This window comes from Malaclemys terrapin, chromosome 5 (assembly GCF_027887155.1).
Source record: "Malaclemys terrapin pileata isolate rMalTer1 chromosome 5, rMalTer1.hap1, whole genome shotgun sequence".
In the NCBI taxonomy this organism is placed as follows: Eukaryota; Metazoa; Chordata; order Testudines; family Emydidae; genus Malaclemys; species Malaclemys terrapin.
Window position 1 is genome coordinate 135,649,300 of NC_071509.1, and position 288,358 is coordinate 135,937,657.

The following is a 288,358-nucleotide window of genomic DNA, read 5'->3' on the forward strand; positions in this document are numbered from 1 at the left end:
CTTCAGATTTTCCCTGTGAGAAACCAAAGCACGCGAGGGGAGCATGACTCTCCACCTTACTCAGGGACTTACAAGCCAGACAGAAGCATTGTTCTTCACATGCTACTAGTGAACTATCTGGCCTGGTTTTGTCTTTACTACATGCAAGTGTTTTATTTATGAAAGCAGAGTTTATTAATTGCACTAGAACAGAACAAAGAGAACCTTGTATAAGTGAAGGAAAGTAGACAAGACCCCTTATAGTATTGTTAAAATTAAGCTATGTCAGAGATTTAAACATGCTAAAATGGTTATCTGTCAAGTGTGATTAAATATATTTTAAAAATTCTCTTTTGGTTATTGTCCATTTTTGGTTTAATAGTAACCAAGCCCAAGTTTTCCTGTTTCCAATATTTCACATTAATCTGGTTTAGTCTAGTTTTCCAACTTTTTGGGGCAAAACTAGAGCCTTTATTTTTCTCTCACTGATCTCAGAAAGGTTTGACTTGCATAATGGTTGTCCAACAGAGATTTCTGCAAAGACATAGCCACATAGTCCACAACTCAGCTCAAAAACTAAGAGGTGGATTTGTGGGAGAGATGGAAGAACTACATACACTGAGACTCAACCTGAGCACTCCTGTCTGAACTTAGAACATTTTTAAGGTTTGAACAAGTTCAAGTTCAACATATCTTGCTTCTGGGCTTGGAAAAAGCTTGTCCTCATTGTATTTCCAGCAGTAGGGAGTTTCAAAATTTCACAAGAGATTTCCCAGTTTTACAGTTCCAAGAGGTTTGGCTCAATTTCCAAACTTTGTGTTGTCCTCTCTGGAATCAAGTACAGAATCCTCCAGCATGCACATTGGCCTCCAGCCAACTTGAAAGGGAGCTGCTTCAACGCCAAATTTCACCCACGGTGGTGTAAAGGATATTTGCGGAGCGTCAGCAGAAGTGCGGTATTCTTATAAACCAGCCTTCAGCTATCTCAAAGCAGATCTGCTCAACCCCTCATGTGCTGTAAACAAGACTGTATAGTACCTTAAAGTTCTGTTATGTTACCGCAGCAGCTGCTTGATTGACTATCCAGCAGATGTTTTTATTTACTTTCATGAAGTCGAGTGCCTGTTTTGTTGTGTTTTGAAATTAAAGCTAGTGCTAGTCTGTGAAACATTAGCACTTATGTACAAGGATTTTTATGTCTATATCTGCTACAGGTTGCATCACCAAAAACGTAACATGCTCCACCCCACCCCAGCCCTGCCACCCCAATCCTTTCTGGCATGCCATCCGGGACAGGGCAGAGGTATATAAAGTAATGGGAGGAAAGTCCGATATGTACAGGGTTTTATTAGATCAGTATCAGAGAGCTATAGGAAATACATGTGCAAATGGGATGTAAAATAAAAATGAAGCAGTAAAATGTGTGATGTTTATATTTCAGGCCACACTTGGTTAGTAAATTCTTTCAAATGACAAAGGTTAGTGTAATATAATCTGACAAGGATTAGACATAGATCCCTTTCTAAGTAATCAAAGGAAGAAATTAAAGAAAAAAAATGCTGATATTAATAATCTGCTACTTGGCAAATATTCATGCAATTGTCTCTACATGCAAGTTCAGTGTTGCCGTTATATTATTCTCCCATGTTCTTTTATTCCCCTTCCACTTAGGGTATGTCTATACTGCCCGCTGGATCGGCGGGCAGCGATCGATCCAGTGGGGGTCGATTTATCGCATCTAGCCTAGACGCGATAAATCGATTCCCGAGTGCTCTCCCATCGACTCCTGTACTCCACCAGGCCGAGAGGCGCAGGTGGAGTCGACGGGGGAGGATCAGCCATCGACTCACTGCAGTGAAGACATCGCAATGAATAGATCTAAGTATGTTGACTTCAGCTACGTTATTCATGTAGCTGAAGTTGCATAACTTAGATTGATCCCCTCCCCTCCACCCCCCCAGTGTAGACCAGGACTTAGTCATCACCTCGTGCCTAAAGCACTCCCTTTGCACTTTCCTCCCATGCTTGCTTCACCATAGGCCTGAACCCTCCCTGAGGAGTGGGAAGCATCCCAGACTCTCTTCCTTTAAAAACCTCCTCCACTCAGGGCCGGCTCCAGGCACCAGCGCAGGAAGCAGATGCTTGGAACGGCCAATGGGAAGGGGCGGCACGTCCGGGTCTTCGGCGGCAATTCGGTGGCGGGTCCCTCAGTCCCTCTGGGAGGGAAGGACTTGCCGCTGAGGAGTGGAGTGGTGCGGTAGAGCTGCCGCCGAAGTGTCACTGATTGCGCCTTTTTTTTTTTTTTTTCTGCTGCTTGGGGTGGCAAAAAAGCTGGAGCCGGCCCTGCCTCCACTCTCACTTCTGTGAACGCCACCTGCATAAGTGCTCATATTATAACTTTAAAATCCTGCCTCTCTGGGTGAGGGTTCCCTCACTTTGTCACCCATTGCTTTGTGTGTCTGAGTCATTCATCTTTGGTGTGCCTGTTGCAGTTTGCACAAATTGCACTGACAAATTGCAGTGATGCAACTTGCATCATTTTAAACCAGTGCAACTTTTGTGCGTGCACTTCCTTATATCAGTTTAGAACTGGTTATACCAATGTAGCTGTTGCCGGTAAAATTATAAATGCAAGCTAAACCACTACAAGCCAAGTTTAACCTGATCTGAGTGCCCACACACAAAGTTTCAGCCATCTAATTAAATCAGTATAAAATCACACCTTCAGTTAAACTGGTACAACTTGGTGTGTAGACCAGGACTTAGATTTTAGCATGTTCAGGAGAAGGACCATGTCTCTTTCATTATGTATATATAAAGATATTCACAGTGAGGAAGAGCACCCTGGTTCCAACCCAAAGAACAAAATGTTTTATCCTTGTATTTTCCGTTTTTTAATATATACTATTGGAAGCAAGCAAATATAATTCTTACGTGTACCTTTCATTTCTGAACCTCGTCCTGAACAGCTGCATTGCTCTCTCCCTTGCTCTCACCAACCAGACACACAATTTAGAATTTTGGTGTCCTCTAGTGGTCACACCAAACTTCCTTTCATCTTCCCATTAATTTTGCCTGAGAAATAAAGGGTTTGGTGGCAGGAACTCTGTCCCCGATCCTGCAGACTTATTCATGTGCTTAACTGTACCCATTGTGAGTAGAGCAGTTGCAGTGCATAAAGTGAAGAACGTGTAAATCTTTGCAGAGTTGGAGCCCTGGTTTCCCCAGTGGCCCTCTTTAATGTGCCTGCCTTCCAGGCAACCCACTAGAGAAGAAGATGACGACAACCCAGACAGGAAAAGCAGCAGGGGGTCCTGGGCCTCCAGGGAGAGGGCGGTACAAGGTTCCCACTGACTGGGGAAGGTGGATGCCCTGGCCTGTGCTGGGGTTAGAATAATAGAATCTCAGGGTTGGAAGGGACCTCAGGAGGCCATCTAGTCCAACCCCCTGCTCAGAGCAGGACCAATCTCCAGACAGATTTTTGCCCCAAATCCCTAAATGGCCCCTTCAAGGATTGAACTCACAACCCTGGGTTTAGCAGGCCAATGCTCAAACCACTGAGTTATCCCTCCCGGGTTGGGCTATCATATGTGTTGGGGACTGCAGCATGCCCCTGCTCGCTCCCATGACCATGTTTGGCCTTGTTGAGCCTCGCAGCTGTCTGGGTTTTTAGACCCTTGGGTGGGCTGATGATGCAGCTCGGCCTCGCTCAGCAGAGATATCGGACAGACACCCCACCACAGGAAGAGCCGGTCGATCATGCAATGGGTCTCTGCATGGGCCTCATTGCTGGACGAGGGTCTTAGCCCTGGTCTACACTGTGAGTTTAGGTCGAATTTAGCAGCGTTACATCGATTTAACCCTGCACCCGTCCACACGACGAAGCCATTTTTTTTTTTTTTACTTAAAGGGCTCTTAAAATCAATTTCTGTACTCCTCCCCAATGAGGGGATTAGCGCTGAAATAAACCTTGCCGGGTCAAATTGGGGTAGTGTGGTCGCAATTAGACGGTATTGGCCTCTGGGAGCTATCCCAGAGTGCTCCATTGTGACCGCTCTGGACAGCACTCTCAACTCTGATGCACTGGCCAGGTAGACAGGGAAAAGCCCCGCGAACTTTTGAATCTCATTTCCTGTTTGGCCAGCATGGCAATCTGCAGGTGAGTGCAGATCTCATCAGCAAAGGTGACCATGATGGAGTCCCAGAATCGCAAAAGAGCCCCAGCATGGACCGAACGGGAGGTACGGGATCTGATCGCTGTATGGGGAGACGAATCCGTGCTATCAGAACTCCATTCCTAAAGACGAAATGCCCAAACATTTGAAAAAAAATCTCAAAGGGCATGAAGGACAGAGGCTATAACAAGGACCTGCAGCAGTGCCATGTGAAACTTAAGGAGCTGAGGCAAGCCTACCAAAAAACCAGAGAGGCAAACGGCCGCTCTGGGTCAGAGCCCCAGACATGCTGCTTCTATGATGAGCTGCATGCCATTTTTGGAGGTGCCCCTACAACTACCCCACCCCTGTGCTTTGACTCCGTCAATGGAGTAGCACGCAACAGGGATGCGGGTTTTGGGGACGAGGAAGATGAGGAGGAGAGGTTGAAGATAGCTCACAGCAAGCAAGCAGAGAAACCATTTTCCCTGACAGCCAGGAACTGTTTCTCACCCTGGACCTGGAATCAGTACCCCCCGAACCCACCCAAGGCTGCCTCCCAGACCCGCCAGGCAGAGAAGGGACCTCTGGTGAGTGTATCTTTGTAAATATTATACATGGTTTAAAAGCAAGCATGTTTAATGATTAATTTGCCCTGGCATTCGTGGCCAGTACAGCTACTGGAAAAGTCTGTTAACGTGTCTGGGGATGGAGCAGAAATCCTCCAGGGACATTTCCATAAATCTCTCCTGGATGTACTCCCAAAGCCTTTACAAAAGGTTTCTGGGGAGGGCAACCTTATTCCGTCCTCCATGGCAGGACACTTTACCACGCCAGGCCAGTTGCACATAGTCTGGAATCATTGCATAACACAGCATATGGTCCCGGTGTTTGCTGGCATTCAAACAACATCCGTTCTTTATCTCTCTGTGTTATCCTCAGGAGAGTGATATCATTCATGGTCACCTGGTTGAAATAGGGTGATTTTATTAAGGGGACATTCAGAGGTGCTTGTTCCTGCTGGGCTGTTTGCCTGTGGCTGAACAGAAATGTTTCCCGCTGTTAGCCACACAGTGGGGGGAAGGATGAAGCGATCATCCCAGAGAATTGGATGTGTGTGGGGGAGTTAGTTGGATTTGTGCTGCACGTTAACCCGAAAACCGCAGCCCCTCCTTTTAAATTGCCAACCCATTTTAAATAAAGAGTCTACCCATTGTTCTCTAAAATGTGTCTTTTTAATTACCACTCTCCCTTTTTCCCCCTCCACCAGCTGCAAATGTTTCAATGCTCACACTATCTTCTCATTCCCAGAGGCTAGCGAAGATTAGAAGGCAAAAAAAACCACACTCACGATGAAATGTTCTCTGAGCTCATGCAGTCCTCCCACACTGAAAGAGCCCAGAAGAATGCATGGAGGCAGACAATGTCAGAGTCCGGGAAAACACAATATGAACGCAAGGACAGGTGGCGGGCTGAAGATGATAGGTGGCGTCAGCTTGGTGACTGAAAGCAAAAGGCAATGCTGATGCTACTGGAGGAACAAACTGATATGCTCTGGCGTATGGTTGAGGTTCAGGAAAGGCAGCATGAGCACAGACTGCTGCTACAGCTCCTGTGTAACCAACCACCCTCCTCCCCAAGTTCCATAGCCTCCTCACCCAGACACCCAAGAACTCGGTGGGGGGGCCTCCGGGCACCCAACCGCTCCACCCCAGACGACTGCCCAAGCAACAGAAAGCTGGCATTCAATAAGTTTTAAAGTGCAGTGTGGCCTTGTCCTTCCCTCCTCCCCCACCCCTCCTGGGCTACCTTGGCAGTTATCTCCCTATTTGTGTGACAAATTAATAAAGAATGCATGAATGTGAAGCAACAATGACTTTATTACCTCTGCAAGAGGTGATTGAAGGGGGGAGGGGAGGGTGGTTATTACAGGGAAGTAGAGTGAACCAACGGGGGGTGGGGTTCATCAAGGAGAAACAAACAGAACTTTCACACCGTAGCCTGGCCAGTCATGAAACTGGTTTTCAAAGCTTCTCTGATGCACACCGCGCCCTCCTGTACTCTGCTAACCATCCTGGTGTTTGGCTGCATGTAATCAGCGGCCAGGCGATTTACTTCAACCTCCCACCCCGCCATAAATGTCTCCCCCTTACTCTCACAGATATTGTGGAGCGCACAGCAAGCAGTAATAACAATGGGAATATTGGTTTCGCTGAGGTCTATCCAAGTCAGTAAACTGCGCCAGCACGCTTTTAAATGTCCAAATACACATACTACCACCATTCTGCATTTGCTCAGCCTATAGTTGAACAGCTCCTGACTACCGTCCAGGCTGCCTGTGTACGGCTTCATGAGCCATGGCATTAAGGGGTAGGCTGGGTCCCCAAGGATAACTATAGGCATTTCAACATCCCCAACGGTTATTTTCTGGTCTGGGAAGAAAATCCCTTGCATAGATGTGCGCAGCCCATTTCATTAGGGTGTGCACCCAGGGAGCCCTGCCCCCACCCTGCCCTAGCCCCGTCCCCACCCTGCGCCCCATCCACTCCCTCCTACTTCCCGCCCCCTGACTGCCCCCCTCAGAACTCTCAACCCTCCCTGCTCCTTGTCCCCTGACTACCCCATCCTGGGACCCCTGCCCCTAACTGCCCCCCAGGACTCCTCCCCCTACCTAAGCCTCCCTGCTCCTTGTCCCCTGACTGCCCCAACCCTTATCCACCTCTATGGCTATCCAACCGCTCCCCGCCCCTGACAGGACCCCCAGAACTCCCAACCCATACAACCCCTCTCCACACCCCTGCCTCCTGACAGCCCCCCCCTGAACTCCCAACTCATCCAACCCCCCCAGCTCCTTGTACCCTGACCACCCCCTCCAGAGACCCCCCTCACCTTAACTGCCCCCCCGGACCCTCCTTGCTCCCTGTCCCCTGACTGCCCTGACCCCTATCCACTCCCCGCCCCCTGACAGACCACAGGACTCCCATGCCCCATCCAACCCCCCCTGCTCCCTGACTGCCCCCTCCAGAGGCCCCCTGCCCCTAACCACCCCCCCCCGGGATCCAACCCCCTATCCAACCCACCCTGTCCCCTGACTGCCCCCACCCCTTATCCAACCCCCCTGGCCCCAGACCCCTTACCATGAGATGAGGCGCCTAGCCTCCCCGCAGAAGCGCACAGCCCCAGCTCCACAGGGGGGATGGGAGAGAGAGGGGTTCAGGCCAGCTCCACACAGAGTGGGAGCAGGGCTTCAGCCCTGCAACTTTTGCCACTAGGGTGGCTGGGGCTTCCGAGACGGGGACATCAACCCCACATCTTCTGCCGGGGTCCGGGCTTCTCCTCTCCCACCCCCTCACCCAGTGCAGCTCCTGCTGGGGTCTGAGCTTGTCCTTCCCCCCCACCCCAGTGCAGCTCCTGCCGGGGTCTGGGCTTCTCCTCTTCTCCCCCTCCCACCCCAGTGCAGCTCCTGCCGGGGTCCGGGCTTCTCCTCCACCCCCACTCCCTCCCCCCACGTGGCTCCAGCCCCGTCCAGGGCATCTCTTCCCCCACCCCCGCATGGCTCCTGCCAGTATCTGGAGCTTCTCCTCCCACTGCACCCAGCCCTAGCCTAGTTGGGCTCCCGTGGGTCACCTGCTGCCTGCTGTGGCCGGAGTCGAGCCTGGCTGACAGGGAGCAGCCATACACGTGGATGCCATGGCCACCAGCCCAAGAGGTGCGGGGCAGCCCTAGGCAAGCAGGGGCTGTGCTGCTGCTGTTAGCCCTGCACTCCCGCCCACACCTAATCCTAAGGCTTTTTTTTTTTTTTTTTTTTTGAGACTCACTCAGCCCCTGCTGGAGCAGGAAGCAGTTGATCTGAGCCTGCCCCGCAAACAGCTGAGGAGGGGAGGAGGGAGGAGCAGCCTTCCCAGCCGGAGCGCAGGGCATTAGGGTGTGCCTAAGCACACCCGGCACACCCCGTGCACACGCCTATGGTCCCTTGCTGCAGCTTTTGAAACAGACCAGAGTTCCTGTAGATGCGAGCGTCATGTACCTTTCCCGTCCATCCCACGTTGATGTTGGTGAAACATCCCTTGTGATCCACCAGTGCTTGCAGCACCATTGAAAAGTACCCCTTTCGGTTTATATACTGGCTGCCCTGGTGGTCCGGTGCCAAGATAGGGATATGGGTTCCGTCTATCGCCCCACCACAGTTAGGGAATCCCAGTCCAGCAAAGCCATCCACTATGACCTGCACATTTCCCAGAGTCACTCTGTGATCGGCGTTGGCCCACCTACCCGCTAGGGGGCGGTGGGGAGCTATGAGGTCACTGGCCGGCCTGGGTCACGCCTCCGTCAGCGGGGAATTAGCGGCGGGGCGGCCGCCAGCCAGAGTCTGTGGCGCGCCCCTCAGGCAGGGGAGCGCCGGCAAAGGTCAGTGGCGCGCCCCTCAGGCAGGGGAGCGCCGGCAAAGGTCAGTGGCGCGCCCCTCAGGCAGGGGAGCGCCGGCAAAGGTCAGTGGCGCGCCCCTCAGGCAGGGGAGCGCCGGCAAAGGTCAGTGGCGCGCCCCTCAGGCAGGGGAGCGCCGGCAAAGGTCAGTGGCGCGCCCCTCAGGCAGGGGAGCGCCGGCTAAGGTCAGTGGCGCGCCCCTCAGGCAGGGGAGCGCCGGCTAAGGTCAGTGGCGCGCCCCTCAGGCAGGGGAGCGCCGGCTAAGGTCAGTGGCGCGCCCCTCAGGCAGGGGAGCGCCGGCTAAGGTCCCGGCGTGGCTCTGCCGGGTAGGGGAGCGCAGGCCCACCCTACACCACTGCGCTCCAGCCCAGGGCCCTGACAGTGGCAGAACGAGGGTCCCACCACTGGGTCAGCGGGGTCGTCCCGCTACATAGACTCACCACTGTGCAGCTCTGTCCCTGGGCTACTTCCTACCCGACAGTTTTCCCCGAATCCCTCTGGTCCCGTGAGTGCGTCGGGGTAGTCCGCTGCTGGCAGCTCCGGCTCCCCCTCAGGCTCAGGCTCCTCCAGCTCCTCTGGGTACTCGGCTGCTGGCAGCTCCCGCTCCCCCTCCGACTCCTCCAGTTCCTCTGGGTACTCGGCAGCGGGCAGTCCTGGCAGCCCCAGTCCGTCCTCCAGGTGAGGTCTCCACTGGCCCAGGGCCTCCCCTGGTGTGGCAGCAGGCTCTGACGGGAGCAGCCCACGGTCTGTGTCTGCCTCCCTCCCTGGTGCTGCCCTAACTGAGCTAAGGGCCCCGCCCTTTATACTTCCTGTTCCACCCCTCCCCTTCCGGGGGGTGGAGCGAGCTTGGGCTGGCCCCGCCCACTCAGGCTGAGGGACAGGCACTTTACCCTCAGGTTCGGAGGGAAGCCACCCTGGCTCCCTACACACTCCCCTTGATATCAGCAGGTCTTTGATTGCGTTAAGTATCAGGGGGTAGCCGTGTTAGTCTGTATCTACAAAAACAACAAGGAGTCTGGTGGCACCTTAAAGACTAACAGATTTATTTGGGCATAAGCTTTCGTGGGTAAAAACCTCACTTCTTCAGATGCATAGAGTGAAAGTTACAGATGCAGGCATTATATACTGACACATGGAGAGCAGGGAGTTACTTCGCAAGTGGAGAACCAGTGTTGACAGGGCCAATTCAATCATGTAGTCCACTCCCAATAATAGATGAGGAGGTGTCAATTCCAGGAGAGGAAAAGCTGCTTCTGTAATGAGCCAGCCACTCCCAGTCCCTATTCAAGCCCAGATTAATGGTGTTGAATTTGCAAATGAATTTTAGTTCTGCTGTTTCTCTTTGAAGTCTGTTTCTGAAGTTTTTTTGTTCAATGATAGTGACATTTAAATCTGTAATAGAATGACCAGGGAGATTGAAGTGTTCACTTACTGGCTTTTGTATGTTACCATTCCTGATGTCCGATTTGTGTCCATTTATTCTTTTGCGGAGGGACTGTCCGGTTTGGCCAATGTACATGGCAGAGGGGCATTGCTGGCACATGATGGCATATATAACATTAGTGGATGTGCAGGTGAATGAGCCCTTGATGGTGTGGCTGATGTGGTTGGGTCCTCTGATGGTGTCGCCAGAGTAGATACGGGGACGGAGTAGGCAATGAGGTTTGCTACAGGGACTGGTTCCTGGGTTGGTGTTTCTGTGGTGTGGTGTGTAGTTGCTGGTGAGTATTTGCTTCAGGTTGGGGGGTTGTCTGTAAGCGAGGACGGGCCTGCCTCCCAAGGTCTGTGAGAGTGAGGGATCATTTTCCAGGATAGATTGTAGATCGTGGATAATGCGCTGGAGAGGTTTTAGCTGGGGGCTGTATGTGATGGCCAGTGGTGTTCTGTTATTGTCCTTGTTGGGCCTGTCCTGTAGTAGGTGATTTCTGGGTACCCGTCTTGCTTTGTCAATCTGTTTCCTCACTCCCCAGGTGGGTACTGTAGTTTTACGAATGCTTGATAAAGATCTTGTAGGTGTTTGATTGCGTTGGCTACTTGGATCACAGCTGCCCCCACAGTAGATTTGCCCACTCCAAATTGATGCCCGACTGACCAGTAGCTGTCTGGCATTGCAAGCTTCCACAGGACTATCGCCACTTGCTTGTGAACTGTGAGGGCTGCTCTCATCTTGGTATTCTTGCGCTTCAGGGAAGGGGAAAGCAAGTCACAAAGTTCCATGAAAGTGCCCTTATGCATGCAAAAGTTTCGCAGCCACTGGGAATCGTCCCAGACATGCAACACTATGCGGCCCCACCAGTCTTTGCTTGTTTCCCGGGCCCAGAATTGGTGTTCCACGGCATGAACCTGCCCCATTAACACCATGATGTCCATGTTGCCGGGGCCCGTACTTAGAGAGAAGTCTGTGTCCATGTCCTCATCACTCTTGTCACCGCGCTGCCGTCGCCTGGTTTTGCTTTTGCAGGTTCTGGTTTTGCATATACTGCAGGATAATGCGCGTGGTGTTTACAGTGCTCATAATTGCGGCGGTGATCTGAGTGGGCTCCATGCTTGCCATGCTATGGCGTCTGTGCTGAAAAAAGGCACGAAATGATTGTCTGCCATTGCTCTGACGGAGGGAGGGGTGACTTGGCTTACTGGGAATTTAAATCAACAAAGTGGGTGGGTTTGCATCAAGGAGAAACACACGCAACTGTCACACAGAATGGCCCCCTCAAGGATTGAACTCAAAACCCTGGGTTTAGCAGGCCAATGCTCAAACCACTGAGCTATCCCTCCCCCCACTATTCAAGGAGGGAGGGAGGAAGTGGGGAGCAAATAAATACAAAACAAATCTGGTCTCTTTCTTGTTTTGATCCACTCCATCTCTCTTTATACATCTTAGGCTGGCAGCAGACGGTGCAGTACGACTGCTAGCCATCCTCGTCTCCTGGCTGCTCGCCAGAAGACGGTACAATACAACTGCAGGCAGGACTGAATCTCCATGAGACGACACTTAAAAAGAGAAATACCTGGAGTCACTCCCATTTATGTCCAGGTGCCCCTGACAGACCTCGCCGAGGTCTGCCAGGAGCACCCATGTCTGCCCAGGCGCCCCTGATCAACCTCACCGAGGTCGGCTAAAGGAACACCCAGGAGATGACGATGATGGATACCAGTCATACTGCACCGTCTGCTGCCAAAAGGCAACGAGCTGCTGCTGTGTAGCAATGCAGTGGCACGTCTGCCAGCATCCAGGAGACGTTCGGTGATGGTGAGCTGAACGGGCTCCATGCTTGGCGTGGTATGGCGTCTGCACGGGTAACCCAGGAAATAAGGCTCGAAACGATTGTCTGCCGTTGCTTTCACGGAGGGAGGGTGGGGGGCCAGAACCACCTGCGACAATGTTTTTGACCCATCAGGCATTGGGAGCTCAACCCAGAATTCCAATGGGCAGCGGAGACTGCGGGAACTGTGGGATAGCTACCACAGTGCAATGCTCTGGAAGTCGACGCTAGCCTCGGTACTGTGGACACACTCCGCCGAGTTAATGGTCTTGGAGTGGGGACACACACAATTGACTGTATAAAATCGATTTCTAAAAAATTGACTTCTATAAATTCGACCTAATTTCGTAGTGTAGACATACCCTAAGACTCTAAATTATTCTATTTTTAAAAGTACTTTCTATTCCTGCTGGTACATACTCTAAATTCCAGCCTTGCATTTCGGTCAGAAGTATCTTTAAAGGCTTACAGCTAGTATGTAATGTCACACTTTTATGCAATATATTCCTTAGATGTATATGTGCAAAACTAGTTCATGGGAGTTACATGGCTCCATCAGGGGTGAACATACTTCTCAGATTCAGCCTCTTCATCTACATTGGCATTTTGGGCCTGATTCTCCAGTGCCGTACACCTTGCGCAATCATTTACACCTGTGCAAATGAAGTACAAAGTAGGGTTATTCAATGGCCTTTCATACTCACTTTACCAAATTATGCCAGGCTACACAAAGGGCCAAACAGTGCAGAACAGGATCCCTGCATTTACAATACCCAACTGTCGCAGGGTGTCTTTCTTGCCCTGGAAATAGGTCACAAAAGGAAGAACGATTTCAATCATTAGACAACTTAATCATACTTTAACTCATCTGCAAATAAGCTGTCATGCTTCGGGGCATACTCCAACCACTAATTGATGGGGTTTAGAAAGAACTTCTCCTACGGCAATTATTTCTAAATTATTTGCTATGTGGCATTTTGCAACTTCCACTAAAGCATCTGGTCACCGTTAGACACAAAACAACAGCCTAGAGTGACCACATGTCTGATATGGCAAAGCAATTCCTATAACCAGTAACTTCAAAGGGAACTCAAACTCCATAACATGAGGGAAAGTGTGAAATCAGCAAGTCTCTCAACTCACTAATACTTTTTTGTTCTCTACACTGTTGGGGGGCTGATGGCTGCTAATACCTCTAAGGGTACGTCTATACCCAGCCGCTAGTTCGGCAGCTGGCAATCGAACTTCTGGGTTCGACTTATCGCATCTTGTCTGGACGCGATAAGTTGAACCCGGAAGTGCTCGCCGTCGACTGCGGTACTCCAGCTAGACGAGAGGAGTACCGCAGAGTCGACGGGGGAGCCTGCCTGCCGCGTGTGGACCGAGGTAAGATCGAACTAAGGTACTTCGAACTTCAGCTACGTTATTCACGTAGCTAAAGTTGCGTACCTTAGTTCGATTTGGGGGGTTAGTGTAGACCAAGCCTAAGCAATGTTTTGATTAGACTTACCCTGAGAAGGTCCAATCCAACAAGATGATTAAAGCTCCAACTCAACAAGGTAATTACCCACAAAGGTGCTTAGGTAGTGCTGAACCAGAGCCTAAAATAATAGCAACAGCCTGTCTACATTAGTGCTCCCAAAGTTGTTAACAGCACTGGAGGTGAACTGCTGTTAGCAAGCAACAAAGGGAACTTTTTGAAAAATAGCCCTAATGTAGGTGAAGACAAACTGAACATGAATCGTGTGTTTATAGGGCAATCCCAGCTCAGCTGTGTGAGAAATATATTTTAAAACCCACTATAAATCAAAACAATAATATTGCTATCACTTTATGCTATCTAGGCCAGGTCTACAGTACAGACCTATATCTACAGAGGATGAAGGTAGGTGAAAGTACCTAGGGGCTCTATGGAGATTGGAAGTAGGGTATCTCTGTGGGGAGGAAGTGAAATGTGTAATGGTGGGGGCTGTAGGGTTGGGTGAAGGAGTCTCTGTGGGGGTAACAGATGGGTGTCAATGAGGGATGGAAGAGATGAGAGTGTTGGACAGGGCATTTCTATGGGGCGGGAAGGGTAAGGATAGTTCTCAGGAGACAGTGGCTGTGTATTGTTATGGCAAAGCGTAGCAACTGGGGCGTATCTGTGAGGAGGAAGCTGTGGGATTCAGGTGGGTGTGTAGCAGGTCAGGGGAGGTGTGGCTGGTTCTCTAGGGCAGTGGTTCTCAACCAGGGGTACGTGTACCCCAGGGGTACTCAGATGTCTTCCAGGGGTACATCAACTCATCTAAATATTTGCTTAGTTTTACAACAGGCTACATAATAAGCACTAGCAAAGTCAGTACAAACTAAAATTTCATACAATGATTTATTTATACTGCTCTATATATTATACACTGAAAAGCAAGAAAGATATTTATATTCCAATTGATTTATTTTATAATGTTATGGTAAAAATGAGAAAGTCAGCAATTTATCAATAACAGTGTGCTGTGACACTTTTGTATTTTTATGTTTGATTTTGTAAGCAAGTGGTTTTTAAGTGAGGTGAAACTTGGGGGTACACAAGACAAATCAAACTCCTGAAAGGGGCGCTGTAATCTAGAAACATTGAGAGCCACTGCTCTAGGGAAAGGCTGATGAGAGGTGATGGCAGCTGTGTATGATGAGATGGGGAAGTGAGGATGATTGTATCGGGGAGAAGCAGGGACAAGTGTGGCTCTGTGAGGTAGTAGGGATGTGGGTGGTCGCTGTGGAATGTAGACGCTGGAGTTCATACACAGGGCTATGATGGAGCATTGGGATAGGGGTTAGGGTTGCCAACTTTCTTATTGCAGAAAACCGAACACCCTTGCCCTGCCCCTTCCCTTCTCTGAGGCCCCACCCTTTCTCACTCCATCCCGCCTCCCTCTATCGCTCGCTCTCCTCCACTCTCGCTCACTCGCTCATTTTCACCAGGCTGGGACAGGGGGTTGGGGTGCGGGGGGTGAGGGCTCCAGCTGGGGGGGTGGGCTCTGGGGTGGGGCTGAGGGGTTTGTAATGTAGGAGGGGGCTCTGGGCTGGGGCCAAGGGGTTTGGAGTGTCGGATGGGGCTCAGGGCTGGTGTAGGGGTTGGGGTGCAGGAAGGGGTGAGGGGCTGGGGAAGGGGGTTGGGGCACGGGAGGGGGTTGGGGCATAGGCTCCGGGTGGCGCTTATCTTAGGCGGCTCCTGGAAGTGGCCGACATGTCCCTCTGGCTCCTAGGCACAGGGGTGGCCAGGTGGCTCTGCACTCTGCCCTGTCTGCAGGCAGCACCACCACAGCTCCCATTGGCCCTGGTTCCTGGGCGATGGGAGCTGCAGGGGCGGCGCTCGGAGCCCCCCGGCTAGAGTGACCAGACGTCCTGATAAAATCAGGACTGTCCTGATATTTAACTCTCTGTCCTGCATCCTGAACGATATACAATCGGGACACCATTTCTCCCAATATTGTAGGGTTGCCAGGCCTCCGGTTGGCATGGAGCTGGCAGGCTCCCTACCCGGCTGGCTCTGCGCAGATCCCAGGAAGTGGCGACATCTCCCTCTGGGTCTGAGGTGCAGGGACAGCCATGGGGGTTCTGCGTGCTTCCCCCGCCATGAGCGCTGGCTCCGCAACTCCCATTGGCTGGGAACCACGGCCAATAGGAGCTGCAGGGGCAGCACCTGCGGGCGAGGCAGCTCGCAGAGCTGTCTAGCTGCGCCTCTGCCTAGGACCCAGAGGGAGATGTTGCTGCTTCAGGGAGCTGCCTGAGGTAAGCGTGCCCGGAATCCCCTCCCGCATCCAAACTCCCTCCCGCAGTCAGCACCTTGAACTTTCCGCTCCCGCGCCCCAACCCTGAGACCCCGCCTTGCAGTGGGGGCCGCAGCCGTATGCCCGACCCACAGCCGTATGCCCCGGATCCGCGGCGGGGGCTGGAGCTGGGGCAGTGCGCCCCCGACCCACGGCTTCTGTCGGGGACTGCAGCCAGGGCCACGTGCCCTTCCACCCCCACCTTGCAGCTTCCTAGAGCTGTGCACCCCCTCCTCCATGGCTCTGGTGGGGGCTGTGAGCCTATGGCTCCCGCCCGCCCCCAGCATGTGTCCCGATATTTTACTCTTGTGATCTGGTCGCCCTACCCCCGGCCATCCCTGTGGCTAGGAGCCAGAGGGACAGGCCGGCTGCTTCCGGGAGCTGTGTGGAGGTGCCGCTGCAGCCAACTGGACTTTTAGTGGCCTGGTCAGCAGTGCTGAGCGGAGCCACCAGGGTCCCCTTCCGACCGGATCTCCTGGCAACCCTAAGTGGGGTGTCTCCCTGAGGAGGGAGCTTTAGACTACAGGTGCGGGAGGAAGATGACAAGGGGGATGTAGAGGATAGGCATGGCTGAATAGCGAATGGGAGAGGCAAGGGCAGTTCTCCAGCGTGGGGCTGGTGGGAAATAAGGCTAGTTGGGTGGGGCTGCAAAGGGCATCTGGGGGTGAGAATGGCTCTGTATGGGCTGGTGGGAGGCCAGGGGACTCTGTGGAGTAGGGCTGGCTGTGTAGGGTATCGGGCTCTGTGCCTGGGCTTACATGGAGGGGCACCTGGGGTGCGGCTGGCTGTATGAGGTAGGGGGGTTTCTGTCTGGGGTTCTGGGTGGGGCTAAGGAAGGCAGGAGGGCTCTGGGAGATTCTACTGCACGATGGACTGTAGGGGCTGAGGGGCCCGGTTGTATTGGGCTCTGTGTAGGAGTGGGGCTGGCTACCGGGGCCGAGGGTAGGGTGACCAGATGTCCCGATTTTATAGGGACAGTCTCGATATTTGGGGCTCTCTCTTATGTAGGCACCTATTAACCCCCACCCCAGTCCCGGTTTTTCACACTCGCTGTCTGGTCACCCTAGCCGAGGGGAAGGGGATGCACAGACGCTGGGGCACTGTACAGGGCTGGGTTGGGTTGGGTTGGGTAGCTCTGTGTGTGCTGGGCTGGCCGGGAGCTCTGGACAGGGCTCTGTGTAGGAGTGGGGCTGGGTGCAGGGCCTAGGGCTCGGCGCTGCACTGGGTACAGGGCCCGGGGCTCTGAGGCTCGGCGCTGCGCTGGGTGCAGGGCCCGGGGCTCTGTGCGGGGCTGGGCTGCGCTGGCTGCCCGGGGCTCTGTGCGTGGCTGGGTACAGGGCCCGGGGCTCTGTGTAGGAGTGGGGCTGGGTGCAGGGTCCAGGGCTCGGCGCTGCGCTGGGTGCAGGGCCCGGGGCTCTGTACGGGGCTGGGCTGGGTGCAAGGCCCGGGGCTCTGAGGCTCGGCTCTGTACGGGGCTGGGCTGGGTGCCCGGGGCATTGTGCAGCGCTGGGTACAGGGCCCGGGGCTCTGAGGCTCGGCGCTGCGCTAGGTGCAGGGTCCAGGGCTCGGCGCTGCGCTGGGTGCAGGGCCCGGGGCTCTGTACGGGGCTGGGCTGGGTGGCCGGGGCTCTGTACGGGGCTGGGCTGGGCTGGGTGGCCGGGGCTCTGTACGGGGCTGGGCTGGGTGCAGGGTGCAGGGCCCGGGGCTCTGAGGCTCGGCGCTGCGCTGGGTACAGGGCCCGGGGCTCTGTGCGGGGCTGGGCTGCGCTGGGTGCCCGGGGCTCTGTGCAGGGCTGGGCTGCACTGGGTGCCCGGGGCTCTGTACGGGGCTGGACTGGGTGCAGGGCCCGGGGCTCTGAGGCTCGGCGCTGCGCTGGGTACAGGGCCCGGGGCTCTGTGCGGGGCTGGGCTGCGCTGGGTGCCCGGGGCTCTGTGCGGGGCTGGGCTGCGCTGGGTGCCCGGGGCTCTGTACGGGGCTGGGCTGGGTGCAGGGCCCGGGGCTCTGTGCGGGGCTGGGCTGGGTACAGGGTGCAGGGCCCGGGGCTCTGTGCGGGGCTGGGCTGCGCTGGGTGCCCGGGGCTCTGTACGGGGCTGGGCTGGGTTCAGGGTGCAGGGCCCGGGGCTCTGTGCGGGGCTGGGCTGCGCTGGGTGCCCGGGGCTCTGTGCGGGGCTGGGCTGGGTGCAGGGTGCAGGGCCCGGGGCTCTGTGCGGGGCTGGGCTGGGTACAGGGTGCAGGGCCCGGGGCTCTGTGCGGGGCTGGGCTGGGTACAGGGTGCAGGGCCCGGGGCTCTGTGCGGGGCTGGGCTGGGTACAGGGTGCAGGGCCCGGGGCTCTGTGCGGGGCTGGGCTGGGTACAGGGTGCAGGGCCCGGGGCTCTGTGCGGGGCTGGGCTGGGTACAGGGTCCATGGCCCGGGGCTCTGTGCGGGGCTGGGCTGGGTGCAGGGTCCAGGGCCTGGGGCTCTGTACGGGGCTGGGCTGGGTGCAGGGTGCAGGGCCCGGGGCTCTGAGGCTCGGCGCTGCGCTGGGTACAGGGCCCGGGGCTCTGTGCGGGGCTGGGCTGGGTTCAGGGTGCAGGGCCCGGGGCTCTGTGCGGGGCTGGGCTGGGTGCAGGGTGCAGGGCCCGGGGCTCTGTGCGGGGCTGGGCTGGGTACAGGGTCCAGGGCCCGGGGCTCTGTACGGGGCTGGGCTGGGTGCAGGGTGCAGGGCCCGGGGCTCTGAGGCTCGGCGCTGCGCTGGGTACAGGGCCCGGGGCTCTGTGCGGGGCTGGGCTGGGTGCAGGGCCCGGGGCTCTGTACGGGGCTGGGCTGGGTGCCCGGGGCTCTGTGCGGGGCTGCGCTGGGTGCCCGGGGCTCTGTGCGGGGCTGGGCTGGGTACAGGGCCCGGGGCTCTGTGCGGGGCTGGGCTGGGTACAGGGCCCGGGGCTCTGTACGGGGCTGGGCTGCGCTGGGTGCCCGGGGCTCTGTGCGGGGCTGGGCTGCGCTGGGTGCCCGGGGCTCTGTGCGGGGCTGGGCTGGGTGCCCGGGGCTCTGTGCGGGGCTGCGCTGGGTGCCCGGGGCTCTGTGCGGGGCTGCGCTGGGTGCCTGGGGCTCTGTGCGGGGCTGGGCTGCGCTGGGTGCCCGGGGCTCTGTGCGGGGCTGGGCTGGGCTGGGTGCCCGGGGCTCTGTGCGGGGCTGGGCTGGGCTGGGCTGGGTGCCCGGGGCTCTGTGCGGGGCTGGGCTGCGCTGGGTGCCCGGGGCTCTGTGCGGGGCTGCGCTGGGTGCCCGGGGCTCTGTGCGGGGCTGGGCTGCGCTGGGTGCCCGGGGCTCTGTGCGGGGCTGCGCTGGGTGCCCGGGGCTCTGTGCGGGGCTGCGCTGGGTGCCCGGGGCTCTGTGCGGGGCTGGGCTGGGTACAGGGTGCAGGGCCCGGGGCTCTGTGCGGGGCTGGGCTGCGCTGGGTGCCCGGGGCTCTGTGCGGGGCTGGGCTGGGTGCAGGGTGCAGGGCCCGGGGCTCTGTACGGGGCTGGGCTGCGCTGGGTGCCCGGGGCTCTGTGCGGGGCTGCGCTGGGTGCCCGGGGCTCTGTGCGGGGCTGGACTGGGCTGGGTGCCCGGGGCTCTGTGCGGGGCTGGGCTGCGCTGGGTGCCCGGGGCTCTGTGCGGGGCTGGGCTGCGCTGGGTGCCCGGGGCTCTGTGCGGGGCTGGGCTGGGTACAGGGTGCAGGGCCCGGGGCTCTGTGCGGGGCTGGGCTGCGCTGGGTGCCTGGGGCTCTGTGCGGGGCTGGGCTGGGTGCAGGGTGCAGGGCCCGGGGCTCTGTACGGGGCTGGGCTGCGCTGGGTGCCCGGGGCTCTGTGCGGGGCTGCGCTGGGTGCCCGGGGCTCTGTGCGGGGCTGGGCTGCGCTGGGTGCCCGGGGCTCTGTGCGGGGCTGGGCTGGGTGCAGGGTGCAGGGCCCGGGGCTCTGTACGGGGCTGGGCTGCGCTGGGTGCCCGGGGCTCTGTGCGGGGCTGCGCTGGGTGCCCGGGGCTCTGTGCGGGGCTGGGCTGGGTACAGGGTGCAGGGCCCGGGGCTCTGTGCGGGGCTGGGCTGCGCTGGGTGCCCGGGGCTCTGTGCGGGGCTGGGCTGGGTGCAGGGTGCAGGGTCCGGGGCTCTGTACGGGGCTGGGCTGCGCTGGGTGCCCGGGGCTCTGTGCGGGGCTGCGCTGGGTGCCCGGGGCTCTGTGCGGGGCTGGACTGGGCTGGGTGCCCGGGGCTCTGTGCGGGGCTGGGCTGCGCTGGGTGCCCGGGGCTCTGTGCGGGGCTGGGCTGCGCTGGGTGCCCAGGGCTCTGTGCGGGGCTGGGCTGGGTACAGGGCCCGGGGCTCTGTACGGGGCTGGGCTGCGCTGGGTGCCCGGGGCTCTGTGCGGGGCTGCGCTGGGTGCCCGGGGCTCTGTGCGGGGCTGCGCTGGGTGCCCGGGGCTCTGTGCGGGGCTGGGCTGCGCTGGGTGCCCGGGGCTCTGTGCGGGGCTGGGCTGGGTGCAGGGTGCAGGGCCCGGGGCTCTGTACGGGGCTGGGCTGCGCTGGGTGCCCGGGGCTCTGTGCGGGGCTGCGCTGGGTGCCCGGGGCTCTGTGCGGGGCTGGGCTGCGCTGGGTGCCCGGGGCTCTGTGCGGGGCTGGGCTGCGCTGGGTGCCCGGGGCTCTGTGCGGGGCTGGGCTGGGTGCAGGGTGCAGGGCCCGGGGCTCTGTGCGGGGCTGGGCTGCGCTGGGTGCCCGGGGCTCTGTGCGGGGCTGGGCTGGGTGTAGGGTGCAGGGCCCGGGGCTCTGTGCGGGGCTGCGCTGGGTGCCCGGGGCTCTGTGCGGGGCTGGGCTGGGTGCAGGGCCCGGGGCTCTGTACGGGGCTGGGCTGGGTGCCCGGGGCTCTGTGCGGGGCTGCGCTGGGTGCCCGGGGCTCTGTGCGGGGCTGGGCTGGGTACAGGGCCCGGGGCTCTGTGCGGGGCTGGGCTGGGTACAGGGCCCGGGGCTCTGTACGGGGCTGGGCTGCGCTGGGTGCCCGGGGCTCTGTGCGGGGCTGGGCTGCGCTGGGTGCCCGGGGCTCTGTGCGGGGCTGGGCTGGGTGCCCGGGGCTCTGTGCGGGGCTGCGCTGGGTGCCCGGGGCTCTGTGCGGGGCTGCGCTGGGTGCCTGGGGCTCTGTGCGGGGCTGGGCTGCGCTGGGTGCCCGGGGCTCTGTGCGGGGCTGGGCTGGGCTGGGTGCCCGGGGCTCTGTGCGGGGCTGGGCTGGGCTGGGCTGGGTGCCCGGGGCTCTGTGCGGGGCTGGGCTGCGCTGGGTGCCCGGGGCTCTGTGCGGGGCTGCGCTGGGTGCCCGGGGCTCTGTGCGGGGCTGGGCTGCGCTGGGTGCCCGGGGCTCTGTGCGGGGCTGCGCTGGGTGCCCGGGGCTCTGTGCGGGGCTGCGCTGGGTGCCCGGGGCTCTGTGCGGGGCTGGGCTGGGTACAGGGTGCAGGGCCCGGGGCTCTGTGCGGGGCTGGGCTGCGCTGGGTGCCCGGGGCTCTGTGCGGGGCTGGGCTGGGTGCAGGGTGCAGGGCCCGGGGCTCTGTACGGGGCTGGGCTGCGCTGGGTGCCCGGGGCTCTGTGCGGGGCTGCGCTGGGTGCCCGGGGCTCTGTGCGGGGCTGGACTGGGCTGGGTGCCCGGGGCTCTGTGCGGGGCTGGGCTGCGCTGGGTGCCCGGGGCTCTGTGCGGGGCTGGGCTGCGCTGGGTGCCCGGGGCTCTGTGCGGGGCTGGGCTGGGTACAGGGTGCAGGGCCCGGGGCTCTGTGCGGGGCTGGGCTGCGCTGGGTGCCTGGGGCTCTGTGCGGGGCTGGGCTGGGTGCAGGGTGCAGGGCCCGGGGCTCTGTACGGGGCTGGGCTGCGCTGGGTGCCCGGGGCTCTGTGCGGGGCTGCGCTGGGTGCCCGGGGCTCTGTGCGGGGCTGCGCTGGGTGCCCGGGGCTCTGTGCGGGGCTGGGCTGCGCTGGGTGCCCGGGGCTCTGTGCGGGGCTGGGCTGGGTGCAGGGTGCAGGGCCCGGGGCTCTGTACGGGGCTGGGCTGCGCTGGGTGCCCGGGGCTCTGTGCGGGGCTGCGCTGGGTGCCCGGGGCTCTGTGCGGGGCTGGGCTGGGTACAGGGTGCAGGGCCCGGGGCTCTGTGCGGGGCTGGGCTGCGCTGGGTGCCCGGGGCTCTGTGCGGGGCTGGGCTGGGTGCAGGGTGCAGGGTCCGGGGCTCTGTACGGGGCTGGGCTGCGCTGGGTGCCCGGGGCTCTGTGCGGGGCTGCGCTGGGTGCCCGGGGCTCTGTGCGGGGCTGGACTGGGCTGGGTGCCCGGGGCTCTGTGCGGGGCTGGGCTGCGCTGGGTGCCCGGGGCTCTGTGCGGGGCTGGGCTGCGCTGGGTGCCCGGGGCTCTGTGCGGGGCTGGGCTGGGTACAGGGCCCGGGGCTCTGTACGGGGCTGGGCTGCGCTGGGTGCCCGGGGCTCTGTGCGGGGCTGCGCTGGGTGCCCGGGGCTCTGTGCGGGGCTGCGCTGGGTGCCCGGGGCTCTGTGCGGGGCTGGGCTGCGCTGGGTGCCCGGGGCTCTGTGCGGGGCTGGGCTGGGTGCAGGGTGCAGGGCCCGGGGCTCTGTACGGGGCTGGGCTGCGCTGGGTGCCCGGGGCTCTGTGCGGGGCTGCGCTGGGTGCCCGGGGCTCTGTGCGGGGCTGGGCTGCGCTGGGTGCCCGGGGCTCTGTGCGGGGCTGGGCTGCGCTGGGTGCCCGGGGCTCTGTGCGGGGCTGGGCTGGGTGTAGGGTGCAGGGCCCGGGGCTCTGTGCGGGGCTGCGCTGGGTGCCCGGGGCTCTGTACGGGGCTGGGCTGCGCTGGGTGCCCGGGGCTCTGTGCGGGGCTGGGCTGGGTACAGGGTGCAGGGCCCGGGGCTCTGAGGCTCGGCGCTGCGCTGGGTACAGGGCCCGGGGCTCTGAGGCTCGGCGCTGCGCTGGGTACAGGGCCCGGGGCTCTGTGCGGGGCTGGACTGGGCTGGGTGCCCGGGGCTCTGTGCGGGGCTGGGCTGGGTACAGGGTGCAGGGCCCGGGGCTCTGTGCGGGGCTGGGCTGGGCTGGGTGCCCGGGGCTCTGTGCGGCGCTGCGCTGGGTACAGGGCCCGGGGCTCTGTGCGGGGCTGCGCTGGGTGCCCGGGGCTCTGTGCGGGGCTGGGCTGCGCTGGGTGCCCGGGGCTCTGTGCGGGGCTGCGCTGGGTGCCCGGGGCTCTGTGCGGGGCTGGGCTGCGCTGGGTGCCCGGGGCTCTGTGCGGGGCTGCGCTGGGTGCCCGGGGCTCTGTGCGGGGCTGCGCTGGGTGCCCGGGGCTCTGTGCGGGGCTGGGCTGGGTGCCCGGGGCTCTGTGCGGGGCTGGGCTGGGCTGGGTGCCCGGGGCTCTGTGCGGCGCTGCGCTGGGTACAGGGCCCGGGGCTCTGTGCGGGGCTGCGCTGGGTGCCCGGGGCTCTGTGCGGGGCTGGGCTGCGCTGGGTGCCCGGGGCTCTGTGCGGGGCTGCGCTGGGTGCCCGGGGCTCTGTGCGGGGCTGGGCTGCGCTGGGTGCCCGGGGCTCTGTGCGGGGCTGCGCTGGGTGCCCGGGGCTCTGTGCGGGGCTGGGCTGGGCTGCGCTGGGTGCCCGGGGCTCTGTGCGGGGCTGGGCTGCGCTGGGTGCCCGGGGCTCTGTGCGGGGCGGGGCTGCGCTGGGTGCCCGGGGCTCTGTGCGGCGCTGCGCTGGGTACAGGGCCCGGGGCTCTGTGCGGGGCTGGGCTGCGCTGGGTGCCCGGGGCTCTGTGCGGGGCGGGGCTGCGCTGGGTGCCCGGGGCTCTGTGCAGCGCCGGGAAGCGGGTCTGGGCGCCAGGCCTGGCCGGCGGGGGCCGGGGCGGGGCGAGCTGCCGGGCCGGGGCGGCGGGGATTGGCGGCGGCGGGAGCCCGGCCCCTCTGTCGCGCAGGCGGGGAAGCGCTGGCTCAGGCACCGGCCCGGCTGCTGCTGCTTCACCTCCCGGTGCCGTTGGCGGCGCCCAGGCCTCGCAGCCGCTGAAACCCGCCAGGCGGTGAGAACCGGGCCGGGCAGCGGGGAGCTGCGGGCAGCGGGCCCGGCCGCGCCGGGGGGTGAGGCGGGGCGAGGCCCGCTCGCATCCGTATCCTCCCCCCGCCGTGCTGCGGCCGGCCTAGGGGAGGGTAGAGGGGTGGGGTGGGGTTGTGGGGGAAGGTGTGGAGTCGGGGGAGGGAGGTGGGGTGGGGGTAGGTGGAGGGGGGGTAGGGTTGTGGGGGTAGGTGGGGTGCAGGTGTGGAGTGGGGTGGGGGTTGTGTGAGAGTGGGGGTAGGTGGGGTGGTGGGAGGGAAAGGGGTAGGTGGAGGGGGGGTAGGGTTGTGGGGGTAGGTGGGGTGCAGGTGTGGAGTGGGAGGAGGGAGGTGGGGTGGGGGTAGGTGGGGTGGTGGGAGGGAAAGGGGTAGGTGGAGGGGGGGTAGGGTTGTGGGGGTAGGTGGGGTGCAGGTGTGGAGTGGGAGGAGGGAGGTGGGGTGGGGGTAGGTCGGGTGGTGGGAGGGAAAGGGGTAGGTGGAGGGGGGGTAGGGTTGTGGGGGTAGGTGGGGTGCAGGTGTGGAGTGGGAGGAGGGAGGTGGGGTGGGGGTAGGTGGGGTGGTGGGAGGGAAAGGGGTAGGTGGAGGGGGGGTAGGGTTGTGGGGGTAGGTGGGGTGCAGGTGTGGAGTGGGAGGAGGGAGGTGGGGTGGGGGTAGGTGGGGTGGTGGGAGGGAAAGGGGTAGGTGGAGGGGGGGTAGGGTTGTGGGGGTAGGTGCGATGCAAGTGTGGAGTCGGGGGAGGGAGGTGGGGTGGGGGTTGTGTGGGAGTGGGGGTAGGTGGGGCGGTGGGAGGAAAAGGGGGATAGGTGGGGTGGGGGTAGGTGGGGTGCAGGTATGGAGTGGGGTGGGGGTTGTGTGAGAGTGGGGGTAGGTGGGGTGGTGGGAGGGAAAGGGGTAGGTGGAGGGGGGGTGGGGTTGTGGGGGTAGGTGCGGTACAGGTGTGGAGTCGGGGGAGGGAGGTGGGGTGGGGGTTGTGTGGGAGTGGGGGTAGGTGGGGCGGTGGGAGGAAAAGGGGGGTAGGTGGGGTGCAGGTGTGGAGTGGGGTGGGGATTGTGTGAGAGTGGGGGTAGGTGGGGTGGTGGGAGGGAAAGGGGTAGGTGGAGGGGGGGTAGGGTTGTGGGGGTAGGTGGGGTGCAGGTATGGAGTGGGGTGGGGGTTGTGTGAGAGTGGGGGTAGGTGGGGTGGTGGGAGGGAAAGGGGTAGGTGGAGGGGGGGTAGGGTTGTGGGGGTAGGTGGGGTGCAGGTGTGGAGTGGGAGGAGGGAGGTGGGGTGGGGGTAGGTGGGGTGGTGGGAGGGAAAGGGGTAGGTGGAGGGGGGGTAGGGTTGTGGGGGTAGGTGCGATGCAGGTGTGGAGTCGGGGGAGGGAGGTGGGGTGGGGGTTGTGTGGGAGTGGGGGTAGGTGGGGCGGTGGGAGGAAAAGGGGGATAGGTGGGGTGGGGGTAGGTGGGGTGCAGGTATGGAGTGGGGTGGGGGTTGTGTGAGAGTGGGGGTAGGTGGGGTTGTGGGAGGGAAAGGGGGGTAGGTGGGGTGCAGGTGTGGAGTGGGAGGAGGGAGGTGGGGTGGGGGTAGGTGGGGTGGTGGGAGGGAAAGGGGTAGGTGGGGGGGGGTGGATGGATATGTTCTGAGAGGTGCAGTTGTGGCCCCTCAGGAAATATGCTTGACACCGCCCCCCATGGTGGTGACTCAGGAGTGGGGTGGGGGTGCGGGAGGGAGGTTCTGGAGGGTGTAAGAAGGGGTGTGTTGGGCGGAGGGACTTGTGGCTGGAGTGCGTGTGGGGTTTTGGGGGGGTGAGTGTTAGGGTAGGTGTGGGGGGTAGAAAGGGAGGAGGTATGAGCTGAGAGGAATAAGAATGAATGGGTGCTGGTGGATGGTTGGGGTTATAGGAATATGAGTATGGGGGATATAGGGAGGGATATGGTTGTATGAGGCACTTATTTAGGTCTCATCTTTTCCATATGGGACATGTGGGGTCATTTGTTTTCCATATAAAATATCACAACAGTTGTAGCCCTTTCTCCCTTTTCGTTTCCCATATTTCCCTCCCCCCAACCCAACACTGGTGCTCTTAAATCCCATTCCATCAGTGGTAGCAGAAATCTTACCAAGTGTTTTACTGTCCTTACAGGTGTGTGCATTACCTTTACAGTCATTAGTCATCTCTGGAGGTGTTTCGTATTCATACAAACCACTTTCCCCTTCATCCTTCCTCTCCTTCTATTTCTTGCTTCAGCGAAGCCCTTTTGAACTCTTACCAGCAACCAGAAGTGGCTGAAACAGATCCTGCTGACCTCCCAATATATCTGAACTAACCAAATACCAGAATATTTGTGTGCTCTCCCTTTTGAGTAAGTGCCACAGTTTCATACCACAAATCTTACATATAATTTTTCCTCCCAAATGATTAAGATTTCAATCTAATTTGTAGCACATATGTTCATATAGGAAGTGACAGTATAATTGTCTCTGCCTTGAAGTTAGGGTGGATACCTGCAGAAGTCTTTTAAACATTAGGCAAATAGGGTGCTGTTGGGGTGTGAGATTGTAAGCTTAGTGGGGCACACATTTCAGTTGTGTAGGACAGCAAAAATCCTGTAACTGGAGCTGACTGGCACCCTTGGTGGTCTCAACAAAATGCTCAGATTATTAGACATAGAGATTGAATTACCAATCCTGCCCTGGATGTGATCTAGAATGGGTTAAGGCAAATGGGCTGTGTCTTGGCTGTAGTTTTTGTGACATGGTGTCATTGTTGGTGCATAGCACTGATGCTAGCTATGGTGGGGGCACTAGTGTAGACTAGCTGCAGGTGTTTTTATAAGTCAGGCCGGCCATACTTCTGGTGTGTCTAGTCTAGATGATACGATGATGATAAACCTAGAAGTCAGTATGTGTTATTGCTTCTACTGTTAGCGCTGGTGTAGTTCTCTTGTGCTGTAATGATGAGATATTCACAGCGTAAAAAAAGCCCATTGGTGCAGTATGAGGGGGAAACATACCAGAGGCAGAGCATTTGTGACAAGTGCCATGTGCATTTATAGTTCTGCAGAAATAATAAATGCTCTATGGATTAGATGACCCTAGCCTCTAGAGCTGTCACTCTGACAACTTTCAGGATTGCAAAAGTCAGAGCTGAACTTCTCTCAAAAAAGCATCAGTACTGAACATAAGAACGGCCATATTGGGTCAGACCAAAGGTCCATCTCGCCCAGTATCCTGTCTACTGACAGTGGCCAATGCCAGGTGCCCCCAGAGGGAATGAACCTACCAGGTAATGATCAAGTGATCTCTCTTCTGCCATCCATCTCCACCCTCTGACAAACAGAGGCTAGGGACACCATTCCTTACCCATCCTGGCTAATAGCCATTAATGGAATTAACCTCCATGAATTTATCCAGTTCTCTTTTAAACGCTGTTATAGTCCTAGCCTTCACAACCTCCTCAGGCAAGGAGTTCCACAAGTTGACTGTGCGCTGTGTGAAGAACTTCCTTTTATTTGTTTTAAACCTGCTGCCCATTAATTTTATTTGGTGGCCCCTAGTTCTTGTATTATGAGAATAAATAAATAACTTTTCCTAATCTACTTTCTCCACATCACTCATGATTTTATATACCTCTATCATATCCCCCCTTAGTCTCCTCTTTTCCAAGCTGAAAAGTCCTAGCCTCTTTAATCGCTCCTCATATGGGACCCGTTCCAAACCCCTAATCATTTTAGTTGCCCTTCTCTGAACCTTTTCTAGTGCCAGTATATCTTTTTTGAGATGAGGAGACCACATCTGTACGCAGTATTCAAGATGTGGGCGTACCATCGATTTATCTAAGGGTAATAATTCTCAGTCTTATTCTCTATCCCCTTTTTAATGATTCCTAACATCCTGTTTGCTTTTTTGACCGCCCCTGCACATTGCGTGGATGTCTTCAGAGAACTATCCACAATGATTCCAAGATCTTTTTCCTGATTTGTTGTAACTAAATTAGCCCCCATCATATTGTATGTATAGTTGGGGTTATTTTTTCCAACGTGCATTACTTTACATTTATCCACATTAAATTTCATTTGCCATTTTGTTGCCCAATCACTTAGTTTTGTGAGATCTTTTTGAAGTTCTTCACAGTCTGCTTTGGTCTTAACTATCTTGAGCAGTTTAGTATTGTCTGCAAACTTTGCCACCTCACTTTTTACCCCTTTCTCCAGATCATTTATAAATAAGTTGAATAGGATTGGTCCTAGGACTGACCCTTGGGGAACACCACTCGTTACCCCTCTCCATTCTGAGAATTTACCATTTATTCCTACCCTTTGTTCCCTGTCTTTTAACCAGTTCTCAATCCATGAAAGGACCTTCCCTTTTATCCCATGATAATTTAATTTACATAAGAGCCTTTGGTGAGGGGCCTTGTCAAAGGCTTTCTGGAAATCTAAGTATACTATGTCCACTGGATCCCCCTTGTCCACATGTTTGTTGACCCCTTCAAAGAACTCTAATAGATTAGTAAGACATGACTTCCTTTTACAGAAACCATGTTGACTTTTGCCCAACAATTTATGTTCTTCTATGTGTTTGACAATTTTATTCTTTACTATTGTTTCAACTAATTTGCCTGGTACTGACATTAGATTTACCGGTCTGTAATTGCCGGGATCACCTCTAGAGCCCTTTTTAAATATTGGCGTTATATTAGCTATCTTCCAGTCATTGGGTACAGAAGCCGATTTAAAGGACAGGTTACGAACCATAGTTAATAGTTCTGCAACTTCACATTTGAGTTCTTTCAGAACTCGGGTGAATGCCATTTGGTCCCGGTGACTTGTTAATGTTAAGTTTATCAATTAATTCCAAAACCTCCTCTAGTGACACTTCAATCTGTGACAGTTCCTCAGATTTGTCACCTACAAAAGCCGGCTCAGGTTTGGGAATCTCCCTAACATCCTCAGCCGTGAAGACTGAAGCAAAGAATCCATTTAGTTTCTCCGCAATGACTTTATCGTCTTTAAGCGCTCCTTTTGTATCTCGATCATCCAGGGGCCCCACTGGTTGTTTAGCAGGCTTCTTGCTTCTGATGTACTTAAAGAACATTTTGTTATTACCTTTTGAGTTTTTGGCTAGCTGTTCTTCAAATTCCTCTTTGGCTTTTCTTATTACATTTTTACACTTAATTTGGCAGTGTTTATGCTCTTTTCTATTTACCTCACTAGGATTTGACTTCCACTTTTTAAAAGATGCCTTTTCATCTCTCACTGCTTCTTTTACATGGTTGTTAAGCCACGGTGATTCTTTTTTAGTTCTTTTACTGTGTTTCTTAATTTGGGGTATACATTTAAGTTGGGTTTCTATTATGGTGTCTTTAAAAAGCATCCATGCAGTTTGCAGCAATTTCACTTTAGTCACTGTATCTTTTAATTTCTGTTTAACTAACCCCCTCATTTTTGCATAGTTCCCCTTTTAGAAATTAAATGCCACAGTGTTGGGCTGTTGAGATGTTCTTCCCACCATAGGGATGTTAAATGTTGTTATATTATGGTCACTATTTCCAAGTGGTCCTGTTATTATTACCTCTTGGACCAGCTCCTGCACTCCACTCAGGACTAAATTGAGAGTTGCCTCTCCCCTTGTGGGTTCCCATACTAGCTGCTCCAAGAAGCAGTCATTTAAAGTAATTGAGAAATTTTGTCTCTGCATTTCGTCCTGGGGTGTCATGTTCCCAGTCAATATGTGGATAATTGAAATCCCCCACTATTATTGATTTCTTAATTTTGATAGCCTCTCTAATTTCCCTTAGCATTTCATCATTATGATCACTGTCCTGGTCAGGTGGTCGATAATAGATCCCTAATGTTATATTCTTATTCGAGCATGAAATTACTATCCATAGAGATTCTATGGAACATGTGGATTCACTTAAGATTTTTACTTCATTTGATTCTACGTTTTCTTTCACATATAGTGCCACTCCCTCCCTGCATGACCTGTTCTGTCCTTCTGATATATTTTGTACCCCGGAATGATTGTGTCCCATTGATTGCTCTCAGTCTACCAGGTTTCTGTGATGCCTATTATATCAATATCCTCCTTTATCACGAGGCGCTCTAGTTCACCCATCTTATTATTTAGACTTCTAGCATTTGTGTACAAGCACTTTAAAAACTTGTCACTGTTTATTTGTCTGCCCTTTTCTGATGTGTCCTATTCTTTATGTGAATGTTTCTCGTCTGATCTGGCCCCTACTTTATCCTCTTCTATCCTCTGCTCCTGACTATAACCTAGAGAATCTCTATCAATACTGCTTAATAATTAGCCACGAGTTTGTTGAGCATGATGGATGTTCTGAAGACAGTATGTTATTTCTGTCACATCCTCCTCTTTTAAATATGAATGTATGCTGGAGAAATAGTCTGACAGCCCTGAAGTCCGCTATCCACAGGGGGGAAGGATAGTCTTTTGATTATCACCAGATTGGTTCTCGGGCGATCTGGGTCCAGTTTCTGTTCCGCTTCAATTCATGTGTGGCCTTGGGCAAGTCACTCAGGGTATGTCTTCACTACCAGCCAAACAACAAAACACCAAATATGCACATCTTCGAGAGGCTTGCAGAAAGTAATCTTGGTCCAACTGTCCCGTAAGCTTATTTGTCCTTTGAAAGACATTCAAATGAAGACAGGATTTAGTTACAGCAAAATATTTTGCTTGGTTTGCTTGAAAGCCAGTTTAAGAAGAACAGTATCCTTAAGGTTTCATATTGAATAAGAGATGTATCTGCTGCTAAATATAATGGGCTTACTGGCAGCGATGTTTTTGCATGGCTGTACAAAAGACACTGGAGGGAAATCTGGAATTTATATGTACACTGAAGGAACAATGTCCAAGCAAGTTGTGTGTGGTATACGTAAGCTTGGCAGAATTAGATTTTTATCTTTTTATAATTTTGATGGATAATATCAATGTTTATTTTTAAGCATTTTTTTCGATTATCAATTTAAACTTTCACAGTTGTGCAAAATTAAGGTTTTTTTTATTTTTATTGACTTAAATGTTCATAGTTGCAGAAAGTCATGGGGGGGTCAGACTATAGTTACTTTAGTAATAGATGTTGAGATTCAAAAAATTAAAACTTTATAACTGTTAAAACACATTGTCAGCATCAGGTGTCAAAATATATGAAGTAAATATCCTTAAATCGAACTCTAGTAAGTTCTCAAGCAGAAGTTTCTTACTTTGCCTATCTGTAAATTTTGATGATTATAGATGGAAATATTTTTTGGCCGGTTTGGGTGTGTATATGGTTAAATCGATGTCCACCTCCATTTAATGATTAAAAATTGAATCTTCCAAGCCTGGATATATGAGGAGAAGGTTCTCGTGTCTAATTCAATCTTACTATTCCGACAAGACTGGGAATTTACAGGTGGTAGTACGTTCTCAGTTGAATGGTGAGTGACAGGGAGGTGAGTCAGCCACCAGCAGCATACCACTACAGTACAAGCAGCTGGGCTTTCTGTAAAGGAGGAGAATATGGATATATGTGACATCTTGTCCTTAAGGGCTGATACATGAGCCAGCAGGTATAAAGTTGCATGAAAATGGTCCCTGTATACATAAACTGTGGAGCACAGTATACATAAACTGTGGAAACACTTTAATTGGTAAAGTGTTGTAGCTCATTTTCCACTATAAACATATTTTTTACCTCTGCCTCTACCCCTGCAATTTCTTAACTTTCAGTAAAAATTCATTCTGCCTGAAATGTGACATGAGTTGTAGCTGGCTATGGGAGACATTTTTTTGGAAAGTTTGAATTGATCAGGCTATTATTTTCTGGGATACTAGATTTTATTTTGCTGGTGTGAGGGGAGAACAATTTTTCATTTGAAATGTCTAACAATTTTTTGAAAAACAAATATCAAAAAAGGCTTGGCCTAGAAACTTATTTGCTTTATTCTTAGATGATATCTAGTTTACAGTATCAGAGGTGAGATAGACATCTTAAATGTTACTGACCACTGAACTAAAAGGCCAGATAAAATAGCATTAATGTATATTAGAAAAATAAAAAGCATAAATCAAGAAATGTCTGGATGTTGCAAACAAATGTGGTGATGGGGAAAATAAAAGTTCTGTTTACTTTTAAAGTATAGTGTGGTGCTCATGTATTCTCAGCTATTTGAGGGATAGCTCAGTGGTTTGAGCATTGGCCTGCTAAACACAGGGTTGTGAGTTCAATCCTTGAGGGGGCCATTTAGGGATCTGGGGCAAAAATCTGTTTGGGGATTGGTCCTGCTTTGAGCACAGGGTTGGACTAGATGACCTCCTGAGGTCCCTTTCAACCCTGATATTCTATGATTCTATGATTTGCTGGGGGGGGGGGGGCGATTGGAGCAGTTGGTTTGTTTTTTGAGCAATTTTTTTCCTTTTTTAAAGGAGATATAAGACAGAGTATATGATTTTGTTTGACTTACTTTTGTTAGATGTCATGTTAGGGCGCATTTGATGAGTCAAACAAAAATTTAACCTTTGAACCTAACAACCGTGACAGACGTTTCTGTAAAATGAAGCTATTTCTGCAGCATTTGAATTCTCATCAGGAAAACTGTTCAGACTTTCTGGGCCTCTACCTTCAATGTGTTGATAGAAAGGGCTTGTAGTCTTTCTGTTGGACCCCTTATCACAATATCCACATCTTGCACTCTTAAGTGCAGTGCACTTTAATCACTCTCAGAGCTTAGGAAATTGGAATTGAATGTGTCATCTAATGATAACTATCGGAATTGCCATTTTGGATCACACCGGTGGTCTATCTAGTTAAGTATCCTGTCTCTTCTAGGAACCACTACCAGATCTTTCATAGGAACGTGCCTTGATTCCCAAACTGGACAATTATGGAATAACCTGTCCAGAGGGGAAGTTTCTTCTTAAAGTCATCTCTTAGTGGTGAACTTATGCCCCAAATCCAGTGTATTTTTGTTCGGTCTAATGTAACTACATGTTTATATTCATAAAAATGTCTAATCCTTTTTGAACCCTACCAAGTTCTTGGCCTTTACCTTGTGGTTAAATGTGATATTAAAAAAAAAAAAAAAGCCCTGTCATAAACTTGAATTCATGTAAAGGCATTCAATTTTCAGTATTTCCTATTCCATTCTTTACACATCCCAATATTTTTTATTTTTATTTTTTTTTATTACTTCTGCTGAGTATTGGCTTTCATTAAGTGGTACAGTATCTGTGTCCCAGCAATGTTAATGAGTGGTTCAGATAATTCCTTCCAATTATTCTTTCATATTCTTCAAATCCATCGAACCTACTTTCATAACAAAAATAAAAATGTAAAGCTATTAATATAGAGTGAAATTTTATGTGCTCAAAGCCAGGAAATTCAAAGTTGTCTCTCTCATCTGGCATAACTTGGACATGTTGCACTAAGTAAGTTAACATGTAATTCTGCATTATGAAGATGTCAGTTTCAGCTCCATAGTTGGGGTTGAGTTTTGCACTTGAAGCAGGGATTTTGTCTCTATTCTAAGAGGACAGACTTAAAATGGCATTGAGATCCTTAACTTTTGGTTTCTTGACTCTTGTGCGTTTCAACTTTTGGGTATATAACACTGCATCGGTTCATAGATTATTTTTTTTTAAAAGCTGGAAGGAACCATTATTATTTTGTTTGACTTTCAAATCAGTGTTGTTTTTTGTATTTCATCTATACCTAATTTGTTTCTGATGTGACTAAGAAAACAATAGTAGGTATTTATAAAGTTGCTTCATTTGTAAGCATGCTCTATTAATTTTGTCATCCTTTTTTTCCCCCAGCACAAACGAATTCTATCCCATCATGGCAACAGACTCTATGGAGATCGATGATGCTTTATACAGGTAAGAATGTCATACCTGATATATCGCCGTAAGGTGTATCTTTGATATTACTGCAAATAGATACACTTTGCTGTAGCATTAATACCCGGATTTGAAAAATGTATTTGCTGCCTATTCGCCAGAGTGAAAATATATCTCCTGCTGTGTCCTCTGCAGTTTAAAGGAATAAAACATTTCAAAGTACAGTACACACAAGTAACATTGTGACTCCACTTTCTGTTTAATACAGTCTTTCAAAACTGGTAACTTGCTGTTGGGCTAGCTGAATGGCAGACTATTTTTTGTGTACTTAATTAATTTTACTGGTACTTGCCATATAATACATTTGTCCAGCTAAAGAACTGATCAGATACTGCAGAGTAAGTGCCAAATTATCTGAACAATACTAGTGAAAAGTATTTAATACAAATTGTCAAATGACTGTATGATCAGCCGTTCATAATTACACCCCTTATGTTTGGTACATTTTCTCTTCCTTCCTGATGTCAATCCACAGTCACTGTTTCTTTCCTAAAATAGACTCTAGTGTATCTTTTCTTCAATTGTTTTCTATTTATTTCCTCTTCTCCTTCTCTCTCCCTCCACCCCTTATCTTTCTTCCGGCCTTTTCCACATTGTATTCTGCGTTCTCCAAAACATAATTTCTGTCTCTCTTTATTTCTTCCCCCTCCAAACCTGTCTGTACTACACTTCTCTTTTTTCTAACTTACCCAGTCAATCACTGTGCTGAACCCTGCTTGGGGATTGCTGACTAGTTCAGGGTCTGATAAACTTGAAACTCCCTGTCCACCCTGGCTGCTTCAGCTCATGGAGTTTTTTCATCACTCTTCCAGTAGAAATGTGCTCCCTTGGAACAGGCTGGGAGTTTAGAGCACCCCAAATCCTTGTGATCCTTTTATCCAAAGCTTCCTGAGACATCTTAACAAGGTGGTGTGCTGATGGGCTCATTGAATTTTGCTGTCCCCAAAAACCTCAGCCGTGCCACTTCTTTCTTCCTTGGAGACGAAACGTCTATAATTCTATTACAGAGAGAGACAAAGCAAGATATTTGAATTTGATATGTTAGAAGGGTGGGTTCAGCTCCATCACATATACTGTAGAAATTAAAATCCTTCTACTTCATGTTTGTAAATCATGACAAATGTTTTTTAACTAAACAGTTGGTAGATTTTAATATCTTGTTATATATTTTATTATTGTCTTTCACAATATTTGATGGAAGTGCTAAAAGTCAAACTTTGTCCTCAAATGGCAGAATTGGACTCTAAGACTTCCATTTGCAATTTGTAACTCATAAGTGACTCCTACAGTATGACAATAACAGGACCCGTCTATATTGGAACACCATAGCCCTGAAGATGGTGAAGTAGGGAGAGAAGTTTCTTTGTTGGAAAGATATAAGTTCTCCGTTAATGATGTTCCATGCACCTAACTTGATACTCTAAACATACCAAATTCCCTTACATTTTAGTGGCATGGTATTTTTGCACGTCGTATACACTTACCTATTTGCCTTTCTTGTGATCTCCTGCTCATCCCCTCTGCCCCAGGACTTCTCCCTCCTCTTCATCCTACCCAAAAGAAAACGTATGTGACAAATCTTTGGGTAGACTAATTACTGTAGTACTGGTATTTGTAGAAGCATATCAAACAAACTTAATTTCTCTCTCTTGCTTAATCATTTACAAAATAAGTCACTGCTCTTGATACAGTAAATGAAATTAAAAATGGTTTAAATAATTGGATATACTGAGTTGAAACCAGATGGTTGGAAACTTTAGAGAGCTGAAGATTTCTAAAAGTTCAGCAGTTGGATGTACATAAGCTACTTTGAACTCTGATTTGGTGAGGAAAATTCCTGGTTCTGAGCATGCTTGTTCCTGCAAGAAATGTAGTTCCAAGTATGCCCTGATGTATCCTGAAGAGAGAAGTCTTGAACTACATTACAACGAATACAGGCCCCACAATGCCAGATTTTAGGGTAGAACAGCATTAATTTTTCTTTGTATTGCTCAGATTTCCATATCAATTATGCTGAGTTTGCAACTAAAAATGTTTTCTAACTCCTACCCCACAAACTTTCCTTGGCCTCTGAAACTCAGGAGAGCTTTTTTCAATTCATGCATCATTACTAATACTTTGGCTTGCAGGATCTCTGTGTCATTAAACTACTCTGCAATCCCACTGTTTTTAGAATGTCCTTAGTTACATATGTGCAAATCTTTGAATGGCTAATGGGGTTGTATACATTTTACTGATGGCATCATTTGGTCTGCAGAGCTTGTATCGCTGGTAACAGTGTGAGAGTTGGAAACAAGCTGGCTTGGCTATCAGAACCCAGGCTAAATTTGCAGGGCTGGCAATTTGCACGTGAAAATACCTGCAAATTCTTAAAATAGTGTGTACTTATTCTATTGGTGTGTTGTTTTGTTACTTATTTTTTGTTTCTTGCTTGTAGTCGGCAGAGGTACGTTCTTGGAGACACAGCAATGCAGAAGATGGCCCAGTCCAATGTGTTCCTGAGTGGTATGGGTGGGCTTGGTGTGGAGATTGGTAAGTTTGGGTAGCACTTATATATAAATTATTAAACGTATATTTAAAAAAAATAGAGTGTACATGAGTGAATACATGTACAATTTATGTACATAGAACAGGACCACAATATGTAATATAGAAATATTTTTGTAGCTAGATGTTGTAAAGCATTTTGAAATACATTTGTAAGGCTATTTATGCTGTTAAATTGATGCAGAAATTATTGAGTGAAATTCTTTGGCCTGTGTTATGCGGGAGGTCAGACTTGATCATAATGGTCCCTTCTGGCCTTAATCTGTGAATTTATACGATTAAATAATCTGAAACTACAGGCCGTATTCTCACTCGATGAGTGGGATAAAGTTCTTAGAATTTGGCCCTAACTGGTCATCTGAGAATTCCCCTGGCATAGGGAACCTCTGCTTTGGATGGGAAGGGGCATGTCACCGGAGTGCTCCTGTGCCTGTCAACTTTTATCCGGCATATGGTCCCTTCTAGTGACTATATTGCGAGTTTTATCTGACACCAGAATTGGGTGTATGGTCTTTTGAAATGGTAATGATAGCCCTTTTTTCGATTAGAGTTCCTGTAATGATGCTTGTTGGATAGAGGGTTGCCAGAAAATAAATGCAGTTCACAAGTGAGGGATAAAAAGCTCCTTCTGTGTTCTCTGAGATTTCCATTGAGGAGCTGAACTGACTCTTTTAAAAAAAAGTTATTCAGAAAGAGATGTGACGGCTGCAAGCTGTTCAATTTTTATGTAAATAGAAGGAATGAGCAATTTCACTCCTGGCAGGTAACTTTTCAATCACTGAAAGCAGGGGTTTTCAAATTCATTGCACCACGACCCCCTTCTAATAACAAAATTACCACATGACCCCAGGGGCGAGGCATGGAGGGAGAGGGGGCCAGAGCCCAAGCCCCACTTCCCCGGGTGGGGGAGAAGGGACCGGGGCCAGAGCCTGAGCCCTACCACCCTGGGTTGGGGGAGAGCTCAGGCTTTAGCTTCAGCCCTGGGTCCCAGCAAGTCTAATGCTGGCCTTGGTGTCCCCATTAAAATGGGGTCGTGACCAACTTTGGGGTCCCGATCCACAGTTTGAGAACTGCTGATTAAGAGCTTTACGTTCAATCCTGTAAATGTTGTTTTTTTTCTTCTTTCAGCTAAGAACATAGTTCTAGCTGGAATAAAGGTATGTAATTTTTTGTTGTTGTAAAAGGAATTGATATAAATTTCCTTTTAGTTCAGTAACATTTTCATTTTTGCAGTGACTGGGAATGTTCTTGTTCAGGGATCAAATGATTGAGGAATCGATAGTTTTATCACACAGTGCTGATAAGACAGGCTATACTTGTTCCAGAAGTACATTCTGATTCTCTCCTTAGTCGTCTTCACATAGAAGGGCCCTTTTGAAAAAGAACTCTGAAATACATACTCTTGGGGGCATTCTGCGCCAGAAAATTAAAAATGCTGCGCACAATATTTTAAAATTCTGCAAATTTTATTTGTCAAAATAACATTACATAATCACGCCAGGTTCAATTATGTTAGTAATTTATTTCAAAATACAAACATACTTGCTGACAGGTAACAATACAAGCACACACACAAATTCCCCCAGAACTATAGAGTTAAAGAAACCTCGTTGACAACCCAGTTCCTGTTTCTCTGCCCCCTTCCTCCCCCAGAGTCCAGCTGGGGGGCCAGACACTCACAACCCCTTCCCTCTCCCAGAGCCCAACTACTGGCCCCCCCAGCCTAGATACCCACATCCCCTCTCCCGCCAGAGCCCAGCTGCAGGGCCTCTCCTTGCCCAGAAACTTGTCTCCTTCTCCCCCCTCAGGAGCCCAAGGATCCAGAGGGAGAAACAGCCTGATGCTGGGTCCCAGGGTTGCAGGGAGTTTCCTGCGCACCACCCCCTCCTTCTCTTAGGGCATGCTGGGAACTGCAGCTGCCAGGAACCCTCTAGCTCCCTCTCCCTCCCTCCGGAAGTGTCTTCTGTGTGCAACTAGGCTCTGCTGAGTCCATGGCTCCTAGTGGCGGCTAGCAGCACTGCAGCCCATTTCTGGGGGGGGAATCTTCCATTTTTGCAGTGACAGCTTTTACGTGTTTTTTACCAGTTACAGTTAGTGGCTATGAATAATCAAGTTTCAGACCTTAAACAAGCGTCATTGTTGCCATGTTTTATACTGAGCAAAACGCTGAAATGCAGACATATTCTCTGATTGAATTATTTATTCAATAGCAGTAGGAAACGGTGTGGAGTCTAATGTTTTTAATTAAAGCAGTACATCTAGCACTTCTATTTAGCTCACTTGGTTTTACTGCAGTATTAGTTCTTCAGAATCTCTGTATTGAACATGATACCTAGGCTGGAGTGTATTGTGACTATGTGAATTTCTTTCAATTAATGTTCCATGATTTGTCGGTTTTAACACTCCCCTCCTGAACGTCTTTGAAGGCTCTTACAGTTCATGATACCAAGCAGTGCAAGACATGGGATTTGGGAACCAACTTCTTCATCTGTGAAGATGATGTTATAAATCTAAGGAACAGGTCAGTACAGTTATTTAGATGTATTTGAGCTATCTACTGTCTGTCACTTGTGTGTAACAAGAATGTTAGTTTTCCACTGGCTGTGACATATATTTTATGTTGTATATTTTGCGTGCATTACATCTTGTTTTATTGGAGTCATGGCCTTTGAGCGCAGTGCCCAGGTATAAAGGGAGAGCATTCTAAAGTGGGATTGAGTCCTGTTTGCTCTGCGCATCTTGACTTCCCATAGCTAGCAGCATGTAAGCAGTGATTGTTTCCTTGTAGATAATGATAGAGCAGAAGTGCATTTCTTTTCCATCTTTCCTAGGTTGGCTGAAGAAAGCCAATAAACACCTTATTTGTAGTCTTTCACTCTTCCAAAGCAAATATTAAAAAGTATTAGCGGTCAGACTCTAAATCTTAACTCTGGCTCCATCAACCAGATAGTATCAGAGCACATTTTAAATGTGAGGAAGCATGAGTAGTCATTTGCAGTAAGTGTTTGTCGTAAAAGAAGACTATAAAGAAATAAGTGTTTTGGGAATTGATTGGAAGATGCCATTGAAAACCAGAACGCTATTGTTTCAGAGCTGAGGCCACACTTCCTCACATCGCAGAGCTCAACCCATACGTCCATGTTTTATCATCGACTGCACCACTTGATGAAACCACAGACATCTCCTTTCTAAAAAAGTATCAGGTATGTAGTATTTATTTAAAGTAGCTGTGCAACATTCTACCTGACCAGAGTGAGTAGGTTTCTCCTTTTTGTCTGAAGTGAAACAAAAACCTCAAACTCGTTTTTTCATCATGTTAAAAAGAAGACTAATAGGTATTGTGCCTGGGCTGGTAAAAATTTTAACAATAATTGTGCAAGACTGAAAGAACATGTTCCTGACATTGAAATTAAAGTTATCAGTTCATAGTTAAATGTCCGATTGTTTCACGATTTAAATTCAGAGACAGAGAATGGCAAAGATTACAGTTTCTACTGTAGCGCTGACCTGGCTGTATTGTACAACTTGTATTATATTTGTGTACAAGCTGTTATATTTATAACAAGCTGTGATATTATTGAGCTTCATGTTTAACCTGAAAAACACAGGAATGGAAAATGCTACATGTATGCAATGTGATCAAATTAATGATGTAGTGGCAACAAAGTGGGTTAGATAAATGTCTATCAGGGATGGTCTAGACAGTATTTGGCCCTGCCATGAGGGCAGGGGACTGGACTCGATGACCTCTCGAGGTCCCTTCCAGTCCTAGAATCTATAAATCTATGAAAGTCCTACATGTTTAAAAGCATGTTTGCATGTTGGTGTGAGTTTGCAGCTTGGACATTGACCAACACTTGCAGTGTGTACAAGTCATTTGCATTAGAACATATAAGACAGTGCACATTTTCTTAATTTTTTTTTTTAAGCCAATATTGTTTGCATTTCCTAATTTTATGGCTTTAACCTTAAATATTGTATTAGCACGGTTTACTTGAATTTGTCTTTTTTTCCCCTTTAAAGCAGATATTCCTTGTGACTAATACAAGCATTTAAATAGTCTGAGTTAGACTTTGAACCTCACTACTTACAGGAGGGGTTATTTGACTGTACAGGAGGAGTGAATTCTCACCTTTGCTGTCACTGTTTGTCTGGAGACACTTCTGTAAGACTGTGTTAATAGAACAGAAGCACATCTGTTCAAATTGTGATGGTTAAATCTGCACAATAGAGGCTTTCTTACACCTGCACTCTAAAAGGAAAGGCGCATCTCTTTTTCTTACTGGCTTTCAGCAACACCTAGACATTATTTCTTGTACCTTTTTGTCAACAGTGTGTCATATTGACTGAAACGAGGCTAGCGCTGCAGAAGAGGATTAATGATTTTTGCCATGCTCAACACCCCCCTATTAAGGTAATGCTAAACTCTGGTGGGCTTATTGGTCCAGATCAGGGGTCGACAACCTTTCAGAAGTGGTGTGCCAAGTCTTCATTTATTCACTCTAATTTAAGGTTTCGCGTGCCAGTAATACATTTTAACATTTTTAGAAGGTCTCTTTCTATAAGTCTACAATATATAACTAAACTATTGTTGTATATAAAGTAAATAAGGTTTTTAAAATGTTTAAGAAGCTTCATTTAAAATTAAATTAAAATGCAGACCCCCCCCGGACCGGTGACCAGGATCCGGGCAGTGAGAGTGCCACTGAAAATCAGCTCGTGTGACGCCTTCGGCATGCGTGCCATAGGTTGCCTACCCCTGGTCCAGATCATCCTGTGTTGATCCATGTGTGGAGGATTCTTCCTTCATCCTCCTCTTTACGCAGAAGTGTGAAGGGGGGAATGCTACCTTCACAGCCAGGGCTCTGAAGTGGAGCCTGGAGCTGGAGCGCAGAGCAGCTCCGGAGCAGTGGAGCTGCAGGTTTTTGCCTGGAGCTGGAGCACAGCTCCAAAGCCCTGTGTAACACATTTCCTTCCACAATCCCCTTTTGCTGGCATGCTATGGGGAGATACTACTTTTAATGGTACCATTCCTTGCCCTGCTCCTGGATTTTTGGATAGATGCCCAAGTGGGAGGTAGAAGAACTTGTAGCTGTATTATCTCTTTCTGGGTACACTCCACAGCTTGATGGAGAGAGCTGCTAGAAAAGGAGTACAAATGTTTTACAGCTTTAAAGTGAAGTGGATGGATCTAGATTGTTTTCAGTGGTACCAGATGACAGAACAAGGAGTAATGGTCTCAAGTTTCAATGGGGGAGGTTTAGGTTGGATATTAGGACAATCTTTTTCACTAGGAGGGTGGTGAAGCATTGGAATGGGTTACCTAGGGAGGTGGTGGAATCTCCTTCCTTAGAGGTTTTTATGGTCAGGCTTGACAAAGGCCTGGCTGGGATGATTTAGTTGGGGATTGGTCCTGCTTTGAGCAGGGGGTTGGACTAGATGACCTCCTGAGGTCCCTTCCAACCCTGAGATTCTATGATTCTATGGTGAATCTGATCCAGAAGGAATGTGCTAAGATGAAGTACAAGAGATGGAAAACATCTTTTTCATTAGTTTTGTTGTGTGCTGATGCCATCTCTGGTTCCAGCTGTATGTGCTCATTTAGAAAGATTCTGTCTTTTGGCACAGTGTTTGTTGGATTCTATACAGTACACATGGTGGAATTTGCACCTAAATTAACAACATTGGATAGTATCCTTAAGTGACAAGAACACTTCTGTTTTGTGCACCATTAAGAATGTTCATAGTTTTCCCTTCTTTTATAGTTTATCAGTGCAGATGTGTATGGAATATGGTCACGTTTGTTTTGTGACTTTGGTGATGAATTTGAAGTGCTGGATGCTACAGGAGAAGAACCAAAGGAAATCTTCATTTCAAACATAACACAAGTAAGAGCTAGTAATCATACTGCCATGATTTGACTTGTTTTTTTATGATCTACACTTAACTTGATGTCGTCTGTCTGTAACATGGTAAATTTTGAATGCTGCATCTGATCAGTTCCAGAATTTCAGGGAATGGTTTAGGCATCAGTGGACAGAATCCTAATTTGATGAAAATCGAAAGGGAGAAGTAAGGGACACATGGAGCCCCTGGCATGTGGTTAGCAGACTGAGCAGTTTCAACTACCTCTGTACCAGTGTATTGATCACAGAACCGGTTGATGGCAGCCACTAACAATGATACCTCCCATCTTAGCTTTGCTCATCATACCAGTACAGTTTGAAATGCATGACTGCATGACTTTTCTCCCAGACTGAAAGAAAAGAAATACGAGGGGTGGGAGTAAGGAATGGGAGGGGGAATGGAGGATCCTACTATTGGGGTGGGAGGAAGGAGGGGTGCACAGAGCCATAGAGGAGAGGGTGGGCAGGGATTGCAGGCAAACCCTGAAGTAGAGGGACATGGGAGGGTAGCATGCAGGGAGCTTGTTGGGGGGAGGGGGAGGCACAGGGATGCAAGGAGCACCTGGTGTGTGCAAAGAGCTCACCCTACAGAATCTATGACCGCCTAGTTGTTAGGTGTCTGTATTGTGGTATCACCTAGAATCCAGAGGGGCCTCATTTTGCTCCTAGGCACTGTACAAACGTACAGTAGAAGACAGTCTCGGCCAAAGAAAACTTATGGTCTCAATAGCTCAGCAGACAAAGGGAAAAGAATATCATGTATAAGCAGGATGATGGCTTGGCAGTGTCATGTTAATGCCACAATTGTTTTCCTTTTGTTTGTTTAAAAATTTGGGGGTTCATTTCTTTTTTTTTGGGGTTTGTTTTTATTTCTCAAACTCCGGTTACGGACTTGATCTGGCTAGAGTTCTATTTTCCAAGTTTTGTTTTTACAACAGGCTTAAAGTACAGTGAACAATGGTGTTATCTAGTGCACCAGAGGTTCGCATTGGTGTAATAGATATGTTAATACTAGTCCCTATCTTGCAGATGCACCCCTCTAAATAACATCAGATTTCCTGGGGATATGTAAGGAAGAGGAATAAAATTAGTTTGGCCAAGGGAAAACGACACACATTTAAATGAACACATTCTGTTTGACCTGGCCAGCGTTCTCTTTCATCTAGTGAGGGTGGAATAGATCCATAATTCTCCTTACATTGTCCGTCAGATTAATGCCGCCTTGGACAGGAATTGTTACTTACAAAGTAGAACAGGTAATTATCTTTACGTCTGAATGTTAAAAATGGCATGGGTGCGGAGACTTCTTCCAGGGGTCTTTCTGGTTTCAGGAGTGCAGAACTGAAGAAATGAATTAGGAGTGTGGTATGGAGAGGGGCAAAGACCAGGGCTTTTTTTAAAATGATGTATTGGTTCCCCGGGTTTATTGAACTCAAGTTTCTGAAGTACTGTACTTCTCTCCAGGGATCTCAAGAATTTTTTCCTGCATCTGTTAGGGAATAGTATTTTGATGAATTCAGATAAGTGGTAGTAAGATCAGTTTTGGATACAGAATTCTGGAATAAAGACTTTTTTTAGGGAAAGGAAGGAATGTGTAATGGGTGTCTTTCACGAACTGCTTTAAGACATGGCTTGCACTCTGTAGCCAGCCCTCTTTGCAGTTTTGTCTTTAGTAACAAAGATATTAGCAGTAAGGTAACAGAGCCCTGCTCCTACCTCTTCTACGTGTTTAGTTGCTTCTGAGGTTACACTTTCAGGACCGTTCCTTACTAACTTTGCAGTTGATTCCATTTTCAGTCAAACCCTGGGATTGTCACTTGCCTTGAAAATCATCCTCACAAGCTGGAAACGGGACAGTGCTTAACCTTTCGGGAAGTTAATGGAATGTCTTGTTTAAATGGATCCATGCAACAAATAACGGGTAGGCCTTGTATCTATTGTTTTACTTGTGCAAAAGGAACACTTTTTGTTGGTAGATATGTGCATTTTCCCTCACTACAATGCCAGTATGCTTGCAGCAGGAAGAATGTAGATACACTGGTGTAGATCAATACTGAATTAAAGGATCTCCTGTTTGTGGAGCTCTGCTTGGTGGTCTGCTAGATTAGAACACGCTGAGATGGTGTGAAAGGATTTTTTTTATAAAATGAGTATGAAGAGGTCAGAACCACTGGGTTTGGGACCATCTACAGAGTTTGGACACCTGATATTTTTAGCATTCAGTCATTGATAGTATCCTAGAAACATGGAATTCCTATCGCATCTAAATCTCAGCCAGTCTCTCAAATTTAATTATACTGTAAACTTGTTAAAGTAAATTTTGAGGTAAAATTTAAATTCTGAAGGGGAAATTTACTGCACAATTGTGCCAAATTATTTCAAGTCCGTTCTTTGTTCTTTATCACGGACCTCCAAATTATAGTACTTAATTTTTTGCGGTGACATCTGGCTATGTTAATGTCATCATGTAGGTTTTGTAGTGCAAAATTTCTTGGGTAACATCTTATCCTAGCTGTGTTGGAGGTAGGAACTGTAAATCTATAGCACAGAGTCCAGTAATGCTGGTGATGAAATGTCTGTCTTGTTTTGAGCTCTTCTGAACTGAACGCTTCTGTTCTTTCCTCCTAACTTCCCTGGTTCTCCCCAAGTCCCTCTTCCTGTCTTTGCTTTCCAGTTTGCTAAAGTACCCTGATGCTTAGTTTTGGCATGGAGGTCATGGAAATCATGCATTTGAATTGAGTCCTTGAAATCTAGGAAATGAATGTAAAACTAACTACATTTGATTAGGTCCCCAAACTTAGTGGCATTGCTACCTGCTGCATGGGGTCATAGCACCACTCAGGTTTGGCCCATCAGCCCCATGGAGATGGAGAGGTAGACAGGCCAAACCCAAGTGGCGCTGTGACCCCATGTGCCAAGTCTCAATGCCCCTAGCAGGGAGCCAGGCTCAGCCTTGCAGTGACTGCAGGGTGGGTAGGTTTGCCCTTAAGTGCTCCAGCTGCTTTGCAAAAGTTTCTGTCTCTATTTTCATGTTATTCTGCTATGGTGCTGAGCTTGGTTGATAGTGCCAAAGTAAGTGAGTATTGAGTGGGCTAAATTGTGTTGCTCTAATTGTCCAGTCCCAGGGGAAACTAATACTTCATGTTTCCTGTTCCTTTACGGCCAAACTGATAACAAAAGTTCCTGACACTTTAAAAGGGGGTGTGTGTGTGTGTGACAAATTATTTTAAACTAATGCTTTAGGACCATACCTGGGAGAAGACATGAAATCTTGAAAAATGGGTAAACTGCACTGACCATCCTGGTTTTGTCATAAGGTTGAACTATAGCAATTACAACCTGAAAAGTCGCAATGAGAGAGAAGAAGTATTAGCAGAAATAATGTACATTCCTGAGAAATGGAATAACTCTATGTACCTAAGCTGCTTAGTACATGACGTTGTCACCAAAATAATGGTTAACCTTTTATCTTTTCAGTGGTGTCACCTTATTCTTTCAGCATTGGCGATACTTCCGATATGGAGCCTTACTTACATGGAGGCATAGCTGTCCAAGTAAAGACACCCAAAATATTTTGCTTTGTAAGTGTGCACTTGGTGCAGCATGTTTTTCTTCTAAATGGAAGCGTGTTTTTAAAAAAGTGGAATGAGAATTGAGTGGTTGCATATAAAGGTATATGTAGAAGGTATAAATAGGATGAATGGACAGGTAACTTTTTGGCTAACGTGGTACCCCCATATGCTCAGAAAAATAGTAATTTCATTATTCAATTGCAGAGAAGCCTGAAAACTTCAACTTAAATTTGTTATTCATCAGTCCAGTAAATCTGAATGTTTGATAAGCCTCCTTCTAACTCTAGCTCAGGGGAATGCTGTAAGAATACCTCTTGGCTCGATGTTGAAGAATATGTAGTGCTTTCAGCGGCATACTGATAGAACAAGACTATTGGATTACATTTCACATATGTGAATATGTATAGCATTTCCACTGTTAACTCTTCATGTGGTCGCTTGTATTGTGGCAAGCCCAAATTACTATCCCATGTCTCTAGAAGTGAAAGGTTAGTGCCCTCTCCTCACTGCACTGCCGACATACACACACTTTTCCTTTAAATTGTTTATTTAGTCTGGGTTCTACACCAGATTTTTTGCATATAATCTTAACTGCTCAACTGTTCTCTGATTTTTATTGTTTCTGCTCCTATCATTAAGTGTGAAGTGGTAGCTAGATGGTGCAATGGAACAGTGCACTGGCTTATCACCTCTGGAGACCTGAATTCAAATTTTGGACTTTACGTTACTTTAAAGTGTTTGTTCCCACAGGATTCCAAGAGCTCCTAATGGACAACCAGAAATAGCATTTCATGTGGTGGGAGGTCCATCCTGTAAGCCACCACTCAATGATACGCAAGTGCATTTATCTAGTCTCTCCTTGTGCACTTACAAAACCATCACAGAACTGGCCGCTGGTGTAGAATCACCAGTAATTAACAGGCAGAAGTATTGCTGGAATAGGTATAGCCAGGTGGATATCTAATGTAGCTGAAAATGTCATTTGTAGGAACTCTTTGAGCAAAAGTAGGAATACATTAACTTCTGTAGCATTAGTGAAATGAAGAGTAATAGAGATGAGAACACCGAAAAGAAGGTATGTGCAGATTTCAGTGCTTCGTGTGTGGGGTTAGAGATCAGTTACCATTGTTTACTTACTATTTTGTTGTCCCATTCATTGCCCCACAATAGAACAGGATATGTATGTAAATAGGTGTAATACATTCTGTTCAGGAGATCTTGTTTTCTTCTAGGAACGGCTGGAGAAGCAGTTAAAAAACCCAACTTACCTTCTTGCAGATTTTAGCAAACCTGAGGTAATTAGCATGTGAATTTTTTTAAGACTAAATTTCCCATAATTTAGCAATACGAAGTTGCATATCTATCTAATTTTGTATTGGTTAAATGTGAGTGTACTGGAAAGTATGGAGTAGGAAGGCGAAGGGGGTCTCAGTGTGAAAATGTAAAATGTATGTTTTGTCCTATTGTTGTAAAAGCTCTTGACCCAGAAGCCCTGTTCGGGGGTTTGTGGGAAAATATAAGAGCCAAATTCAGTAACCTGTTAAGAATTCTCATTTTTCATATATATAATCTAACTATAAGGTATAATATTTTGTGATTGGCTAGGGCTACTAACCAATGATTTCTGCTGCTTGAAATCTGAGAGCTCCCTGGTGAAAATCTTTAATTTCTACCTAACCAAGATATTGAATGTTAAAAACTGCCTTACTAATACTTGAATCTAGTGCTGTTGTCTTCCTACCGCTGATTTAGTAACATACTATGGACCTCAAACTGTCACAACTTTAATCCCATTTAAATGTTGAATTAAAACGTTTGCGCTGGTGATTCCATCCCACACTCATTTTTTCCCTCTTTTCTTTTGGGGCTTTCGTTTCCTGACAACTAGTGTTTGGCGGTTGTATTGGAGAAAGTAACTATCATTCGCTCTATTAGGTATTGGAAAGCTGTGCATTCAAACGCTTTTTGTTAGGGCTGTAGTGTTAACTTTGACCTTCACCTGTGCTCCAGCAAGAAGATAACTAACAAAACTTTCAGAACACTGTGGAAAAATGTTTGCCATCTAGAAAAAGGACCAAAATGTGTGGGGGAAAGGGAAGTTTAATCTTAACTATAAAAAAGTATTTGGCAGTGTCCTCTGAGGGTTTGTGTACACAGTGCGCACCAGAGAGGTGTAAATTCTAGAGTGCTTTAAAGTGCTGTGCTCGAAGTGTTTTGGGTGAACCCTGCTGCTGTGCTCTGAAAGGTTCCTAGTGCATGTTAACATAGTACTTTTTCAAACGGGACTACATCAACGTGCACTAGGTACGTTTTTAGAGCGCATCAGCAGGGTCTACCTAGGTCAGTTAGAGGGCAACACTTTAGAGCATTCTACAACTTATATCCCTCTGGTGTGCATTGCTGTGCTGTGTAGATGAGCCCTGAGTTAGCCATGGACTAGTTCCGTGTAAAGCAGACATCTCCTCTTCCTTAACAGGCACCTTTGCAAATTCACACTGCCATGCTTGCATTGAACCAGTTCCAGGAAAACTTTGGTCGCATGCCGAACATTGGGTAATGTGATTTTAATACCGTGTTTATTTTCTGATGCTTAATTTGTTTCATTTCCAATATCGGACAATTGCAGGGGAATGTGATGGATTGTGTTACTGGTGAGGTACCTGGAGTTTTTCATCTCTAGATCATGAGTTCAAATCAAGGCCAGTTTGTTACTTTCTATCATTACTAATCTATGGATATGCCACTGAACAGCCATTAATTAGTTTTGTCTTAGTCCATGACACACTCAAAAACCACCCCGCTATCTGGCACCTCATTGTCAGTCTCACCAGGAGAGGCCAGATCTCTACCTACTTTTTCTTCAGTGGCCATCCCTGTATGTCATGGGGGTTTCCCATTGATGGAGCAGTGTGCAGAAGCTTGCACTGCCACTGCATTATGTGATCCCGTACCTCTTGCATGGATAAAGAGAGAATTTTAGTCTTCACTTTTCACCACCAATAAATTCATATAATTAAGTCTCTGTACACATACAAACATAAGTAGCCGTTAGGACAGGGATGGGCAAATTGCGGGCCGCATACGAGCTGTCAGACCTTTTAATCCGCCCCTGGAGCTCCCGCTGGGGAGCAGGGTCAGGGGCTTGCCCTGCTTCGGTGCTCCAGGCGGGAATCGGCGTCGGGGGCTTGCCGCATACGACCTGTCAGACCTTTTAATCCGCCCCTCGAGCTCCCGCTGGGGAGCAGGGTCAGGGGCTTGCCCTGTTTCAGTGCTCCAGGCGGGTATCGGGGTCGGGGGCTTGTCCCGCTCCGTGCATGCTGTGACTCCACGTGGCTCCCAGAAGCAGCGGCATGTCTCCCCTCCAGTTCCTACATGTAGGGGCAGCCAAGGGGCTTCGCATGCTGCCCCTGCCCCAAGTGCCAGCTCTGCAGCTCCCATTGGCTGGGAACTGCGGCCCATGGGAGATGCGGGCGCAGTGCCTGCGGACGGGGCAGCATGCAGAGCTGCCTGGCTGGCACCGCACCTCCACATAGGAGCTGGAGGGGGGACATGCTGCAGAGCCACCTGGCCATGCCTCTGCGTAGGAGCCAGAGGGGAGACATGCCACTGCTTCTGGGAGCTCCAGGGGCAGCACCTGCAGATGGGGCAGCGTGCAGAGCCGCCTGGCTGTGCCTCCGAGTAGGAGCCGGAGGGAGGGCATGCCGCTGCTTCTGTGAGCTGCTTGAGATAAGCCTGCACCCCGACCACCTCCTATGTCCCAACCTCCTGCCCCAGCCATAATCCCCCTCCCACCCTCTGAACCCCTCGGTCCCAGTCTGGAGCTCCCTCCTGCATGCCAAACCACTCACCCCCCCCCTCCGCACCCCAACCCCCTGCCTCACCCCGGAGCCCCCTCCCATACTCCAAAACCCTCATCCCTGGCCCCTCACCAGAGCCCACACCTACAGCTGGAGTCCTCACCCCCTCCCGCATCCCAAGCCCCTGCACCAGCCCGGAGCCCCCTCCTGCATCCTGAACTCCTCATTTCTGGCCCCACCCCAGAGCCCTCACCCCCTCCCACACTCCAACCCCCAATTTTATGAGCATTCATGGCGAGCCATACAATTTCCATACCCAGGTGTGGCCCTCAGGCCAAAAGGTTTGCCCACCCCTGCTTTAGGAGTTTGACTTCAGGTATTGTTCTAAGCTTATATTGTCAGAGCTAAAATACCAACATGAAAACCTTTTGTGTAGAGATATCCAATAAAGACACCTATTTTTGAACTAAATATTACACTTTTAAAACAGATTTTAAGCTGTATTTTCAACACTTTTACAGTCAAAAACTAGACACATTTCTTGAGTTTGCTTCCTGGCTTTTTGCATAGAGAATTGTTCTTCTATGTCCATATTCAGGGAAAAAAATCTTTACTATTAAGCTTTCATTGCTGTTTTTGTCCTGGGATTTAGATGCCTTCAAGATGCTGAGGAGATGTTGAAAATAGCAGTATCCATCAGTGAAACACTGGAAAGCAAAGTGAGTAGCTCTTAGCTCAGTTGCAGTTACTCTACAGTATTATGTAGGTGGTTATAGTATGAATGCAATTAATACTCTTATTATAGATCATTTTAAATACATGTATACCTGCTTTGCTTTAGTTTCTGGCCCTTGATCCAGCTTTTGTTGTTGTTGTTTTGATGGATTTGAAAAAGAAGAACCTACAACTCCTGCTGCAGGAAGACATGCAGGGAAAGAGAACTATGCATCCTTTCCTCAGGGAGGGTTTGGCCTCATACAGGCTGGACCACTCCCTGGAGTCTAATATGAAAACCAGGCTCCGTTGCCCCTGGATCTCGAGTCTTGTGCGGTTCTGGGCTATGTAGGATGCTCTCTAGAAACCTCCTTCCTTCCATCCTGTCTGCTGTTTGCTTTCGCCTGCATGTTTTGACCATGCCCTGTTTGAGGGTAGTGGTTTAGGAAGCATAGCGACAGAGAGCTATTGCTGATTAAAACATGGTTATATCCAATAAGGGTTTCCTTTTGGAACTCTGGGTGGCTATTAGATGAACTGGCCTCCAAGTGGCAGTTCCCCTTGGCCCTGGAATCCCCACTTGGTGTTCCTGTAGGCTCACTAGGGACACTTACCACAGAACTGCTACTCCACACCTTAGTTGCATCTGTTTTTGCTCCCCTGTATTCATGAGCAGGCAAGGGCTCAAAACCAGGACCATTTAGGAGGTGCTATTGGGTCTGAAAAATGTCTTAGCCCAAGGTCCAGTAGACCATCTATCCCAGGGGTCGGCCTTTCAAAAGTGGTGTGCCAAGTCTTCAGTTATTCACTGTAATTTAAGGTTTCGTGTGCCAGTAATACATTTTAACGTTTTTAGAAGGTCTCTTTCTCTAAGTCTATAATATATAACTAAACTATTGTTGTATGTAAGTAAATAAGGTTTTTAAAATGTTTAAGAAGCGTCATTTAAAATTAAATTAAAATACAGAGCCCCCCAGACCGGTGGCCAGGACCCGGGCAGTGTGAGTGCCACTGAAAATCAGCTCGCGTGCCGCCTTCGGCACGCGTGCCATAGGTTACCTACCCCTGATCTATCCATTACAGCTGCAATTTGGAGCAGAAAAGGAAAGGAAAGCAAAGGAGCAGACAGACATTGAGCAAATAAATCCAAAACTGACAAGCACCTTTTCAAATTCTGTGCACTTCCTATTTTTTAGTCCCTCAGAAAAGGTATCTCATTGTTCTATCCAGACACTTACACTAGGCTTCTCAAAACCACTTTTAGCCCCAAGCAGTGCAGATTTCTTAGCCTTTGAACAAATCACTTAAAACAAAACTTCTAGCATGTCATGTCCCTTCTTGATGTTGTCTTGACTAAAAGTGGCAGGCCTTTTCCCAGGATTGTAGGGCATACTTCCTTAATCTGTAGGGTTTTAGCCACTTCAGTGTCTCTTCCCCCATAGGAAAACCACATCTGTTGGCTCCATTGTCAGAAGAGTTGGATGATGTTAAAAGCCAGAGGTTGGATGGGCCTGGAGACTTGAAATACTGTCACTTCTAGAAGTGCTGGTACCTTCAGGTCAGGGTTGACTGCCGTTCCTGTTTTCTGGATAAAAAGTGCATGTCATTGCCGGATTGATAGCACTATCTCACAAGCACAGAATATTTTTAATTTCTGGGAGAAATTGGTAAAATTGTTTTTATTGTGGATTGTCTTTCAGCCTCAGGTGAATGAAGACATAGTGAAATGGCTCTCTAGGACTGCTCAGGGATTTCTAGCTCCCCTTGCTGCAGCAGTAGGTGGTGTTGCTAGCCAAGAAGTCTTGAAAGCAGTAACGGGAAAATTTTCTCCTTTGCAGCAGTGGGTAAGTTTCTCTTTTTTGATGTTTAGCTTTATTAATACATAGTTGTTTCCACCTGCTGAAACTGAAGGCAAGCATAGACACATATTGTTGTCATTGTCTGTGTGAAGGTATAATATATGGTGTGTGCTAACTTGAACTACTGTAGATAAGAATGGTGCTGCCAAGGGTGCTGGGACTGGCCTCTAGAATGCAGCTAGGTTAAAAACAGTCCGAGACTCATTGGGAACTACTTTCAAAAGGACTGGATAAGCGATGTAACTGTCATGGCTCAAAAGAGACATCTGAATGCTATGAACGTACCAGCTTTTTCTCTGGCATAAACGTGTATTTTCAAGTTCATTATAAACTTTTAGTAGCTAGGAACAATAACTCCCAAGTTAATGATGCTATTTAATCGTATATTGACAGTAGAGATTTAGCTTTTGTCTTTCATCTTGAATTTTCCTAATTTTCATGGCTACATATTGTACACAGAAATTGTGCATTCCTAATTGTCTACTTCTAAATCAAATACATTTACACATTAATCCGAAATATTTTCACGTGATCAAATTATTTTCCCCCCTTAGCTGTATATTGATGCATTGGATATTGCTATATCTCTAGACAAGACCAGTTGTGAAGAATTCCTCCCAAGGTAAAGCTGACGTTTTCTAAATGTAGTAGTGTTTTATGTACTGAATCACTTGTGGGCATGCAATCCAATTTTTAAGATTTTAACCTAGTAATAGTTCAGTAGATACTTTGCACGTTTTTGTTTAATCTGTTAGAGGAAATGTTCCCTAGGTGCGCATGTCTTATTGTTAAAATCATAGAACTGGAAGGGACCTCGAGAGGTCATCTAGTCCAGTCCCCTGCACTCAAGGCAGGACTAAGTAATGAGTCCTGATTCTGTCTGAGTTGTGGGGAAGTTTTCATCTCGTTATCTTAGCTAATATTGAAGCACAATCTATGCCATTTATCATATGTAGGTTAGTATCACTCTTGCCAGTTTACTGTTTTCCCTCTTTACCTGAATGTGTCTGCACAGGGGAGATAAATATGATGCCTTGAGGGTTTGCATTGGAGAGTCGCTGTGCCAAAAGTTGCACAAGTTGAATGTTTTCCTGGTAAGTTTGGCTTATGATACGAAGTCATGTGTTATGTGAACTGTCTTACAATATGGTGCAAGTAATTATAATTCTCCTCAAATTAGCCAGAGCTGCAGTGGTTACATGAATAACTGGCCAGATAACCATTCAAAAGTAAAAGTAGATTCTCAGTAAAACACGCTAATGTCTAAGAGACCCATTGTCAATTACTGAATTGTGTACATGATGCCTTGAACCTGCAAGGAGCTATGTACAATGAGACGCTGCTCATGTGGCCTTCCTTGAAGATCAGGGTCTTAATGAGCAAAGGAATAAAAATAAAGTATACAAAGAATGCATTGCAAAATTATAGTTTTTAGAATGACAGTTTGGTTCCCGCTGTGGTGCTTCATAATGTCCTAAATGAAAAGGAACTGTGTCTGTATATAGAAAACAAGTCTTATTAATACAAGATGTATTAAATCTTCGGAGAAAATCTTGTAGCAAGAAGTGAACAGTGATTTGGAGAAAATCTATTTGTAGTTGTCCAAAAAGCTCATCTAACCAGCCAGCTGGGTAAACTTTAATGGTAATCGCTTCCCGGCTCTTTGAGCTCTGGTCAAGTGAAAAATTCTCTTTATTAGCTGTCCACTGCTTTGGTTTCTGGGCTGCTTTTCATAAAACAGCTCCGAACGTAGTCTTTCCTGCTTTGCAGTCCATCAAAACAGCCAACCTAATTTTCCTCAAAGAATCCATGGAAGTAGCTAGAAGCTAGTATAAAAAATGTCAGGCAAGTTAGTGAAAAGCCTGATCAAACAACGTCTTGGATCTCACTCAGAGAGCGGCTAGGTTAGGATTTAGTTGTATAATTGGCAGTGAGTTGATGGTGGCTTGCCACGAACAACATCCTCCTCCTAGTTGTTGAAGGTTTCACCCTTCATTTACATGGTTGGAGCATTCCCTCTGAGTGAAATTGTTGTGGCTCTGATAACTAGGACTTTTGTAGCTAAACATCTGAATTTTGAATTTCACCTCGATATATACTGTAATTTATATACTTTTTCAGCTAATCTTATGTTATGAAGTCCCCTCCTATTTTTTGAAGTCATAGAAATAAATGATGTCTTTGACCACTTTAATTGTATTTTCTTTAGGTTGGGTGTGGAGCAATAGGCTGTGAAATGTTAAAAAATTTTGCACTTCTTGGTGTTGGTAGTGGCGGAGACAAAGGCATGGTAAGTTTTATGCACACATTGACTTGTCATTACATATCTAAACAATAACACAAGACCGTTTATTGTAAATATGGCATGCTTTGGATGTATTGGAGACTGAGGTGAAAGTGATGATGGTATACAGAGATGTGTGCTTGTTTCATTTTTCCCCTCTTTTAAAGAGGATTGTTTATAATGAAAACCAGTTTAAATACCCTCTTACAGATACATATTTTAAATAAAAATTGTATCCCATTGTAGTCTTATTAAGGCGTTAATCTTGTTTTGGATTGAGTTCTTGGGTAGGAGGAAGAGAGGTACGTGTAAATTGGGATGTTCATGTGTAATTTGGAAGTAGAACTCATGAGCAGCGCTCTTGGGAAATAGTTTGTTTTAAAATCTAAGATGTTAAAATAGATTGTTGTAACAGTCTTAATGCTCATGTTACCATCTGTCAATCTTATTTTGACACTGGAAACTAGATTTTACAAAAAGAGCAGTGCTGAACAGCACACTTAATTTATAATTTCAGCTATTCTCTTTTTCCTTCTTGCTGTAGGTCACAATTACAGATCCAGACTTGATCGAGAAATCCAACTTGAACAGACAGTTTCTTTTTCGACCCCATCATATACAGGTAGACTTTCTTTTTGCATCATAGTGTCTCCCGGCCAGAGTATGTGCTGCTGCTTCTACTCACTGTGAGACCTTAGCTTAATCATATAAATATTTGTGTGCAAAGAAGGGAGTCTTTGAGAAGCCTTGGGGGAGGGGAGGAGGGAATAGACTTTAACAATACTAAATCTAATATTTAGACTTATTCATACATCTAAATTTACTATTTATATTGACACCAGTTTAATGGACTCAAAGGGCCTGATTCTCCACTCATATACACCAGTGTCACTCCATAGACTGCGGTGAAGCTATTCCTCCTTTACGTAGCTGTGAGTGAAGAATCAGAACCAAGAGCTTTGGCAGGCCACTGAGAGTGATGCGAATTATGAACTTACAAGCAGTAAACATCTTGCATCAGGTTGCTGTGAGTTGACAATTGAAATGTCAGAATTACTTAACTGAAAACTGTGGTAAAGCAGTATAAAAATAATCGCAGGAATCGTGTGAGCAGAAATATTAAAACAGCATTTATGGAAAAGTGTTAGTCTGCTTTAAATACTTCAGCCATGACTTTCTGAAATATTGGTATGGAGACCCTGGAGTTATGATGCTAGATGTTTTAATTTGCAGTTCATAATAGTCAAATCAACTTGCTTGCCTGTGTGCACCCTTGCTATAAATATACGCTGTCTTAACTAGTCTCTTTTCATTAAGTAATTAAATATTTTGAAAAATGCATGTAATTAATCATTGGGCAACACAAAGCAGTAGTTCATTCTTTGAAAGCTACTAAAAGGAGAAAGATGGTTGACTTTGCATTGCAACCTGCAGTAGTCTCAAGGTTTGGCAGACCAATGGGAAATGCCAATTTCATAGCCCAAAGACCTTCCCCTCAGTTATTCAGATGTAGCTGTTGCTAGCAAAGACGGAAATGGCAGCAAATCAGGAGAAAGATGGTGTCTTGCATGGCTAGAACCCAGCTTATATAGGGCTTTACAGACCAATGTCAGCACTGAATTGCACTTATTTCTAGGTGCAAGTCTTTGGAAAATTGGAATAACATGTTCCCCCAGTTAATGCTGTCAATTAGGTGGATAATGGCATTTTACTGTGACCTTTGAGGTCAGCCTCATGTAAATGACATTTCAATAATTCAGTTTTGAAATCACAATGCTATTGTTTGAGGTCTACTTTGGGTAAGCACTGGTCACATTTTTCTGCCTATATACAATTGAAATAAACTTTTAGCCACAAAAGCTACCTTGGGGCAATAGGCGATTCAGAAGCACCACAAACAGCCTACTGGAATAATAGGGGCAGACACCATCTCTACCCTATCCTATAGATCGGGGTGGGCAAACTTTTTGACCCGAGGGCCACATCTGGGTGTGGAAATTGTATGGCGGGCCATGAATGCTCACAGAATTGGGGGTTGGGGTGCGGGAGAGGGTAAGGGCTCCGGCTGGGGGTGGGCTGGGGATGAGGAGTTGGGGGTACAGGGTGCTCCAGGCTGGGACCGAGAGGTTCAGAGGACGGGAGGGGGATCCGGGCTGGGGCGGGGGTTTGGGGCACTGGAGGGGGTCAGGGGTGCAGGTTCCGGGTGGCGCTTACCTCAAGCAGTTCCCAGTAGCAGTGGCATGTCCCCTCTCCAGCTGCTACGCGAATGCACGGTCAGGCAGCTCTGTGCACTACCCTGTCCACAGGTGCCGCCCCTACATCTCCCATTGGCCGCAATGCCTAGCCAATGGGAGCTGCAGGGGCGGTGCTTGGGACAGGGGCAGCCTGCAGAGCCCCCTGGCTGCCCTTACGCGTAGGAACCGGAGTGGGGACATGCCACTGCTTCCAGGAGTCGCGCGGAGTGGGGCAAGCCCCCGATCCCGCTCCCTGGCTGGAGCTCAAGGGTTAAAACGTCTGGAGGGCCGGATGCTGCCCCTGTGCCATAGTTTGCCAACCCCTGCTATAGATGCTTTCTCTCCAATGTCCCCGAACCACCAGTATTGCATCTTGTCTGGATAGGGTTTGGCCAGGCACTCAGAGCAGATCTTTCACAGCCTGTTTTGGATGAATAGGATGATTAAAGGTGAAGGACTCATCTCTTGAGTAACCATAACTTGGTTTCCTGTCTAACTTCTTATTTCCTCATTTTCAGCAGTGGGGTTTCAGATTTATACATTTTATACGCTGAATGGTTGTTTAATCTGCAATCCCGGAGGAACTTTTGTGACCCAAATCTAGCCACCTTGTTTCACTCTTGGTTCTAGAACGAATATTGCAATAAAAGAAACATATTTTTCATTTGATTAGAAACCTAAAAGCTATACTGCAGCAGCAGCAACCCTGAACATCAACCCTCAGTTACAGATAGATCCGTATCTTAATAAAGTGTGTCCAGCCACCGAGAACATTTACAATGATGAATTCTACACCAAGCAAGACATCATTGTTACAGCTCTAGACAATGTGGAGGCAAGGCGATATATAGACAGGTAAGTGTGGTGAGATGGGAGTCATATCTGCTCTTCTGGTTTTTTCCCCCCTCTGTTGTTGTGCCCCCCAATCTTTTTTTAAATATGGCTTGACAGGAGTATCCTCAATCTTGTCTTTCAGACCTTGAGAGAAACGTAGGCCACAAACTGGATTGCCTTTAAAAAAAAAAAAAAATGCAGCAAAATCCATCTCAGAGGTGTTGAGAATTGCTCTAGTTACGGCCATCTTTGGCCATCCATTAGTGTAGACAAGCAAGGCCGCAATAAACTGATTTGTTCTAGTGTGGCTTCCCCTAGTTTTAAGCAGGAATAAGCTACTCCAGTGCAAATCAGTTCATAATGGCATAAGTGATTGAAATCCCCAGTGAGACGAGGCCCAAGACAAGTTCAGGAGCCAATTTCAGTCTTTTTTTTTAAGTCTTTCCTATATCCTTAAAATCCATTTGGACTACTGGATACTTGTGACATCACTGGATAATGCATGACCTTGGAGTTCCTGAAAATGGAGGGAAGCGAGGTCCATTTCTAGTTGCACACTGAATGCCCATCTAGCCTGGAAAATGGAAACATTGAGCACAGATATGAGAAACTTGATTCTGGTCTGAGAAGCGACTCTTTTTAAATGTTGCATCATGAGATTCCCCCTTTGTTGTGGCTCAGTGACTTCCATATTGAACTTGCTATGTGTTATTACCGAGATTATATAACTCACCGTTCAGCAAAGTATTTAGTGTTGGGATAATAAATACAACATAAAAACTTAAAATACAAAGGGTTTGAGGGTAGCAACTTTAAAGGGAAGTGTAATTGGGAGAGAATAGATAATAAAGGGCCAAGAGTAGACATTGTGAAAACACATTTATGGGGAAAAAACATGGAGATGCTTTCGAAGAGTGTAGAGAAACACGAGATAGGACACAAGTTCTATCATGAATGGTCCACCATAGGAAAAATGAGACCTGCCAACTCCAGGACACTATGAAGGAAAACTCAACCAGTAGATGGTTTGCAAGCACAGAATCCCAGCCAGAGAATGCTCAAAAGAGAGGTCTTGAATGTAGTCAGGGCAAACACTGTCAAGGGCTAAAACATCAGGTTTGACAGCAAACCTTGTTTTTGAGTTATAATGAAACTATCCTTCATTTACGAAACATACAGAAGCAAAACAAGAGTATCCATGAAGATTTTTTTAAGGGCATTTGGCTTGATTTCAGATAGTCCAGGGTCTCGCTGACTTCTCCGAATGATTTTTTTCCCCTGATATCTTTTATGTTGTATTTCCACTTTAGTCGTTGTGTAGCAAACCTGCGTCCTCTCTTAGACTCTGGAACAATGGGAACTAAAGGACACACAGAAACGATTGTGCCTCATCTGACAGAGTCCTATAACAGCCATGTAAGTGTTCTTTTCGTAACAGTAACTTACCATGTGTGGCTGATCCTACAAAGTCCTTTTTTTATACTTTTTCTACCTCTTGTGTATTTTAAATACAAGTTGTCACGGAGTGTGGGGGAGTCAGGGCCCTGCACCCCTCTTCCTGAGATTCACCGTGACTCTCAGCCAGCCAGTAAAACAGAAGGTTTATTAGATAACAGGAACACAGTCCCAAGCAGAGTGTGTAGATACAACCAGAATCCCTCAATCACGTCCTTTTGGGGGGTTTAGGGAGCTTAGACCCCAGCCCGGGGTTCCCTGCGTTGCACCACCCAGCCCAAACTGAAAACAAAAAAACTCCTCCACCAGCTCTCTCCCGTCTCCCCGCTCCTCCTCTTCTCCTTTGTTCAGTCTCCCAGCCAGAAGGTGTCACTTCTCCCAACCCCCCTCCTGGCTCAGGTTACAGCTCAGGTGGCTTCCTTCCTATCCCCAATGTAACTCCCCTGCAACATTCCCAGGTCAAATCTGCCCCGCTCCCTGCTCCGTCACACAAGTGACACACCCCCGTTTGAGTCACTGAAGGTGCACCTCCTGTTGTTGGAAACTCAGACTTAAAAATGTGGCAAAAATTATTTTTCTAAAGACGTTCGCAGAGGAGAACCCAACCTAATATGTTTTAAGGGTTTTGTTTCCTCTATTTAACCAGCAGTGCCAGTGGGATCAGAAATTAAAAGTAATTCTGAAATAACTTCTTAAAATGTTGGCACCTGTTCTTATTTGAAAGTGGGGAAGTGATGCCCTGACATAAGTGCAGTTCACTCCATTGTCCAATAGCGTTTCATGGGTCAGTTTTGCTTTTGGAGCTCCTATCCTCTTGCCTTTTTAAGTTTTGTTTTTCAGTTGTAGTGAAAACAGTTCTACTTATAATATCCCTCTTGCCTGTAAAGAGACGTCTAATGCCACTGTGGCAACTTAGCTTTGTTCTGGCAATCTAATTGTAATGCTTTTATAAACAGCCCCCAACACCCTTTGTTTAATGTCAGCTGAAGTTCAACCTACAGATAATAGAGACGTTTACAGTGCACTGGTAGTAATCTACTTGAATGTGTGTGTCAGTATACACAGCTCTTTTTTTTTTAAATGTAGCGAGATCCACCAGAAGAAGAAATACCCTTTTGCACTTTAAAATCTTTCCCAGCTGCCATTGAGCACACAATACAGTGGGCAAGGGATAAGGTAAGTGTACTGCCTGGCAAGGTACACACATTCATTCTGTATTTAGAAGTGTGTGTGGAGGGGGTGGGGGGGGAATCCACTTAGAGAATAGTGACCTGCACAACACCATGTTTCTGCTTTTGTTTTTTAGTTTGAAAGTGCGTTTTCTCACAAGCCTTCATTGTTTAACAAATTTTGGCAAACCTACCCATCCGCAGAAGAGGTCTTGCAGGTAGGAATAAATGTTGTGATTTAAAATAAGGGCCTTAAAGCAATGGCTCTTATTTTAAGATCAAGACTCAAGTTCAGTTTTGTTTTCATTCCTAATACAGAAGCTGTGATCTGATGATAGTCATTAAGGCTGCAGGTTTGTAACGGAAGTCACGGATTCCATGACTTTCCGTGACTTCTGCAGCAGCCGGTGCGCCATGGCACGCGCATGCACCCCCCTTCTCTCTCTCCCCCCCCCCCCCCCCCCCCCCCCCCCGCAGCAGGAGTGGTTGGGTGTGGGAGGGGGTATGGGGTTGGGGCACGGGATGGGGTGAGGTGGGCTGTGGGCGGCGCTTACCTGGGGGGCTCCCCAGAAGCGGCGACATCCCCCTCGCTCAGCTCCTAGACAGAGGTGTGGCCAGGCAACTTTGTGTACTTCCTCCACCCAGAGCCCTGGCTTTGCAGCTCCTGCTGGCCGGGAACCACAGCCAATGGGAGTTGCGGGGCTGGTGGCTTCAGGCGGAGGCAGCGCACAGAGCTGCCTGGCCACGCCTCTGCCTAGCCGCTGAGCAAGGGGGATGTTGCCATTTCCGGGGAGCCCCCCAGGTAAGCATCGCCCAGAGCCTGCCTCACCCTGTCCCATGTCCCAACCCCCTGTCCCCTCCCACACCCAAACTCTGCTGCTGCTGGGGGGATGGGGGTGCAGAGCCAGGTAGGGAGCCTACTGGCCCTGCTAACCCAACACCCCCTCCCTTAGCACCCACAGGGCCCCAGGGCAGCCCGCTGCACCTCCGTGACTTTTACTACAAATACCAGGGAATAAAACTGGGGGGGGGAAGGCGGACAGGTCACGGGCCATGAATTTTGTTTACTGCCCGTGACCTGTCTGTGACTTTTACTAAAAATACCCGTGACTAAAACGTAGCCTTAATAATCATTGATCACATTGGGTGCAAAATAAGTTTAGTTATAAATATCCACAATAGCCTTATCATCAGGAACACCTCTACCACTTCCCGAATTGCCCCTGTCTCCGTTAGTAGCCCAAAGCTGAGTCAGTTGTGTGTAGAAAGCTTCTCCAGCTGATGTGTACCTGTACACGTGCGTGGGAGCAGTGAGGAGTTATACTGCCCTCTGATAGGAAGAAAATATTTGAGCATCTTCCTGAGAACTGGTGTAACAACTAATCTGAAGAAACTAGAAAGAAACGAATTTGCTTCCAAGTAACTAATTTCATTTTTCTGCATGGTAAATTAATATGCAACTTCCAGTAAGAGGATTTGCACACTCATTCTCTATACTGAACATTGATTACCCCATGGTAACCAGGATTGAGGCTGATAGAAACAAAATGGAATAAACATCTAACAAGCAGGAAACTTCAGAACTGCTATGTTAGGCAATAGTGTTTGGAGAAATTGCAAAGGTGAAGCTGCAAAAAGGGTGGCATGAAGTGAAATAGGGAAGCCTAGAATAAAGAATATTTCCTAAACTAGACTTCCACTTTCCCTTTTCTTAGTAAGGTAACAAAGTTTAATTTACTCTTTTATTTTATTAAATGGTTGTAACGGAGCTTGTCCAGTCTAATACTGTTTTCCTATTCCCCTTTTCTGTTCAGAGAATAAAGTCAGGAGAGAGTTTAGAAGGCTGTTTTCAAGCTATCAAATCGCTCAGTAGAAGACCCCGAAATTGGTCTCAATGTGTGGAACTTGCAAGAATAAAATTTGAAAAGTATTTTAAACATAAGGTTTGTATATAAAACCTGTTAATGTTGAGAAATGGCTTTTGATTAATTGAGGCTTACAAAAGAATTTATTTATCTATCTCATGGATAAAATACCAAAATTATTTGCAAAAAGTTTCCTGTCACTTTCCTCCAGAATTACCAGACAGTGAATCTTTGCCACAAATGCTACAATTAAAAAATTCAAAACCCAGCTCATCTCTTGAGAAGGTTTCACATTGGGTATAGTCTTGCATAAATTATTAGATGTTTTTAACTTAATTTTATAAATCCTCACATTATCTTAGTGTCTCTAGACTGAAACTTCGGGTGGGACTTACTGTATTTTTTGGCAGTGTCTCCACTGAATAAATACCATAGTCCTGCTATCCCACAAGGTTGCCCCTCTATTAAAATATGGTTTATGCTTTCAGTGAATTGACTTTGAAGAGCTCTGTGTAAGCTCGAAAGCTTGTCTCTCTCACCAACAGAAGTGGGTCCAATAGAAGATACTACCTCACCTACCCTGTCTCTCTTTTGTTCCAGTAGACTCTTTTAATATTGCACTAAGATTGCTGTCATCTTACTTCTTGTATCCGTGTACTCAAATTTGAGAAAACTCGTATTCAGTTTTCTCAAATATATAGCAGACAGGATGATTAAAACATGCCGATTGTGTCGATGTAATTTTGAAAGTGTGATATGTAATGTGCTTAAATTATGTGTACACAAATGGGTGACTGTGTTGAAGAAAAAGTACTAATTCCATGCACAGTTCCTTGGTTGCTAGTGTGTACTTCACATATTAACCAACATTTTTGGATGAAGACTGGAGAGTGCCATTTTCAGTTGGCACCTATATTTTCTGATATGCACGAATACTTTCATTACTTCAACCCCGTGGTTCTGAACAATTGGGAAGGAGCTCCCTACATCGGAGTGGGAAAAGTATGGTCCACGGGCTGGATCTGGCCCATGGGATTGCCACCCCCCCTCCCAGAAGTGGCCAGCACCACATCCCTGCGGCCCATAGGGGAGGGGAGGGCAGAGGACTCCGCGCGCAGCCCTTGCTTGTGGGTACCTCCCCCGAAGCTCCCAGTGGCCGGGAACGGGGGACTGCGGATAATGGGAGCTTTGGGGGAGGTACCCCCAGGCAAAGGCAATGCGTGGAGCCCTCTGCCCCCCTTCCTCCAGGGGCCACAAGGACGTGGTGCCAGCTGCTTCCCGGAGCAGCGCAGGGCCAGGGCAGGCATGCAGGCAGGGAGCCTGCACTAGCCTCGGTGCGCACTGCTGCCACCCCAGAGCCGCTCCAGGTAAGTGGCGCCAAGCCGGAGCCTGCACCCCAACTCCCTGCCGTGAGCCCCCTGCCCGCACCTCAACCCCCTGCCCTGAGCCCTTTGCTGCACCTCACACCCCTTGAACCCCAACTCCCTTCTCTGAGCCCCCCCATAATCCGCACCCCTCCCTGCACCACTGCCTTGAGCCTCCTCCCGCACTGTGCACCCCTGCTGCACCCCAACCCTCTTCCCTAAGCCCCCTCATACACCCTGCACCCCTCCTGCACCCCTACGCCTTGCCCTGAGCCCCTTCTTGCACACCGCTCCCCCTCCTGAAGCCCAACCCCCTGCCCCGCATTACATTCATGGCCCTGCATGCACTCGGGCCAAAAAGTTTAGCCACCCCTATCCTACATGAACATAAATTTCTTTTATTTTCATAACTGATTAGAAAACTTTCCCTCTATCAGAGGGAAATATGACAAAGCTGGATCAAGATTTTAGAGCACCACAATGACATCTCTTCTTTTTCATTCATATTTTGAAGCGCTGATTTGTGTATGATGGAGTATTAATAGTCCTCTGACATTTCTTCTCTAGGCTCTTCAACTACTTCATTCTTTTCCCCTTGATACACGATTAAAAGATGGAAGTAAGTATAAATAGCCACTTTGATGTGACTTTATAGAGTAAATCATTGCGTTACTATGTTATTAACTACTTAGAATTTCACTTTAAATTCTTCCCACTACCAGGTTTGTTTTGGCAGTCACCAAAGAGGCCACCTTCTCCAATAAAGTTTGAATTCAGTGATCCTTTGTAAGTATTGTACCTCTATGATATTTTGTATATACATGGAGGAAGGGAGGGATATTATGTAATAGGCTTGTGTAGCAGAAAAACTGTCGTCTATAGAACTTGAAGTTTTGAACTGAGCTAAGACCACACAAACTGAAGTGAGGTTTGCATTGGATACACTGCCGCCCGCACTTTCCCCTTAATAGCAACCTCAGTGTAACCAAGGGGCTAGACTTCAGTGTTGCAAATAACTAAACTCAAAGTTTTATTGCAAAAGAAGCATGTCAAAGTCTTGAGGTTTGTCAGATGAAATATCGACTTCTCCTTTGGGAAACTGCTCCCCACTCTTGGGGAACACTCACCTAGATTATGAACTCAGAGTTCTAAAAAATGGGATCAAATGGGAATATATGGCAGTGCATTGGATGTAGTTTGAGCGTGTGAAAGGTATGCAGTTCCCGTAACAAGCATTTCATTGAATTCTCTCTGGTGTGACACTGACCAGAATAAGGGGAAGACTAAAAGTAAATCACACAGGCCTTGAAGTTGTGCAGTGTCAGGACTTGTCTTCACTATGCTGCTGCACTCAATGCAGCAGGTGTCGATTTAGCAGGTCTACTGAAGACCCACTAAATCTATGGCAGAGCGCTCTTTGGTTGACTCCGGTACTCCAGCTCCCGGAGAAGATTAAAATAAGTCGACCGGAGAGCGTCTCCCATCGACGCAGTGCAGTTATTCACGTAGCTGGAGTAGCGTAACTTAGGTCATCTTTCCCCGGTAGTGAAGACAAGCCCTCAGTGCGGATTTTAAAATTTTGACAAGATAGTTTTTGATTGTACTCAGCTGTGATAACCAAAGTCCTCCTTTTCTCGTGTGTTTCATCTACTTTCATAATGATCCTGTCACGTAAGGAAAATTATTCTTGGGCAATAGTTCCCTGATGTGTAGAAGCATCCCATGATACATTGTTGTTAGTACTTTGGTAACACATCCTCCTTCATTTTTAGATCATAAGTACTTCAGGGCAGGAACCTTACCTTCTTGTTTTTTCTCAGAGCCTGACCCACTGGCGCCCCAATCCTGATTTGAGCTACAGGGTGCTACTGAAACACAAATATTATTTTAAAATCTGAATTTAGATTTTGGTACAAAAACAATTGCCTTCTCTTTTTTTCAACAGACACTACAGTTTCATAGTGAGTGGTGCAAAACTCTTTGCAAGAGTATACTGTGTCACTGTCACAGAAAAGGTAGGTAATAATTCAATTATAGTTAGAGCATAGGTTAGATGCACTTGATACTCAGTATGCATTCAGATGCTACTGTTTCTGTTGGGTCTTCAGTAATAAATTGTTGAGAAACAAAATACTCTTCGAATTACAACTGATCCCTCAAGTGTTTTAATCTTCAGCATGATGGTCCAGTGCCACCATTGCTGCTCTTTATCCATATTAATCCATGAAATGCCTTTGTGTCCCCCAGCCTGATAGTTTATGATGATTCTTCAATGTTAAGTAAGTGCGGGGTTCCTGGCCCATAAAACTGTAATTCTTCTGTAAATGAACTATAAATTACAAAGATTTTTTTAAACTTTTTTCTTTGCTTTTTTAACAAAGTGTAGTAAATCTAATAAGGTTTTGTCTATTTCTTATAAAAGTAAACTGCAGTTATCTTTATTTAAAAAAACAGGATTTGTCAGAAGAAACTATTTTGAAGATCATTTCAGGAGTAAATATACAAGAGTTCAGACCTTCAAATAAAGTAGGTTTAATATTTTATTAAGCTCTAAGTTAAGCAAACATCTTTCTTGTGATGTTGGTAATTCTCCCCTTCCCATTATGTGGAGGAACTCCTGGTGAGAATATGGTTTGTGTAGCATAGGTTCTTGTTTTGTTTCCCCATGTTGTATAGTCAAGATTTTGCATTTAAATATCGCAGCTAAATCGAGCCCAAATGAAGCTGACAATGATCTGGACTCTTCACAATTATTTTTTGTTTTTTTAAATTGAATCCCTATAAGTGCAGTCCATGACTTTAAGCCTCCAGGCTTTTTTTATGCCTGCACATCAAAGTTTTTTAGTTAACTTTTAATTACTGTTACAGTAAATGCTCCGGGTTACATTATTTTAATACTAGGCAAGAGAATGGCATTATTTTTCTCCATGACGTAAAGCTAATGTTTTAGAGCTGTATTAACCAAAAAGATTTCAATGGGTCGGATCAGGCTGCAACCACTTAAAATACATGGCAGCAAACTGTCTCTTGTAATGTTTTATGTTGCAGCTCTGTGGAGAATGGAGTTCTTAATTGTTGAGACTATAAATCCTGTTCATGTGTAGTACTGTTATGTTGTTGGTGATCTTGATAGTTTGACAGAAAGATACATGTCAGGGCTTATCTACCTTTGAAATCCAGCAACGGCACAGTTGCAGCTCTGCACATGTAGCACTTCAGTGGAGACACTGCCTAAACCAATGGGAGGGGTTCTGCCTACACAGGTAAGAACACCTCCCTGACAGGCAGTAGCTACGTCGACAGAAGAATTTTTCTGTTGACTTAGTGTTGCTTACACGGGGGTTAGGTCGGCTTAACGATGCTGCTCAGGGATGTGGATTTCTTCCGTTTTCCTAGACGTTGAGAAAACATCAGCTTTTTGGTTAGATGTGGTGATAATGAAAGACAAATGCCACATTTAATCAGTTTGAGCAAACCTGGCTCTTGGGTTAAGAGTAATACCATGCTACATGTTCAGTTGTTGCATATATTCATAGGTTGTGCAGACAGATGAAACTGCAAGGAAACCAGACCATATTCCAGTAAGCAGTGAAGATGAGAGGAATGCTATTTTCCAGCTGGAAAAAGCCATATTATCCAATGAAGCTCTGAAAAGTGAGTAACTTCCTTTGTAAAATACACCACTACTTGTTGAGTTTTAGCTGCTACCGTAGTGCCAGCAGTGTGCAGCTCAAGTCTTTGGAAAAATAGTTCAGTATCTCACCAGCTTTTCACTTTGGTGAGGGCTTGTAAAGCTTTCTTGTTGTGTATCACCTACAAAACTAAAACTTTCTTTTAAGTGATAATAGCTATCCATAACTGGTTGTTTAAAAATATAAAAGACGCAGAATGGCTTCCAAGGGTTCCCTAAGAAATAAACATCTAAGTCCTTGTGGCTTTGTCATTATGACTGTTGTATCTCTTGAAGTACAGGTTCCCAACCTGGGAGTCACAAATGGGTGTCAGAGCATTGTGACCACCCTGCCCTTTCCCCATTGCTATGCGTGTGTGGGGGGTCCTGGCTAGATCTCAGCCAGATTGGAAGTGGTCCTGGTATGGAAAAAAGGTGAATTACTTTCTAAAGAGGAACTTGATTTGTAATTGCTCTAATAGTAAAAGGGTGCCTGGTCAGGTACTTCAGACACATGAAGATTTTGATGCTTAAAAAAGTAATAATTAGATGTAACTCTAGTCTGAGTGAAACGGCTAACACTTTCACAAAGGGGATCCATACAGTACAGGGTGGGGAGAAAAACCCCGTGCCTGGGTGGGGAAGAATGCCCACAAAACAGTCCAACCCTGATTCCTGACACTGCAAAGGAAATTAAGTGCTTGGTGTCTCTGTTAATATAAAAAAAAAAAAAAAAAAAAAACAACCCCACCCAAATGCAATAAACTCAATCATCAAATATAGCAGCTGCTTCTCTTTGTAGCACAGATACCCCTGTACCAGGACCTAATACTCCCTAATCTTTATAAAGCACATAATTGAAAGTGTATTAATAAAATAGACCCAGAACAGCAGTCATTTATTTTAGAATTCATTCATCTTATTGGTGAACATTTGATTTTTGTTTCGTGAACAGATGACTTGCAAATGAAGATGCTCTCCTTTGAAAAAGATGATGATGCTAACGGGCATATAGACTTCATAGCAGCAGCATCTAATCTGCGAGCCAAGATGTATAACATTGAACCAGCGGATCGGCTCAAAACAAAGCGCATCGCAGGAAAGATTATTCCTGCTATTGCAACTGCTACTGCTGCAGTGTCTGGCTTGGTGAGTGAGTTTACATATTGAGGAATCTTTATTTTGCAAAACCACCTCTGATCTGCAAGAAGCAAAGACCCTCTTTTCTGCCTGTTCTTCATTGTTTGAGTGCTGGTTAATGCTAATACATCCCTGCTGCAAGACTTTTGGTAAAACTGATCCTAATCTAGGTATAACTTCACAGTGGCCTCTTGCTTCTGTGATCCTGTAGCGTAGGCTTTATGGCATTGTGGAAAGACTGGGAAGGGGGTATTAATTACCAGTATAATATACTTGTCTTTAAACAAGTAGAAAACTTTGAAAGGCAAGAAGCAGTGTTTTCTGTGGTATAGAATGTGTGTGTGAAAACTCACCATTTTGAATGTGATACAGTATTTGATGTTAGCAGTATGAGAATCCGATAGCATAGTTTATAAACCAATTTCCATCATGCTTTTAATGCTAGTTTGGCAATTAGAAGGAAACCTTAATGTGAAAACATTAAGGGTAACTACTGCATTTACAAAAGATTTGATTAACTAGTATTAAAGTAGGATAAACCGGTATTCGTGTTAACATCAGTGTGAGTGTGTCATGTCTTAGCAAGAAGGTGTCAGCTACCAGACTTGAGGTAAAATGTCAGTTTGCAATCCTTTATTTTCACTTACATTCCTCACTTTATATTTGAGAAATGTTGACTCCATTGTGATCAATACAGGCCATGTGCTGTCAAGGAGAGAAGCAGTTGCCACTGAGTTTAATCTTATGTAATGGAAGAGTAGGTGAGAGTCTTTTTAATTACTTGAAATGAAATCCATGCCCCTTCCTTTTTCTGTTGCGAAGAGGTCATGTATTTTTAGCAGTAGAATAGCAAAGAAATTGTTTATAGTCCAGGAGAATAAAGGCCTGGACTATGTCTTGCTGATCTGTGTATGGATCTCGAAATTCCACAGGAAAAGTAGGACACTGTCATTTCCACACAGAGGGGTAGGCATTCTCTGCAGCACCATCCCTTGCTCTGTGCACCAATTTCTACATAGTAATACAGGTGGAAGAGTCATATTCCCTCACTTTGGGTCCTTTCCACTGCTGTTGGACGGCCAGTGTTGGCATGGCACCAACAGGAGCAGTAAGGCTGTGGGAGAGGGGGACTAGCAGAGCTAAGAGTGCCTTTCAGTCTGCTGGGTTTTGGGGTGGGGTGGGGTGTTTCAGCCTTCAAAGTATACAGTCTCTTAACTTCTTCCACCAGAGGGAACCTTTCCAGAGGAGGGTGTGAGCCAGCCCATGTTCATGATTGCTGCATATCTGGGTTATGATAATAGAACTTCATTTGTAGCAGAATAAAAACAAATGTCAAGGTCTAAAAAAATCATTAATTTTGAATCTAAAGCAATAAATATATTACCAACAAAGGAGAAAAAACCTGAAGATGCTATTGGCATTTTTGCAGAAAACATCAATCTTAAACTGGAAAATCCATTGTAATGTGAGTGCTCTCAAGGTTTAGTTATTTATACCCAGCTCCATTTTTGGCTGGGAATTTCCTCATTTTCCAACAATGATGGCAAAGTGTCAGTGATGGGACTAACTTTCATGCTATGCAGTGACTGAGGAAGTTGCAACTTCTGCAGGGATAGACTCCACCCCTTCCCCAGACGACCCCTAAGCCTGCTGCTCTCCATGTCCGAGGTGCTGCAAACTTTGCTGTATTGGAGTTCAGAACTCTTTGCAATACCAATAACCCAGCCTCTCTTCCCCTCTCCCACCAGAAAACACTCAAAGCTCTTAGTCCTTTCCAAAACCAGCAGAATAAAACATACTTGGAGTTAGTAGGCCAAGATGTTGGGTTATTACTAACCAAAATATTTAAAATGTTTAAGATCTGAGATCACCACCTTATTTTTTCTGAACCCGTCTCTCCCAAGTTCCTTGTCTGGTTTGTCTCAAGCTTTCCAGAAAATTCTACCCTACTGTAAGAACACATGTGCCTGGACATAGAATTAGAGATATTAGGGAGGTGTTAGAAATTGGGCACACTGGAAGGTTAGCATTAACCTTAAGTATGCCCTGCCATGCTGACACTGTCCCCTTTCTCTGACAGTGATTTCTGTTGTTCCTATTAATATTAATAGAAGGCCGTACCAAATGTCTCCTGCATACCAGCCTTAACCTGCTGTAAGTCCTTTTACTTGAATCGACGTGCTGCTGATTACATCAGATTTTATGTACCAGCTTTATCCCAAGAAATCCTGTAATTTGTAAAGTATTAAGTAGCTCTGTCTTTGTGTTTACCCTAGGTTGCCCTGGAACTGATCAAAGTTGTGGGTGAACATCCATTTGAAGCATATAAGAATTGTTTTTTAAATCTAGCCATTCCAATAATAGTGTTCACAGAAGCTGCTGAAGTAAGAAAAACAGAAATAAGGTAAGGAGTACAATGACGGTGTGTTGTCTAGGAACTTACGTTTGATATTTGAGAGGGGTGTAATGTTACATCAGGATCTGGAGACACACAGTTAGTATGTATGGGAGTTGGAGGGCACTCATACAACCTGGCTATGTGTTGTCCTTTGGGCTTCACGCAACAACAATATGAAGAAACCACAGTTGGGTTCCAAGCAACCACGTTAATTTTGTACAGACCTACAAGGTCTCGCTACCTCCTACAGCTCTGGCTGGTTTCTAAACCACAGAACACAGCGAGAGCTTGGAGGGTAGTACCCAATTCCTGTCACTACACGAAGCATTACTAGTATCCTTAGATCTGGTGACGCAGTTCTCAAATGTACAGTGCCAAGGTTTGGAAAGCCAACATAACCATTCTGACCTATATGAACCGGAGACCAGATTTTCCTAAGTGCTCAGCATTGTTCTCAATGGGAGCTGCTGATGACTGAACAATTCTGAATGTCTCGCCCCTATTTACTGCCTTTTTAACTATTTTTTCAGTTAATAAATGTATTAGTCAAACATTGTTCAGTCTGCATAATCTTTGGTTGCAAATATACATATCTATGCAGTATAAAAATGCAAGTTTGCCAGTATCTATCTTCACCTTATTTGTTTTACAGTAGTATGTAAAGGCCTAATCTGGATTCAGGGCTTCACTGTGCTAGGTAATGTGTACATGCATACTGAGGGATGGTCTCTACCTCGAAGAACTTGGTCTAAATAGATACGACAGACAAAGGGAGGGAGAGGAAATAGGGGCAGAGAGAGGAGGAAAGTTAAACATAGATTAATAGCAGAGCTACTGATAATGACAATATCGGTTTCTGAAAAAAATACTTTGAATCCACACTTTCAGGGTGCAAGATCAAATGAATGTTTAGCACTCTGTTCTTTTTCAAACAGAAATGGAATATCATTTACAATCTGGGACAGGTGGACTATTTATGGGAAAGAAGATTTCACTCTACTGGACTTCATAAATGCTGTTAGAGTAAGACTTCACTTATTGTAATGGTTTAGTAGAGATGTGGGGAAAATGGCTTCATTTTTTTTCTGGCTTGTGTCAAGCACCTATTAATGCCAAAATAATTTTTAGGACTAAGTGCATTTTGTGTGGCTCCTGATCCGTGCTGTAATTGAATATATAAAAAGATTTAATCAAATCAATTTCAATAAACCATTGGTCAATTTTATATTTAATGCAAGGACATTTTTCTATCTGGGATGTTGACTTTTAAAAATGGTTCCATCATTTGGAACTAATTGTCTGTCTGTATGGTGCAGTCTGCTAACATGTTTGCATTCCTGAATTGTAGGAGAAATACGGAATAGAGCCAACAATGGTTGTACAGGGCGTCAAAATGCTGTATGTTCCTGTGATGCCTGGTCACATCAAAAGATTAAAGCTGACGTAAGTATTAATAGGGTAGTAAAAACTAACTGTGGATCCAGGGAGGTGACCTGGTACGTTGATTCCTTTTACTTATTTAATGTGGCTGGCATCCAGATACCATGGTGATAGGCCCAGCGTACATACATGAAAGCTCTTGATAGCTCCATTCCCTCAAGGGATTCTTGAGCAGCAACTTGGAGTTCTGTCCACCCATTCACCAGACATTACGCTCTAACTCAAGCCACAACTGTAGGGATGGCAGTACTACAAGCATCTCTGCCGACAGCTTCCCTACGTCCTTCTCCACTCTGAACACGGCTTGCCAGTCACCCGTATGCGGAATATACATAGGGACCAGCGCTCAAAGAAGAAATGGAGGTTACTTACTGTAACTGGAGGTTCTTTGAGATGGGTGGTCCCTATCTGTATTCCACTACCTGCCCTTCTTCCCCTCTGCTTCGGAGCCTGTTGGATTGTGCTAAGAGGAGGAACTGAAGAGGCATCGACCCCCACTGCCTCTTACTCCCTTGGTTGGGAGCACAAGGGAAGGTACTGCGCATGTGCGTGTCAATGGATTCTGCTCTGGGAAATCTCTAGACTTGGGCACATGGCGTGCATGCGTACCCATGTGTGGAGTACAGATAGGGTCCACCCATCTTGAAGGACCTCCGGTTACAGTAAGTAACCTCCATTTCCAGAGTACTGAGTGCTGGGGGCACAAAGCTGCAGTTTATAGCTGGCTACCAGCAGGCGTTTCCACAGTGAAAATGGAGTCCCCCATAAGTTTGATTATATTTTATTCACCCTACAAAATTGTTTTCTTTGGTCTCTTGAAGTTTAGTTTTTAGCTGCACTGGTGACTAGTGCATTTTGAATTACCTTATAAATCCGAATTTGTTTTTATTTCCAAGGTGCTGCACATTTTTATTCTTCCTTTAAAAATAATTGCAACCACCAAATGGCTCAAATGTGCCAATGTAGGCGTTTTGATACCGTCCTGGCATTCAGAATGATGATCTGCTGCATGAGTTTGTCATTCTGTCTTATGAAACTTGCTTTTAAGGATGGCTGGGTAGCTCCATTGAATTTACTGTGGAAGGGTAAGACCCTTATTGTTCAGGTGAGAAGAGACTTACACCTTCAGTGGTTCTTGTAATATAGCAAATAATTTCAAAGAGAGCAAACTTCAACTAAATTCCAAATGAAGACTGCAAAACTCATAGAATCTGACTGCAGAGCACTGATATGTTGTGTCAACTCAATCGAAATAGTCAAAATAGTTTTGGATAACTGGTAAATGTGTAATCTAAACACAGTGTTAGTTGGCTCTCGCAGTTCAGAATTTGACTATAAACTTTTTTTTTAAGAATAAGATGCTGTGCAGCGAGGCCACTCTTCCAGGGTGGTACTTCAATAATAAAGCCACATACAGGCATGTTTTCGTGCTATCTATTGCAATAAGTCTACTAGCATTGCAGCTAGTATTCAGCAAGGGCTCAATCCCGGCTCTTTACCACCACCGCTACCCAACTCCCAAATCCCTGGCAGTAGACGGCCCAAACTGCAGCAGAACAGTCCTGTTGCAAGGGGACCCCATAACTTCCTGCACGCAGAGCTCCATGAGAGCCCTTGTCGGTGGACAGGGGAGGTTCTAGAAGCGGGACCATTGGATTTGTTCATACACAGTATAAATCCATTGGTCAAAACCACATGTAAGTGTACAAAGGGTTGTGGCCATGACTGCTGCCCATATGATTGGGGCAACAGCCATTGCATGGATCTGTCTGCCCTATTGGCGGATGGTGGGGGAAAGAATTGTTGTTTTCCTCCAGTCTCCCAGCCCTGCACAAAAACGTTTCTTTGCTTTTTATCACAAGCAACGTAATAGCTCCGAGGTTGGCTGCTCTGAGAGCAAAAGCAGAAATACACTAACTGAAACATGACCTTCCACAACCAAGACAGAGCAACTTTGGGACATCGCATAAGCAGAAGTTTCACTGTCTTTAACCAAACTTCTGATGCGTTGGACTTCACTCCTGGTAGAGCTGTGGAAATAAAACAACTTCCCAGAACGCAGGATAGCTCAGCCCAGCCAGCTCTTTGCTCTTTTTCCTGCTCTTACAAAACTCGTCTTCCTCTCTTTGCAGGATGCAAAAGCTAGTGAAACCATCAGCTGATAAAAAATACGTGGATCTCACAGTGTCATTTGCTCCAGAAACAGATGGAGATGAAGACTTGCCAGGGCCACCAGTGAGATACTACTTCATCCATGAAGACAATTGATGGTAATGCTCTAGGACCATTTGCTTTGAAGGGAGTGTGCTGATTTCGGCGTAAAACAAGTAATACATATTTCTTTGGTGAAGCCTTAATTAAAACAGGAACAGTTGAAGTCAGTGAATTGCACTGAAGAGGTCTGTCAAACTGGATTTACCGTTCACCTGTCCCTAGTCTCTGCATACATCTGTTTGCTCATAACGAGGATTGGAGGTTTGCTGAAATGGAATGTCATGTAGAATGCGTACCACAAAGAAGAGATTTATATTAATTTATGGGGGAGGGGGGGAAATGGCAAACTTAGCATCTTATTTCAATATGCAAGATAAATGTTAAATGGAGGGAGAGAGCAAAAATGGGGGAAATTATTGTTTTATAACATGGTGGTCAGTAATGTTTTATAATCCATTTCTCATGACTCTCTTCTAAAATTGGGGTGCCAACTGCATCATCTGAGCACTGGGCCAAATTCATCCCAAGTGTAATTTGATTAAAAAAGCAAATGAATTTGCCTCATTTTCATTGTTGGTGTTCTCTTCTGAGCCATTGCTATTACTGTATGTTGGGGCAGTTCTTTTAGGTCAGTCTGGATGTGGAAACGCAGGGGGCAGATTCTCAGAGGGTGTAAATTGTCAGAGCTCCATTGAAGTCAACCGAGTGACGACAAGTGAGTTCTGCCCCAAGAGCACAATTTGGGAACAGTGAAGTATGGGGAAAGCTGAAATCTGTTGGAGAGTTGGGCCCTTATTCTCCCAGTTAAGCTCTTCTGCTTGATGAAGAGGCAGGTGAAGTTGTGGCTAAAATTTTCTGCCTCCAAATTAAGAGCAAGGTAGCAAATTGTTACTTTTTTGAAGGGGGAGGGTCAAGAGGGTATTCTGTGTATTTCATATCAAACATTTGGTTCCTTTTATCTCCTCTTGGCGCCATAACTCTAGAAGGAAGCTTTATATAGCGTATCTGTCTCTACAACACAAATCTGAGTTCATCTGAAAATCGAGTTTAGATTGGCCTCAATCTATAATTTAGGCGTCTAAAGTCTGATAGATCCATTTAATTTAGCAACAATCAGGAAATCATTTTGGCTATGGCAGTTAGTAGAAAATGCTGGTGCAGTACGACAGCATCAGTGGCAGAATTCTTCAGCATCTATGCCCCGGACAGGTGAGCTTCTGTGAATTGTTTCCCTGATTATGGAAAAACTAAAGCAAGTGAGATGGGAACAAAAATCAAATCTACTAACATCGCCCTGAACATTATTATTTTTGCTTTGGAAATAGTTTGCATTTACTGTATCTCCTGCATATGATGCAAAACTTGTTCACCGCTATAAAATCAGTGATGTCAATGTGTGATTCAGTTTATTAACCTTTAGGGATCTTTTGGAGCCTAAAATATTGGATAACTGTGCTTGTTCTCATCTTCCCTTTTCTCCCAATTTGCTTATTCAAGAACAAAATATCTGGATGGTTGGGCATTTGGACACCAAATATGTATTGAATATACAAGCTGGAATCCATTAAAATTATTCCAATATTTGGGAATAAGTCTTAAATGTAGTACCTCTTTTGTAAGGTGTATATATTTTTTACTCTCAACATAGTTTATAGATATTTTATAGTTTTAACAGATTTGATTTGAAACCCAGCTGGTTTATTTAACTTTTTTTTTTTTTTTTTTTTTACAACTTATTCTTTAAAAAAACAAACATTCTGTAAAACAGGCAAAGAGATGGCATTCTTAGAGATGGCAAAGTGCATAATTGACATAGGGCAAAAGGCAGAAAGGGAAGACTATTTGAGAGTAAATATCTGCTTCTGAGTGCTGACTGAAATGTGTGTTCCCCCCAGCAATAGCAGGGAGTGTAAATCCCAAATGAAATCTGTGATCTGGATTTTATTTTTTATTTCAATGTTTGGGGCAAACGTAAAGCGCTGTGAACTCTAAAAGTCAGGGGCTGGGAAACAATAAAATGTAATTTGAGTAACTAACTTCTTTGTTCATTTACTCAACATGAAAGCAGAGTCGGGTATGTTAGATGGATGTTAATAGCACACAGAACACCTTTGAAAAAGAGTCTATAAAAGTCTGTTAGCCTGGGTGCTTTCCTGACTTACATCTGATGGTCTCTTCCGGGTTAACAGGCAATATTCAAATGTAATATGCTGAGTGGCCTTTGTTAACAGCTTCTCATTGCCTGACAGTATGTAGTTACATGCAGTATTGGCACTTGAAAACACTCGTGCACTTTTGTGAACTCTAAATATACAGGTGGCAGGAATTGGGGGCCAAAATTAGCAAAACACAGATACATCTCCATGTCTCACAAACAGTGGGTGCCCTTTGGATGTCTGTTCTGTGGATGATTTCTGCCTAGCTGAACCGATGTATTTCGACTAGTATATATGCTAGGTCATTGCACATTCTCCATTTGATATGTATTTCTCTGGATTTGTCTGAACAGAGGTTGACATGAGTAGGTTTTTATTAACAAATGTAAAGAGAACTTAATATGACAGAGAGATATGTTGCCCGACCTGCCACTAAGAATTGCTCTTCATCTTTTTTCACATTAAAAATACCCTGAACTACTGACAAAGCGAATGAACATGTTTTTAAATGGAGATGTCTACAGTACATCATAGTTGCCAGGTGTGCACTGATTCATATCAATGATACGTTAAGCATGAGCCCTAATGACAACATGAACTATGCGACTGCTAATCACTTTAGCAAAGCCACCGTTTGCACATGGAAAGTACAAGACACACATGTAGTGAAGGAGAATAGAAATTCCCAATTATTTCAATTCACAGCAATGTTCAAATGGCAATTTTGGGTATTGCAAACTTCTGCTAAGTGATGCTGCTCAGACAGATGACTTCAGCAGAATGGTCCTCCTCTGAATGTACTGAAAGAATCTGAAATGCTTTTTTTATAAACATGAAGTTGCTCTCTAATACTTTGGAAAAATCACTGTTCAGCAAAAAGGATACAACAGTGTACAGTGTGAAAAGCAGTGTGCTCTCCCTTATTTCTCCATTTGAATAAGACTGAGGAGTGGTGGGAAAAGCACCTACCAGAAATGAAGATTATTTTTGCCATATTGAGAGCATCCGTCCGCTTCTTTTTACTCAGTTTGCAGTCTAGGGCTACTACAGAGTTGCTATTAGATGCTCCCATAGCAGCAGTAACCTCTGAGCTACATCTGGCTAGGCAGATGTTACCATTTCTTGCAGCGTTAGGCACTGTCTACAGAAGCACGGTCCATCACCTCAAGATTTTGCTCTACAGCACATTATCCTTTCGAAGCTGGTGCAGAGTGTACTAACTTCAACTTCAGTGGGGAAACTTCACTGATTACCTGTTGATTTCTGAGTGGTGTTTAGCTCTGAACTATAAAGCTCTAAAGGGACTGGAAGCTTCCTAGGTGAGGGACTGTTTTTCTCCCCTGATACAGGGCTGCTGCAGTTGCTATTTACTGCTCAAGCTAGACCTACTCAATTAATACAAGTGCTGGTGGAAGCAAATCCTTTGGGAGGGCCTCTGAACGTCAACATTCATTTTCCTCTTTACTGGGCCACAATAGCCCAAGCCTTAGACTTTATGGGGCTCTCTGAAGATCATTTCTTTTCGCAGGGTATGGGAAGGGAAGGTGCACTCATTAAGATCTAGGGCTGAAATGGGTCCCCCCCTTCCTGCTTTTGAGGAACATAACATAAATACAGCCATACTGGGTCAGACCAAAGGCCCATCTAGCCCAGTGTCCTGTCTTCCGACAGTGGTCAATGCCAGGTGCTTCAGAGGGAATGAACGGAACAGGTAATCATCGAGTGATCCATTCCCTGATGCTCATTCCCAGCTTCTGGCAAACAGAGGCTAGGGACACCATCTCTGCCCATCCTGGCTAATAGCCATTGATGGACCAATCCTCCATGAACTTATCTAGTTCTTTTTTGAACCCTGTTATAGTCTTGGCCTTCACAACATCCTCCGGCAAGGAGTTCCACAGGTTGACCGTGCATTGTGTGAAAAAATATTTCCTTTTGTTTGTTTAAATCTGCCTATTTCATTTGTTGACCCCCCTCCCTCCCCAGTGACTTACATAGCTGCCTAAATTTGGCCTCCAGGTTCTCTCTCCTATTCTTCCCTATGTCATTGGTACCTACATGTACCACATGTACCGGCTCCTCCCCAGCACTACACATAAGTCTATCTCAATGACTCGAGCGATCCACAACCTTCACACCAGGCAGGCAAGTCACCATGTGGTTCTCCCAGTCAGCGCAAACCCAGCTATCTACGTTTCTAATGATTGAATCCCCCATAACTATTATCTGTCTCTTCCTAATAACTGGAGTTCCCTCCCCCCGGAGAGGTAACCTCCGTGCGAGAGGATACCACATCATCATCTGGAAGGGGGGTCCCAACTTTGGGAGCATTTCCCTCTGCTCCAGTTGGATGTTCTCCTTCCCTGAGACTTTCATCCTCCTCAACAGCACAGAGGCTGTCAGACTGGGGGTGGGACCATTCTAGTGTGTCCCAGAAAGTCTCATAAGGTTGCTGAGACAAATGTGCTTAGAGCCATGGAGATGGACTTCGTTTTGTACCAACTGGAAGCCTTAGGAAACAGATATCCAGTTTAATGTGCTGTAATTTATTCCACTGGCTTCTGAGATTAGTTGATACAAGGTGAGACTGTACTACTAAATTTAGCCCACAGGAATTTCCGGGGCTAGAATGTGACACTTTTTCCCTAAGAAAACATCTGTCCCTCCTACATACTCCACTTCAAAGAGGTTGATTTGCACGTTGTCTGTCAGCTGCTTGTCTCTTCTTTCTTTCTTTCATCTCTTTGCCAAGAGTTTCTGAAAGAATGGGAAAAACACTTGTTAACATAGAGAGCGGAAGTGTCATGACAGAGCCATTCCAACTTCAGCAGCTTCCCAGCAGGGCTTGCACTCTTCACTGTCATTGCAACATGGCTTCTCAACTCTCACTCTGCTTATTTATATTGTAGGTAGAATCTACAGCCTCCATTGGGATAGGCACGGTACACGTACCTACACACTGGTTTCATTTTCCATACTACAGTTGCCATAAACACTCCATTCCTTCTGTGTTGGGCTAGCCCTGACTTCTGTCTTAACTCAAGACAACAGGAGAAGCTGGAGGGAGATGATTTAAATATTCAAGCTGTTAAATTGTATGGTGGGAGAAGTGCTTTTCCAACTCAAGTGCTGCCCTAGCCAGCACTAGCAGACCTGTGCTTTGTCTACTCTATCCACCGTGATCAGAGGCCCTTTCACATTATCTACTGTACGTGTTTTTCCTAGGTCGGTAAGAGCAGCTTTGATTATTGCAACAGTTTTTAAAACTCTGTTGCTTGTCACCATTTTTTTTTCAATTTCTCTGAAAATCCTTGAGTCATTTTCTCAGCACTGCATGGGTCTGGCTTCCTCCCTCTGCAGAGGAATCAACTGGATTACTTTAATACAGGGAAGCATTTCCCTTGGCTCTAGGTTTTAATAAAGTTTGTTCTGACAAAAGTCTAAGATTGGGGGCAAATTTGAAGTCAGTGTCCTGCAGCATAAGCAAGGTAAGTGTCCAACAGAGGTGGCTAGTAGTAAATATTCAGACTGAAGCACCTAAAGGCCCCACTTGTGACTGGGGCCCTAACGTACCAGGTGCTGTACAAACAGAGCTCCAGGCCCTGAAGAACTTCAGTCTAATGATAGAAAGAGGATGACGATATAACATGGAAGCAAATCTGGTGAAGTGGCACAGGTCTGTCAATTCAAGGTGGTTTTTTTAAACGGGTTAGAGGAAGAGAATTGGGGAAGTGGAAGAGTCACAGCTTGTCACCTGCCTGGCCATGATCAGAATGGCGGTTTTGGGAGGCATCAGGGCGAACGTGAGGTTTAAAGAGGACGTGCGGTTAGGAACTGTTCAGATTTTCAGAGTTTTGCCCATGTACAAGGGGCAATATGGGGGAGAAAAGGAGCAAAGGCCAGGGGCTGACATTGTGATTGATTACTAGAGCAGCTAGGGAGGGTGGGAGTAGGTAAGAAGGGCCTCGAAAGATAAAGACAAGAAGCTTATGTTCTTATGAGGCAGTGAAGGAGGGAGCTAGCTGAGGGACTCCGAGGGGATTAACATGGTCAGAGGACAATCCAAGAGAGTTTTAGCAGCATTCTGAATGGAACTTAGAGAGCAAGGATGCAAGTCCGAGAGGTGAATGAAGGGCTTGGATGAGAGTTTCGGACAGACTGACTGCTAAATGGCTAGATGTTAGAGCTGTAAGAAAAAGCAAGATTGAAAATATGAATATGTAAAGAGACAAAAGGTGGTGAGGTAATAGCTTTTACTGGACCGTATCTACCTTCTCTCTGAGCCTAGGACCAGCCAGGCAAAGCCACTCCAAGCTGCCATTTGTGGCAGTGCAAATTATGGCTTTGCCTAAATCAGGGGTTTGCACAAGAATAGCAGCTGTGATGGGCAGGGCTGAAGACAAGTTTCCTAGCCCAGCTGGCAGCAGCACAGTTTCCATGTGCCACTTTCATGTGATCGCGTGTAGGGACAGTGGGGCAGGACAGTGTCCATAGCCCATGCAGTCCTTGGCCTCGTTCCTGAGACTGCCAAGTGTCAGTATCAACAGGCTCGTGCTCCACAGAAATGGACAGACCACACCAATTCATTTAACACAGGGCGCTGAACAGGTGTCAGTCACTGCAGTCCTCATCTGGGTTGAACCAATAAGCTGGAGGCAAAAACCTCTGTCTTCCATCTCTAATCCCTCCCTCTGTTCACTGACCATATCTGCTTGCATCTACCCCACATCTGAGAAGCGAGAAGCGATGCTGCTTTTGATAATAGGGGTGTGCAGGCTGATAGATCAGGAGAGATGCTCTGAATGCTGCTGTATCCCCCACTGCACGTGACACTTCCCTCCCCAAAAAACTCACTTTCCCGTTTTCAAACCTAACTTCCAAAGAAACAGAAGGCCCCCAAAGCTGTCCTGTCCTCACCAGGCACGTATCTGGTTACAGGATACTCCTGAAGTGGTGCTGCTACTTTCTCAGGCATAGATCTCCGGGGAGGCTTGGCTCTGGGCTGAGGGGCAATCGCCGGGTGCATCTCTCTTGGGACATGCTCTAAAGAAAGTCCGGCTGCAGAAAAAGGACAGAAGATGTAATGTTCCCCTGTGTGTGGGAGCAGTCTCTTTCCTGAAGAACCTAGCCCCAGTTATTAAGAATAAGGGTATGTCTACACAGCAAAGAAAAACAGGCGACTAGCCAGTGCCAGTTGGCTCGGGCTGTGGCCCTGTTTCATTGCTGTGTAGACTTCTGGCTCAGGCTGCAGCCCAAGCTCGGACCCTCCCAGCTCTGCTGAATTAATAGGTGGCTTATTTCAGTTATTTTGTAATTAGAGTGATTCATTTACTTGATAGAATTAACTCCTCTGTTTGTAACATGAGATGTTTTTGTTCAAAATATTCAATCCATGTTTTATGCCCACATGTTTCAGCCCTGCTTGCAGATTAGTTACTGCTAGTATAGACCCCTCGCAGTAACGCAGTTTAAGAGCTGGAATTCAGAAGCTGTGCCTATGTGTAGAAACAAGCCGCATACCCAATTTGTTGTCATACGTGTGTGTGACAAATGGCTTCAAGCTCCCTTGCGTTTGATTCACAAAGTAATCGATGACATCATGAAGGCTCTGGCGTATAACCTAGGTAACAAAAAGGGGTGTGAAAAGTTACTGTGAGCTACATTTTCAATCAGAAATGTGTTAGCAGGTAGGTACCTAAAGATATCGTCAAGTAGCTGAAACTGGATTCACCCCCAATGCACTGTGTTTCAAGGGCCACCTACTAGAAGTGCAGTGAAAACAGGAGCTTCCCGGAGCACCCAAATACAAGGACAAAATACTTGCTGAAAATCAGCCTTGCGTGTTAGGCACATTGTAGGAGGGGGTTTATGCATGGCACTGAGGGGGATGCACCGCAGGCTTGGGCCTTGAACAAGGCTGCAGTTTAGGCTTGCTGCCCGGAAACCCCTCCTGCGATCTTTCTCTCCCTCAGTGCAAAGTGCAGCTCCAGCCGGGCAAAGTGCTAGTACAATACAGTGTGGGTTCCTCCCTTGTCCCCAAAGTAAAACATGACACAAACCACTAGAAAAATACTTGTCTCTTGAGGTTCTGCCCCTCTTCAGCTCAAAGCTTTTCTAGACAGGCTATCAGATCCTACAATGGGAATCTGGGTTGAGTGTGAACTCCTGGGTTTGGCCTTGGATTTTAATCTTGTTGTGGGAGAGGGAGAAAATGAGCTGAAATGTTTTAATAAAATGGCTCCGCAGGATATTCCACCACCCCCATCATGGCACAGCTTCATTTTAGGATCATCATCAAAGGCAGATGTTTGACTAGCAGGAGGAGATGCTCATACCTGAGAGATGCTTCCAGGACAACAGGGGAGTGGAGAGCTGGCCTGACGTTTTCGGGGGTCCAATGCAAAGTACAACATGTGCTCCCTTTCCAGATTTTTTCCCTCTAATGGCCAAGTCCCCCTGGGTTTGCACACCTATGACACCCTTGTCTGTGATCCCTGGAAGCTGCTGCAACCTCTACCATTGCCGGTTTGTGAAGCTCCATGGCTTTACTATTTGTCTGGTGTTCAAAATAATTGTCATTAGTGTTTCACAGGGCTTTTTATCAGTTGATCTCAAAGTGCTTTTACAGAGGAGATCACGCTCAGTATCTCCATTTTACAGGTGAGGAAACTGAGGCAGAAAGTGATCTAGCAGAGCCAGGAATACAGCCCAGGTCTCCTGAGTCCTAGTCCAATGCCTTCTCCACTAGGCAACATTGCCGCTCATTTGGTCTTTTGTTTTAGTTCAGCTTTTTAAACCAATTTCTGACGTAACATTTGGGCTCTACCTCTGGGCACTTATAGCAACCCACTGAACTAGTACCAGTTTGTTTAACCATCTTTGGTTTAGTCCTTTTCCTCCTTTCTGTACTAGGTCAATAACATTTTTATTTGAGCTAACAGTCCCCACATCCAATTCCAGTTAATCTGGGGCTATTCAGTGGCAGATGCCTCAGAGAAAAGAAAACTTCTTGTAGATTTCAGGAGACTGAGGTGGAGGGTGTGGTGTGGTAACATCCTTGAGAACCTAGTCAAGGGCAACAGAGGTTACAATTTCCTACTTTGGCAAGGGCCAGTATGGGCACAGAGATCTAACCAACCTGCAAATCCAAATGAAACCTTAAGTCATCCTGTAGTGCCATGGTAATATTGGGCGAGCAGTCTGATTTCTCAAGTTTCAATTTCTAAATTGTGATGGAAGACCAGGCATTTCAGAACTAGATAGAAGAAAAGTGTGAGCCACCCGGGAGAACGTTGCACCGATTTAATTTAAGGTGTGAATTTCACCACTGGTTAAAAAAAAAAAAAAAGCTGTATGGACACTTATTTCTGTAGAAACCAGGGTAATTTCAGTTTAGCTTAAACCTGTTCTTAATTGATTTAACTGAAACAAGCCTGGCTAAAAGCAAAATAAGAGAGTCCACCCAGATTTTGCCCTGTTTTATCTAAATTGATTTTAATTCACACTTTTAGTTAAACTGGTACAACTCTGCCTGTAGACAAGTTCAGATACGAGTTCAATTTCCAGGCTGGTCAGAGACATCGAATTAACTTCTCAAAGGTATAACATGATCCAATGGCTGGAAATTAAAGCTAGACAAATTCAGAGGGGAAATAAGGCATCAATTTTTAACTGCGTAATTAACCATTGGAAAAATTTACCAAGGATCGTGGTGGATTCTCCGTCACTGACGATTCTGAAATCAAGATGGGATGTTTCTCTAAAAGATCTGCTCTAGGAATTATTTTGGGGAAGTTCATTGGCCCGTGCTACACAGATCAGACTAGATGATCACAATTTTCCCTTCTGGCCTTAGAATCTATGAACCAGACAAATCCCTGCTTTTTTTTGTTCTACTTTTCCATATTCTTTCCCACTTTCTAACACAGACCCAAGACATGGTTTGATATCTCCAACAAGGAAACACCCACTTACTGGTCTTGCCAGTTCAATGGTGTAACCTTTGCCCATGTTCACCACTCTGTAGTGCTTTATGCTTGGACCACTGAAACAAAAAGAAAATACAGTATTAATACATTGCTGTTCATAAAATACAGTATAAATGAAAATGAATGGTGATGGCTGCAGGTTTCCTGTCTTTTATTTAAGCTGTTCATTTGGTGGAAAGTTTCAATACACTAATGTTATTAATCTCTTTTTGAAACAGTTCGTTTAAAGGTGACCAGCTAAGGGCAAAAAAATGGTTTGTTTGCCTTTTTGCTGCTTTGTGATGTATCAAGCAGAAGCTGGAAAGGTATTTTTTAGGTCTCTGTTTTACTTTAGAAATACCAGGAATAGCAAGTTTTGTCTTCCGAGGTTTTGCTTGAGGACGCTAGAAACAGTAGCAGGGCCTAGGGGTGTGGGGTCTCTTGGAATTGTTTTCTGGTTTCTAGGTGAAAATCTTATAGAAAGAATGCCAGAAACTTTAATGACTTTAGATTTCAGACTCAGACAGTTATAGAAATGGTCTACATCGTGTTTCAAAACAGCACAGGAATTCCCTAGACCGGGGCAGAGGGGACCCTTCTGTGTCATGGACCATCCCGGTCTCCAACCACTGGCAACACAAGGACTGCAAAAGTGTGTGTGTGGGAGGAAGGAACCAAATGGGCCAAATTTGAGTGATGGTGTAACCCCATGCACCAGGTCACAATACCCCTCACTCGAATTTGGCCTACCTGCCCCTCCGTCATTCCAGTGGGGAAGGGCTCTGTCATTGTCACTCAGCTTCAGACAGGGGACAAAGTGGGGGGGGGGGTTGGGCCCCCTGTCTCTATTGTTCCGAGTTCAGGTTCTCAAACATGGAGGCACATGGTTTTCCCCCCCCCCCCCCGCTTTAAAAATGGTTAGCAATGGCCATTTGCCCTTCCCCCCCCCCCAGTCTCCAGTGCCCATGTCACCAACCCAAACGCTCCTGGGTACTCCTGTCTATGTTGGGGTCCTGGCTGAAAGTCTGGTCCCCCTAGGGAAGGAGGCAGAAAAGGTTAGTCCCTGGGGTGAGTGAGGCCAGGAAGAGGAGAGCAGAAGTGTGTTTGCTACCTACAGCCCCAGAACTTTGTTTTGGGTCTCAGCTGCCTCTGGTTTTGAAGCTCTCCAAACGTTGAAATGTAACAAGTTTTGTGTGGTGTGATGCCGAGTTCAATTTTATTAGCCTTAACTCTGACCATTTGTTCTAGTGTTAGATATGGCTTCAGCGTGTGCACGTGTTTTTTGGTGCTTACTCTGGGGTTTGAAAGTCTAAGATTCCATGACGTAGGATAAGACATTTCAAGGACCAGGCTCATGCCCCCGCCTCATCAGGCCAGCACTCTTTGGCTGATTTGTATCTCATTTGTGGACGTGTCAATCCTCTCCTCCTCCGTAAGCCAATCACACTATCTCTTGAGTCCATGCTCCATGCCTGATTTACCTTCTCCCGATTATTCTCACAATATGGGACAGATTTCACAAGCGATCCCTGGGAATTCTAAATTAGGCATCATAACGCAGTACATGTCAATTAGCAGTTAGATAATAACTTGTGGATTCAACCTACTCTATCACCTGTCTGATAGTGACTGAGTAGTTCTTACTGTCACTACCAGGCCGCAGGATCAAGTTTCCCCAAGAAGGATTCTTCTCTAACATCTCAATCGCTTTCTGCCGTGACACTGCATAGAAGCACCTGCAAAGAAGGGAGGAGAGAAGCAGCATGAACACACTGAGTTCCACTAGCAGAAGCCGATCACTCCACTATGGGCAAGTAGCATGAGGCCGCCTGAGGACTAGACCTGCCTCATCAGCCTATTTGTAGAGTATCCTGTAACTTAGGTATCCAGGGCTGCCCTTTGCCTTTGTCGCTCCAAGAAGTCTCACACCTGAAAGCGTCATTCCATAGAGTGATGCCACCATGTTAGCCAATCGGCAGAAGTCCAGATCGCCATGATTCATCCCTTTCAGCGTTTCAGAGTGGTAGCCGTGTTGGTCATGGGGCACAGCTCAGATGGCAGGCTGTGTAACCAACAAAGCTTCATACCCAAAGGAAAGCGAGTAATGTAAACTGACCCATTTTGCTCACCTTACGTGGAATACTTTGACTATCCATCACCAGCAAATATATTACCTAGTACAGTATAATTTTCCTAGAAAGACAAACATATGTGACAGTCTAAGGCATGGTTGAAAAAGCTTCCAGGGAAGCAGCATATGGCCCATTTGTACTTTCTCAAAACAAAACACATTGAAACAGCAAGGACAAAAATCTCTGGCGCGTGGAGAGAGACAAGATGAGGGCAGTGTCCTTTCTGAAATGCTGCTACAGTAACTGGAAGTATCAGGAGTGACGGGGCTGAAATGCCAGAATTCTCTAGTGTTGATAGAGTAATCTAAGTGATTACTGAATTACAGAGATGAGCCTGAACCAAACCCCCATATCCAAATAACCCAAACTCTGTGCACTGAAACCCACAGCTCAATCCAGAGCTAAACTTTGCAAATGATCCCAGTCTCTACAATGGGCTAAAACAAAATCTCAGCTCCGAACACCTTTGCCTGAATTTTGATGTGTTCAGAATCCAGATCCTGACATGGTGGCTTTGGCCCATCACTGTGGAAGAACCTGCAGTCTATCATGGCTCCTATTGTTTATGAGGGATTTTTTCTGAAGATAATGACGTGATAGTTCCTGAAACCAAGAATGCACCCATCAAATACACATATACATACATATAAACATATGCTACAAGGAAACAAGCTAGCAACAGTTGCTCTCAGACCTCTGGCTCCCTCTTCTTTTTATGCAATAGGTACTTTCAAGCACTGGCTCAATAAACCAAAAGGGACAAGTGTAGTACAGTGTTCGGTGGAAGAACAAATGCAGAAAATTCGATGCTACTCCTGACAAAGTCAAACGTAGACCCCTGAATGTATAATGAATAAGGCTGCGAGTCTGGCATGGAGGTCACAGAAGTCACGTATTCTGTGACTTTTTGGGACCTCCATGACTTCTGCAGTGGCTGGTGCGGCTGGCCTGGGGGCTGCCAACCGCTGCTGGGGCAGTCTCGGGCCACCGTGCCTCTCCCACACAGCAGCAGCAGGAGTTTGGAAGTGGGAGGGGGCTCGGGGCTGAGGCAGGGAGTTGGTGTGCCGGGGGGGGAGGGGTAAGGGCTCTGGGTGGTGCTTACTTCGGGGGGAGGGTGCTCCCCGGAAGTGGCAACATGTCCCTCCCTCGGCTCCTAGGCGAAGGCATGGCCAAGCGGCTCTGTGTGCTGTCTCCGCCTGCTGGCAATACTCCCACAGTTCCCATTGGCCGCGGTTCCTGGCCAACAGGAGCTGCGGAGTGGGCGCTCAGGGCGGGGGCAGCGTATAGAGCCCCCTGGTTGCCCCTCTACTTAGGGGCTGCAGGGACATGCCTGCCGCTTCTGGGAGCTGCGCAGAGCTGGGTAGGGAGCCTGCCAGCCCTCCCCCTGCTTCCCAGCACCAGCGGGGTTCCCAGGCTGTGGGCTGCCCCCCAGCACCAGTGGGGGTCCCGGGCCACACACCTCTCCTAGCACCAGCTGGAGTCCTGGGCCATTCCCCCCCAGAGCACCCGCAGCGCCCCTGGGCCGCCCCCTGCCCCAGAGCACCCGTGGGGTCCCCAGGCCACCCAAGTTTTAGTCAGGGGTATATAGTACAAGTCATGGACTGGTTACAGACTATGAATTTTTGTTTACTGCCAGTGACCTGTCATTAAAAATACCCTTTTATTAAAAATATCTGTGACTAAAACGTAGTCTTACTAATGATTGATATAAATAATTGGTTTTGTTTGTAAGAACGGCCATACTGGGACAGACCAAAGATCCATCTAGCCCCGTATCATGTCTTCTGACAGTGACCAAAGCCAGGTGCCCCAGAGGGAATGAACAGAACAGATAATCATCAAGTGATCCATCCCCTGTCGACCTTTCCCAGTTTCTGGCAAACAGAGGCTAGGGACACCATCCTGGCTAATACTGATTGATGGACCTATTTTCCATGAATTTATCTAGATCTTTTTTGATCCCTGTTATAGTCTTGGCCTTCACAACATCCTCTGGCAAGGAGTTCCACAGGTTGACTGTGCATTATGTGAAAAAATACTTCCTTTTGTTTGTTTTAAATCTGCTGCCCATTAATTTCATTTGGTGACCCCTAGTTCTTGTGTTATGAGGAGTAAATAGCACTTTCTTATTTACTTTCTCCACACTAGTCATGATTTTATAGACCTCTATCATATCCCCACTTTAGTCATCTCTTTTCTAAGCTGGAAAGTTCCCAGTCTTATTAATCTCTCCTCAAATGAAAGCCGTTTCATACCACTAATAAATTTTGTTGCCCTTTTCTGAACCTTTTCCAATTCCAATATATCTTTTTTGAGATGGGACGACCACATCTGCATGCAGTATTCAAGGTGTGGGCGTACCATGGATTTATACAGAGGCAATATGATATTTTCTGTCTTCTTATCCATCCCTTTCTTAATGATTCCCAATATTCTGTTCACTTTTTTGATTGCCGCTGGACATTGAGTGGATGTTGTCAGAGAACTAGCCACAATGACTCCAAGATCTTTCTTGAGTGGTAACAGCTAATTTAGACCCCATCATTTTATATGTATAGTTGGGATTGTGTTTTCCAATGTGCATTACTTTGCATTTATCAACATTGAATTTCATCTGCCATTTTGTTGCCCGGTCACCCAGTTTTTGAGAGATCCTTTAGTAGCTCTTTGCAATCTGCCTGGGACTTAACTATCTTGAATATTTTTGTATCATCTAAAAAATTTGCCACCTGACTGTTTACCCCTCTGTTGAAGAGGTCTGGGCCCAGCACAGACCCCTGTAGCTTATACAGAGGAAAATTAAAATGCTCTGAAAGAAAAGAGAAAATTCTGATCACACTTGTATTGACATAGTTCAGTCTGAACTTACTCTGGCATAGTGTTCGTTAGGTTAACGTAGTCTCCATTGTTTGTCTTCTCGGTGCTCAAAGATGCACTGGGTGACTGGTCCATTGCCGTCCTCCTTTTCTTTTCTTTCTCTAGCACGTCATGCAGCTTAATGAGCTGTCCAGGTAGCAGTGATATACACAGGGGAACTGACAACTGAGAATTAACAAAAAATCAAGTTGCAAAAGAAATGGAATGGGGAGAACAACGTTGGTGGGAGTTCACCGTGGGGAACCCAAACACCCCCACCCCCACACTCTAATAAAAGACAACGACAAAGCAGAAATCTTTTTTTAATTGCTGGACTTAGTACTGCCTTGTGTCCAATCCTACCTTTGGATAAAAACTCCAAAGTGATTCTGAGCAAGTGGAGCTAGATGTTCATAGTAGTGTTGGCGATGGAAATATAGTATCTAGGCCTGTTTATTAGTCTGAGATAGAATTTTGGGTTTTGTTTGCCCGTTTGACTTTTGATATTCTTATATCCTTACGAACGTGTGACCAAAGACAGTGTGTGTTGCATCTGCCCACAGCCAGCTGGGGTTTATAGCACAACGAGAAAAGATAAGGAATAGAGTTAAAGCGTTGCTGGGTAGGGTGGGAGTTAAATATATGAACGTACACTTGAAGGCTGCCCAACTCCTCTCCCAAGCCAAGGTCAAGCAACCAGGCGGGAGGGGTGAGGGAGTAGGTATAAGAAACATAAAAGCCAAAGAAATGGTGATCCTGCCTGAAACACAATCTCACTCCCTACCCTTCCCATGGGGTACAAAAGAGGTGGGACCAAAGCCCCCAGACTCAAGACCCTCCAAAATGGAATATGACCATAAATTGTAAGGGGTGGTACCAGGGGTGAGCACTACAGGTATAATTAAGCCTACTAAAAAGGAGAACGGGGGGGGGGGGGGGAAATAGGAGAGCTCTACTGGTGTAAAGAGCTGGGATATGCTTGCTCGTTCACCCCAATAAACATCATATTGCCTGCGCTTTGGACTCTGGTCTTCTGCTTTCTGACTCGTGACAAGAACCAAGGGAGGGCAGGGGAGCCGTAACAACCAAATGCAGCTGTGGCCTGACTTTCTGAGATGCTGAGCACCCATAGCGTCATTGATTTCAATGGGAATTGTGGATACTTAGCACTTCTGAAAATCAGTCATATGGAGTGTGTCCACACTGCACTGAACCTCAGAGCCCAGGTCACAGGGCTGGGGCTGTGAAGCTAAAAACTGCAGTGTAGACATTCAGGCTTGGGCTGGAGCCTGGGCTCTGAGACCCTCCGCCTCACAGGGTTTCTGAGCCCAGACTCCAGCCCAAACGTCTATACGGCTATTTTTAGCCTCGTGAGCTCAAGTCAGCTGGCCTGGGCCAGCCACAGCCATGTCATGGACATTTTATTGCAGTGACGATGAACCCTTAATGGCTGGTCTACATATGAAATTGGCACGTTTAACTAAAATCAGGTTTTAAATCAATTTAATTAAGGCAATGCAGACTCCCAGGTGGACATACTCAAATCAGTTTACAACTGGTTTATATCAATAACCAATCATTATTCACCGATTTGGTCATTTAAGCAAAACTGATATACGCCAATTGTGAACAAACAGAAGTATGTCCACATAGGAGTTTGCACCAATTTAACTGAATTGATTTTGAAACTTATTTTAGTTAAACTGGTGTAAATTTTGTGTTTAAATGTGGCTTAAGTCTGAGCCTGGTGAAGAACAATCCCTGGTAAATTGGCTAGAACAAAGCGGTTTTCAACCTTTTTTTCATTTGCGCACCCCTAAAAAATGTTGAATGGAGGTACCAGACCCCTTTCAAAATATTAGACATAGTCTGAGGACCCCTATGGGTCTGTGGACCACAGGTGGAAAACCACTGGGTTGAAAGAAAGAAAGGGAGAAAGCTGTATAGGTCAGGCTGTTGTAGTTAAGACATTTCAAACAGCTTATTTCAGGTCTTTTCTACTAACCCAATAGCATTTGACAAGGCTTGTGTTCTGACCAAAGCAGAATCACACTCCAGTGATTTGGTCTGAGCACAATGGGAGATTATTTGCAAAGAAGCATCTTGTCCACAGAAAAACTATAAGTGAAGCAGAAATTATATTTAATAATGACAATTAAATAAAACTAAACAGAACAGCCCAGACTTTGTCACAGAGCGAAGAAACTTCAAATTAAGCCAAAAGAAACCACCCTTCGAGGTTCTTTTTACTAGAGACAGTATTGCAGGTGTTTCAACTTTAAAGTCCGAAGAGAACAGCACAAGAGATAAAGCATAGGTTGTCCTGGACCCTGGGGAGAAACCTCAGTCTGCCAACAGGTAAATCCCTTTTTGTGCAATACTGAACTATTGAATTTTTTTAAAATTTAGTATTTTACTAAAAGGGAATATGGCAAACACTGCAACTGCTCAAAATTGTAAAAAATGAACTCGAGTCCACAATCCTGCAAACACAAAGGCACATGCTTAATGTTATGGTATTTTGAAACAGGGTGGTCCTCCCCTGTAAGGACCCGCAGGCCTGGGGCCAGCCTGTTCAATCAGCCCACCTGTGCCATAATTAGCTGCATCTTAGAGAGAGAGTCAGGTGACTAATGGAGTCAGGTGACAGCCTGTTAAGCACCCAGCCTCATACTAGGGCTGAGAAGGTTCACTTTGCAGTAGGAACTACAGACAGTGACAGTTTCCTGAAGAAGGGCCTGAAGAGACTTCAGGAAAAGAGTCTGGGCTCTATTCCAAAGCCAGAGAGTGACTTAAAGGTAACCTAGAAGAGGCTGGGAACTGAGCCTGGAGGGTGGGCTGAAGAGGAGCCGAACTCCTGTAAGACTTTCCTTGCTGAGGGGTGAAAACATTATCTACTAGCTGGTGGGCAAAGTTGTGGGCAGAAACAGGCCTTTGTAGGGCCCAAGAAGCACCTAGGGGGTGCTAGATGCAAAGACCCCTGCAATGCCATGCCATAATGCTAGGGGTGGTGCGGTGAGTGAAACGACTTAGAGGGCTATGGGTTTGTTAAAAGTTAAGCTTGTGCCTAAAGTGTTGGCAGGATCAGTGCCTTAGGGAGCCTAGCTTTACCTCACAGCAGGCTCCCAGTTTCACAGCTGTCGGGTGCATTTCCAAGGCAAGCATATAGACTGAGGCCTGGATCTCTCGCTAACCCAGTACAACAGCATGGGTGTATCTAAGGAAGGTAGACTGAGCCTTCAGTAAAAGTACAGCCTGAGGGTTTTGCTGTTAAGAAATCCCCTGGGTATGACATGACCAGTTATACTGGCTCAGTTTGAATCATGTGACTAGTGAGAAGTGCACTGATGGCAGGACTCTGTACAAGTAGGAGCCAGTCTGTCACATACAGGGCATTTGACCAACTCCGGCCCTCATGGATGAGTAAGATTTTGGCACACAGCTGTGAGTAGCTGAATAACCTTTGAACAAAGGAACTTCTGTTAAATGGATGAACTTTTACTGATATCCAGGAAAGAAGCAGGTGTGATGCAATACTGGCCTAGAGAACTCTGTGACCAATGTGTAACCCCCCAGGAGATTACCTAGATTCCTGGAGCTCTGTCTGCTGGCAGCTCAGGGAGGAGGAACCAAGGCAAACTCAGAGTCTGCCCCGCAACTGATAGGGAGTGAGATGCCCCTCCCAGGGAGTTCAGGAGAGGGGAGAAGCCATTTTGGAGAGTGGGGAGCTGGTGAGTCCCAGGCCTGCAAGCAGGGCTCTCCCTGAGAACTGGCCTCTAGGGACCTGACAGCCGATCCCTCAGCTGGGTTTTCCTTCCCCACGGATGAGTCCCAATTGGTAGCGTTTGCTGAGAAATTTCCCCAGCCAGGCTGGGTTCACCCCCAGCTCCGTAGGTGAGACTAGTCACCACATGGTCAGCTCTGCTAGTCCGGGGAAGCTGCCTGCCGAGTGTGTGACTGGAGGCTGGGCTAGGAGGCTACAGTTTGGATGTTAGGGTAGTTGTATAACCTACACCTTGAGCCCTACACTCCTTTGTGGTGAGGGGAAATCCTGGGACCAACACAGCCTGATTCCTGCTTGAGGAGGATCCCTGACAGCAGACAGCAGCCCCTCTGCAGTGACTGAAGAGTCCAGCGTCATCTTCAAACCTGAAGATCGTTCATGGAGTTCGTGAGTGCACCATTTTTTAGTTAGTCAGGGAATTTGTTTTGGGGACCCCCTACTCCCTGAACTGTGTCCTCACGCCAGGGAGTGAGGGTTTGAGGATTTTATAACCTGCTGCTTATTATACCTGTGGAGGGATTCACCACCTCCTCCCACTTGTGGGACTTTTGGGCTGTACTGAACCCACTCAGCCACACTGCTAAACCACTGCAGAAAATTGTATAGGTCATCAAGGGCCCCAGCAAAGTACGCGTACCAACAGGACACTAGTTTTACACTTGTTACATCAAGTCACGGGTGTTTTCCGTGTAGGCACCGGTGACCCTAAAAATAGTGTTTCACCCTGTTATGTTGTATTTGTTGCCTGTTTAATATAATTATTGTGTTGAATATATTTTTGTGTGTTGTATTATTTCTTGGAAGTCTCCAACTATCTGGCAAGTAAGTGGGGATTACTCTGTAGTTAGAATTTTCTGCCCAAACTGCTCTGGTGACCCTGCCAGGAAGGAGTGAGGGGGGTGGAGGCACCGCCAAATAATTTCATTGAAAACAAAAAAGATTGACCCTGCTGAGTGTGTGGCGGGATCCAAAAGAACCCAGACCTGTCCATCAAAACCTGGAAGCGGATTGCCATTAAAGGAGGTAACCAGGTGGAGAGGGGCGCTACATTGGAGGCACCGTTGGGATCCCGTCTTTTAAACTCAGACCTTTATATACACCCCTACTGTCTTCCTGGGAAATTAAGTAAATTCTCAGTATGGATTATCAGAAGAGGCTTGTGACGTGGTGTGAGCTGGAGGGGGCTGACCCTGAACGCCACTTCCTGCTCACGAATGTACCCACTGAATGGGAAGTTAGATCAATTGAAAATGAGATTGCTAATGTTAAAGAATGGGGAACCTGTGTGGTTCGGAGTCAGATGCAAGCAAAAGGGGAAGCTACTTTATCCCTTCTTGTAGAGAGCAAGATTATACTGTCTACTGTGGTGACTACCCATGTAATTCTGCCAGATGGAGAGAAGGATGGATGGAAGGTGACCATACAAGCACAATCACGTTTTCCCTCCCACCTGCCCCACCATCTGAAACTATCAATTTTCAGTCCAAATTGGGGGACTTTCTTAGGCAGGAAGGGAAGACCATGACTGAATTAAGGACTCTTTTGGGAAGTAGTCCTGTGCCTCTCCCCAGTTCTAATGGACCAAATAATTTTTGCTATGGGACAAGCAATAGGGGAGTCCATAAAGACAGCATATGAATCGGGCCCTTACAGAAAGCTCAAGTTCTTTTCAGGTATTAAACCAGTGCCTGTAGGGGAAGATGACTATGACACTTGGAGGCATCAGCTAAATCAGGTGATGCAGGAATGGCAATGTAGTGAGGCTGAAAAGAGGAAACGTGTGGCAGAAAGCCTGCGAGGACCTGCAGGGAATGTAATCTGTGCATTAAAAGCCAGCAAGCCTGTTGCACTGTTGATGACTATCTCTCGGCGATGGAGGATGCCTTTGGGAGCCGGGACACAGGGGAAGACCTCTACTTTCAATTTTGTCCTGTTACCAACAGCCAGGTGAAAAACTATCTTCCTATCTTCACAGATTGGAACCATCCCTTCAACTGTGCGTCCGCCGTAAAGGCACTGAGAGGAGCAAGGAACACCGAGACTAGACTAGAACAGGTCATACGAGGTGCCATTTATGACAACTTTCTATTTATGAAATTGAAACTTGCAGACCGATTGGACAGTCCTCCAGGATTCCATCAATTGCTGCGAGAAGTCCGGGAGGAGGAGGGAAAGAGAACGGTTAGAGAAAGGAATAAGATCTCAGTGAGCCGGACCGTTTCTCCTAACAAACTGAAGGAAGATCCTTGTCTGTCCACCACTGAGGACCTCCATCAACAGTTTAAAACCCTACAGCACAGCTCACTGAATTTATTACGAGTAAGATGCCTGGGGGGGGTCACCTAGCGAAATTCTTCCACCAACTTTGACGGAAAGGAAGTACCCTCCTTTTTGCCCAGGGAGCGGAGAGCCCAGCAGAGAACCTGTAAAGAAAACCTTGGCGACCCTCCCAAGGAACAAGAGATTCTGCTACCGATGTGGTGAGGATGGGCACATTTCCACCCAGTGTGACAACCCGAGGAATGAAGAGAAGGTAGCACAATGAAAAAGGGAGCTACAGGGAAACTCCCAAGGGTCCCTGTAATGGAGAATACTGGGAGCCATCACAGGCAGAGCTCCACTAAGTTGTGTTATGAACAGCCTTCCTAGAGCCCATTCCCAGAAGGATTGATAGGCCCAGCCACGGTAGTTAATGTAATGGTGGAAGGGATTCCTTGTATGGCCCTGCTGGACAGTGGATCTCAGGTCACCATCATTACTAGAGAATTCCATTAGCAATTCCTGCCTCAAGTGAAGATCTATCCTCTAGAGGGATTGACAATATGGGGCCTTAGCAATGCTAGTTACCCATACGATGGGTATGTACTAGTGACTCTAAGTTTTCCTGCAGAACTGGCTGATTGTCTCCAGGATTGTAATACGCTGGCTTTGATTTGTCCTGAGATGCAAAATTCTGATGGCATTCCCATATTGATTGGAACCAACAGCAACATGTTCCAGTCTTTGGCCACTCTTTGTGGTCGTTTGGGCCGGAAGACCCCAGGCCTGGTTCACTCTCCATGGCGAGGGCCGACCCTGGGCTCATCCACGATGCATTATGACCATGATAGTTCTGTTGATGAGTCAATAGGGAAAGTTGTAAGAGTATCCAAAGCTGTTTTGTCCATACCCCCACATGGCGAGATTGACTTGAGAGGAAAACTTGAGAAGCACAGTCGCAGCCTTCCTCCTACAGTGATGATGGAGCCGTCTGATGGAGATAACCTCCCTAGGGGTCTGATGGTTCAGAGAGGTTTATTATCCTTACCACAGATGGAGAAAGCTGGCATTATGGTAAGAGTAAGAAACGAAACCAACCATCCCCTAGCCATCAGGAAAGGAATGGTGTTGGCACGATTGTATAGGGTAGGGAGTGTTGTGAGCCCTGCAACTGCAGCCAGAAAGACCTGTAAGGCATTGAATCCTGATCTTTCTAATTTTGGTGATTCTCCTGTATCTCCCAGTTAGAAAGATCCATTGAAAAAACAGCTAAGTGAGAGACCTAATGTGTTTCCCACTGAGGAATGGGATGTGCCATTAATGTGCAACACACCATTCGTTTGGCAGATGGCAGGCCTTTTAGGGAAAGGTCCTGAAGACTGGCACCTGCAGACACTGAGGATGTGAGAAAGCATATCCACGAACTCTTGGAAGCAGGAATAATTTCTGAATCCCGCAGCCCCGATGCATCCCCCATTGTGGTGGTGCAGAAGAAAAATTGGGACTGTGCGCATGTGAGTGGACTATCGCACACTGAATAAAAGGACTATCCCAGATCAATACGCTGTACCCAGGGTAGATGATGCCTTAGCTTGCCTAGCAGGAAGCAGATGGTTCTCTGTCTTAGATTTACGAAGTGGCTATTACCAGATCCCAATGAGCTGAGCTCTGAAGACAAATAGAAAACAGCTTTCATTTGCCCTTTGGGATTCTACCAGTTTGAGAGGATGCCCCAAGGTATCCTGGGAGCTCCTGCTACGTTCTAGCGTTTGAAGGAAAAGACAGTGGGGGATATGAATTTGTTAGAAGTGCTGATGTATTTGGATGACTTAATTGTTTTTGGGAAGACTCAATGAGCATGAAGCTCGACTAATGAAAGTGTTAGACTGCCTGGAAGCTAGTGGGTTGAAACTGTCACTTGATAAATGTCAATTTTGTCAGACCTGAGTAAAATATGTAGGCCATATTGTGTCAGCAGAAGGTGTGGCGACTGACTCAGAGAAGATTGAGGCATTAACCACCTGGCCTATACCCAAAGACCTGAAAGCTTTACAGTCTTTCCTAGGCTTCTGTGAATATTACCGCCGATTTGTAAAAAATTACTCCTCCATTGTGAGACCGCTCACCAATTTGACAAGGGGCTACCCCTCAACGTGGAAGAGATCACCCCAACGTAAGCTTGCAAGTTCTCCTAGAGGTATTTCAAGGTGAACGAGCCCTTTGGGAACCGTTGGACCGAGGAATGCAACAACGCTTTCCATACCCTTATTGAGAAACTCACTACTGCACCAGTGTTAACCTTTGCAGACCCTACCAAGCCCTATGAACTTCACATAGATGCTAGTCTTGATGGATTAGGAGCAGTTCTCTATCAAAATTATGAGAATCAATGGAAACCCATGGCCTTTGTCAGCCGAGGGCTGACTGCATCGGAAAGACACTATCCCGTGCACAAACTTGTGTTTTTAGCTCTCATATAGGCTGTTGTGAACAAACTTCATGATTATCTGTACGGAGCAACCTTAGTAGTAAAAACCGATAATAACCCACTTACTTATGTGCAGACCACAGCTAAACTAGATGCTACTGGTCAGCGATGGATGGCTGCCTTGGCTGCTTATAACTTTAAGCTGCAATACCGTTCGGGTCATACCAATGCAGATGCATTGTCCCATCGCCCTCATAACCCACTTGAGACAGAGTCTGAGTGCATGGAAATACCGCCACCTGCAAGACCATAATAGGAAAACTGCAGTCCCCTTATGTAAATGAGGAAAGATATGCTGATACACTGGGGGTATCTGACAAGGCTATACCTACAATTTATGCCAACCTCATTGGGCTAAAGACTTTTGAATTGCCCCAGTTAACTCTGACTGAAGTGAGAAGAGCTCAGTGGAAAGATTCAGACATTGGGCCTGTGCTGGAAGCTGTGGAAAAGGGTGAAAAACCCATCTCCAAGGCTAACTTCCCCCCCGGCACAATTCTTCTTTTAAAAGAGTGGGATCGTTTAGTCATCAACAAAGGCTTGTTATTCCGGATCATCCAGACCATAAGGGGCCGTGTGCGAAAACAACTGGTCTTACCCCGAGAATATCAGGAGATGGTGTTGAAATCTTTGCACAGTGACCATGGTCACTTGGGGGTAGACAAGACTTAGGAATTGGTCAGAGACCGGTTTTATTGGCCCAAAATGACAGCATCTGTGGAAAACCACTTCAACCAGTGCTCTCGGTGTGTTAAGCGGAAGACCCTGCCAAAAAGGGCATTATCTATGGTGAACATCACTACAGATGCACCCATGCAATTGGTGTGCATTGACTTTTTGTCGTTGGAGCCTGATAGAAAAAAACACTCCAGTATACTGGTAGTTACTGATCATTTTACAAGGTATTCCCAAGCATATCCCACAAAAGACCAAAAAGCCAGTACAGTGGCCCAAATTTTATGGGACAAATTCTTTATACATTATGGTTTACCTGCCCAATTCCATTCCGACCAGGGAAGAGATTTTGAAAGCAGACTAATTCACGAACTGACAAAAACCCTGGGAATAAGGAAGTCCAGAACCACTCCTTACCATCCTCAGGGAGATCCACAACTGGAGAGATTCAACCGGAGTTTGCTAAACATGTTGGGAACTCTGCATCCATCCCAAAAGACCAGATGGAGTGAGCATGTCAGTTACCTTGTGCATGCTTATAACTGCACTAAAAATGAGTCCACTGGATTTTCGCCGTATTATTTTAATGTTTGGTAGAGAAGCAAGGCTACCAATTGATTTTATATTTTGGGATATCCTCTGATGACGCTAGCGAAACAACTTATCTCCAGTACATTCAAAGTCTTAGACGTGACTTGCGGAAAGCTTACAAACTGGCCTCCCAAGCAGCCAGGAAAAGCAACCTTGCCAACAAGCAGAAATATGATAGTCGGGTCCATGAACAGGATCTGCAGGTAGGAGACAGAGTCTTAATCCAAAATCTAGGTCTCCCTGGAAAGCACAAATTAGCTGACCGGTGGAATGCAGACTCCTACATAGTGGTTGATAAGCTACCGGACTTGCCTGTATACCGCCTTAGGATGGAAAAGATGTTTGTAAGACTATTCACCGAAACCCCTGCCTGCTGGCACAGCCTGAAAAGGCAAGTGGTTTACCAGCTAGTACGGTTCCACCTCTACACGATGTGGGAGAAGCCATGCAACCTGCAGAGAGGGAAATCATTGATTGTCCTGCAGCCATTACTGCTGAGAGCCCTGAGAATGAAGAAGCTCCTGTACTTCGACGTTCAGAACAAGAGTGGAAACCTGTACAGAAACTCACTTATGACATTCCAGGGACCTCCACCTCTGTCCCTTTGCACTTAGTAAACAGATGGGTGCAGGTGGCCTATTATTGTTTGTGTCTGATAGTTAACAATGGAGACTCCAAGGTTAAGTCACTTATTTCAATATAGTAAGAATGTTATTAATGTACATTGAATAACAATTTAATGTTATTTTAAATTAATATTGTATGTGGACATTGTATGGTCAGCTCTGCTAGTCCAGGGAAGCTGCCTGCGGAGTGTGTGACTGGGGGCTGGGCTAGGAGGCTACAGTTTGGATGTTAGGGTAGTTGTATAACCTACACCTTGAGCCCTACACCCCTTTGTGGTGAGGGGAAATCCTGGGACCGACGCAGCCTGATTCCTGCTTGAGGAGGATCCCTGACAGCAGACAGCAGCCCCTCTGCAGTGACTGAAGAGTCCAGTGTCATCTTCAAACCTGAAGATCATTCATGGAGTTTGTGAGTGCACCGTTTTTTAGTTAGTCAGGGGAATTTTGTTTTGGGGACCCCCTACTCCCTGAACTGTGTCCTCAAGCCAGGCAGTGAGGGTTTGAGGATTTTATAACTTGCTGTTTATTATACCTGTGGAGGGATTCACCACCTCCTCCCACTTGTGGGTCCTTAGGGCTGTACTGAACCCACTCAGCCACACTGCTAAACCACTGCAGAGAATTGTATAGGTTGTCAAGGGCCCCAGCAAAGTACACATACCAACAGGACACTAGTTTAACACTTGTTACATCAAGTCACGGGTGTTTTCAGTGTGGGCACCGGTGACCCTAAAAATAGTGTTTCACCCTGTTACGTTGTATTTGTTGCCTGTTTAATATAATTATTGTGTTGAATATATTTTTGTGTGTTGTGTTATTTCTTGGAAGTCTCCAACTATCTGGCAAGTAAGTGGAGATTACTCTGTAGTTAGAATTTTCCGCCCAAGCTGCCCTGGTGACCCTGCCAGGAAGGAGTGAGGGGAGTGGAGGCACCGCCAAATAATTTCATAGAAAAAAAGAAAAGAAAAAAAAGATTCACCCTGCTGCATGGGTGGTGGGATCCAAAAGAACCCAGACCTGTCCATCAAAACCTGGAAGCGGATTGCCATTAAAGGAGATAACCAGGTGGAGAGGGGCGCTACAAATGTATGCTGGGCTAAACCAAAACCTTCTTCAGCTAATGCAAGGTGTTATAGGGTACTTAACATAAGTGAACAGGATTATAGAATTCAGGCAGAGTAATTGCTAGAAATGTGTGTGATTTTTATTTATTTTTATATAATTTCATATGAAATTCATATATTCATTTTATTTATATATATATATATATATATATATATATACTATGCTTTAATGCATATTAATTTATGTTTGAATAATTCATATTGATATAATTAATCACTACCACATTAATATTTAGCACACTATCAATGTAACTGTGTGTATGAGATACAAAATCACACACATTTGTAGCGATTTACTTGGCCTGAATTCTATAATCCTGTTCACTTACGTTCAGTATCCTATAACACCTTGCGTTGGCTGAAGTAGGGTTTGGCTTAAGCAGATGGATGTTGTACCATGGTTCAAGCCTAGGAGGTGCCTTCATGACCTTGGTAGTGGTAATGCATTTCTTCAGAACAAAGAGATAAGAGGTACATCTGGTACCATTAAAAACAAGGTGGAAAGATGACTGGCTAAATCTAGCCTCAGCTGAGGCATGTGGTACCTTTTTACTGGTGAACAGGTAGGATAGCCTTGGGGTGTTACTTTGGAAGCACACCTCCTATGTAAGGTGAACTTAATACGGCATGAGATGGCTTCCTGAAAACTGGTATTGTATTGAGCTGTTTTTTCCCCTGCACTATACTATTGATTTTTCCACAATAAACGAGGCTGATATTGGTTATTTGGTCTCGAGTATATTTCATACAAACCAACATGTGATCAAGCAATTGACAATACAATTTACCATCTGCTGAGAACCAGCACTAAAGAGCTTCCCTACCTGTGTGACTGTGAGGATAAAGCCTTTCCATTCCTCCCCACTGTCATAGTCCTCGACCTGAGAGAATAAAAAGTAGAAACCTAAGAGTGACTCCAAAACCAAGTATTCCCTGGTCTCTCCTGTGTGTGTCCCTCTCACAATCCCCTCTGAGTATGCATTTTTAAGTTGACTTGAGCACAACTTTCCAAAGGAAACCAGGTTTCCTCACTGTCACCTCTTATCTACCGCCACTGAGTGTTCAATCTGTACTCTGACTAGGATGACCATATTTCCCAAAGGGAAAACGGGACACCACGCAGGGCTCTGCCTGTCCCCTGCCCAAGCTCTGCCTCCCCACTGGGACAGGGCTTAAAGGGACTGTCCAGGTCAAAACGGGACATATGGTCACCTAACTCTGACCTCCTCTGGCAGCTCCCCCTCTGATTCAATGCTCAGGATGCCATAGTGACTACCTACCTTGAGACTGAAGACAGGTACAATCCCTCTGTATGACACCCTCAAACCTCTTCTCACATAATGTGGAGGGGGTGGTAGGCTATGGAAAACTGATTCCCTTTGCCCAGTACTTAGCAGAGGTGGAGGGTGAGAACAGGTGCTCTAGAGAGAAGCAAAGGCACCAGTACCTCATCACTACACTTCTGCTTCTGTGTGTATGGGGAGGGGCACAGTAGGGGATGAAGACCCCCACGTAACTATTTTGGAGGTGGGGGAGAGAGTACTATTCCCCCTCATGTACTCCATGCCCCACATTCATCTTCACCACTCCCTCTTGCTTTCTTATCCCCTTTCCCATTCTTCCTCTCCTCGTCCCTTCCCCCTCACCCTCACTGTACGTGAGAGAGAAGGGAAGTGGAAGTGAGTGCTGCACCAGAGGCAGACCTGGGTTCCCTAACTGGCCCTGCCATCGACTTGCTGTGTGACTCTGAGCAAGTCACTTCTTAGCTCTGTGCCTCTGTTTCACCTCACGTCCTGTTTGTCTTGCCTAGCTAGACGGTAAGCTCTTTAGGGCAGGGAGGGCCTCTCTGACTAAGTGTATGTACAGTGCCCAGCACAATGGGGTGCCACTCGTGCTTGGGGTGCTATAGAAGGCATACAATAAGTGAAGGAGATGACATGGGAGGAAGGGAAAGTAGAGACAGGCGGAAGTTGAGCCCTGACACTGGCCAGGAGGAGCGGGGGGAGGAGAAGGAGGAGCCCCCTCGCTTCAGCAGAGAGCAACAGGGCTGGAAAGAGGGGAGTGCCATGGTCCCAGAAGATGAAGCCCTGGAGACCCCTCCCCAGGCCAGGAGTGGCAGTGCTCTCTCCCAGAGGCAGGAGGTTCCATTCTGCGTGCATTTGTTATTTAAACGAACTAGAATGTTTGTTTCCAAAATGCCCCTCCCCACCCCCAAAAGGCAGTGGGTATCGTGCACCAACCTTTGGAAAACAACAGCCCTGCCATTGCTTTCTGCTATGTTATGGGGATCAGGAGCAGCTTGGGTCAAACAGGGCAAAGGTGCATAAGTCATGCCTTTCCAGCTTCACTGGGTTCACTCACCTTCAGCTCCACTTTGTCATTTCTCAGCATCAGGATAAACTGTGCACTGCACTTTTCCTCTGGATAAACATTCACTACTGATGTCAAATTCGTCAGCTCTAGTTTCTCTAAATACTGAGAAAGGAAAGAAAGATGGGCACGCATTAGAGCACATCTAAACAAGTCAGCTGTTCCCAGCAGACACTAACTGAAACAAGAACACTCCAGGGTTTTCTTAAATTTCAGATTGGTGCCATTAACATACATGGCAATACAAAGTCTGTCATTGCTTCTTTTAGAAGCTGTTTTCAGCTACAATATACATTTTGGGCAAACTTCTCACCACTCTTCAGTGTGGGTATGCAGCACAGATCCCAGAATTTAACAACATTCCCAGACTGATTACAAATTGTGCTAGATTCAGCCCTGGGTTACATTGATGTGTCCCATGTGGAGATATGTAGCTATTTTACTGATTCACTCTGGCAGCCAAATATGGTGGGTCTCATTAGCTGCAATAGAGGAGCATAAAAAGTTTAGTCTCTTTGGAGCAAGAGATAATTAAATGGTGGGACAGAGGTTGTCCTGCATGGAGAAACTCTAGGAAGGGCCCACTCAGCAGAGAGGGCAGGGTAAAATATATGGGCCCTATCATGCCAATAAACACACAATATGAATAAATGTTATTTATTGGCGGTATAGGGCCTGTCATGGGGTGGCTTGCCCCTTTAAGGGAAGTCAGGGTCCACTGTACCCACGACAGGCATCTTTAAGGAGAATGAGCTCAGCTCACCTGTAAGCAGTCAACTCCTTAAGTGGCTGATTGGCGGCTAATGACCACCTGCCTCTTATAAAAGGCATCAGATGTCAGTTAGGGAGACTACTCCTAAGAAGAGGGGTTCCCAAGGAAAGGAAATAGCTCCTCACAGGCTGGGCTCCCTACAGCCATGTGTCATCGGGAGAAGAGTTGCAGTTAGCAGGAAAGCCCTGGCTCCAGCAGAAAAATCAAGGATGAGTGTTAGCAAAGGGCTTGGCTGTGGGATTGATAAACTCAGAAGTAGTCTGTTTCCTGGCTGAGAAGCCTGGGTGTAGTTCAGTCATGCATTTCTGTGAACTTCCCAGTAGTAAATCAGACCCTTGGTAATAGGGATGCTGTGTGACATGCTAAAGCCACTCAGGGAAATCGAGGAAGGGTGCACCTTCACTGCTGGACCTGGCAGCAAGGGGTGCATATGGATGACACATGCTGTTGATAGGCTCATAAACTTTAGTTTGAGCTCTCCTCATCTGCGCTCTCTCTTCCCAGGCTGCCCCTTCTCCAGGGGGTGTCTATTGTAGGGTGACCAGATGTCCCGATTTTATAGGGACAGTCCCGATTTTTGGGTCTTTTTCTTATATAAGCTCCTATTACCCCCCAACCCCATCCCGATTTTTCACATTTGCTGTCTGGTCACCCTAGTCTGTTGTGGACATCTGACTGCTCTGAGGCCACTTCACTGTGGCTACTTTATACTGAGATGAAGTGGTAAAACTCTTCTCTCTGCCCTAAGGTTCCCCCAAGCATGCCACTGGCAAGAACAGTAGAGCTACAGTGAAAAACAAATAACGAATGTTAGAAAGCCGGGAAATGCAGCTTTAAGGTGACACTTCTTACACAAAACACCCACACAACGTTCTAGCTTCGAGCCCTGTAGACTAACAACAGGAGTTACAGTACTTCACTAAATGTTTCCTCTAGAAGTTCTGTTATGGTTAACTTTTGGGGGCACAGGAGGTGTCTGACTATGCATGGATCTGCTGGAGAAAAAGATAAAGGAGAAAACATCTTTCTCCCATCATGAGTCCATCTCAGTATGTACAGCCTGTGATGGGGAACATTTTGGGGATGTTGCTTGAGTTCTGTGGAAATGTACAGTAAAAGTGTGTTAATTCTTTAGGGTAATTACTGAGAATTGCTGGTGTGAGTGTCTTGCTCAGTCACCTTCTGATTTGAAATGAACAGCACTTACAGCTCCATTCACTGAACAGAGTTGTTGCTAATATAACTGAAGTAGTTTCACTGAGCAATGTGGATTGGAGTTTTTGGTTTGAGTCATGTTATAAACCATGCTATAAAGACTGCCTAAAGCAACAGGGCTGATACGCTCTTCATTTGCACAAGTGTAATCAAGAATAAACCCAGTGAAGTCAATGGATCCACAACAGGGTATATTGTACGTGAGAGAAGAACTGGATCCCTTATCTATAAAATGGGTCTCAGAAAAAAAACCGTGCCCACGCTGCTCTGAGAAGCTATACATAAACAACACGTGGTTGTGGCGAGCAGAGTTTCAACCATAGCTCAAACAAGACAGACTATGTCCATGTGGGATATGAAAGAACTTTTGCTTTATATTGTGGTCCTCATTTCTGAGGTGCAGATTTTCAGCTAGAAAGGCTGAAGCTCTGTGTTGGAGCAGTTTATTGGACAGACTGGTTTAAGTACCCATATGCAAGATGCAGCGGATGTGCATATTATAACTATACCGCACCTTTCACCCTGACTGATCTCCAAACGGTTAAAAAAAGTGTATACACCCATACAGCAGCTGCATCTGAGGTAAACATGAGGGAGGGAAAGTCTTAGTCAAGGACTGGACAACCCCCCTGCTCTAATAAGTGCCGTGTGCAACATGTTCTTGAATGACCCTGTATGGTAAATGGGGTGGCTTCAATTAATTCTCATCTCAAAAGTGAATACACAGAATAGCCTGAAGGAAGGTTCTTAGTCATTTTGTTAGGAGCAGACACATTATTTTTATTATTTTGTTCACTTTATATGCTGTAGCTCAGGGTCTCTGTTACAGTGCTTGATACATGTTCCATGGTTACAGGGATGGGAGAGGCACTTGGAGTAAATGAATATATACTCGGTGAAAATGACTACTAAAAATAATCATATATACATACACACAAGCATGTTTTACTACTCACGGTTGGGGTTTTCTTATCACTATAAAAGAAAAGTGTAGTTCCTCTGAGTTCTGTCCAGTACTGTTGAAAATCCTGTTTGAAAAGAACAAGTGTCAGTTTACCTAGAAAATCTTTTTAGCCCCCAAAGAAAAGTGAATGAAATATGGATAAGAAAATTACCATAACCCAGGTGGGTTTATTTCAGTGCTTTATAGTTTGGTAAAGGTCAAAGACCTTCTGCTTCTAACTTCCAGTAAATGAAACAATTTGTAAAATTGTTTCATTCCAGGTCAGGAGTTCCGATATATAGACTTCGGGGCTGATTCATTACTGTGTTACTCCAGTTTACGCCACTGTAACTCTATTGGCTTCACTGGAGTTATTCAAGTTTAAAACTAGAGTAGCATCGTAGTGATCCACGTTCAATATCTTGGTTATGGTAACTGACCAAGTATTGGTATCAGTATGGATTATCAATAGCATTGACAATTTCTCAGTACTGATGACCAAATAGTTTATGTTTTTTGACATTTTTGCCCCTTATTTAAAATGTGAGCTCCAGCCTGGGGGAGAGAACTGTTTAATAGCTTTTATTTTTCACATTGCTCTCCCTAAATTGCATAAAAATGTCTAGCAGATCAAGCCCTTTAGAATACCTCACAAGACATACTTTGTACAAAACACATCCTAGTTACATGACAGTGATGAATATTGGGGTGTCAGGATGTCACACTAAGTACCTAACTAAGTGGGGTCTGATTTTTTTTTTAAAGTGCTTATCACCCAGAAACAATCATGTGGAATCCCCATCATTAGAGGTTTTTAAAAACAGGTTGGATAAACACCTGTTAGGGACGATCTAGATTTACTTGGTCCTGCCACAGCACAAGAGGTTGGACGTGATCTACATTTCTAGGATTCTATCATTGATTTCAGTGGGAGATTTGATATACAGGCTGTAAAATAGTCATCCGATAATGTCTCTACTAACCTGGGCCAATGGAAACTAGTGGAAGGCAAACAAATTGAGAGATGAAAGCCTCCACATCCTGTCATTGTTCCCCTGAACAATCTAGTCCCACAAAGATTAATATTAACTGTACTGGTTTGTTTGTTCAGCAATATCTCCCTCTAACCTGAAGCTAGATTGTTACACTCACAGTGACTCTTTATCTACTTCCCCTTTCAATGACGAAAGACTATCGATCTGCAACCAGCCATTGCCTTATTGTTCTCAATCTTCCCTGCAATGAACGTGTTAGTTAGTGATGGGAAAGGCTGTAAGACAATTGCAATTAAACACTCTGCTCTCTTGTCTGAGGATGCATGAGAAGCATATATTATGGGCAAAGCCTTTCATTTGGGGATTTTATTTCTTTAAAATTGCCCAAGTATTTATTGGTGTTCATTACAAAAATTAAAAAACAAGTGAAAATCAGTGCATAAAATTAACGTAATAGTTTTCTGGGTAAATACGAGGGTGGTTAATATTGAGAGACAGGATAGAAAAAAGCAATAAAGAGAAAAGGAGGAGTATTGAACGTAAAAGCAGTTTCAGGCTGTGGTGTATTTCATGACCTCTACATTAACAGTATGTATACATATGCCCATGCAGGCCTGTCTCTTCCACTACCTTGCCTTATTTTAACAGACAACCTCACGTTTACACTTAGACTAATTTATTAGTAACCTAAACCCATCCACCTAATGTCATGGATTGGATTTTTTTTTTAAATAACCAGAATGGTCACATACTTGAGTGCTCCAAAATTCAGGTGAAAAATCAGTAAAACCTTTTGTAAAACCTGGGGATTTTTTAGTAAAATTTGGTTTAAAAAGAGAAACAAAAAAGAAGGGCCTTAATTATGGACTAGTGAATGAAGATAGTAAAACTGTAAAATAGATGTACTTTTTTGGCAAAAAAAGGGGAGAGTTTCTCACACAAGGGTAAAAACTGCAAGTGTGCTAGGCCTGACAAACTAAGGCATGCAGGATATTTCCCCCCAAACCTCTACCTGGTGACCTCTCCCCCATAGACTTCAGTCTCCTAATAATTCTTTTCAGGAGTTCTCCAGAACCACTTGTGGACTAGTGTGCTTCTCCCCACAGCATCCTAATAACCCCTGAAGTGATAAACTGAGGGATGTACACTGCACCAAGCATGGAGCTGATACATGGTATGTTCCTCTCCAGCCCCGTTGCAAAGCAGACGCAGACTGTGAATCTTTATCTGCTTCTCAAAACACGAGAGGCAGCCTAACCTGGTGCTGCCTCATACAATGACCTTGTGGCAAAGCTACAATTTAGACCAAGGAAATTGGCAACATTTTACGAGAAGAAGATTTACTTTTGAAAATGAGTACTCGGGAGACCTGATCCTCTCCTACAGATATAGTTGTCAGGCTCCCCACTTTGGATAACGTGTAAAAGAAGAGGGGTCTGATTCTCCACATACCACTGTAGCTCCATTGAAGTCAATGAATTCCCCCGGCCCCCCCCCCCCCACACACACACAGTGAGCTGACACAGGGGCTATCCACCACTTTAATCTCCCATAACCCCCTCTTTTGAAGACTTAAGTAGTGCATAGTGTTTATACAGACCCTCTGCACCGGCATGAATTTCACCCTAATAAGAATGAGCAAAACCAGTCACTCTACAAGCTCTATGCATTCAGGAATGTCTTTGGGTCACGGGTAAACAACCTCCTCACTGCCTACAAATAAGGTGCACAGACGTGGTCACCTTTATTCCAACTAAAATTAATAAAACTGTGAACCCGTGCTGCCTTCTCAGCATAGCCCCTGCTCTGTAACTGGCTGTCCACAACTGCCATTTCAATTGCATGTAATGTTAGTTTTCCCTTTTCTGATTTGTTGTGTGATAATGCTGTGGCCCGAGTAATAATGGCCACGTTCTACTCAAGGCGTTATTGCATTTCAGAGGTGGGTGAAGCGATTCCTAGTTGTAAAAGGCTTGGGGATTAAGAGCAGAGGCATTATATAAATGCACATTTATTAATATTAAAGCTGTTGGTGGGAAAGTGCTACTAAACATGACTATTTCCATCATGCTAGATAAAATGAAGAAATGTTTTAGAATAAGTCTGATTGCTGCTAGCTATTTGCATAGCAAGATCAGTAGTTTACTTGTGGTTTCTTGGTGTTTCGGTTTACTGTGCTACCTATTACTATGCATGTGAATCACTGTGCTATTTTTGTCTTTCAACCGCGTCCATCCTTAGTAGCATGTAACGCCTGTGTGCTCTCTGGCTCCATCTACACTGCAGTTTCCTCCATGTTATGAACCTTTTCTTGACCAAATTTTAATTTAAATATTTCGGATGGCTGGTGCCTCAATTTTTAAATAGGTATTTTAAAAAAATTATCTTTAAAAAGTAGCTTTGGCAAAATTATGTTCTGTCCATGCCAGCTAGCCTACCACTGTCAACAGAAGTCATTCTTTAGACTTGGATATAAACTGTAGTGCGGATGGAGGATCCTTGTTTCTCTGACTGATTTTCATGGCTCTGCCAATTATGACATCAACATTGGCATTTATTTGGAGCTGACAGAAAGGAGAACAGGGAGAGACAGGCATGGTGGTCTTTAAGGACCCGATTCTGCAAAAAGAACTGTGCAAGTTGACTTTTTGGTTGTGCAAAGCCCTATAGAAGTCAATGGGGAATCCACATGGGCACAGAGGTCTGCTCATGTGGTTCACATTCAAATAGACTTTTAAGGGCAAATAATGAATGTGCAGTATCTAATTTGTTTATTATAAACAGGCCCTGACAGAGAATCATAGATCCAAGCCACATCCTGTCTTTGGGGAAATTTGACTCCAGATCCAACTGCAAACTTCACAGCTTGGTTCTGGCTCTACTTTTTATTAATAGCAGATACACATTTGGACGGATACCTCAAACACAGAGCTCCTGGTGCTCCGCTTGATCATAAAAGATTGCATGTGAAAGTTTGGAAGAGAGGTGTACTGTCCTGGTCTTCCTAGCCAATGTTTTCCCCTCCTCAGTCTGTTACATTGCGTACTGTGTGCCAGTGGGTCATCATCTTCTCTCCCTACAGCTGGCTGTCTTTCAGTATGTGACGTTTTGGAGGCTATTTCAGGATGAATGGTCCCACATAAACGTTCTATTAAATTATTTTATAGTATGCTCCGTATACAAGCATAACACTGTTAATGATGGTCGTATCTCAGATTGAAGTTTTTATTTTTCTAATCACTGGTCCAAGATGAGAGCTTCAGTCATGTATTGGTCCTGAAACATCAAGATTTTCAAAAATGAAAGTCTAAAAGTTAGGCTCCTAAACTCTCCTTTAGGCCTAAGTAAATGACCTGATATTCAGAGGAGCTGAGCAATGCTATCTCCCCTGGACCACAACAGCTGACACCATTTACAATATTTCTAGCCATGACGGTTTCTGAGGTATTGCACCTTAAATTTAGGCTGATCCCTTGGTGTAGCAGTGGGTGGGTGTTGCATTTGTCTAGGACCATCTGTAATCACCTCAGTACACATTTTGTCAATGGCTCTGTTTATTTTTATTTTATCCCTTTCACTGCTACACATATTAGGTTTCACATACTACCAGCAATCCCCACTATGTTTATCAACACCGCACACCCCTAGGAGAGCTTGGGGAGACCTGCTAGAGTTTTAACCCTCTGCTGAAACAACATTCTAGGGAAACTGATCTTTTCTGGTGGCAGGCAAAACAATTATGGAGAGCAGAGATGGGCAGAAGTATCTTTATTCCATCCCATCTATGTATTGAAGCTGCCTTCAAATCTTTTGACTATCTTAGCATACCCAATCATTATTATTAATTATATGGCACCATAAATGTGCATGGTGCTTTAAAATACAGATACAGACAGACTCCAGGCCCTAGAGAACGCATGGCCGAAAGCCCTGCTCCCGAAAAGGAATCTGCATGGGCATAAGGGTCCACCTATGTGAATCTCTCGGCAGGGTTGAGGGCTAAGTTAAGACCATAAAGAGGGGAAGAGGAATACAGATGGAGTGTAAATGTCTGCAAAAGCCAAACTTTTGCTAATATCTATTGTTATACCCCTGCTCCTGGATCCTTTTGACCTAACCTTGATAGCAACCCCTCCCATTATTAAAATTTCATCAGAAATGCAGTTCTGTAACAAGCAACAGAGAGTCCTGTGGCACCTTTAAGACTAACAGATATTAGTTCTGTAACATACCACTCCCATTCCTGAAATGAATAGTCTCACTACAAGTTTCCATGGCTTTTTCTGATGCCCAAGAAAATCATATTGCAGTTCTGAAAAATGATCAGTTACATGTATGATCTCAGTGTTATGCAGTGAACTGCCAGTATGTGAGCTAGTGACTCTAGAGAGAGAGTGGGTTTTAAAAGCTTCCACATATGGGGGAACTTGAAAAATATCTGTTGTTTATTTCTGGACTGTTATGCAGCATAATGAAACTTCAACCAATCTTCCATGTTGGGATACATCATTAATAGCAATGTTCAAAAATATCACTGTTCCGAACTTCCTCTTGCTATATTGTAGTTTAAAAAAAAAAAAAGGTAGTAGTTACTTTTCTCTTTGTGAGATAAAGTGCATCCTCCCCCCCGAGTCTACTAAAAACGAATAATGGGGAAATACAAGTTTACCTTCAAACTTATTTTTGAAAAAAATCATATTTGAGCAGTGATCAAGCACAGAAAATATTAAATCTTTTATAGCCATGACTGGGTAGGGGAAAGGATTATAATGGAAACTGTTTTGCAATCTTAACTATAATTATCGCTTTCAGGAGCTAAAATAAAGAAATATATACTAAAAAGCAATCAGTATGTTCAAGGACCTGATCTGTAAATACTTACTAATAATGTTCACACATGCATACAGGACCAGGGCATAAATTATTATCCTGCCTCAGAAAAATTCCACTGTCCTGTGTTTCCAAAGTAGTCCATAAATCAAAGTTAAATTATTTCAGCATTATATATTTTTAATTATTGTAAGACATGCTCATTTTAAATGCTAGATGACGGAGAATTTCAGGTTTAAGACTAGTATGGGCTATTTCAGAACAATATTAACAAATCAAACTTTGCTCTTGTGGCTTAAAATGTAATCTAAGTGTCTCATCATTATTGCAGCTCTGAAATCAGTCTCAATCAACTTTCCTGTAGATTATAAAAAAAAAAAAAAAGATGGGGTGCTGAATAATTATTATGGTGTGTAATGCAGTTGTTTTGATTATATACATTTATAGAGAATAAATACACATATATACAGAATAAATATACATATATACAGAATAAAATATACATATATACAAATATAAATATACATATATACAGAATAAAACTGAGATGGACTAAGAGTCCATTGGAAAACCCAAAATAAACTACAGCTTCAGAAATCAACATCTTTCTCTATCTTTGCTTCTTATAATATTGTCTACATAAAAGGAAATGCATGTCTAGAAATATGGAGACTATTATGGTACATTTTATATTTATATTATTTTGTTAAAGAGTCTATTTAGTTGAATATATATAAATAAGAATCTGAAAGCAAAAAAAAAGTAGTTTCAAGTATGGGAACTATTACTCCCTGATGCAACAGCAGAAAGTGCCAAGGGATACTCAGATTTTATTTACACACAAACTTGACTGAAATAACTAAATCTGTTTTAATTCATACCTTTAGTTATTTCAGTGTGGATACTTACTTCAGAATAAGAGTTTCTGATTTTGCTTTTGCTTAAATTGGTAAAAAATTGACTTCAACTAAATTGTAATGGGACACTTTTATTCTGAAATAAAGTGTGCACAGGACTTTCACTAAAATAACTAAAGGTGTGAATTAAAACAGATTTAATTATTTCAGTGCAGGTTGGGGTGCTGCAGACCAGCCCTCAGGAACAGGTCTCAAAACCTGTAATGAGTTACAACACATTTCTCAGAAAAAGTTTAATTGAACATAGCTGCTCGGATTGTGCACCTTACCTGGTACTGTGCACGTCTGATAGATAGAAACCCTTCAAAGTACAGAGGAAGAGCAGTAATCCTCTGTCTCTCCTGGAAGATTCGTCGTGGGGCTGGTTCAGGGATTTTCTCAGGCTCAGCCATCCTGCTCCCTTCCTATCCGCTGAATCTTGGCTGTGTTCTTTTCCTCTGTGTATTCTTGTCTGCTTATCTTCAGCCTCTGGCAAAGGAAAGCTCACCCCGGTTTGAGAGAACAAGGTGACGGTACAAAGAGGAAGTCTCGGTAGTTATTTTTAAATAAACAACACACCGCACAGACCCTTGCTCACTGTATAATCCGAAGAGGAACAAGGTTAAATGGATTAAAGGGAACTTTCCTAGCCCGCTATTTGTATGTTTCCATCCTGCAGACCAAGGTTCACAATCACAAATGATAATTATGCCATTTCTTACCAGGATTATCATTACTGGATTTAGTTGGGGGTCTGTCAGAGAAACCTCCCTCTCACAGTTCACAGACTCTGGAATCTTTACAGGTGATCTGCAAAGAAAGAGAGATTGTGCCCGTCTGCTTCTGAAATGTTTGTTTTGGCTTTTTAAAATTCCACTTGGCTTTTTACATTAAGAACGTCTGACAATTGCTTTTGCTGGAGATCTGGTGGAATTCTGACATAAGAGTGATTGAGAGAAGAAGGTATTTTTAGTGAAAACTGCTGTTTTTGTTGTTGATGCATGTGTAACTCAGATTTCTGACAAACACTTGGGGGGAAAACTTTCGTTGTGAAAAATCCATCATCCCCAAAAGTTCAGACAAAGTGTGGGAGAGTTCCCTTTCCCAGGGTGAAATTCTGGCCCTACTGGAGTCAATGGCAAAACTCCTGTTGACTTCAACAGGGCCAGGATTTATCTTCAGGTTTGTGTCCCTTCCAGAAATCCTCAAGAAAGAACAGGGAGAGCAAGACATTGGGATATTTCTATAGGTAACAAACAAGCAAATTCTTTGCATCTGAAGAAGTGAGGTTCTTACCCACGAAAGCTTATGCTCCCAATACTTCTGTTAGTCTTAAAGGTGCCGCAGGACCCTCTGTTGCTTTAAACAAGCAAAAAGTATTTGAAAGCGTGCTGTAGAAAAAGGGAACACATTTCTCCCCCTTATTCTTGTGGGTTACCTTCAGGGCTCCTTTTCTGCTTCCCTGCAACCTTCACACAGATCCAATATATGTGACCTGCTTGCAAAGGAACTTTTAGACTGTGCAATTGCTAGGCAAGAATATCAGAAAATCTGGTACTTCCCAGAACTATGTGAAAGTAAAATATCTATTTTTACTCTGCAAGTAATGACTTCTTGGAAAAGTCCATATTATTAACTTTTTGTAAGAATTTATTAGATGGCAAATTTTTTCCAATTGTGCTACTTTTGGCATGTTTTTGTAGTAAAATGGCAGAACTTGACTCTACTGGGGCAATTCAGCAATGGGGCAAGATATGCACCATTTTTGCGACATTCAGTAGCTAAAGAGGGGCACTTACTATACTCCCAGCCTTGGAAAGCCAGCACAGTCTAAAACCACCATCAGTTCAAAACAGAAATCAACATGTAATAACTGATACATTCTTACTACATTGATGCATTCTTACTACATTGACAGATTACAACATGATTTAGTGAAGGTTTTGACCCCAAAAGATTTTTTTTTCAACTCAGAGGTAGACCCTTGAGATCTAAAGCATTACTATCTAAATAATACTAGACCTGACTGATCACTGTGCTGCAATTTATGTGGGTGTTTGTACATCACGAATGCAAAACGGGTGTAATATGCTAGTAAATCAGAATGGTAGCATTATACTCACATTGCAGGGACGTGAATGACTATATACATTGTAGGGTGCTGGAGTATCAGTTCCTTTGTTTATTAACTCTTAAGAATGCTTCTTTTTAAAAAAATCACCAGAAACAGCATGTCACATACAGTGTAAAGATTGTCAAGTATCAGGGGGTAGCCGTGTTAGTCTGTATCTACAAAAACAACAAAGAGTCTGGTGGCACCTTAAAGACTAACAGATTTATTTGGGCATAAGCTTTCGTGAGTAAAAACCTCACTTCTTCGGATGCACTCTTTAATTACCACATCTCTGCAACAGGGTGTTACCATATTAAAGTATATCAATGTGTGATGTTTCTCTAAACAGAAGCTTGCTGTGGAAATCTTGTTTTGTCACTGATATTTAAATAACAAGGATTTGTAAACCTCTTAACTATTCCTAAATAAATAATGTTTCTTTTTTTAAATTACTTTTTTGGCTGTATTTTAAAGTGACTTTTTGTTCTCAGTGAGTTGCCTTCTCAGCTCTATAGCAGAGTGTGACAGTTTCCCTTTTGAAGTTTTCATCTTTTTTTTTTTTTTTGAACACACAAACTGTAGGATACGTTGTACCCTTTAAGAGGTGACATTTAGACCTGTTTGAAGCTTCCCTTTCTTTTGAGATGTGTCATTTATGATGAAATGTCATCCATGATACCTTTTCCACTGGGGAAGGTAATTTTCACAACCTGTTTCCAAAAACTTCTTGTGACTTTGTTTTTATAAAACTAAACAAAACAACAACCAGATAAATTCCAGGCACATCTGCAATATTGTTTTATATTTTCATAAAATTTAGATTTTTTCACTTGAGGCATTTGGCTCTAGCGGATCCCCTCAAAACCTCTGTTAAGATGCTAACCTATTCTGCATTGCCCTATGGCCCTTTTACTCCACTCCAGTGGAGAAAAGGTACCATGAAGACAGCAGAGCTTTTTACCAGGGAATATCACTAGCACAGATGTTTCTTGGATGGCACTGAACTGACTATAATGGCTCTCTGCCACTCCCTTTGAACTCCAGTTTAGAAGGAATGCCAGGGCTATCACCACAATGCCATTGAACTCCTGCTATTTTTGGCTGCCGGAAGGACCCCAATGGGCTACTCCAGCCTCAGACAAATGAGAGTATCTCTGAGGCTGAAATCAGAAGACTTCAAAATGTCTTTACTTCTAAATTTTTGCAGAATCTAGTGTGTCTCTATGTACATCTACTTATGCAAATCCCATTACAACACTCATTTTTAAGCAAGATGCAATTTTCTGGGACAAGAAAAGTAAAATGTTTGAGAAATTGCCCTTATCCGAATACTCGATGTGATTGTGTGTCAGTTATGCCAATGGAGAAAGATGGTAGAAACTGCCAGAGTCACAGGGCTGATGTCTGGTTGATGTTTGTGGTCACAATAGTAATGGACTGTTAGACTGTGAATTTAAAAATAAGCCAGGCCTGACCTCAAGAGAGGTACACTAGTAAAGAGAATGTACTCAGTAGTACACAGCTGGAATGGATGAACAGCTGGAGCATGTGGCTTCTGCCATAAGCAGACTATGCAGCTTGTTGCCAAAAAGGGACCAGAATGGTCAAATGACAGATCTTCCCTGTCCCTCCAATTTCTATGGGACACATTTTCAAAAAGGGCCTCTGATTCTTCAATTTTTAGGTGCTCACCTCTGGCACCAACAGCCTAGATTTTAGCAGAGCTAAGCACCAGCAGCTTCAATGAATCTCCATTTGAGTGAGGGGTGCTCAGCGCTCCTAAAAAGTCAGGCCCTTGTATCCAGAGCTGGGCACCCAGAAAATGAGACACGCATTTTACAGCCCTTAACAAAACAAATAATAATAAAAACATGGGCCTCAAAGCTAGAATAGCACCTGTCCCATGTTAGGCAGCCAATATGCAGGAGTGAGAATCTTGCACAGCGAGTACTGTATCTTTAGAGAATAACAAGGAGTACTTGTGGCACCTTAGAAACTAACACATTTATTTGGGCATAAGCTTTCGTGGGTTAAAACCTGCTTCATCAGATGCATGCAGTGGAAAATACAGTAGGAAGATGTATATATATATATATATATATACACACACACAGAGAACATGGAAAAAATGGGTGTTGCCATACCAACTGTACCCACCTTTGTGAACTGCTTTGGGTTCTACAGATGAAAACCAGTCTATTAACCACATTTCTCCAGGGGGCTGACTCAGCACCCCAGAGATTCTACAGCTGGTCTGTAAACCACTGATTGAGGGGGTCAGGCATTGGCTGTGGGTCTAAGACGCCGGGATTCTAGCCTTGGCTCTGCCACATTACTTGCTGCGATCGTTTACTATTTACCACACGGCTCAGAGCGAAGGCATGAGGGGCTGCGCGTTCATGACAGACTAGCTTAGCGTGGCTGATGCAACAAGAGGGTGAGTGGGGTGTATGTCTAGGAGCTTGCAAAGGGATGGTATATGAATGCACAAGAGCAGGGCGTGGGATAGCACGGTGTGCGAAAGCGGCCAAGTGTGAGTAAAAACGGGTGGGTGAGAGCAGGCAAGGAAGTGGCATGTGTTTGAAAGGGTGGGCACAGGTCGGAGTGAGGGCTGTGTGGTAGGAGGATGGAGTGGGGGAGGCTGGTGTCTGGGGGAGGCAGCGAGGCGTGGCGGGAGGTGACAGCATGCACGGGCACTGGGTGGGTAGGGTAAGTGGGTGGTTCAGGGGTAGGGAAGGGCGGAGGCGTGCGGGGTGGGCACACAATGAAACAAAGCCTGGGTGGGCAAAGGTGCTGAGTCCTGAGTGGGAGGGAGACTGCGTGGGGGGCGAGGTGTGGGGGGCCGGCTGGGGGGGGGGCGAGGTGTGCCCAGGCGGCAGGGCTGGGTGTACAAGGGGGCGAGGCGTGTGTGCGCGGGCCGGACAGAATGGGGGTCTGGGGGGCAGATGCGCGCGCGGGGATAGGCGAGGATGTGACTGGGGGGGTGGGGGGCGATGCACGGGGGCGCGCGGACGGCGGGGTACCTGGGGGCGGGGGCGCGCGCGGAGGGTGGGGATACGTGAGGATGTGCCTGCGGGGCGGAGGGACGCACGGGAGCGCGCGGGGGGCGGGCAGGTGTGCCTGGGGGCGGGGATACGGGCAGGTGTGCCGAGGGGCGGGGGCGCGCGGAGGGCGGGGCCGCGGGGGGGCGGGTGTGCGACGTTGCTCCCTGGCTCTACTCTGACCCCTCCCGCCTAGGGCCGCCGACTCGGTGGGAAACAGAGTCTCGTGCGCAGGCGCGGCCCCCACCGGCAGGGGGTGAGGCGGGAACGGTTCGCTCTGACGCACGCCCCCGTTAACCAATGAGCGTTCCCCATCCCCTCCCTCGGCGGGAGCGCGTGCGCAGCGGAGGAGCCCCGAGTTTTCAAATAGCCGGAGCGGAGACGGGCGGCGCGCGCGGGCGCGGGCGCGATCTGGACCGGGAGCGGGAGCGGCAGCGGCGCGGGCCTGAGGGAGCGCTGGCGCCGACATGGCGGAGCCGCTGGTGAGAGAGCGGGGGGAGGGGCTGGGGGTGCCTCGGCCCGAGCCTGGTTACTGCTGGCGCCCCCCCCCCTCCCGCCTTGGTCTGGGCTGAGGCCGCGGGGCGGGGGGTGGTTTCCGGGGCAGGATGCCGGGCGGGGTTGGGGAGGTGAATGTTTCTTAGGTGGGTTACGGTAGTGACCAGGAATCCCACTGGGGGGAATTATTTCTTAGGTGGGTTACGGTAGTGACCAGGAATCCCACTGGGGGTAGTTATTTCTTAAGTATTTTACAGTAGCGCCCAGAATCCCCCCGGGGGGTAGTTATTTCTTAGGTGGATTACGGTAGTGCCCAGGAGCCCCTCTGGGGGTAGTTATTTCTTAGGTGGGTTACGGTAGCGCCCAGGAGCCCCCTCCCCGGGGTAGATATTTAGGTGTATTACAGTAGCGCCCAAGTGCCCCGGTCATAGGCCAGGGCCCCATTGTGCTAGGCACTGTATGGATACAAAGCTTGCCCCCCCCGTGCCCTATGGAGCTGACTGTCTAAGCATACAACAGTGGGCAGAGCCAATCACATGTAGGTGTTAAGGTGGTGTGTGCTGTCCACTCTACCTGTGGCACAGGCCAGCCCATCTTGCCTGCGGTCTCCTTCCTGTTGCAAGTGGGCTGATGCTGCCCTGTGTGATGGCGGCTGCATGTTGCAAGCCAGGTAGATTTTCCTGGCTTCTTAGAGCTTGTCTGCACTACCTGCTGGATTGACGGGCAGCGATTGATCCAGCGGGGGTTGATTTATCACGTCTTGGTAAATCGACCGGTGAGTGCTCTCCCGTCGACTCCGCTACTCCATCAGAACAAGAAGTGCAAGCAGAGTCGATGGGAGAGCGTCGGCTGTTGACTTACCGCTGTAAAGACACTGCGGTAAGTAGATTTAAGTATGTCAACTTCAGCTGTGCTATTCACTTAGCTGAAGTTACATATCTTAGATTGACCCCGCGCGATAGTGTAGACAAGCCCTAAGTCTCCTGTGCTGGGGCTCTTTGTCTCACACAAGGGGATGTTTAGGAAGTGCCTATCATCCAGACATCTTAATGTACTTGATAATCTGTTTTCTAGTATTCCCTGCTACAGCAGGATCCTCATTAAACTCAACAATTCCCAGCAGTTACTGTGCATTAGGGTTATTGGAGAAGTTTTCCTATGTAGTTATAATAGGAAATAACTATGGTAACTGGTATATTATGGCAAATGTTGACTTGTTAATGGTGACCTGCAAAGAGGGGAAAGAAGTCTGTGTTCTTTATGATGCTTCTTTATGATGTACTTATTTTAAATATTAGAAATTCAGGTCTGGAACTATGTAGAAGAACCAGTGGGATTATGACATCACAAAGGACTGAAAGCTCAGCAGTTTAAATTGAATAGATTTTTAATGATGACTTAAAAAAAACATTTATGAGAAAGAAAGTCTTTCCTGAAGTTCCAGAATTCCCAATTCTTTAGTTAAGGTGTGAGAGGTTTTCATACACATTTGAGTTTACCAACTAGTTCTCCAGCAATTTCAGGGCAGGTCAGGATAGACATCCCTAATATTTCTCAGGCTAAATAAAGAAAACAGAAGCAAACCTTTTTTTGGCTAAACTAATATTTAGTCCTTTTTTAAGCAAATGATTCATGAAGAAGCAAAAAATGGGATCAACTAAAAAAAAATTTAAATTAAAAAAAAAAAAATCCGTTGCAGTTCATTTTTAAAGGTGACTTCTGTAGGTCAGTCTGAGTAATCATTCTGAGATGCAGACAAATGCTTTTTACTTAAGAGTTTGTAGATTAATTACCAATAGCTTGTTCTACCATGTGTATTACATATGTGTTTTAAACTTGCTGTCTCACCACAACACTGTTGTTAAGCAGGCTTCCACAATGCAATACATGATTTCCTATCAAACTTAGTTGGATTTTGTGTGAACTTTGTGCTATTGTGTTTAAAGTTTCTCAGGCAGTTTTCCTCAGCTGTTGGAGAGTCTCATAAATGTTAAATATTCCCGTCTCCATTTTCTGGTAGCAGGTCCTAGACATGGCCTTCTAAGGACTATGAGAAACAGAACTAGCAACAAGTAAAATTTTCTCAAGCAATACCATATCCATAGGCTTGTAACTCTTCAGTCTTCTGCTTCTCATGTGATAACAAGTGGGATCTGCTCCAGATCTTAAAGATGGCTTTGAGTTACCAGTAGCTGTACACTCAGAATCACATTTTGACTGTTAAGTATCAGAGGGGTAGCCGTGTTAGTCTGAATCTGTAAAAAGCGACAGAGGGTCCTGTGGCACCTTTAAGACTAACAGAAGTATTGGGAGCATAAGCTTTCGTGGGTAAGAACCTCACTTCTTAGAACCTCAGATGCAAGTAATGGAAATTTTCCAGAGGCAGGTATAAATCAGTCTGGAGATAACCAGGTTAGTTCAATCAGTGAGGGTGAGGTGCTCTGCTAGCAGTTGAGGTGTGAACACCAAGGGAGGAGAAACTGCTTCTGTAGTTGGATAGCCATTCACAGTCTTTGTTTAATCCTGATCTGATGGTGTCAAATTTGCAAATGAACTGGAGCTCAGCAGTTTCTCTTTGGAGTCTGGTCCTGAAGTTTTTTTGCTGTAAGATGGCTACCTTTACATCTGCTATTGTGTGGCTAGGGAGGTTGAAGTGTTCTCCTACAGGTTTTTGTAGATTGCCATTCCTGATATCTGACTTGTGTCCATTTATCCTCTTGCGTAGTGACTGTCCAGTTTGGCCAATGTACATAGTAGAGGGACATTGCTGGCACATGATGGCATATATAACATTGGTGGACGTGCAGGTGAATGAGCTGGTGATGTTGTAGCTGATCTGGTTAGGTCCTGTGATGGTGTTGCTGGTGTAGATATGTGGGCAGAGTTGGCATCGAGGTTTGTTGCATGGGTTGGTTCCTGAGTTAGAGTTGTTATGGTGCGGTGAGAATATGCTTAAGGTTGGCAGGTTGTCTGTGGGCGAGGACTGGCCTGCCTCCCAAGGTCTGTGAAAGCGAGGGATCATTGTCCAGGATGGGTTGTAGATCACTGATGATGCGTTGGAGAGGTTTAAGCTGAGGACTGCAGGTGATGGCCAGTGGAGTTCTGTTGGTTTCTTTTTTGGGCCTGTCTTGTAGCAGGAGGCTTCTGGGTACACGTCTGGCTCTGTTGATTTGTTTCTCTATTTCCTTGTGTGGGTATCGTAGTTTTGAGAATGCTTGATGAAGATCTTGTAGGTGTTGGTCTCTGTCTGAGGGGTTGGAGCAGATGTTGTTGTACCTCAGCGCTTGGCTGTAGACGATGGATCGTGTGGTGTGTCCAGGGTGGAAGCTGGAGGCATGAAGGTAGGCGTAGCGGTCGGTGGGTTTTCGGTATAGGCTGGTGTTAACGTGGCCATCGCTTATTTGTACTGTGGTGTCTAGGAAGTGGATCTCCCATGTAGATTGGTCCAGGCTGAGGTTGATGGTGGGGTGGAAGCTGTTGAAATCATGGTGGAATTCTTCCAGGGTCTCCTCCATCTCCGTCCAGGTGATGAAGATGTCATCAATGTAGCGTAGATAGAGAAGGGGCGTGAGTGGATGAGAGCTGAGGAAGCGTTGTTCCAGGTCAGCCATAAAAATGTTGGCATATTGTGGGGCCATGCGGGTGCCCATAGCAGTGCCACTGGTCTGGAGTTATATATTGTCACCAAATTTGAAATAATTGTGCGTGAGGATAAAGTCACAGAGCTCAGCAACAAGCTGTGCTGTGTCATCATCAGGGATACTGTTCCTGACAGCTTGTATTCCATCTGTGTGTGGGATGTTTGTGTAGAGAGCCTCTACATCCATGGTGGCTAGGATGGTGTTTTCTGGGAGGTCACCAATGCATTGTAGTTTTCTCAGGAAATCAGTGTTGTCACGGAGATAGCTGGGAGTACTGGTGGCGTAGGGTCTGAGTAGGGAGTCCACATATCCAGACAGTCCTTCAGTGAGAGTGCCAATGCCCGAGACGATGGGGCGTCCAGGATTTCCAGGTTTGTGGATCTTGGGTAGTAGATAGAATAACCCCGGTCGGGGCTCTAAGGGTATGTTGATTTGTTCCTGTGTTAGTGTAGGGAGTGTCCTGAGTAGATGGTGCAGTTTCCTAGTGTATTCCTCAGTGGGATCTGAGGAAAGTGGCCTGTAGAATTTGGTATTGGAGAGTTGTCTGGCAGCCTCCTCCTGGTAGTCAGACCTGTTCATGATGACAACAGCACCTCCTTTATCAGCATCTTTGATGATAATGTTAGGGTGGTTTCTGAGGGTGTGGATGGCATTGCGTTCTGCACGGCTTAGGTTATGAGCAAGCAATGTTGTTTTTCCACAATTTCTGCCTGTGCACGTCGGCGGAAGCATTCTATGTATAGGTCCAGACTGTCATTTCGACCCTCAGGAGGAGTCCATGTGGAGTTCCTCTTCCTGTGTTGTTGGTGGGAGGGTATCTGTGTATCAGTGTGCTGTTCAGTGTTATCTTGAAAGTATTCTTTGAGTCGGAGGTGGCGAAAGTAGGCTTCCAGATCACTGCAGAACTGTATCATGTTCGTGGGAGTGCTGGGGCAAAAAGAGAGTCCCCGAGATAGGACAGACTCTTCTGCTGGGTTGAGTGTGTAGCTGGATAAATTGACGATATTGCTGGGTGAGTTAGGGGTACCCCTGTTGTGGCCCCATGTGGCAGGTAGGATTTTAGACAGCTTACGGTCTTTTTTCCTTTGTAGAGAGGTGAAGTGTGTAATGTAGATCTCCTGTCTTATTTTAGTAAAGTCCATTTGTGTGGAGGGTTGGTTATTTATGAAAGTCTCCAGGTTGGAGAGCTCTTTCTTAATGTTTTCCTGTTTGCTGTATAGGATGCTGATCAGGTGGTTCCTCAGTTTCTTTGATAGTGTATGGCATAATCTCTCACTGTGGTCTGTGCAGTATGTAGATAGCAATGGATTTTTCACCTTCAGTCCATTTGGTATGATGTCCATCCGTTTGTATTTGGAAAGGAAGATGATATCTGTCTGTATTTGTGCAAGTTTCTTCATGAGGTTGATAGATTTCCATTCCATACGGCTAAATGCAGTGCCTTGCATGATGTCAGGTATCAGAGGGGTAGCCATGTTAGTCTGAATCTGTAAAAAGCAACAGAGGGTCCTGTGGCACCTTTAAGACTAACAGAAGTATTGGGAGCATAAGCTTTCGTGGGTAAGAACCTCACTTCTTCAGATGCAAGTAATGGAAATTTCCAGAGGCAGGTATAAATCAGTATGGAGATAACGAGGTTATCAGTTATCATAAATCAGTATGGAGATTTTGACTGTTGTATCTCCGCTCCCTCTACATCCTTCCCAACTGGTATCTTTCTGACCATGTTCAAGCAATGGAACTCCCTGCTGGATCTGCACCTTTGCTGCTAGTTCCTACTCTCTGAATTTACCAGATTTTGTTCCATGCATTAGATTAATAGCATTCTAGTCACCCATTCTTATTTGGGAGATAACTTGTAACTTGTTCTTGATCCATGTGTATATTGGTTTAATTGATCTGGACCTCCATGACTTCTCTGCTACTGCTTTTCTTGACAGTATGGTCCTGGGGGTTCGTTGTTGCCTGGTGTCATAGCCAGCGAATAGGTTTGTGGTCAAGGCTCTGGTCCTGCAGTTGTTTCTCCATTGACATGATCGCTATTTGCTTTGAATCAGCTCTTGTACTGTCATTGGGTTTTGATGCTTGAGGAAGATTGCTTCATGTTAAGTGGTGGCTTTGATGTATTCTTCACTGCAGAGCCTTTTGGATTTGTCTTGATGCGTGGCTGCTCTGGTTAGTTCTTCACAAGATGTCATCCTTGTTCCTGTCTAGCTGGTGGAAGAATGGAAGTTCAGAGGCATTAAAGTGTCCACTGAGTGCAGTTTCGCATTCAGTCACGTCTAGGCATGAGAGCTGTATTCAGTGCCTGGGAGTCGAATATAGTGTGGCGTTGAGTGTTGGATGTGCCAGCAGATGTTATCAAGGACCCCATTAGGTTTAGACAGGAATACCTGAAATTCTATCTTAGGTCCTCTGAGAGACGCTCTGCTAAAAGCTGTCCTGAGGCTGATCTGAACTGTTTTCAAAGTTGTCTACCTCAAAGTACAAACCTGTCGTTTCTCTGCGGAGTGCTTGGGTACTCTGCAGTGGCATTATTCAGGTTGGCATAATCCCAGCAGTGCCATTTTGAAGCTTGTCTTGAAACAGTTTGTATCTTCATACAAGCTAAAAATCTCTCGTTTGAATAGCTTTTTGTGCATTAGCACTGGGACTTTGCTCCTGTGACAATTTGGGGGATCAGTATGTGCAATCTACTCTGTTTGATATTGGGGTCTTTTTATATGTATCTATATCAGACTGCAGACTCCATTTGTGATGTGTTTTTTACCTTCTCTGTTGTCCTGTTACCTCCATGCTGGACTTAAATTCCAAAGGTTGATGGCAAAGGGCTAACAATAGATGGTCCTTGATTTAAGGGCTTTCCCATTGACATTGAATCAATCTAAAAAATTGGCTGACTACTGTCCAGGAGAACTGACTTATCAGAGGAGAGATCACCTATCAATAAAGTGACCTGGTAAGTGTCTGGGATCACCTGAAGAGGCTGATCCAGGACGAAGGGACTTGTGTTCATTTAGATGGAATCAAGGTGTTAACATGACTCTGTAACTGTCTTAACATTAAACATTGAGGGGCCCCTGCTGGTTCTAGGGACTGGGCAATGGGTAACATTGTTGCAGCTCTTAGAAAGCGTGGGCTAGATAGGGGATTTATCAACAGTCTGGTGTGTGGCCAAGAAGAGGCGCTCTACTAAAGCTGTGACAGCTCCAACCTAAGTGCTCCGAGGTAGTGAACTATCCAGTAGCTCTCTAATATACCATTGTTGCTTCACCTTTGATGAAGAAGCTTCTCATCTCAACCAGACTCTGACTACTCTGCCTTAAGCCTCAAAATCTAATGGCATCACAAGAGCTGACTCAATACAAATTGTGCTGAAGACAACACAGAAGAACTGCAGGACCAGAGCCATGACAATATATCTATGTGTTGTTAATCATAAGAATATTCTGGCAATTTTCTTCAGTGGCCTGCATGCCCATCCTAGCCATGTTACAAGTTTAAGGTTAAAAACCCCAAGGACTTATTAGTGGAATAAAGCCATCAAACTCGTGTGTGTGTGTGTGTGTGTGTGTGTGTGTGTTTGCCTCTCTTACCAAAAGAACCGTGTTGAAATACTGTTTGTAGCCATTGCTTCTTGCTTAAAAAGGACCTAGGTAGGAATGTTCTAGAGCAGGGCACCAGATTCAATTGGAGGAGAAGGCTGAATTCTGTTTTAATTATGGTATAAATTCAGAACTATGCACTCTCCACAATACACAGTAGAATTCACTGATGCCAGCAGGAGATTTATATAGCTCGAGAGAAGATTATATTTGTTCGGTGCTTTATTGTTGCATTAATCATCAGTGAGAAAATAAGCTCCCCTTGAAACCTGCTGCTATTTCTGCCTTTTATTTCTTTCCCATCCTCATTTCCCCGTTTCTCTCTTCCTTCCCAGTTTGAGAGTCTTCCCTGTTCTTTTCTCTGCAGCAACTCTTAGTTCCCAGCCCAATGAGCATCACTCCCCTCCCCTTCTCCATTCCATCCACTAAATGCTGCTGGGGGAATTCTGTGCAAAATTAAAAATTCTGCACACAATATTTTAATTCTGCATACAATTCTTTCGGTAATTTTCAAAATAATTGCCAGCAAGCATGTCTAACAATACAGACAACAAAAAGGATTCAGGAAATGTTTTATGACAAATAGATTCCTTACTAGGCATATTAATACAGAACTCTGAGTGTAATAAGTCATTTAAACTACAGTACAGAACTGTATTTCCTGCACCCCTCAGAAGCAGTGCAAAGGCTTGGGGGAGTCCGGGGTAACAGAGGAGCTGAGGGAGAGGGAAGTAATTGGTGGGAAGGAGCCTGGGTGTAAACTTGAAGGGTTGTTGGATATGGGTGGAAAAAGTATGGAGCAGGTTTTTTGGGAGGGCCTGGAGGAATTATTAGGGAGTGTCCCCATGTAGACCCTGGCTGACCCCTAGCCTCTCCCTTCAGTCAGGCACATCTGCCCCTGTTTCCATGTGTCTCTGTGCTACTACTCAGCCATCTCCCTTTCCCCCTGTATCTCTGCACCCCCTCCCCCTCTGCCCATGTGTCCCTGCACCCCCTCAGCCAGTCCCCATCCTATATCTCCATGTGTCCCTGCATCTCCTGTCTCCATGTGTGTCTGTGCCCCCACACAGCCTTCCCCCTGTAGCTCTGCACCTCCCTCCCCCCTATGGCCCTGCACCTCCATTCCTATTCATCCCTTGTCCCAGTCTGCCCTCCTCCACTAGCCCTTATGAGCCCCCGTCTGTGACCCCCCCCCAGCAACCCCATGCTGTCTCTCTCCCCATATCTCCTGTCTCCTGACCTGGCCTGATAGGCGCTGTGAAGAAGGCAGGCTCTTTCTCTTCCCTATCCTGGCTGGGAATGCAGCTGCGGCCCGGACTGGGGGCGGGGCCGAGGCTGGGAGCAGGACTGGGGGTGGGGTCAGGAGCTGGGGCTGGTGCGCTGCGCCCCTCCAAATGTTCCTCCATGCCCTCTTAGGGGGATGCGCCCCACACTTTCGGGACCTTCTCAATTAAACTATTTAAATGACACTTCAGTGTCAACATTAAGGTGATGCTCCAATCAGATTGATAGAAGACATGGGAGTTCACCCGTTTGAGTCATTGTTTCAGGCAGTCTGCAGACTCAGGGAGACATGACTGCATCAGTTACATTCGTGGTTCATTTAGAAAAATTATCCCTGCAGTCATGATGACCAGAAAATTTTAAAGTGAAAGCTTAGATTCTGGAGACCCTGAATGTCATGTGTGCCATGTAATTAAATCATGCTGTCTGGATGCTTTACACCCCTATTTTAGAGGTAAGCTGAGTTACTGGCTATTGGTATACATGTGTGGGCACAGCTACCAGTACTGTAGAGGGCCAAAAAGCATCAGCTAAGGGAATTCCTACCTGTTTCACACCAGCACAAAACCAAAGCCTGGGAATCCTCTGGACTGATGTACTCGGGGAACGAGAATTAGTTAAATTAATTTCCATTTCTTTTCTTTTCCAAGTAGTATCATGTTTGATAACAAGAAATTGACTTTTGTTTTTTAACAGAATCATTTAAAAAATGACTACAGAGCAAGATTCTGCAGCGGAGGAGGGTAATTAATTTGTGCTTGCATTTTAAATTTTAATTCTTAGACACTGACTACTTGTGAAAGTTATGTTGGTTTATATCAGAATAATATCATAATTGCAGTCTATCAGCTATATCCCTTTAAATTGGTTATCAAATTTGCTTAGTGTTTTGCTTTTATTTGTGTGATGTGGCTATGTGGAAGTTAAGATGTTAACTACTGAAGTGTAGCTATACTGGAAGCATCTCATTTTTTTTCTCTCTTGGATGTCATGGACAGTTGAGCAATCCTCAGTTAAATAGAATATTTGAGGTGGACATTGAAAAGCGAGTGCATGGTTGGTCACTCAGAAGTCAGTTAATGCCAGTGTTTAGGTTGTGTACACAACCTTAATCTTGCTTTTTGCTTATTAGCTACTGCATTACCCCATCCAGCAACCCTTTGATTTGCCTCTGGGTAAGAGGTTGAGTGAAGGTAGGGCCTGTTGATACTCCCTCCTCAGGCCCCAGGATCTTTTCAGAGCATTGATTTCAGCCACCCCAGGTTGGATAGAGATCTTGGTGGTGAGGGTGAAGGACTTGCAGGCCTCTCTTACCAAGCTATTTGTCAAAGAGCTACTGGAAGGGGGTGGATGCAGGCAGTTCTGGAGCAAGAAGCTCAGTGCTCACTTCAGGGACCAACCTGCTGTGCTTTCACTGGTTGTTACTTGATGGAGGGAAATTTCTGTTTCCGTTCCCCATCTATCCTAGCTTCCAGTGTGGATGGGGTTATAATTGTGCACCCCACCAGCTAGGTAAAGCATTTCACAGAATTTTCAGGTATGCTTCATTGGCCTTTGTGCACTTTAACAGTCTGCAGGAGTTGTTCCTCAATCTGTTCCTCCATTGCAAATTCCACTGGGGACCTTATTCAGCCCCTTCACACCTTAGTTTCTGCAGGAGCCATTTCCCTATTTGCAGTTGTCCCTGCCAATTTGTAGTAATACCTTGTTATTTTACTATGCGTCTAAGTCACACATACATATGCTGGGAGTCCATTTTTAGGTGCACACTTTATTAGCTTAGTGAAAAAATCTACCCTGCTTGCCTAATATCTGATTTTTAAAACCTTGTAACTTATTCATATAAAAAAACAATTTCTTCCTATCCACTAGTCAGTGATACGCAATGAGGGCTGCTCTCATGCCAGATTTCACCTTTCATTTTCAAACCATTTTACCTGTATGGCAGTTTAGGAAAAAAGTTGTAAATTTTGTTCTGTGGGAAGAAGACATTCCTTCATTCCCCTAACAATCAACATTGGTTGAGCTGTTTTCCCTTGAATTTTCAAAAAAAAAACAAAAACAAAAACAAAAAAACCCAATCAAAACACTCCATGAAGAAAACTAAGCACAGTAAATGGAAAGTTTACAGGAAGTTATGAACTAATGTAAATAGTGATTGCACTGTCAACCATTATGTAACGGTAAGCATAGTGTTTGCTGCTGCATCTGCTGAGATAAACAGGCTACGTGCAAATTTAAAGTAGGTAACTTTTTACTGCAAATGATTCATTCAATGTATTTTTTCCTTTTTCCCTCTAGAAAACAACAGATTAATGTACAGCCAGGCCAAAATGTACTGAAAATTATACGAGATTGTTTTGAAAGTAAGCTTCAAACTTTTGTCTGTTTGATTTATCTTTTTATGAGCAAGTCGTAACACTCTCCTTAATTTCACCTAGTGGAAAAGAAGTAGTTATATAAGCGGTTTGATTTTTCATGTAGCAGGTCTATAGCGTAATGCAAAAAAATGCAATGATCTTTCTAAAAATGCACAGAAACTGCACTATAACCTGTTACATAAACTCTATCTTTCCCTGTTGACTGGATATTTTCTCATTAATTCTGAGTAAATAATATTTTTGAAAACATGCAAGCTATGTACTATTCCATTTATCTCGTTACGTTTACTTTTTTCTTTTTAGATTGTGTTAGTGATTCGACAATAAATTCTCCAAGCATAACACATTGCTCAACCCCTGTCATTTTAAAGCAAAAGGAGGATTTATTACTGAGCAAAGAGGTCAGTTTGTTAATATAACTATGTAACTGTTTGGTGTGGGGAACAGTTTCCCTTTTGTTCCCATTGGACAGAGTTTTATACATGTACCTCTTGATGTATACAATCTGTACATTTTCTTTATATTTGTGGCATAATTTAGCCCTCTACTGCAGGGGTTCTCAAACCTCATCGCACCGTGATCCCCTTCTGACAACAAAAATTACTACATGACCACAGGAGGGGGGGACTGAAGCCTGAGGCTGCCCAAGCCTTACTGCCCCAGGTGGGGGGGCCAAAGCCCGAGCCCCACTGCTCTGGGCAGGGGGGCCAAAGCTGTACGTCAAGGGCTTCAGCCCCAGGCATGGTGCCTGCAATCTGAACCCTGCCGCACAGAGCTGAAGCCCTCGGGCTTTGGCTTTGCCCCTGGGCAGTGGGGCTTGGGATTCAACCCTGGGCCCAGCAAGTCTAAGCCAGCCCTGGCGACCCCATTCAAAGGGGGTCCTGACCCACTTTGGGGTCCCGACTCACAGTTTGAGAACTGCTGCTCTACTGTAACAGTTGATAACATTATTTTCCTCAGTTGTCATGTTAAAACAATTTGGGCATATTCTCTAACAAAGGTTGTCTGTCTCCCTGCCTCATCCTTTTTCTCATAATAGCTTACTCAGCTTTCATTCCTGATAACTTTCCCTGGTAGTCTCTCAGGTTCAAACTTCCCTTGAACATGTGCTTCTCTTGTCACCCTCCCAGCTTCAGCTGTTGGTCCCACTAAACCTTTACAATTAAAACTCCCACTGCTGCAAAAAGCAATGAATGATTCCTTGCCCTCCCACTGCTGGTTAGCTTGTGCCCTAGTGCAAGAGAATTCAGTTGTGTTTGTTAGATCTTTCTTAGTGGTGTTCTTCCCAGCAATCAAATGGAAGTAGTATAATTGAGGCATTGAAGGATGACGCTTGAATAAAAGGAGCTTGTTAGCTCATAATCTTCAGTTGTTTGTAAGAGGTTGAGTAATTCACTTCCTAGCTGGCTTCATTGAAACAGAGTCTTTGCCCTGTGATTGCACCTGCCTGGGTAGTCTCTGCTACCAAAGGGGTCAAGCTGCAGTCTCTTGGGGTACGTCTATACTGCAATAAAAGACCCGCAGCCGGCTCGCATCAGGTGACTTGGGCTCATGGAGCTTGGTCTGCAGGCCAAAAAATTGCAGTCTAGATGTTCAGGCTCGAGTCTAGCCTCTGAAACCCTGCAAGGAGGGTGGGTCTCGGAGCCTGGGCTCTAGCCTGAGCCTGAATGTCTACACTGCAAATTTTAGCCCTGCAGCCCGAGCATTGCAAGCCTAAGTCAATTGACCTGAGTCTCAGACTCAGTGCCCTGGGGTTTTTTTTATTGCAGTGTAGACATACCCATAGTTTGTTACCACTATTCTGCATATTTCAGGTTTTCAACTAAGACAGCTCATTGTAGGGGTCCTATATTTATCAGAACAAGTGCTTCTGTATGTATGTGGTCTACTTAGACGTTTATATGGCCCCTGTCAACATCCTATCCAGTTGCTTTACAGATATTAATCAGTTTATCCTTACAACACCACTGAGTAAGGAGGTATTCCTTATTTTACTCCGGGGTTGATAAAAATCATGACTTAAAAGTTTATTATTGATTTTTTTAATTTAAATCACGATCTTTAATTACATTTTTTCAAATTTAAGACATTTAATTTATATGTTAGCACTTCCCTTTTTATAGTCTTACTAAATTATTGAAGTAGATGTGACACTTTAATTAGCTTCTTGCTCATTAGTGGATTTTCAAATTTTAAATAGGTTTTTTGTACTAAGAAATTTCACGCTTAACATGCTTATCTATGCTGAAAAAGACAAGTCCAAAGCTTCACTTAACATTTTGACTGTGAGAATAATACAAACTCAAGCAAAAAATTAATAAGCAAATAGCCCCTGCTATGTTTGCAACCAATACCACTTTCTGATACATTTAACTTCCACAAATGAATAAAACTGAAATCCTTTGGCGAGGCAGTAATAGTCCATCATAATTTGTATTTTGAAGTCAATGGGATTTTTGCTTTTAAGGTACTCAGGTGCTTTTGAAAATTCCACCCTTAGGTGGCTAACTCTGAGCTTTAAGAGCTTAACTTTAAACTCAATTATAAATTTGTTTATAACTTTGTTAATGTACTGAAATTTATTTAATGTATTGTATTTTCATTGTGAAGCAGTTTTGTTTTAAATCAACAAAGTTTTGATGGCACTAAGATAAGTTTTTAATAAAAAAAAAATTAATTTCTGATTTTGCAATCATTTATGCACATTGCCTAATTTTGCACACCTGAATAGTCCCATTGAAGTCAATGGCACAATTCAAGTAAAGTTACAAACCTGCTTAAGAATTTGCAGCGTTAGGGCCTGTCAGGGTTCCCTCCCCACTCTAAACTCTAGGGTACAGCTGTGGGGACCCGCATGAAAGACCCCCTAAGCTTATTACTACCAGCTTAGGTTAAAAACTTCCCCAAGGCACAAATTCCTTCCTTGCTCTTAGTATCGCTGCCACCACCAAATGATTTAAACAAACATTCAGGGAATGCCACTTGGAGCTCTACTTCCCCCGAAAATATCCCCCCAAGCCTCTGCACCCCGTTTCCTGAGGAGGCTTGAGAATAATATCCTAACCAATTGGTTATAAAGTGAGCACAGATCAAACCCCCTGGGTCCTTAGAACACTGAATAAACAATCAGGTTCTTAAAAGAAGTTTATTTAAAAAAAAAAGATAAAAGAATCACCTCTGTAAAATCAGGATGGAAGATAACTTTACAGGGTAACAAAAAGATTCCAAACACAGAGGATTTCCCCTCTCGGCAAAACTTTAAAGTTACAAAAACAGGGATAAACCTCCCTCTTAGCACAGGGAAAATTCACAAGCTAAAACAAAAGATACTCTAATGCATTTTCTTGCTATTACTTACTATTTCTGTAATATTAGATGTATCATTTTAGTAGGAGCTGGATTACTTGCTTGGTCTCTCCCTTTGTCTCCTGAGAGAATACCCACAGAGCACAAAACAAAGCGCGCCCCCCCCCCCCCCCCCTCGATTTGTATCTTCTTTCCTCATTGGTCCTTCTGGTCAGGTGCCAGCTAGATTATCTGAACTTCTTAACCTTTTACAGGTAAGAAGGGAGGGATTTTATGCTACCCTTACTGTATGTTTATGACAGGGCCTTAATTTTCAGTATTTTGTTTTGGTTATAGCAGTTTTGTAAAGATCAAATGATACTCCATCAGCAGTTGTATTAAGACCCCTCTTCCTTAGCATTTATAATTGTTTATTATATATTAAACTAAAGTTTCAATAGTACATATTTTCAAATTAGTTTTTACAAAGCCTCAATGTGATTCATGAGTGATTTTTTAAAAAAAAGGTGATTTAAATCAATTACTTACATCAACCTACATTGATGCAGAGGCTAAATAACTTGCTCAGCATCTTATAGGACTAAGAATTGAATTGTGATGAGAGGCTTGAAGTGGTTTAATTACTTGAATGTTTTATCACTTTACAGACAGCTACTGACTGGAAATGTAAGTATTAAATTGAGATGAGAATCTGCTTTTAAATGATTTTAAGCAAGATTATAATCAGAAAATAGGGATGTAATGTAAGGATTTATATTTGTTAATATTTTTACTGTTGCTGTATCATAACAAACTTTTTTCTTTTTTACCTCTCCTGCTGTTCGCTGTCAAACATAACAGTTGAATTCAGGTTTATTTAACTCTGTGAAGAAGATATTTAAATCTACATCCTCTGTAGATGCATCACCAGTAAAATCAATCAGCTGTTCAGGTTGGTGCTATTATCATTGAATTGTAAAATTTGTGGGGTAAATATTTCTTGGGATTTTTACACTGTTTTTTAAGGTGAAAACACTAATGCTGTTTAATATCTATAACAGGACAGTCAACTGGAGCACATCAGAAATCTATAGCACTTGGTAACATAGTTAGTTCTGACAAAAAGGAGCAGTGTGTGTTAAAAGAAGATACAAGCTCAAGCGAAGATGAGCTTTTTGATGCCAATGATCCTGTTGGCTCTAACAAAAAAGCAAATAGTATATTAGAAGCTGTTGAAAGATCAAGCCAAAGCCCTGCTGGCATCTTTGATACTGATGAGGATAATTATGAGGTCATTGGATCACCTGTTCTTCTTGTTGAGGAAGCAGAAACATCTGTACACTTGTAAGTTGCTTCACTTGCTAAATCTACAGAAGAAATGTTTATAAATTCTACTGTATAGCGGTTTTCAGTGCTCACAGTTAAATTTAAGTCAAGTGGTAGTGATTAAAATGAGACTTTTGTGTGAGTATTGGATAGCCCTGGTTCCTTCCAAAATTTTTTTTGCAAACTCACTTCAAGTTATCAGACATGGTAGAAGAAGTTAATGTTAGACTATGTCACAGTGTCACAGAAATAGAAATGTAGAGCTGCTAAAATAGTCACCTGCAAAACTATATTTTAAGTTGCTTGACCGAATGTTTGCTCTTAGCTTAATGATATATTTTCATAACTTTTTTAAGAAACATCACGTAAAGTGGAGGAGGATTTAGGAAGAAACTTAAAGTATATTTAGAGATTAACAGTATCAGCTCTAAATACTATTTTTTTCCATATAGATTAAGTCTTGATGAAAAAGCAACTCCAGCAATGATGAAGAGACAGACAGAAGTTCAAAGGTCAGAAGGTCCTCTGGCAAGGACAGAAGAGCAGATAGTTCCAGTGGAAAGAGCAAATTGTGTTACTGTACCTTCTGAACAGAAAAAGAAGTCACTTTCTTCAGCATTCTTAGTGGCTTTGACAACAGGAGCTGTTGAAAAAAGGTGCATTGAAGTAAAACTTAATTGTTAGCAAATAATTAACACAATCTGAAGTACCGTAGCAACAAATTTATCTAATACTGAATGATGTATTAGAGCAGTGCATCTGATTACTACAAGTAATTAAAAAAAAGATAATTGGAAATAATGGCAGTTAATAAAATGTTTTTAAGGTGCCCAAAAAGCCACAATTGAGGAAAAAGGCCAGTGGTTAAAAAATGGACAACGTTTAGAGGGGAAGTGAAGGCAGCTATAAAAAGAGTGATATATAACAAATGGAAGATAGGGGAAGTTGATAGTAGTGAATATAAATCAGAAGGTAGGAATGGTATAAAATTGATAAGGAAGCAAAGGGGTACAAAGGAGAAATCTATGGCCAGTGGAGTTGGGGACAATTAGAAGGAGTTCTTAAGTATATTGGGAACAAAGAGTCCTAACAATGGTATTGGTTCATCACTAGATGGAAATGGTAGAATTATCAACAGTAATGCAAAAAAGGCAGAAGTGTTCAATACATATTTCTGTATTTGGGGGAAAAACCAGTTGATGTAGTCCATAAATAACACTCTTTCCATTCCATTAGTATCTCAGAAGGGTGTTAAACAGCAGATACTAAAGTTAGACTAATTTTTAAATCAGCAGGTCCAGATAACTCTGATCCAAGAGTTTTAAAAGCTGACTGAGGGGATTCCTGGACCATTAATGCTGATTTTCAATAATTCTTGGAACACTGGGGAAGTTCCAGAAATCTGGAAGAAAGCTATTGCTCTGCCAATATTTAAATAAGGGCAAATAGGATGACCTGGGTAATGATAGATCTGTCAGTTTGCCATTGATCCCGGGAAAGATAATGGAGCAGCTGATACAGGACTCAATAAAGAATAAAAGGAGGGTAATGTAATTAATTCCAATCAACATGTGCTTATGGAAAATAGATCTCATGAAACCAACTTGATATCTTTTTTCATGAGATTACAAGTTTGCTTGATAAAGGTAATAGTGTTGATGTAATATACTTAGACTTCAGTGAAGTGTTTGATTTGGTACCACATAGCACTTTGATTAAAAACCTAGGACGATATAAAATTAACATAGCTTTTAATACATGTAATGGGTGCCATCTAACTGGTAGGTCTCAAAATGTATTTGTAAATGGGGAATCATTGAACAGGTGTGTTTCCATTTTTAGTCCTATGTTGTTTTACATCTTTATTAATGACCTGGAGAAAACACAAAATCATCACTGAAAGTTTGAGATAAAACAGATGGGGGGTTGGGTGGTAAATAATGAAGAGGGCAGGTCATTGAGAGAGAGATCTGTTAGTAAGCAGGGTGCAAACAAACAATATGTGTTTTGATGTGGCTAAATGTAAATATGTACACTTAGGAACAAAGAACGTATGTAGGCCATACTTATGGGATGTGGGACTCTTCATCATTCGTCAGTGATTCTAGAAAAGATTTGGGGGTAGTGGTAGATAATCAGCTGAACATGAGCTCCCAGACTAGATCAAAGTTGTCCTTTTTGGCCTCCGGAGCTATGAATCATTGACCAGTGTCACACGGGTCATTTTACTGCTTTGGAAATCTAAAGACAGCAAATGAGACTATTGTAACTATTGTGGCATTACTCTTCTGTCTGTCCTGGGGAAAAAATTTGTTTCTGTTTTGTTGGTCTGAGCTGCTGATATTTTAAGGAGCAAGAGAAGACTATAGCAAATTGGCTTTAGTCCTGGCAGTTTCATGATGGAGCAAATCTTCATTCTGTGCCAGCTTATTGAGAAGATATGCCTCATTCACACTGTGTTTGTGGATATTAAAGCCACCTTGGACTCTGTTGACGAAGTAGTGCTTTGGCTGAACTTGAAAACTTGCAGGCCTTCCTTAAAAGCTCTGTAGAATGTTCCATCTTCTAGATGATGACTCCTCAAGCTACATTTTTTTAAATGGGGGAAAAAACCACTTTCTTTTGAATTAGGTCAGGCATTTGACAAGGATACATTGCTGCCCAGAACTCTCCAGTGCTGTTATAGGCTCTGTGCTTGACCAGACACTAAGTAAATGCATTTTAGGCATATGCCTTGATGACAAGAACCTCACTGACATTGATTTTGTCAACGACATAGCACTAGTCATTGAATCAACGGACAAGCTAGTTGAGGCCCTTAAAGCTCTGGAGAGCTTAATGGCAAATGTCAGCCTGAAAATTAGTTGGTGGTAAAACCAAAATTCTATCAGTCAGCAATTTCAAACACACTGCGGGCTCCAGCATCTTGGTGGGTGAACACCCAGTTGAGATCATCTGTGATTTCACCTACCTCCGTCTGTTGTTTATAACATGAGTGGTATCAAGAAAACTTGAAACCTGCACTGCAAAAGTGTTGTCAGTAATGGAGGCCACCTTATCAAGAATGTCTTTTGCAAACTGAATATTGTTTAAGTAGAGAGGTGAAGCTGGTGGTCAGTATTCTGACCTTTCTTACGGAAATATGGTTATTCCCTGTCAAAATTGAAAAGAAGTTGGATACAGTTCAGATGAAGCATCTCCAAACGATCAAAAACATCAAAGGGTACAAATTCAAGTCAAATGAAGAGATCCATTTTCTAACTAAACAGGTTCCACTCACTCAAATGGTTGCCCAATGCTCTTTAATGTAGTATCGTTATCTGCTCTGAATGCCTACCGACTTCCCTGAGAGAATAATCTTCAACTTTGTCCCAATGAAAGCTGGGAGGAAAAGACCCCCAGGAAAACCTAGAACATTAGGGCTAGTGGGTGTCAACAAACATCTGTCCCTCATTGGGATCTTACATTGTAAAGTGCCAGATTTGGCTCAGGTTAGGATATCATAGAGGTGCATAACAAATTCAATGGCCTCTGCGCTGTCCAAGTGATAGCATTAGAACTAACCAACCAACCTAACCAATTTTGTACCTTTATGGTTTGACATTTATTGTTCTTGCTTGTGTGTGCCAAAGTAGTGTATAACGCCTAGTTTTTTGTGGATTCAATACAAAAACAGTAGTGTCTGAGTGGGGTGGAGGTGGATTTATGCTGGGGCAAGGCTGTGTGGAAGTGACTTTTAAGAGCGATGGTAGAGCTATGCTCTCTGGAAGTTGGGTATATGGTTCTTAGCCTGAGGTAGAATATTGCTTTCCAGGGAGTTTAACTTAATAGAAGAGGAAGTTAGTTGGGATGGGGATCATGTGGGAGCAGTGTTATGGCTCTCCAAAGTGTCTGAGTTAATGATGAGGTACAAACCTGTGGCCACAGATAGGAAAAAAGGGGCGTTGTCCCCATTTGGTCAAGTGGCAGGAAAAAAGAACAGGATGGAATGATGAATGCTGCAGTCATTTGAGCAGTACCTTGTAACATGCTCAGATGTTGTAAAGACATTGTTAGATTTGCAGAATTAAACTCAGAGTTTTTAAACTGAAGCATTTGAATACTGCTCAGAGATGAAAATTCAAATTGAATTAAATCATCTTCCTTTTAGTTGGAATGAAAAACAGAAGCCCATTAGTCCCAGTTGGCATAAGACAATTTCTGAAAATGTTTACTGGTGGTTAAAATCTTGAACATACAAGTGTAAAGTATGGAAGAACATTCCAGGAAAAACAAGTTAAAATTTTAATTATTTTGCTGTATGGATTGTTATATTGTCCATAGTAGTACAATGCTCAAATTACTGGTGATTTTTTCCCATATATTATATAGTTGGTAAATAACCCAAAACATTCTAGGCATTTATCTTTCCTTTAATACTTTGTCTCATTGATTTTTAAAACTGTTTTCTATATTTGCTAAACCAAATTACATGAGAACCCTTTTTTTGTATTTTTATCCTTAGGTATTCAGCCTCAATACCACCACCACCACCTTCTCCTGTAAAAGATTTAGGAATGGAAAATGAGTGTGAGTTTTTAATTGACGAATCGGATGGTTTTTCTTTTACATCCTGGTTTTCAATTCCCAAAAAGAACAAAAAAATAGAGAAGCAGGCCTTATCAAAGCCTGAGCCACAATCTCAGCCTTCCGAAAAGAAAAAGGCAGTTGTACAAGAAAGCAAGAAACGCAAGGATAGAAAGGCACAGAATGAAGTACCTGTTAAACTGACTCGTATGGAACAGTCGAAAATGAAAACATGTGACGCTGTTGAACGGATACAAGCCGAGTTACAAAATGCTTCGGATACAAATCTAGGTTTAGCTGACAAAAAGAGAGAGGCTCTTAAATCAGTAAGGCAAAGCAGTCCTCACATGGGTAAGTCATATTTAGAAAAACAGATCAAGATGTAAAGATTCTTCGAATGTTTATACTTGCAAAGGCAAATGTTGAAAATTGAATTGTTGTTATGCTGAAAGAAAACAATTAGTCTTTCACATTCCTTATTAATGGGAGATCCTTCTGCCCTTGATTTGCCTGTTCTTAACCGAATCTGTCAACAACCGAAGATGTTTTCCTTTGGTTTAGAATGGTGGTACTTCTACTATTCAGCAGTTGGGAGGCAGGTTGGAAGAGTCCTGAATGGGATGGAAGGACCAACTGAGGAACTATGGTGTATGTGTATATATGGCAGTGAGGGAGGCAACAGCGACTCATTTCCCCCTTTCCCACATGTGGAGATATCAGGGAAGGTAGCAGTGATTACTTGCTTCCCTGTTGTCATGGGGACCAAGGAAGGTGGTAACATCTGTGTTCCACTCCCAACTTTGTGGGAAGGAGCTAGAAATATGTGGTGTGTCTGCAGGGAATCAGCATTTGAGGAATAATGGGGGAGAACTACTTAACAGGAAGAGTAGAAAGTTGACTTGGAAGCAGCTGTGTGAGAGCAAAAGTTGCTGCAAATCTTTCTAGATTATGGATTAGGTCCCAGTAGATGAACGGAATGTGGTACACTGAATGTTTACCATTGTACACAGAGTATTCACTAGATAGTGCTGCTTTGAGAACTTTAAGTGAAATCACCCACCAGAGAAAAATTTATGTTCATGATATTTCAGTTAATCATATGATATCGTTTTATATATAAAGCTGTTCCGATGGTGTTAAAGAAGGAAATTAACGTGCATTTTTGTATGTTGGCAGAAGAGAGTAAAAAACACACACATGGACAAAGATCCACAAGAACCCCAAACAAGAAAAACTCCACGGCCCTGAAACAGATACAGCCCAAAAAATTCACTTTTTCAGTTTCCAAATCAGACACAGATATTTCCGATACAGAACAACCTAAACCAACAGAAATACCTAATGGAGATCCCTTTGGATCTTGTAGTATGACTGAGCAGCCTCAAGAGAAAGTTGTGTCTTCAGAAGAGGATCATAATTTTCCAAAACCTCCCCCGTCCATTTTAAAAACTGCTCTACGTTCATCCCACAAGAAACAAACTGCTAAGCAGAAACTTTCAAAAATTGCATCGTCTAAAAAACTGGTAGAAAACCGAAGAAACAAAGTTAGAAAATCTACCCTTAAATCCAGTAGTAGAAAATCCAGGATACAAATCTCAGAGGAGAGTTCTGAAAGTGAGTCCATAGAGGAGGTGGCTGAAAGAGAGCTTTTAAAGTCAAACAAAGTGTTTGCCCCTTCATTGCAACAGGAATCACCGACTTCTGCATTACAGAAGTCCCATAAATTCCCCAAACCTAAAAACTTCATACATTCACTGGAATCATCTGGTAATGTACATATCAAAACTCCTGCAAAATCTAAAAAACCTTCACAGATTTTCATAGACAATACAGAAGACTCGCAGGGGAAAAGAGCATCAGCTAAATCTCTACGGAGGACAGCTACTCGGATTAATCAAAGAACAAATATGATTGATTGTTCAAATCCTGAAAATGCTGAACCTGGGAATACAACAGATCACAAGGGTTCTTCTGGCCAGGACATGGCAGAACAAAACCACAAGAAGTCAAATGCATCTGTGAAAACAAAATATAAAAAACAGAGTAATCTCCACCGATCACAGTAAGTGGTTTTGTGTACTTTTTTAAAATGAATACGCAGTGCAACTTAAGATGTTCATAAAACATCTTCCCTCAAGATTGAGGCATTGTTAAGGTATAGAATAATTCAGTAAAATTTCTGAAGAGCCTTAAGAGGAAACTCGGACTTGAATTTATATTCATGGCTGTTAATTTTAAAAAGTAATCAGTTGCATTTTAAAGGATGCAATCAGCTTGAGTTGGGACCTCACTTTTTTTTTTTTTTTGGTAAAATACTTTTACAAAACATAGGAATCTAGGAATTCTTATACCAAATAGGACCAGTGGGCCTGTCTAATCCAGTATCCTGTCTCCCAGTGCCCGGTGCTAAATGCTTTAGAGAAAGATGCAAGAAACCCTATAGTGGACAAATACGGAACAACCTGTTCATAAGGGGGTGCTTCCTCCTAACCCTATTAGTTAGTGTTTGACTTATGCCCTGATCCAAGAGAGTTTGTCCTCCTTCTTGATATCTAAATGTTTTATTCTGTCTAATGCAACTGTTCTTATATAAATGTCTAGACGTGTAAAATACCAAATTCTCCAAAACCAAGACTGATAGAAGTAGTTCTTTGGAAACTGCTTATGCGTAGGGTTTTTTGTTGAATAATATAGTTAAGCCAGACATTGCAGCATTCTATGAGTCTGACATCCAGATAATGGGGGAGGGAAATGGCGCAATATCTCAACGAATATTTTGCATCGGTGTTTAATGAGGCCAATGAAGGTATTAGGGATACTAGCACCGTGACAGAGGGGCATACAGGATGGGGGATTACCATATCCGAGGTAGAAACAAACCTTGAACACCTTAATGGGGCTAAGTCGGGAGGACGGGACGATCTTCATCTGAGAATATTGAAGGAATTGGCGCAGGATATAGCAGGCCCATTAGCGATAATATTTAATGAATCTGTAAACTCGGGGATGGTTCCGTTAGACTGGAGAATAGCTAATGTGGTTCCTATTTTCAAGAAAGGGGAAAAAAAGTGATCCGGGTAACTACAGGCCTGTTAGTTTAACATCTGTAGTGTGCAAGGTGCTGGAGAAAATTCTGAAAGAGAAACTAGTTGAGGACCTTGAGGTTAATGGCAATTGCGATAAATTACAACATGGTTTTACGAAAGGCAGATCGTGCCAAACGAATCTGATCTCCTTCTTCGAGAAAGTAACGGACTTATTAGATAAGGGAAATGCGGTGGACCTAATATACCTGGATTTCAGTAAAGCGTTTGATACTGTACCCCATGAGGAATTATTGGTTAAACTGGAAAAGATGGGGATTGATATGAAAATCCAGAGGTGGATAAGGAATTGGTTAAGGGGGAGAATGCAGCGGGTCGTATTGAAGGGAGAACTGTCAGGTTGGAGGGAGGTTACCAGTGGAGTTCCTCAAGGTTCGGTTTTGGGACCCATTTTATTTAATCTATTTATAACTGACCTCGGAACGGATTGCAGGAGTGGACTGATAAAGTTTGCGGATGATACGAAGGTGGGAGGCGTTGCCAATTCGGAGGAGGATAGGGATATTATGCAGGGAGACTTGAATGAGCTTGTGAATTGGAGTATCAGAAATAGGATGAAATTTAATAGTGAAAAGTGTAAGGTGATGCATTTAGGGATGACTAACAACAATTTTAGTTACAAGCTGGGGACGCATTGGTTAGAAGTAACGGAAGAGGAGAAGGACTTAGGGGTCCTTGTAGTCCGCAGGATGACTATGAGTCGACAATGTGACGTGGCGGTGAAAAAAGCCAATGCGATCTTGGGATGCATTAGGCGAGGTATATCTAGTAGGGATAAGGAGGTGCTGCTTCCGTTGCATAAGGCGCTGGTGAGACCTCATTTGGAGTACTGTGTGCAGTTCTGGTCTCCCATGTTTAAAAAAGATGAACTCAAACTGGAACGGGTGCAGAGAAGGGCCACTAGGATGATCAGAGGAATGGAAAACCTGTCGTATGAAAGGAGACTAGAGGAGCTCGGGTTGTTTAGTCTGACAAAACGAAGGCTGAGGGGGGATATGATTGCTCTCTTTAAATATATCAGAGGGATAAATACAAGGGAGGGAGAGGAATTATTCCAGCTTAGTACTAATGTGGACACGAGAACGAATGGATATAAACTGGCCGTGGGGAAGTTCAGGCTTGAAATTAGACGAAGGTTTCTGACCGTCAGAGGGGTGAAATATTGGAACGGCCTTCCGAGGGAAACGGTGGGGGCGAGGGACCTGTCTGGTTTTAAGATTGTTAGATAAGTTTATGGAGGGAATGGTTTAATAGTAAAACATATTAGCAAAGGAATACCAAGCAATGGCAGGTAAATAGTATAGTGGCTAACAGGGGTCAGGCTGGAGACTCTTGCCTACATGCTCGGGGTCTTACTGATCGCCATATTTGGGGTCGGGAAGGAATTTTCCTCCAGGGTAGATTGGCTGAGGCCCTGGAGGTTTTTCACCTTCCTCCGCAGCATGGGGCAGGGATCGCTAGCAGGAGGGTTCTCTGCCAATTGAAGTCACTAAAACACAGGATTTGGGGACTTCAACAGCAGAGTCAAGGGAAGGGGTAGGGACGGTTTTGTGGCCTGCAGCATGCAGGGGGTCAGACCAGATGATCATAATGGTCCCTTCTGACCATTAAAGTCTATGAGTCTATGAAATGTTAGAAATACATAGACACAAATTAAACAGTGTGGAAACTGTTCAAAAACAAATCAAATTGGTTAGTTTGATATTTTTCAAGGTGAGTGGATTTATATAGTAAATAGAAGAGACCATGAAAAGTAAATTCTATTAATAATAGTCATTATTAGTCTAAAAATTACCACTCACCTTAATCCTAAGTACCAAGAATAATGTCCAAAATATGAGTGACAAGCATCAAGAGAAGTGACCAAACTATTCACCTTAGCGTTGGGCTTGAAAAAGCAATTTTATGACTTCCTGATATTACTTATTTAAAAAAAGGAATCTGTTACTTTGATCAATTACTTTTAACAAATGTAGTGGGAGGAGATGTCATATTTACTTTTGCACAATATTTATTTGCAGTGAAGTTAGTATTAGATTTATGATTGGTCATTACTGCTGATGAAGCCTGTCTCTGATTCAGCCAAACTAACTTCTGTACTCTTATTTTGTATCAGTATTTTTCTAAAATTCCGTCCATATGCCCCTCTTTACTATAAAGAATTACTTTCAGTAAGATTACTAACAATTGCATCTCTTCTAGAGTCTCTCCTGCACCTGAGAAAAACAAGAATCATAACAGGTAATTTCCTCTATTATGTGTAGAACTGTCATCTTAATATTTCTCAGCACTAAGAGACCATAGCAGCGCTGCAAAGCCTTCTCGGTAGGATAGATGAGCCATCACCAGGATTTTGCTTTTTTTCCTGAGACTTGTTGCCTTGATCCCAAATCAGATTGGCATTTTTAAATCTTGCTTGGTAAATAGCTGTTAACAGTAGTACCAATAATACTAATAGTAGTATCAGTAGTATCAATAGCATTACTATTGATGTTAAGAGTATATTATTAATGGTAATAGGGGTCCCAACTGAGATTGGGATTGTGCTAGGCATTGTATATATGCATACATCCACAGTCAGGGAATGTAATATCAAAATGAATAATACAGGGGCTCATCTGTTGATTTTATTATTAATTTTCATATCTTAATTCAATGAAACTCAATATTTTAATTTAAATGAAGCTGCTGCAGAATTTCTGGTTTGCCACACCAGTGTCTCAGAGTTCAGTGGGTGGAGTTGCAAATTTTATGTTCACCTTGCTGTAGAGTATTTTGGTTATAATTTAACACAGACTGTAGGGTCCTAACTGCCTTAATGGAGTTAGTGTAACCAACAATAGGCAGGAAGGGAGGACGAGGGTAACAATGATAAGACTGCTCCCGGAAGCCCTGTTATTGCAGTCTGATCTGTGGAGAACTCCTCTGACTTCATTGGGACTCTATGCAAGCAGGCTATTGGGCCATTGAGGATCAAGTTTCAAGACTGGGCTTAACATAGTCCAAGTTCCAAACGGTTTTCTCTATTTTCTGTCCCCTCCCTTCTCCTTTTAAAACATTTTTTAAAGCTCTTATAGATACCTATGGAACATTATGGGGAAGGAAGGGAAAGATGAGGCGGCACAATGATGAGGAGCAAAGAGTGTTGGCATGGAGAAGAGAAGGGAGTGGGGAAAGGTTCTTGGTGTCTGTCAGGAGGAGGAGAGGAGGAAGGGTGGTGAGGGAGATGGAGTAAATGCCACCAAAAGTCTGTTTGCAGGAAGTGAAGGAATCAAAGAATGAAGTGCTGATTTGAAGAAATGCAGCTCTGACATCGGGAGAAGCTGACTGCTTTAAGGCTTCTAGAAGATCTGGGGAATGTCCAGATTCAACTCCTGTCTGCTGGCAGCCATGTGGTGGTGGGACCTGGATGGGTCTCCCTGTTTGTTGTATAAATGGGGGCAATGAGAGGTCCTGGAAGCTTGGCTGTCCCTCCCTTTCCCAGCTGCTGCTGACCTTAAACACAGCACTTAACCTTTGTACCTCCATTTCCTTGCAATAAAATGGGGACAATACTTACACACGTTTGTAATGTGCTTTGAGATCTACCAATAGAAAGGGCCATATAAATGCTAAGTATAGAACTGATGTTTACTAGAGTAAACTGGTTCCTCACGATAATTGTCTACATGGATCCACACGCTTGAATGATGTGCTCCCTGGCACACAAGCTCACACATTCTGCTAGTAGCTAGCACGTCTGTTGGGCAGTGTGCACACACTGCCTAGTTTTGTACTCATATTTGAGGGAGCATGGACCCAACTGCCCTTCAATTTCTTCCCCTAAATCAAGGATCTATAGTAAGACTCCAGAGTAGTGTCTCTGTGGTTTCAATGGCCTATGCAGCTGTTTAGCTAGAAAGGGTTTTGTGGTGAGATTGTTGTTTCTAGGTCAGGAGTCTTATGTGGGCAAGTGCAAAACTTTCTCTTTATGGCTGCTCTGGCTTCTAATCTGTCCCAGATGTCTGTCAGTCAAGCATTTCTGTTGGTTGGGCAAAACAATCTACCAAGTTCATTGGATTACTTACATTGTGCTCGAGCATCTATAGATACCATGTCCTCTATCTTCCAAGCCCCTTAAGTACAGATGTTCTGCAACTCCAATTCTACAGATATTTTCATCAATTTAATTTTTAAATACCAGATGTGGTTTTGTTCCCATTTCCCCATACTAGGCTGCAAACATACAATGGAATGTCTACATCCATTTCCACGGCTTCTTTTCCTCTTCCCTCATTTATGTTTTTTTATTACATTGACAAATATTTGACATATTTAGAAGGGCAAATTGTTAATGCATTATGAAAAAAACCTTGAAATTTGATACTATTCGTTTTGTAATGTTTTTATTTTTCATAATTAACATTTTCATGCCAATGTTTTTATTTTTTTATTTTTAAAGTGGGCTTGTACTGAAACGTTATGTAAAATTTACTTCAAAAAATGACGAGCCTATTGCATGTGAGTGGGAGGATTCATCTTCAGGTAAGGTTTAAAGGTGGCATTTTCTTTGAGTTCCTTTTTTATATATATACATGAGAATATTGTAAATTTAATTTACAGTATTTAAAACTACTCAATTTAATTTAAAATTGCATGCAGTATCATGAAAGGTTTTGGAGGAACCAAGAGGCAGAAGGTCTGTTCTTTAGTTCTGGGATCATCCATTAATGCACTAACATATGTATATAATGCTTTTTTCTTCAGAAAGTGGGTTTTACCTAAATTTTTGAAATATCTTTGGTTTTGAATTATATGTAAAGGTAATGAGGCCAGAGTCCTATGGAAAAAAATAGCATGTGATCATGGTAATCCCTGTTTGGTGATTTATATTGCATTTTTCAGATAAATCTATAGCCTTGAAGGGTGATGCAAGTGAATTTTTGTCAAACACACCACTAAAGCATAAACTAGGTAAGGTTATTTTTTAAGTTCCTTTATGTAAGTGCATGAAATACAACTAGGCTTTCAATTTTGCAATAAATTATAATGTGCAATAAAGACCCACAAAACTCTTGTGGGGAAAAATAAGAAATATGCTGTTCATTTTCTCTTTTATATTATGGTGGTATGATAATCCCAATCAGATTATGGTCCCATTGTGCAAACATAGAAAGGTGCAATCCCAAGAGCCTACCGTTAAGATGAAAAATGTCAAGGGTGGGAGAATGGAATGCAACAAACAAGCAGAAGTGGTCATGATGGTGATAGGCAAGACTTGTTAGTTCCATCTTTTAAAAACGTAATTAACCCATGTCTAACTTTTAAAATGAATTTAAACTCTGGCCTTAAATATAAAAATATGTAGACTAAATTCTGAACTTTCTCTTTTTTGGTTATATTCAACAATTTTCTTTTTAGCCTCACCATGCTAATGTTAATAATGTTTAGTTATCAGTATTTCATCTTATTTTACCCCTTTCATTTTTATTTAATTGTTTAAAACTCTGGTCTTTTATGTCTTAACAAATATTTTAAACACGTGGATTTTGGTATTTAACGTTTGCCACTTTCTGTTATAAATATTATAAATTGTGTTGTCTAACTCTAAGGCCTGGTCTACATGGGGGTCGGGGGGGGGCGGGGTGAGAGGTCTGTCCAAGTTATGCAACTTCATATGTGAATAACGTAGCTGAAGTCGACTCTGCCTGCGCCTCTCACCGAGCTGGAGTATAGGAGTCAACAGGAGAGCACTCGGGGGTCGATTTATCGTGTCTAGACTAGACGCGATAAATCGACCCCCGCTGGATCGATCACTGCCCGCTGATCCGGCAGGTAGTGAAGACTTACTCTAACTTCTCTGTATATTTTAAAGCTCTTACCCTCTTGTCTTTAAATTAAGCCTGGCCATTTATTCTTTTCTTTTCATTTAACCCCAGTGCCTTATGTTTCCACTCCATGAGGTGCTTTCGGATGTAGCGAGAGCTCTTACTTCCTCTTGTATAGTCCAAGGTTTATAGTAGTCCATGTTGACTGTTACTTATCACCGTATTTTCTTCTACTTATCACCTTTTATTTTCTTACAAACTCATTTATTTGTTCCATTATCTTTCTGGGTACCAAAATTAAGTTGACTGGTCTATAATTCCCTTTGTTTCCCTTATTCTCCTTTTTATAGGTAGGTACTATATTTGCCCTTTTCCAGTTCTGTAGGATCTCTCTTGTCTGAGTTTTCAAAGATAATCAGTAATGGCTCAGCGATCTCTTCAGCCAGTTCCTTAAGTATTCTAGGATGTTTTTTTTGTCAGGCCCTGCTGACTTGAAGCAGGGTCGGCTCCAGGCACCAGCCCACCAAGCTTGTGCTTGGGGCGGCACCTGGAGGGGGGCGGCGTGGTGCGGTGGCTCTGGCCGCCGGGAAGAGCGGAGCCGCAGGGGGTTCGCCGCCCTCCCCCCGGCGCTCTCCCCTGCCATGCTCCGGGGGCGGGGGGGGGAGAGGGGGAAGGAGGAGGCTTTTTTGCCTGGGGCGGCAAAAAGGCCAGAGCCGGCCCTGACTTGAAGACACTAACTTGTCTAAGTCAGTCTTAACTTGTTCTTTCCCTCTTTTTAGCCTCAGGTCCTACCCATTTACACTGATGTTCACTATGTTAGTCCTCTGATCATTGCTACCTTTTTGGTTAAAAACTGAACAAAAAGGCATTTAACATTTTGCCTATTGCTGCATTTTCTGTTGTCTTTCCTTCCTCATTGAATAATGGACCTACTCTGTCTTTGGTCTTCCTCTTGCTTCTAATGTATTATAGCCTCTTCACTACTCTTACTATTTGAACCCATTTTGTGATATGCCTCAGGAGGTTGCTGAGATAAATGGAATGAAATGTAATGGAAAACCAGTATGGGGACTATTGTTGGACAGATAGGGTGAAATAGCTGTGTGCTACGTGTGCGTGTGAAATACGATTGGCAATGCTTGTTTTCTTGCGCAGTCATAAAAGCAATGTGTTATAGCCTAAGTGTTAACAATGTGATGAATATTCTGTATTAGTCTAATAAATAGTGCTAGTGGTTTAATACCAGTAGTCTGTTAAACACTATTCAGATAAAAACTTGACTAATAAATAGTTTGATGTTAATTAATGTTGTAATCTCTGAGCTTCTAATGGTGAAAGCAGTTGTTGAACACTATTCAAATGTTGCCAGTCGTGGGGTGCTTGCCAGTAGACCTGCATTTGGAATATTATCCGGAAAGGTGGCTGTATTTTTTTTTTTTTAAAAAGGCCTAATTGAAAGCCAAACAACGTGCAATAATTTTGCAAAAGAGTGCACATTTTGTAAAGCAACAGTCTCTCACGCTAGTGAAATTTCATACTATGCTACAGTCACCAGATTGAAATATGCACAATTGAAAACAAATCCCTAAAAAACTTGTAAAATATCTTATGCTGTGGGGAGTGACAGCTTACTTTAGAGTCTTCGACAGAGATAATGATTCAGAGGAACTAATTAAAGTGTGTTGGACTTCTTCTGATAACTTCTGGGTTTATTTTATCCAATATGAATTATTTTTTTCTTTAAATCTGTTCATTAGTAATGCCATCCCAAACACCCAATGTTCGTCGGACAAAAAGAATACGACTAAAGCCTTTGGAGTATTGGCGAGGGGAGCGTGTGAACTATATGATGAGACCTTCAGGTATTGTTCCTATATATATTTCTGCTTGTCTTTAATCTTAATTCAGTGCATTATCAGAGTATAGATCAAGACTTATTCTTCTCCTTAAAACATATATAACTAGAAATAATGTCACAAGATTGCTACACACCCTCAGAAAGCGAAGCTGTCCATTCTGTACTTCTGTATGTTAATGTTGTATTCCTAAAGGGGGGAATAAAGTGATTTCTCCAGATCTGAATACAGATGATTCCAATACAGAATCATGAAGGTAAGAGAAGGAAAAGACCTATTGGGCTGACTCTGATCCTTTTTTTGTGATTTTTTTTTTTTTCTGTGTCCTTTGTTCTAATTCATCCAGTCTAATTTAAAATCTTGCAAGTAATGGAATACATCTCACTATCAAGGACTTTTGCCTTGCACATCAGCCTACATTTTCCCTTAGTTTAATCGCACTGTCTGTGATTGCATTAAATTTTCTCCATCCTTGTTTTTTAAATAGTTGACTTGTCTTACTTCCGTATTACATACCTAGAGGTAGGGCCAGATTTTCGAAAGAACTCAGCTGCATTTGCTCTCAATGGGAGCTGCTTGATCCTGAGGGTTTTGTTTAAAAAATCTGGCTACTTTGCTTTAGGTGTCTTGTAAGAGTGCCAAGCGGTTTTGAAAATCAGCCCAAACTGTGCTAAGCTGTTCTGAATGTCTGGCATACATATCTTGGGTTTTAGTCTTTCTGCATAGATCAGTCCTCCATGCTGCTTGATTATTTTTCTTGCTTTTAGAATCATAGAAATGTAGGACTGTAAGGAACCTTGAGAGGTCATATAGTTCAGCCCCCCCTGGCTGAGGCAGAACCTACCTGGACAGTCCCTGATAGGTGTTTGTCTAACCTGTTCTTAAAACCTCCAGTGATGGGAATTCCATAACCTCTCTTGGAAGCCTGTTAGAGTACTTAATGATGCTTATATTGGGAAAACCTTTCTAAATAGCTAACCTATATCTCCTTTGCTATTGATTAAGCTGATTACTTCTTGTCCTACCTTCAGTGGACTGGAAAAACACTTGATCACTCTCCCCTTTATAAAAGCCCATAATGGATTTGAAGACTCCGTTATCAAGGTCTCATCCGCAGTTTTCTGTTCTCAAGACTAAACGAACGCCAATTTTTTAATGTTTCCTCATAGGTCAGGCTTTCTAAAACTTTTATCATTTTTATTGCTTTGCTCTGGAGTCTGTCAAGTTGTCCATATCTTTCTTAGGGTGCCCAGAACTGGACACAATACTCCAGCAGAGGTCTTACCAGTGCTGAGTAGAGTGATACAGCTATCTCCAGTGTCTTCCATATGACACTCCTGTTAAAACACACCAGAAAGATATTTGCTTTTTTTACAGTTGTATCAAAATGTTGGCTTATATTCAATTTGTGATCCACTATAACTCCCAGAGCCTTTTCAGCAGTGCCTTATTCCCTATTTTGTAGTTGTACATTTAATTTTTTTTTCTTCCGAAGTGTAGTATTTGGCACGTGACTTTGTTGAATTTCATCCTATTTATTTCAGATCATTTCTCCAGTGTGTCAAGATCATTTTGAATTCTAATGTTGGCCTCCAAAGTACTTGCAACCCCTCCTAGCTTTATGGCATCTGCAAATTTTATAAGCATAGTCTCCACTTTATTATCCAAAAAGAACGAGGAGTACTTGTGGCACCTTAGAGTAATTCATAAAAATGATGGTTAGTACCAGACCCAAGACAGACCCCTATGTGACCCCTACTAGATACATCCTCCCAGTTTGACAGTGAACCATTGATAACTACTCTTTGACTATGGTCTTTCAATCAGTTGTGCACCACCTTATAGTAATTTATCTGACCACATTTCCCTAGTTTGCTTATGAGACTATCATGAGGGACTGTGTCAAAAGCTTTTCTTCAGTAGGCACCCTTCAGTCTCAAGAGATCATGGATATGCACCCCTGAGAGCTAAAGCCTTACTAAAATCAGATATATCAAGTCTGCTGCTTCTCCCCCATCTAGTTGGCCAGTAACGGTGTCCAAGAAGGAAACTAGGTTGGTTTGGCATAGTTTGTTCTTGATAAATTCATGTTGTGTATTACTTACTACCCTAATATCCTTTAAGTGCTTACAAATTGATTAATAATTTTTTCCAGTATTTTTCCAGGTATCAAAGTTAGGCTGACTGCTCTATAATTCCCCAGGTACTATAGATAGGTACTATGTTTTCCCTTCTCCAGTCCTCTGGGACCTCACCGTTTTTCATGAGTTGTCAAAGATAATTGTTAAATGTTCCAAGATTTCGTAAGCTAGTTCCTTAAGTATCCTAGGGTGAATTTCATCAGGCCCTGCTGACTTGAATACATCTAACTTATCAAAATATTCTTTCACCCATCTTTTTCCTATTTTGACTTATCTTCCTTACTCCTAGATAATATTGATGTTTAATACAATTTTGTCACAAACTTTTAAGTGAATACTGAAGCAAAATCAGCACTAAACACTTCAGCCTTCTTGGTGTCATCCATCATAAGCTCTCCTTTCCTGCTAAGTAGTGGACCTATGCTTTCCTTCATGTTTCTCTTGTACCTAATGTATTTATAAAACCTCTTAATATTGCCCTTTGTGTCTCTTGTTAGGTGTAACTTGTTTTGTGCTTTGGCCTTTCTGATTTTAGCCCTGAATGCTTGTGCTATTCTTTTGTATACATCCTTAGCAATTTGTCCATGGTTCCACTTTTTGTAGGTTTCCTTTTTGATTTTTCAGGTCATTAAAGAGCTCCTGATGCAGCCGCGTATTAGCCTCTTGCTATTCTTATATTTCCTTCACATCAGGATAGTTTGCTGTTGGACCTTTAATACTGTCTCCTCCAGAAACTGCAAGCAATCCTGAACAACTTTTTCTCTAAAATTTTCTTCCCCTGGGACCTTGCTTACCAGTTCTGAGTTTGTAAAAGTCTGCTTTTTTGAAGTCCATTGTCCTTATTCTGCTGCTCTCTCTCCTTTCTTTCCTTAGAATCATGAAATCTGTTTATTATTTCATGATTGCTTTCACCCATGTTGCTTTCTATCATCAGATTTACAACCAATTAATCCCTGTTAGAATCAACTCTAAAATGACTGCTCCCTGATTATCTTCTTCACCTTCTGAAAAAAGTTGTCCGCGGTACATTCCAAGAATTTATTAGAGATTTTTTTGTCCAAACTACCTTCAGTTTGTCTAACCTTCTGGTAATGTGATGTGAAGCTCAGAGCTGAAGGGTAAGGTTCCTGGTATAAAAAGGTATAAATGTATGATAAAATACCTTTGTATGTGCTGGCCAAAATTGTACTGACCTTTTTGTATGAAGTTGCAAACTCATGTCAAAAAAAAGTTTTTCATCATCGGTGCTGGCCAGATTTCTTTTATGCATTGGATGTGTGTTGTTTTGCCCTCTATCATGCTTTGTTTACCAGCTTTTAGCCTTTTTTATACATGTGAATTAATCAGAACAAAGTATATTTTAAGCTAGAATTAGAAAAATAGTTAACAACATCTAAATATTACATCTTTGTTTCCTCTTGTCCAGTAATTTTTAGATATAAATAGATAGATAAATTAAAGCAATCTTTACAATTACTAATTGCAAGAAAATTAACATTAACACAGTATTTATGGTGTTCCTACATTAAGTACAGGGAATACTCAGAATCCTGCAATAACGTTAATTAGGCAAAAGTTAAATTAAAAACTTTAAAATTTTTAACTTTTACCTAATTAATACCTAGAGCTCCTGGCTTTCCTTTTCTTGTAAAGTATTGTGAACCTTCCAGTTTACCTTGAATGCAAAAAGATCCACTTCACAACACCGAAATTTTTGATGATCAATTCGAAGGACTTGCAGTGAAGACAACTCTGCCTGATCAATTTTCTTTCTGTTCTGACAGCTGACCTTCATATTGGTGGTGCCCTTGATATGCAAGGCCCTGTTAGACAGTAGATGGGTTCCCCCCACTGAATTAATGATGCAACTTCCTCTTGTAAATCCATTGACCTCGTACTCCCCTCTTGGTTGTGTCGTTATCAGAATATGACCATTTGGCAACACTGGGGCCAGTTGTCAAAGAGCATACTTAATGCTCTCAGCTGTAGAACATTTGTTTTTTTGTTTCAAGGACAGCGTCTTTTGAGCCACTGACTTGGAGGACATGGTGTGTCTCTTGTTATGACAGACCTCTCTGGCTCTGCTGTGACCAACCCTCCCTGGACTATTTCTGGACTCATCCGCCAATGCAGGAATTTCAACGCAAGTGATGGAATGTTTACTTTTTGAGATGGGAAATTCAGAACATTTCAGGGAAGGGACAGCAGAAAATTCTACAGAGTCCTCATGCATTTTTTACCTAAGGCACTATCCCTATGCAGGATACAGTCATCCCTAGAAGTTCAGGAGGGTGCCTACTGACCTCCTCAGGAGGGTAATTGCTGATCTGATCTTGTTCCTCTTTCAACTGACTGAAAGATTTTGTGTACCTCTCTTTATCGACACTCCAAGATATGACGTTTTTTTAAATTTACTATAAATCTGTGCTGTTGCAACATTTGGATTGTTGACTCAGTTGCTTGAGTGGACCCCTCCTTGGACGGGCTCTGATGAGAATGTCATCCAGGAAGTGGTAAATCTATATCCCTTTCTGTCTGAGAAAAGCCACAAAACAACAAGGACTTTCGTGAACACTCAAAGCACGGATGACCGTCTGAAAGGCAGTGCTTTGTATTGAAAGTGATGGGTCCCTTGAGTGAATTGCAGAAATCTCCTGTGTGTTTAGTGAATTGGAACATGAAAATGGGTTTCTTCCAATTTGATTGACACAAGATAGTCCCCCTGGCAGATTGCACCACTATGGACTTCAAGGTCTGCATTTTGTATGTGTTTCTCCTTATGAGCTTGTTCAGGTGGTTTAAGTCCAACACTACTCAGTCCTCCCTGGATCTCTTGGGTACAGAAACAAGATTAAGTAGTGGCTGGAACAATCTCTGATTTGCAAAAGACGAGCTGTGGTCTTCAACATATTTATCTTTTTTTGTGGATTTGAGGATACTGGAGAAGGAAGGAAATGGATCATTCAGGATCTTTGAGAATTCTATGATGTACTCTTCTCGAACCACATCCAGGACCCATCTGTCTGATGTGCAGAGAGGCCATTGGTCCTTGAATTTTAATAGTCTCCCCCCCAAGGTGTTGCTTGTCCAAACTCTCCTGACCATATTCAGGCATTGTTTCTGGTGTCTTCAGTTTCATTGCGGTAAGACTGGTCTCTTCACTGTCTGGGCTTAGACTGGTTCCATTTGCTTTGCTGTAGTCCTAGAGGACAATCTCACGGACTTTGCCTGTGTTTCCCCCTTGGCCTTAATTACTTTTTCCAAATAGAGATGAAGAGGAATGTGTGATTCAGGGTTTGAACTGGTTGGAAAATACTTTTTTGTAATTTCTGTACCAATCCGCTCTTCTTCTCCTTAGAATCTTTTCTAATGGGCTCATCTGATGGAATACCCAAGCATCTAATCACCTTTCGTAACATGGTCTCAAATGATTCAGGTGGAAAAAAGATTGTTGTGCTCTTGCTTCGTTGATTCAGACTGAGATTGAGAATTCACCTTCCTTCTGTGACGATCCTGACTTTCCTTTCTTGGACTTAGATTGAACAGATTTCCTAACCTTCTTTTTTATTTTGTGATGACCATGAAGAAGAGGATGAAAATGAATTAAATGATGATGAAGCTGAAGAACCACCCGAGACACAATTCTATTCCTTTTATTATGCTTTTTCTTTCTCTGTGTGAAAATGTTCTGAGCAGAGCCTTTAGCTCTGGTGCCCCCTGGTGATGAGTCAGAGGAATTGCTGCTATCCCAGGAGAACAGGCCAGTTTTCTCCGAAGGGTATGTCTACACACAAGTATATGTCCAGGCTTGAGCCCAGGCTCAAATCAAACCCCCGTGGTATCCACACACCAGTTGTGTTAAGCTAGGGCTTGGAACCAGGGTTCCAGAACCCTGAAGGGCTGGAAGGTCCAAGCTTGTGTTACGCTGGGACCTAGGGTCTGAGCCCTATTGCTTTCCTGTGGGCACAAAGCTCTGGCTTGGCCTGGGTCCCGGAAGACCTCTGGATGTATCCCAGAGTTCCCAGCAGCAGCTGCCTAGTCAAGTGTGCTCCCCCTTCCTGCTCCGGCTCATCTTCACTGCTGCAGGGAGCAAAGCTAACAGCTGGGAGGCAGCTCTGGGATGTTGGGAATCATCCCTCCCCTGGTCATGCTGAGCTGGGAGCCCTGCCACTCCCTCTCCCTGCAGGGCAGCTGTTTGGTTCTTGCTCCGCTCTCTGGCCCTTGCTCCTGGCCCCCCCGCCCTCCCTGGGGCTGCATGTGCAGGGGCACCCAGGCTGCATGTACTGTCAGGGTGATGAGTGGGAGCCAGCCTCAAAACGTTCCTGCAGACTCCGGGGAATCCTTTAGCCCTGCCTCCTGGAGTGTGGTTGGGGCGGGGATAAGGAATCCCAGGGGGTGCTGGAGCACACTGCACCGCAAACCCTGGGGATACACTTCACTGCTCCGCAGCCGGCCTCTGTCAGGCTGGGATGCGTGTGTGTTTTTCCTCTGAAACCTACATGTTATGTCAAACTTCAAAACAGGCAAAAATAAATAAAAAACCAACCAACCAAAAACACCTTCGCTGAACCTCCCATTTTAAAAATTAAGAATCGCAAAGTTTAATTTTAATAGTTTTTTAGCCCTGTTATCCCAATTATCTTCAGAACAGCTGCACATGGGCATTTTCCTGCCAACGTGATCCAGCCTAGAGATGGAGAGCCTAGTTCTCAGGTTAGATGGTACTTCAATATAAGGCCTTCTCAAACTGCGGTCATTCTACTGAGACAGCCACAAAAGGAGCTGCGTATGCCGTTTATGTACCCAGGTGTTCCTTATGGGCACCTGAGTCCCACTAATAACACTGCCACGGTTAGGAAACAGGGTGAGCAGTAGAGTTTTCCCACAGTGCACCACATTCTTAGGGCTAGAGTGTTGACATGGGGTGGAGGTGCTAAGCATTTCGGGATGTTTACTTTGACGGGTCTGTACACTGCAGTGTGGACGCCAGATCCCTAGGTTCAAGTGCAGGTTAGAAAGTCCTCAACCTAGGATTAAAATGCAATGTAGACGCTCAAGCCCATGGTTCTCTGACACGGGTCAGTTGACTTGAGTCCAACTAACCCTAGACATACCCTAAGTGTCTGAGGTAATTTCTTGAATCCTTTTTAAAATTTTACTCCTTTGGGGAGGTGGGATTCGGAACCTGAGTCAGATGAGTACTGTGAACCTGTTTTGCTAACCTGTTTCGCTTTGTTTGCCCCTTTAAGAGTGGGTAAAAGGTCTGCAAGGGGACAGTGGAGCTGCTGATTGAGGCTCACAAGATGGCAGGCATGTTTCGTGCCAAATCCAAGAGCTCCTTAGCCAAAGAGGGTGTTTGTTTCTTTTGGGTTGGGGAGGAGATTCCTTTCTCCTCTCTTCTATGCAGAATTCCTGACTTCCCCTGAGGTTGCAGGAAGGAGACCAAATTGTCCGATGATGGAAGTGATGGGGGATGATGAAACCTGCGCTGTGATGGGGTGCATGTCTGAACCAGTCTGCTCCTGGCTCTGTCTGTGGCAGATTCCGCTGGTTCTGCTTATGGTTTCCCAGGGCCACTACCCTTTGATGAAACCCCCTTTGGTGGCTGAGGGCTCTGATCATTTTCTTGCCATTTTTCAATACATTTGCAGCCCGGCTGTCAGACTCCCCACTGATAGGGTGTTCCTGGGGAACTGGCTCCTGGGTCAGAGTAAGGCGACCAAAGCAAAGCCTTTCCAACCCAGCAGATGAGGAAGCTGGAGTGCACATGAGACCTAAACCTCTCCTCCTGCTCCATGTGGCCGGGATACAGAGCAGGAGGAATGCAGCATTGGGCTCCTGTTTGGACCTTTCTTCACCATCCCCTGAGCCTGTTACCTGGGCAGGCAAGGGGCTGGGTGGGTGGGCGGGCGGGCACTGTGGAAATCCCAGGCAGGAGACTGCCTCTTCAGGATTTTTGATTCTCTCACAGCAGGTACTGAATTCCACTGCCCTGCAAGTAGTTACAGGAGGCAGAGCAAAACTCAGTGGGTCTCTGGAAGGTGGGGGCTAGTTCCCAGGAGTAGTCCAATCAGCTTTGATTCTGCCCACAGCTATAGACCCACACTGGGGATCTGTGGATCTAGCCTTGAGAGAGAATCTGAGATTTTGGATTGTATTCCCAAATGTGTCTGGGTTGCTTCACAAAGGTGGTGATTTAAAAAAAAAAACAAAAACAAAAAAACCAAGTTAACCAAAAAAGCAATGTGTCCAAACAGAGAAAATTCTGAACTGCACTGTTTAAAAAAAAAAAAAAAAAAATAAGCTTTTTCATAAAACTAATTTTTAAAATGCCTACTATGCAGTAATGTTTGTTACTTTTCTTTTGTTTCAGGAGGGTTTGTGGTAGGTGGAATAGTGTCTCCTGAAAAGGATCCATGCAAGAAGGCTAGCGTAAAGAGAAAACATACGCCAAAAACAAGTATAAATTTCCTTGAAACTTATTTTGCTTTTTTATTTCAATAGCAGTATGGCGCGATGGTTCAGATTATGCACAGTGCTAGCTCTTCACACCCCTCAGTAATCCTTTGGGGGGAAATTTTGTAAGACGTTTAATTAATGTTAAGAACATAAGAATGGCCCTACTGGGTCAGACAAAAGGTCCATCTAGCCCAGTATCCTGTCTTCCAATATTAATATGAATTAAAACTAACATGTTAGTGCGGACAGGGACATTGGGCTTTAAAATATTGGTTATGGCTAACCCTAGATCAAGAATAACTTCATGTGGTGAGAAAGGGGGAGCTACTTGAGGGAGTGGGAGGTTGGTGATAAATTCAACGCAGTGGGTAAAGAAGGTGAACTGCAGTTCTGTCATTGATCCGCTTATTGGTTAGATAATACAAGTTAATGCATGTACTCCTATTGTGTGTAGGTAAGCTACTGTAACTATCAAACATTTCATGAACACAAACATCACCAATATCATCCCAAAAGGCAATGCACGAAGGTCTTATGTATACTTGGAAAACACATTGTGTTAGACAACATGTTAACAAACATGTTTTAACTAATTTGATGTTGACTGATTTTACCCTCAATGTGGATGAGGACAGTTGTTTTAAAAATGTTAGCTGGTTGTGCTGATGAGATAGGTAGAGTTCTTGTCCATACTGCAGATGGTGGTGACTGATCTCATTTTCTATGATTGAGTTGGTCCACAGATGATCACTTAGAACCAGAGCACCATATTTCATCCTAGTAAAGAAGCCGGGGCTCCTTGTCAATCTGTTATCTGGTAATGGGTATAATTCCAGAAGCCTGATATTTCTGAGCAGAGGTATAGAGACTTCCTACTTTCTAGAATGGAGTCTATCAGAAAAAAATATAATTTTAACTTGGAAAAGGTTTGTGGTGTAGGGCAGATAGGCCTCCCATTAAAACTGCTTTATTTTAAAATCCACAAAACAAAAACTCTAAAGACTTTCACTTGTGAATTTGGATTATGGCTGTCAAGCGATTAAAAAAATGAATTGCGATTAATCGCACTGTTAATAATAGAATACCATTTATTTAAATATTTTTTGATGTTTTCTACATTTTCAAATATACTGATTTCAATTACAACACAGAATACAAAGTGTACAATGCTCACTTTATATTTATTTTTGATTGCAAGTATTTGCACTGTAAAAAAACCAAGAAATTGTATTTTTCAATTCACCTAATACAAGTACTGTAGTGCAATCTCTTTAGCATGCAAGTTGAATTTACAAATATCGAATTGTGTACAAAAAAAACCTGAATTCAAAAATAAAACAATATGAAATTTTAGAGCCTTCAAGTCCACTCAGTCCTACTTCTTGTTCAGCCAATTGCTCAGACAAACAAGTTTGGTTACAATTTGCAGGAGATATAATGCTGCCCGCTTCTTGTTTACAATGCCCCCTGAAAGTGAGAACAGGCGTTCTTCTTCGAGTGATTGTTCACGTCCATTACACATTAGGTGTGCGCGCGCCGCGTGCACGGACGTCGGAAACTTTTTCCCTTAGCGGCTCCCGTCGGGCCGGCGGGGCCCCCGCCTTCCCGCCAGAGCGGCGCCCCGCTCCAGGGTATATATATCCCTGCCGACCCGACCCCTCCAGTTCCTCCTTACTGTCCGTGGCGGCGTTGGAACAACTCTGTCTCTCGTCTGAGAGTGTCCCTTAGCACATTAGAGTTATCTAGCAGTTATCAGTTAGTTGTGTAGAGTTTAACCAGTAGTTAACGGCTCATTAGAGTACTTAAAGTTCCTGCTGGGGTTGTTTGTTCAGCCCCGGCACCGGCCCCGGGCGGTGGGGTATGCCACACGCCCAGGGTTTTAAGGCCTGTGCCACGTGCCGCAGGCCCAAGCCATTGAGCGACCCCCACGCTTCGTGTCTTCGTTGCCTGGGGGAGGCTCACCAGAAGGAGCGCTGCAAAATCTGCAAGGCCTTTAAGCCCAGAACTAAAAAAGAGAGGGACTTTCGCCTTAAGCAGCTGCTCATGGAGACGGCGTTACAGCCCTCCACTTCGACGGCACCGTCTGCCTCCGTGCGGAGCGCCCCGGCTTCGGTGCGGGAACCGGCGCCGGCGGGTCACCCGAAGACCGCGGCACCGGCCCAGCGGGGAAGTACACGACGCCGATCGTCTTCGCCGGCAAAAGTGAAGGGCCAACCTAAGGCTCGAGGTCGCTCCCCGCACAAGAAGGCGGCACCGTTAAAGACCTCGAGTGCCCCTAAGGCCGACACGGCCTCATTACGGACCCCGGTAGTGGCTCCGGCGCCGAAGGGCCCGTCGAGCCCCGGGATGAGCGCGTCGAGCGAGGATGCAGGGCTGGAGGAACTGGTGGAACAGCCCTCCACTCCGGACACGTTTGAGGCAGCTAAGGACCTCATTGCCTTGTCCGTCGAGGCCCCGGCACGCGCTGAAGGCGCCCCGCCGATGCTGCCGCGCAGAGGCAAGCCGGCGATGGTGCGCCCACCACGGTCGCCGTCTCGGCGCCGTTCCAGGGACCGGTCCCGGTCGAGCTCCGCCTCGGTGGACTCCCGGTTGCCCTCGGCGCAAGAAGCACCGCAGCAGTCGGGCTTCAACAAACGGCCGGCACCAACTCAGCAACCGAGCACGAGTCGGCACCGCGAAGCATCGGCGACTCGTTACCCGAGGCCGACCAGCCGTAGCCGTTCCCGGTCCCGCGATCACCGGTACCGTTCCAGGTCCAGGTCGACAAGGGGCCATTCCAGGTCCTGGTCGCGGAGGCGCTACTCTCCAAGACCGGACCGGCACCGTTCCACGGCCCCACCGTGGCCTTCCAGGTCACCGTCCGTGGCCTCGGGGACTGACTCAGAGCGATACGGCGGCTATGCCCGTAGGTCACAAGCCAGTAGGGACTATGGTCAGTCACAATGGGGCCAGCCGAGCCAATGGCCATTCTGGACACCCTGGGCCTACCACCAACAAGAGCCCCCATCGGGAGCCTCGAGATCCGGGCCATCCCGGTACCGATCCCACTCCCCGCGGCACCGTCCGCCATCGTATAGGGAGGCAACGGTCTCTAGATCACCGGAGCGGGAAGGAGTGGACTCGGCACCGAGTACGGTACCGTCCCAATCCCACGCGGCGGGTCAGGCCGCAGAGGAGCAATTGGCTGATGCCGGATTGCAGGACAATGAGGATGGGCAGAAGGCCCCGACCTCTTCCTCCTCGCCAGATGAGGCGGTAGCGGGCACACTGGTGTCCGGCCCTCCCCCGATTGACCATCGGGCACACCAAGACCTGCTTCGCCGGGTAGCCCTCAATCTGGGCTTGCAAGCGGAGGAGACCATAGAGCAGGACGACCCCATGGTCGATATCCTGAGCCCGGAGGGCCCCTCCAGAGTCGCTCTCCCAATTATACGGACAGTACAGTCCAATTATAAGACGGTGTGGCAAACACCGGCCTCCAGTGCGCCAACTGCAAGGGGAGTGGAGAGGAAATACTTCGCCCCATCTAGAGGATTTGACTTCCTCTTTATACATCCGTCCCCCTGTTCGCTGGTGGTCTCGGCGGTCAACGAAAGGGAGCGACATGGCCAGCAAGCTCCTGCCCCCAAGGGCAAGGAAGCTAAGAGATTGGACCTATTCGGGAGGAAAGTCTATTCATCAGGGGGCCTGCAACTGAGGATCGCCAATCAGCAGGCGATTCTAAACAGGCATAATTTTAACTCTTGGGCATCAGTCGCCAAGTTCAAGGACTCCCTCCCACTGGACGCGCATCCGGAGTTCACGGCCCTGGTGAACGAGGGAATGGCAGTGGCCAAGACCTCTTTACAAGCCGCTCTGGACTCAGCCGACGCTGCGGCTAGAACAATCGCGTCGGGAGTTGTGATGAGGCGTTCGGCGTGGTTGCAGGCTTCAGGTCTCCCGCCGGAGGTGCAGACCATGCTGCAGGACCTCCCGTTTGAAGGTTCGGGCTTGTTTTCCGACCAGACGGACGCCAGGCTACATAGCCTTAAGGACTCACGAGCGACCCTTAAGTCGTTGGGTATGCACACGCCGGTAACGCAGCGTAAGCCCTTCAAACCCCAGCCGCCGCAAAGGCATTACCACCCTCGGCCCCGACACGAGCCTTACCGCCGTCGAGGCAGGGACAACAGGCGGAGACGTAACAATACGCCTAACCAGGGCCAGAATCACGGCCAGGGCAAGCCGCAGCCGGGGAATAAACCAGGCTTTTGAAGCTACGCCCGAGGACAGCGTACCACTTCATATACCGGATCCTCCTTTGGGTTTCAAGGACCGTCTGTCCCAATTCTACCGGGCCTGGTCGCGCATGGACCGCTGGGTCCTGCGCACAGTGAAGGCGGGCTATACCCTCCAGTTTTCCTCGCCTCCTCCCTACCATCCCCCTTCCCCGTCCCTCTTCAGGGACCCTTCTCACGAGCAACTCCTCATACAGGAGGTACAGACCCTTCTCGCTGCAGGAGCAGTAGAAGAGGTCCCTCTGGACCTAAGGGGAAAAGGATTCTATTCCAGATACTTCCTGATCCCCAAGGCGAAAGGAGGCCTCCGTCCTATCCTGGACCTGCGCGATCTAAACAGGTTTCTGATCAAAGCGCGCTTCCGTATGGTCTCCCTTGGAACTATTATCCCATCCCTGGATCCGGGGGATTGGTATGCTGCCCTCGATATGAAAGATGCCTATTTTCACATCGCAATCAATCCGGCCCACAGGCGTTTTCTGCGCTTCGTCGTCGGACAGCGCCATTTCCAATTTACTGTCCTGCCCTTCGGCCTGGCGTCAGCTCCACGGGTGTTTACAAAGTGCATGTCCGTGGTAGCAGCCTTCCTTCGAAAGAGAAGGATGCGTGTGTTCCCGTACCTGGACGATTGGCTACTCGCGGGCAGGTCGGAGGCCGAGGTCCGATCTCACGTAACGCTGGCCTTGCAGACGTTCGACAAGCTCGGCCTCCGGGTCAACGTGCCGAAATCCACGTTAGTCCCCACACAGAGACTGGACTTCATAGGTGCTACCCTGGACTCGGTAACCGCGCGAGCGAGTTTACCAGAGGCACGGTTCATGTCAATTCACGGGGCCGTAAGCTCGGTCCAAAAATTCCCCACGACAACGACAAGGTGTTGCATGCAGCTTCTGGGGCATATGGCAGCTTGCACGCACGTGGTCAGACATGCCCGCCTGAGACTCCGGCCTTTACAGTTGTGGTTCGCCCACACGCATCGCCCCAACAGAGACCCATTGGATCAAGTCGTCACGATCCCGAACCAGGTGCTCAGCTCCCTACGCTGGTGGCTCGATCGCCAGCAGGTATGCGAAGGGATCCCCTTTGCTGCCCCACAACCCACTCTGACGTTAGTGACAGACGCATCAGACATGGGCTGGGGGGCGCACCTGGGGGAACTGCGGACCCAAGGGCTGTGGTCTGGAGAGGACAAGCTGCTTCACATCAATCTGAAGGAGCTAAGAGCGGTTCGCCTCGCCTGCCAGACCTTCCACGCCTTCCTAAAAGGTCACATTGTGGCAGTCCTGACGGACAACACTACCGCCATGTTCTATATAAACAAGCAGGGCGGGTCCCGGTCTTCTCCCCTCTGTCGCGAGGCACTCCAATTATGGGACTTCTGTATAGCCCATGCGATACACCTCATCGCGACGTATCTTCCGGGAATTCAGAACGGCTTAGCAGACCGCCTCAGCCGATCCTATCGAATGCAAGAATGGTCACTGAGAGGAGACGTCCTGCATTCGATCTTCCGGAAGTGGGGGTTTCCCCGGGTGGATCTATTCGCCACCAAGGACAACAGCCAATGCCCTCAGTTCTGCTCGTTCCAGAACCTCAGCCCGGGATCATTAGCGGATGCTTTCATGATCCCATGGGGAGGGAGCCTAAAATATGCCTTCCCTCCATTTCCACTTATACACAAGGTTCTTCTCAAGACCCGCAGGGACAGGGCAACGATCATACTTATTGCCCCAGCCTGGCCTCGCCAGCATTGGTTCACGTCCCTGCTGGAACTGTCCGTAGCCGATCCAATCACCCTTCCCCTTCATCGCGGCCTAGTCACGCAAGACAAAGGTCGCCTACTCCACCCGAACCTGTCTTCGCTTCATCTCACGGCATGGTATCTCTCTGGCTGAACGATGCAGAACACAGGTGCTCTCACCAGGTTCAGCAAATCCTCCTTAATAGTAGGAAGCCCTCTACAAGGGCAACATACCTGGCGAAGTGGAAAAGGTTCTCCCACTGGTGTGAGCCTCAACGCATACAGCCTTTACAGGCCTCGGTTCCGTCCATCTTGGACTATTTACTGCATCTCAAGAATCAAGGGCTTGCGCCCGCCTCTATTAGAGTTCACTTAGCCGCTATTTCGGCTTTCCATCTGGGAGACTTGGGAGTGTCAGTATTCTCCAACCCCACAGTGGCCCGATTCCTCAAAGGGCTGGAAAGGGTGTTTCCCTACTCACGCCCGCCGGTTCCGACGTGGTCTCTGAACCTAGTCCTAAATAGACTCATGAGTCCTCCCTTTGAGCCCCTGGCCACTTGCTCCCTCACGCACCTCTCGTGGAAGGTGGCGTTTCTCGTGGCCATCACGTCTGCCAGAAGGGTATCAGAATTGAAGGCCCTCTCGTCGGAACCACCCTATACGGTGTTCCATAAAGATAAGTGCAACTTAGGCCGCACCCTAAATTCCTCCCGAAGGTAGTGTCACAGTTTCACATGGGGCAAGACATTTGCCTCCCGGTGTTTTTCCCAAAACCCCATACGGATCCTCACCACCGCAGCCTACATACCCTGGATGTCCGAAGGGCGTTGGCATTTTACCTGGAGCGGACCAGGTCGTTCCGCAGAACACCCCAGCTGTTCATTGCGATTGCGGAACGTATGAAAGGCTTGCCTATCTCGACACAGCGCTTGTCGGCATGGATTGTGCATTGCATACGCACTTGTTATGAGCTCGCCAATGTTCCGGCCCCGGATATCCGGGCCCATTCGACTAGAGCCTAAGCGTCCTCAATGGCCTACTTGGCGCAGGTCCCGATCCAGGAGATCTGTAAGGCAGCCACCTGGTCGTCCATACACACGTTCACAGCCCATTATGCGATCCATCATCAGACCAGAGAGGACGCGATGGTCGGCCGGGCTGTGTTACAGTCAGTTGTACCTTGACTCCTACCCACCTCCAATGGTAAGCTTGGGAATCACCTAATGTGTAATGGACGTGAACAATCACTCGAAGAAGAAAGAACGGTTACTCACCTTCTGTAACTGTTGTTCTTCGAGATGTGTTGTTCACGTCCATTACTCTTCCCACCCTCCTTCCCCTCTGTCGGAGTCTCCGGCAAGAAGGAACCGGAGGGGTCGGGTCGGCAGGGATATATATACCCTGGAGCGGGGCGCCGCTCTGGCGGGAAGGTGGGGGCCCCGCCGGGAGCCGCTAAGGGAAAAAGTTTCCGACGTCCGTGCACGCGGCGCGCGCACACCTAATGTGTAATGGACGTGAACAACACATCTCGAAGAACAACAGTTACAGAAGGTGAGTAACCGTTCTTTCTCATGGCACCGTTGTAGCCGGCGTTGCAAGATATTTATGTGCCAGATGCGCTAAAGATTCATATGTCCCTTCATGTTTCAACCACCATTCCAGGGGACATGCGTCCATGCTGATGACAGATTCTGCTCAATAATAATCCAAAGCAGTGCGGACCGACGCATGTTCGTTTTCATTATCTGAGTCAGATGCCACCAGCAGAAGGTTGGTTTTCTTTTTTGGTGGTTCAGGTTCTATAGTTTCCACATCAGAGTGTTACTCATTTAAGACTTCTGAAAGCATTCTCCACACCCCATCCCCCTCAGATTTTGGAAGGCACTTCAGATTCTTAAACCTTGGCTGCAGCTATTTTTAGAAATCTCACATTGGCACCTTCTTTGCATTTTGTGAAATCTGCTGTGAAAGCGTTCTTAAAATGAGCAACGTATTCTGGGTCATCATCTGAGACTGCAGTAACATGAAATATATGGCAGAATGAGGGTAAAACAGAGCAGGGGACATACAGTTCTCCTCCCAAGGAGTTCAGTCACAAATTTAATGCGTTATTTTTTTAACAAGCGTCATCAGCATGGAAGCATGTCCTCTGGAATGGTGGCTGAAGCATGAAGGGGCATACGAATGTTTAGCATATCTGGCACAAATACCTTGCAATGCCAGCTACAAAAGTGCCTTGCAAATACCTGTTCTCACTTTCTGGTGACAGTGTCAATAAGAAGAGGGCAACATTATCTCCTGTAACTGTAAACAAACTTGTTTGTCTCAGCAATTGGCTGAACAAGTAGGACTGAGTGGACTTGTAGGCTCTGAAGTTTTACATTGTTTTGGTTTTGAGTGCAGTTATGTAACAAAAAAAAAAATCTACATTTGTAAGTTGCACTTTCACGACAGAGATTGCACTACAGTACTTGTATGAGGTGAACTGAAAAATACATCTTTTGTTTATTATTTTTACAGTGCAAATATTTGTAATCAAAAATATACACTTTGATTTCAATTACAATACACAATTCAATATATATGAAAATATAGAAAAACATCCAAAATTTTTAATAAATTTAAATTGGTATTCTATTGTTTAACAGTGCGATTAAAACTGTGATTAATCGCGATTAAAATTTATCGCAATTAATTTTTTTGAGTTAATTGTGTGAGTTAACTGCGATTAATCGACAGTCCTAATTTGGATTCATGACCCATTTACTAAATGTCCTTTTGGCAGCAGGTTTGACCTATCATGAAATCACTGAAAGAAGATGGGTTTCTGCAGTCATTTTTCAAGTTCACTTAAGACATGCATTTGAAACCCCCTGTAAAGAGCCCTCTGTCATGGGATAGTAATATGTTCCTGATTATGCTAAACGTTACTTTTGGGGTCATGTTTCCAACCTGGTAAGTCATTTCTGACTTCAGCTGGTAGCAAAATAACTTTAGGTTCTAGTGACCAAACCTTTTATACTATATTTAATTAAATCTCATAAGACTAGCTGGTAGTTCAGACATCTCTGAATTTCCCTCTAAAGGGGGTGGTAATTTTCCAGTTTAATAAGCCAGAGGCACTCCTGCATGAACTCTGTGAGTAAACGTCATTGGATTTTTCACTGATGCAGACTAAATCCCTTAAATGAAAAAAAAAACAAACCTGAGAAATTTTCTAACATGAATCCCTAAATTCTACTGAAACCAAGAGAACTATGTTGAAATGTCTGTCTGATTGCATCTGTCACTGCTATAGCATACAGAGGCCTGCAGTTTGAAGAGGGTCAAGTCAAAACTTCTCTATCTGAGGCCGAGTGGCTTTGTTTCCAGCCTTAGATTTGTCCTTGTGTAGGAGATCTGCAAAGCTGCCACGTGGTCTTCTCTATGTATTTATGAAACAATATAGGTTGCATTTGACATCAAGAAAGAAATCCAGGTTCTGACTACTTGTAGGAATTACTCCCCAGTTATAGGGTGCCCAAACTGTCCTGTCTCTTAGTTTGTGTGAGATTTGGGATATCTTACTTTGGATTGGTTACCGTCACTCGTCCTGAAGATTTTTCCTTAGAGGAGTCTTAATTTTCTGTACTTTGCAAGAAGAAGTTACACTGACTTCCTGACATTTGGCTGGAAGATTTACCTTTTATTTTAGAAATATCCCTTGAGATTTTAGTCTCCAAGTGAAGATCCTGTAATCATGTGAAGAAAAGGAAAACCTTCACTTGTAATAATTTTTCTTTGAAGGTTTCATCTTTGAGCATTCCCACTCACTCAGTCACCTCCATCAGAATTTGGTAGGAGAAAGGCTTTTCTGGGACTTCATAAAATGTTTAAAATGTTAAGTGGCTTCAGGAACTCCATTGTCTTTAAAGTAGCAAATGAACTTTAGAAGGTAGATGGTCTTGGAGATGTATTGTTGTTATTGTCGTGACAGGAGCAGTTACCACTGTTCTAGGGAGTCCCTGCCTGTCTTGCATAAGAGAGTGACTCCACTGAGAAATTATAGCTTCAAAAATTTCGTATTACAAGTAATTCCCATTTATTAAGGGAGTAGTCTTTCAACCTGTTTGAATATTTAAAATCTGAGGAATTATTTAAATCCTTAACTATGCATTTGAATTCTAAAATACACCTCTACCCCGATATAATGCTGTCCTTGGGAGCCAAAAAATCTTACCGTGTTATAGGTGAAACCGCGTCATATCGAACTTGCTTTGATCCACCGAAGTGCGTCGCCCCGCCCCCCGGAGCACTGCTTTACCGCGTTATATCCGAATTTGTGTTATATCGGTTCGCGTTATATCGGGTTAGAGGTTTATTTGAGAAATGATAGTGACATAACATCATCTCAGGTTGGTTTAAAAATGTACGATTAGGGTTTTTTTACACTTTTCTTTTGCAGGACATCATGTTGTTGAATATTTGAATATCTCCCTAGCAGATACTTCTAAGCCAACTACTGTATGGGACCCAACAATTAATGAAGAGGTTTTGCTAGGTAAGTTGCTGAAGTGACATGACTGGGTTCTGAGGAGTTCTGTTACAAGATTGCAGAATTTGGTCTTCCTTTGGGGTCATACAGGGAAGTATGCTGATCAGGGCTTCCTCTGCACACCTAAACTCTTGAAGTGCTGAGATATCCCTCTTTCTTCCTCATGCAGAAAGTCAGGGGAGCCAGAGAAGGGGGAAAAGGTAGGGAGATAGCATACTACTCTAGCATTCTTCAGTCTGCTGAACCTGGAATCTTACAACAAAGTACTATGCTGAGTACTCAATATGATTAAGAAATTGGAGGATGTGCTGTGTTAATGACAAAAATATTTAATATACATGTGGATATTATTGTTCAGCTTCTGGCAATTTTGTTTTTCTGTAGAGTGTGTCAACACTGGACGTAATCATTCTTGTTTCTTTAATGATGAGTCAGTGGAAATATATAAAAACCTGAATACATCCGTTTTTGCTGCTGGTAAATTGATCTTGAAACCTCTTAAAGAAAAGGGGCACCAATTTGTTTACACCGATAATATAGTGAGTACATCTGTTTCCTTATATATTCTTGTATAGCAAAATACCATGTACTGAAAGGCTTTGATAGTTTAAAGACCTATTTAGTATTGTTAGAAGTACTTTACTACTTGAAGTTAATGCTGTATTTGTAACTTTTATTACATGTTTTCTTAAAAAGGAATACATGCAGAAAACACATTAATGAAACATTTAAATTGTAGAATGAAGCACTGAAAAATAAGAGAAATTCACTAAGTTAAATTTTGCTCTACAAAAGTAACTCAGCCACCTGCCACACGTTAGTCTTCCTGTGTTCTTCATTATATGGTAAATATCCATATATTGTTAATAAGTACCATAAAATGTAGGCAACAATGTAAAAGTCTTAATATAGAAGAAAACTTTACATTTCAAATACGTGTCTTTATTAAATGCTTGATTTCACAACCATGATTTGCAGTGGGGTGGGGAGAGTGATGAGATGAGTTGGGGGCTTATTGGTTTTTGAGTTTTTTGGGGTTTTAATTTGTATTTGTACAAAAAGCTTTAGTGTATATGAGGAGAAAGTTCCAGCATAAAGGATTTTTTTCTTCGATAGTACTATGATCAGTCTGCAAACAAAATATCTCATGAATGATAAAATATTTGCTTTTGATTTAATTTCTGAAGGCTTTCCATGTTATCCGTGGCAAGATTATTTTTACCCTTCATAAGACATCCTACTATCTAACTACAGGAGATTTTTTCTATGTTCCAGAAGGTAAGTACATTTTAAAAACAATTTGTTGCAAAGGGACCAGCTGAAGGGAGAGTATAAGTGGTGGAAACTAAGCTGAAGGGAGGTTAGGAGAAAGTTAGGGAATAATTGGACAACCTTTGCTAAATTTGAGAACTCCAGTTACAAGTTTGAACCCCTTGAGGGGATAGCCTTGATTGATTGATTTTGGTATGAAAATCACAGCTTTGATTAAAGTTTTCTTATAGCTGTTGAGGGCGAATGGCCCAATCTTACACATTCCCTTCAAGACACTCCTCAATACACATCCTCTTAAAGTGAGTCTAACTCTATATCAAAGTAAACAATTCTAGGTGCAGTTTCTTTCCTCCCAACTACTAATAAATTTTAAATTCACATTGAGACTTTGGGGGCTTGCCCATTATTGTTCTTCGGAATTATGGATGAAATCCTGTTTAAGTTGCTGACCTACCCTAGCTGCCAAAGAGTTCAAAATGTCTATAGGAAAAGTGTTCAAAGTTAAGTGTTGCTACAGCAACTTGGTCCTAATGCTATAAAACATTCTGATGACTTTTTATTCTTTTACGCTTAGGAAATGGATACAACATACGCAATCTCCTGAATGAGGAAAGTATTCTTCTTTTCACACAGCTGAAAGGAGAAAGGTGGGGAAAATAACTTGGTACATAAAGGTTTCACCCAAAATACATTTAAAGTTTGTATGCAGTGTGGTTTTCTATTATCCAATTACTCTTGAATATAAAAAGGCCTTTTATGTCCATCTCAACATTCTATTTCTTAAAAAATTGCATTTTTAAATGTTGTAGCTATGCATATATAAAGCAGTTTTTCCACTACCAAAAATAGGATACCTGAGCTCCTATGGAATTAAGAAAATTAAGACACTTAAAGGGTCCCTTGTACCAATTAACTCTGATCTCCTGTGTGTATACAGTATAAAGACTTGATTGTGTAACAGACAGGTAGAGGTATTAATTTTAAAAAAATCATATCTTAATAAATGAACTATAGTGTATGGTTGAAAGCTTATACCACCTTGTTCTGTGCCCTCTCCTCAAGTCCTATATGGTGGCTGTTAGTAGAGGTTGCAGACAATTTTGAGATTTTCACATGCCCTTTCAAATGCAAAATGCCTCACTTTGAGAAACTAGACCAATGGAAAGTTGGTTTTTGGGTAAGTTTTGGGCAGTATTTTTTTATGGTAGATTTTCTACATTGTTTGTCACTGAGATACCTCAGGCCTCTTTTTATCCTTGTGTCATTGATAATAGCAATCACAATTGTCTGTCCAGCTTGATGTCACTGCACTATAATGTATCTCAGGGGACAAGACGTTAGCAGAGATAAAAGTTGTCAGCTCTGGGTATCTCTGAATGTCTCTTTGTAACAACTATATTTTCTCCTGGCAGTTCAGTGCTTTCATCTTTTTTTGAAAAAGGAAGATGAGATCTAGGTAATCTCTCTTGACACATCCTATGTTGCTTGACAAATTACCTCTCATTGAAATTAATGAACCTTCACCTCATTGGTAACCCCTTCCCCCAATTCAGTAACAATCTGACTGAATGCTGGACCATTTCCAAGTTGTCTTTTGTATACATTGGAATATAGATTTTCATTTTAATCATTTAGAAGTCTGATCATACTGCATGCTGAGTCTTCATGTCCTTATCAATTTATTGTTTAATGCCTAACAAATATAGTTTCAGAGAGTCCTGTGGCACCTTTAAGACTAACAGAGGTATTGGAGCATAAGCTTTCGTGGGTGAATGCCCACTTCGTCAGATGCACATATAGTTTCATTTGTCAAGTTTTAACAGAATTGATGGTCATAACTGAAAATAAAATACAGCTTTTACATTATTTTTTTACAGATGAAAATATGAATGTTTAAGTTGACCATCCAAAAGGTTTATTATAATGTTTGAGGGCCTGTTAAAATCCCTTGTCTGCAATCCCACCTAACATTGAAAGTTGAAATGGTCAGAGAGAGAGTACTATTCTCCTCAGGTGTCCATGGCCAGTGATCCCAGGAGGCTTCACCAAACTTGTTGACTTTCAAGCCAAGAATTTTATTTAATGGGTTGGGGTTAACATTCTAAACCAGGAAAATGCTGAGATATAAGATCTCAAATTTGCTTATCAACATTAGGGACAGTTGTTTTTTGACAAAACAGATATGTAAATGGGATCAAAGGGAGTCATTGAATTGTTAGGCACACTCCTTTGTATACTTATCAGCTTGCCATGGTTTAAATAAGACATTTTAATTGTCTAGGTACATATTTAGAGCATTTCTGTATGAATTTGATCTATTTGGCATTAGGACTGCTTCACTATCAATAAGCAGTTTAATTATCTTCATAAAATATTTGTTAGTGCATTGTTAAAATGACTAACCAAAGACAATAGGAAAGCATTTTCATTGCAATTAGGCCAATTATCGCACTCAAAATATATTTATAACTCAGATAAAAATATTACAGGCAGAGCTAGTGTTAATGCCGATAGTTGTTCTTCAAGTGTTTGCAGGTGTATGTTGGACTCAGGTGTGCACATGCTCAGTGTGTCATAGCTGGAGAACTTTGTGTAATACTACCTGTCGGGTTGGTGCACGTGCCCTGTGCCGCCTCAGGCCCCGTTCTGAGGCTATATAAAAGGGTGGCACTGCCCTTGCGCCCCCAGTTCCTTCTCACTACCCACAGCCTGAGTCGGAGATCCCTGTGCAGTTTACCTCATAGTTACTGCATCACAGTGAATTTTCTCTGTGTTGTTTCTGAAGATTGTTAATAATAGTTTAGTACCCACTACTTAGTTTATATTCATTTTAAGTAGTTCGTTTAGAAATCTGGTGATATGCCCTCACCAGGTTTAAGCCCTGTCAGTAGTGTGGGGTGATCCCCACACACTGATCACACAGTGCTTGCTGTGTCTCGATGAGTGTCATAAACATAGAGCTAAGGGTAGCATAAAATCCCTTCTGAGTAGCTGTACTGAATTGCCTTACCTGTAAGGGGTTAATCAGTTCAATTAATCTAATTGGCACCTGACCGGAAGGACCAATGGGGAAAGAAGATACTTTCAAATCTGGGTGTGAAAGGGGAGGAGGTTTTGTTTGCACTCTTTGTTTGTTCCCTCTCTGCACAGAGAGAGAGGGACCAAGCAGGAAAAAACATCTCCTAAAAACATACCTGAAATGAGCATCTAAGATTACAAACATTGTAAGTAAGGCAAGGAAATGCGTTAAATTATCTTTTGTTTTAGCTTGTGAATTTTCCCTATGCTAAGAGTTTTATTCCTGTTTTTTGTAACTGTGAAGTTGAGTCCAGAGGGGAGTCCTCTGGGTTTTAAATCTTTTTATTACCCTGTAAAGTTACCTTCCATCCTGATTTTGCAGGTGTGATTCTTTTACTTTTTCTTTATAATAAAGCTCTTCTTTTAAGAACCTGATTGATTTTCAGTGTCCTAAAAACCAAAGGGTTTGGTCTGTGCTCCCTTTGTTAACCTATTAGCTAGAATATTATTCTCAAGCCTCCCCAGGAAAGGGGGTGAAGGGGTTTGGCGGGATATTTTGGGGGGATAAGGCTCCAAGTGGCCTCTCCCTGAATTTTTGTTTAAATCACTTGGTGATGGCAGCAATACCATCCAAGGACAAGGAAAGGAATTTGTGCCTTGGGGAAGTTTTTAACCTAAGCTGGTGGAATATAAGTTTAGGGAGTCTTTCATGCGGGTCCCCACATCTGTACCCCAGAGTTCAGAGTGGGGAGGGAACCCTGTCAATGAGGGACACAACAGAAATGTGCAGTATCTGCTGGTCATTCAAGAGAATGCAAATTCATGGAGAACTGCATCACAAACAGCACCTCATGGAAAAGCCAGGAGGCCTGCTTAAACACCGGGGCCTTTGACAGATCATCCAGCCCCTCACACTGCCTCAGAGGTGGCAGTGGTCTCGTATAGACCTCTAGACTTTGACTCTTCCCCTTGGAGAAGAATAGATTGTTCTGCTTCCTCTGGGCTTCTATGTAAGAGAACTGATAAGACTGACTGGGGACATTCCAGCTCAGAGACTTTCTCCTCTTCTAAAATGAGTGTGGACCATCACCGAGACACTCTGAGCACCCAGGATAGATCAGAAATGTCCATCTGCTCCATGGTAATGAGGCCAGAATACATTAATACTGTGTCATCAACTTGGGTACCATCAGTGGAACAGCTGTTGAGTCCAGTACCAATGAGCTCGGTTTCAGTCCTGGCATTGTCAGTACCAGTGATGCCACAGGCTTATCAGGCAGCCACTGACTTACTGTGCCTTTCTGTCCCAGAGTCTCTTCTGGTTCATGAGTTTTCTGCTGTGGAGATGCACCCTGCGGTTCCTGGCCTGTCCAGATAGGCTGCCTTGCAGTGTAGACTTACTGGCACAATTGTCAGTACTGGCTAGGAAGCCTGCTGAAGAAAACCCAGCACTGTTGTTGGTACTGGCTTTTTCTTTGGCCTCAACATCAGCCTCCATCTTGGCTTCTGCAGTTTCAATATCAGGCTGTTCTCTGAACAATGTAACGATGGTGTCCTGTATCTTGGCACCGGGGCCAAAGCCCTTCTTGGTTCCGCCTCTCAATGTACCCTCGATCTCATGCGGTACTCATGGTACTGACTACTGTACTGACTCTGGTACTGATGCTGTTTTTTCCATGGGCTACAGACAGAGCAGGACACTTAGTGGCCCTTTCAGGTTTGGCCTCTCCATTCCCTATTGATTACCTGGAGGATCTTTTGCAACAGGCTTTGGAGTCGTCCTCTACTTCTCCATCCCCTCCTAGGTGTCAGCTGCCGTAGTCTTCTAAAACCACCATCAGAGGAAGAGCATTGGTACTGAGACCGATTCTACAGCAGGCACAGAGAGTCATGGCCTGGTACATACTGGCTTCCTATGTCCTACTCATTTCCTCACTGGCCCCCTTGAAACCCTAGGTAAGCTCCCAGCTCTCCAAGGTCCTGATCATCGACACACTCTGGGGGATGATTCAGAGAAATACCTTTTTCTGTCCTTGTGAAAGTCCAACCAGATTTGTCCAGATAATAAGCCTCTGAAAACCACTGTTTGCCTATGCTCAGTAGAACTTGTTAGTGGCTTGTAGCTGAAACTCTGAACATTTTAATTGCACTGAGCTTGATCCAAGGCCTCATTGAAATCCCTGCCTGCCTCCACAGGGTAAACAGGCACTACAGCAGCTGCAGAATATGCTTTGGCCTAGGGAAAGTGTTCTGGGCTGGGAACTAAGAGATCATGAGTTGTAATTTCAGCTGTTCCACTAACTGGTAAGGGAATCCCATGCTTTTCACAGCCCTTATTGAGTAAGATTTTGTGCACTTTCTTGAGGAGGTGAGCAATAACATTTTCTCCATTGTGCAGATGGGATAACTGAAAAGTTGCACCAGGACACAACTGACAGAGCTAGGAATAGATAGCAGCGCTCTAATGTGACAAACCCTACCCTTCCACTTTGCTATGCTGATTTTCAGAATGAATGTGACAAATCTGTGTTTCTAATCACTAAAACACACTCCCCTTCCAAGCCAAAAATAGAGCCCAGGAGTTTGGATTCCCACCTTTCCTCTACTACAGGGGTAGGCAACCTATAGCACACGTGCCAAAGGTGGCACATGAGCTGATTTTCAGTGGCACTCACACTGCCCGGGTCCTGGCCACCCGTCTGGGGGGCTCTGCATTTTAATTTAATTTTAAATGAAGCTTCTTAAACATTTTAAAAAACCTTATTTACTTTACATACAACAATAGCATAGTTATATATTATAGACTTATAGAAAGAGACCTTCTAAAAACATTAAAATGCATTACTGGCACGTGAAACCTTAAATTAGAGTGAATAAATGAAGACTCAGCACACCACTTCTGAAAGGTTGCGGACCCCTGCTCTACTATATAGCAACTAGTTGAGTAAGCCACTGTCTCCCTCTTGTGGTTGGTCCACAGAGAGAGTAACAGCCTACTATTGTTACCCGCTACTCCATTAGCTCAACTGATGATAAGTTCACGTTGTGGATCTAAAGATCCTAGCTTTCAACCCTGTTGATGAGACAAGCGAAGGGCATGCTCTATCTTCCTTCTCTTCAGCCTTCACATCTCTGAAGTGTTCTAATATTAAGCATATGTTTTCCATTAACTTCATTTACACATAATTAACCTAATCCTTGGAGTTTACAGATTTCAGAAACTTGTAGTAGAAAGTTAACATATCTATTGCATCTTATTCATCATTTAGCCAAGCTATACATTTATTTAAAAACATTTCATTCTTATGAAAGGTGTTGTAATGCTGTCCCTGAGTGATTTCTGTAGAAGCAGCAGCCTTCAAGTTTGACTGGGAGATTCTAGTGACTTTAAGGATTGGCTGTGCTTTACAGTTTACTTCTAGAGGCCTCCTTTTTTAGATCCATGTCAGCCAGGCGTTAAACTGGAAAAGGACATCATATTCTTCTGAGCTGTTCCCACCTGCGGTGCCATAATGAGATGCCTCTGCTGGACTTCATGGACTCTCAAGCCTTGCTCCCTTAATAGGGATACCATTTGCAGTAGACTGTTCATATAGTCATGAAGCGATCATCCTTCCCCTTTCTTGCGGGCCTCAATCAGTAGTGAAATGGTTAAGTATTGACCTTGTAAATCGTTTCAGTGGTGTTGTCATTGAGATGGTAGGAGTAGTTCATGCTTCTCAGAGCTAGCATTTCAGGCTGTCTGCTGACTTGGACAGACACAACTGCATTGGTGTCACAGGGCGAGCTGGCCCTTTGAGTGTTGGGGCTCAGCTGCACCTGTGCCACACTTGACTTGCCTCCCCATGTGGCAGAAAAGAGCAAAGTTATGTCACAGGTGGGTCATGTGTCTAAACCAGGCCTGCTTGGCATGGGGACTGAGAACAGGCTGTGGGAGAGCCAGGCAGAGAAGAATTCCAGGGAGAACGTCCATGGGAGTCAGTGCTCTATAAAGAAGTGGGAGAGCAGCCAATAAGTCTGAGGGAGTGTAGGAAGAGGCCCTGGGAAGGAGAAATGGGGCAGGCTGAGGCAAGGGGTGAAGAATGAGTGGACAGAGAGACGGAGTAGAGCCCCTGAGGGGCTAGAGCTGAACCCAGGGAAAGAGCGGTGTTGAAAGCAAAGACAGATGCTTAGGAAGGAAGAGATATGCCTGGTTTAGGACTGGCGCAGAGACTCACTTTGACAAAGCAGAAGGCATGGTAAGGGAACAGCCTGCATTTAAAGTACAGCTACCCGTTCGTAAATTAGAATAGTTCAGCAGCCTTACTAAAAACCAGACTTTAGCCACAAAAGTCAGTCTCTGTTTTTAAAGTAAAATAAATCTCTCCTTCCCTATACTCATGCCCATCAGCGTAGTTGGAGCACCTCCAAAGACTATAAATGACATGTCTCTTCCTTTCCTGTTGATAGGAAGGCAGGCTTGGCTTTTATCGTGAAATGGTGGTATGAGTAAAGAGATTGCATGAAAGCTTGAATAGAAAGGTGGGTTTTGCATTTGCTTCTGAATGCTGCGAGGTTAGCGGTCATTCTTATCTGGTAATGAGTTGCATAGGTTTGGAACTGTCTTGGGTCAGATGTTGGAGCGTGTTCAATCGTTCCATGATTTTCAATCAAAAATAATGATTTCACTAGTTCTTTAATCATACTTCTTGCCATTCAAGTAGCTGGAATATTTTCTTTGAGACATGAGTAGAGTATATCACTTCCTGTGCAATATTGAGCCTTGTGTCCGGATATGCTATATATATATTTTTTTGAATATACGTTTTTACTAATACAGTCGCTTCTGAAGGCTTGTGGAAGTCACAGTTTCACACGCTGGCTATCTGATCTTTTCCACAGGCACAGCACCTTGTTTGACAAGGGCAGTATAAAATGTCAGCAATTTCTTGAGGAGAGAGTTCCATGTTCTCAGCACCAGAACTATTTCCCAAGTATACTGGGGGATATTTTTTAGTGGCTTGAGAAGAGAACTGGGAGTCAGGACTCCAGGTTTTTATTCCTGCCTCTACCATTTTCTTGCTGTGAAACCTTGGGCAAATCACTCTTCTCCTCTCCCTTCCCACCCACTCCCAGTATATCAGCTTTCTCGCTTATACAATGGGTAAAATACTTAACTACCTCACAGGAGTATTGTGAAGTTTAATATCTGAAAAGTGTTTTGAGATCTTCAGATAAAATGCTTTGTAGAATGTAGAATATTTATTAACCTGATACCAAGCAAGGTTCTCAAAATAATCTCTATTTAAATGTGTAGCCACACTGCCTACCCTTCAGAGAATGTGCTGTCATCTTAAATAAACCAAAGATAGTTGAGCTGCTTGGCTGGTGGTCAATGTCCCCAGTTCATCCTATGCATTTAGATATATATGAAGACTACAGAATGAGTGTATGGTTAGTTCTGAATAGGTGCGTATTTTATTTTACCTTGCACCTTTTACCTTGATAGTATGGCAACTGCCAACCGCATTAGAATTGTTAACGTTTACCTCTACTATGCTCCATGAATTCCTGGATAGTAATGAGGACCTCTGGGAAAATCATGAACTTACAGTGTACTCCTGAAACCAAGTGTCTAGACAGCAGATGGTGTGGATAACGTTAGCCTCCCAGGCTAGTCAAATTTCATTATGGCCTAAGATAAGGATAAACCACAACTATTCAAATAGGCTCCCTTCTCTGAATTACCTCTGCCATTGCACAGGAAAAGGAGAATGTAGAAAAAGCTGAATAGGAGTTGAAAGCTCTTTGATGACCCCTACCTGTGAATCACTTCTTAGAAAGTCTTGGCAGTGATTGTTATGCTAAACTTCTGGCACACATGAAAATAGTGAAGATGAATTGGCTTCACAGTACCTTGTATTTGGTTTGTCAGCTGCTAACTAACTTCCAAGCTGTCTGCAAACGTGCTTGGACATTCCAACAATATCATTCCTTTGAAAGAGGGGGTTTGGAGTGGAGAAGTTGGTAGCTTCTTTCTGGTAGCTTCCTTAACAAGAAAGCCCAATGTGCTTGAGATAACACAAGCGACAAAGGCATTTAAGCTTGTAAAGAAAAAAATCTGAGCTAAGTTAGGTCTCAGAAGGTCTGGTTTTTATTTGTTTAAGTAGCAGTGCCGGTTTATGATCCTGGTACTAACTATTCTATTCAAATGTAGCCCCAACCAGAGCTGCTCTGTCTAGTGTGTAGAGTTTGGAGAAGGTGTGCAGATATCTCCTAATAGGTGCCTTGCCTCTTCAGTGGACATCTGTACCTTCTTGTTCTGCCCACAGACCTAATTTAATCTTCTTTGGACAGACTTCATTTTGAGATAAATAATGGATTACATTATTAAACCAACTAATGATAGTGGAGCAATAGACTTTTCCTTGGTCTTGCAGTATGCCATGAAAAGGGAGTCTGACTTCCTAAAACAGGAAGTGCAATACACATAAAACTGGCTCTAAGGACATAGCGTTTATGGACAATTTTCTCTGGGGGAGAAGGAAAGGCAGAAGAGAAAAACATACTGGTAGTTGTGAAAATCAAACACTTTTTAAAAAACGTTGTCCTACATTTATAAATCTTGTCTAGTCTATTACTAGAAATGTTTCCGATATACTCCAGTAGGTGGAACTCTAAGCACAGTTATTTTGTAGTTCAGCATCTGTATTCGGCTATTTTAGGGAGTTTGTATAATGCACATCATTTACATGATACAATAACTTTATCCAAGGAAATAGGACAACCTGTCATTTTATTTACTTGATGATGCCTATTGTATAATGCTATATAAAAGTGAGGTTGGATGACTCTAGTTAGGTAATAGAATACAGAGCATTTTATCTAGTAAGTTACTTGTTCAGATCTGAGGCAGGTTAGTATTTAACAAGATCAATGTTTTCTGTTGGTTGTACTTTTTGAGGTATGAGATGAAATAGTGACATTGGTTTACTTTTTCCTGGGCACATCCATATCATAGTTACCATACTTTTGGTAGGCTTAGCAGAGAGATCAAGGATCAAAGGTACCTGAAGACTGAACTTCTCTGTTACTGCTGGAGGTGGTACATCCAGATCATGGGCATGAAAAGAGACAATGGCAGTACAGTGTATTATTCCATTGATGCCTCCAGAGATGTGCCTGGTCTGTTGACAAAGATTTAAGGCTTCAAGGCTGTCAGTTGAGTACATTTTATGAAAACGAATCAAGAGCTAAAGCCAAAAACGTGTTATGCCCCAGTGTAGTTTCTAACATGTTTGATCTATTTGCTTTGTGCTGAGTCTGAGCCCACATCAACTGACTTGGGCTTGCAAGGTTCGGGCTGCGGGGCTAAGAATAGCAGGGTAGACTTTCCCACTTGGGCTGGAGCTCAGGCTCAGAGTCCTTGCTCCAGCCCGAGTGGGAATATCGACACAGCTATTTTTAGTTCTGCAGTTCAATTCTTGTGAACCCAAGTCACTTCACCTGGGCTCTGAGACTCTGTGTCACAGTGCAGACACACCCTTAGTCCCAGGTAGTATATAACTGATTCAAGTGCATCATATAAGCCTCTGGAACAAAGCATCTTGTTTAAGTAAGGGTCTGGGTGTATTCTGTTGATTTTGTAGTATGTTCTCCTGACGAAGAGGAACAACTTACCAGTACCTCCCTGAAGCAAAGGACGGCCCAGTTTATGGACTAGTTGGCAATAGAGATTGATCCTTGTTCATTCCTGATCCATTGAACCAGACACTTGCCTGTGGACAAAGACACTTTTTGTTGGTTGGTTGTGAAAGAACACTGAGTTAAATCTCTTGTGTGTGTGCACTTCATCTGGTGTGGTGATCATTTGTTAGGTCTGGGGGCAGCCAACTGAAATGCTCTGTGATCTGCCTGAACCTCATTTATATGCCCAAATACTCCACAACACAATTTCTACTATAAAGTTGAAGATTTTCTTCTGAGTAGGTTTTTGCAAGGCTAGATGAGACTTGTCGATGTTTTTATTTAAAAGATACATCTCCTTGAAGACTCCAGGTTACTCTCATGACCTTGTGCAATGTTGGGTCTATACAGGTTCTGCAAGTTGAAAAGAGTCAAATGAAGGAACATTAGAATGATTTAAATGGAATTCTAAAATACTTTAAAACACGGAAAGGTATCTTAACATCTGACTTAATTCTTGGTCACTTTTCATTAGATTTACACAGTATTTTCTGATAGTCTTAATACAGTCTTATACTATAACCATGCCCTGTTTCCTTTTTATTTTGAACATGTTACTCTGAAATATTTACAGAAATATAACGCATGACAGCTTTTGATACTAGAAACATTAGGTTTTAATTTCAAATGAAATGAAAACTTTAACTGTAAAAAATTAAAATGGAGGTGATAACATCACAGTTCTTTCTGCCTAAAAGGAGACAAGTTATAAAAGTATTTTTATGGCACATATACCATTGGTTGTATGTCAGCTGAATGTTCTGTTGACTTCACAACCGTTTTTTTAAGAAGGTGGTGTCTGAATAAAGAAAGTTTGGGAATTCAGTAGTTGGTGGTTTCTTGTTCTAACTGTAGTAAACATGAAAGCTCCTGTTCAATACTGCAGTTGTATGAAGAGAGTTTAGGGATTATCAACTATCAGTATATGAACGTACCTAAACCAACATGCCCTAAAATCAAAGGGAGTGATAGGAAAGAAGCAACTCAATGGGCCAAGGTCACAAATAGTTTTGTTTTGTTTTTTAGAGTAAAGTATAAACATTGTCAAAAGTTAGGATGACCAGACAGCAAGTGTGAAAAATTGGGATGGGGGTTGGGGGGTAATAGGAGCCTATATAAGAAAAAGACCCAAAAATGGGACTGTCCCTATAAAATCGGGACATCTGGTCACCCTATCAAGAGTTAAGTAACATGGTAGAAGGTGTTATGGTAAGATTGCAGAAAAACAGTTTCTTTAGATGCTTCAAAGTCAAATATGCCATTGAATGGAACTTTGTCTATTGAAATGGAAGAGCAGAACACAGTTTGATTGTGCAAGTGAAATATTTCCTTTGCCATTATCAACAGAACATAGCCACCATGGTACCTTAAATTCCTGTCCTAGGTTTCCAGTAGTTCTTACATTACTCATGTAGGAGCAATGAGTTTTTTTCATCAACAACCCAAAAGGCAGGGTTCACCTGGTGATTATTCCATAAAAGCAACAGAATGTGATACCTGAACTTGATAAATTGTATCCTTCCTTTATGCTAACCTCACCTTCATTATAGCACAAAATGGGCAATTTAAAGAAATTAAAGTTAATTAAATATAGAAAAGTTTTTCAAACACAATTTGTGAAATTTTATTGCTGATGGGGAGACTCCCCTAGGTGCAGTAGTCTGTCCATTGAATAAACCAAGAACCCTCCCTTATGTCTCAATAAGTGCCAAGTCAGCTCTGGGGCTAATTAATCAAAACAAATTTACAATTAAGCTTATGAAATAGGACTAATTATATATCCTGGCAGGGAAAAAGTGCTGAAGGAAGGACAAACCTTGAGAGGAAAGTATGAGGCTCCCAGTATTGGCCCATAAAGTACAATTAAGTGATAATTGTAGAGGTCATGCTGCACCTCATTATTATTGTAGCTGATTTTACTAATATTGGTAAATGCAAACACTTGCTTTTTGAGTAACTAGAATTTGTTGTACACTTTTATAAAATTCATAGCTAAGGCACAGTGGCTGTTGTAGGAATAAGTTAATACCCATCTGTCATAGCTGAACAAATATTTTAACTTATAAATGAGGCTCAATAGATTTTAAGGGCTAAATAAGTTTTGATCATGTTTAATGTTTACTTTTATGTTTTCCTACTTGTTCCTATTTTGGTTTTGTATTTTTGTCTCAGGATCTCCTTGGAGCTCATAGATTCCAAGGCCAGGAATGGACCATTGTGATCTAGTCTGATTCCTCCTGGTTAAACCAAATAAACCAAATGAAAGTATAAGTGGATCAGTCTCATCCGGTCACAATCTAGGCTAGATGTCATTTTATTCTCATTAATTTAGTCTTCTGCTTCAGTAAAATGACGTAGTCATTGAATGGACAGACTAACGACACTCTCCAGAGACAAAATGAAGAACCTGTTCTGCTTTCTGAACCTGACAGAAAATGGGAAAAAAAACAAAAATTAAATGTGTACTATAGCAATAATACAGTTTGCACCTCAGTTTTCCTCAAAACAATCCAATTCTGGTTTTGTAATTTATCCACTTGGGGGGATCAGAATTATTGCCTCAATGTCATTACCTTTCTGTATTTTAAGTAAGTGTACAACAAAGTGCCAAACTTGATTTTAAATCTCTTGGATTTGCTTAGTCTAATTTGTAATTTATTATATTCTGTTTTACAACAACAAACTAGGGGCCCTGGTCCTGCAAACACTTAAATATATGCTTAATATTACATACATAAATAGTTCCATTGATGGCATTAAACTTCTTCACTTGTGCGAAGTTAAGCTTGTGCAGAAATTTGTGGGATTTGGGCACAGGCCAGCTCCTAAATCATATATAGGCATTGGGAGGAGGGGGGGAGACCCTCTCCAAAGACTGTCATTCCGACATATCTAGATATAATATATTTTTAGAGTATTTTTCTAAGTAATAGAATCAAGTGAATATGCAATTTGTCTATTATAAATATTCATATGCAGAATTTGAATAAATTATGCCTTTCCAGAATATCATGTTCCAAAAGTTAGAAAACAAGAGAATGCAAAGATATGGTCCCTCTACCTATGCCTTACCAACAGTGTTAATGTTATAAAACCAAAACACAAACCTTAGAAAAATCAAGCAATGCAGTGCTAAGGTGACAGTTCTCACACAACCTTATCTCTGACCCCTGTAGTCCCTGCCCTGAGGTGTTCTTAGGAAGATCACAGCATCTTATGTCTTCCTTAGCATTTTTTGTCCATTTGTGTTGTCTCTGCCAAAAAGCAGCAAATACTTCTCAGATTGTTGATGCACAGAGCACTTTGAGGATCAATTGGACTATGAATAATTGTCTTGGTTTGGGGTTGTGTGCAGGGACAGTAAAGTACTGTGACCTTCCCAATTTCTCTTTGTATTCCTATGAGTTATGTGATTGTGTTGTGTGGGAAGCGTCACCTTAAGTCTACATTTCGTTGCAGCTTTTCTAGGTTGTTTGGGTTCTGGGACTCAAACTCTGACATTCTGGAAGAGCACAGGCCCTGTTTTGTCCCTGCAATTGTAACTCCATGTCAACAAGCATTTTAGCAAGTGAATTTACACCCTCCCTCTGTTCCTCCTTCTGCCCCTCCAGAAAGCTGAGGTAGTGAGGGAGGGCACGACTGCTGAGGAGGAGGTGCTTCCTTAGTTCTCTTCATCTGTCAGCACCTCCTCTTCTCCTGGCCTCTCCATGCCCATCTGGTGGGGTTGAGTGACCAATAAGAGAAAGGAAGCTAGTGGTGGAGGAGCTGCAAGGAGTCCAGTTACAAGCCGGATACAACACTGGGAGGGAGAGGAGCTGCACCATGCCTACTTCACCTCCCAGTCGAGCTAGGGGGTGGGTTGTCTGCACTCCCCTTTCCCCAGTAGTGGCAGAAAAGAGGAGCCCTGGAATCCCTTTTCATTGGGAACTGTGCAGCTGCATACCTCAGGGGTTTCCTGATAGAGGGAAAGGGCTGTATGGTTTCCCCCTTCCCTGTTCATGGAGAAAGTGGAAGTCCTGAGTCTCTTCTCCACCTGTCACAATGAGAGTAGTTCTGTTCCTGCTGGCAACAGTGAACTTCAGGAGGGCATGTGAGGAGGCTGTGCCTGGAGGGAGGAATTTGTGGGAAGGGGAATTGGAAGTGAAATGCATTACTGAAGGGGAGGGAGAGGAGACAGTTAGTCAGACCTCTATGGATTTTAGAGAGGTTGCAGAATCCGCTTTCAACGTCACCCATGCTGAGAAGAGCTTGCAAAGACAATGGCTCTTTAATTGTCCCCATTTCAGCAAAAGACAGATCCTAATAACCTCTGCTAATCTAAAAATGTTACACCAAGCACAGCACTGGTCCCCAGACCTGCAGAGTCCATCCTATGTCTTCCTGGTGCCCTCCAGGACCTCTAAAGAGTGCTCCTCACTTCGAGTAGGGGGTGATTCCCAATGTAGAATCTCTGTGTAGCTTTGGAAAGCTCCTTGTATCAAACCAGCCAAAACGGTCAGTCCCCTGAAGAGCCAAAATCGCCTTCTGGCTTGGAAACTGAGGCATTGAGACTGTGAATTGACCAAAGCTAAGCCAGGAACTGAACTGAGAAGTCCTGAGTCCCAGTCCAGTGTGTTAAACGCAAGACCATCTTTCCCACCTCTCATGGGGTGTGGAGTGGTGTTTTCCATACAGACCCCAGAGGGCGATTTCCACCACCTCTAAAAATTTTGGTTCAGGTGACTTCCTGACCTCACAAACCAAGTCTGGAGTAGACCACTGAACAGAATTCTCTGTCCCCCACTCACTCCATTGTTTCAGCCACAGGGACATGGGCCATATTTAATTTCTTGAACATCCTGAATTCTTTAATACACAGACTCACATCCTCTGACTACTGCTATAGGGTAATTCAGCTCTGGCACATTCAGCCATAATTTTTTTGAAGTGTCTTGGGTCTTTCATATTAGAGTCCTGGGTTCTAATCCCAGCTGCTTTAGAAGTGACTCTGTAACTCCTGTTTGCAAAGCAAGCTAAATGTAAATTGCCTCCCGCTACAGTAGGCATATGAAATGGTGGTGAACAGAGCTCATATGTATCCCATAGCAACCCAGTGCAACTTTGCAGAACTAAAAAGAAAATCTAATATATTTTAGGTAGTTATATTTTGGTGCTGGTTCTTAGTCCTGGACTCGAGATCTCAGCAGGGGAAGTTCAATGAAATGTTGTGTGGGTAATGCCTGTAAATCCCTCCCCGATCTCTATGCGAAAAAGCACTAGAAGAAAATTAAAATGTTAAATAAGGCATTTTATCTTAGGAACGCTTTGATCAAATGCCTCCAAACTTGCTCCACAAACTCTACCCCAGGCCTAGAACTAGTATGGCAGTTTTCAGTCTGATTATATATGTGGATTTTAGAGCAGTTTGAAAATTCAGCACCCTGTTGCAACCTCCCACATAACGTGGTGCATCTAGAGTGAATACTGTGTGCATTGAAATGTGTACTAAAAGTTCTAACAGTAATTTCTGCTCTTCAAATAATTTTTGTTCTGACTACACAAAATATATAGTCACAATAATCAACAAAATAAAGCATAAAACGAATTACATTTATAGATAAAATGCAATGTCATAGCAAGGAGTGATTTTGTACTGACAACTGACATAGTGGTTGAGGGAACCATAAAATCTTGGAGCTGTCAAATTGAATAGGTTTAACAGATTTCATTAATCTGGTAGAGGCTAACCTGCTTTTTTAATGTAAATGGGATTGTTGTTTTTGTGAAAATCACTGTTGTATCTGGACAATGTGTTTCCTTGCTGTTATGAATGAAATTTGCCATACTGTCCATTGGCTGCTTTTAGGTAATGGTATGGGCAAGTGGGTGAGCAGTAAATTTTTGCTGTAAGATTTATCTGCTAGTTTGAATAAACTAACTTCCATGCTTTTTTTGTATTTCAGGCCAATTATAGAACGTTCATTAAATGAGTCCTCTTCCCCATAGCCTGTCCAGCAAATTGGAGATCATCTTACGTTGGATATGGGGGGATTCTAAAGAAGTCCCCATAATGACTTTTCGGCTGGAATTCTCTTCAGGTCTGGGAATATATTGTTTCATGGACATTGAAACAGATCTCTTTGTCAGCTGTAAGTTGTAAATTTATGTAACCATTTGTGGTCACACAAGTCAGTTCTGGTTTTGTATCAATAAAGAGTAAATAGTGTAAATCACAGCGTTAAATTCTTCACTTTTATAGCACGTTTAAGAATGTATTTTCTGGCACTTTATGGGGTTTCTTCACAAAAATCCAGATGTTTGTATGACAACAGGCAGCGTCTCACTTGTAACATTCATTAAAATCTGAGCTACACCGGTGAAACTTTTCAGGGGGTTCATCAAAAGTGCTCATCACTGGTCTAACTGCTCCCATTGAAGCCAAAGGGAGTTTGATGGTTGACTTCAGTGAGAGCGCTTTTGCAAATCCTGCCTGTAATTGTTGTGATTTTAGTTTTGAGCTGAATTGCTATTGAAATCCAGGTGGTCTTATGTATCTTAAAAGCAGCCCAGAGTCCCACACCGAAAGGTGAGCGTCGGAGGATTCTTCCCATTGCTGAGCTGGGTTACAAATTTAGTTAGAGCCTGCTGCATAATCCTGTGCATTCGCTACTGTCATCTTGAAATATCTGACAGGTCACTTGCATCTCCTTCGGCATCCTTTGTTTTCAAGACGTTCTCTGTTAGCTGGAGACAGTGATCTCTGAGCATTACCCACTATGGCAGGTCTCCGACAGTTATCAGAGTGAAATAAAATGAAAGCACCTCCCATCCCCTCAGGAAAATCTGGTCCATTAGTTTTTCATTTGCCAGAAGCATCAGTTTTTAATATTTTTCCTTTCCTTTTATCTCCCAGGAATATCAATCTGCATAGATCTATTATTAATACCACAGCAAGAAGCTCAGCTTCTCAGAAATCTTTACTACAGGTCATAAAAGTAGGTCTCCCCAGAGCCATTTAAAATCTGAATTGGATTCAGGTAAGCTGTGGATACGGCTGTGTTTTTAAAACAAAACATCCTTACAGTTCTTAGTTTATAAGAAGACGGTGCTCTGAGCTGAGGCAGTGTTGTCAAGTGATTCAAGCTGGGGATCTGGAGCAGCACTGACAAACTAGGGGTATGTACACTGCAGTCAGGAATGTGATTGCAGCGCGTGTGGATACACCTGAGTTAGCTTTTATTGCGCAAACTCAGGTACCACAGCAGCAGGGGCTTCAGTGCATACTAGTCACCGAAATAATTACATAGGGTTCTGGGTGGGCTTGTACAGCCTGTGCCGAAGCCCATTCTGCCACAGCTTCACTGCTTTGGTACTCGCTCTAGCTTCATCCAAGTTAGCGTCAGTATGTCTGAGTGAGCTGCAGTCACAGCCCAAGATTGCAGTGTAGATGTACCGGGGGGGAAATGGGGAGAGAGAGAGAAACCTTAGAGCTTTTGGAATGGGGGGGAAAGAGAGGAAAGTTTCCCTGAACAGGGTGACCTCTGCTACACACCACTATATAAAACTGATGTAGAGAAGCTTGTGGGAATCTGGCCTTTGACAAGGTTTTCTAACTACTTTAGTACCCAGATCACCCCCATTCACACTGCACAGGAAAATCTGTGTCGGCCTCCTGCCAGCTAGAATCTTTCAATGCATAATTCCAGCGCTGTTAGATCCCGATCTCACTCCCACTGAAGTAATGGCCAAAACTCCCCTGGACTTCAGTGGTGAAGAATCACGCCTACTTGAGGATGTGCTTTATTTCTTAAAGCCTAGCTTTGTGATCTGGATCGCTCACACAGGTGGCGAATTGGTTCCTTGCTTCAAGTAAGTATACACCTTATAGAAAATTGGAGAAAGAGCTGGGGTGACTTCCTCGTATGAAAATACACAGCACCCAGGAGCTGAAGTCATTTTAATAGACCTATTACAAGTATTGTGTTCTGATGAATTCGCTGAATTTTGGGTTGCTTAGCCAACGTACAGAATCAAGAATTCCGATGTTTTTTGATGAAAATAGAATTTAAAAATAAGGAATTATGGAAAGTAAAATAAGGATAGGTGATGGTGTTTTCAAAGCTGACTACATCAAATCACAGTAAATCAGTCCGTTCACTAAGGGGTTAACTTACTCCCATAGGGTAGCATTTTCAAAAGCGTTTAATTCCCAGTTCCAAAATTAGCCTAAGTCCCATTGTATGCAATGTTGTTGTAGCCCTGTGAGTCCCAGGATATTAGAGAGCCAAGGTGGGGGAGGTAACATCTTTTATTGGATCAGTTTCTGTTGGCGAGAGAGAGAAGCTTACACAGAGATCTTTTTCAGGTCAGGGAAACCAATAAAAGGTATTGCCTCACCCATCTTGTCTCCCTAAATCACATTGCAATTCACCGCAACAGTTCAGTTAGTACACTCAAGTTACTCCATTGGATCTAGCCAGGCTCAAGTGAGAGGGGAGTCAATAACTACACTGCAAAACAACAGTGGAGCTGCACACTGATTGGATTAGCAGCTGATGAATTATTGTAACGTCCGCATGGCATTATTAGCTTGAGCTTCAGCAATGTTGGAGCTCCATCCAATCCCTGCTGAATCCCCTTGGATGGGATAGCTAGCTTGAGCTTAAGGCACCACTTAACTTGAGCTAGAGACTTGTGTGTGTGAACGGGAGTCGGGTTAAGGGCAAAATTTGAATTATAGCTCAAACTGACACTGCCCTGAAGACAACCCTAAATCACATCTGAAAATGGAATGTCATATAGGCATGTTTGAAAATTTTGTCCATTATCTAGTGTCTAATTATCAAGGCTTGGTCAAAGCACTGGGGAATATACTCCAGGGAACAGTCCTGCACTGTCGGGGGGTGGACTGGACTACAAGATCTCATATGCAGGTCTCTGCTCTCTACTAGGATCTGAAGAATCTGAACATGCATTTCCTATGCTGATTAGATCCAGTCATAAATCTCACAGTAGAACTGCAGTCCAACAAAATTGATCTTGTGATCCAGTATTGTGCATGTTGATCTCCTGTACTTCTCACATTTTTTCAGACATCCATCTCAGATGTGTATCAGCTGCCTTAACAGAATATTATAACCGTGGTCTGACTCTTCCCCTGTCTAGCATCTTTCTGCATTTGGTTTCATCTCCCCTCCCTCTCTTTTAGATACTATTAAGAATTAACCTTTGCAAAGCCGTATGTTCTCACAACTCTTAATGCTGTAATGCAGTGCATTTTATGATCATCCTACAGTAGTGCTGTTTGTGCTTAGTTACTGGAAGCAGATATTCTTGTCATAATACATTGGACATACAAGCAGATCCAACTTTCCTAAATAGCATTTTATTAAAAAAAAAACAAACCTAAAATATCACTGATCACTCAGCAAAATCAAGGCGTTTACAATGTTCCACTAACATGGAACTTAACTGCTCAATTTGTCCCTTTCAAATCTGCACAATAGCCCCTAGGTGGAGTGGTTTCTTATTAGAGAGCAGAGTTAATCAGATTTACTAAAAGCTATCTGGGATCTAGATGTATAGATTCTTCTTTGAGTGATTGCACATGTCCATTCCACTGCAGGTGTTTGTGCTCCAGTGCCAGTTGTGGGAGAGTTTTTCCCTTAGCAATACCTGTCGAGGTGGCACAAGCACCCTCTGCTGCCCTGTACACCATGTGCAGGCATAAAGAGTCAAACTGCTCTTGAGCTCTCTTAGTTTCTTTCTGTCTCCTGGGATGATTGTTGGAGCTCCCATTCTTGCCTCTGCAATTCTCTTCTAGTGCTGTAAAAGATTGTGTAGTTAGTACAGCTTAGTTTTTTAAAAAAATTGTGCGTCTGGCACCTAGTTTGAGTACCAGTCTTGGTACCGGAGATATGCCGTGCTCTCCAGGCTTCAAGCCCTGCCACTCTTGTGTTAAGGCAATGCCTATTAGTGACCCACATCCCAGTTGGCTTAAGTGCTTGGTGCAGGCTCAGGTAAATGACAGATGCAGCTTCTGTAAGGGCTTTAAGCCCCATTCGAAGGAGGACAGGGCAGCCAGGCTTAAATATCTGCGTCTGGAATCCGCACTCCAGCATCCATCTAAACTGTCCTCCTTGGCCCAGGTCCTGAGTCCTGCAGCATCAGTTAGCAGGGCTTCTCTGGCCTTGCTGTTCCAAGGGGCAGACTAGTGTCATTGGTGCCAAAGAGGCAGCACTGCAAGTCAGGCTCGGTACCAGGTACTCAGAGACTGAGCTCAAATTGTGTGCTCAAAAAGGAGGCAGTCTCGGGAGTGCAGGGGAGTTAATTGACTCCAGAGCCCAGCACAGGCCTGTTTAGATGACATCTGAAGTGCCGTCGTCAGTATCGCTTCAGACTCTGGTACCACAGGACTATAACACTTTCCTGGTTCCATGTAATCCTGAGGCCTTTGAGGCTGAAAGAGAGAGATTGACTCTCAGTACCACCTTCACCGACGGTTCAGGGGTCTTGCCTGGCATTGGCGCCCAAGTACTGACACTAGCAGATTCACCACCTCGTCACCTGAGACCTGCGGATTCAGCCGTTAGCCTACCACTTAAGATGGTACCGTCTAAGGGAAAGCCGCAGATGATCCCCTTCTGATTCTGAGCCTGTCTCTCCGGTACCGATGAGTATGGCTCTTCAGAGTCAGAAGTGGGCTCCTATGTGTGTCAGCATAACTGCTCCCACCAGTCGGCATACAGTACCTCCCCACCTTGGTTTCAGCCTCAGCTCCAGCATGGGGCATACCGAAAACACCCTTGGGCTGCACACAGTTGGAGACCGGTACTGTATCAGAGGCCATTTAGGAAACCGTGGATGTTTCCCCCTCAATACAGCGTTTCCTTGCATCCGGTAGAAGTGGGATACACCCTTGAAATTCTACCCCTCCTCCCATCCCCTTCCCCATGCTTCTTCAGGGACCCGGCTCATGAAACTCTTGTTGCGAGAAATACAATTGCTGCTTCTTGTGGGATCTATAAATCAGGTCCCTCTATTGCTCAAGGGAAAGGGTTTTTATTCCTGATACTTCCTGATCCCGAAAGCAAAGGGGGTCTTAGGATTATTTTAGATGTAAGAGAGTTAAAGAAGTTCCTAAAGAAATCAAAATTCTGGATAGTCACTCTAGCTTCTATTATTCCTTCCCTGGAGCCGGGGGGCTGGTTTGCTGCTCTTAAATTAAGGAACACTTATTTCCACCAGGTAATTCATCAGAGCCACAGAAAATTTCTAAGATTCACTATCAGTGAGTTCCCACTATCAGTTCACAATGCTGCCCTTTGTGTATTCACAGCAGCATTCCTTCAGCGGTCAGAAGTCCACGTCTTTCCGTATCTGTATGACTGGCTAATAAAAGGTCGATCCAGGTCGCAGGTGTTGTCCAGCTTAGACGTAATCTGTTCCACATTGGATGGGCTTGGCCTGTTGATCAACACAGGAGTCAGTCCCGTCTTCTCTACAGAAAGTAGAATTTACTGGAGTAGTCCTGGATTCCATGAGAGCCAAAGCGTTACTACCACAGGCGAGGTTTCAGACGATTACTGGAGTAGTCCTGGATTCCATGAGAGCCAAAGCGTTACTACCATAGGCGAGGTTTCAGACAATACAAATCATCATTCTAGACTTAAAAATTTATCCCCCCCACCACAGTAAGAAACTGCTTCAGGCTGCTGGGGCATGTGGCAGTGTGCACTTACGTAGTCCAGTACGCCAGGCTATGTTTCAGACTGTTGCAGGGCGGGCTGGCTGGCTGAGGTGTATGCACCAAGGAAGCACCGCATAGACATAATTGTTCACATTCCAATTCTCATGTTATCGTCCCTGGATTGGTGGACAGATCTGGGAATGTCTGCAAGAGAGTTCCCTGCTCCCCACTTCAACAATCTCTGACCTTAGCTGTGGCTCCCTTGGATCTCCTGCAGAAGCATGGTCTCTGCTCTCCCCAGGCATAGGGGAGATATAGGATCTGATATAGGATCTCAGTCTGCCTATATATGTCAGGGAATTGTGAGCTATCTGATCAGCTTGCATGGCATTCCTTCCCCACATTAAGAGAAGGAACTTGAGAGTTCTGACTGACAATACAACAGCATTGTTTTATGCCAAACAAGGCAGTGCCTGATCTTTGTTGCTTTGCCGGGAAGCCATTCTACTTTGGAACTGCTGCATTGCCGCCTTTATACTTCTGGAAGCGGCTTACCTTTCAGTGGCCCAGGATAGCCTGGCAGATCATGTGAGCAGTGGTTTATCAAGCACCACGAGTGATCCCTGTGCCCAGACATAAGATCTATTTTTCCAACTCTGGGGAGCATCCCGAGTGAACCTGTTTGCAACATAAGTCAACAGAAAATGTCACCAGCTTTTCTCCCGAACGGGCCACAGCCCGGGTTCATTGATGGATGCTTTTCTACTGCCATGCTCAGAGGAAATCCTGTATGCTCCTCCCCACCCCCCGAATCCCTCTTCTGCCCAAAGTTCTGTGCAAAGTCTAGCAGGGCAAGGCTCATCTTATACTGATCGCCGCAGCCTGGCCCTGTCTGCACTGATTTTCAGAGCTCTTAGCCCTTTCAGCTAGTCCTCCTCTGCCACTCCCACCTCATGCACACTTAATTTCACAGAATCGTGGCCACCTCCTACATCCCAATCTACATCTGGGGATGTAGCTCAGTGGTAGAGCGCATGCTTTGCATGTATGAGGCCCTGGGTTCATTCCCTAATATCTCCACATTTGCCTTTGGGGGGGGGGGGGGGGGGAGGGATAGCTCAGTGGTTTGAGCATTGCCCTGCTACACCCAGGGTTGTGAGTTCAATCTCTGAGGGGGCCATTTAGGGAACTGGGGTAAAAATCTATCTGGGGATTGGTCCTGCTTTGAGCAGGGGGTTGGACTAGATTACCTCCTGAGGACCCTTCCAACCCTGATCTTCTATGATCACGTCTATGATCTATGACCCTTCACCTGACAGCCTAGAGGCTTCATGATTAACATGGGAGGAGGAGTACTACTCTAGGGAAGTTCAGGAGGTGCTGCTAGATAGTACAAACCCATCAACTAGGAGTATTAACCTGGGTAAATGGAAGAGGTTCTGTGTCTGGTCAAGACTGAAAGAGGCTTCCCCAGTCCCCACTTCCATTCAGCACATGCTGTACTATCTTCGGTCCCTAAAACATCAAGGATTGGTGATCAGCTCAATCAGGGTGCACCCAGAGGCTGTCTTGGCCTTCCACCCACCTGTTGATAACCCCTCTCTGTTTTCCAATCTGATGTCTGTAAGAGTTTTAAAGGGCCTGGACAGACTATTTCCAGACTCTTTCCACAGGTGCAGAATCCTATTCCCCCATGGAGCCTGAATCTAGTCCTGATGACACTGGTGGGTCCCACTCCCCCGCTACCTTTGAGCCTCTAGTGACCTGCTCTCTGGTGCACCTTTCTATGAAAATGGCATCTGTGGTGGCCAGGAGAGTGGGAGAATTGAAGTCATTAGTATCAAATCCTCTATACACTATTTTCTATACAGACTAAGTTTACCTCCGTCGTCACCCAAAGTTTCTCACCAAGGTGTTTTCCAGTTTTCATATTAACCGAACAATCTTCTTGCTGACCTTCTTCCCAAGACCTCATGCTCATAAAGGTGAGGAGAGGCTGCATACGCAAGATGTTAGAAGAACTTTAGCTTTTTAGACCGTTTATAACCTGTCAGATCTGTGACTCAATTGTTCATTGCATTTGCAGACAGAATGAAGGGCTGTTCTGTATTCACTTAAAGGAGTTTGTCCTGGATATCCAGTTGTATTCAGCTGTGTTACCAACTGGCTAATGTGAAGTCTCTGGATAGAGCATTGGGTCATTTGACTAGGTCCCAAGCAGCCTCTGTGTCCTGTCCAGGTCATGCTCCCATATTAAATGTTTGCAACGTGGCAACCTGGTCATCATATCATACATTTACTTTTCACTACTCTATCTCCTAATAAGCTAGAGACAATGCTAAATTTCGACTGATGGACTTGTAGTCCCTGTTCAAATAGATTCCGAGCCCCCACTACAGCTGGGACTGTTTGTGAGTCACTTACAGTGGAACAGACGTGCAATCACTTGAAGAAGAAACTGTTATTAGCCTTTCCGTAACTGTTGTTCTTTGAGGTGTGTTGTGCATGCGCATTCCATGACCCACCTTCCTTCTGCTGTCTGTCGAGGTCTTGCTGGTAGGAAGGAACTGAGAGGGGTCCGGAGCAGCTCTCCCCTTTATGCCTATGCACGGTGTGCGAGGGCAGCCAAAGGTGCTTGTGATGCCCTGATGGGTACTCCTAAGGGAAAAACTCTCTGACAACTGTGCACTGGAGCGCACACACCCCTACAATGGAATGGACATGTACAACACAACTTGAAGAACAACAGTTATGGAAAGGTTAGTAACTATTTCTTTTTTTAAAGCTTATGATTATCTAGTAGAGGGGTTTTCAACCTTTGGCTGTCCCACCATGGAAATTTTATTATGGGACCACCTCCAACTTAGCAGTATGGGAAGGGCAGAGTGGTTGCCTACCTTGACACCTGTCTAGTCCCAACCCCCTGGTGGAGAACACTTGATCTAATCTGACTTCCTGCATAATGTAGGCTATGGATTTTCACTCAGTGATTCCTGTGTGGAGCTCATAACTTGTGGTTGAACTAGAGCATATTTTTGAGAAATACATCTATTTTTGATTTAAAGACTCCAAATGGTGAAGAACCTGTCCCATCCCTTAGTAATCTGTTCCAGTGTTTAATTACCCTCACTGATAAAAATGTTCCTCTTAATTCCATTCTGTGGAGAAGTGAGTGCCGAGTTCCCTTTGTTTTATTCCGAACCAATTATTCATGAAATATTTTAATGATCTATTTTTTAAATGTCATATGTAATTGCTTTTCTTTTCCTTGGTGGATGTGGTGAGGTCTGTTTGTTTGCCAGCCATACCAGCACTGCACTCGGCCTCCCACTTTTGTTTAATGCCCATCAAACGACTACGGATTTAATGAGCTGGAGGAGGTTCAGTGGAATTTCCCCCCAGCATTGCATGTTTATTAATGGGCTTTGCTGTTCATTGCAATGTGATATTGTTAGTCCTGTTGCAGTGCAGAAAGCAATTAAGTTTTTCTTCTTTTCGGCTGAAAAGGAACTACCAGTTGAGCAGTGGCATGGACACAGTCCAGCGGCCTTTCTTTGGTAGCTGACTAGAGATCTCAGAACTGGTGTGGATTATGCACTTAATTGCTGACAGAATGAGGGGTTGTCCTGACCATTCTTCTCTGATGGCAGACCCAAAGGAGCCACGCAGCAGGAATGCCTGCCTTCTGTCTACCCTCATCACCTCTGTGCTAGCACTAAGCAACTGCAAACACCAATATCTAAACTGTTTTCTAAGTTCAATAGACAAGGGTTTTCTACATTTCTGTACATTTTAGGGGAAGATTTTCCAAAAAGCGTAAGGCTCTTTCAGTGGGCTTAAGTCCCTTAAACATTGAAAGTCAATGGGACTTTATGCTTCTAAATCCCTTAGGCACTTTTGAAAATCTCTTCCATGGATAGCAACTCTTAAAAGAGAAAACAGATTCTCTATTATTTGGGTCAAATCAATACATTGAACTAAAGCAGAAGGTATGGCTGCTTCATTTAGGAAGCAGGGAGCCCGTCTTGGTCCTTCCTCCAGTATGTGGTTCCAGCGTTGTTCAAGTGATCACAATCCTGTTGCTTCATGTTTTTCTTGTCACCCATGGAAAGGTTGGAAACCACTAGACAGGGCAGGGATTGAGAAGTGGTAAGGAGCCCAAAGCAACGCTTTTCACAGGGCTCAAAAGGGCAGAAGGCTGAATTGGTTTCAGATTTAGCAGTGTTTAGCACAGTGAGAGAAATTCTTCCCCTCGTTAAAAGCGTTGCATATTTTCTTGAGTAATAATACACAGAAAACAAGACTATGGGCCTGATTCTGATTCACACAAATGCCCCTTTACACTGGCAAAGTAGACTAAAAGGGCCTTAGTTTAAACAAGAATATGACCAATGCTTTATCTTGCTCTGTACATGTGCACACAGGAGACTTAATTATAGTACAGGGCTATAATGGCCATTGGCCATCCCTAGAGGAGCCATCAGAACATGTTTGTTGGAGGAGCTGCACTTCTCTGAGGCACGCTGCGGTGTGATAGAGATAAACACTTCACTCCTTTTAGCACACTAGGCGAGACTTCAGGACTGCTCTGTTGTCCGATAGAGAAGGAAGAGATTTATTACTTGAGATCACATTTAACCATGCACCTTGCAGTTCGGGATTGGCCAATACAGTATGTTTTTCCAGTGCTGTTGTCTAATCTGGTTTTAAATCAGATCTGCCCACTCCCATAGGCCACTATATCGTTTGCACTGGATTGAAGTACACTGGAGTGCTATGGTCTGATTGCTTTCTCTTGGGACTCAGCGCTCACAAAAACAAGATTCGTGTTTCATGGGTAATAAGCAGTTTTAACGAAATCATTATTGGGTATCATATGAAAGCTGTTCCTTGGCTAACTATTCTGAATTGGATTTTGTACCCTGTCTGTGTGAGATACCTAGCTAGGCTTGATAATGTGAGGAATTGAGAGGATGGGGGAGTTTTTTTATTGTGCGTAGGCAGAGTGATAGGACTAGGTGGACACAATTACAGTTTGATGGCTTTCTCCTTTGGTATTGCGTCAGCCTTTCCCTTATCCTCCATTCTGATTCCAGGGCTCTCACCTGCCTGTGGTGTTGGTAATGAAGCATGTGCTGGAATACACACACACACCTATATTTGAGGGGCACTCTCTCCCCGCTAGTCTTCCTCTTTGATAACCTAATAATCTGCAGCCGACAATGGGACAGTAGAGCCGTGCCAAAACTGGCAGGCAGGGAGTATGGGCCAGACTTCGCCTTATACCCAAGAGCGATCATCCTCTGACAGCTAACATCCTTACAGGGGCCCAAACAGAGCCCAGCTCTGGTTTGACAACGTGACCAGGGAGACAGCTTATAATATTGTCTGAGGAGCATTGCATTTATACTGGTCTTGCAGGAGAGTTGCCCCTGCTCAGTGTAGTGATCTCAGATTCTGCTCCTTCTTGCCATCTTTCTCGCTTGCCCTGTATCAGAGAAACAAACATACTATAACTTTGTGCACAAGATCTGCAGGTGGTAGTAGGGCAAGCACTTTGTAACAACGGGTCAGGAGCTCCCGTGGTTGACTATTACCAAACCTATGACATGAAAACAAGGCTCTTTTAGCCTCTTCTCAGCACATTTAACATTATTCCAGTAGAAGCAGGTCTTGGACCAATACAGAGCCTAAGGAAATCAAGTTGTGAGGGACAGACACCTGGTATTTATAATGCGGAGACTCAGGGCTGTTAATTGCAGGTTTCAGAGACTCCCCCCAAAAGAGGATGGAGAACGAACACCAGTAAGACCCAGAGAGCATGAGCTCACGCAGGGCTCCTGGATCCCTCGGCTGGCCTTTGAGCAGATCATTGCTCCAACACTTTCCTCACCTGGGAGGGCAAAGAAGAGCAACAGAGCCCACTGCCCAGCAGTCTCTCTCCAGGAAAAAGGAAGAGAGCAGAGCTGCTGCTCCCAGCTGTCTGCCCTTGGATGGCTTAAAACTGAGGAGCTGATTTCCATGAGGCACTCACGAGAGCCCTGGTGAGAGGGCGGTTACTTGCCGCCTGGAGCATTCTGTAAGCTGACTTGTATTCTAGCTGCTGGAACCTCTGCCTGTCCCACCAGCAATGAGGAAGACACCAGGCTGGGACACCCACTGCCAGATTGCTGCATTCAGGAGCTCACTGCAAGTGCAGTTTAGGTTAGTAGCTAGTTTGTTACCTCAGGAACTGAGCCCTAGGAGGTAGGACTCTGCTTGCTAAGGGCCTGGGGCCTGCGGCCATTGACTTGATTTGGTGATCAGTCTCAGTCTTTACAAGATCCTGTAGGGATTCCCACTTGTGAGGCACCCCTGGTGTTAAGCTCATGAAACCCTCTTTAAAGCCGTGTCCATTGGGGCGAACAAGCTTCTCCTCGCCCTGTTGAATATTTGGTGCTGCAGGGTATGTAAGACTCCCCCGCACCCCGGTGCCTCAGTACTTTCTCCACTGCCACAGACAGCACCCGATACCCAGGGTGTGTCTGGTCCATCTCAGGCAGACTTTACCTTTGTGCCCAGTCTTGCGTGGTAAATATTTTTGTTACTGTCACAGCAGCTGCGTTTCTGCTTATGGCACCATCCAGGGCCAGAGATTTTCACAGGGAATGCCTAAAATTGCTAGCTGTGCACGCATGTAGCAGAAACTCTGGTGTCCTGATTTGAGACCTCAGGGTCGCTGGGAAGAATTGTGAGAGGTACCAGGAAACAATTGTCTTTCTTGCTGGGTAATGTGGGTGGAGATTGATTGGCCTTATTGGTTATTCCTTTTGCTGCTGTTCCCTCCCCTCAATACAGTTCAAAATGCTTAATTGCTGCTCTGGGAACTTTCTCATTTTCCTTTTAAATCGGCTTCTCTCACCAGAGAGGATGGTTTGTGCCAAACATTGCTCCATATTATCCTTTCCATTTCTTACCTTCTATGGCCTGAAAATCTCCAGGCTCAGGACCGAGGAAAGGGGCAGAAACAAATAAATAGAGAGTTTGGGGGCCAGGTTTTCAAAACAGCTCTGCTCCCATTTGGGCATCTAACAGATTTTGGAAAGTGCCCCGCACCCACCAGTTGCGAACACAACCAGCTGGCGGGGAATATGTTTGAAAACAATGGGAGCTGCTTAGTGCTTCAGAAAATCTGGCTACAAATATTCCTAATGAATCCTAGCAGCATCCCTGTGAAATAGGTATGCAAGTACTGAAATCCCCAGGGCGCAGAGGGGGAAGGTAAGTGATTTGACCAAGATCACGGCAAATAAGTCAGATCCAGGACTTGACGCCAAGTCACCTGACACCCAGACCTAAGCCTAGCCCCCTAGATCTCCGTGCCTGCCAGGCAAGTCTGTTAACCTGATGTGTAATTAATTAGTAGCCGTGCATCATGTTGGTAACTATTATTCTTCAGCTCTCATAGGCGCACTAGGCTTTTCACAAGCTTGTCTTGACAGGTCCCTGCACCCAGGGCTAAATCAACAAAACACAAAGGGTGGAGAAGAGATGCAACAGAACAAAGTAATAGTCCGGAAATAGCTTGCTGGTTCCACAATGTGTATTGCCATTTTGTGATGCTTTGCATTGCTCTTTTTCTCTCGGTGTTCATGCGAACAATGTACCTTCTGCCATTTCCTTCTTGTTCTGGTTACCAGGTGTATGAGTCCGCCCCGTGAGATGTTTCTACGGATGGCATAGGGTATGACGTCCTTCCTTGCAGCTCTTTCTGTGGCCTGGGGAAGGGCCTCGCACTTCAGTTGCACAGAACAAGGCCAGAATCTGCAGAGCACATGTCCTGTCTTCCACCATTTGGGGCTATAAGTGAGGATTACTTTGCCCACCTTAGGGGTGCTAAGCAAGGCAAAAACCTCAGCAGGGCTAGAGACAACACGCTTTAACTCTGACACACCAGGATTTACAGGAGGCAGTGAAACCAAATGTTTTAGGACAGCTGGCAATACACAAACTAAAGTGCAGACAATTTTAAGAAGTCTGCACTACCCAGTGATCACCACTGCTGCTTTTAGAGAGGCCCTATGTAATTCCTGCTATATCTTCTGACAATGTGTCACAGACTGGCTGAGTTCTGCTGGATAGGGTCTTGACTTGAACCAATTCCAGTCGAGAGAGAGCTTTTCTATCCAAAAAGCCATGCGTGGTCTGCTCATTTCATTTTTACCTGACATCTCTCAAACCCCGTGTAAGCCTTGGACTGACTTCCTCAGGTTGACTTCGTGGTTCTCTTTTTGGGGGTCACTTCCTTAGTTCCTGTTAAGGTGCTGTTTTGTTCTCCCTGATTTCCAATAGTTAATCAATTGGGTCTGATTCTTTCCTCACCTCTACCAGTACAAACAGGAGTAATTGCATTGAAGTCAGTGGTGCTATACTGTGTAAAACTGGCCTGACATGAGCATCAGACCCTAAATGTAGTGTTTTAAAAATATATCTGTATCCCATCTGTTTGCTAATTCTAGATGCTAGGTGAGTGTTGTTACCAGATAGTCACTAATGTCTTTATTTTGGTGTCCTCTCAGGGCTTGTCAACACAGCAATTAGTGCACAGAAAACCAGTGTGAATCTACAGCGCATTAGGTCGCCGCACACTAACTTGCTGTGTTGACCCTGCTACCGGGCACCAAAAGTTCTGCAGTACGTTTTGATGTACTGCTGTTCGAAATCGGAGTACATCAAAGTACACTGTAGAACCTTTAATGCACAGTAGCAGGGTCCGCAGGGTCTGATGCACGGCACGCTAATGTGCTGTAGATTCACACTGGTTTGCCATTGCCACACGCTAACTTGCCGTGTGAGTAGCCAAGCTGCTGGGACCCAATCAGCGAAGGCATTAACATTTAGAGCACGCAGCTACAGTGGCTATGCAGTCAGCAATACAAAAATAATCAAACCCAAGGGGTCGCCTTATAGGGAAAGTTTCTCTCTCTTCTCTGTTCTCTCTTTCCTCTGTGGAGAGCAGTTAGTAAGAAAACGTATATGGGAACAAAGGGATACGTGGATAGAAAAGGGCATTTTACTGAAAGGCGACTCTGAATGTCTGCTGCAAACTCCTTCCCAGACTAGATTGCAGTTTTGTTTTTTGGAAGAACGTGTTGGCTTTTTATACTGTTTCCGCCCCTCATGAGTGCGTCTGAATGTCAAGGGTACAGACAAACAGATGGTGCTGTTTCTTCTATTACCAAGAAGGGCAAAAATCTCCTCTTAGCTATAAGTGCCAAGTCCCCACCCTGCCTACAAGCGTGGCTCGTCCATTGGCAGTAGTGGATAAACTCCTCATGTGTCTAATACAGAATATTGGACCCATATTCCTTGTGTGCGTACACTCATGCATATAATGTGTATATAGAAGTATATTTTCCACTCTGCTAAATCACCACTAGAGGGCAGTAAGATGTAAGGGAACTAATGAGGTCTTTCTGCAGAAAAGTCCTTTCTTTCCTCCTAGACCTGTTGCTTACACGTTCAATTTCCACCTTGGTAGTGAAAGCGTTTCTTTATTCCTTTGGAAATGGCTCACACTCCAATGAAGTGGAATTCAATTGCCAATACTCCCATTCAGGATTTCCTAGGGCAACAAGTTCCGATGAACTAAAGAATCTCTTCTCCACTTGCTCACGGGGCGATGCATGGTTTCCTTCCAAATTCCCATTGTTTGTAATAACTAGATAGAAATGCGGTCTTAGAATAATCTCCATACATTCAGACTGTTACAAGCATAATGTAAGCAAAGCAGCGGTTGTTTGGGTGTAACTTTCCTGGCTTTACATTCTCTGTTCACAGTCGTGCATCTCGATATGCACAATGGTCCATCGTTCTGAAGAAAGCGGGGTTGATTTTCAAATGTGAGGACAATCCACAGGTTCTCCTTTGTCAGCCTGATTTTAGTCTTTTGGCAAAATGGTGTGGGAATTTAGGGCTTAGCAAAGAGTCGTGATAATGCTGCCTTCAGCTCGGTGCTGGGCAAGCTTCCCTGGGGCTGACTCATCCTGCATCATTGCTGCTGTGTCGGTTCACGGAGCAGCCAAGCTGTCTGGATTTCTTCAGCTGAAAATGGTTTGGGTGGTGAAAAGGTGGGATTGTGTGTGTAAATCTTGATTGTTGTTCAATAATAATAGTTAGTACTTAATGGCACTTTATAGGTCTTAGCGTGCAGGCATTACCGTCCCCCTATCCGGAAAGGAAGGATGGCCGCCTGGCACTTGTGAAACCAGGGTTCAATTCCCTGCTGTGCCACAGGCTTTCTGAGAGAGCCTGGGCAAGTCACTTAGTCTCTCTGTGCCTCAGTTCCCTATCTGTACAATGGGGTAATAGCACTGCCCTCCCTCACTGGGATGTTTATGAAAAGAAATGAAGTGGTCAGTTACTATGGCGATAGGGGCCATATAAGTACCATAGCTAGAAGAGGAAACTGAGGCATGGAAAGGTTCTAAACAACTGGGGATTGAACCCTGGTTTCTTCTTCGAGTGCTTGCTCATATCCATTCCATTAGGTGTGTGCGCGCCGCGTGCACGATCGTCGGAAGATTTTCTACCCTAGCAACACCGGCGGGTCGGCTGTGGAGCCCCCTAGAGTGGCGCCTTCATGGCGCTGAATATATACCCCAGCCGACCCGGCGCCCCCTCAGTTCCTTCTTACCGCCCCTGACGGTCGTTGGAACTGTGGAGCGCTGCTTAGCTGTTCTCCACTCTCCCTAGCTTTGTTGGTTATTAGCAGTTATAGTTATAGTGTTTATAGTTAAATAGTTAAATAGTTTTAAAAAAGTTGTTATAGTTGTTCTAAGTAGCTCAGGGGATTAAGGGGGTCGTCTCCCCCTTTCTTCCCCGGCCGCGGGGCCGGGCTCATGCCCAACGCTCCCGGCTTCAAGCAGTGCGCCTCCTGCGCGAAGCCTATGCCCACGAGCGACCCGCACGACTCCTGTCTGAAGTGCCTGGGAGAGTCCCACCAAACAGATAAGTGCAAGATCTGTAAGGCCTTCAGACCAAGGACCAAGAAGGAGCGGGACTTTCGGCTCAGGCAACTCCTGATGGAGGCGGCACTTAGCCCGGACACTCCCTCTACGGGCCAGACCCCGGCGCCTAGCACCTCGGTGCGCAGTGCACCGGCAGCACCGGCTTTGACGACCACGCGAGTGGTGTCAGACAAGCCTCCCCGGCACCGGACCTCGTCGGCACCGCAAGCAGTGCCTCGGCGCCGATCATTATCCCCGGGGCATAAAAAAGCCCATAAAACGGGGACGTCCGTGCCGAAGACGCCAGCTCCCCCAGTGCCGGGGGTAGAGCCGCGTCCGCCGGTGGAGCAAAGGAAACAGGTGCCTCCAGCACCGTCGACTCCGGCACCGAAGCCGTTGAGTCCGGTGCAGATAGCGTCTCCACCGAGGCCGGCGGTGATACAGTGCCTACCGTCGACTCCAGAGACCTTCGCGGCGGCGAGAGACTTAATAGCTCTCACGGAGCCGGCACCGCCTCAACCACCGGCACCGACTGCACCGCTGACTCGCCCGGTCCAGTCGAGGGGGAAACCTGCCTTGATGCGCCCTCCACAAGGACTGGAACCTCGGCACCGCTCCAGGTCCCGAAGCAGGTCCCCACGCCGCTCGCAGTCCCGGCACCGAATATCATCTCGGCACCGGTCGTACTCGCGGCCAAGATCTTCTTCGCGGCACCGCTCTACGTCTCGGCACCGATATGATCGTCGGCACCGATCAACGTCGAGACGTAGCTCTCGGCACCGCTACGGTCGACGCTCGACGTCGAGAGGCCGCTCCCGGCACCGGGCATACTCCAGGTCCTCGTCGAGGTCCAGATCCGACTCCCGGCACCGACGAGGTCATCGGCACCGGTCGCGGTCCCGGCACCGATCGCCGGCACCGCGTGGAGATAGAACATCCCCGGACCGGCACCGTGCGGCACCGCATCCCACGGGATTCGTCTCGACGCACTCGGCACCGCCATGGCCATCGAGATCGGTGTCCCGCTCCTCTGAGGAAGTATCGAGATCGGCATATCCCCCTCAGGGTCAAGCCGAGGAGCAGGACATAGGCCATTGGCAGGAGGTAGCAGAGGACCCTGCTCATGGCCAATCTCACTGGTCGTTCTGGACCCCGTGGGCGTACCATCAGGCGCAAGGGGCTCCAATTGCGTCGACCTCTCGCTCCGGTCACTCCGTCAGAGGGGCCCCGGAGTCCACCATCTCTCGGCCTCCGCCAGGGGGCATGGAGGCCTCTGGGTCCGCACCACCTGACACCCTGGACCCAGGCACAGGTGATGCTCCAGCCCAGGAACAGGGAGACCAGGACCAGCCCTTGGATCCTGTTCCACCGGAGGCATCTTCCTCTTCTTCTCCCGATGAGGCAGTGGCGGGCACATCGTGCACAGGCCCGCCTCCAATAGATCTTCGGGCTCACCAGGATCTTCTGCGCAGGATGGCCCGTAATATGGACCTGCAGGCGGAGGAGATAGTGGAGGTTCACGACCCGATCGTGAATATCCTTGGAGCGGATGCCCCATCGAGGGTAGCGTTACCCCTGATCCGCACGATTCAAATGAATGCGGATACGATATGGCAGACTCCTGCCTCTATCCCACCCACAGCGAGAGGGGTGGAAAGGAAATACTTTGTCCCGTCTAAGGACTATGGGTACTTGTATACCCACCCCCAACCGTGTTCACTGGTGGTGGAATCAGTGAACGCACGAGAGCGCCACGGCCAGCAGGCTGCAGCGCCTAAATCAAAAGAGGCTAAGCGGCTCGATTTGTTTGGCCGTAAGGTTTACTCAGCCGGAGGGCTACAACTTAGAGCAGCGAACCAACAGGCGCTGCTGAGCCGCTACAGTTTCAACTCCTGGAACTCTATGGGGAAGTTTAAGGAGCTGATTCCCCAAGAGTCCAGGGAAGAGTTTGGAGCCATGGTAGAGGAGGGCAAGAAGGTGGCTCGGACCTCCTTGCAGGCCTCCTTGGACATAGCAGACTCAGCTGCGAGGACCCTGGCTTCGGGTATCGCTATGCGTAGGATCTCCTGGCTTCAGGTCTCGGGTTTGCCTCCGGAGCTGCAGCAAACCCTACAGGATCTCCCCTTTGAGGGACACGGATTGTTCTCAGACAAAACGGACTCTCGCCTGCAGAGCCTAAAGGACTCGAGAACAATCATGCGCTCCCTGGGGATGCATGTTGTGGGCCCTCAGCGCAGGCCATTTAGGCCGCAGCCTCAGCGCTTCTACCCCCCCCCACCTCGTCAGAGACAGGACTCGGCCAGGAGGCGAGGGCGAGGTGGTAGAAGAAGGTGGACCGGCCCTCAACCCGGCCAAAACCAGGGGCCACCTAGACCACCTTCAGGCCCCAGGCAGAACTTTTGAAGGTGCGGTCGAGGACGGCGCCCCAGTCATCCCCCAGGATCCAACCCCCTCCTTTCGGGATCGCCTCTCCCACTTCCACCGTGCTTGGTCCCTTATAACTTCGGACCGTTGGGTCCTCCGCACGGTGGAGAGGGGATACGCTATCCAATTTTCTTCTATCCCCCCCTCCCACCCCCCTTCCCCGTCCCTCTTCAGGGACCCTTCTCACGAGCAACTTCTTATTCAGGAGGTTTCTACGCTCCTGGCCATGGGGGCCATAGAGGAGGTTCCAGTAGAGTTAAGGGGCAGGGGATTTTATTCCCGTTACTTCCTGATCCCCAAGTCCAAAGGAGGTCTGCGGCCCATCTTGGACTTGCGCGGACTCAACAAATTCGTAGTAAAGTTGAAGTTCCGCATGGTCTCTTTGGGGGCCATTATCCCTTCCCTCGATCCTGGAGACTGGTTCGCCGCCCTCGACATGAAAGACGCATACTTTCACATCTCAATTTACCCACCTCACAGACGCTTCCTGCGATTCGTGGTAAACATGGTGCACTACCAATTTGCAGTCCTTCCCTTCGGCCTATCCTCGGCCCCAAGAGTGTTCACGAAATGTATGGCTGTCGTGGCAGCGTACCTTCGTCGGCAAGGGATACAGGTGTTCCCGTACCTAGACGACTGGCTGGTACGCGGTCGCACCAAGGAGCAAGTTCAAGCTCACGTCCACATAATAGTGCACACATTCAACGAGTTGGGCATCCTACTCAACAAGGACAAATCCACTCTAGAACCTACCCAGAGAATAGAATTCATAGGCGCAGTTCTAGACTCCAGACGTGCACAAGCCATCCTGCCAGACAACCGATTTGGCACCATCATGAGCCTCATTCAAGGGCTCCAGGCGTTCCCAACTACCACGGTGAGGTCGTGCCTTACCCTGCTGGGCCACATGGCTTCCTGCACGTACGTAACCAGGTATGCCAGACTTCGGCTTCGCCCACTTCAAACCTGGGTGTCTTCAATATACCGTCCACATCGGGACAGCCTGAACATGGTGGTCACGGTCCCGATCTCGATCCTGACCTCCCTCACCTGGTGGCTAGATCACAATGTGGTCTGCGAGGGGATGCCATTTCACGCCCCACAACCCTCTCTGCACCTGGTCACAGACGCTTCATCTCTGGGTTGGGGCGCCCATCTCAACGAACACCATACCCAGGGCCTGTGGACTGCATCCCAGCTAGCCCTGCACATCAATGTTCGGGAACTGATGGCGGTGCGCCTGGCGTGCCAGGCATTTCTCAACCTCCTACGTGGCCTATGTGTGTTAGTTCTCATCGACAACACCACGGCCATGTTTTACATCAACAAGCAAGGAGGAGCACGTTCGTCAATCCTATGCCAAGAGGCCATTCGCCTGTGGGACTTCTGCATCGCCCACTCAATCCACCTCACGGCATCGTTCCTCCCTGGAGTCCAGAACACTCTAGCGGACCGACTCAGCAGGTCCTTCCAGACGCACGAGTGGTCTATCCGTCCGGACATCATACATTCCATCTTCCAGAGGTGGGGGTTTCCCCAGATAGACCTGTTTGCATCCCGAGACAACAGGAAGTGCCACGTGTTCTGCTCCCTACAAGGTCGAGCTCCGGGCTCCCTCTCGGATGCGTTTCTCCTTCCCTGGAAAGACCACCTGTTTTACGCCTTCCCTCCGTTTCCTCTGGTCCACAAGGTACTGCTCAAATTGCGCAGAGACCAGGCACAGGTAATTCTGGTCGCTCCAGCGTGGCCGAGACAACATTGGTACACCACACTGTTGGAACTCTCGGTTCAGACACCGATCCCGCTTCCGTTGTATCCGGATCTCATCACGCAGGACCACGGCCGGCTGCGTCACCCCGACCTGCAATCACTCCACCTCACGGCGTGGCTGCTCCATGGTTCACCCAGGCAGAGCAGCAATGCTCGCACTCTGTCCAACAGATTCTGCTGAGCAGTAGGAAGCCCTCAACACGCACCACGTACCTGGCCAAGTGGAAGCGGTTCTCCTGTTGGTGCGAACAACGAGCCACGTCCCCGTTGCAGGCACCCATTCCTCTCATTTTGGAGTATCTCCTCTCCCTAAAACATCAGGGGTTGGCGATATCTTCAATTAGGGTTCACCTGGCCGCTATATCGGCCTTTCACCCAGGGGAACTCGCGTCCTCGGTATTCTCTAACCCGATGGTCGTTAGATTCCTCAAGGGCTTAGACCGGATGTACCCACAACAACGTCAGCCCGTCCCGACGTGGGACCTCAACCTGGTTCTCTCCAAGCTCACAGGTCCTCCATTCGAGCCACTGGCCACCTGTTCACTTCTGTACCTATCCTGGAAGACAGCCTTCCTCGTAGCCATCACCTCAGCAAGGCGCGTTTCTGAACTCAGGGCGCTGACATCCGAGCCCCCTTATACAGTTTTCCATAAGGATAAAGTGCAGCTTCGTCCACATCCTGCCTTTCTCCCTAAGGTGGTTTCTCCTTTTCACATCAACCAGGACATCTTTCTCCCGGTCTTTCATCCCAAACCACATGCCACTCGCCAGGATCAACGCTTGCATTCCCTGGACGTACGAAGGGCCCTGGCCTTCTATATTGACCGCACAAAGCACTTTAGAAAGACGACGCAGCTCTTCGTTGCAGTGGCCGACCGAATGAAAGGCTCACCGGTCTCCTCACAGCGCCTATCCTCCTGGATTACGTCTTGCATCCGGACTTGCTATGACCTGGCAGGTGTCTCAGCGCCGCACCTCACCGCTCACTCCACGAGGGCCCAAGCCTCCTCGACTGCTTTCCTGGCACATGTTCCGATACAGGACATTTGTAGAGCGGCGGTTTGGTCATCAGTCCACACGTTTACAGCTCACTATGCACTAGTGCAGCAGTCCAGGGACGATGCTGCCTTCGGATCAGCGGTTTTGCACACGGCAATGTCTCACTCCGACCCCACCACCTAAGTTGGGCTTGGGAGTCACCTAATGGAATGGATATGAGCAAGCACTCGAAGAAGAAAAGACGGTTACTCACCGTTGTAACTGTTGTTCTTCGAGATGTGTTGCTCATATCCATTCCAAACCCGCCCCCCGTCCCCACTGTCGGAGTAGCCGGCAAGAAGGAACTGAGGGGGCGCCGGGTCGGCTGGGGTATATATTCAGCGCCATGAAGGCGCCACTCTAGGGGGCTCCACAGCCGACCCGCCGGTGTTGCTAGGGTAGAAAATCTTCCGACGATCGTGCACGCGGCGCGCACACACCTAATGGAATGGATATGAGCAACACATCTCGAAGAACAACAGTTACAACGGTGAGTAACCGTCTTTTCCTGTCACCAGTCAGCAAGGGACACAGTATGGTTGATGGGAAGGTGTTGAAAGGTGTTTTGTAGCTTGTCAGACCCATTCCTTAGTGCCTCTGCGCAGGAGGAACACAGAACGTTATTTGAACTGTTAGTTCCTACCCACCGAGCCCCTCTGGCGAGATCAACAGCTATGTGAGCGTGTAAACTCTCCCGTCGTTTTACCTGAGCTACTTCCTAGTTTTGGCCCCCCAACTGACATCGCAGGAGACTGGCCTTACCGAGAGCTTGGAAAGTCTCCTGTCTCCCTCGAATCCACGGCAGCGATTAGGTTAGAAGTGACTCAGAAAAGTGCTGGGCTCCCTATTTAAATCATTCTCAGGAGTGCCACCTGGAAATGATGTCCTCACCTCAGCAACTGGCATGGTGTGATGCTCTGAAGCTTTAAGGGAAGACTATGTAAATTGCTGGACTGAACATTCACCAGCTGGGGGATGTGGCAAATGGCTCCCTGGAAACCTTTCCTTCGCTGTCTTTAACTGCAGCGAAAGGCGAATGCTTTGTTGTAAATAGAAGAAAATAAAGATCACATTTACACCAGTGGAAATTTGGAGTATACTGATAGCAGAATCTGGCTCTGTGCATGTGAAACTATAACTGCCCTCAAGCACTTATCTAACACTATCAATGGCTGATATGTATGTAATATAATAATGTTACACTTAGGGCTGGTCCACACTAAGCCCCCACTTTGAACTAAGATATGCAACTTCAGCTACGTGAATAACGTAGCTGAAGTCGAAGTATCAGAGGCCTTGGCTACACTTGCAGCTGTACAGCGCTGTGCGGTAAACCTGTCTTCGTACAGCTGAGTAGAGAAAAGCGCTGCAGTCTGTCCACACTGACAGCTGCCAGCGCAGTAGGGTGGCCACACTTGTAACATTTGCAGCTGTGTTGGGAGCGGTGCATTATGGGCAGCTATCCCAGCATTCATGTGGCTGCAATCTGCTTTTCAAAACGGGGGGGGGGGGGGGTGGATTGTGACAGGGAGTGTGTGGGGGGAGAGAGTGTGCTTTTTGGAGCATGTCAGCTTTCTATTTTGCAAGTTCCGAACTCCCGGCCCCCTGCTCATTCGTTTACTCACTCAAAGCAAGCTGCAAATTGTTTGCTTTTCTCTGCAGTACGAGCTTTGAAACCGGCACTTCCGCATTCCTGCAGCGGGTCACAACAATGGAGAGGATTGGCCACTTGACAAGGTGATTAGTACAGCGCTGCAAGCGTTTACACTCACACCTGTGAGTCGTAGCCACTCCGCTGCAGCTGTTATTCCTCTCGGAGATGTGGAGTACCTGCAGCGGTGTACCCAGGGAGATACAGCGCTGCAAGTGCCCTGCCAGTGTGGATGGGGAGTGAGTTACAGCACTGGGGGAGGCTTTACAGCGCTGTAACTTGCAAGTGTAGCCAAGGCCAGAGTTCGAACTTACTGCGGGTCCACACGCGGCAGGCAGGCTCCCCCGTCAACTCCACGTACTCCTCTCGTGGAGCAGAAGTACCGGCGTCGACGGTGAGCACTTCCGGGATCGATCCGTCTTGTCTTGTCTAGACGCGATAAATCGATCCCAGAAGATCGATTGGTTACCGCCGGACCCGGAGGTAAGTATAGACGTACCCTTATTGAGCCCTTTACGTGCAGGTGCAGGTATCTGATGATTGAGACTGAAGAAAATAGAGAGGCAGGAGAAGGAATCTTAACGGAGTGTTTTTAGAAATAATGAATCTTTAATCTTAATGTAGAAAATGAAATAAAAGGAAAATAATGCAAAAAGTAAATAAAAGATTTGGTTTTGTTTGAGGAAATACCTGAGTACCCCTTTGCATAGGCAGAGGATTGATATTGTAATTTTATATTTTCCATTTCTTTTAACTTAGGTTGTTCTATTTAACTCTCTCCCTCTCTCTATATATATAGTAAAGTGCAAATTCTGCTAGTTCTGAGACTCTCCTTATTCTTTCCTATTTTTATTATTATTTGTATTCCAGCTGCATGTAGAGGCTCCAGCTGAGATCAGGACATCATGGTGCAAGGTACTGTACAAACATGGTGAGAAATACTCCCTTCCTGAAGTGCTTTCAATCTAAATGGGTAGGGGCAGTAAAGTATTGTTGTCTTTTCATTATGTGTTTATACAGTGCCTGGCACACTAGGGCACTATTTCAAAATAACTATATAACCCTCATTGTGCAGATGGGGATGTGAGGAACAGAGAGGTTAAGTGACTTGCCCAAGGTCTCTCAGTCTGAGGCAGAGGAGGGGCTGATGTGTCAGGTCTTCTGAGACCTAGCCTAGTGCCTTAACAACAAGAGCACCCTTCTTCTGATATTGATCGCCATCTCGGAAATATTAAATTGGGATGGTGAGTTAGACAGAGGGGAAAGGAGTGACCCATTTTCAGTGTTTGAGACTAGTGGACTTACAGATGTTTTCCCCAAGACAAGTATATAATGTACGTTCCAGTTGTTCCTAGTGCCGACTGCCTGCATGCACGATCTCACTAGACTAGAAATGGAAACCAGGCCTGGTTCTAGTCCCAGCTCTGCCAGGGATCTGCTGTGTCACCTAGAAGACCATCCCTGACGCGGTTACATACTTATTATGGGATGGCTCATTTATGTTTAAGTACCAGTTAGTCTGGACATTTTTAATGTCTTGGATTTAGAAAATGTTCAGGTTGGAAACATGTTGATCATATCAGGGTTTCCTTCTATTGTATGGATAAGAGATGGAGCACAATGGCTGGAGTAGAGGGCTAGGAGCCGGAACTCCTGTATGACAGCTGGGTGACCTTGGACCCCTCACTTTACCCATTTGTGAAATGCAGATAATAGCTAATTATGAGGCATAATTAACATAGATAAAAAGCATTGAGATCCTCAGAGGACGTGCTGCAGAAGGGCAAATAATGTTTTAAATAGCTGTCAGTAAGCACCTGGAAAGCCGTCCACTGGTGAGGAACAGGAGCCCCTGAGTCCACCGCTGGTCTATGGCAGAGTAAAACATCTATTATGCTGCATGTCAGTATGTTTGCCTGCCTGTTAAGGAACCCCTCCCACCACAAACCTCAGGCAGGAAACTACTGGTACCCTGGAGGTAATGGCCAATTAGTACAGAGCTGGCGTTACCCCAAGTCCTAACATCCTATTCATCTTCATTTGGAAAATGGGAGGGAGGGGAAGGGGAGTATAGAACGTGGTGCAAATCACATGTGAACACTCAATCTTAGCTGGGAGATTGAGAGTGTTGTATCATTGTCGCAATTGTAATGGGCTCCCTAACTCCTCTTTTACTAACTAGGTGAACAAGTGCGCCCGTGTTCATTTCAAGCAACTGTGACCAGGGGCAAAATACGAGCTTGAATGCATGTTGTGTTTTATTCTGAGCATTTTATGCTGTACTTAATATCACAAGTCAGCAGGACGCTGCCAACAATCATCAATGTTTGATCTCATCCCTTAATTTTGTTAACTGTTTCTTTTTATATTAATTTACATTTTGGTGGTTCTGTACGAAATCATTGCAGAATCTAAGAACACTATAATATTAGCAACAGAGGGTCCTGTGGCACCTTTAAGACTAACAGCCATTCAAAGTCTTTGTTTAATCCTGATCTGATGGTGTCAAATTTGCAAATGAACTGGAGCTCAGCAGTTTCTCTTTGGAGTCTGGTCCTGAAGTTTTTTTGCTGTAAGATGGCTACCTTTACATCTGCTATTGTGTGGCCACGCACAATTATTTCAAATTTGGTGACAATATATACCTCCAGACCAGTGGCACCGCTATGGGCACCCGCATGGCCCCACAATATGCCAACATTTTTATGGCTGACCTGGAACAACGCTTGTTCACTCACGCCCCTTCACTACCTACGCTACATTGATGACATCTTCATCATCTGGACCCATGGGAAGGAGACCCTGAAAGAATTCCACCATGATTTCAACAGCTTCCACCCCACCATCAACCTCAGCCTAGACCAATCTACACGGGAGGTCCACTTCCTAGACACCACAGTACAAATAAGCAATGGCCACGTTAACACCACCCTATACCGAAAACCCACCGACTGCTACGTCTACCTCATGCCTCCAACTTCCACCCCGGTCACACCACACGATCCATCGTCTACAGCCAAGCGCTGAGGTACAACCGCATCTGCCTCAACCCCTCAGACAGAGACCAACACCTACAAGATCTTCACCAAGCACTCTCAAAACTACGATACCCACACAAGGCAATAGAGGCACAAATCAACAGAGCCAGACGTGTATCCAGAAGCCTCCTGCTACAAGACAGGCCCAAAAAAGAAACCAACAGAACTCCACTGGCCATCACCTACAGTCCTCAGCTTAAACCTCTCCAACACATCATCAGTGATCTATAACCCATCCTGGACAATGATCCCTCACTTTCACAGACCTTGGGAGGCAGGTCAGTCCTCGCCCACAGACAACCCGCCAACCTTAAGCATATTCTCACCAGCAACCACGCACCGCACCATAACAACTCCAACTCAGGAACCAATCCATGCAACAAACCTCGATGCCAACTCTGCCCACATATCTACACCAGCAACACCATCACAGGACCTAACCAGATCAGCTACATCATCACCGGCTCATTCACCTGCACGTCCACCAATGTTATATATGCCATCATGTGCCAGCAGTGCCCCTCTGCTATGTACATTGGCCAAACTGGACAATCATTACACAAGAGGATAAATGGACACAAGTCAGATATCAGGAATGGCAATATACAAAAACCTGTAGGAGAACACTTCAACCTCCCTGGCGACACAATAGCAGATGTAAAGGTAGCCATCTTACAGCAAAAAAACTTCAGGACCAGACTCCAAAGAGATACTGCTGAGCTCCAGTTCATTTGCAAATTTGACACCATCAGATCAGGATTAAACAAAGACTGTGAATGGCTAGCCAACTACAGAAGCAGTTTCTCCTCCCTTGGTGTTCACACCTCAACTGCTAGCAGAGCACCTCACCCTCCCTGATTTAACTAACCTCGTTATCTCCATACTGATTTATACCTGCCTCTGGAAATTTCCATTACTTGCATCTGAAGAAGTGAGGTTCTTACCCACGAAAGCTTATGCTCCCAATACTTCTGTTAGTCTTAAAGGTGCCACAGGACCCTCTGTTGCTTTTTACGGATTCAGACGAACACGGCTTACCCCTCTGATACTTGACTATAATATTAAAGAGCCAATATCAGGTCTGCCTATTTCCACCTAATTAGTGGCTTTCTCTTGATTAAATTATGCATTTTTAATACAAGCCCTTCATGTCCCTGCAGTGTATCCCTCTGTAAAACCAGGACATTTCAGTTTCTCCATTTGCTGTTGATGAGATGTTCGTTGTTGAGCAATAACACTTCCCCATTTTTAGCATGCCATTTGCCTTCACTAGCCTGTAATAAAGGAAGGTCGTTACAAACCTTGCTTACTTTTGGAAGTTGTTTTCCTATCTTTTTCATAGACATGACCCTCTTCACCCTAGAGCTGCTTGAAAAAATGGGTTTAATCAAAAACGAAAATGTCTCAGGAAAAAAGTGTCATTTTTCATTCCATTTTTCTGTAGGAAATTTTAAAACAAAAGGAGAATTTTTTAATTGATTTGTATTTTGAAAACTGACACAAGAAATTTTCATTTAATTTCTCTTGGAGATTCTTCATGTCAAGTTTTTCACAGGGAAAACTGCCAATTTTTTTGACCAGCTCTACTTAATTCCAGACTAGATTTCAAATTCAAGGTCCTGAATCAAAGACCAGAAAGGTGTCAGTGCTAGTTTCTAGTACTGAATGGGTTGCAGGTGAAGTGTACTGTCAAAATGACTCGAGGTGATTTCAGCGGAGCCAGGATTTCATCCCTGGTGATTTAATTTTTCAAGGGCCCCAGTTTGAGATGCCCTTAGGCTTGGAACTTACATGAGTTTTGTGTGAGCTTCATTATGTAGTTTGGCTTTTCTGTGATCCAATATCAGCATGTTAAATGGCAGAGAGAGACATTTTCGTCCCATTCACTGCCCCTATCTTTCTCCTGAAAGAGTCACGTTAGACGCTGGGAAGTAGGCCACTATACTGAATGGCTAAAATCCATGGAGTAGAGTTCTCTAGTTATACTATCTTCAGTCGTATATTTCATTAGGATGTATGTACTGCCTCTACCTGTCGGCTCATAGGCACACACACAATAAAAACATCTTCTCCAAAAGATCTGAGACTTATTGGTAGGGCAGAGGGCTCACCTGAGTCAGGGCCCAGCTGCGCTAGGTAAAGTACATATGCATAGTAGGAGACAATTCCCATCCTCACTTGTCTACACTAGAGATTCTTAACTTGAGTTAATTGATTGCTAATAGATTGGTACATGCTCTCTAGAAATGTTTATTCCAGGGCACACACTTGTGTGGTTTACCATAGAGCTCGTGCTGAGACCTAGGCAGGTTATATGACTTCCCCAGTGTCTTCTTGGGTAGAGCCAGGAATAGAACCCAGGTTTCTCCCTGTGCCTTAAGCACAAGACCCCCATTATGCTGAGATTGTAAGTATCTGCTGCAAGAATGTGAACTCTGAATTGCAGTTGGGCAATTACACTCTGAGTAGAACCTGTCTGAAACTTTGGGCCCAAGATAGGGTGACCAGATCACAACAATAAAATATCAGGACACATTGGGGTGCCGTCAGCCTACCCCCAGTCCACCCCCACTCTGCCCCAGGTCCCGTCCCCTCTCTGCACCCCCTCACCGCGCCCTTCCTCATCCCCTGGCCCCCTGCTGGCTTGCTGTGTCCCTCCTCAGTCCCCCACCCACCGATCGCCGCCTCCGCCCGCCGCTTGCTTGCTCACCTCTTCCCCCTCCCCGCCCGCCACTCACCCCTATGGCGCCGACTTCCCCTCTGCGGGGTGGGTGCTCACTCACCCCCGCCTCTTCCCGCCCAAGCATCCGCCCTCGCTCCACCTCCATTCCACCTCCTTCCCCAAGTCCCTGTCCCTGTCTCTTCTCTACCTCCTCCCCTGAGTACGCCGCGTACCCGCTCCTCCCTCCTAGAAAGCGCTAAGTGCCGCCAAACAGCTGTTAGGCAGCGGGAAGCAACAGGAAGGGGGAGGAGCGGGGACGCGGCACGCTGAGGGGGGAGCTTGGTTGCAATTTTTCCCCATGGGTGCTCCAACCCTGGAGCACCCGCGGAGTTGGCGCCTCCCTCCCGCTCGCCTCCTTACCTGAATATTGGGACAAATGGCGTCCCAATCGTACATTGATCGGGACGCGGGACAAAGGGTTAAATATCGGGACAGTCCCGATTTTATCGGGAAATCTGGTCACCCTAGTCCAAGATGTTTGTTGTGTTTTTAAAATGAAAAATGGCTTTTTGACTAAACTGAAATTTTCACATTTATATTGCAATAGATTTTGACCACCGCCAACAAACAACCCCCCCTTTCCAAAATTCAATTTGGAGTTTTTTCAATAACCCCCTCCCCCCGCTCCAAAATTTCAAACAAAAATAGTGATGAAAATGAAGAAAAAAAATTTACATAGAAATTTTTCATGGAGGAAAAAAATCCCTTTCTGACCAGCTCTGAGTACCTAAAACTCTTTGTATCAGAGGGGTAGCCGTGTTAGTCTGAATCTGTAAAGAGCAACAGAGGGTCCTGTGGCACCTTTAAGACTAACAGAAGTATTGGGAGCATAAGCTTTCGTGGGTAAGAACCTCACTTCTTGCATCTCTGTTGCTCTAAAACTCTTTGGTTTCAAACAGATACATTATCCTTCACTTCCTATCCTAAGTGCTGTGGGGAGATGCTGCTCTCTCCTTCCTGCATTCCCCACCCCAGAGGTGGAAGTGTTTGAGGGATGGGTTGGGGGGTTCCTGAGTTTGCTAAATTCTTTGGGATTCTGGAATGCAAATGTTAAACGTGAATTGACAGGGCTATTTCACCGTTCAGGGTGGGCTGGCATGCCTTCTACCTCCTCTCCTTTCCTCTTGTGTGTGTCAGACACCATGGCCAATTTCAAATCCTGGTCCGGTTTCTTGGGAGCATACCAGTGACTAATGTGGTTTACAAATTTTTCCAGGTTCAGGGACCAAACAGAAGCCCTCAGCTCAAACGTCTTTTGCCTAACATGACAATCTGCTTTTTCTGCCCAGGTCTCATTTGAATGGGTTTTGGCAGCTCTGTGTTCTTGTGCTATTTTTGGCTTTGGAGCACGTCTTTTTCTGTTCATGAACTCTATACGGTTTCTGCAGAAGCACAGTCAGGTTTTGTGCCTTTGGCATATAAAGCTCTAATTTATACCTGTTGTTTAACAACTAGGTAGCTTTTTCCTCCACATCAATCCCACTGTTAGGCCACTAATGCACATTTGGAAGAGGATTAAGGATGTTGGTTCCTTTCTCGTTCTCTGCTGGCTGGCTCTAATCTGACGACGAAACCAGGCAGGATTGCATTCTGTAACCTTGATTTAAAAAGAAATAAATCAAAATCTGGGCTCTATTCCTGGTCTACCACTGACCTGCTCTGTGCCCTTGAGCGAGTAACTTCCCTTCTCTCTGCCTCTACTTCCCCTCCCCCCCCTTTGTGTGTGTTGTTTATTTAGATTGTCCGATGTTCAGGGCAGAGATGCCCTTACTACGTACAGCACCTAGCACAATGGGGCTCTGACCTCAGTTGGCACCTGTAGGTGCTACCATCATTTAAATAATACAGTTTTAGCATTGTGAGATATTTTTCTTTTTGTAAAAATAACAAGAAACAAATCAGCCACCAGCATTTTCTAATCAGAAATGTTTTTAGAAACTACTGGTGGGCACTTACATAGCCCGTCTGAAGATCTCAGAGCAGTTTATACATGCTGCAAGCTTTGCACCTAACTGGTCTGGAAACACAAGCATGAAGGCAGCTAAATATTGTTCTAGTCATTCGACAGATGAACTGCACAGTGGGTAAGACACTTGCCCGAAGTCACAAGAATCAAGGGCAGAGGCAAGAAAGGACTGGATAGGTCCTGATTCCCAGTCCCCTGGCCTCATCAAAGGACTGCAACCTTTTCCCAAACCTTCGAACCCAGAACATGTTTCGTGGGAACAAGGAAGAACGAATCTCCTTACCAAACACGGGCTAAGTTAGGAAAGATTGACTCAAAATCTTAACTTTGTTGCTATCCTCTTACATCTCCCCTTTGGATAACCATTGGGCTTACGGTTACCCGGGAACATCCAAACATTTCTAATTCCTAGATTCCATGATTAATTTCAGCCAGCAAGCACCATCCAAGTTTGTTGTGTGTTGTTTTTGTCAGTGGTTTGAAAAATTCACCTGGGTAGCACTTACAATTAATTAGCCAGTGCTCATGGTTTTTAGATCCAAGGATTGTTTTGTTTTGTCTTATCCTAGGTCTTATGTTCCCCTAGCTGGCAATGATCTCCTCCCTTTTTCATGTACGAAACAGCAGCCACAGGAGGCGCGCAGCTTGGTTATGGAACATGAAATGGAGCAGAAGAGGATACTCATTTGAAAAATAATCTCCAGGCTTCAAACTTAGTGAAAGGGAGGGGCCTGGTCAGACTAGAAGTCATACCTGTTACTATAGCACTGTCATAAGGATTTAAATTAACTTCTCTTTCACCACTGCTCTTGCTTTGTTTCCGTTTGGCATTTTATCACTGGGGCGATGGAAAGTCACTCTTCTGTTTTGAGGAATGCACGCGGTCCGCTAGTGTGTCAGAGCATGTTGTACTGCCAGCATCGTCATTTATACAGTACACCCTTGCTATAATGAATTCCTGGGGAGCCAAGCCATTTGTTCAGTATAGCCAGGGGTTCGTTATAGTGAGGAAGGCAGAGATCTCCTCCGGCCCCGGGGCTGTAGCCGGGCCAAAGTGCTTCTCTGGCATGATTATCAGTGCACATAAGGCACATATGGCCCTTCTAGGCCTCACTCTTCATGCCAGGAAGCTGCAACCTGGTGACAATCCCAGTAGTGCTCTTCACGCCAGATCAAGTTTACTGGAGCTCCCTGCTCATCATTCTCTTCCTAGCATTTATAAACTCAGCGCTTCCAGCCTACACATGGCAGGTCCAACCATCGATACGATCATGTTGGAAAGACCGTGGTTGGAGTCATCGTACACTACAACAATATGCTTGCTTCTTGTTTTGCTTTAGATGCACGAGTGTTCTATGCTGGCTGCTTCTTTCTGTTAAGACTATAACAGGGTTCAAAAAAGAACTAGATAAGTTCATGGAGGTTAGGTCCATCAATGGCTATTAGCCAGGATGGGCAGGGATGGGGTGTCCCTTAGCCTCTGTTTGCCAGAAGTTGGGAATGGGCGACAGGGGATGGATCACTTGATGATTTACCTGTTCTGTTCATTCCCTCAGGGGCATCTGGCACTGGCCACTGTCAGAAGACAGGATACTGGGCTAGATGGACCTTTGGTTTGAACCAGTATGGCTGCTCTTATGTTTGTTCTTTTCCTGTTCTAGTGCTGATCCAAATGCCGACCTGATAAAAGGTTGGCTTTCCAGTGCCAGTGTGTATTCCTATCATCCTATGTCCTAGACCAGATTTTCAAAAGTGCGCAGCAAGCACAACTGGGGCAAGATTTTCAACTGAGCTTCGCTCCCATTTAAACTGCTAAATAAAGTGCTCAGCACCTGTTTTGAAAATCCATCACTTTAGAGAAACTGCGCGCTGAGCCATTTTGAAACTCTGGTTAAAAACTATTGAAATGTATTGGCAGGTTCTCCTTTGCATTTCCTGAAAGACAGCAGTTGTATTATCTAGGAGTGGCATTTTGAAACAAGTATAAGGGAATGAGGTGCCAAAAATCCTTGGGCAAATCCCAGCTTAAAGATCCAGAGAGAGCCCTGATTTTGACTCGTACAGGCCCGTGTCACAAGATGCTGCCTTTCACAACTGATCAACCAATTAAAAACCAGTAGTTACAATCTAAAGCCATTGCCCTGAAATTCTATTGTCAGTACTTTCAGCCACAGAGGGCCCCCAGGCAGGGCCAGCTCCAGGGTTTTGGCCGCCCCAAGCAGCCAAACAAACAAACAAAAAGCCGCGATCGGGATCTGCGGCGGCAATTCGGTGGAAGGTCCTTCGAGCAGGAGTGAGGGCCCGTCCGCCAAATTGCCGCCAAACAGCTGGACGTGCCACCCCTCTCCAAAGTGGCCGCCCCAAGCACCTGCTTGGTAAGCTGGTGCCTGGAGCCGGCCCTGCCCCCAGGAAGGGTGATGCTACCTTGCTCTCTTGTAGAGATGGGTGAAAAACTGGATCCTTTTCATGAAAAAGTTTGGGAAGTGGGCCACCCACCAAAAGATGGGTTGGCAGGCTGGGCACTGTCTCACCTGCTTGGTTTCTGTTAAATGTTTTGACTCAATCAAATTTTTCCCACAGAATGTCAATTCCATGGAATCAGCATTTTCCGATGGACACCGGTTCCATCAGAAAATCTTTGACCAGCTCTGCTGTCTTGTCCTGATTTGGGAACCCTCCCACAGCAGACACTCCCTCGCAGTTGTTTGCTTCCTTTGCCTGTCAGGTAGGGAAATGTTGCTGTGACTCACCCCGTCCTACAGTACTTGGCTTGCATTATATTGCAAAAGAATCACACCCCATGTGGTCATAATTACATGATCTTTAATACTGGTGAAACACACTCCCTTCCCCCAGAGGTCTTTGATATAAGGCATCTGTATGTTCTCCCAATGGCGCTTAACCCCCAATATCAGCTCCTTGTAGCTCTTCCTCATAACACTCAGAACGCTTCATGTGGTGCCGAATGCTGATAGAATGTATTTACAACCCCTGAAAAAGCATGAAGTGGAGATGAATCAAAACAATGCTAAATGGTTTAGCAGTGGAGGCCCCGCTCAGAATTATGTATCCATCTTCTCAGCGTGTGCTGTACTTATGTACTCAATAAAATAATGTGTTGGGAAAAATAGATGTGAAACAACAGACACAGGGCCCGATCCTCAGTGGGTGTATGTTGGCATAGCTGCTGCAGAGACTGCAAGGGAGCTACGTTGAAGCTCTGACCGATAACACTTAATCAGGCTGGGGAAAACCCTACCCGGGTGAATGTATAGAGAGCGATACGTTATATTTTGTATTACAGTGGCACCTTCAGGTGCCCTACCCAGTGTGCTAGGCGCTGTACATCTACATAACATAAGACAGCTGCTGCCCCAAAGAGACCATACTTCTGAATAGCCAGAGGAGGAGGGGAAACAGATGTGCAAAGAGGTGAATGACTCGCCCAAGGCCACACATGAGATGAGAGGAAGAGCTGGGAACAGAACTCAGGTCTCCGGGCTCCTGTACACCACCCACTGGGTCATGGTGCCTCTTGTGTACAGTGGCACGTGGATTCTAAGCTTGAATTAGACCTCAGTTAAAAGTACTTGGTTCTCCAGCAAAGAATCAGCTAGTCTGAAGCTTTAACACAGCATGGTGCTGCAGTGGGGCACACTCCGATTGCTAGCACTTTGTCCCCCCCGCACAAAAAAAGCATAAATAAAGCTTTAAAACCTTACAGTAGCTGACGTTAAAATACAAATGTGGGCACACTAAGCCCACAGTCAGTAATAATTCCACTGATTTTTTTTTATTAGAAAGTGGATATATGGGAGTAGCAGTGCATGATAAATCAACATATCTGCCTCCTTACTGGCTTTTATGATAGGCATTAATGGTAGCAACTGTCACAGAGATTATAGCTGCTTTATTTCAACCGACTCTAAAAGACACAGTGTAATACAAGCAATTTTTTTTTAAGGATTATAAACGCCCCTTTTCTGTACTGAACTGACGACACAATTCCTGGTAAGGTTTGAAATTGGAAAAAATAAAATGTATCGTTTATTTGTTTTTGTATCTCTCCCCCCCCCCCCCCCTTGAAACACTCATTTATATTCTTCACACCTGCTCACAATCCTAGTCCAGCAAAGCCGATGCTGACCCTGCTTTATCGACCACTACTGGGGCCATGAAATAGTGCCTTGCGTTCCCCAAAAGCCAAGCCAGCCCTCCCACCAGTGTAATGCTCACTGTCTGGAGACCTGATTCCTTTCTCAATTACAAGTCTCCTTTGGCAATTAGTCGCTTGTTGGTGTTGAACAATGCAAGGATGAGGGAGGAATGTATGTTTGGTGCTCGTTCATGGAATAAGCTCAGCTAACGTGTTGTCCTTCAAATCCCTCCTTAACACTCTCCTTTGCCGTGATGCCTACAAAAAAAAACTTGACAATGATTAGGCTGCTAGTGTGCTGAGACCTCGGCCTACTATGCTGACCAATATTGTCTCATTGTTTTCTTGTGTTGTGTTTGTCTTAACTTACAATTTAAGTGTCTTTGGGCCAGAGGCAATCTTTTTGTTCTGTGTTTGTACAGCGCCTAGCACCAGGGGTCCTGGTCTGTGACTAGGGCTCCTAGATAATAATATAATAATAATTAATGGAGAAATCCTATCTCCTAGAATTGGAAGGGACCGTGAAAGGTCATTGAGTCCAGCCCCCTGCCTAGCAGGACCAAGTACTGATTTTGCCCCAGATCCCTAAGTGGCCCCTCAAGGATTGAACTCACAACCCTGGGTTTAGCAGGCCAATGCTCAAACCACTGAGCTATCCCTGCATTGCTACGGCAATGCAAATAATTAAGATTAGTGTGCAGGAAATGGAGAGAGCTCTTATTGCGCAGCAGATCCAGAGGACGTCTGTGCCACTGAACCCGACGTTCCAACGGGAGCTGCTGCAGTGCACAGAGTAAAGGCTCCATGTTCAATGTGCAAAGGTTCCACACCCCGCTCTGGGGCAGGGGGCATGTGAGAATAAATGTGTGCCAGTTTTTTTATCTTCTTTACAGTTCTGAAATGTTTCTGTTTAATGCTGGATGTATGTTGTTGGAACACTGAGCTCACAGGCAAACCAATATCGCTAAATCATGTTCAGTTATATGCGATCATAAATCAGCTTGACATCAACTAAAGATCACACTGTCCTTTGTGGACTAATAAGTGAGGCTGAAAGATTGAAATCATGGTACTAATACAGTTATAGGGAGAACGTATGTTTAGATAGTCTCTGCCTCTAGGTGTTTACAATCTCTGTAATTACATGTGTGTGCGGCACGTATCACAATGGGGCCCTGTGGGTGGGGCCCCTTAGGTGCTACAGCAATACAAATAAATACTACTAATTAATGTTAATTAGGCAAAAAGTTTGATTCTAAGGGTTTATTTGTTCACCTGTGTTTCTCAGTACAGAAAGTGAAAGATACATTTTTTAGGATCAGATTTTTTCTAAGAAACCTAAGGGAGTTAGGCACCACCAAGTCTGAATTTGAATTGGACTTGGGTGCCTGCCTCCCTTAGGCGCCTTTGAAAACCTTAGCCTGAATCATTAGAGGAGACATGTGCTCAGTATGTACTGCATGATGCAAAACCCGTTGAGGACATTTTCTGGTTGGTTTGCTTCTGGGACCAAGATTAGCAAGGGGTGTTTGAAACCAGTGTGATAGAACATCTAGTGTTACACCAGATGAGATGCTGGCTTAATGTATGCAGACAATAAAGGTGTAGTGGGTAGAAAGACTAAGTGAGAGATGATACATTGGAAACATGTAAAGATTTCTGTGGCCCAAATTCTGTCATTGGAAGCTGGGCAAGCAGATTTTATGGAACCGCCAGTCATGGACGTTGGCCCTATCTACAGCATTTATGCAAAATTAGAGCTGGGCAGAAAACATTTTTCTCCACAGAAAATTTCCAGGAAAATCCCCTTTTTACCATTTTAACCCCCTCCCCCCCGCCCAATGCAGGTTTTCCACAGGAATTTTCATTTTGAAACAAAAAAAATATTAATTTCCAATTAACATTTTGAAACTAAATGAATGTTTTGTTTTGTTTCGACTTAAATGCTGTTTTGTTCTAGTTTTTGGAAATAGAAAAATTCCAGTTTTTGATTTTTGGGGCTTCTCTCCCTTTTCCTCTCCCATTTTTACTCCCCCCCTCCTCCTCTTATTTCCTCTGGAAAAACGAGTGAAAAGGTAAGACTGCATGTGAAAATGTGGGAAAAAATCACTTTCCTTCAAATGGTAAAAGTGGGAAAATGGCACAAAATGGAAAATCAAACCACACCAAATTTTAAGCTCAAACTAAATGAAATTTGGTTTAGAAACGTTTTATTTCAAATTTTCTGATCAGAAAACTGAGAAAGTTAGTCAAAACCAACGGTTTCCCCTGGGAAATTCCAATTGAGATGAAACCACACTTTTGAATTGGAAATTTTTTCAGCCAAAAACTTTCAACCTGCTATACACACAGTAAATAATATGGACCTTCATGAACAATGCAGTACCCTGATTGGCACTAACTTGTCTCTCTAAATGTTTGGCAAGTAACTCAATTGAATATATGGATCCTTTGAAGTGCATATTCTTGTTCTAAGCATAGGTATAGTGAGTGACTGACCTGCTGTAATCCATCTAGGTGTCTATATGAAGAGAGTCTTCATGTAAATGATCCGTAAGAGGAAGGACTGGTGCAGCATGAACATATTTTCAATCTCCAGCTGTCCTGACAAATAGAATAAAGCCACAGGCTGACATTGTTATTAAAAATGAGCAAACAGCAGCCATAAGTTGATGCATAAGCAGCTGATGCTCTTGCATAAAACACAGAAGCGTCAAGTCAGATAACAGGATGTAATAAAAGCAAGAGGGGAGATATTTCATGCTGTTTTGCCGCCTTGTGGGGGGAAAAAATTGTCACCAGCTGTTCTCCAAGGATGTTTGGAATGTTTGCTATGATCGCATCATGGTTTTGCACATAATTTATTCTTTTTCTTGAAAATACGATCTTATAGGGGAAAACAGATCTCTGCTGCTTCCTAATACTAAGATGGCCTGATAACAGAATGGTTTTCACCTGGGATGTGCTATGCTGACAATGCAAACTTCCCCCCCCGCCATTCTTTTTAGTTGACTGCAGGTCCAATGACATATAATCACCCACTGCTTCAGCTGAGATGAATCCCACCGTGGGAAGCATTGTAGGTGAGTGATCGCCTTATAAAATACAGCAACAATGGAAACAGGCTCTTGGATAATTTGTTTAAGCCAACGTTTCTTTCCTATTCCCCCCCATCCCCTTTCCCTGTTCTAGCGCCATTCTCCAGGACACTAGCTCAGCCACAGGATATGGGCTTGATGCAGGCATTGGTAGGTGAAATTCTTCTGACCTCAAAATCTCTGAATGCTGCGGTTCCTCAGGAGCGTGCGTTAAGTACGTTTCTCTCGGCTCATAGCGCTGGGTTTAAACAGCACAGTGTGGACTTGTGTTGACATGTATGTTTAAAACAATGGGAGGCGACAGTGGTTTATTATTCTAGTTTGTATGACAGTAGTACTTCGGGGCCTGAGCCCAAGATTGCAGCTCCGCTGTGCTATGTGCTGAATGTGCACACAGGAATAAAAGACAGTCCCTGCTTTGCAAAGCTTAAAACCTAACTAGACAAGACAGGCAAAAGGGCAGGGAAAGGAAGTGGTGTTACCCCGGGTGGCTGAAGGGTAACTGAGATGTAAGCAGTTAAGGGCTAGCTCCCCAAGCTGGTGTAAAGCCTCACAGTGCCGCTGATTTAAGGAACTTGCCCAAGGTCGCACAGGAAATCTGTAGCTAAGTCAGGAACTTAACTCCGGTCTCCTGAATCTCCTGCCTGTGTCTTTAACTCTGAGACCATCCTTCCTCGGTAAAGGGCTTCAGACAGCAGCAATGCAATATTCTTACAAGTGAAGGCTTCCTACGGCTGGCACATTGGTACCGATTGAGCAGGGCAGCAGTTGGGGTACCCTGCTGGGGTAGTATTCTGCCGACAAAAAAACTCAACATGCACCTTTGCTGGGAAACTTCAGGTTGCTAGACCCAAGTCACGTGAAGACCCCTCCCTACTCCCAGAATCCTTTGATAAAATAATGTGCGACGCTAGGGAATAATCAGGCCCAGAATTGCCATCTCTCTGAAGTCCTTATTGCTCTATGGTTAGTCCTTCAGAATGTTCCTTGGTCCGTATGGCGCTGCCGACGCTCTCGCCTGACATTATGGATTAAGTACAGCTGGGCACATTAATAAAAAGGGAGCGTTGCAAGCATCGCTCTCACACAAGGCGCACAGTTGTGAAGAAACCTGACACATCTGCCAGTGCTGTCTAAAGAAACTATTAGCCAGTTGCCGCCTCCTGTGCTTGAGAGCTCGAGGCAATTTCACAGTAATGGTTTCTAGGTTTCTTTCACACAGGCAGCCCCTGGCGCTGGGGAGCAACTTAAATATGTATCACGGAGGTGCATCCTTAAGAGAGCCGTTACGAGAACAAACTGTGTCTTGGTAATCTACAAAGGCTGGTTGCAGCCGACATTGTCTTTATTTCTCTGAACGCGTGCTGCGCGGTGCGAAAGCAGAATGTAACAGGAATGGGAGCATTTGAATCAACTGGTCCACGTCGCCCTCACATGTACATGTCCAGGGAATAAGGCCAAAGGAAGGGATTAGGGAGGAGAGGCTGCCGTGTTTGATATTATCACAAGGGGGGAGCGTTGCTGGTGAGCTCCTGGGCGACTCTAGAGTCCAATCCAAATGAGTGCTGGATGGCTTGCAGAAGCAGTGAGCTTTCATGTCCCAAGCTGGCTCTTTCCTATAGACCCAATGATGGCCTTCCATGCACGTGCTTGGTGCCCACCGGAGTCTGAAGGGCTATCAATGGGAGGGTTTATGAATCTTCTGGGGACAGCGTACCAGGGAAAAGGCAGAGTAGTCTGGCAGCTGGGAAGCAAAACAAGTGAGGACTCTTGTCTGCAGCAAGCACTGTCTCTTTCCACTTCTCAGCTGCCCCAGGTCCAATCTCACCACTGGCCTAGGCTGCTGATGGGTTATGCACCCTCTGCTCCTGGTTCTCCATCCAACTTTTAGGTCAGGAACCTACGGGGGGTGGGAACCACAGATTAGGGGACTGAGGAAGGAGGTGGCCAGGGAACAGCAGAGGATTTATCAGCTGGGCAACAGTTGTCGGACGTTCGGGGAAGCGAAAGGAGACTCTTGTTTGGGAAGGTGCTGGAGAAGAAGGTCATCATCTAGGCTTCTGCTGGCAAAGGGTCTGAAAGCAAATGCATCTGTCTGCAGTGTTCAAAGAGTTAAAACATCTAAGCAAGTTCTGTTTTTAACATGCCTACCTCTGTATGGCCCATGACCAGACAGCTGTGTTGGGTTCACTGATGACTAGAGACGGAAAGCACCTGTGCGAGGGTGGTGTGACCGTGGTCACAAGCAAGATGCACCAGCTAGATCTCCTCATTTTCTCCTCCCCCGTTTACATGGATTCCCATTAGCTGTATATTTACGTTCTCTGCAGAGAGTGACACGGAATGGAGAGGAAGCTGAGACAGGATGCGGAGCTGAGAGAAATACCTTGGCATTGTTTTCTTGTTTGTCAAGTTTCACTGATTCAGAACAACCAGTGATCTTTCTCTCTCTAGCTTTATTTATGTCTGCTGCCATCAGAAAGGACAGAACTGCAACTTCATTTTAAGCTGGATGGAGAGTGGTTAAATCTCCTGAATTTCTTTCAGCTTTTGAAATGTTTTTCTTCTATCTCAGTACTCTCCCTGGGTTCTTTACCTTGTTGGAGCTAAAAGGAAACAGTACTTTTAATCTCAAAATACCTTTAAAGCCTTGGAGTAGAACATTTTAAAGTCAACCTCGTTGAAAGCACACAAAGGAGGCATTAACTGTGAAAAAGATATTTTTGTGCAGAAGCAATAAACGTGGACGTCTGAGAATATAAGGGGAAAGATGTGAGTCAACAATCCTGCTCGAAAAAGCAAACAAACCACCAGTCCAAAAATGAGTGGCCAACATTTATGTAGTGCGAGAGCTGGTCAGAAATTTTCCAACGCAACGTTTTCCCATTGGAAATGTTAATTTGTGAAAACTGAAACATTCCGTGGGAAAATCCTGATTTCAAGAAAATGGTGATGGAAACCAGGCAGGTTTTCAGTGGAGTTCTGCCTGGTTCCCTCCCAGCTCCTTCGAAGGCCCCCTGGGACTGTGGGTCCCAAGCTTCCAGGCTCCCAGCAAGTTGGCAGACTGACAGGGAGCCAAGAGCCTCAAAGCCCTGAGAGCGGGGGCTGGGCAGCAGCCTGCCCGGCGGATTGCCTCAGCGCTCGGGCTTCCAGGGTCCCCAGCTCAGGGAGCCGCCGAAATGTTTAGAAAAGGTCACAATGAAATTTTGAAATTATCCGTGTGCAGGAAATTCCGAAATTTCTGTTTTCACTCTGTCGGATTGAATTTTCTTTTTTTAATTTCAGAACTTATCACGGAACAGGCTGCCCAATATCCGGCCAGACATGGTCCCCAAGTGCTTTGCAGACTTAAACTCTGTCGGTATTAAAAAAAAAAAATCTATTGGTCTACACAGGACTTGCCAGTCTGGATCAGACCCAAGATTCACCTACTCTGGTATTCTGTCTCTGACAGATGTATTGGAGCATAAGCTTTCGTGGGTGAATACCCACTTCATCAGATGCATTCACCCACGAAAGCTTATGCTCCAATACATCTGTTAGTCTTAAAGGTGCAACAGGACCCTCTGTTGCTTTTTACAGATCCAGACTAACACGGCTACCCCTCTGATACTTGTCTCTGACAGTAGCCAGTACCAGCTGTTTATGGGAAGGTGCAAAAAATCCAGCCATAGGGATTTATGGGATAACCTGTCCAAGGAAGTTTCCTCCTGACCCCCATTAGTTAGAAGTTGGCTCATGCCCTGAAGCATGAGGAATTAGATCCCTTCTGAAGCTGGTGTTTAATTTTTGTAGTATTTATTATTATAACTCTGCATATTCTTGCTCTAATCCATAAAAACATAAGAATGGCCCTACTGGGTCATCTAGCCCAGGATCCTGTCTTCCAACAGTGGCCAGTGCTGGGTGCCCCAGAGGGAATGAACAGAACAGGTAATCCTCAAGTGATCCATCCCCTGTTAGTCATTCCCAGCTTCTGGCAAACAGAGGCTAGGGACACCATCCCTGCCCATCCTGGCTAATAGCCATTGATGGACCTATCCTCCATGAATTTATCTAGTTCTTTTTTGAACCCTGTGATGGTCTTGGCCTTCACAACTTCCTCTGGCAAGGAGTTCCACAGGTTGGCTGTGCATTTTTTTTAAAATCTTGCTATGCTCTTGGCCTCAATTATATCTTGTGGCAATCAGTCTGACCAGCTAATTGTGCACAGAACATTTCCTTTTCTCTGTTTTGAATTTTCTACTTTCAATTTCACTGTATGTTCCCCTTGTTCTTGTGTTATGAGTAGCAGTCAATACTACTAACCCAGTTGATCTAACTCTGAGGGACTTTACAGTGTTAATGCTGCACTGGTATAAAGTTTTTGGCTTGTGTGTCCACACTGTCCCTGTGCAGCCATAGGTGTAGTGCATTGCTTTCTGGGTAGGTATCCCAGAATTCCTGGGGTGTTGCATTCTGGCAGTTTGTCTATGGTGACTAGTGCACCCGAAGAGAGCAATAGGACTAATTGCACGTCGTGTTACCACGGCAGCGGAATGCATCCATACTAGCACTGCATTGCGATATCTGACATTGGGTAATGTTGATTACTTAGATTGTAAGGTCTTTGGGGCAGGGACTGTCTTTTTGTTCTGTGTGTACAGTGCCTAGCCCAAATGGGTCCTGGTTCATGGCTGGTTTCAATGGTAATACAACTAAACAATAATTGATTCTTATTCCTGTGTGGAGACAAGGTAACTCCAAAACACTTGACAGTGGATAGGCAGCTGGTGAGTGGTGACTGATCCTTATTTTGCTAATTATAATAATCACAGTGTTACCTTATGTTCCCCCATCTCTCTGTTGTATTGACCTATCACTGCTTAGACTGTAAGCTCTTTAGCGCAGGGACTGTCTTTTCATTATTAGCTGCTGCAATACAGATAAATAATAGTAAATTGCACCACCAACAAAAAACAAATGTCTCCCACAACTCCAGCGGGCCTAGCAGATGCTCAGATCAGGTCCTACATGGCAAGTTGGGCACTCAGAATTGGTGAATGCTTTTGAAAATGCAGACTTTAACGTCTCTGCTTTGCTTCATCTCTCTGTAGAATGCAGTGAGCTAAAGCATGACATCGCCTTACGCCAGGGCTGCATTTGACCCAGGTAGTTCCACTGAGTGGGAAGTATCGTGATAGCAGAAGAGTTAGTCCTAGCGGTGTTAAGGCTGCCTGAGCATTTCAATTCTAAGCTGCTGTGTTGGAACTTTCTGGAACTCTCACTGAAGAGACTGAACTGAACCTAGGCTCTGGGCAAAATTCCCAAACAAAACCTCAGTCACAGCCATTCTTAAGAACGAGGAGAATGGAAAACAACAATTTTCTCCGTTATGAAATAACTCTTCTGATGGGGGCTTGAACGCTGAAATTTGGTGGGAAACTGCCTTTGAGCGTTCTGGTGAAAATTTCACTTCGGGGGGGGAGGGGGGTCTGTGGCATTTTTAAGAATCATCTAGTGCCGTTTTGCCGCCCTTTATTTGCGCACGTGCGCCTGGCTAATTTAGGTGTCCGGTGGTCGTGCAGCTTCTTCCCTTCATTCTACAGATGTGTCTAAAATTAATGTTTGCTAATGAGCAATTACTAAAACTGAGCGTCCCCAGCTTTTTAATGTCTGTAACACAAACACCTGCTGGAGAATGGCAGAGAGCTGCCCAGAGTGTAGCCCTCCAGGCAATCTGTGTCGGTCAAACTGGTGATTAACAATGTCACAGTCTGAGACTGTATTTCTAGAACTACCCTCCTCTCTTTAAAAAACAAGGAAAAAGGACAATCAGCAATAACTGAACGCAGTGTGGCCCCAGGTGATAAATTTACAGCTCACCGGGCTGAAATTTAGGATGCTCAATATAAACAACAACCAGGACTGACTTTAAAAGGCTACTGGTGGGATTTCCAAAAGCCGTCAGCATTAGCCTAACTCTGCTCTCACTGGGCACATCTACGCTGCCCCTGGAAGTGAGCTCCCAGCTCAGGCAGGCAGACTAGCATTAAGTATCAGAGGGGTAGCCGTGTTAGTCTGAATCTGTAAAAAGCAACAGAGGGTCCTGTGGCACCTTTAAGACTAACAGAAGTATTGGAGCATAAGCTTTCGTGGGTGAATGCCCACTTCATCAGACGCAAGTAATGGAAATTTCCAGAGGCAGGTATAAATCAGTATGAAGATAACGAGGTTAGTTCAATCAGGGAGGGTGAGGTGCTCTACTAGCAAGTGAGGTGTGAACACCAAGGGAGGAGAAACTGCTTCTGTAGTTGGATAGCCATTCACAGTCTTTGTTTAATCCTGATCTGATGGTGTCAAATTTGCAAATGAACTGGAGCTCAGCAGTTTCTCTTTGGAGTCTGGTCCTGAAGTTTGTTTGCTGTAAGATGGCTACCTTTACATCTGCTATTGTGTGGCCAGGGAGGTTGAAGTGTTCTCCTACAGGTTTTTGTAGATTGCCATTCCTGATATCTGACTTGTGTCCATTTATCCTCTTGCGTAGTGACTGTCCAGTTTGGCCAATGTACATAGCAGAGGGGCATTGCTGGCACATGTGAGCAGCTTGCTCAGGCCAAGATTATAAAAAATAGCAGTCTAAAATTAAGGTGTGACTGGGTTACCTCTGCAGTGAAGAGCCTTACATGGGTGTTGCTCATAATCCCCTTTTGTCAACACACACACAACCCTCTTCCCTGAGTTTGGGGGAACTTCCCCCTGGGCAAGCGGGCACAGCCAGGGGTAGTATGCTAGAGCCTGAGTTCCACTTTCACTTGGGCTGGTAACCTGTCCACTTTGCAGTGAGGACACAGGGTAAATCCTTCGAGTGCTGCCAGTCCTCCAAAGCCTTCCCACAGTTCCCCCTGTGTGCCCAGAAGGACAGACGAGTTCTCCTACCATTCACTGGAAAAGAGTCGTAGAGCAGTTCCGCTCCCTGCAGGGCACAGAACCAGGGGATGTGCCCCCAGATGGCTTAGTGACACGCGCAGGGGAGCGCAGCCCCCGTAAGGACATAGTAACCCGGGTCAAACTGTGCTGTGTGACTGCTCACACCCACGCTAGGCCATCCCGGTGCTCAGACCTGAGTGCCAAGCCCCTTGGCTAAGTCTGCAATGGAGACACACACCCAGGCTCCTAAATGCATCTTCGGGCCCCTCAAATGGCTCTTCTGAGGGCTCAGCACTTCTGAAGATCATTTGTGGGATTTTTCAAGCACACCTAAGGGAATTAGGCACCCAACTCCCAGAGCCCCTCACTACCTCAGGTGCTTCTAAAAATCCCACCCCAGGCTATTTGTTCATCTGAATTTAGGAGTCCAACGTTGGGCCCGTATTTTTAAAAACATGACCCTATCTGTAAAATGAGGATACATACACTGGGGTGCTGGGAGGGCAATTTCTGCACGTGATGTGAGGGTTTCACCTGTTACACTGATGGGGCCATATCAGTTCTGTATCTAGACCCCGAGGCCCAGATTTGGCACTCTGGCATCGTTCCACACAACATTGCAAGGCCTAAGTGATTTAGATGGCTAAGCCCTATTTTCAAATGTGATTTAGGAGGCTGTATTAGAATTACTCTGGCTGTAACTCAGATGTAGGCTCCTAGGTGCTTAAATCATGTCTGAAATTGGGATTTGCCCATCCAAGTCATGTAGGCCTTGCAACGCTTAGTAGAGAAACTCGTAAAAGCATTTACCACCTTCAGGATTTCAGCTGGTCACCTATAAGGGTCAGTAAGGGATTTTTTTTCTCCGTATATATTCTGGTGTTTTTTGTCTCCTTTCTCTGAAGCATCAGGGATGGCCACGGCTGGAGATGGGACACTAGACAGGGTGGGCTGGTGATCTGGCTGGTGCAGAACATTCTGTTTCGCAGGGGCTTGGCTGGCTAGTTCTTGCCACATGCTCAGGGTCTAACTGATCGCCATGTGTGGGGTCGTGAAGGAATTTCCCCTGGTCAGACTGGTAGGGACCTTGGGGGTTTTATTCTTCCTCTGCAGCATGGGGCATGAGTTACTTGCTAGGATCATCTGGTTATATGTCATTTAATCACTTCATTGCCACAGCAGGGACCTCGGGCATTGGTGCACCTTGATCCCGCCTTTTCTCTGCCTGTGGCACACAATAGTTTAGCCTCCTGAGGGCTGTAGGATTTTGGTCTAATTATGGCTGTTGGCTTGGTGTGGGGTGGTGTTGCTGGCCTGGGATATACAAGTCAAACTAGCTAATCTGGTGGTCCTTTTGGCCTTAGACGCTATGAGTCTGTAACTAACAGTCTGGGCCACAGATCCCTCTCTCACCCATCCCAAACCACATCCCTACTTCAGTTCCTTTCCTTGGACACATGCTAGTTCCCCTGGCTGTCCAGTGTGGTAACTGGATCCCTGAAGTATCCATTTTTCAATCGCATTCACTGATTCCCATTCCTCACTGTTTGCTTCGTGTGTGAGCAAATGGCCATGAAGTTCCTCTTGGCACACAGGTGTTGTGCAGGCAGAACACAGTAAACCTTTGATCGTCTCCTGTTTCCAGGGGTTACAAAGTGTAATTTGCAGCATATTTGATCCTGCTCTACACTGTAATAAAGATGATGCACGTGCCCTTGTAGACTAAACATTTGCAAGCAGGACTGTAATCATGTCTGACTGGTGGGCAGGCCAGCTGTCCTTGCCTTCAGTCTCTGCCATTGTACTGCCGCGATCCGCTGTCAGGCTGACTGATAGAGATGCCAGGACTGTAATGTCAACACACATGTTAAGCCAGACACGCAGAAATGTTATTTTTCTGTCGCCGGGATAGAGTTAGAAGCGGAGGGGCTTTGCCATTTAAGTCACGGATCAGGGTGGAAAACTGATTATTCTGCTCGGCCCAGCAAGCAGTGGTGCCACGCAGCTTGGAGAATCAGGCGCTGCATCGGCTTGGTTTCTCTTTCACGCTTTGGAGAGCTTTGGTGTCTTGGGGTCACAAAGCGCTGTTTCAGTCAGGAGTGAATGTTAAAATCACCACCTTCTCCCAAAGCATCTCCTGGGATGGCTAATGGGCAAGTGACAGAAACAATCCTCCTCTATTATCTCTTCAATGGGAGTGGCTAGAATCCCGCCTGAGCCAGAGCTGTGGTTGGCACAGGAGAGGGGCAATGCCAAGGCGTCGGTTCCAGCTCTGATGCCAGGTAGCCCTAAATTAAACCCCGGATGTGGGGTCTGCACAACAGTGGAGGAATGGCTCTGCATTGCAAAGCTCTGACACGTTCCCTTCCCCAGCCCCCTGCTCTCCTCCAACGCATTCCTCCTCAGAGCCCGTGCTAGGCATAAACAGACTAATTGCTTAGAGCCCTGAGCAGCTCAAGGTGCGGAGGGGCGGCTCTGTTTGCTTTTTATCATCAGAATGTGCCAGTTTTAGCATGGTGGGGCCCCCAATGGGCTCTGCCCCCTGTCAGAGTGGGTGTCTAGAGGCACAGGACTGACACAGCTGCCCCCGGCAGGGAGTTCCCCTACTCCTGTGGAATTCTCTGCTGAGAATCTGCAGCCAGATTACAGCCCCTTTGTGCTGCCTGAGTGGTGTGAAGGGGCCATATGCAGGAGGAGTCTGGCCCCGTATCTGTCCGTGTTTGTAAACGCACCCTGTACGAAACTGGATTTTAAAACTTCAAGCTGATCATTTCAATTGTGCACTTGTTTGGTGTCTCACGATGTAAAATCTGGTTATAAACTAAACTCCGTCCTTCTAAATGTCATTGCAAATTAGAATATCTCCATTAATTTTTTTTTTTTAATCTCCTAGAACTGGAAGGGACCTTGAAAGGTCATCGAGTCCAGCCCCCTGCCTTCACTAGCAGGACCAAGTACTGATTTTGTCCCAGATCCCTAAGTGGCCCCCTCAAGGACTGAACTCACAACCCTGGGTTTAGCAGGCCAATGCTCAAACCACTGAGCTATCCCTTCCCCCGATATTAAAAATGATTATATTACACCGTGATTGGTCTAAATTCTCCTGCCTGTGACTCCACTGAAGCCAATAGTGTTACACCATGGCTGGATTTGGCCCAGCCTGTTCAGAAATCAGACCTTCGCTCTCAGTTTTCCATTTCTTTCATTCAAAGGACAGTTCATTAGTGAGAGAGGAATGAGAAAAAGAAAATGATGGAATGATTTTTTAAAAATGTACGGATCCCACTCGGGGTTTGATGGACACAATGGCAGAAAGATAGATAGATCTCCCAGCTCAGGGAGAAATCAGTGAGTGCTACCATTTGTAAGAGTTGCTAGATGCCAATTACAAAAATATATTTTAATGTTTCCTGGAGTCTCAAATATATTTTACAAAGTGATTAACCATAGGTGCTGGAACTAGGGTTTCTGGGGGTGCTTCTGCCCCCCTGGCTTGTAGAGGTTTCCATTCTATACAGCAGAGGTTCTCAAACTGTGGTCCGTGAACCACCAGTGGTCCACGAGTGCCATTCAGGTCATCCACAGATACTTCCCTCTAAGGTGCGTGCCTGGGTGGCCACACACGAGAGAATGAAGAGCCACCCACATAATTAGTGGAGCCACACAGGCGTGGCTCCTCTAATTAGGTGCCTGGACCCTGGAGAAGACACACATGTAAGGTGAGGTGGTGGCCTTAGGGGAAATTGGGGGGTAGGTGGAAGGGGGCAGTGGGGTGAGAAGAGGGGGTGGGGGGAATTTGGGATGTGCAGGGCTGCAGCAGCCAGAGAAAGAGGTGACATTAGAAAGGTAAGACTACTGGTATTAAAATATGAGTTGGGTACTTTTATTTGTAAAACAAAAAAGTTAATTATTATTAAGGTTTTTTTTATATAGCGCTTTTATCCAAAGCGTTTTACAATAGTTAGCTAATGGTACAAACAACATTTGGAAAGATCATTAAGTGGTCTGCCGAGGCCCTCAGCAATTTTCAAGTGATCTGCCAAAAAAAAAAAAAAAGTTTGGGAACCACTGAGTCAGGGTTTCCAGTTTGGTTCAGTGGCTCTCAGCACCCCCACTATACAAATTGTTCCAGCACCCCTGTGATTAACTCTTAACTATTAACTATTTGTACAACTGTGGCTGTTCCTATAGGATTTGTGCTCCTAACTCCCTTAGAAAATCCCATCCTTTAGCCAGAGGGCACGGCACAGGGAGAGACTGCCTTGCATCTAGCAACCGCTCCCTCCCGCATTCTCATCCCCTCAGTCATCACATCCAAACGCAATCAAATCATCATGAGCGAAGTCAAGGGATCGCTTATTACGCCTGCAACTTATTTTTAAAGGGGCTCAGGGCTTACCACTGTGGCTGGCTTTTCAAAAGAGCTCAGCTCCCGTTTAGGCACCTAAGTAAAGTGGCCAGATTTTTTGAAGGAGTCTGCACCTAGAAAGCCCCATGGAGAACAATTGGAGCTACTGGGTGCCGTGAACGTCTGAAAATCTGGCCCTTAGCACCTGGTTCTCCACTGCCTTACATGCTGTGTCAGGTGGAAAGATATAGCAATGTTTTTGTTGAAATAGTGAGTGTGTTTTATGGGCCCCTCTCAGTGCTTGATCCACAAGAACATGAGTCTGTCAACCTTTTGGCTGCCCCCAGGGATGTATTTACTTGACTGTGAATGTGGAACTATTAGTTAAAGTGAGGATGAGGTGGAGATTAAAGATTATCTAGGCATGGCCCAACGCATTTTGAAAGAGAGAGTAGTTAAGAACTTCGAGGTATATAGTAATTGAGATAAAATACAGCGTTGGAACTGAGAGGTGGATAAGGAACTGGTTAAAAGGGAGACAAAATGATATGAAATGTAGTAGTGGAAAATGCAAGGTCATGCACTTTTACAACAAGAATTTTTGCTGTAAAATGGGGACTTATCCATTGGAAGTGACAGGGGAGGAGAAAGACCTGGCTGTATTGGTTAATCACAGGATGACTATGAGCTGCCAAAGTGAAGCAGCTGTGAAAAAGGCTAATGCAATCCTAGGATGCATTAGGCGAAGTATTTCCAGTAGAGCCAAGGAAGTGTTAGTATCATTATACAAGCCACTGGTGAGACCTCCTCTGGAATACTGTGTGTAATTCTGGACTCCTATGTTTAAGAAAGATGAATTTGAACTGGAACATGCAGAGAAGGGCTATTAAGGTAGGTTTTCCATTCCACCGATCATCTTATGAGAGGAGACTCAAAGAGCTGGGCTTGTTTACTCTAACCAAACGAAGGCTGAGGGGAGATATGATTGTTCTCTATAAATATATCAGAGGGGTAAATACCAGGGAGGGAGAGGATTTAAGTGAACACAAGAACAAATGGATATAAATTGGCCATTAGATGAAGGTTTCTAACCATCAGAGGAGTGAAGTTCTGGAGCAGCCTCCTAAGGGGGGAGCAGTGGGGACAAAATACCTAACTGGCTTGAAAACTGTGCTTGCTAAGTTTATGGAGGGATGATATGAAGAGACTGCCTATGACGGCATGTGGCCCATTGGCGACTGCCAGTGGCAAAAATCCCCAACAGCAGGAGATGACTCTAGATGGGGAAAGCTCTGAATTCTTTCCCAGGTGTCTGGCTGGTGGGTCTGGCCAACATACTCAGGATCCAAATATTGCCATATTTGGAGTGTGGGAGGAATTTCCCCCGGGTCAGCCGGGCAGAGACCCTGTAGGTTTTTCACCTTCCTTTGCAGCATGGAGCAGGGTCACGTGCTGGTTTAAACTAGTGTAAACGGTGGATTCTCTGTAACTTGACGTCTTTAAATCATGATGTGAGGACGTCAGTAACTCAGCCAGAGGTTAGGGGTCTGTTACAGGAGTGGGGGGTGAGGTTCTGTGGCCTGCGATGTGCAGGACATCAGAGTAGATGATCATACTGATCCCTTCTGGCCTTAAAGGCTATGAGTCTATTAATGATTTCCTGTGAGGCAGCTGTGTTGGATAGCAGTCCTCCAGTTCTGAAAAACAAAGCTCCCCAAGGTCACCTGATCCTCTGATCAGATTTTAGCCAAGGAGGGAGCAGTGGATTGCGGGATTGCATTGTTTTCCATCTTTGAGGCTATCTAGCGAAGGATACATCTGCCCAGACTATATGCTAGGCAACGCAGCTGGTGGGAGACGTGTTTGCTCTATCGCCTGGGGAAGCTCTCTGATCTGTCGGCGATCAGCATTGGTTAAGTATGCATTTGGATAGAGCCCAGAATTATGCCACTTAGCAATAGGAGGAAGTTGTTTTATTGTTGGTAACCCTCCCTCTCCCTCCCTTTTTCCTCCACGCTGGAATGCTGGCGGGGAGGTCCCCAGCCCTTTTCCCGCTAAGCACATCTCCGTTGGGTCTCCCTACCCCTCTTTCCATCCATCCCCTCGCCTACAGCTAGTGTAGTTCAACCCTGAAATCTTCACTCGGGCAAAGCTCCCACTGAAGGGGAAGTTCTCCCTCCCCCACCTGGGGTCAGTAGCATCCCCTCTCCCAGGCAGGTGGCTCTTTGAGCAGGGAGTGTCTATTTCCTCTTTCAGTGCATATGGAGCGGGTGAGGGTTGCTAGTTCCTGGCCTTCCTGGTTGCCGACTAGAGGCTGAGCTGCAGCGCAGTTAAGGGCCTGAGGTTCAGAAGCACGGAGTGCACCTCGCCCCAGGCAGTTCAAATCCCCCTCAGCGCTAGCTCCCTCACGGTGTCTCAAGTTGGATGCCCCCAAACCAGCCGCCATTTCTAAAAGCTGTTGCCTGGATGACCCCAGAATGGGCCAGATTCTCCCCTGCCCGGCGCCCTCGTGCCGTCGTTGACTCCAATCCAAGTCGGGATGGGAGCAGGTAGAAATGCCTGCACAAAGGACAATGCAAGGAGTGCCTCTCCCCCGGTTTAAATGAGGTGCTCGCACATTGCTGTGGAGATGTCAAAATACGGCTGCTGGCCGGGATGCAGTGATTCCTTCCTCATGTGATGGTAAATATTAATTATCTGTGGAAGGAAAAACACTTTCTGTGCTGGAAGCAGGATGTGCAGGGAAGATGGTGGCCAGGGGCTAGCAATGGGCCCAATGTAGCATTGAACAAGGAACTGTAGTTTGGAAACTACTCAACTGGTTAACCTAGTTTTATGCCCGTCTGGATGGGGATTAAGTATATCCATTGTTGTACTAAACTGTAACACAGACAAACCATTTTAGCAATTACAGGAACTTCTCACTTAAAGTCGTCCTGGTTAACGTTGTTTTGTTGTTACGTTGCTGATCAATTAGGGAACATGCTCGTTTAAAGTTGCGCAATGCTCCCTTCTAATGTTGTTTGGCAGCTGCCTCCTTTGTCCACGGCTTGCAGGAAAAGCAGACCGTTGTAGCTCACTGGTGGGGGCTTGGAACCAGGGCGGACTGGCAGCCCCCCTATCAGCTCCCCGCTCCCCCAAGTTCCCTGTGCGGCAGCTGCCCAGCAGGCTACCAATTGCCAGCAGTTCAGCTGTCCCTCCCCCAACTGCCATGTGCTGCTCCTGCCCTCTGCCTTGGAGCTCCTCCCCGGAGCCTCCTGTTTGCTGTGCGGGAAAGAGAGGGGCTAATGTCAGGTGGTCCCCCTCCCCCTAACCTTCCACCCCACTTACCCCATCTCCATAGAGTAGGGGGGACACACGACAGGGCTCAGGGCAGAGGGTGCTTCCTGGCAGCAGCTGTTGTCTCAGCTTGCTGATTAACTTAAAAAGGCAATGTACTTAGAGTGGGGTCAGCATACTTAAAGGGGCAATGCGCATCTCTCACTCTCTCTCACACACAGGGTGTGTCTCTGTCTCTGTCTGCCATGCTGTCTCCCCTCCCTCCATTCCTGCTGCCTTCTAGAGTGCGAGGCTACATTAACAACAGTGGGTTAACCCTTGAGGGCTCAGCCAATTGCTAGTTCATCATTTAGCAGTAAGGCATTCCCTGGGAAATATCCCACCCTCTGACTTTACCACCTCAACCAAGCTTCACAATCATCATCACTGTGTACCAGTATTAAATTGTTTGTTTAAAACTTATACTGTATTTCTCTCTCTGTGTGTGTGTGTGTGTGTGTATATATATATATTATAGTCTTTTGTCTGGTGAAAAAAATTTCCCTGGAACCTAACCCCCCCTCCCATTTACATTAATTCTTATGGGGAAATTGGATTCGCTTAACATTGTTTCGCTCAAAGTCGTATTTTTCAGGAACAGAACTACAACGTTAAGTGAGGAGTTAGTGTATAGGTTCAATTCCCCACTAAATGTAACTCCAATGGTGGTGAATCGCTTTGAGATCTACTCATGAAAATCACTATCCATGACCTAGATCTCATTATTAATTATTACTCAATATACGGAGCAAACCACAACCCTGGCTTGAAATGAAGTATTTTTAAACTCCCATGTAATGAGCATCACTTGTCTTTTTATCAGGGCCAGCTCCTCAAAAGAGCTTGGTTCCGCTTAACTCAAGTGGTTGGATTTTCAGAAGACTCAGCCCCCAGCAGTCCTCCTTGTCCTTAATAGGAGCGGCTGGGTGCTGAGCTTAATTGAAAACCTGAGCCTTGCTGTTTATTAATTCATTCTCGTAGCAGACGTGACAGGTAAGCGCCTGATAAATGTGCAATTGTATCCTCATTTGAAAAAGAAATCCCTATTCACGGTCCTCTCCGTTGCATTAATCCATCCCTCCTGCCTGCTCTCAGTCACTTCAAGAAGATGAGACGAGGTTTTCTTTCTTTGCCTGCCCTTTGATAGGATTCTGAAACTGCTGGGCTTTATTTTCCCTGTATCCACTTCGCTCTTTCATGGATCTTTTACTGAAATGAGAGTTGCTCAGTTGTTTCAAGAAAGAGTGAGAAAAATATGTTCCCTGGTAGAGAACTAAAAAAATCCCAAACCCTGAAAATCAAGATACTGGAGCCAATTCCTCTTTTCTTTCACTGCAGGGACCAGTCTCTCCATCCTACCCCAATTAAATTGTTCTTCATCTCTTAAAGATTCCTCTAACCAGGTCGGATCATTTGAAAGACTCAGGGAAGTGATTCATTGCTAATAAGATCTGGCAGGATATTCAGTATAAATAGAAGGCTTGAACCTCGTGGTAAAACAGGTCTGAGCTAATTCAATATTTATAGAGAAGGAAAGTAAAAATCTAACCAACAATGGGAGTGTCCAAATTAACCCTCCATATTAAGGTCCCAATCCTGCAGCCTCTATAGAAAAGCAGTATTCCCGTTGAAATTGGTAGGAGTTTTGTTGAAACAACGACTGCAGGTCTGGGCCATAAATTGTTTTGTACTGTAGGGGAAGAGCAAGTTGAAGTTATATTTCCTGTATTAGGGAAAAGGAGGCTATTTGTCCCCCCCACACCTCTTCTCCCATCTATAAAAGCAGAGGGGCCGGGCTTCTTAGGCACACAACTTGCTGGAGTGGCAGATTTGGGGATTTCTGACTGAGGAAATGACTGTTGTTTGTTTGTACAGCGGTCAGGGAAACAGGACTTTGTGAACAGGTGTTGGTGTGTTGTTTTTTTAAATAAACCAGATTACACTAAGATACTCCCTGATTCATATAACTAATTTCTCATCCCAGCAGCGGCAACCTGCCACGCCCTGATTATTGTCTAAGCCAGAGGTCGGCAACCTTTCAGAAGTGGTGTGCTGAGTCTTTGTTTATTCACTCTAATTTAAGGTTTTGCGTGCCAGTCATACATGTTAACGTTTTTAGAAGGTCTCTTTCTATAAGTCTATAATATATAACTAAACTATGGTTGTATGTAAAGTAAATAAGGTTTTTAAAATGTTTAAGAAGCTTCATTTAAAATTAAATTAAAATGCAGAGCCCCCCGGACCGGTGGCCAGGACCCGGGGCAGTGTGAGTGCCACTGAAAATCTGCTTGCGTGCCGCCGTCAGCACATGTGCCATAGGTTGCCTACCCCTGGTCTAACCGCAAGGGCTAATGGGACAACAGTGGTTGAAGAATAAGCAGCCTTACCTGAGACTTTTCTAACATCATGGATCAATGCAGGTCTTTCCTCTGGGGCTGCAGAAGGTCCATTGGCAGCCCAACCAGGGATGGGGGGAAAAGGGACAGCTGAAGGCAGGGGGATCCATGCTGAGGGATCATAGAAAGGAATGTTCCCTAGAAACATACAGTTTGATTCTCCCTTGGTACATGCTACAGGTGTGAACAAATGCTCTAGGAGGCAAAAATGGACAGAGAAAAGGATAAATGAGAGCCTCATGGGGACAAATTCATTTAAGAACATAAACATGGTGCATCCATCCTTCATGTGACAGAGCTCTAGATTAAGGCAGTCAGAGAGTGTGCAAGCAACACCTCTGCAGATCGAAGTGGGCACTTCTCAAGAGCCAAATGGGATTGCAGAAGGGCCTTTTGAAGCCTCATTTGAGATGGCATTTAATTTAAGGGAAAAACCTCTCTGGTCTGAATTGGAGCCCTTTCTCCCACTGGGGCCAAGGCGGGGGATGGTATCAGATAACACTTAAGAGGTGTGGATGCAAAAGCCATCTGCTGCCACGGATATATGACCAGCAGTTAAGTAATGGATTGACATACCAGCACTGCCTGCTGCTCCCTAAATACGTGGGTGAAAAGTGTTGATTCCATTTCTGAACTGCTTTATGGCGCTAAGTGGAAGATGCTGCATTACCGAGAATTCGGAATTGCTTCCTCTACAGAGGCTGCTAACGCATTACCTTTGCTTACTATGTGCGCGATGCAAATGAAACAATCTGGTGTCTCAGACACTGCAACATAAAGGATGGGGGTAGAGGGGCTCTGTAACAACGGCAGAAGAAGTTGCGTTCTTCCAACACTGAACAAGGAGCTTTATTGGAACAAGGGAAAGAGCGTTATGCCTAGAGTTACTCTGCCCTTAACTCAAGTAATTATGGTGATGGTAAAACAAAGAGACGCAGCTAAGGAGCTAGACTGAATTTAGGCATAGCCTTGATCGTGGGTGACATGTAAGCTGACATTGACACAAGCCAAGGAGGCACCATTCCTCCTCGGTTGCTTTATTACTCCGGGGGTTGTAATTGATTGCTGGCCTATGCCAGGTTGGCTACTCTGGCCAGGGAATGTGTGCGTGATGGGTGGGGATGAAGAGCTGAAGATCTGCCCACCTCTCTGCATCCACCTACTCCAAGAGGATATAACTGGGCGACTAGCCATGCTTGTTCCTAAGTGCCGGGACTCAAGTGGTGGGACTCAGCCCCCATGCAGGGTTGTCTGAAGGTTTCCCACTCCCAGACTTGGTTATGGAGTCTAAGTCAGGATCTACTTCTGACGGCTGGAGCATGAGCTCAGCTATAATTGGCAAATGTTCTTGCTTTTGCAAATTTGTAATAGCCCTGCAATATTATTTCTATTTTTATCCCCTACTATTTGCTCTCAGAAAAGACACCTACCTCTCTTTAACAGAAGGTAACAGTGTTAACGGTGGGCTCTCGGGTATGTATAGAATGAGGCTGATTTTTAATATGTGCTTTACAGGGGGAGGGCGAGAAAGGGCTCAGTGTCAGCAACTTTTAAAAGTGCACATTCATGTGCCAAAATGAATCTTTCTGGTCCATTGGGGAAATATGTATTCAAGTAATTTTTAAATCCTTCTGCAGCCAGTGGGCTGGAAGCGGGCAGTGCAATCATGCATTATTTCTAACTGTGTATTATTATTATTTATGGGATAGAAGGGGGACACCCAGGACTTCCCATTTCCAACTGAACAAAATGCCAGCATGTGAAAATTGCTGCTGGTTTAAAAATGTCACCATCCTGCTGGGAACAAAGCTACTCAAGGGTCTCTTTGTTCATTGTAGCTACCAGGAACATCAACCCAGACAGGGGTCTGCTGAGGACAGATACACCACCATGCAAAAGAGCTCAGAGCGGCGTGTTGCAGCTCCTTCTCCCACTTCTGAGCTGGATGGGTGGAGCCACCATCCATACACCACCTTCCCTCCTCGTGGAGAGAATTCCAGTGCAAAGTAATCACATGTGGTCACACCCAGAAATCAGACTCAAGCAGCCCCAGCCTCTGTTGCAGACAAGCTGGTCACTGTGCACACATGGAGGCTGCTCCAAGACCTCAACGTTTTGGTTGTGATTCCAGAAAATCTTTGATCTGCGCTTGGATAAATAAAAAGCCCCACCTCTGATGTCCTGGGAGATGCTCTCCAAACCCAGGGAAATCTACTGAATCAAAAAGAGCTGTATTTATACAGCATGGTAACAGCGGCAGAAGGGTGCTTCACCCCACACTTTGGCTCATCAGAGAAAACCTCGTGGCTAAACAGAGGCTGAGATATGGAAGAGCTCACTGCTCAGTTTAGGTCGTTTTCCAAGGCTGGTTTGAGAACTGATGGTGGTTAGTCACTGAGCTAAAAATAATGACTATAAGATAAAACTACACGGGACTGTATCTAGAATTCATCAGTCACACGTTTTTATAGCGAATAAATCCTACTTGAATATTTCCCCCCTGCCTGTAAGCCTTTCTCCTGGACTCTTGGCTGTCCTTGTGCCGGTGTCATGGCTAGCAGCATAAGTCTTTCTTGGCTGCTGAGCTGTGTCGCCCATTTGTCTACAATGGTACAGCCCCTGATTGCCTGCAGAGATCTCTGGGCATGTACTTGGGTACGTCTCCTTTTGTAAACATGGGGCCGTGCTTTCCATCCAGCTCCATTCGCACTTGTGCCTGTGCCTCTGAATTTTTGGCAGGCAAGCAGCACACCCCCAACTGACAAGCTGGCCTTTTCATCTCAGTGTTAAGAAACATTGACAGACATAGGGTCTTTGCTTTTCGATACGTCCCTTTGCTTGGATTCATTGGTGGATTCATTCATAAAGTCTGCCAGACCTATCCTCTTGACCAGAGTCGACTGGCCTCTTTCCAGGTTGGTGCCCTCTGGGATAACGAAGAATCCAAATGCTGCATCGTCATGGCCTTTCTTTAGTTCCCTAGCGCTGGCAGTCAAGACTTCCAAAGCAGTGTCTTTTGGCAGAAACGGACAGACAGGAAATCATTGTTGCCAAAGAGTTAAGTGCCCATAGCTCTGCTGAGTGAACAGGTGGCTGATGTCAGTTATAGACAATTAACAGTGCATAATGAAAGATTACAGGGTGAGTGGCATGATGAGATTCCGCTGCTGAGGGAGAACCACTCACGAACAAAGAGAAAACTTGTTCCCTGAGTCTGATGCAGCATTGAGATGCCTCAGTTGAGATCAAAGTCCCACTGTGCTGTGTGCTGTACAGACCTGTAGTAAGAGACAGACCCTGCCCCTAATTGCTTACTGACTAAAATAGGCAAAGGGTGAGAGAGGAAACAGAAGCACAGAGAGGCGAAGTGTGTTGACCAAGGTCATTCAACAGGTCAGTGTCAGAGTCAGGCCTCCTGACTGCCAGAGAGGACACGACCTCTGGAGCACACTATCTCTTCACACACATGAGGACCAGGAGATTCATAATAGTCAGTTCCTTCCCATAGCGCCAAGCTTCTAGGGACCAGTGGGGAGACCCTAACCAAGCACCCCAAATCCTCCTTTGTCTGGCGAGAAGTTCTGGCTGTGCAGCAGCAACACTGTCTCCAGCTCTCCCGTAAGCCCCAATGATTTAAATGGCCCTTGTGGAAGCCTGGTGCCTCCTTTGAGTGTCCAATATCCTGGGGGATAGAAGCTGAGGCCTGCTTCTCCTCCCATGGATGTCAAGAGCAACACTGTCCTTGATTTCATTGGGAGACAGGGGCAAGGGTCATGCCCTTAAAGTAGAACTGCAGAAAATCAAAGACAAAGCACCGACCCAGAAGTTCTGCTACCAACACTGCCTATCAAGGGACTTACGTGGCCCTCATCACTGTAGTATCTGAGCGTGTCATAGTCATGAATGGGTTTAATCCCTGTTACATATTATCTGGGGTACATTAAGTGACTCACCCAGCATGGCACAAGAGCTCGTGGCTATGAAAGGAACTGAATCTAAATCTCTTGTGGCCTAGTTCTTTGCCCTAGCCACCTGTCCACCCTACCCAATTCCAGCCTGTCCTGCTACTGAGAGCAACTTGAATGGTTTGGGAGCGTGTTCTCCATATAGACAGTAAGAAGGAATGAGGATTGTTCTGGGACAACATAGATTCATAGATTTGAATCTCTAATGGGGGACCCATTGGATCGTCAAGTCCAACCTGCATGACGCAGGCCAGAGAACCTCACCCAACAACGTTTACATCAAGCCCAGAACCTCTGTTTGAGCTATAGGACATTTTTCCGAAAGATGCCCAGCCTTGACCGCAAGTGACGGAGAAGCCGTGTGTGTTTGGTTTTCCTGTAACAGACTCTGAAGGAGTAGATGAAACATGATAAACTTCATTTTCGTTTCTTAAAAGGAACCCATCTCTCTTCTCTTTGAGTTTCATGTGTTTGGGTTTTTACTAAAGAATATGTTGCTTCGGCTTCTCATTGTATTAATCACTGAGAGTTTGGAGCAATTTGTTCCATAGCTGAGGTCGCATCTAGGCCACTTTGAATGCAGCAGGGTTGTGTACAAGAGGCTGCACTCTGAGTATAAAGGTGATGAAATACATTTCAGGCTAAGTCTCCAAAAATTGCTCAGCAGGCCCGGATTTTAAAAGTAGAAGCTCCCATTTGGGTGCCCAACGAAGTGGCCAGATTTTGTTCTTAACAGGAGCAGCTTTTAAAACATCTGGTCCTTTAGATATATACTGCAAGTATGAAAGGGGGTGTATAGAATATTACATCATCAGTCTGCCCCCAAATATAAGTCTTTATAAATATGTACAGATGGTTCCATGTTCCCAGTTCAGATTTACAGTCAACTGCTCTTTATTTTTAAGTAAAACTTCAAAGCGCTAAACACAGCAAATGTCAGAACTATTAAAAATAGAAACCAATACGTGATTTGGCGGCAGCAGAATAAAACAAAAGGTTATTAACATTACGAGCTGAACTTTTGTGTGTTTAAACACAAGTAGGAATACTTTTACAGAGAATGCCGTGGGCCAGATCTGGAGCTGGACATGCACGCTGCTCTCAGGCACAGAGGGGTTGGGGTGAGATAGGAGCAGCGGTGTTGGCTTTCCATCACCCGTTATTCACAATTATTGTTAAGAGCTGTAATGCAGTAGCTCTTAGAGACCCAAACGGAGCTCAGAGCCCCATGGTGCCAGGCTCTGCACAATCTCTGCCCTGAGGAGCTGACTGTATAAACAGATGAAGGAGGGGGGAAGAGAGATTCCTCCCCATTTTCCACCTGGGAAAGTGAGGTGGGAGGTCAGATACCCATCCCCCAGGATCTTTCTCTCACAGAGAGAGAGTGTGTGTGTCAAGAAGAGGTTAAAGAACTCCTGGGGTCACAATCAGGCCCCAAAAGCTGCATCTGTGAGGCTTGTCAGACCCGGGGGCAGGCAGGCTCCTAACAGGGAGGAACCCAGCCCAGCTGGTGGTGTGCTCTGAAAACGCAGTTGGCAGCCCCAGCCACTGGGCTACGTGCTGAGGAGCAGCGTGAGTCCGAGGAAAGCACCTGGGCTGGCTTGTTTCTTTTGTTGAAATCCCCAGCACTAGCTCCGGGACTTTCCCCAAACAGGTGGGAGCTGAGACTTCCTGCAGAGCCCAAAAGACTGCTTCCCCTCCTTCGTGGGAGGGAAGGGCCGTGGTCCCCGGAGGGCCTTGGAACTACCTACGTGTCTGTTTGGACCCCTCCTGCCCCTGGAAGAGGAAGGACTCGCTAAAAGGTGGGCTACACCAAATACTGCAGCACTGCTGCTGTCCAGCAAAAGAGGTAAGATAGTGCCTGCCTTTCCTCCCCGGGGCGACCTGGAGACATAACCTTTGACAGACAGACGAAGGCCAAGAGTCTCAGAAGAGGAGTCTCCGTTTAGGCTCCTGGTGTAAGCAAATGACCCGAGATTGAAAAAGTGCGGTGCAGCCAGCGGATTTCACAGCGCCAGTGGGAGCAGCCGAGCGCTCAGCACCTTTGAAAATCGGACCATTTGCTTAGGTGTCTAACACCTGGATTGAAGAGGTTAACTGGGATTCTCCCTTTGAAAGTCTTGACCCAAGCAACCTATTCCAGATCCCCCAGGGAGTCTGGAGCAGGAGTCAAACACAGGCCTCCTGAGTCCTAGTGCGGTGTCTTAACCGCAAGATCAGCCTTTCTCTCTAACTCCAATTTCCTTTGACAGTGTGAACCTGCAAGCAGCTTTGTGCCATCGGTGTCAGGTCCAGTGGTTACAAACATAACTCCTTGCTGGTCCCAATGTCGCTGCAAAGGCAGTAGAGGGCACAGAGAGGTGAGATGATTTGTCCAAGGTCACCCAGATGTTCAGGGGCAGAACAGGGAATAGCCACAGGGCCTCCTCAATCACAGGTGGCTGCCCTACCCACTAGGCCATGCTACCTCATTGCACTCAGTTCCTTTTTCCTACTATCTGAAACCATCTTTTCCTCTCAATGCTCCGCTTACTCTCCCCTGTCTGCTCTTCCTCACTAGTGACTTTGGGAGCTGTGTTGTTTAACATGGAGCAGCTTCCCAAGAGACCGTTTGTATGAGAGAAAAAAAAAAAGCTACCAAAACAAAGCTGTCTGGTGACAAGGGCTTGTTTCACGTCGCTTCCTCTTCTGACGTGGCAAAGGGTCTATCCTGCGGAGACTGAGCTCTCACGGGACACTCACGGTGGCAATGACAGAGGATCGGCGCCTGAAAGAAACCACAAAATCAGTTCTGCCCCATCTCCTGGCCTGCGAGCAAATGGCCACGGCCAGGCCTTGTGGCAGTCAAAGCCAGCTTGGTGGTGACCACGGATTGCCCCAGGGCCGAGCTGAGCGAGTTAAGCAGCGTATAAAGGCCACAGCCTGGCTTGTGAAGAGGGCTGGAGTCAGTCCTGCAGCAGATGGTATCCTGGGATAACTAGTCCTGCCGCCTGCTATTGGTGGAGCCTCTTTCCTTCTCGTTTCCCAGCTCACCCTCACTCAGGGACGTAGAAGTGGCTCTTGAGGCAGGGGTGTTCTGAGACTGGCTCTCTCACCTCTGCTTCCAGGACACAGGAGGACGTGGATTAGAGCTGAGTCTGTTTAGCCCAATATCCTGTCTCTGGCAGTGGCCAGCACTGGCTGGGATCACAGGAAGGTGCAAGAAACGCCACAGCAGAGAGTTATGGGATAACCTGCCCTAGGGGACATTTCCTCCCAACTCCCATTAGCTAGCGGTTTGCCTGTATCCCAAGGCCTGTATCCCCCTCCATGCCCCTGATCAGTCTTGGGGCCTGTTCTGAAGCCCCACAGCCCTTGTTGAGATGGAATAACCAGAACTGAACACAGTAATCCATGTGAGATGTATTCTCCATCCCATTCTTCATGGAGGCAGTGTGGTCTAGAAGTTAAAGACCTGGGCTTTATTCTTGGCTCTGCCATTGACTTGCTGTGTGGCTTTGAGCAAATCACTTCACCTCTCTGTGATTCTGTTTCCCTTCCCACCCTCTGTTTGCTTTGTCCACTTAGACTGTAAGCTGTTCAGGGCAGGGACTGTCTCCCAAATGTGTTTGTACAGCTCCTAGCACAACGGGGCTCCGGTTTCATTTGGAACCTTTTGTGGTTGTGTATTAATCGTGCATCCTTCCACGGTTGCACTTCCCACGTTGTTGCAGTCCATTTAGAAAGTTCTGTTTTGTGGTTCCTCTCTCTCTCTTACTTGGAGCTAGGAAAGAACCCAGCGGTTTTAGCTGTGCTTTGAAGGAAATATTCATAAGCTTTGTTTGAAGAGAAAAGCAATAACTACAACAGCAAAAAAACTACCCAAATGGCCGTCTACTTTGTGGTGATGGCAGCCTCTCATTTTCGACTTGAATGTTGCTTTTCTCTGTTCTTCCCTCTCGTCTCCCCAGCGCTGCTGTCTGTTGCCTGGCTGAGTCACTGACACAAAGCAAAGAGGATGTGCTGGAGCATATGGAACCAAAGGAAGTCATTTCTGGAGTCCTTGTAAACCACTTCAGAGCCTTCGGCGTTTCCTGCTCCTCTAACGGGGCCGTCTGAAAATCCTGGTTGCTGTGGATAGTGAAAGTAAAACAACACCAAGTGTTCTATCAAACACCAGCCAGCTCCAAAGATCCCTGTAAAAGGTCAGGGGATTTCCTGTGCTATGGATGAATTGAATTCTCTTGCCTGTTTAGTACTAGTACCCCGGTAATGCCTAGAGGCTGCAGATGAGATCAGGGCCCTATAGTGCCAGGTGCTGTACAAACACAGGTTGAGAGACAGTCCCTGCCCCATAGAGTTTACAGTCTAAGCCGACAAAGGGTGGGAGAGGTAATGGGAAGGGGAAGAGACTTGCCTAGGGTAAACAGTAGGCTAATGGAATAGACCCTATCTCTTCACTGGGCTGCGATACCTCCCCTAGACTTCTTGTCTATACTCACATAGATTTCAGACTTGCTCCCCTGCTCCGCGGTTCTGATCCTGGGGGCTGCCCGGGCCTCCACAAGCCACATGTGCAAACTAGACCCGTCTCTGTTCTGCTCTGACTTGTGCCTGTGGAGTCCAGCTCCTTAGCCACCCGCCGGGATTGCTGCAGGACGTCACGCTGTGGTCCTACCTGCACCCACTTCCGGGACAGCCCTTCCGCGGCTGAGAGGGTGGCAGAAGCCAAAGCTGACTCGGGGCCGACTGACCGGATTCTCCCCTCCCTTGCACCTTATGATGTGGTAGCACCACACGCACACTTGGTCTACACTACAGAGCCTTTTCCGTGTAGCCAGCAGAGCCCCCTAGTGCCGGCTCAGCGTAAGCTGGTACAAGGCGTTCAGCTGACAGCAGCCACAGTGTCTCCCCAAAGGACACTAGTGATACTGACCAGAAGTATTTCTTCCTTGGCACAGTTGCATCTTCACGGGGAATTTTGCTGGCATAGCTACACGGGCTGGAGGGGTGATCTTTTTTCCCTTCCCACACTCCTGGCCAACGTAGCGATGCCAGCAAAACTTTGAGGCACAGACGAGGCCTCAGGCTCTCGTGCGAGGGAGGGAGACGGCCTGTATCAAGTACCGAAAGAATCGTAAAGGATTGTGTAGTATAAATCAGACTCCTTTCTTCAGACAGGGATCACCAGCGGCATGAACTCTCTGCAGCATCAGTGAAACTATCACTGGCATATTACGTCCCAGTTCTGCTGTCCACACGTCATGAAGACCGATCCCAGGTCAGTAAGAAACTCAATCAATTAAGCTGAATAAAGAGACAACAATTAAAGGTCTCGAGAACATGACCTGTGAAGGAAGGCTGAAAGAATTGGGTTTGTTTAGGTTGGAAAAGAGAAGACTGAGAGGGGACATAATAGCAGTTTTCAGGTATCTAAAAGGGTGTCATAAGGAGGAGGGAGAAAACTTGTTCACCTTAGCCTCTAAGGATAGAACAAGAAACAATGGGCTTAAACTGCAGCAAGGGAGGTCTAGGTTGGACATTAGGAAAAAGTTCCTAACTGTCAGGGTGGTTAGACACTGGAATAAATTCCCTAGGGAGGTTGTGGAATCTCCGTCTCTGGAGATATTTAAGAGTAGGTTAGATAAATGTCTATCAGGGATGGTCTAGACAGTATTTGGTCCTGCCATGTGGGCAGGGGACTGGACTCGATGACTTCTCGAGGTCCCTTCCAGTCCTAGAATCTATGAACTGAGGCCACGCCTATGCTGAAGACTTCTGCTGGCACAGGGGTGTGATCCCGGATAGAAATAACTATGCCAGCAGACACCCTTAGTGTAGCTGCAGCTACATGGGGAGAGCTGTGTTTTTACAGGTCTAGCTTGTTGTGCTCCCGGGGGTGGTTTATTATACTGGTACAAAGCACAGCTTTGCTGGGGTAGCTGTGTCCGTGCTAGGAGCACTTTGCTGGAATAGTAAAGCTAGTGTAGACCTGGCCGGGAAAGGTGATTCGATCGTGGCCTTAGAAGTACCTACGTGGGAGAATATTTCTATAGTAAAGAGCTCTTTGATCTAGCATCCAAAGGCTGGAAGTGGAAGCTGGATAAATTAAGGCTAAAAATAAAATGCAAATGTCTAACAGTGAGGGAATTCACTGCTGGAGCAGCTCACAGTGGGATGGAATGGATTCTCTGTCACCTGAAGTGTTCGCGACTTCAGGTTCCTGCGCTTTAGGCTGGAGTCACTGGTTCCAAGGCCTGCGTTATGCAGGAGCTCAGACTAGATCACAGTGGCCCCATCTGGTCTCTTAAAACCTATACAGCATCTGAGCAGATCTCCAGCAGAGCTTCCATTCAGGACTTGCATCTGGGGAAAGTGCAAAGATGTTGGTTTATTTTTTTAAATAAACACGCTGCCCCACAATCCTCTAACCCTGATTATCCTTATGCAATTCCTGATGGTTTGTGTTAATGATCTTAACTGTGTGCAGCTGGTGGGAGTCCAGGACAGCTGCCCTCTTTTGTGTTAGGTTCCAGCACCAAAGCCAAGCTGGATTTAGCAAATCCAATTACCTCCCTGGGTTTGCTCTCTTCTACTTATCATAATCGCTGGTTGATAACAGACACCCTGTTAAACAGGTACTGGACAGCCACAGCATTCTTATTTTGGGCACATTTTTTGTACAGTCTGGGGTTTAATTTATGTACTAGAGCTTATCAGACGTGTTTTCCATTTAAAGTGAAGCTCGGCTTTGATAGCGATAATGCTGAACAACTAATTTCAGAGTCACTTAGATTTACTCATCCTGCCTATCTTAATTGTTTCCTATCTCTTGGAGATATTTTGTGATTAATTTGAGGGAGGAGCTTGTCAGAAGCAGCAGGAAGGGAATCCACGGCACATCCTAATTAAAGAGGATATTGGGTTATCTCACATGAAGCGATTATTAAACACCAAACCCTGTGAAAAAGGAACATGTGTGGATCGCTCAGAACTGAACAGCAGCAGGCGATTCCAGGTGAGAGTGACCTTGTAATAAGGAAGAACTGTCTCAAGGCAGAAAGATGCCTGAATGAGCAAAGTAGCTGGCTACTGACATTGAAAAGCCTTTCCAATCACTTTGAAGGAAGCACTTCGTCCATTTGTACAAATGTCTGGAATGACTTTGACAACCAAGCTGGTGGGGACACAAAGCATAGAACACACAGGGGCAAATCTCCCCAAAGGGCCAGGTTCTCAGCCCCTTACAACTTTAGATTTTGTCCTTGACACCAGTGGGAGGCGGAGTTGAATGCTTTGGAAATCCCATCCCAGTGACCTCAGTTGGACTACTCCAGGGCGTACAGTTAAGCATGTGCTTAAGTGCTTTGCTGGATCAGAGACTTGGGGGGGGGGGAATGCACTTGTTTTTTCTCCCTGTTAGCCCTGCAAAGCCAGTCAGCTAAAACTAGGAGCTGTGACTGTTCCTGTGTGAACATCATCAACAGAACTACTTCCTGAACTCTATGTGGTGGTATTGTAGCCATGTCAGTCCCAGGATATTAGACAGACAAGGTGGGTGATGTAATATCTTTTATTGGGAAACATACTCAGGGTCACAGCAAAACGCAAGGTGGAACAGATTGTTTAGTATCAATAGTTAACACGTTTTTCAAAGGGCCAAACAAGGAGAAGTGGTCCATTAACACCCCTCCAGTCATGGGGGAAGTAGCTGGGGGAGGAGGTTGTTAGTGGATTATACATCGTTATAATAAGCCATAAATTCAGTGTCTCTGTTCGGTCCTTGATTTTTAGTGTCATGCAAAGTTATGAATTTAAGCTCCCAGGCTCCTCTCTTGAAGGTGTTGTGCAGGTTTCCTTTGAGGATGAGGACTGAGAGGTCAGATATGGAGTGATCACTGTGTTCTCCCACAGGTGCTAGGGTGTTTTTATCTTTTTGTGCGAGTTCATTCGAGAGCTTAGTGATTGTCTGGTTTCACCCCATAGCTGTTGTTGGGGTATTTAGTGCATTGGATGAAGTACACCATGTGTTGTGATAGGCATGTGTAGGACCCATGGATCTGGAAAGGTGTGTTGTGACAGGGTGTTGATCATTGTAGCAGTGGAGATATGTCTGTAGGTGTTGCATCTGTTGTTCTTGCAGGGTCTGATGCCACTTTGAGATGGTTCGTCCTGGTATGTGAGGAGCTTGCTTCTGAAAATGAGCTTGGAGAGGTTGTTTGAAGGCCAGAAGTGGGGGTTCAGGAAAGATTTCTTTCAGGATGGGGTCCCCATGGAATATGGGTTGTAGCTGTTTGATGATACCCTGTATGGGGTCCACTGTGGGGTGTACGTGACAACTAGGAGTGTGCGGTCAGAGGGTGTTTTATTTCGGTATTGAAGCAGATTCTCTCGGGATATTTGGGTGGCCTGTTCCATGATGCAATTTACTTCTCTGGTGGAGTGTCTTTGTTTGGTGAAGTTAGCTCTGAGTGTGTTAAGGTGCATATCCCAGACTTTCTCCTTGGAGCATATTCTGTGGTATCTGAGTGCTTGGCTGTAGATATGATTTCTTGCTGTGTTTGGGGTGGCTACTGGATCTATGAAACCCCTTGTAAAATGAGTGCATTAGCCATGGGAAATCCACTGAAATGCCAAACATGGAGCCTCATGAAGCTGATTATCCAGGGTCACTAATTTAGCAGGCGACATGGATGAGATGAAACTGTTAGGGTATGACTATGCAGCAAAGAAAAACTGGCTGGCCTGTGGCAGCCGACTTGGGCTGCAGGGCTGTTTCATTGCTGTGTAGACTTCCAGGCTGGGGCTGGAGCCAGGGCTCTAGGAACCTGTGGGGTGGGAGGGTCCCAGAGCCCGGGCTCCTGCCTGACTCCAGACGAATACACAACAATGAAACAGCCCCGCTGTCTGAACCTCGTGAGCCGGAGTTGGCTGGCACGGGCCAGCCGTGGGCGTCCAGTTGCTGTGTAGACATACCCTGAGTGTCAAAGGGCCAGACTTTCAGAGGTATTTAGGCACCTAAAGATACAAACTGGCGCCGAGCAGGAATTGTGCGAAAACAGGGTTCAAAACTTAGCCTAAAGTGCTTGGTAAAGAAAGCCTGATGTATCCCGGCAAGGTTGACTTAGTGAGCTGTGCAACTTCCCCCATGCTGCCTACACCGTGATGTAGATTTCAGATCCTGTGTCTTTACCACGAAAAGCCCCACTGCGTGGAGACGAATTCAACTCATCGAGTCCTAGGTCCTCCAGCTCCAGAGAGGACCGGGCTATGTTGCAGGAAGAAATGAATAAAGTGAGGGGCTTCCAGGTAGGAGGTAATTCTCTAGTCCTCTGTGTAAGCCCTGTGGAGTCTCTCTGTTCGCACAGTGCTTGGGGTAAGATGCTAGCAAGCCCTGGAGCAGGGCAGCAGAATTCAGCTTTCTGAAACAAACGTGCTTATTTTTCTCTGCCGTCTAGGATACCGCTCTAGGGATCTCTAGTTTAGCCCTGGAGTGGGACAGCCAGAGAGATCTCCTCTCCCTCCACCCCAAAATTAGTCACTTCCTAGCTCTTATGTTCTAATAATCTCCTCACCAGGGAACATATTCCCCACCCCATTTCTCTGTTTCTGTGCCCAGCATTCTCATTTACTAAGTATATTCTGACCCACTGCTGGCCGTGGTCCACAGCTTCCAGAACTTGTAGGTGCCTCCCCTTGCTAAGCAGTGATTTAGCTGTGAAATCCTTTAGCTATGCCCTGCTTTCCAAACATTACCACTCACCCAGCGGAGGCCAGGATGCCTGCTTGAAGCCTGTCGGCAGCCCTTCTTTTGCAGTCAGAGGTATAGCATCATGTGGCGCTTGTTCCCCTAGAGCTCTGAATGGTCCGGTCCTGATTCCCTCAGCTCTGGCTGTAAGCCACGCTTACCCCAGGGTGTCTCTTTTTCTCCCACTATTGTCTGGACAAGAAATATATGTTTACAGGTTGGTGGTTATCTCCAAGCTAACATGCTAGTCCTTTAGCTCAGTTAGTGGATCCAGAAGTCCTGGGTTCGATCCACTGCACGTGAATATCGTGGACTGTTCCTTGCACCTTGGGTGGCCATTTACCCCTGTGAGAAGTGGATGTACGATGCTACTAGCTTAGAGTCGCATTAATGACTGCACAAAGTGCAAAGCACTGGAGGACTGGGCCCCGGGCATTGAAGAGTTTGTGATTTATGTTGCTGTTTGCCATGGGGCTCATAATGGTATCTCTTTCCACTTAGCGATGGCCTTTAAAGTCCAAGGAATAGCCTGCAGAAAACCTGGCAATAGGCAAATGATTTAATGCTACTGTTTGACAGAAAGGGAGATGAAAATGTTCATAGCAAGCCCTGTGAAGCAGCAAGCTTATGCGCAGGTCCAGAAAATTCTCCTCTTCTCTCTATGTATTGTGCCCAGCAATAAATCCGCTGGCCCCAAACTCCCATCCAATAGCGAAAAATATTCTCCGTCATCTGAACTATTCATTGCCTTTAGAGATCACTTAGCTGTGCAACATAATGATTGATAGAGCAATTCTCCGTCTCCCCGATCACCCAATACGCGCTGCCCTGACCCCAGTTATGGTGAGTAAAGAGAAAAGGATGGAGTGCTCTCTTTCCCTGCTAGGACACTGCTGCTTCTAGGCTAGAGAGGTGAAGACACTTCCCGGCCTGCTCAGTGGCGCTAGTGATTTATGCACTAACTGTGGTCTAATGTCACAGGTTAAAAACTCGAGATGCAAAATTCCTCAGCTGGTGTAAATCAGTATAGGTTCAGTGACTTCAGTGGAGCCACTGGCTGTGGTGGAGTTACACCTGCTGAGAAGTTGGCCCCTGCACGGCTACACCATGTAGCACATCCCCTCTCAGCACAGGGGTGTTCCACAAGGGTGAAGTTGACTGCGCTTGCATAGAGCCTAGATGAGAGGTGAAGTACAGAGGCAGTGAGATCTACTCCCACTCCGGGCCTGCAGCACAAATCCCTCATTGCTGCTACCTCTGGGACAGTCCCTCCGCTCCGTTTGCATGGCCTGGCAGGGCTGCTGGATGTGAGGGAGCATAAACTGTGTGTCTGTCTTCCCCGCGCCCCCACCTACCCCAATGATCACCCTGTGTGCAGCTGGAAGAGAGACTCGCTCTGCAGTATGCAGGACATACAGAGATCCTCTTGTCTGTGACCCCCCCCCACCACATCACAATAGGGGTTTATGGGGTGTCGAGTGTCTTGTGCTTAGCCCTTTCCCCAGTATGAATTTCACCCCATTGGTACTGTATATTCTACAGAGCTTCATCATGTCCAGGCCCAAATCACTCAAGCTAAGAGGCTTCCATCAGTGACTTTGGGAGGCTGCTCACAACCCAGTGGGAACAAGTTCCTTAACTCACTGGCTGACATTTGGGCCTACGCCGCCTTCTCTCTGTTCCACCCAAACCAGCATTTCCAAACTGGGGGCACCTAAGCTGGCGTCTTCATCCGTACGCTAGCATGCCCGTCACCGGCCTGTTTTTCAGAAGCAGGGAGCATTCGCAGATCCCACTGATGTCGCAAGCAGAAAGCCAGGTGTATTTGGTAACATGTTTGCGCACACCCTGGTGTGCGCAAACAACGGGGTCCTTTGGTGGATAAAACACACAAAAATGGGACCAGAACCGTACTGGTGTAAACTGAGACAGTGAATGGAGCAGGGGTGTGCTGTGACCTTTGCATGCAATTCCAGGGGCTAAGGGATCCAAACTGGCATCCTCAATGTGGTGTGACCTCACATCTCCAGTGCGTGTGTGGTCACAATGGGTGGAGGATGCTATTTTATTCTACTGTGTGTGTTCTGTGGCCGGATGGAATTGTCCCATGGACCAGATCCGGTTCACCACTGGGAGCAGGTGCATCAGTGGGACGGAGCTGTGCTGACTTACCCCAGCTGGGATCTGGCCCATGGCTTTTCCCTGGCCTCCGTTAGTTGTCATTCAACCAGCTCTTAGAAACAAAACTTTCATTGAAAGCTACGTGTAATCATCTGTTCATTTTTCATTCCATAGGCCTCTGTCCAGGCTCTTGGTTGCTTGACGTTTCTGTATCTGCCATTCCCTGAGCCCACTTGCTAGAAACCAGCTGGATAGGTGGATGAGGGCAGAGAAACGCCATTTTAGAACTGGAGTGGAGATTCTCAAAGGCACAAAGGGAAGACAAGTGCCTACTTCCCACGGGAAATCAATGGCAGTTGGGTGCCTAACTCATCTGTGCTTCTGAAAGATCTTCCTCAGGGATGATAAGTCCAGTTTTTTATTTCCTTTGCACCTGTGTTTCAACAGTCCCTTATGGAAGTACTAGGTGAACTTTTTAGAGTAATTGAAAAACATCTAAACCACAACATCATTAGCTCACTTAGATGCCTCTAGTACTGTAAACAAAGACGGTTGAAATCCCTACTATTTTAAAAATGACCGAGTTAAGAGAAACTGCCAATAAACTATCCGTTCTGGGCCCTGCTCAAAGATTTCAGAATATCCCTCTGAAAAAGTCCCAGTAATTGTCTAACGCCAAATGAGCAGCAGCTGCTGGAACACACATTCAATAGACGCACGCTGCTGTGACTGTCGTTTTTCCAATCTGTGCTCTCGGGCCCGAGAGGCGGAAATGTTGTTGGAAGCAGAGGATTTAGAATGAACAAAAATCCACCCCAACCCATGAGTGAGTTTTGGAGAAAACAGGCCGGCTCATGCTATTGTCCCTATTGTATTAAAGCAGAGTTCATGCCATGGTTAGAAGAATACTAACTTCGCCACTATATGTGAGGGGGGAGCCTTGAGGGACTGCATGCTAAGCATCAAAACATTGTTTTCTTGGGCCAAATCCCGCTGCTTGCTTGCGTGCCGGTGGATCCCACTGGGTTCATGTCTTTCTTGTAAAGAATTGTATAGCTACCTTACGGAGCTGCACGATGAACTTCAATTTCCCTCGGGAATCTTCCTCTCGCTCAGTACAATCTCTCTCTGTATTTCCAGTGTGCTGCATGGCATAGAAGTAGGCAACTGCACCAAGATTTTAAAGAATAAGGCCCAGATCCTCAAATCTATTCAGGTGCATCCTTCCCGTTTATTTCAATGGTGCCTAAATACCTAGCTTTGAGGGTCTGTGCCTAAGAGCCTCAAGATAGGTTATTTAAACCCACATATAGGGTGTGTCTACATTGCAACCAGAGACGTGACTGCAGCACGTGTAGACGTACCCAAGATAGCTCTGATGAACTAGCTCAAATAACAATTGCAGGGAAGCTGCGATGGCACGGGACAGCCGCTGGAGTAAGTAACGGGGGTCCCAAGTGGGGTCATGCAGCCTGTGCTGTTGTGGCTTCACTGCAATTGTTATTCAAGCTACCTCGGGTCTGTCTACATGTGCTCCAATTACAGCTCTGATTGCCGTGTAGACGTATACCATAATCACTTCTCTACATAGATGGCCCTCATTCCCTACAGTGGCTCAGTACCTCCCAGACATTAAAGGATTTTCTCCTTACGTTGCCCGGGTGAGGGCGGGAAGTATAAAATCATATGGACTTAGACTTTAAGCACTTTGAGGAAGGGACTGTCTCTTTGTTGTGTGTGTACAGCCCCTAGAACAATGGGGCCCTGGGCCGTCACCCCTATGGCTCCTAGGTGCGGTGGCAATACAAATAATAAATCATCATCATAAGTTTCAAACCCTAGATGGAAGAGCGGCTTTGCTAAAGGGAAAGCTTCTCCTTACAAATGGCGAAGAATACTTTTGTGATCAAGCGTTGTATTTTTCCTTATTGGCCACATTTTAAATCTTGAGTTCCTAAAGTTTAGGATCCTGGCCCAAGATTTTCAAAACTAGGAATCTAAAGATAGCTCCTAAATAGTTATTTCAAACACTCAGCAGCTCGCATGGAATTTCATGAGAGGTGCTGGGTGCACAGAGCTTTTGACAATCAGGCCAATGACTTAGGTGCCAGGACACAGATTTAGAACTTAGCTTCCATCATGGAAATAGATTCATAGATTCTAGGACTGGAAGGGACCTGGAGAGGTCATCGAGTCCAGTCCCCTGCCCGCATGGCAGGACCAAATACTGTCTAGACCATCCCTGATAGACATTTATCTAACCTACTCTTAAATATCTCCAGAGATGGAGATTCCACAACCTCCCTAGGCAATTTATTCCAGTGTTTAATAGATAATAGGAAGGTGTAGGCTCTGATAAGAAGAATACCCACTGTACACACCACCCATTGCTTAATAAATCCGTGCGAACTGCAGAGCAGTCTAGCTTTCAGGAGTCGTCTTTGAAAGCATTCTTTGTCTGCTCACGGAGCAGTTGGAGCCGCCAGGCTAACTGACTGGCCTGCTGCAGCCAGGCATATCAACCACAATCCAAAAACACGTGGATTTGCCTCAGTGGCATTGCTGTGCACCCCACTGCAGAATGAGGTCTCATTTTAGGTCTTCGACCTGCTCTCTCTCTCAGCTGGAGCAAGGATCAGGGCTGAGACACTGGTGCAGCTCATAATTATGTGGTTTACAGTGACACGGCTGCCCTAACGTACCTGAGGTGAGAAGCTCCAATATGTGACAAGAAAGGTAGTTTGATGCTACTCATTCAGCTGGATGAATATATTCTTTGCAGCCTAGTGTCTTTTGACATAGAGGCGGCCGGGGGGGGGGATGGGGAGGGAAGACACACAAGATTATCTTTATCTCTGGGGAACCAGCTGAATTCTCAGCGGTGATAGAACTGGAGTCTGCCAGCAACTGATTGTCTATTATCAAACATGTCATTCATGACTTGGTCATCCGTGATTAACACAACGTGGTGGCTAGTGGGTGTTTTAATCCTGACGTTTTAGAGAGGATTCTAACAGAGGGCACCTGGTGTAGGAAAAATACTGGATGCAGATACTATATCACAATATCATCATGCCACAAATAACGTTTACATGCAAAATAATTTGCAGGATAGCCAAAAAAGTGGATTTGTGCCCTTATCTCAGCCAAGATCTTGTTATGGCTTGTACTCCAGTGGCATCTCAAGATGGTTCCAAATGAAATCAGGGTTATGTTGCTGTGAGCATTGCACAATTAGTGAGACACAATCCCTACCCTGAAGAGTTTACAAGCTAAATACACCGGCGTCACAATAGCCAGTATCTTAGCAAACGGACAAAGCAATAAAGCTGCCAAATGCAGAGTGGAATAGTCCCCAAGGGAAAGAGAAGAAAGCTCCAGCACATGGGACATTTATAACGAGAGAGGATAAAAACCACTAGAAAATATACTGTATGGAACAACTTTGCATGGATAGTGGGAAGGACTATGGAGCCAGATTTTCACTCCCAACCCACTGGATTTAGGAGCACAAGTCCCGTTGATTTCAATAGGACTTGTGCTCCTAAATCCCTTACAGGCTTTTGAAAAAAGCCCCCTCAATGAACAAATGAGGCCTTCCCAACTCCACCATGTGTGATTCTCTCTGCACTAGGTAGAGCTGGTGGAGATTGGAGCGGAGCTGAAGTCAAATAGCTGAGATTCGATCCTGTGCTTAACACTGGTACCTTTGTTCTTTATCGTGGAGGGAAACCTTGGCAAGGAATGAAATGCATCTGCCCTAAATGAGAAGGGAACTCACCGAACTGTGGCTGCTTCACGGTAATCTGCTCTCAGCCTAATTCCGTGCAATAGCTAGCCGTTGGAGTGGTTGTGGCAGGGCACAATTCAGCAGTGATGATCCGTGTCATTACAGTTGGGTTTTGTTTAGCCCCCAGGCGTTATTTATTTATTTCTAAGGAAAGGTCATTGCTGTGATGGGCTGTTAAGATGTGAGATGTTCCAGGACCCTAGAGAGGGATTCCCTGGACTAGTTGCTGCTGGCTAGAACAAAAAAATTAAATATAATTAAAAAAAAAAGTTTGAAATATTATTCCTGTGGCCGCCTGATCTGAATGGGCAGCAAGGTGTTGTACTCATCACATCGTGGCATATTAGAGCCCCGTTCAAAACCTATTTACCCATACGGGCACGTAACACTGCAGAGGCCAGATTTGTAGAAGATTTTCTCCCATGGAGAACACTGGACAATCCATCTCCCACCCTCTCCCCAGGGAACACTGGCAACTGCTGGGGGCTGAGCCCTTTGGCAAATCTGTCCCCAGATGTACCAACATTTTGATGTTCTATATTTATGAAACTTCAGGCATGCTGCGGTGACTGGAGGTAATTAAACAAAGTACATGGGATGGAGATTTACCCACTTCTTTGCCTTTTTTCTTCTTCATCTTTGTATAGAATATTCCTCTTGCTACAGTGTGCAAAGGCTCAATCCTGCCAGGTGCTGAGTGCTTTGGTTCTGATCCAACAAAGCACTAATTAGCATTGTTATTGATTGTCTTATAGTAGCTCATAGAATCCCAGCCATTAACCAGGACCCCCGTGTTCTAAGCACTGTCCAAACACAGAACACAATAATTGACCAAGGCTCAGAGAGCTTACAATAAACACACATGTAACATGAAGCCCGTGACTAGACCCAACACGTCTTTCCCATCCTGTGAGAATTTTCAAGATTTCTACAAATTTTCCCATCCCACATGGGACGAAAAGTCAGAATCTGGAAAATTTTCACGAACTCATAATTCGGAAAAAAAAATTGGATTGGGTCAATTAAAACATTTTAGTTTAGATCATTTTAAAACATTTCCTTTCAAGTTTGACTTTTCCTTTTTTTATTACCTTTTTACAGTATAAATTAACAACGCTTTCTAAAGGAAAAGTTATTTTTGAGCTGAAAAATGAAAAATTCCATTTTGAAAATGTCAAAGTGGGACATTTCAGCAATTTCAAGCATCTTAAAAAAGATTTGTTTCAAATCGGGAGATGTGTTGAACCCGACCCTTTCCGGCAAACCGTTTCGATTTTGACGAGTCAGCATTTTCCAACCAGTGCGGGGATGGGGGAAGGGCATTTCATCAGTAAATTCCCAACCAGCTGTAGTCCCAGTACTGTGTGAAGAACCTTGACAGCATTTACACCTTTAGTTTCTTTTAGGCCTCAATCCAGCAAAGCTATTAGGCATTATTAATGGGACCAAGCCAGGTGCTTAAAGTTATGCACATGCTTAAGAGGTGTGAAAGCTATGAAGATTCTTTATTCTGCATCTCTGATAATGCCTCTCCGCCTATTCCCTCCTTCTGTGTGACTGTTCTCCTTGGCAGAGGAGGGAGATGTGTACTTCAGAGGGTAGACTGTAAACACTCTGGAAATCTTGTTTCTCCGGGGGATCCACGCCAAAGCACTGCCTGATTTATTAATTTCCCCTTGTTTGTAATGAATGTTTTCTATTGCCCCTATTAGATGGTGACACCGGTTCTGTGGTAAATGAACTGACGTGCGAGGGTAATGATGACAAGGGGCTGATAATGGATGATGACTGTGTGTGTGTGGGGGGGGGGGGCGGGGTGCAACAGCGTGTCCTACTTAGGTTGATCCAAGGACACCTTATACCTATCAATCAAAATGGTGACAGCAGCCAGGGAGATTTAATTGGAGATTCATTGAACCTTTAATGATGTGACAGAGAAAAATAAGGAGGCTAAAAAAGGCTTCTGGGCTTTTCTTTCCCTTCGTTCGGCCAATTCTCAGAAGGAGAAAGGAAAAGTCCGCTAGCCAAAGGGCGCTGGTGTCGTTTTTTCTATTTGAGGCAATCATGACACTTTGAAAATGAGCTCGGCGTTCGGAGACGTTTCTGTAGTGCTGCGTTAGCCAGGAATGAAATGTGTCAAAGGCATCTTTAACTTGTGAGGCTGGCCTACTTGGTGCCGGCTCACAATCAGAGGGGATGCACCTGGGTTATGCAGGAAAACGGATCCTTGCTTTACTGACGGGCTCCACAGAGGGTTTGTTTTTCAGCTGGGCTTCCTTGGTCAGAGCTCGCCTCCGAAAACTGCTCCTCCTCCTACGGTTGTTTCATGAACAGCCAAGATGGTTTGTTAAATCCTGAAACAATGAGACTGTTTTTGTTATGTGCGTTTGTAAATGACCTGGCTTAGAGGCGGTGAATTACATTAAATGTTAATGCTGCACCGAGGGCATTTTGGTGATGTCTTTTAAATGGTCCAGGTGCAGACAGATAGGTGTCCTTTTTAGCAATTGCACAAATCTAGATCAATAATTTGTTGTTGCTGTTGATTATGGAAGCCCCCACAATGTGGTAGGCGCTCCCCACAGATGCAGGGAGTCTATTCATCTAGCCATCATCTCTTGTTGAAAACTGCACTGTGCACTTTGTGTGCAGGGTGATTGTGTTTTCTGCCACATTTGGGAAGCGTCTGGCACATTTATAATGATTAGTTTCACCCTAATGGCCCATTGTCATCTTAATAATCATTTCTGGTGTGAGGAAAATCCTTTCCATGCACGCTTGTGAGCTGGGCTCAGTCACGACCGGCTTGGGCCATGTTTTGCCTAAGTTTTGTTTAACAAGGTGTAGGGGATCTGTCCGAAGACTGTGAGCATCTCCAAAGGCTGCACTTCTAGGAGTTCTCTTGAGGCCTCCCCCGGCGTTTTCCATGGAAAAGGTATTTTTCTTACAAGTTTGGAATGAAATTTTTTTGACCATCTCTAATCTCACATCTCCACCTTGAGTAAACCTCTGAGCAGTGTCTTACCATCTATATGCCAGAGTGCAAAGCGATACAGCAATTACTTATGCACCTGTCCAAAGCCCACGGAAGTTAATAGAAGTCTTTCCATTGACTTCAGTGAGGCTTGGATCCCATCTTGTCAGACTTAGCCTTTACTGTGAATGGTAACAAATGAGACGAAGCAGCTGTGAATAACGCCACCAGGGAAGTTAGGTGTTGAGTATGGCTGGCTCATTAACCTGCGTTTGGCCAGTCCAGGATCTGGCTAGCCCTGCAGCATGATGGAAGAAAGCAGAACAGAATATGTTCTTGCTGCTTTGTCTCCGCAGGGAGCTGAGATAGACTGATGCAACCCTAGGTGAAAGTAGAGCGTATGATAGCACACGGCATAAACTTGAATTCAATAATCAGGGCCTTATCGCTCTATTTTTCAAGCTGGTGATGCTTGCAGATAATTAAACTGAATGGCAAGATGCTGTGGCACTCTGACCTCCGAAGCATCAGCCTCCGTTAATAATATGCCAGACAATGCAGGGTTTTAGCATCCCATTAATACAGATGCAGAAAGAAAAGAGGGATAAAACTAAAGGGACAAACCAAACCCCTTAGGGTCGCCTGGGTATTCTTTCATGCTGATCTAGCCCTTCATGCTCTTTGATTCTAATTATCCCCTTCTTTTCACAGGCAGCAAGATTTGTTTAATTGTGTCGTGTAGAGGCAATAGCATGTGAAAAGGAGGGAGGGTGGATTTGGGTCTAGCTGGTTTTGCAGCTGCAGTTGGAGTTGTATGCATACGGTACAATCAGTACCAGCCTAGCATGTGACATGGACCCTGCAGCGAACTCACAGGCTGTCCCTCTAGAGTATTACCCTCCACCAGTGGGGCCCGTGGAGGTAACCATCATTTTTCTATCAGAACTCAGAGCAGACCTGAGCTTAGGCCAAGGTTTTCAAAACACAGAATCCTGACATTAGACTCTTAAGTAGAGCTGGGTGAAATGTTTTAGTCGAATAGTTTATTTGCCGGGAAATGCAGTTTGGGGGTAACCAACATGATTCATGAAATCTCATCAAATTTGGCCCGTAGTTTTGGCCTCCCTTCCTCATCTGTACATTGGGGAAAATAGTATTTCCCTAGATCACAAGGCTGCTCTGAGATGCTCAACTACTACAGTGATGAGGGGCCATGTAAGAACCTAGACAGAGAACACACCTGTGCATAAAAATGGTAGTGGATTTAAAACTAAAGCAAATAGGGTAACTCATCAGCCAGGGAAAGACATCAGAAGAAACACCCAAGATTGAGAGAACATAATTGCAATGTTGGGGGATCTGGGTCTGGTGGAGCTGTCCTTTGAGAAGGTAACACAGGATCTAAAGGACACTTTGGACTGCTCATCCAACTGCAAATGAAAATGGACAGTTTTTTTTAGGAAGGTTATGGGGTTAATTCAGTATGTTGTGGTGGTACCGAGGTGTCATTGCAGAGGAGAGCTGTGTGCGCCGCGGTGTCTGATTGAATAGGTGATGGGATTTTCAGTCTTGCTGAAACCCTGCTCCAACTGAAGTCAGTGGGCGTTTTGCCACCGAGTGCAATGGGATCAGAGGTATGGCAGTGGTCAAGGCTGTTGAAAATCCCACTCGGAAATGGCTCAAGATGGTCTCATGCAGCAAAGCGTCCTCGATTCCACCTTGTCTTCACTGAGCGCTGCTGGCCCTCTGAGCTTTCCAAACCAAGTACTTTCTCACCGGCCACATGTCTTCTGCCTAGGCACTGCACACTGGTCACCTGTTCCTGGTGCTTGAGTGACCTCCAGCCCATCAGGGTCCATTACTCCCCTGCCGCGCTAAGCCCCAAACTTTCTTCTCTTGGCTTAGTTGTCTAATCTGTCCACTCCACTCTCTCCCTCTCCCTTGATTCCTTTGGCCCCCAACCCACTGCAAAGTCCAACCCCAGCTCTAGCTCACCCACAAGAGTAGTTTCCTCCTCCGCCCCATGCCACTGAATGCATGTTCCCCAGCTCCAGCCTCTTGGATGCCTGTCTCTGTCTATGCAATCAGAGTGCTGCTGTCGGAATGAAAGCTGTGGAATCCTTTCCCTGTCCAGTCCTGGATGAAATTCTGTAGCATGCTGGTCCCCGCCCCCCACCCTCTTCCACGTCCTTGGTATCTAGATGAAGTGACTTTGCTAGGAAATGTTCTGCACTATTGACCAGACCATGCAAGCCCAGTGGCTCCCCAAACACCGAGATGCTCTAAATTAATTCTCCCCGCCCTCCATTTCTCCCCTCTCCGATGCAGTGTTTTAATGGGAGTGGCAATTGTTGCAGGTTGTTTCTGAACGCCGCGTGCTGTCTGCTTTAATGGATGAAGGGGCCGATTCTCTGGTCCACTCTGGTGGCACAAACTGGCCTGATGAAATTGGCCCTTGGAGAATTCCCTCTGCCCTGGGAAAATCTCAGGGTGGCTGCGCTGCCCAGCACAGGAGTTGTGGTACGGGAATAGAGGCACGGCACAAATGTCTCTGTGCTTTGGCAATCCCTGGTTGCAGGAATAGCTCCTTGGGGGCCAAAGGCAGTGGGGCAAAAGTTAGAGCGGCCAGAAGTTGACTCAGACTCCAACACACCAGCTAGTCCCAGGGCGAGGGGAACAAAAGCCATGTTTGTCCTGTCTCCCACGGCTGTCCTGTGGCAAGCAGAGCTTGGTGGGCTAGTGACTCTGAGCTATACTCTCTATCCTGCCCAGCTAGCCTGTCATGTATTGTGTCCAGCTGTCTGGAGTGGCTCATGAATGTGGGTTAGGGTGACCATATGTCCTGATATTATTGGGACCGTCCCAATATTGGGACTACTTATTATCCCCATTTCCCCCCTCCAGGCCAATTTTTCACACTTGATGTCTGGTCACCCTAACATGGGTGCCAGCCCCAGGGCAGACTGTTCTAAACCAGGGCACAAACCCCAAACGGGTTGGGAGTTCTAAATTAGATTTCACCAACCAAGTTTCAAGTGACACCTCCTCCAGTACTATAACATGGAGTCACAGACAGTCCCCGTGGGCTCTCCTGTCTATCTCACCTCCCAGGCAAGCCTGCCTTTGTGATAGATTGTCCCTTACACAACATATCACAACAATATTCACGTTACTCCCAGTCCCAAAGGACCAGTCACTTACCCCACATCAATTGTACCTTAGATCACACAGCAAAGACAACACTTATAACCAATCCTTTAATAAACTAACTAAAGATTTATTAGGGGGAGGGATAGCTCAGTGGTTTGAGCATTGGCCTGCTAAACCCAGGGTTGTGAGTTCAATCCTTGAGGGGGACATTTAGGGATCTGGGGCAAAAATCTGTCAGGAGAGTGGTCCTGCTTTTAGCAAAGGGTTGGACTAGATGACCTCCTGAGGTCCCTTCCAACCCTGATAGTCTAGGATTCTAATTAAGGAAACGAGAGTTATTTACAAGGTTAAAGCAGGTAAACATACACACACACAAATAAGTTACAGTCTTAGGTTCCAAAAAGTAATCAAAGCTGCTGTAACGTGCAAGCTATATATGTCCTTTAGGGCTAACCCAAGCTAAGCAGCTTGGGGATCCCTTGCTTATGCTTAGAAATGTTGCCTTTTCCAAATTCCAAGCAGCAGAGTGGTGACAGTTTCTTCTTGACAGGGATTATTATTCCCTTCCCCCAGAGTTCAAGCTGTGATGGGATGAGTGTTTGTACCAGTCCCCTGTTCATGGGTGTGGGGAAAATGATCAACACAGTCTTTTGTCCACTGATGTTCCACAATGGTTTGTCTGGTATCTATAGGCCTTCTTTGGTTGGGCAGGAGATGACACCTCTTGTGGTAAACTAGTATTTCACACTTGGTGATGCTGCTTTCCTTATTAGGCGGGTTTCCAATTTCAGAGCAAACACTTAAACATTACTTTATCATATGGGATGCAGAGGTTATAAGTGAAATAATACAGGCAGCAACTCATCAGCATTTCATAAAGTCTAAACACATCTCTATAGATCTAATACGTATTTTAATAATGCTAATACACAGCTGAGCCAGACTGGTTTCCAGCTATTTGTCAGTGTTCAGTGAGGCCTGGGGGCCTTGGCACGAGCTGGCATCTGGTCTGGTAATAATATTAGTGGAAAGACTCTTAGGATCTGTCTACACTGCAAAGAAAAACCCACGGCTGGCCTGTGCTAGCTGACTTGGGCTCACGAGGCTCGGGCTGTAGGGCTGTTCCACTGCTGTGTAGACTTCTGGGTTCGGGCTGGAGTCCAAGCGCTGGGAGTGACCCTCCCACCCCGCAGGGTCCTAGAGCCGGGCTCTAGCCTGAGCCCAGAAGACTACACAGCAATGAAACAGGCCCACAGCCCGAGCCCCGCAAGCCCGAGTCGGCTGGCACAGGCCAGCTGCCGGTTTTTCTTTGCTGTGTAGACATATCCTAAGGGTCTGATTCTCCACTGACTTGGGACCTTGTGTAAACATGTGCAAAGTGAAGGTAAAATACCACCAAGTCAGCATGGTTCTATTTTACACCGACTTCACTCAGGGGGAGATGGCAAGGTGCAAAGTTGAGGAGAACTGTATTGAAAGCAGTGGAGAGCTCAAATGGGCTGAGCAGGGACTATGGACCCGGCAGAGCTCCTCAGGTCTGCAAGAGCAAAACTCCCTGCCTGAGGGCCTCCGAGAGAGGGGAAAACCTGGGAGGAGGAGGCCAGAGAGCATTTCTTGTCCTTCCTGTGGACCTGGAGTCTGCAAGAGAATGAGTGTTGTTGAATCCCTGCCGCAGGGAGCTTACAATCTGGAGGTTTCAGCCCCACAGCCCAGGACACACATCATACCATCAGCTGCCAAGGGTTGCAGGTCATCAGGTCTCTGAGACTAGGACTTAGTGGAAAGGGACAAGGAGGTGAAAATATTAGCGTTGTCATGACATTCTGGTGTTGGTTGAGGTGTATAAGAACAGGATACTACTTCTTTAGGCAGGTTTCTGTTTACTGTACTCTGACGTCTGTGCGGCTGCCCCCAGGCCTGTTTAGATCAGCTGTTTTCTTCTTTGTCTCTCTGCTCATGTCATGATGCGGAAGTGGCCTATAAATCTGCAGATCTGTTGGCATCGCTTTATCGTTGGTGTCGGCACTAAATCCAGATTTTCGTTCTGCTCTGCCAGTCCTGTTCTTGCAGTCTCACGTGGTTCTCTGGCCCTGGGGACAGCCTCTCCTGAGAGTGCCTCTCCTGACCATGGAAACATCTGGTCATCTTGGGCTGCACACATCACTCTTTCCCCCTTCTCCACGAAAGGCATTCCCCCTCTCAGGGCTAAGACATGCAGCTATGCAGGTTGGAAACACAGCAACGCAGACTTTTGTGGTGTGGCCTAGCAGTGTGCCATCTGTCAAAGCCATCTGGAACTCATTCTCAGAAAGCCAAGTGTTCTGTCTTGGATGCATCAAATGGCGATGGGCCTGGCCTTGGAAGGCCTAGCTGTTTGACGGACAGATAGGGCCTGACTCTGAGAAGGACTATGTGAGCAGAATTTCATGTGAGGGAGTCTGAAGAGGAGGAACTGGAGTAATTTGCAAGGTGTCTAGAAGATCAACAGTTTCAACTGTAGGGAAAGGCAGTAGAATTTATGTGCATTGTGTACCCTGTTTTCTTAGTACTAGCATCTGGCACATTATTCTTTCTGGCTGAGATTTACAAAGTCGGCTAAGGGATCTGGACACTCATTTTTCATTTATTTGAATGGGAATTGTGCATCCACGTCCCCCTAAGCAGCTTTGAAAATCGCAGTCTATACGTGCTGCTTACCCAGCAGTCAGTCCACTCAGCTTGCCAGGTGGGAAGTCTGCAGGCCAGCGTGATCCCTTGGGGATTTGTGAGTCTTGGGCACCGTGCAGTTACACCCCAGGCAATGTTCAATCCGCAAAGACTCCCTGCAAGTAAGTGAATGGAAACTCACCCTACTTGTGCCATAAGTACTCCTGTTCTTCTTCCTACTTGTGTAGGCAGCTTTGGTCTCTAACAGCAGACTGCAGGAGAAACATGTGACAAGTCTGCTGATAGATCAATGGCGATGTGTGTGCAGACTAGTGAGGAGATCTGGGATACGGCCTAGAAGTCTCATTGTTTGTTGTTGGTGCTCTCTCTCCTGGAAGAAACCTGTATATTATTAATCCAGCTGCCTTGCGAACAGCTGCAAGTCTAAGTTGACCTGGTATACTGGCCTATACCTATGTTGTCTCTTCTTGTTCTTTGAAAGGACTGGCCAAGTATCCTAGACCAGTGCTAAATGTACAGACACAGCTAAGGAATGGCCGTTGTTGGTGTGACTCTCCTGGGCTTTATCTAACCCCTCACAGTGGTTTAGAATCGTGCATTTGATCTACACCCTCTCTGTACCCCTCTGAGATTTCTTCCCTTTGTTTGATTTGCAACCCTGGGCATTGGCAGCCTGTTGTCTCATGTTTAGCATCGTAATCTAAGGGTATGTCTACATTGCAATGTAAGCCCAGAGCTCAAGTCTAACCCCCCTTCCACTAACACACAAATCGCGCTAACCCAGGGCTCGGACCCAGGACCCCACGGGGTGGAGGGTCTGAGCCAAAGTCAAGCCCAGGGTTCAAGCCCTATTGCTTTGCGGTGTAGCTGCAGCCCCACTGCACTCATGTGGAAGCCTGGCAAAAGTATCCCACAATCCCACGGGCTGACTTCCTTTGTTCTCTGGATGGTCAAGTCTGATGGACAGTCAAGTTCTCACACTCCACATCACCAATAAAAGGCTAGAGTGGCCACGTTTGGGGAGAGTCCTAGGAAGTCTGGGATATGGGTGGTTGGGCCCACATAATACAGTGTAGATGCTGGAGTCCCAGGTTGGGACCCAGAGTTCAACAGTTCCTAACCTGGGGTTACAAATGCGTGTAGACACTCAAACACTAGGTTAACAAACCCAGAGTCTGCTAACTGGAGTTCTACTACACTGCAGTATAGACGTACCCTGATTGGGTCTTTGTTTGCATCTGGCCTGGGCTGGATTTCTGAGTGGAGGTTTTGGGGAAGACAGTGTGGCTGCTGTGTGTTGGACCATGTCAGCAAGCCACTGATGGGCAATTTCTGCAACTGGTTATATTCCCCCCAGTGACCGAGCTTAGCTGAAGACCATGATGCAGACTCAGTTTTAGGCCACGCCCATTGTGGGCAATGGTTTTAGTACAGTTTAGGTGGCTCATGGGCACATCTTTGAAACTTGCCTCTGCCTCGTGCATGAAGACTCAATACACAGCTGCAACTGGCTGAGGGCTTGATTTTTATAAAGGGCCCCAACCCACCTCCTTTTGTGTGCACAGACCTTGGTGTGCCGGGGCAGTGCGGCTTATGCAACACCTTTGAACATGGTGTGTCGTTTGGCTGTAAGTCCATTTGCCTCAATGGGCTTGGTGTGTGTTTTCTATATTAGTCCTTAAACAGTCTGCATGGAAGTGCGTGTGCACACAAGCGCACCTGCACACACACAGGCTCATCAACATCAAGGCACATGCCAAAAGGATGTCGTTTCCTTGCAGATCAAGTACCGCCCAGGCCAATCTCTAGCTAGGCCCTTGAGAAGATCTGGTTGGGTGTTCAGTCTGTGTCGCTCTGTAGTGATCTTATCGCATCGCTGTAGCTTTTGGTAACCCTTAGCAGCATACCCAATAGTGCAGGGGTGGGCAAACTTTTTGGCCCGAGGGCCACATTGGGGTTGCAAAACTATACGGAGGGCCAGGTAGGGAAGGCTGTGCCTCCCCAAACAGCCTGGCCCCCGCCCCCTTTCCACCCCCTCCCACTTCCCGCCCCCTGACTGCCCCCCTCAGAACGCCCAACCCCCCTGTCCTTGTCCCCTGACCGCCCCCTCCTGAGACCCCCGTCCCTAACTGCCCCACCCTGGGACCCCACCCACTATCCAACCCCCCCATCCCCTGACTACCCGACCCCTATCCACACCCCCGCCCCCTGACCGGCCCCCTGGGACTCCCATGCCTATCCAACCCCCACCCCCATTCCCCGTCCCCTGACCACCCCGCCCAGAACCTCCACCCCATCCAACTGTCCCCTGACTGCCCCTCGGGACCCCTCACTCCCCGCCCCACCATGCCGGAGCCAGCCACGCCGTTGTGCTGCCCAGCAGGAGTGGCAGGCCAGAGTGCTGGGGCCGTGGGAAGCTGAGACTGCGGGGGAGGGGGAACAGCCAGGGAGGGGCCGGGGGCTGGCCTCCTGGGCCAGGAGCTCAGGGGCCGGGCAGGACGGTCCCGCAGGCCGTAGTTTGTCCACCTCTGCAATAGAGGATAACAAATAGAGTCTGATTCTGGACAATCAGCTGGTCTGGAAAACTACCTGTGAATGTGGGTGTGTTAATTTTAGAGGTGGACTCAGACCGAACTGCAGATCCTAACAGCCCCTGCTGGTCCCTGCAAACTGCAGCCAAGTGACAGCCCCATTCAGGCTTCGCTGTTTAGCCCCCATCTCAGTTTAATGTGACGTCTGTCTGGGCACAGCAAAGAGAGAACCTCTGCTAAACAATAAAATAGACCTATTGTGCTGCATTTGCAACCGCTTCGGGGGAATTCTACAAAATTAAGTATCAGAATTGTTTTTCTTATTGGCAACTATTGATCTCTGGCGGTGCCAGTCTCTCTCATTAACACTTTTATTACCTTGTCAATCACGGCCCAACCTGCGCTAACCAGGGGCTAAAAGGATTTACCATTATTAACAAAACTGTCTGGTGCCTCAGAACAATAAAACCAGCCGAAAGCATTGGGAGGAAGGGGGGAATTGGCAGGGATTTCAATGGTGTTTTAGGACAGAGGCCGCAATTTCAAGTTAAAACATGAGAAGGGGCCAGTTCATCGGCTGGTGCAAATGGCTGTAGCAGCACTGAAGTGGACAGAGCCCTACACCAGCTACGGATCTGACCTCTCCTCTAAGATCATTTGGTGAGAAAAGAGCCATTTTTTATGGGTACATTTCTCCCAGTTCCTTGTCTGTGCCCAGCTCAACGTGGGTCTTTTCCTTCCTTCGGAATGTTCCCAACCATTTTTTTTCCTCAAACCTTTGAAACATTTTGGCCCGGATTTTCCGAAGAGCTCTGCTCTCAGTTAGCCGTCTCCACCCAGCAGCACCCCATGTTCTCAGTGAGGGCTGCTGGGGGCTGAGCCCTTTTTGAAACCCAGGCCAAGCTGGATTTCACCACCCCTTTCTAGGAAAAAATGGGATCGGTTCTCTCTCTCACCTACGCCACTGATTGTATCATTGCTAATAATGACAACATCCTGTGTGGGCATCTACTGAATGTGTTTAGTGTCTCATTTTTTTCTGAACATTAGCACTCAGTCAATATATATGGGCCAGATCCTCCATTGGTGTTAATTGGACTTGCTGTAGTCCAGGCAGGGACAGTGCTACCATTAAGGCAAACTTGGCGGTTGCCTAGGGTGCCAAGATTTGGGGGCGCCAAAAAGCGGTGCCCCCAATTTTTTTTACAGCGTTCCTATGCCCCCCTCCCCAAGCGCGTGGTGGCTGCTCTACTCCTGCCTCCCAGGCTTGCGGCGCCAGGGAGGGGAGGAGAATTGGAGCGGGGGCGGCGTGCTCGGGGAGGAGGCGGAGCAGAGGTGAACTGGGGTGGGGAGCTGCCGCACGGCTCCTCGGGGGTGAGAACTGCCGTGGAGGGGGGCACGCCTCAGGGAAGGGGGGAGAACTGCCATGGGGGGGGGGCGCCTCAGGGCGGAGGGGGGAAGTTTCGCCTAGGGCGTGAAACTTCCTTGCACTGGCCCTGTGTCCAGGAAAGTTGTGTGGGAGAGCAAGCCAAGGAGCGAGACTATTAGCATTACTTGTAATGCAATAACGCCTAGGAGCCCCAGTCATGGAACTGGACCCTGTTGCGCTAGGCGCTGTACATACGTAGAATAAAAAGACAGTCCTTGCCCCAAAGAGCTTGCAATCAACGAGGCTAAGTTGATTTACACCCTCTGAGGATCTGGCTCACGTGTAGGCATTCCAGCATATTTGCTTTGCTGAATCCCTGTACTCTGTCTCCTCCACCCTTGACTCTTTCCCACTGCAAAATCTCTCTCCCCAGCCCTGGTTTACACTCGACATCTGCTTCCTTCAATCCTGCTCCCATGTTGCTGGATGTCTTTGGAGAAAGTCCTGTGGGCAGGCAAACTTCCTCGCTGCAGTTCCTTCTCTCCTCTTTCGCTGAAGTCAGTGGGAACAGCAGCTCGGCACCTTTGAAAGTCGGTCAAAGCCATATTTAGGCACCTACAAGACTAACTTTAAGCCTCCACATTTGCAAATTCTGGCCAGGAGTTAAATACTTTGCCGAAGTGTGGCCGCCTGTGAGTTACCGTGGCGACGGTGAATGGGGTAGTTGCAGTCGTGCATAAGAGTTGTAACAAAGCAGGGTTCACCTTGTTCCACAGAAAAACAAGGAAGCAGCAGCAAATGAGATTGTGAACCTGCTGTTGGTGTTCGTCCCCCCCACCAGCCTCAACTTTCCATTTCCTCTTGCAAGCCTCCAAAGTGGTAAATTTTCAGAGGCTCGGCACATGGAATGACCTGGGCATAATCCTGGGATTTGTCTGTGTCAATCCTCTAGCAGGTGCTTTGCAGAAGGTACCCTTTAAAATAAGAGCAGGACATAGCGCTCCCGCAAAGCGTCTCTGGCAATGCCTGAGCCTTATCCCCACCATGAATGAGTATGAAATGGGCATCGAATCACTACTTCCACTGACATGGGACCATAACTAGCCACTTCACACTGGATAGCACATCTCATTTTCTACAGACTGCACTCCACTCAATCTGAATTTCTATAAAACTGCAATAATCATTCCTAGCTCTTATAAGGTGCTTTTCATCCATACATCTCAAAGCATTTCACAAAAGAGGTCAGTACCATTATGCCCATTTTACAGAAAGTGAAACTGAGGCATAGAGAGGGGAAGGGACGTGTCCAACATCGCCCAGCAGCAGAGTGAAAACCAGAACCCAGGTTTCCTGAATCTCAGTTCAGTGTGTGAGCTGCTAGGCCGCGCAATAGCTTATCGATAGTGGATTGCTCAAGATTTTCAGAAGTAGGAGCCTAAAGTTAATTTTCCAGTGCCTGATTTTCTGAAAGGCTCAGCACGCACAATTGGGATTTTTCAAAAGACCTGAGCTTTCATTTCGGCACCTAAATAAGGTGACTGAATTTTCAGAAGTGCGCAGCACCCAGCAACAGCCATTGTTCTCAAAATCTGGCCACTTCATTTGGGGGCCCAACTGGGCGTGGCGCTCTTTTGAAAATGTGGCCCTTAAATCCTTATTTAGGCTCCTAAATAAGTAGCCTGATTTTCAGACGTGCTGAGTTCTCCATGAAATCAGTGGCAGTTGCTGTGTATTCAGCATTTTTGAAAATCAGATCACTTTTTCAGGTGCCTAATTACCGGCTTAGGGTAAAATTTTCAGAAGCACTTATGCGGCTTTGGAGCCTAAGTCCCACTGACTTGCAGTGAGTTTTAGCGACCTAAGAGCCCAATTTTTAAAGGTATTTAGGTGCCTACTTCCCATTGATTACTGACATTGTCACGTTTGAAAATGGGATTCAGGCACTTAGAAGTTATCTTTAGGAGGCCATTTTTTAAAATGTTGGTCTCCCTCAAGATTTTTGCCATTTTTCATTAGCTTCAAAGTCACCTACAGCACTTTTGAAAAGCAAGGCAGATAGTACAAGTAAAGAAGCAGTTGACGTGAGGCACGTGATGGGTAAAGACCGCTATTAAAATCATGACGGACTAAATATAACAACTATTCCGTGCTAGTTTCCTGTAATTTGCATGTGGAATTAGCATCTCATTAATATCTTATTAGGGACACTGGAAAACTAATGACAAAACAAGCTCAGCGTGGGCGGAGGGGGACAGCGGGGGAGCAAACTGAATTGCTGTAAGACTGAAGGTCTTAGCCCTCCATGTCCCAGCCAAAGTCCAGTTCTAATGGCTACCTGAGCTGCCTACTTCAAATCGCTGTGTGCTCAGTTAGATAAGGCATTCTTCTTTACTTCCTCTGCTACACTGCCTTGTAGTAGTGCTGTGCCCTGTTCGACAGCCGCTGCATTCCACCCAGTTTCCTGCTTGTGTCTACATGCCGCAGACAGTTTGTGTCGATCTATTTTTGGGCTTGTCTATGCAAACAATTTGTTCGTGCCAAGCTGGGACGTGAATCTACCCTGCACTGGCCTGCTGCAGACTAACAGTCTGTGTGGACCCTGCTGACCTGCACTAACAGTTTGTTAGTGCCCTTTGCTCTAGTCCTGTTTCAAAGAGTAGATCAAAGCGCTCTAACAAACTGTTAATGCTCTTCAGCAGAGTCCACGGGGACAATTCGTCCCCAGCAGGTTAGTGTGGGGTAGATTCACACCCCAGCTTTTGCTGTGAACTGTTTGTGTAGACAAGCCCCTATGTACTTATATGGCCCCCATTATCAGTGCATATGAGCATCTTGTAGTCTTTAATGTATTTATCCTCCCACTACCCCGGTGCGGTAGGGAAGTGCATTTATCCCCATTGTACAGATGGTAAAGTGAGGCAGAGGGAGAGACTGTTGCCCAGATTCTTAACGGTATTTAGGTGCCTAATACTGAATTCAATGGGAGTTCGGCATCTAGGGCTAGATTCACAAAGGGACATAGATGTACGCTCAGCATCACAGCGCCTAACTTTTAGGGGTCTAGAAAATCACAGAAACACGCTGTGATTCACAGGGCCGGAGGTGGGCACCTAGGCTCCTATACCGTGCCTGGGCAGAGACCGGCACCCTAGATTGCACTTCACACAAGCCAGCATGCTAGCCAATGGGTGATGCGGAGGAGAGGTGGGTGCGCTAAGTCCCACTCCTCTCTCGGAGATAGGCACCTAAGTCCAGGCTCGGCGAGGCGCATTGCTCGACTGGCGATTCTCAGCCATGAGCCCTCTTTGGAGTTAGGCACCGAAGGTGGTTTTTGCAGGAAGTGTGGTTGGGGGGAGGAGAAAGGAAATGGAGGAGCTCGCTCATAAATTTGAGCCCAGTGGTTAGGGTGCTCACTTGGAATGGGGGAGACCCCTGGTTCATGTCCCCACACCACCTGGTGAGGAGAAGGGATTTGAACAGGTATCTCCTGTTTCTTAGGTGAGTTTCCTAGCCACTGGGCCTCATGCTCTCCTGTTGAAGGTGTTTCACTGTAGCTAAATATTCAGAGTCACTGGAGGAGGGCGACTGGATCTCACCTGTGTGTGCACCAACCATGCTCATGCTTGTGCGCTCTCTCTGGTCCACTCACATAGGCTTTCCTTTTCTTCCTGTACAGTTCTCTGTTTTCCGAGGCCTGGAACGTTTCCTCTCCGTCTCCTAATCATTTGCTTCCCCTCCCTGTTTCCTGGGTGTAATGACAGCGCTTTTTTGTGATGGAAATGTACAAACAGCCATGAGAGTGCGGGCACTGGGATGCCAGATGCAAGGGAGGGACCAGTCACTTCCAGAGGGGATGAGGTTTGTTCAGCTTCTACCAGCTCAAGCCAAAGGTCCCCACTCAGCTCTCCTGGTAGAGTAGCCGCTGCCTTTGAATCACAAAGTTGCCAGGTTTCAGTCTCCGGTGTGGCGGCGTGCTGGATGCACACTTCCTCAGAGGGGCAATCAGAGGGGGATGCTGCCGTTTGGTGTAGCCTGCGCTGGGCTCTGGCCTCCAGTTGGCAGTTATAACCCAGTCCTGGGATGTCCAGTGGTGGGAGTGCAGGTACCGGACTGTCCCCGCCAATGGCAGCATTGTTGCAAGAAAGCAGGATACAAAAGAGCTGGGTTATAGGGATGGGTGGGTGAATGTTTTTGGAGGAGTAATTTCTTCACTGAAAAACGCAATGTTGGGCTCTCTGAAACCATCTGCGAATTCGGTGAAATAGTTTCTGCCCCCCCAAAAGTAAAAAATCCAAATGTTTTGATTCCACATTTTCAAAACCCAAACATTTGGACTTTTCATTTCAAAACAGTATTTTGTTTCAAATTTTAGCAAGATTTATTTAAAACAACAGAAAAGGTAAAAACTCCCCTGAAAACTAAACGAACAAAGAAAACCAAATTCCTTTTGTTCAACCCAAAATGAAGTTTTTTTGACTCAGCCGCTGCACTGAAAAATCAATTCTTTGCTCAGCGCTGGTTCTAATAGCAACTCAGACACTGACGCTGCAGGTGAATTTGGGCAAGTCAGCCTCAACCTCTGGTCCCCGCCTCTGCTCACAGAGCTAAGGGACATTGTGGATCTGTCTACACTGCATACTAAGCCCAGGTCTGGTCTATACTACCCGCCTGAATCGGCGGGTAGAAATCGACCTCTCGGGGATCGATTTATCGCGTCCCATCGGGACGCGACAATCAATCCCCAAATCGGCGCTCTAACTCCACCAGCGGAGGTGGTAGTAAGCGCCGCCGACAAAAAGCGGCAGAAGTCGATTTTGCCGCCGTCCTCACAACGGGGTAAGTCGGCTGCAATACGTCGAATTCAGCTACGCTATTCACGTAGCTGAATTTGCGTATCTTAAATCGACTCCCCGCTGTAGTGTAGATGTACCCCCAGGCTCTGATTCAGGTTTGAGCCCAAACCCCCACTTCTGTCCACACACAGACCAGTCTGACTTGGGTCACCAAGTCCCTCTGCTGTGCAGGTGTGCGGACACTGGGTGAGGGGCTGAGTCCCTTTGCCTGTGCAGCCGAGTGGGTGCTGTGGGGGGCGGAAGGCGTAACTGCTCCAGGGATATGGCTGATGTGGACTACTTCCTGCAGGAAGGAAGGGGGAAGCCGAGACTGTCTGCATCACAGTTTGGTCCCTGCCCTGCTCTTGGGGCAGCGCAGCTACTGGCAGCCCCGTACTCGGAGCGCACTACGTACGTGCCCATCTGCCTGGAAGCGAGAGACTGTTCAGCGTGAGTAAGGGTGGCAGAAACTGGTATTCAATGTCAGCCTGACACCGAGGCCACCTGGTGTCAGGCGGCTCTGTGCCATTTAGGCTCCCTAGAGAGTGTTAAAGGCCAATAGGATTTCCAGAAGCCAGGCAGCTGAATGAGGAGTGAAATGCTGCAGAGAGGCTTGGGGGAGAGGAGAGAAGCGTAGGTGCTAAGCAGCTGATCTGGCTGACAGGCCAGAGATGGTGCCTCCCACCTCCCCATTTGGGATTCTCAGCTTTTCCTGGAGACAGGCACCTAAGCCACGTTAGCCACTTCGGCAGCCCATGCTCTGGCAGCTGAAGCCCTCTCTCTCCCTGGCCTGCTCCCGCTGGAGATCTTTCTTGCACTCGCCACTGGCTCTCTTTTGTGCCGGCGCTCTGCTGCTGTCAGTGGCTGCGTCCAGCCCTCCTGCTGCAGGTTGTGACCGTAATGCAGGTTAGGCCTGCTCTGAGCACACCTACGGGGTCTGGCTCCACTGGCGAGAGAGGTGTGGCTTCCAGGGCTTGAGCGGGGGCTCGAAATGGCAGGAGTGTTTGGCTGCTTTGAAAATGCCATCCACCAGAACCACAGGCAGCTAGGGGACTTAGTTGCCTAGGAGGGTTAGGAGCTGCCTGAATTACGGGTTTGAAAACGTCATGGTAGACTTAGGTCTACCTGCCTGTTTAGGTGCCTAAATCCTTTTAAAATTCTGACTCTTAGACCCTATCTTAGTTCAAACAATAACTGATGTAGTTCATAACCTATAGTGTCTGAACTCTGCTGTATTTCCCTTACTTGTTGCATTTGTCACCTTTCTTTTAATACTGACTTACATATGAAAATAATTTGTACTGTCAACAATTTGGTTTCTTTTGAATAAAATTGTCTTCACCAAAATGTAGTAACTACAATTAGTCAATAGACTGCAGTAACTAAACATTTCTAAAGATTTTGGAAATGTTCTCCTCCAGTATTGTTCATGTGAATAAATGCTTTAAATTTCGAGCTACAAATTGGAAACTTCAGAGCAGTTCCCTGCAGGTTCTGCAGCCATTGAAGTCAGTGGGAGTTTTACTGTGAATGCAGGACCAGGCCTTAAGAGCAGATAAAATAGGGAATAGGAACAACTCTGATGTCCAGACCAACATTCTCTTTGGCTTAATGAATAGCGCTGCTGACAAAGTGGCATCCTGGCTGGGACTTGAATGTTGGTTGGGGTGCAGCATGTGAAAGTGCTGTGGAAATCGTACGTGGATAAATCAGAGAAACACATGCAAATGACCCTTTGGGGACTCTAGTGAGCTGTTTCCTCATTAGATTTGGCTGTAATGTATTGGATTATATAAAAATCACCGGTAATGCAAACCACACGGAGCATGGAAATGCTATTCAGTTCCTCTTTGTAAGCATGTTACTAGTAATAATTTAGGTCTGTATTCAGCTAAAAGGTTGAGTTCCTGGGCGCTGGCACTGTAGAATCTTTAACTCATAAGTGACTTAGTCTAAGCCTGATTCGTAGCCCCCCATTTGAAGAAGCAAAATGAATTGTGGAATTGCACAGATGGTGGTAGCTGATTCCCCACTCTGGCACTTCGAGGGCAGAAGGTGGGGGCCCGCAAGCATTTTAAAAATTAATACTGGCCACTCCAGGCTGGTATTAAACTCCCAAGGTTACAGCTTTTTTTTTGATCTTGGATTGGGAGATGCTGCCACCACCCAAGTGCAGAACCCCTTTGAGAGCCCAGGAAGGCACACTTGGGAATTCCTTCCTGTGGGGTACCCACAAGCCCTTTAACCCCCCCTCCAGGGAAGAGCTGAGAGATAAAACAAAGGAAAGCGGCTGTTGCCACCAGCTAATTAAACAACATGTGCACAAACCTCTTAAGACACAAAAAATTAATTCTGTTCTTAAAAAAGGTAAAGTTTATTAATAAAAAAAAGAAAATACATTTGGGAACTATTGCTAGATTTTAAAAGAGCAACTACAAGGATTAAGCACCAAGAATAGCTTTACTGAGGTCCAGCTCAAAGGTTACAAGCAAAACAAAAGCGTCTGGGGTTAGCACAGAGGAGTTCACATGCCATAAAGAAATAAAAAGAGATAAACCTAATCGCGTCTTCCTAGACATTTTCTGATTTACTTACATATTTGGGGTTTTAAATGGGTAGTTTCTAGGTATGATACTGATGATTTTCTTTCATACCTGGCCCAAGGTTTTTACTGCATAGATCTGCCCTGGCTGCCTTTCCAGATGGTAGAACAACAACAGACAGACAAAAGGGGAGTCTTTGTTTCAAAGTTTTAAAAAGTTCTAGCCTTCCCACTGGCTTTTATGGTCAGGTGCCCACTCACTTCCTTTTACCTATGCATAGCAGTGACACTTTTTAACCCTTTACAGGTAAAGCAATTAAAAAACAGCTACTAAGAGGGATTTTATAGCTACTGGCTGGCTGGGTGTTCGTAAAAGGGAGTTTCCCCCCCCCTTCATTTATCACAGATGGTATCTCTGTAACTCTCACGTGCATGGAGTCTCCCCAATAGCCTGTCTGCGCATCAAGGCTCACCTTTTGGTGGACTTTTCCAAGGATGCGCCTGGAGTCTGTTGTGGTCATTGAACTGCAGAAAGGACCTGGAAAGGGAAAAAGAAAAGACCCTAGTTCATGTATCAGGACAGGCTGGTCTGATGCTCAGAGGAATAGGTTTGGCTGGCTATGGGTTTTCACAGTGAACAGCTTAGGTTAGGTGTGACGTGGTCCGCTAGGAGCAACAAATGACAGTGGTGAACTCTTCAGAATTGTACTGTGGGGCTTAACCAAGGCAAGGGTCAGAGTTTCGGGGTAAACTAATGACGAGTGTTTTGTTTACCGTAGCTAAGTCTTGCCAAGGCCTCACATGCAACAGAAGAGGGGGTGCATCGTTATCCGCTGTCTCTCTAACTGCTTCTCTCTGTTTCTCTCCCCCTCATAGTGGGGCTGGTCAGGCACCCATTCTAATCAATGGAAATGATCATTTGTAGTCTGTCCCCGTGCTCCTTAAAGAGCGATTTCTCCGCCGCAGCTCTGCTTGCTTGGGAATGAAGTGCTTCTGTTGAGCTGCTAGCTCTGAAATGGAGCAGCTAGGTGCAAGAGTTGGAGAAAAATGAATAGTTCCAATGTCATCTCCAGAAAGGGCTGCGATGGGCCCTCCTCCGGCACCTGGCTTTGCGTGGAGCTGGCTGCAGGGTGATGAGGACCTAGCTGTGGAACAGGAAGAGACTGTATTTAATGTGAATTGGGCCCAGACAATGAATCTGTGCTTTGACTAATGGTTAATGAGTCAACGCCAGTCGAGGCTCTCCGGGGTGTTGCACAGGGGGACTGCAGGTGGAAGAACCACCCAAGAGTGCCTGTTTGGCCCCTGGGTCTGCATGACCAAGCGGAGGGTGGAAGAGGGTGGGTGGGCCTGGGGTAATCTGGGAAGGGCTCGTGGAATGTGAGTTTATGGATACCGGTGGGAGTGTGGTTGGTCTGTGGTTAAGGTTCTGGGATGACATGCAAAAGATCTGCCTTCAAGTCCCAGCTCTGCCACAAACTCCTGGTGTGATCTGGAATAAATAAATGGATTCCTCTGTGCTCCAGTTCCCCGTTTTAAAGTGTGCACAGTCATACTCCCTTCGGCTAGTTAGACTGTACATTTTTTTGTGGCCAGGATTCCTTCTTAATACACCTCTGTACAACACCTTCCAGGATGGGTTCCAGGTCTCTGAGGCATCCCTGTGAGACAGAAGATAAGGATGAGGCAGCGGCCTCAATACAGGGTAGGATTTGCAAAAGCTAGGCACACTCCATCCCCACCAAAAGGCTATGGTGCTCCTAAATCACCTAGACACTGGAGAAATTCTCCCTGCAGTGCTTAAATGTGTAGGGGGCTGCCACTAGAGTCGTGGATGTTGTGCAATTCCCTGGGTCTTGGGTGTGAGACAGGATAGGTTTCACCTCTTTAGTCCACCTGCTTTGCAGTGACATAGCATGAATGACTTGGGCATGCCCAGCTCTGAGGTCAGAGCGCCATCCCCTCTGAGCTGTGTTGTGGGAAAGAGGACGCATTTAATTTGCATGGGAGCGGGCTCAGGGAGAAATGTGTCATGGGCTCTCCTACAAGGACAAGCCAAACCTAATTACACAACTCGAAACCGCTTATTAATTCCTCGTCGTCATGGTCTCCCGCTTTAGCCTGATAAGAAATTCCGTGCACGGTCTGGTCTGCTTCCTAGCTCCACTGTAATAATGATGAGCCATGCTGAAATAACACCAAGTTCTACTTCCTTATCCCAATATTTGTCACCTTAGTGGGGAAAAATGCATGCACGGCACAATTTTCAGAAGGCGCTCTATGGAATTTCCTTATCTTTCTTCATAAAAGCACCAGTGCACAAAGGAGTTAAGACGGGCTGCAAATGAAACCCGATCCCTGTCCTCTACATCACCCTTATTGACTCAGATGGGGATCGACTCGTTACATCTGGCCTGCATCCCCGTCATATGTAAGAGTCGCATAATTAAGGAATAATCTCATTGGAATAGACATTCTTCCCATGGGTTAACAATCCTCTGCTGCTCCATAGATTTTGCCACATCTATGGGCCTGGCTGAGGTCCCAGGGCAGGTTTTACATGGGTGGCTATGCCTCCACTTTCCTACATGGAGTAAAGATGGACAAAGTGGTTTGGCTGGGGGAAGCCTCAGCTTCATCCTAGGTCTTGAGCTGAACTAACCCCAGAATGTGTCTAAAGGACTAAGAGGTGTTGGACCTTCGCTCCTGGAATGGATTGTAAGCTCTTTGGGGCATCTTTATATTCTGGTTTTGTACAGCACCACGCACAATGGGGTCCCAGTCTGTGCTTCTAGGCACTACCGCAATCCAAATAAATAACGATGATGATAACTAGCCACTGCCATAACCTCATTGAGTGACCCGTGGCAAATTGCATAATCCCTCTACTCTTCAGCTCCCCATTTTTAAACTGGGGATTATAATGGCACTTATTTGTCTGTCAGGACTAACTGCCATGGGGGAGCCAATGGCCTTCATTCGAAGGCTGCCACATCTGTAGCCTTATCTCAAAGGCTGGAGGTGAAGGGCTAAGGTCTGTGAACATATTTCTGGGGAGCACTGGATGGAGGTGGGTGGTCCTTGGGGAAGAAGCATGTCTGAGGGAGCCATTTTGGGGCGGTTTTCAAAGAGGAGAAAACCGTAGGGAGCAACGTGACCTTGCTCATATGAGAAAACAGGGCTGCGTTTCTAGGGAGCTGTGGGGAGGTAGGGTGGCAGGATGAGGTATCATGGACAAGAAGGGGTTACATCACATTGAAAGGGGCAGTTGCGGGAGGAATCCACGCTCCGGATGGTGTGAGCTGGCACACGCGGTTGCAGAGCTGCTCCGGTTTGGCCCATCCGTCTCTCTGTCATGATGGCAGAGGGGCAGCCAGGCCAAATCTGAGTGAGTGGTGCTGTGACCTGACGCATGGGGGTTGCTGCTCAAATTTGATCTGGCTGCCCCTCTGTCATCATGACGGAGAGGCGGCTGGGCCAAACTTGAGCAGCACTGTGACCCTGTGTGCCAGGCGGCAACGCCTGTTGTGGGGAGCCGGGCTCAGCCCTGGGGGATAGGAGCTGCCACTGTGGGGTGTGTGTGGGGCAGGCAATCCCCACAAGGCCTCACACACTCTGGGGGCAGGACCAGACCTTCCCCCAAGGTCTCCCACCTCAGAGGCAGGACTGGACCCCTGCAGGCAGAGGGAGGCTAGTGGGAGCCAGGGGAATATATAAAGAAGGATAGGGCAGCATTCCTTGGGACTAATGGTGGGGTAGGACGCTGGGGCTTGATAGGGGATAAAACCTGTCAATACCATGAAATAATGCTTAATAAAATGAGGTAATATAGATACAATAGGATTTATATCCTGTTTTTATTTATATCTGGTCATTTGAGGTATTTTATTAATGTATGTGCAATAAAAAAAGAAACAAACCAACATTTCTGATGGAGAAAATGAAATAACAAGAAATTTCCAAAAAATACAATGAAAATATATAAAAAAATATGAAGAGTTTCCCTGGGGCTCTAGTCATAGCTAATGGTCTGCTGTCTGTTGCTACACAAATGCTGAGGTGAATTCCAGACATTCTTTTCTGGAAGCTTTCTGAGTTCTTTATGAGAAGATGGAAGATTTGAACCTAGGAGCATTTTATCAAGCGCTCACTGAGCCCTCTGAACTGGAGCCGATAACTGAGAAATGACTCCAGGTGTCAGAATCTCGAATTTTGCAGGACTCCAATTTGGAACATGCCCTGGTTGTAATTAAATTGCTCGCTGAGAGAAAATGATTGCTCGGTTCCAAAGTAAATGTCAGTAAATCTTAGCAATGAAAAGGAGGATAATGATGGGAATACATTTCTCTTCACAAAAGCCCTTGCATAACGGAAAAAGAAGCAAAATGAGCTTTGCAGTCGCCCTTTCTGCAGTTATGCGCATTGCCAAAGTGTTCGGGACACAGAACACATGAGCAAAAACGACTGTGATTTCAGGGATGGGAGAAAAAGGTGTGTGGGCAGTTCTGGATTCATAATGCGGTTGGGATTTTCAAAGGAGCCTAAGGGAGTTAGGCACCCAATGCAAATTGAATTTCATACTGCACGTGTGCACCTGTTACATATATTGAACAGACAAATGCCTTCTGTAAAAGAGACATATTAGCTTAAAAATCACACTCCTATCTGAAAATGTCGGACCTACTATGGAGACAAGTAACACCCAAAATACTAGAACTGAAAGAGATTAGAAAAACAGTATTCTCTATGTTTTCTCAATTTGTTTTCTTGGTGCATTTGACGACAATTTTAGGCCAGGATTTTCAAAAGTAGGTGCCTCACTGTAGGAGCCTAAATCCTTATCTGGGGACCTCCATAAAAGGCTTAATTAAAGCTGGGCAGGGAACGGTTTTCCCGTCTCTTGAATATTTTCAGGAGTTCTAAATTTTCTAATGTCTTGAATTGGGAAGAAAAGTCAAAACCTTGAAAAGATTTGCGAACCAAAAAAAGAAAAGAAAGAATTTCTGCTTTCTGTCAATCAAAACATTTCATTTAGATTTTGATCCTTCTATTTTTTTAATCATTTTAGACTCATTAACTTAATTTGAAAAATTTCAAATTTGAAAACCGTAATTTTTCATTTTTTTTTAAATGTCAAAATGTTTCATTTCCACCATTCCAAATCTTTTTTCCCACCTTTTTTTGAGTTGAGAAAGTCACCAAAGAGGTACCTGTTTGGCAAATGCTTTTGGTTTCAACGTATCCGCGTTTTTCAAAGAAAAAACAATGACTGTAGTTGAAAAAATTCCTGACCTGCAACAGGCTGGATTTTGAGAAATGTTGAGCTCCCATTGACTTCCGCGGTAGCTGCTAGGTGTTTGACATTTTGGGGGAAATATATATCACATATGTGGCTGTCATAACTGTGTGATATAGTGCAGTACCATGTGATCAATTTATCATGTACCTTTGATCACTTTATGTGCCATCTGCACATTAATCCAGCTCTCCTCGGTCTTATTTTATTATTCCAAATTCCTGAGTGGCTTCAAACAGGTGCCATTAAAATAATAAATAATAAATAATAATAATAATTAATAATAATAATAAATTAATAACATTTCAACCTGTACGTGAAATATTTCCTTCTTTTTCAGTCCATGTGAGAGCTTTATATTACTGGGATAGGGGAAGATTTCCAGCTTTTCACTGGAACACACAACACTCACTGCTGGCCTTTGAAAGATTTGGCACAATATTTCAAAGGCTTTTTTTTTTTTTTTTTTGCAGGGGGGGGGGAAGAGGGGATAGAAAAGCAAAATAATGTTTATAAGTTTTTTTTTTTAAAGTTTCTTATGACTCCTGCTGTACCCTCTGCAGTTGCGCTTGTGGTAACTAAGACTTCATAGGTGACGGGATGCAAACATAGTCCCAATACATATTTTTAAAAAAATGCCTAAAATAGGTTTACTCTGACATTTGCAGTATAAACATCATAGAATTAGCGCTTGATTGGCACTCATTTGGATGAAACGCATAACTCATAGCTTCAGCGCTTATGCCACATTTCTGCGTGCGCGCTCTCTCTCTCTCTCTCAATTATTTTATCATTGCAGGTTTTTCTTTAGAGTATTTGGGGTGGGGGGCAAATTGCAGTAAATTTAGGTTCCAAATTAAAATGAACCACAGAAAACATTATGAAAAGCGAGGGAGATTAGATCACACCTCATGACCAGCTACACGGAAGTAAAAGAAGTGCTAATCTGTGTCCAGACTCGGAAAAAGATAACTATTATGTCAGGTTTATACCAACATCTGTGAACTAACCCTGACCTAACCTCGACCCCTATTCTTAATCTAGGCTGATCCATTGATTTATTTCTTAGATTTGCCTGAGGTTAATAATGTTATTTAAACGGTTTCAGCTAGGTTTTGAAATTAACAGCTCATTGAGGTTAACTGAAGTGGACGGAATGCTGAGTGGTAGAATTAACACCTTTGTTCCTGAGATTAGTTTTGAGACAATTTTCTGCAAGGTCAACAGAACAGAGCTACATGCATCATTTTGCACAGTGATGGCTGTGCTTTCACACTGGAAATGAAATAGGAACCTTTTACTTAGTTTATTTAGTGTAATGGATCCTTAAATTCAGAGGAAGGCAGCAAAATGTAATTGAAGATTTTAAGAATCCTGGAATGATTTTTCCAGTGGTTCTAGTAACAAGTGATTCCCCTTAGCTCTGGCCACTTCATCTAGGTTCGTAAACAGGAGCCGAGCGCTTTTGAAAATCTGTCCTGTACCCTTTTCCCTACTTAGGGTCTCATTAGATGACATCTCCAAGTTTAA

General features: G+C 45.9%; 3 protein-coding genes across 6 annotated transcripts; 2 read left to right on the plus strand and 1 right to left on the minus strand.

Moving 5' to 3' along the window:
• The first annotated feature begins 23,548 nt into the window (after nucleotides 1-23,548).
• UBA6 (ubiquitin like modifier activating enzyme 6) lies at nucleotides 23,549-76,053 on the plus strand. 3 transcript variants are annotated; one of them, XM_054030446.1, is made up of 34 exons: nucleotides 23,549-23,640; nucleotides 25,899-26,013; nucleotides 33,476-33,538; nucleotides 35,997-36,091; nucleotides 37,235-37,263; nucleotides 38,533-38,627; nucleotides 39,198-39,309; nucleotides 40,440-40,520; nucleotides 41,872-41,994; nucleotides 43,810-43,933; nucleotides 45,490-45,593; nucleotides 46,817-46,879; nucleotides 48,061-48,137; nucleotides 50,034-50,100; nucleotides 51,796-51,939; nucleotides 52,509-52,576; nucleotides 52,970-53,048; nucleotides 54,164-54,244; nucleotides 54,783-54,860; nucleotides 57,146-57,327; nucleotides 58,617-58,722; nucleotides 59,848-59,937; nucleotides 60,068-60,148; nucleotides 61,745-61,873; nucleotides 63,727-63,778; nucleotides 63,882-63,945; nucleotides 65,105-65,174; nucleotides 65,614-65,685; nucleotides 66,696-66,813; nucleotides 67,785-67,978; nucleotides 70,246-70,373; nucleotides 71,303-71,390; nucleotides 71,716-71,810; nucleotides 73,940-76,053. In XM_054030446.1, the coding sequence occupies exons 3-34, from the start codon at nucleotides 33,498-33,500 to the stop codon at nucleotides 74,073-74,075; spliced, it is 3,066 nt and encodes a 1,021-aa protein (XP_053886421.1). In that variant the 5' UTR covers nucleotides 23,549-23,640; nucleotides 25,899-26,013; nucleotides 33,476-33,497; the 3' UTR covers nucleotides 74,076-76,053. The 3 variants fall into 3 exon arrangements, with proteins under 3 accessions (XP_053886421.1, XP_053886420.1, XP_053886422.1); XM_054030445.1 differs by having other exon boundaries at nucleotides 23,554-23,640; nucleotides 25,794-26,013; XM_054030447.1 differs by lacking the exon at nucleotides 25,899-26,013 and having other exon boundaries at nucleotides 23,558-23,640.
• A 2,655-nt stretch (nucleotides 76,054-78,708) lies between these two features.
• On the minus strand, nucleotides 78,709-113,113 carry STAP1 (signal transducing adaptor family member 1). The gene is made up of 10 exons (XM_054030749.1): nucleotides 112,991-113,113; nucleotides 105,993-106,064; nucleotides 103,041-103,154; nucleotides 101,504-101,560; nucleotides 89,146-89,318; nucleotides 85,752-85,880; nucleotides 84,152-84,221; nucleotides 81,698-81,797; nucleotides 81,095-81,235; nucleotides 78,709-78,934 (listed from the first exon to the last, which is right to left on the minus strand). The coding sequence occupies exons 1-10, from the start codon at nucleotides 113,111-113,113 to the stop codon at nucleotides 78,858-78,860; spliced, it is 1,056 nt and encodes a 351-aa protein (XP_053886724.1). The 3' UTR covers nucleotides 78,709-78,857.
• A 5,108-nt stretch (nucleotides 113,114-118,221) lies between these two features.
• CENPC (centromere protein C) lies at nucleotides 118,222-186,580 on the plus strand. 2 transcript variants are annotated; one of them, XM_054031082.1, is made up of 19 exons: nucleotides 118,222-118,336; nucleotides 127,576-127,622; nucleotides 129,181-129,245; nucleotides 129,564-129,661; nucleotides 133,407-133,497; nucleotides 133,607-133,889; nucleotides 134,324-134,527; nucleotides 138,376-138,788; nucleotides 139,614-140,499; nucleotides 143,744-143,782; nucleotides 145,983-146,065; nucleotides 146,426-146,494; nucleotides 149,106-149,210; nucleotides 157,719-157,805; nucleotides 168,267-168,362; nucleotides 168,741-168,895; nucleotides 169,544-169,634; nucleotides 170,203-170,275; nucleotides 186,314-186,580. In XM_054031082.1, the coding sequence occupies exons 1-19, from the start codon at nucleotides 118,322-118,324 to the stop codon at nucleotides 186,354-186,356; spliced, it is 2,943 nt and encodes a 980-aa protein (XP_053887057.1). In that variant the 5' UTR covers nucleotides 118,222-118,321; the 3' UTR covers nucleotides 186,357-186,580. The 2 variants fall into 2 exon arrangements, with proteins under 2 accessions (XP_053887057.1, XP_053887058.1); XM_054031083.1 differs by having other exon boundaries at nucleotides 139,617-140,499.
• Nucleotides 186,581-288,358: the final 101,778 nt, after the last annotated feature.

Excerpts from the sequence above, each read along its gene's own strand:
- UBA6 (XM_054030446.1), top strand. The coding sequence starts at position 33,498 with ATGGCAACAGACTCTATGGAGATCGATGATGCTTTATACAG. Across the intron at positions 60,149-61,744 it reads CCGCAGAAGAGGTCTTGCAG|AGAATAAAGTCAGGAGAGAG; the intron begins GTAGGAATAAAT and ends TTTTCTGTTCAG. Across the intron at positions 63,779-63,881 it reads TACACGATTAAAAGATGGAA|GTTTGTTTTGGCAGTCACCA; the intron begins GTAAGTATAAAT and ends TCCCACTACCAG.
- CENPC (XM_054031082.1), top strand. Across the intron at positions 143,783-145,982 it reads AAAAACAAGAATCATAACAG|TGGGCTTGTACTGAAACGTT; the intron begins GTAATTTCCTCT and ends TTATTTTTAAAG. Across the intron at positions 168,896-169,543 it reads TTGTTTACACCGATAATATA|GCTTTCCATGTTATCCGTGG; the intron begins GTGAGTACATCT and ends TAATTTCTGAAG.
- STAP1 (XM_054030749.1), bottom strand. The coding sequence starts at position 113,113 with ATGGCTGAGCCTGAGAAAATCCCTGAACCAGCCCCACGACGAATCTTC. Across the intron at positions 103,155-105,992 it reads GTGATAAGAAAACCCCAACC|TATTTAGAGAAACTAGAGCT; the intron begins GTGAGTAGTAAA and ends TTCCTTTCTCAG. Across the intron at positions 89,319-101,503 it reads TTATCCTCACAGTCACACAG|TTGTCAGTTCCCCTGTGTAT; the intron begins GTAGGGAAGCTC and ends GTTAATTCTCAG.